We start from the raw sequence: 238,525 nt of genomic DNA, 5'->3' as shown, positions 1-238,525 counted from the left end.
AATCCCTGTGTGTGGGAGACAGAGGCAGGTCGATCTCTCTGAGTTTGGGTTTGAGGCCAGTGTGGTCTGCAAAGTGAGTCCCAGGAGAGCCAGAACTATATAAAAGAGAGACCCTGTCCCCCTCCCCCACCCCCATAAAAACCTGAACAAACTCCAAAACCCACATGGTGTGGAGAGGAAAATAGACACAGGTAGAAGTTAAGTCCATATAAAGGAAAACTGCGTGATGACTGGAGTTCACATGTACTAATAATATCTGTTGAACATCTGCTGTCAGCTGAACGTTTGTGGAGAGTCCATGGGGATGAAGATGTAAACAATTGCATTAATAATTACTTTATTTAAGGAAAATAATCTAAACAATAAATTTTTAGCATTATGTATCTGTCAATATGAGATTGTCTTGAAGCAAATTGGGATAATAGCAAGTTAAACTGAATTATGGCCTCGAATGCAATAAAATTTAGTTAAACACAGAATCTTTGGAATATGGCTTTTGGCCAGGTGTGGTGGTGTGTCCCTGTGTTCCTGGGATGCGGTGTGTCAGGTTCTTTATGTTGAGCTGACAAAGCCGGCAAACAGCAGCTGCTCAGAGAACGTTTGGGACTGTAACAGGAACGCTGTATAGCTGAAAGAATAGTTCAGTCCCTTAGGAGGTTAAAATCCAGAAGGAATGAGAAAAATACCATATTTGACATGTACGTAGACTTATGTAATAAGCAGGTCAGAAGTCAGAGGTCATGTTGGTGACATTTGGCTCATCAGTGTATTCAGTGTCTAATGTGAGTTAGATCTCTATCCTATGCAACAAATTACTCCAATCTTTAGCATCATTATAAGCTCACAGGGTTCGAAGCTCAGAATCCAGAAACATCTTAACTGTGAGTTCTAGGTTAGGGTTCTTCAGGAGGTGACAGTCAAGGTGTCAAGTTGAACCACAGCACTGGAAGGTGTGCCTGGGACTGGAGAATTCACTTGCTGGTTCTCATGTGATGGTTAGCAGAAGGCTTCATTTCCAGCCTTAACCTGGAGTGGTGACTGCAGGGCTGGCAGAGAGAAAGACAGAGAGACGAGGCAGAAACAGAGACAGACAGGCATACATAGCAAGACAGAAGCACAGTGTCTTTTCTGACCTACCTTTTCTCAGTGATAGGTGCACTGTCAGATCATTTGTGTTGGCGTATGACTCACCCTGGTTTGATGTCATGGAGCAGGTGAAGGCTGGGAACTCTGCATGGCAGGGATAACCAGAGCCTGGAGGCTGCTGCCATAGCTGGCATGGACTGGCTAAGTGTTGACTTAGGAGAAAGTGTAGAAGGTGGAGACAAGTACACTTTGCCCACACTGCTTCCCCGTGGGAGACGCTTGACTTCCAGTGCTGCTGATGACATGGGCATGGGGATGGCATTTCCAGCTGAAAATTGACCAACGACAGAAAGGGGAGGGAGTTCTTCAAAGTGACAAGGTCAAGTTTAATCCTCCAATACTACTGTACTGATGGAGAACCTTAGTTGAATGGTACAGATTAAACAAAAGATGTGGAAGGAAGATGTGCTAATGTCTTTCTGATATTTTCATTGCTAAAAACATTTTTGAGATTTTTCTCATTTAAAAAAAAGTGCTGTTTCCTTTCATTCTTTTTTTTAACTTATTTTTTTTAAAGATTGGAACATTTTTCCCTTCCCTTTTCTTTCCTCCAAACTCCCACATATACCCCTCCTTGTTCTCTTTCAAATACATGGCCCCATTTTTCATTAATGGTTGTTACATGCGTGTATATATATGCATATATATACACATGTGCATTTCTAAATATAACTGTATAATGTTACTAACGTGTGTTTTCAGGGCAAACCATTGGTATTAGCTAACCAGTTGCTGTTCTCTTCCCTGGGGAAGACTATTTCTTCGCTCTCAGTGTTCCTTAGTTGCCTATTGTGGTAATACTGTGTCCCCCAATATATTGTGCACCCTCATAAACTTATCTGGGGTCAGAGAACAGAACAACCACTAGAGAGACATAGAGGCCAGAAAATGGTGGCACATACATCTTTAATCCTAGCATTCTGGAGGCAGAGATCCATCCAGATCTCTGTGAGTTCAAAGCCACACTGGAAACTGCCAGGCATGGTGACACTTGCCTTTAATCCCAGGAAATGATGGCAGGAAGCAGAAAGGTATATAAGGCGTGAGGACCAGGAACTAAGTTTGTTAAGCTTTTAGCTTTTAGCAGCAGTTCAGCTGAGTTCCATTCAGATGAGGACACAGAGGCTTCCAGTTTGAGGAAACAAGATCAGCTGAGGAACTGGCGAGGTGAGGTTGGATGTGGTTTGTTCTTTTTCTTTGATCTTTCAGCGTTCACCCCATATCTGGCTCCGGAGTTTTTTTTATTAACAAGACCCTTTAAGATTCGTGCTACAGCCTATAGTTCTTTGTGTAGGGTTGAGGCTGCGTGGGCTTTCCCTCGTCCACCCTGCAGTGCCTGTTGTCATTGTCCCTGTGCGGCTCATGTTGGCACAGTCATGTGAGTGAGACTTTGTAGGTGCAGCTCTGACATTGCTAGATCTATCTGAGTTGGTTCCAGTATGAACCATGCAAGGAACTTGTGCTCTAAATCCAAGGTGGTGCTTTTCTATGAGTGTGGTCAGTTTCTTCTCTAGTTCTTTCCAGATAAAATTCTGTTAATATTGTAACACTTAAAACATGACTTCAAGGGTTACAGCTAGAGAGACAGAGCTTTGCTTTGTTAGAGATTAGGTTTGGTAGAGATTAGGTGACTTCAAACTTTAGCTTATGAACAGTTGAAGATGCTTTGGTGTTGTTGTATTAAAGAATCCAATGCTTTTCAAACTCTGGAGTTTTAGGAGCTGTTTATTTTAGTAGTTCTGAAATTCAAGGAACTCTCTGATCTCTCATCTTCTCCTGCAGGCTCCGAGGCTTCTGGACCTCAGCTTTTGCCAGTGAGAGCACTCAATGAAGTCTTCATTGGGGAGAGTCTGTCATCCAGGTACCTTGACGATTGTGATTGGGGATGCGGAATTCAGTGTTCCAGTACTTCTTTTGATAGTTTCATCTAATTTCTGCAACCTGGCTTATAGAAGTAGTAATATAATAGTATATAGTATATATTGTAGTACTATATAGTAGTATATAAGAGGAATTATTATTTAATAGAATTATTTTTAAAGCCGTCACATATGCTGATACTAAGGAAGTAGACTATTCTATGAGGAAAAAGTTTGTGAACCTCCACATTCAGCAGTTCCTCAGAGTCCTTCCTGCACTACCACTGATCCTAAAGCCTCAGGAGACTGAGGTACTCAGCATACGTTTGCAGGTGATAACATTTTTTAAGTAGTCTGTATTAAAATTTCTTTTCTAAAAGTGAGTGTAGTAGTGCATTCCTATACTCCAGCTGCTTGGGAGGCCTCTGACAGTTAAAAGCTCAGAAGCTTGAGTTCCTGGCTTAGGCAGCATCGTGAAAAACCTATCCCTCCTCTTGGCTCTCTCCCACCCTCCATCTACCCTTCCCTCTCCCTCCCGCCTCACAGCATAGTAAAAACCTCTCTCTCACACACAACACACATACACATATCCCCCCCCGACATATACATATGTCTCACACACATCTCTCACACATTTTCACACAATACACATTCTGACACACACGTCTCTCTCACACATACACATTCTCACACACTCTCACACATACATTTCTCTCCCCTTCTGCCTCATACTCATAAACATACACACATACACAAGTGGAGGAGAATGTCTCCAATTATTAGTGCCTTTAAAGCTGATTTGCTTATTTACTTCTTTGTGTGCAGGATCCAGTTATGAATCACACACTGCATTTTGCTGTTGTGGCTTTCCGCTTATAAAATTAATAATAATGCCTTTGTCTCACCTCAGTTTTGTCATTTGGGGTACTAATACTTTGGACCAGTCTGAGCCGGTTGGTTGCAGGACACCCCTTATTTTATGTCTGCCCCTTGTTTGCTGTGTAAGCTTCAGATAAGGTGGTTTTGATCTTGCTACATAGTTGTTGTTCAGTGTTTAATGTAACCCAAACGCAAATGTGTCGACAGTTCAAGGTTAATGTCTTTATTAAGGGCTGGAGATGCATCTCAGTGGCAGAGTGCTTTCCCAGCACGTGTGAGTCTCTAGGTTTATCTCCCAGTAGTGCATGCATGCACACACACACACATACACAGATATCACTATTGTTAGCAAAAATTAATTCAATGTAAACATATAGAATGTACTTTATTACTGATGAATGTGTTTTCTGATACCTAACTTCAACAGCTTTGAAGTGCCAACATTTTCTTCCAACCTTGAGAACACGTGATTACTCGCTGTGAAATGACCACCAGGGAATAGTCAGTTTCACTGTAGTCCATTGTGCCCGTTTCCCCAGTTTGTGATTGTATAAATTAGGTGCAGAAGCGGGAGATGAGTTCAGGTCCTGCCTTTCTGCGATCACAACCACGTGACCCTTTGAGAGCTGCGTCGTTGAATCCCTAGTTGTAGTGTATGGACCACTGCTGATTCTCCTTATTGCAAGTTATATCCTTTCGTAAGGATATATGATGACAGATTCGTCATAACTCTCTTGTCATAAAAGTGACATCCACCTTCCAGCTAATACTGAATAAATAGCTTTATTATATCATGAATACAGTTTACATTAAAATAGTGACTAATGAGGCAGAATTACTTGAACAATTCTTTTGAATTACTGTATTTTGTTGTGTATAATATTTAATAAAAATATATTGTGTGCCTATTACGTACCATGTGTAGGGATACAAAGATATGCATGAAAAAGGTGAGGTTGGTAAAAATGTAAGTTTTTAAAATTTTAGAATATTCTTTCAAGAAATAAAATACTTACAGGACATTTATAACTTAAGTGTAAAATGTATTTATTTTAACATAGTAAGACATATGAGATATGTGTCCAGAAAGTTTTATCTCATGCTGTGTGTCAAATTTCACACAATGTAGAGATGATAATAGGTTTTGATGTGTAGAAGAGGAGGAGAGGATGAGAAAGGCACCATAGAGCGTCCGTTAAGTCGAAAAGAGCTGTGAGTCTGTGTTTACTGTGGGAAGCCATTTGTGCTTTACCTCACTCTGTTATAGGGAAGGCATGGCTAGCCAAAGCGAGCTGCTCCCTTCACGGCTGCATACTCTGTGTTTACTGAAGAGATGATGTAGAAGGGGATTTGGGATATTGGGACCAGAGGGCAGAGGGGGAGTCAGTGAAGTCTCACAGGGTGATGTCTGCTGCTTTTTTGTTCTTGGATGTCTTTCCTTAGATGTTTAGTGAGATAAGTGAACAGTGGTTCAGTTTGAGGCTGTTGAACGTGGTTTAACTATTCTGGAGGCTTTAGGGCTAATTTTTAAAGGCTCTGTGACTGGACCCATAGTCAAAAAGAGCATGAACACATTAAATGTCTGCTCTCTGCTGTCCATCAAGCTGTGTATATTGTATTGTTACTTCATGCTCTCATAGCAGCCCCATGAGGAAGGAAGCTGTGGTTATCTGCAAGAGCAGTGAGGCCCAGAAGGTCAGATAGTTGCATAGGTCATGTAATTATTTAGAAGCAAAACTGTCCTTTGAGCCCATTATTCCTGGTCCCAGACTTGGATTGAGGCTTTACTGTGCTCTGGAACCTTACATGCTTTGCTTGGAAAATGTGAAGCGCAGCAATGTTTTCCCTGCCTCACTTTCAATGTTCTTAGATTGAAGAACATTTTAAAAGCCCGTGTTTTTTCTTTTCTGTCTGTTCTGACCTAGAATGCCTTATTGTTGGGCTGTAGCAGTGGACAATTTAAGAAGAAGTATACCCAATCTAAAGGGACTGTGAGTTTTATTGCTGCCTTAAAAATAATCTCCCCCAAACAAAAAATCCTGTGAATTAACTAATCCCAATAAACCTGCATGTAGATTGACACTAAATTTGCTCATCATTTGGGCTCAGCATCTCTCACCTGGCTGTAATCGTCTCCCACTCTCTCTGATCCTCTCCACTCTCACTCTCTTTTTTCCGCTTTGTTCTAGCACAGTAGCAGACATTGCTGGGGATTTTGCTGACTTGTCTGTACATAATAGGCTTCTAATGTGCTTTTTTGAGGAAGAAATAACTGACCCATGAAATAGACTAAAGGTGAATATTAGGACTGTTGTCTTTTATAAAGAACAGTAACGAAAGAAGTTATATCATGCAAAACTCATATTAGGAGCTTGGAGAAGTTGAAGGAATTAGAATGAGAAATAAATTACTATAGTGTTAGTGTTTGCAAGTATGCTTAATAACTTATTCTGAAAACCCGTATTTTATTAAGAGTTTAACTTCTTAATTTGCTGAAGAAACAGTGTAATGTTTGCGATTGACACCATTATTTTAAGGTAGAATTTACACAGTAGGCTTTTACATACTTCAGAAGTTCTTCCTGTCATCCTCTCAGTATTTAAAGACTAGTCTCATGTGTGCTAGTGTCAAAAAACTCCTTTTGTATTTGTGGAAAGTTCTAAAACATACTAACTGTTCAAGAAATTATACCTTGATGTTATTCTTAGTTTTGTCTGCTGATATAGAATTGAAGGTTTTCTTTACGCTTTTGTCTGTTGGCCTACTACCATTTAAAATGGTATACTAGCATATAGCTTAAGTAAGAGTTTAGCAGCAACTCCGGTTATTACAAAGAGTTAGGTGTAGATGGTGTTATGTCAGGAATTAGGTGCCAAGAATGACACCCATCTGGAGATGAAATTGTTTGAATTCCGAGAGGAAGCACTGTGTGTGCCAGGTTCCATAAGAACAGAATTAGCACTGTTAGAAAATGTGCGAGCCCTTGTCTGAAACACTACTGTATATAGGAAGGAGGTGACTAGATCAGATAGGCATGCAGATATGTGAATGTTTTTTCCTTCTAATTTTTTCACTTAATCAATATTGGAATTAGCATGGTGATGTGTCTGCTAAGTCAGATATGTCTTGGTCAAGCTGATTTACTTAGATTTTTAGGAATTTTGAAGATCAGTATTTTTTACTGGGACCCTAACACAGCTCAGCAAACACAGTTTTCTATTTTCAATTCATAGGGCTTCCTACTATGAAATTTCAGTTGATGATGGCCCCTGGGAAAAGCAGAAGAGTTCAGGACTCAATCTGTGTACTGGAACAGGATCAAAGGCCTGGTGAGTAAGGTGGGAAGCCGCCTGTCAGGGTGTGTGAACTGTTTTAAGTTACAAAATGGATTTTCTCTTTTAAATGATGCCTCTGACTCCTCTAACCTGCAGGGGCAGCACACTGTTGTTGAGCACATTCAAAGCTGACCTTACTGTCTTCAATTTTCTTTTCCTTCTATGTTTCATGTACTGTTTACCTCTGTCACTGTTTACCCAGACGCATTGCTAGAGGAAAAGTATTGCTTCCTACAATCTCACTTTTTCCTTCTTGCTCTCCTTTGCCCTCCCCTCCACATAGACTGGTCTCAAAATCCTTTGCTTTGCACTTCCCAACTCTTTGCCCACTTTGTCAACTTCTGCTGCTGCTGCTTTGGTCTGGGTCCCATCTTTTTAGGTAGATATTCTTTGCGCCTGACCTCCTTTGCTCCTGGTTGTCATCTGAACACTACCAACAGAGTGATCATTGTAAGTGCAGAGTGGTACTTGTAAATACCCATAGAGAACGTCCATTTATCTGCTTTAACGCTTTGTCGGCACTATGTACACAGTGCTTCATCCCACACCGTCACCCTGCAAATGTGGCCATGGCCGCCTTGCTCTCTTTATCCCCGTGGTGCCCTCCCCTCCCCGAGAGCCCTCTGGAGACACAGACTGCTTGTCATTCCCAGCACACACCTTGCTCTCCTTTAGCCTTTTGTTCCTGGTCAATGCTGCTGCTTCCTGCTTGGAATTTCTGAGTCGCCTCCACTTCCCATCCAGTGCTCAGATGCCGTTCTCTGAAGGCAGCGTCATTCACCTCAGCTTCTTTCAAAAGCACAATGAATGGGTCCCCTTTGTCCGTCCCCAGCGCCTCTCCTGGTGCTGTCATAGCACCCGTGTATGACGAGTCCAACGGGCCGATGGTACCCGGCTACTCTGGGCATTTTGAGGGGTTTGATGGGAGCTAGTGTTTTCGTTTTCCTCCTGTTCGATTTTTTGTGTGTAGCAGGGTATAGTGCCTAGTACATACTTATTCAGATCTTTCTTAAGTAAATGAATGCATGCTCTCAAAACTAGCACAGTGTTTGTGAAGCTGTGATTTGATCTGTATGTGGTGGCCTAAAATCCAGCACTTGAGAGGCTGAGGCAAGAGGATGGTGGTTTGAAGCGCTTGGAGGCTACATAGTGAGACTACGTCTTACAAAAACATTTAAAGTCTCCCTCATCAAATGTCACTTTTAAGTTGGGCTTGGGAATGTGGAGTTTGTTTGCTACTTTTTCAGCATGGCTTTTAAAACTTTCTATTACAGAACATTTTAATTTATGTAAACAGAGACAAAGAGAGTCTAGTGTTCAGTGGTGAATCCATGTCCCATACTGTTTTCTGTATACATTGATCTTAACTATCTCTTCCATACTATTCTGAAGTAGATTTCAGAAATCATTTCATTTCCTTCATGAGCAGGACTAGTACATCTTTAAAAAAAAAGTTAGTCCCAGCTAAATAACATCTCATTGTTTTGAGGAATAGCAAGAGGACCATTTCTAAAATAGATTTTCTGATCATTTTAAAAATTAATCATTTGGGGCTTGCAGCTTAGCTCAGTGGATAAAGGCACTTGCCACCAAGCACACCACACCCCGAGTTCGGTCCCCAGGACTTCCATGGTAGAAGAAGATAACTCCTCAAGGTTGTTCTGTGACTTCCATGTGGGTGGCAATATGTGTGTACTTCCTGTCCCCCATCCCACCTCCTTCCCCCAACCTAATCAATAATTGTAAGAAAATATATCCTCTGATAGGCTACAAAATTGGTTTTAACCATCTCGTAAGTTAAATTGGGGGCACAACAGTGAACAGCTTTTGGTGATCACAGAAACCTCTTTTCTGCTGAAAAGGGTGAGCATATCTGTTGAAAACAAAAGTGAGAATTAGGAATTGTTCCTCAGAGTCTTTCCTGTTTCTTCCACAACATGCTCTGTAAGAACGTGCATGGTGTCATCATTCGGGTACAGGCTGGGGAGTTAGAACTCGATAAACCAGTTAGTAGCTTTGCCATGTGAAGGGAAAGATTAGGATACTATTTCTTGATCTTGTCTTACTGCTTTTGATAGAGAAAAAAAGTTTATCTGACCTTAGTTTTTGTTTTGAGTATTAAATGTGTGACTCATTAGCAGCTATAACAGGAAAACCAACCCTAATCTTAGTGGCTTAATACATTAAAAAGCTTATTTCTTGTGCTCATAAAGTCCAGTGTGGGCATTCCCGATTGACAGGTGGCTCTCCTTTAGTGGCAGGGGGTGGGGATGGTAGGGCAGCTCCTGCCATTCTGTGGCTCTGCTATCTTCTGAGGTGGTGACTAAGGTCACTGTACTGAGCTGTAGAGAAGGAAGACCGTGGCCTGTTCCCGTGGGAGGCTGGTCAGCAGGCATGGGGGTGTCATTCACTTGCATTTCCTTAGCTAGCACTTAGTAACACGGTTACATAGTGAGGGGCTAAAAGGTGGAAATCTAACCATGTGTATGGCAGGAAGTGTTTGAAGAAAGCTCATTTTTGCATAACCGGTCATCTCCCCCCAGGAGTAGGACATTGGGATTGTAGTGTCAGCAAGTCAGTTGTCCTTCTCAAGTCCTGGTTAATGTGATACATGCTTGAACTGCATCTACTGACAGCAGTTAGCTTCTTAAGATAGCTTCCAGTCTGTAACACAAATCTTAAAAGGTCTTATTAATGAAAACAAACCTGGAGTCAGATATTGGGGTGAATGCTGAAAGACCAGAGAGACAGAACAGGCCACAGCTAACCTCACCTTGCCAACTTCTCAGCCGATCCTGTTTCCTCAGACTGAAAGCCTCTGAGTCCTCACCCGAATGGATCTCAGCTGAACTGCTGCTAAAAGCTTAACCAGGCTCTAGTTCCTGGTCCTCATGCCTTATATACCTTTCTGCTTCCTGCCATCACTTCCTGGGATTAAAGGTGTGAGTTACCATGCCTGGGCTGTTTCCAGTGTGGCTTTGAACTCTCTGCCTTTGGAATGCTAGGATTAAAGGCGTGTGTGCCACCGTTTTCTGGCCTCTATATCTAGTGGCTGTTCTGTTCTCTGACCCCAGATAAGTTTCTTAGGTTGCACAATATATTGGGGAACACAATATCACCACACCAGTCTGCATTATATGTGGAAATGTGTGGAGATAAATGACTTCTTATCAATAGGATTCTTTGTAGAATTGAGTAATAGGTTAATTTCAAATCTTTGAGTGTGTAATTGCTTTCCAGTTGGAAGTCTGTATGTCAACCCAGGTATAAAGATACTCTCCCCTCATACTCATGCCAGTAAATGTTTTTTAAACCACTAATTTGTAGTTGTCTTAATTTTAAGAAGTCTCTATATGTTAAATACATTGCACATTATTTTTAGTGTGCTTTTAGGACAGAAACAAGAATTATGTGCTTGCTTTTTTTCTAGGTCATTCAATATCAACAGGGTTGCAGCTCAGGCTGTTGAAGATGTTTTAAATATTGGTGAGTACTAAAACAGCTATTCTGTATTATAGAATTACTGGTATTATGTAATGTGCATGCTACGTGTTGGCTTTTGTGTGATGTACAATAGTAACTGAAGCTGTTTCCACCTTTCCTCTGTCAATAGCAAGACGACAAGGAAATCTGACTCTTCCATTGAACAAAGACTTGGTAGAAAAAGGTTAGTACCATATGGTCAGCTTTGAGAAAGAACAGTATTATGTGCATGCACCTAATTAGATGTTACACACTGTCTCATTAAATGTAGCTAAAACAAGGTAACTCAAAGCAGGGCTTCCAAGAAAAGTTTTTTAAATTACAATTTTATTTACTTTGTGTGAATGTGTGCATGGTGCTTGTGGAGGTCAGAGCACAACTTACAGGAGTTGGTTCTTTTCACCAAGTGAGTTCTAGGGATTTGAACTCAAGTCAGTAGGTTTGATGGCAGGCGCCTTTACCTGTGGACCGTCTTGCCTGCCCTAAAGCTGGAGTTTTATACTGTCACTTGTGTTCCCCATGAAATACAGCCATATATCAAGACACTACAATTGTAAATACAGCCTGGGTGATAGATTTGTGTGCTGTAAGTGAGGAAATGCATATCTAAATTCATGCTGTCCCAGTAGGCTTTTCCATAGTCATGGTCCTGCTTTTCATGGTGTAAGCACTATCAACGGATTCTTCCCGTTTTCAGTTTGAGACTTAAAAGATTTTAGTCATGGCTTGGCAGTTAGCATGCACTAAATTGGTATCAAGGGAAGGGAAATTGGCACCCGCAGTTTCTAGGTACAGGATTTAGTGTAGACTTCATGAGGTCTAAGTAAAGATACATGGTGTTGGATGTTGTTAGTGCCCTGGGTTGATTACTCCTCAGTGTATACATGAGTCAGAGAATCACCTTGTTTGTGCCTTATGTACAAATATGTACTAACGTTACGTCGAATGCAAACCTAAACACAGTAAACATTAATACAGCTGAAATTTGTGTAATTCCTATCGAAGTTGCACGCAGAATACAAGGACAAACGTTAGGAAATGTGTAAAGGCTTTACTGAGTGAACACTTCTTTGAAGATTGAGCTATCTACAGAAACTAGACGGTCAGTGGACGTCACTGTCACAGACATTCCTACAACCACTCTTCAAGTTTCTTTCATAGCTAGCACATTTTCTAGTTTACTTTTTGTGATAAGTTAGATTATTTTTTTTTTCTTACAGAACCAAATACAGTTTTTCAGCCTTAATAAGGATTTTAAAAAATGATACTTTTAGTAGTGCCCAGACTCATGGTATAACTCCTGGGGTCGTGACGTGGCAGCGGGCTGTAGCGCCCAGTCAGACACAAGGGTAGAAGGTTAACAGCACATAGCCCCTCTGGTGTTCTGTGCTGCGGTGATGTTCAGTAGGCTATGGTCACTAAATACGTTTTCAGCTTGAAATATTTTCAAATTATGATGGGTTTATTGAGATATAACATTGCAAGTTAAGGAACATACACACGCATATAAAATTCTAACCATAGTTGCACAAACAAGATGCATTATTTGACAGTCTGTTTTTTCGGTGTGATACTCAGCTGAACTTTCACTTCTAACTTCTTGTATAGTTGTCCTCTTCTTTTTTTTTTTCTTTGATGAGAAAGCAATCTGGGTGCACAGGCTGGACTCAAATTTCTCCCGGGCTTAAGCCATCCTCCTGCCTCCCAAGTAGCTGGAACCGCAGACATAGGCTGCCATGTCTGCTTGTACATTTGTCTTCAACTAACTTAGGTTTGGTGGCCAAGCCTCAGGTGCTTCTTTGTTAGAGAGAAAATGGGTCCTAAAAGTTTCTTCAAATATCTTAAGATGTGCAGCCTCACTGGAGAAAGATTCACCGCCTTCCATTGGTTGAGACTGCACTTTCCTCTTCTTACTGATTCTGATGGGATACTTGAGGGAACTTGACAACTCATGTTCCAGTCCTGAGTTTTTGCCACTGCTTAATTCCTAGCTTTGTGTTTGTTTCTTTTTTTTCTCCCCAGTTGGACCTCTTCTCCGTTGTGAGTGATGAGTGCTTTTGTGGGTTAATAATTGAACCTAATCGTTGTTGATTTCTAAGGCTTTTTATGGTAGAGTACGGAATACGAGTTCCCAAGCGATGCGCTCTGAAGTAGCCTTTGAACACACGCTTCCAATTGGGAGCAGTGTGTCTGCCATGTGCTCCTCAGACGTGGCCATCCTTTATTAAATGTGCTCTTTTCCCCTTACAGTAACGAATGAATATAACGAATCATTGCTCTACAGTCCCGAAGAACCGAAAATACTTTTCAGTATTCGAGAGCCAATAGCGAACAGAGTTTTCTCAAGCAGCCGTCAGCGATGTTTCTCCTCAAAGTAAGCATCCTCAGGCAGCTCGTTCATCCCAAAGAAACACGAAAGAAGGAAAAACAAAACAGAAAACCCCACAGAAACAAACAAAATAAATCCCCCTTTTCTTTTGGAGACACTGAGGCCAATGTACTTTTTCTCCCCCTAGGAATGCCGCTTAGAAGGAAACATCTTAGCCTCTGTTTTATTCAGTTGACATTTAATTTCTATTTACAAATCTAAACTCACTTGTGTGTATTTCTTATATTTGAATGTTAACTAATTAGAAGGCTTCATGACATAGGGGATTGGAAAAGCTATGTAAACATACCATGAAATGCACTTCTGCAGCAAAAGGTTGGTAAATTGTTCGACACCAGGATTAAGAACTTCAAAGAATATTCCATTAGGGAAACAAAACAGCAAGGTACAGAGAACGATATTTGCAAAGGATATCTGGTCTATCTCGAGGTATTTGAGAATGGTGTCTGAAATCACTGCTCCAGTAGCCAGAACTTTGTGAGCATAGGCACAGTGCCACAAATGGAATTCTGAGTTTTACTTCACGGGGTCATAACTGAAATGCTAATGCATTGGAAAGTGTATTAAGTTACTTGAGGGTGTGTGTACAGTAAAGGTATAGTGTGCACGAAATGTGAATTTTGCTTAGACTTGGGTTTCATCCCTAGTTACCTCATATATATACATATATATAAATATTAAAAATTTGAAAAACCTTATTTAAAAGATTTCTGTTTCTAAGCATTTTGGTTAAGGGATACTCAGTCTAAATATAAAATTTCTAGCAAATCAGTAAAAGGCAGCCAGTGCATTTAACAAATAAAAAGCCAAAGATGTTTGGTCTTTCCCAAAGGCATATTTAATAAACATCTAAAAAGAAATGCTTGACCTTATTCGTTTGGGGAATGAAAACACCCCAAACTAGCATGGCTGAAATGAAGTTCAAGAATGGACAGGTCACTGCAGTGATAAGACAGTAGACAGAGGATATACTTGAGACGGAGCGGGCGGACATAGTATCTGGGAGAAGGTTATTGATGCTGTGTTCACGAACTGTGCATTAGTGAGTTACCTCTTCTCTGATTACATAATCCCTAAGTAAAATTTTACATGAGAATGCACTCTTGCTCAGTACTTAAAATCCTTGTAATGGAAATAACTCGGGAGTTACATGAAAGTGACCTGGCAACTATACCCAGTCTATTTTTTTTGTTTTTCCTTGAATTTGAAACTTGAGATGTTGATAATGCACCCACACTGTTTATAGTCACTGCTTCTCACATCACAGAGCAACTAAGTTTTTAAAATCAAGGCCAAATAAGCTGTTGGTTGTGTCAACAAAAGTCAGAGTTTACTTAGTGTTAAGTCCACTTGTTATTTAATGCGACATCTCTTTCCGCTTAGAGTTTGTGTCCGTTCTCGATGTTGGGATGCCTGCATGGTTGTGGATGGAGGAACTTCTTTTGAGTTTAACGATGGAGCCATTGCTTCGATGATGATCAATAAAGAAGATGAACTTCGAACTGTGATTCTAGAACAGTAAAGGATTTCCTCAGAAGACAGATTTGATTACTATAAACATATTTTTTTTCTGCAAATACAGATGACCAGCCATAAACCTCCTTTATTTTGGTTCGTACCAAGACTGGAGTCAAAGGTGGAGACTAAAGTGGGATCCATGTGCTGTTCTGTTCCATTTTGATAGTCAAAAACTGTTCACCATGTGAGAAGTGATGGACTGAATGGATTAGAATCATGTTGGTGAAGCTTCTGTATTACTTACAGTTGGTAACCAAAAGTATTGATATTCTTTAGAGAGGCAGGTTAAATAAAGGTTAAGTATTTAGGATTTCAAATTTAACTGTACAAGCATTTTGGTTTGGTTTGGTTTTTTTCTTCCTAACTTTGTGGAATTGGCTGTGTGTCATTTGATTAGTGTATTATTTTTATAGCACCTAAAAGTAAAGATTTTTAAAAATTTTGATGATGGAGAATTTTGATAAATCATGATGTTGACCTAACTGCAGTTGGTAAATGTGTTTTTGTAAATGTTAAGAATTTTCTAATTCTAGGAAATAATGATGAAATCACTATCGATTGAAAAAATTGAATCATTTAAAAAATTATTTGTAGATGAATTCTGACTTGTTGCCAATGCTAGATGAAATACATCTGTTGGGACAAATCATAATGTCCTTGTAAATGTATTAATTTTTCCATAGCAATTGTTGGTCAGACTTTTTTTTTTTTGAAAAATAGAGTCCAGTAGTCCCTTTCCTATTTTTGAATCTCTAGTGTGAACTCAAGGATTAGAAGGAGTTTGGTGAAACGCTCAAACCTTCCTTTAGTTTTGGAGAATTGGACTCTTTAGTAAACACATGAGATGTAGTTCAGAATTGCCTGACTTTAGTGTTGTGGTTTTCATTCATGTATTCTGAATTTTAAATAGTAGCTTTGGAGGACAGAACCTCAGAGCTCTCCACTCCCCGTATGAAAACCACTGTAGTTTGGAAGGAAAGTGTTGTCATTTAATTCTTGATCTCCTTAACAGAAACTAGTTTCCACAAGAAGCTGCCATTGCTAAATGAAATGGTGTTCTCATGCCACTTACTCAGCGTTGTAGACTTGTCACTTGGTGAAATTGGCTTTTCATCGACAGTATTTATCGAAGACTCATTCTGTGCCATCTGTCACCACATGTCATATAGTGAAGTGTTGGAACGACACTGGAATAGACTGTTAATGGAACTGGGGCCTAGTGAGCTCAAGCTGAAAGCTAGGATGCAATATCAGATCAGATGCTTTTAGCTTGCCGAACTCAACATGTTGCTCTTAATTAAAAAAATTAATGTCAATGTGCAAGGCGATCTAGGTCTGTCTAGGTTTTGTTGTTTATCCAGAATGTGTTCCCTAAGAGTATCTGCAGGAGGAAATATGTTAGTGTTTTTGCTGAGCCAAGTCTAATTTCTAGTATAATTTTTAAAAAAGACAATATATTTAAGATACCACTTTATATGGAAGTTAAATTCCATACTATAGAAATTCCCCTAAAAGGTTTTAAAGTACCTTGTTAGGAAAAAAAATGCCACTCCTGTCCTTGCTATAGCCAGGAAATCTGGTTGTCCATGATTTACCACAGATCTATTAATATGTCCCATTAACTGGTACCTAGCTGTGTGGAACTGTTCATAAGCAACACTTGGAAAGATACTAAAATTACTGACTGCTCCATTTGCAATCTAATTTCCGCTCTGTGGCAGGAGGGGATTTATTTCTAATAGATGAATGGCAAAGGATGTTGGCGTGTCAAATGTCTTTTTAAATGGGTTAATCTTTAATGACCACTGTATGCAAATAAAATTAAACCATTGTCTGTTCTTTTTTACTTTGTTTCTTATTTCCTAAATTCTTAGGAGATCACTATATAAGAATCAAATTTCCCCTGAAAACTGCGTTTCAAGTCTATCCCCACACCCATATCCTCTGTGCACCGTGCACTTGGCTCATTGGCATTACTTGGCAGAATGATAATTGTTTATTCAGAGGGCAAAATGCTTAATTCAAAAATGTATTTTTCACATAATTTAGTTTAATATTTTTGATGTTCTATAATTTTTATATTCTTGAATGGATAGCTTTCACGTACAAAATCATTTTTATGTAAGTAAAATAACACAAATAAGTATAAAGTAGTCACTTGAGCTGAAAGTGTCAAGTAAAACGTTAAGAACACAGGGGCTGGGGAGATGGCTCAGCACCTAAGAACACTTGCTGCACAAGTAGGAAGACCTGAGTTCAGATCCCCAGCAGCCCACACTGAGGATGGCAGCTGGGGAGGTAGTTGTGGCAGAGAAAGAATTGCCGGAGCTTGCAGGCTGCTGCTAGTCTAGGTCCAGGTTTGGTGAGACTGTTTCACAAGAGTAAGGTAAAGAATGATAGAACGGCCACCTGAAGTCCTCCTGTGGCACCCACACACGTGCGCGGGCACAGATTTGCTCACACACAAACAGAATTATAAAAAGTACTTAAGGACACCACTGCTGAGCTATGAAACTAGTATAAATTTAGGATTTAAATCACTAGGAGCTCTTTCCACGGTGTACATGTTATCTCTATCCATATGCTTAAGGATACTAAATAGTATCCCAGGGATAACTAATATGTGAAATAATAATGGTGGGTGAGGGGTAAAAGTAAATACACTGCTGAACTGTAACCCCAATCCTCTGGAGGTTTGGGTAAGATTGAGTTAAAAGTTTTGCTTGGGCTATATAGTAAGACCTTGTCTCAAATAATGAACCCTCTGAAATAATATTTCAATTATGTTTTCAAATGCTTATACTTACGAGGTATTAGAGGGCATAAGTCAGTGACAAGGCTATTTTGTAATTAAGGAAGGCGTACTTGAAGGTATTCTAAAGAAAATCACCGATTAGATAAGGAGCTGAAGATAAAGCATGGGCTGTTCTTGAAGAGGACCCAAGTTTGGTTCCCAGCACCCATGTCAGGCAGTTCACAAGAGCCTGTAACTCCAGGTCCGTGGTGTTTTCTGGCCCCCAAAGGCACCTGTAAACATGTGCACATGTACACACACACACACACACACACACACACACACACACACACAAATACATAGAGTAAAATTTAAAATGGTTCTCACTGAACATGGAGCCTGATGCCCAACACCATTTCAAATCTTACCAGTGTCTCCTGTTGTGCAGACTTTTTGGGTGTTTGATCCAACTCCAGCTTATGAAGATGACCATGTGGCTGGGGCAGCTTAACTGAAGCAGTTTTTTAAAGGATGACATCACTAAAACCCAGACTGTGGAATTCAGAACACATGATCTGTCTTCAGTAGATAAATTTCCAGGGATGAAAGAAAACCTAATGCTTAACTTTTTAAAGAATCACTGAATGCAACATGTGGACCATGTTAGGAGACTGATCAAAACAAACTGGGAATGGGGGCACAAGCCTGTAATCACAGCATTTAGCAGGCAGACTCAGGAGGGTCATGAGTTCAAGGTCAGCTGGAGCTAAAAGCTGTCTTGAGGCTAGCATGAGATACATAATGAGCTTTTGTGTCCAAACCAAACAGTTGAAAACACAGGAAAACTGGTAGACAGCTCTTCAACCCTATCCCTTCATTCCATGCTTATAGTTAATGCCGAATCTCTATCTTTTATATATACTGAAGTGTTTATAAAATTGAGGGAATGGTTGAGATCACATTAATGAGGCCGGCCAGGAGTTAGACTGTTGAAACTGGATGTTGAAGCTCTATGTATATACTTTATACTGTCCATCATTTAAAAACAAAATTAGAACCATAATGGTACTATAATTAAAAAAAAAAATCAGCAAACCTGGGTGATTTAGAACCACCAGCCTGGCATTCAAATGGAAAGGTTCAACCCAGTATAAGTTATTCACACTGTCTTTAAACCATGGATATAGACAGTGTAAGCCGATCCAGTCTGGACTTAAGTGTTATGTGTCATCAGCCACATCAAATATTTTATAAATGTCATTCTTGAGCACATTAAAGTTAACAAGCCTGTATTTAACACTTTTCAGAATGCATTATGAACGCATTTTGACAACAAGCACATAAAGCAGACAGGCAGATGGGGGTTGAGGCTGAAATCTTATTTTATCTGACCCAAATGGCAACCCAAAACGGATGCGTTCTAAATTTAAAGACCGCAGGAAAAAGGATACAAATTAGCTCAAGTACTCATTTTTATAAAAATGTATTTTATTTTAAAAAGAGTCTATAAAAGTAGAAATCACATACAAAAATACAGATTACTGCGACATGTTGGCAAAATAGCTCCCAGCTGGACTTGAGTAAGGAAGAACAGGAACTGTATGTCTGGGGCAGCTGGAGGCCAGAGTCCAACCAGAGCCCACCGTCAGCCCATCACTAATCTGTAAACAATAGTTTCAAGTCGTAGTTAGCGCTTTAACTACTCGGGAACTGTAGCATGATCATTCCGGTGTTACACTTTTTAAACTGCTCTTTAGGTCTGAGCAGCTAGATAAAGGCACTTCATATTATTGTTGTAACAGTAAATTTTTTTGATGAAAAAGTTAATAGAAATGTATTGTGGCTCTGTCGTAGTCAAAAGAGGTAACTGCATTGATTTTTTTTTCATTTTCTAAAACACAATTTGATCTTTTTGCTTCTGTCTATCAGATGTTAAAAAATGCATCTGTTATCAAAAGTTTTAATGCCCAGTGAGTCTTAAAAACTTAGGTGATGTGCACGTGGTGCCGGCCGCTCGGAAACTGCCTACGCACCTGCTTCTCGTGCATTTCTGATGGAGAGAAACCAGCGGTTCTACCTAAGGAACTTTAGATCCAGTAACCTAATGGGCAGTTTCAAGCCATTGTTGTGAAAGACCACTTAAAAGAGTTTCAAGTCCTTGATTGCAGAGTAATATAAAAATAACTGCACCGCTAAAGGAAGAAACAGCAAACAAGATCAGCTCAGAATTCTATCCGACTTCTCAAGAATGCTGATTAGAATAATACCATACTTCTAAAAACAAAGCAAGTAATTTTAAAAGCTAAACAACCCACATAACATACATTGATTATAAAGTTAAAAAAGCACAATTAGATTTCCTCACCTAATTTAGGATTCTGGGAGCATAGAGTACCTAAAACCATTAAGGACTACTTCATATTCACCTGACTTTGGGAAACAGCCCTATGAGGCTTCAAATCCAATTCCATCCTTCGGGTTGTGTCTCTGTTTCTCATTTAGAGTTCAAGGTACACTATATGCAGGACTATGTTTCTATTAAACTAACTTCACACCTGCACCAAAGCTGAAATGTGTTAATTCCCAGAAGATTGCCTCAAACGCTACCAGCCCGTGAGTCTTTCCATTTAGCTCACCACAAATAGCTTATTCTTCAAAATCAAGTTTTATAAAATACTGAATAATTAAATAGATAAAAAGTTATGACAAACACCATGAAAACTGTTAGCCAGGGATAATTTTAAAAATGTGATTCTAAATAGACTTAATCTGAAGGGCACTTGGAAGAGTTGGCTCAAATTTTGCTTTAAAAAGCTATTTTGAAATAACAGGTTCACCTAAAATTTCCAAAGACATAATAACACTGGCCTCTGAGGGCACAGCACTGACGGAACTGTCTCTATATTCGTGAAAAAGTAACACTTCATAGTTCTCCCTTGCAAATGGCTCCCTAACATACACGCATAATGAAGGCTAAGGTAAAACCAATGGGAAAGATAACCAAGGTCTCCAGCAAGTGGATTTGCTGCCTGTGTTCCTCATTCCAGAGGAGGAGGAGACACCGCCCTGCAGCAAGCACTTCATACACAACTGGGCTTTTGCAGAGTCAGTCGGCACTTGATACCCCAAATCTCCGGGTTCTTTTTGTTGTCCATAGTTGGCCTCGCAATGGTGGTGAAATAGGCACAATTAATCTGCAGATGAGGAAGGGCTTCTCTCAACAGCTGAAGGGTGCCATCCGGCACGATTCCAAAGACCTGCAGTGTTTTTAGTGTGGGAATTTCTCCGAGTTCACTGGAAGAGGAAGAGAACATGTCAGGATGTATGGCAATTATTAGACTAGTTATTATAATCCATTGTTTATAATTTTTATCCGTCTACAAAAATGCAGCCTAAAAACATAATCTATAATAAATGATTTAAGGAAGTAACACAGGGAGATAAAAGCTGGGAAACACAGCAACCTAACCCATGTGGGTACAGGAAACAAGCCTGTGTGTCTTATTCCATGTGGCTCCTGTGGAACTATGAAGTTTATTACTATTTTTAATTGGACTGAATTTGCCTCCTTTCTCCATTCTTGATCTATACAGACCTCTGGAAGGGTCACTGTGATCTGAGCTAGTGAGCTAGTAAACGAGGAATGATAAAAGTAAATGTTTCACTGTGGTGTCAACTGGAACCACCCCAAGATCCATACAGTGTAGGAATCTGGCCATGACCTTTATTTGAACTAGGCTCTCTCAGCAGAAGATACCAGCAGCATTGATGGCTTCTTAGTAATAATGCAGCATTAACAAAACCTTACTGCAGCAGAACCCACCAGTGACTTCCTCAAGGTATTTTTCACATGGGACTATATAGGCCACAGATGAAAAAAAATGGGGTACCAATTCACACCAGACAAGGACCTCTTCTCTCTATATTAATCTTACTGATGGGGCAGACCTTTTTGTATGTCTTTCATGTTAGGTGACAGACAGTTGTGTTAACAGTGAGATCTGGGGTCACGCAAAATTGACCCTGTTTATCCAAAGAAAACATGGTGTGGTTTTGGTACTGATTCTTCTTAACATTGGTTTGTATGCCCAGCTTCATCTCTCCGACCTGTGTTTGCTTTAGTTGGGACACAGTGCAAAGTCTCAGGAAGGGGAACATTTATTTTGGAAATTCAGCAAAACCCCTTGGAGATCAGTGTGCACAGCAGTGACCTTATGTTGTCACAGTCAATACTTATTCAAACAAGTTTGTACTGTCACTTGGCTGCCAATGTCTCAGCCTTCCAGCATATTCCATGCAACATCCAAGACATCCTTCTGAAGGCTCAATCAGTTCATGCCACTTACCTGCTCCAGAACTACTGATGCCTCCTGAATGGTTCTGGAAACCAGATGGTTTACTAGATCTAAGGACCATCTGTGCTGAACAGGCTCCAGGCATCTTCCCATTACCCCTCTCAATGTATGAACGGTACAGGTAAGCACCACAATATTTAGTGTGTGTTGTGGAATACAAGACGAACGGCAAATAAAATCACTATCTAAAAATAAGTGTCTTTGTTTCTAAGGGGCAGTGCGATCAGGTCATAAGAGATCAACATGAACGTCAAGAGGGACACATTGCATCTTTAACTTCTGGAATGCAGAAACAAATACAAAGGCTGTGCACTTAGACCAGGCTATCCCCATCAACACCAAAGATGGCAACAATCCTTAGAACAACGCCTATGTGTAGCATGAATCTTAAAGGTCTTATTGGCTCTGTGTTTCTTTCTTTCTTTTTTTTTTTGGTTTTTCGAGACAGGGTTTCTCTGGGTAGCTTTGCGCCTTTCCTGGAACTCACCTGGTAGCCCAGGCTGGCCTCGAACTCACAGAGATCCGCCTGGCTCTGCCTCCCAAGTGCTGGGATTAAAGGCGTGCACCACCACCGCCCAGCTGGCTCTGTGTTTCTTATTTACTGAGACTGTTTAGAATTTCATCTACACCTATGTGAAATCAGCATTTGAGAACAGGGACATACTTGGGAGAACTCAGGTTCTGGGATACCCAGGCAGCCAAGCTGTGAGTCATCGGCAATGGATAATATCTAAAAGAAGAACTGGGTGGGCGTAAGAAAAAGAAGAGTGATGGCAGATGGCAGAGGAGGAAGCGTTTGGGCCGCAGCACGGGGAGAACGTTGGTGAGGAAGGCTATCACATGGTGCTCGGCATCACACGTGAGAAGGGAGCTGTAGAAGATGGGACAAAACGCAACAACAAAACCCTCCACCTCTTGTGTGTGTAGGCCACAAGGCAGAAGAGCAAGTCACAAGCAGCTCTGACTTTACAGTGGAAGAGAAAAGAGAACCGTTTACAAGCCATCCTTTACTTTGTGTAAGATAATAAAAAAATGGCTTATAAGGCTCTTCGTTCAAGTTTAATAAAAAGCATTCATCACGTAAGAGGCTGAGGCTGGATCATAAGCCAGCCTGGGGATAAATACTGAGACTCGATCTCAACAACAATAAAAAAGACACTTATAAACTTTGAGGTTTTCTTCTTACCTCATCTATACAATTCTGTTTCCCTTTAAATACAAAATGCCTTACCCAGTGACCTTTTAACTCTCTTCATTTCAAATCAGTTTCCCCCGTGTTGGGTTTATCATGGACTAAGAAATAGGAAATATTTATAAGAAAATTCAGTGGGAAATAAGACCAATAAAGGAAAAAGTAATTATAGCAGGGGTCTTCAGGGGTGAGGAATTCTAAGGCTTTTAAATTATTTTAGGGCACTATCAAAGACTCATGTTACTTTCCCACTTCTGAGATAAGGCATCAACTATTTGCTACATAGACGGCTGTTCTGTGGATAGTACCCTTGAGACACACTGAGATTTCTATTAAGAACTTCAAATGCATCAGTTGCCAGAATGATTAATCTTATGAAAAGGACAGCAGTGAATTCATCTTAGAGCATCTGCAACACACACCACTAGTATTTACATGATGCTCAAAGAAACATCCTGATGTTCAAAGACAACATCTCATTCCACGCTGCTGCTCTGATGGGAAACTAAAGCCCTGGATGGTCTTCTTTCTTTAAAGATCAGAGTTTGACAAGTAACTCTGCTGAGGTTCACACCTACACTGAGGGCTTCAGGCTCATGCTCTTCCCCGCCGATCCACGTGGGGACTACTGTGCAGGTAAACCAAGATTCTACTGGATAAATGTGAGGGAATACAGCCTTCCCCTTGCCTCTGGTAGAGGGAAAGCAAGCATTTAAGTACTGCTTAGCTTCTTTTCACAGTGAAGGAACAAACCCAAGACTCACAGATTTGCTTGAGAAAAGAAACCAGAAAAGAATATTCTCCCTTCTTAGGAGGAGCCCAGGCAGATGTGAAGCCCAGATGGCATGAATGAATGACACAGAAACCTTTTTGTGTGGACACTGGAAGTTCCTAGGTGTTCTGGATGCTACACAACACAAGCAGGGATTTGTATCAGGGTTCCATGCAATGAACTGAGAGACACCCAAGAAAAATCAGAATCCTTTTTAGGTAGTGTTTTTCCAAACAGCATACTACTAGCTAAGGCTCATGAGACTAGTTAAAATGATTAATTCAGTCACATAATTACCAGACTTCCCAATTTTACTGAACTCTCTACAGAACATTTATTATTGAAATTGTATGATCTAATCCATATTAAAGAATTAATTTTTTTAAAAAAATTCACCATTTTTAGGTAGGAAGAATTATTGTTGACATTCTGATAGCAACATAAATAACAGAACAGTCTTACTCAAGTCATATGACCCTGCTGCAGTAAAAAGAAGGGTACTTGACCATGTGTAAGATACTGACCTCTCGTGGTTTTCAATGAAATGGCTATGCATTTACATTTGGTATAAGGAAGACTATTACAGCCCTTTGAAATGAAATAAGCAATGCCCAGAGATAAGAGACTTAGTTTTCATGGACCTACATAATATATCCTCTGTTCAGATAGCGTCAGACTCTCATACACATGTGTCAATTCTTCACTTTCCTTGGTCGTCTGGGACTCTCATCACTAGACTATAGAACTTTTCCTGTAAGTCCAGACACAAGCTTTAAGAATGAACGGGAAACATCTGAAACGATCCCACTCACATTGGGTCTGCCTCCCAGGCTCACAGTGAGTTCCTTGGCGGTAAAAGCTTCCTTTTGTAGGTCCTTCACAGATACTAGGACAGCATTCTAACACAGTGATGCTGACAGTTAAATAATAAATGTTAATGAGCTCAGCCAGTCCAACTTTGCCAGACAAACATTTTGTGAACTATTTTGATATTCCTTCCTAGACATTTTGTAGCATATTAAATACTAAGGGTCACACTGTGAATATCCATTACCAATGATGGCTTTTACTAGCAAGTATTAGTTCCTGCTTTCCACTAGCATAAACAAACACAAAACACACTTACAGTAGAGTTTCAGGTATTATATCATAGCACCGGCTGAGTGAGAGGTGTTGGAGGTAGCTGAGTTGAAAAAATTCTGGAAAGCAGTCATTCTTTAGCATGATACTGTCACTGTAACAGGAAGGAAGGAAGATTCAAAACCAATTCGTAGACTGAGAGTACTACTGCTTAACCCCTTCATTAGCGCCTTTCCCACATCAAAAACAACCAACAGATTTCCAAATTTTGATCTAAAACAAACAGTACCTTAAGTCGAGGCGGACAAGGTTGGGGCACCGTTTAATTATGGTACAAAGATCTAGGAAAAAGAAAACAAATGTGATGGTCACCGTCACTGTTAAATAAGGAGGGAGGAAAGGGTATCTGTGTTCGCTGCTGTTCTTCAATAGCACACTGGAAGCGGGCAGCAAGGCAGCTAGCAAAGTTCTTCAAGTAGAAAGTTCCCTGCCGAGAGAAAAGCCACGTGAGCACCCGGGAGTCTACTGTAACTGTTACAGGAGCTGTGGGAACCCTAGATAACAACTGCTTATGTAGCAATAGTAACAGGCTAGAAAAAGAAAGGGAAATCCCAGTTCATGATAGCCAACAAAACCAAATGCCAGTACACACAGGCAAATAATAGTCTATGAAGATGGCTCTTCAACTTAGTCAGGGGAATCTTATTTATTCAAAGAACTGTTGTATCATAACTGTAAAAATGAGTTTCCAGCTCAAATTACAACCCAGTAAATTCCATATATGTTGAAGTTTTAAATGCATTTTTCAAGGAATTATTTGCAGAATCTTGGGTTAGGTGAGGAGTGTATAAACAAAGAAAAACCACATAATCTACAAGAAAAAAAAAATCTTAAAATTCTACCATTTACACCAGGCATGTTTGTGCACACTTGTAATCTCAGGACTAGCAGAGGCTGAAGAACTGTTGAAAACTATAGACCAGTCTGGTCTACACAGCTAGTTCTAGGCCAGCCAGGGCTAGACAGTGACACCCGGCCTCACAAATAAAAACCTAGCAAAAAATCTGCATGGGAGAGCATTTAGAAAAGTATCAGAAAATGTAAGAAGAGGATAAACAATAAATCAAGAGCATCAACATATTTGTAAAACAGATACGGAGCAGGAAAGACTGAAGTAAATAAGTATTTCTTCTTGGGCTGGCGGGAGGCTCAGGAGGTACAGCTCTCAAGCCTGACAGCTCGAGTTTGATCATCCCTGGAACCCACATGGTAGAAGAAGCAGGACCCCAGCAAGTTCTCTGATCCCCACACATATCCCCTAACACACTCCCCCACGAGCCTCCACTGTCCAAAATAAATCAGTGTAAAACAAATGCCAGGAAATGTTCTGCATGAAAAACAAAACACACGTAGATACACAGTACACTGTAATCTTAATCTGGTCAAAACACACACACACACACACACACACACACACACACACACACACACACTCATATAATTAGAGCAAAGGAAAACAGCTTGAAGGAAACACTGCGAATTAATTGTCGCTAGCCAGTGCGGACATTAGACACTCTGCAGAATTTGGAAGAGAATGACATGAACTGAGCTTCTTAAAGCAGAAAAAAGATGTTCCTTATTTAAAATTGATGAACTCCATTGAATGTTTGAATGTTTACTCGCATAGCTGTACCAGTGGCCACATACTTCCCCCTACACTTTACAGTTTCAAATGCCAGTGACTAGTGGAAAGTCAGACCTGTCACTGCTCCGCTCCCCACACTCCACTGGCTTCTTCCTTCTGTGCTGGCCACCTTACCTTTGCCACCTTCTTGAGAGTACATTAGCTCTCATTAAGGGCCTTTAGCCTTGTGGTCCTTTGTTCCAGAATGTTCTCTCACAAACCTCTGTGTATTTTCTTGTCTAAATAAGAGGTCCTCTCTTGGATCACTGCATCTAGTTCCAGAATGTTCTCCCACAAACTCCTATGTATTTATCTCTCATGCCACCAGAGGTCCTCTCTGACCCTTCTAGTCTACCTATCCACCCTGCTTCATCTTCCTCCTTATATAGTTTCCTTTCTCTCAGACATCGCAACTGCAGTTTCCCCTCCCTCCACTCCTCAGCCCTCCCCCACCTCCCCACTCCCTCAGATCCACTCCTCCTCCTCCTCCTCCTCATCTTTTCAATTCCAGTCATACCATTTAGGAAGTCTGCTCACCGTGGATCTGTCTGGCTTTGTGCATTTTTATGTTATCTTGATTTCTCTACTTAGAATTTAAAGTGTTTAAAGGGAAAATGTTGAAGCACTGTGTAGGGAGAGTGACAGGAAATCAAGACATGGCCGCCGCCGCTCTTTACTCTCTCTTTGCTGCAGACAGTCATTCAATGGTGGTTGTTCAAATGTGATTTCTTACACAGGGAATGGACTTAAACCTCCGGCCACTCACGAAGACCACTTACATTTCCTATGGTCTAACACATCTTACTTATTATTAAGCCCCAGAGAAGGAGTTTCCAAATACTACTTGAACGTTAAGAAGCGTTTCAAGATGTTTGGTTCACATCTCTTTAAGCATAATAAAAACTTCAGTAAGAAATTACCAGCTGGGTGGCGGCGGCGGCGGCGGCGGCGGCGGCGGCGGCGGCGGCGCACGCCTTTAATCCCAGCGCTCGGGAGGCAGGACCAGGAGGATCTCTGTGAGTTTGAGGCCAGCCTGGTCTACAGAGCAAGATCCAGGAAAGGTGCAAAGCTACACAGAGAAACCCTGTCTCAAAAAACCAAAAAACCAAAAAAAAAAAAAAAAAAAAAAAAAATTACCTACACCCAGGTGAGCCAACAACACCCTCGGGACACCAGACAGGGTTGATTTGAGCACCTAAATTAATTTGACTTTGTGCAGCCCGGACTGAATATTAGCTGGAGACTGAGCTATGGAGCTATTAAAAAAAATTTCTTTTGCAACCACTTGTGTGTGCAAATTAAGAGTCTCAGTGTCATACACACAAAGCTCAGCAATGTGTTAGGGCTTTAATCAGTACCACAGCTGCTACCTACCCAACTTCAAATGCCTGTGTTCATCAACTCTGTCTTTTAGACTGAATCGAATAGTAGAAGGTGTAAATATGAACCTATAGGCTGGGTTCTAGCAGGAATTTTCAATCTCAACTGCTGACATTTTGGGCCAGATGACTCCCGAGTTAATTTTTCTGTGCTGTTCAGCAGCATTTCTGGCTTCTAACCACTAGATGGCAGCAGAACCCCTGCGCTGAGACAATCAAAACACTGTCCAGTTTTCGCAAAGCTGTTCTTAGTTGAAAACAACTTCTCACAGTATTCCTTTTGTATATCTGGGGTTTGACTCCAGGATCCCATTTGGACACTCAGAGGCAAGGATACTGAAGTCACTCTGACATTCTCTTGTCTGCTTACTTATAGCACCTAATACTATAAATGTGTAGTTGTTACACTGAACTGATGAGCGTCTTTTCCAAGAAGTTATTACATGTTCAATACAGATGCATTTTTTTTCCCTTAATAGTTTTGATCCCTTAATGGTTTAATTTAGATGCAGAACCCATGGATACAGAGGGCTGACTCTAGAGCATTTACCTACTTTTTTACATCAGGGTTCTTCAGAGTAAGTTTGTTTATTAAAAGTAGTTGTGGGATTGGGGAGATGTAAAGTGCTTGTCTGTAATTACAAGGGCTTGAGTTTGATCTGTGGCACCCTTGTGAGAACACTGGGTGGGAGAGCATTCACCTGTAGACTCAGGACGGGGCAGGCAGACACAGGAGGACCCGGTGGGGCTTGTTTGCCAATCAGTGAGAGACCCTGTCTCAAAAAATAAGGTAGGAGGGTAGGAAAGATGGATCTGTGGTTAAGAGCACTTGTTGCTCTTGCAGAGGATCTGAGTTTGGGTCACAGCATCCACAGGCAACTAAGCTGTAACTCCACTTCCAGGAGGTCTGCTGCCCTTTCCGGCCTCTGCTGGCACTGAATACATGTGTGGTACAGGCATAAATACAGGCAAAACACCCACACACATAAAATAAAAAAATAAAAATATATAAATCTTTTTCTTTTTTTTTTTAAATGTGGGGAAGTACTGATGAAGTCACTCAGTGTTGACTTCTGGCCTCCAAGTACAAGTGCACGCACGTGTGCATGTACACACATACACACACTCAAGTTGCTTTAAAAGATTTTCTGTCTAGATCCTGGACTCATAGCTTGATGCCAGCTCAGGAGTTATTTACCTTTTACCTAACTCTTCTGACGAGCAATTCCTCTGTTGAAGACAGAAATAGCACGTGTACTGGACTAATAAATGAGTCAGGGAGCAGAAACTTCACAGGCATACCATAAAGCAAATCTATTACAGTTACAGGCTCAGTGGCCCCGGCCTCGAAGCTCTAACCTGTTTTCTGGAGGTTCTTTCGGTAGCCACTGAGGTTGAGCTGGCTGATGGTCGCTGATAAATGTGCCACAGCTGCTTGCACATGTTTTTCAGTGAACTCAAAGCACCAGGAGAGATTCAGTTCATCTAGTCTGCATGAGAAAGGGTGATAAGGAAAACGTGAACCCATCAGAAGGACTAGGGGGACTTAACGCGGCACACCCCAAAAATATAAAACCAGGTGCTTCACCACTTCATGCACAGACCACCTGTTCTGTGTCCTTCATTTGAAACTGCATTCTCTAAACACCTATGTGCCCACAACTTACCCAGCGATTACACCAAAGGCCGGGGCAAATACTGCCTCCTTTTGGGGATGCAGGTTGAACATTGTAGCCTGTATGTTTCTTTCTCAAACCACCTAAGTTGTTATCAAAAAAGCACCTGGCAGCTAACAACTCAAATGTTGTATAAAACCCACGGACTGACTACTAATGGAAGAGACAAAGATGCTACAAAAATCCCTTTCATCCGATTCTTCCTGCGAGGAGGGTCAATGAGTTTCAAAGTCAACATCTACCTCCCTCACTCTGTATCTCTGCTGACTGAATGCAGTCCTACATATTTTGTCTGCCTTGCAACATTCTGATCCAAAGGCAACTTGCCTTTGAGAGATCATTAACACAGATACAAATGGTATACCAGAAAGACAGAGACAGTTAATACAAAGAGCATGTATGCATGGTATATTGTGTTTGCCATACACCATGACTCCTCTCCCTTAGCAGTCCATGGGATCACCCATATTACATATGGCTTAGTTAGATATAACACAACCACAGTTGTGTTATAACACATTCCTCCACTTCCCTTTAGCAACGGCAGAGAAAAGGGATCCCTATCCAAGTATCCTTCCCTTACAAACAGACTTGGAGTTTAGCCTGAACGTTTTTTGTGGAAGATACCACATTGCCTGAGTCAAGAACGTGGCATCGCTCCCAAGTCCATCCAGATACCCAGATGCGAAGCTTAACTGTGCTGGATACAGCGCCGATCCTCCCTACCTACAACAGCTGCTTAGCAGCGTGGCCACGGCGGATTCAGAAAATCCAGAGCACCCGCAAAGGTTCAGTCGCAGCAAGTTTTCATTCTGTGCGAGAGTGCTAGAAAACAGAAAAATGTCAGAGGAATAAATTGCATCAGTGGTGAGTCCTTGTGTGTGTTTGTGTGTGTGTGTGTGTGTTTGTGTGTGTATGTGTGTGTGTGTGGTGGTGGTGGGGAGTAGGCAAATAAAATTTAATTAAGCACACAAGCGTTTGAGTCAGAGGAGGGCTTAAAATCTATATTTCACTCTCTCTTGACACACACAGCAGAGTGATTTGCTTCTGTTACTGAAGTGCACACTGGCAAGGACAGTATCTTTTTGGCAGGGCTAGAAACAAGGTTAAATGATATAATAATGTACTGAAGGATTTGCACAGTACTTGCAGGGTAAATGCACAAGAAACACCAATGAATGTATGTTTTAAGTTCAAAGGCTTGCTTTCCCCTGATTAGGGAACCTGGATGATGAAGATCCATTGTTTTTGAGTTAAGTCTTGGTTTGATACTGATTAACCATGTAAACTTGGACAAGCTAGTCAGCCTCTCTCTGCCTCAGCTTTCACAGAAAGGGGGAAGGGCAAGAGCTCTCTGCAGGCGCTTGCTATCAGAATTACCTTTAACTTAGTATCTGCCACATATTTGCTACCCCTCTTGTCCCATTCTTTCTATCAGGCTCCATTTGATCTCATCTGAATGAGGAGATGGCCTAACTCCTGTGTCTGAATAACCCCACGTGGTGCCTAGCAAATTAATCAAATATGTCTCAATCTGACATGGCGCTTCCATTTTCAGAACCACGGTGCGCCATGCCTCATGGCCTCTTTGCAAACTACCAGTCTCCACAGAAGGCCATTATAATGTAGCCATGATTCTCCTCGTCTCCCTGATTGCCATGCTCCAGCAACTACCAGCTACTTAGGAGTCCAGAAGGGCAGCAGCTTTACTGAGGCTGCTTCAAACGCCCTATCATTTCTGAGATCTCCTACCTGAATATCGTTAATGGCCAGTCTACGAGCCACTAACTACTCTGAGAAGGCTGTCCTACTTAACTTCAATTAGGCCTCCCTGTATGTTGCTACACAGCCACCAATGCATCTAATGAACACTCTACACTGTCATTGTTTGTCTCACCCATGAATGAGGCACAGACCACACCACACACTGTTCGTTCTATTATCTATCACGCCTAGAGTAGGGGCTGGCAGGTGGTCAGTATTCAAATTTCTGCTGTCTTGATTATCCTGGACAGCCCTGGATATTTGGTATGTCCTGGACATATATATAAGGACACCATAGTCACATAAGAAACACTGACATACATAGCAACTGTCTTTGTGATACAGTTCAGGTGCCACTCACTTGACAATGGGATCCGAAAGTTGCAGGCCTTCCAGGCTTAGATTCTGCAGCTTGGAGCACTCAGACAGAATCCCATGGAGGTTTGACACATTTATCACTGAGTTCGACAGGTCCATGTGCTGTACGCGGAAAGAGCTGAATATGGAGGAGAGAAAAGAGGCCCTGTAAGGTGGTTGACCTTTCAGATCCAATCTGACCCCTTCCTGTCCCCACATGAGCAGGCAATCACAAATGAGACTAAATACACATTTTAAATACTGAATACAGATCTGGTCATAAAACAAATTGCTTCTAGCTAATTCCCATCCTCATTCATGTTTAAAACTCAAGATTTTCCAAGTGTAGATGTTGCTGCCAACACGGTCCCAGTCAGAAAATTAATAGGTGGATAGCACAAGAATGAGCTGGATCCACATGCCCAGGGAGTGAGGCAAGCCTGTGATGAATCCTGGTTGCTGGCGGGGGCTGAGTGGATGAGCAACAGTGTTTCCTAAGGCAGGGAGGACAGTAGAGGAACCAGTTTTAATGGGAGGCCATGTTTACTTTTAGATATGCTAATACCGAAGGACTCAGAAGGAGTGCAGGTGTGGAAGCTTTTAGGTCATTAGAACTAAGAATTGTGACGAGGACCAGGCTAGTGTAAGGGTTTGAGGATCCTGAGCATAATGTGGGTGCACAGGACACAGCTTGTCTGAGAGCAGCATGTGGAGGAGAAGAAGGACAAGTCCTGTGTGAACACAAGGAGAGGCTAAGGAGGAACAGCTGTCGGGGTGAATAAAAGCAGCAGGGAGAGGGATGGATGGACAGTGGAAAGAAGGGGGAGGTACTAGAATGGAGACATGTTCTACTGTCTTTAGCTTGCTTTGCTCGTCCGTATCTAGCTATTCTTCTTAGGCATCAGATAGCACGAAACCTTAGTATTCCATAATTTGCAGCACCAGAGAAGTATTTTTTCAAAACAGTCTACAAAACAAGAAAAAAGAAGGCATTTTTTTCAGGTTGCGAATCTGTCCGTAATAGGACAGAAAGCCCATGATGCAAGTATGAAAATACTACACCCACTTTGTTATGGATGGGCAGTGGGGATAGAAGCAGCAGGCTTGCATTCTCTGACGTGGCCCTGATCCAGCTCTGGCCCTGGAGATTCACAGCCCTACCTGCTGAGCACTCATACCGGGTGGCTAAATGTGCAGTTTTCCTTTTGGAGAATGGGGTGAACCCAGGTTCTTGTATGTGCTAGACAAGTACTCTAACACTGATCCACACCCTCGATGTCCTACGCAAACATCTCTGACCCTAGGGAAAGCCCACCAGTAGCTCTTAAACCCATGCTATGCTTCAAGCCAGAGGCCACGTGGCACAATATGCAACTGACAGCCCACACTACAGATGGCCTGTCACAGGCTTAAGTCTCAAGCAAGAAAACAAGGTGTAGGAGCTGTTTCCACCTCAACATTCAGTCGTTTCTCTTTTACCTGAAACTTTCACCCAATGGTTGCTCCATAAACGATCGGGGGCAGCGGAAGGCGATCACCCCTCGAGAAAGCAAGCGGACAGTCACATCGGGATGCAGATTTTTACCGGCGAGGTCGAGGGACTGCCAGAGAGACTCATCGAGCCTAAAACAGAGAAGGTGCTTGATTTGGTCAACTGGCCACAGTGAATTCTGGGGACCCTGGGGACCTATAAAAGTCACTATAAACATGGAAGCTATGGTCACCATATCTCCTTAATGTAAATCTGAAGAGCTTCCTCTTCCAAGTTGACGATGAAATACTAAACATTTCTTGATTACAGTATCAATAAGCTTCCATCTTTCTCTTTCTAGTTTATCAATTTCAATCTAGATTATCAAATGCTAAAACTAGAACTGCAAATAACTTAGAATTGGAGAATAAAATCCTATCATTAAGTGTAATATAACATGTTTAAAAGTCACTTAAAAATGCTTATTACTACTTGAGTGATTTCCAAACTTCCTAAACAATCTTGCTCTCCAAACTGTTAAGTGTTGACTGGTTTCCACGGTTACCAAGTTCCATGAAAATATAGAGGAACGAAGAAAAGTTGGTATTGTTTTATGAGACACATCGATCACACAACTAGGAAAACGTCACAGACTGGCTCTGTTCCATATTCACGTGGACAAGTGTGTGTGTGTACATATTGATAGTAACGTTAAAGGAAAGAGGTAAATACTACACTCTATGTCGGTTCTAACCTAAAAGGGAGGTCCCAAAACTGGACTGAGCTTCAAGCCGTGTTCCTTCTTAAAGCTTTCTTTTATTTTTATTTACATGTTAATGTCTGTGTAAGGAAATGCCGTGTGTGTGTGTGTGTGTGTGTGTGTGTGTGTGTGTGTGTGTGTGGGTGTGTGTGTATGTGTGCACGTGGGTGCCCTCCGAGGACAGCCGGAGTTAGCGGCATCTGTGCGCTGCCTGAAGCGGGTGCTGGGAAATGAACTCAGGCCCACGAGGAAGGCAACAAGCCTCTGACTGCTGAACCACCTCGTTAGCCCCCACAATGAGAGTTTTAACACCCACAGTTGCATTCTATGAAGAAAGCAAGAGGAAACGTGACGTGCACATACCAGAGGGAACATTCTAAATGCCTTAGTGCACTAGAAACTTCTCTTAGACAGATTTGAAATAAATACTTCATTGGCCTGTTTTGAAGTAATTTTACTACAAAAAAATTTGCTAGTATATGATTTGACTATTGAAAGGTAGACTATTGACAGGATATCATTAAGAAAGTGGCATGCTTTGTATCTTTTTCTTGTCCACACTGAAATCTACTTCAAAAAAAAAAATGAGAGCAGATCATTCTTGATTATCTCAGATCTCAATGTTGCTCCTTTCAAAGAAGTAAACAATAGCTGGCTTGGTATTCTAGAACCACCCAGGACAAGTCTTGAAGCATTCCCTTTGCCCCAAATAACACAGTGTTAACGTGGAAAGTGGAAGATGAATTCAACAGCCACCCAAATCCTAAGCCAACTGTAACTAGTTACGGTTAAGGCTAGGGAGCTAACAAGACCTTAGTCTTATTTTAACTTAGTACTTATTTAACAAAGTACTGTTCTTGACCTGAAGTTTCTTCACCTCATAAACTAAAGTAATACAAAATTGTCACTTCAGCCCGCGTGGAAGATTAAATTTCCATGTCAGTTATTATTCTAGCACAAGGGAGATGATTACTGAACCCAAGGGAAGATGTAGGTCAAGTGCACTAGGTAGACACACAGATTAAACAAGTCTTGGGAGCTAATATACTATCTGAGGATGAGTTCTGGGTTTGGGAGTTTTTGCTAAGGAGTATACTTTAGGTGCTTTAGCCACACCCACGCCTACGGAAAAATAACTAAGATTATGGGTATGTAAATTTTCTTGAGTACAATAGCTATAGCTATTCAGTGATTTACACTTGTAACAAAACATCACATAGATTGTATACCCTAAATATGTAAGGGTTTTATAAAGGTTAATAGATTTTCTGCATGGTGTGAACAAATGTATATCCAGTGAGGAAAAAATAACTTCCTTAGGTGGGGATGGTGAAATGTAGCCACTACTGTGTAAACTTTTTCATCCCCTAAGAAAACTGCCTAGGCTTGGGCCTGGGGAGTGCATGTAGCTCAGATAAAAGCTGTTGCCTCACAAGTCTGAGGCACTGGGTATAACCCATAGCACACCAGAGAACAATAAAAACAACAAAAATCCCCCATTTCATCTCTGACACTGCCTTCCTGGTTCACTCCTCACAACCACACACAATTTAAGTGTAGCCAAGAGCCAGAGAAGACTACCACAAATGGCCCTTGTTCAGCATGCCTATGAGCCAAGCAATGTACTGGCACCTTTCATTTTATCCTTATGACTATCCCATAATGAAGGTGCAATTATGGCCACCTTACATCCAGTGTAGCCAGGCTCAGAAGTGACAAGTAACTTGTTCAGATCATGCAGAGCATTGTGGGAGCCCACAGAGGTTTCCTAGTGAGAACTTACTCAAGGTCTGAGAATCTGAGCTTGCTTTACCCAGCAGGGCTGCATAAGGGGATGATCTGACCACAGGTGTGGTTACGAGGTGTTTGGAAGGGTCTACGCTTGGCTGTGCTGTGTGCTTTGATCTTGCAAGGGGGGAGGTCTTTTGCTGCTCCCCTTGGCATGTTATAAAAAGCCTTCTGAATAAACCTTCAAGGCTGTTGGGTATTGATCCAGGCCCTCCCAAGGCTATCCTGTGTTTCTGTCTTTCTTTTCGTTAACTAGCTCTCTTTTTTTTTTTATCTGATATTTTCTTATCCTTCTTTCATAAGAACCCTTCAAAAGGTGAGAGCTGGCCTCCCACAGAGCATATGTAAAAGAGGCTGGGTTCACACTGGCCAAGGTTAGAGACTTGTAGTCCTTCCTCTCCCATGCTCCTAGCCTGGTCCCCAGTACCAGGCTGTATTGCCACCCTTCAGAACTCCCTTGATCTTAGCACAGCACCTACCCAAGCAGGTGTATACCTCGGAAACAAGTGCAGAGTTGAACACAGGGCAGAGAGGCAGTCAGAAATGGGGTAACAGACCTATGGGAGACTCCTCCCTTCAACTGGGAAATGAGGAAACAGACTTCTACCTACAGTAAACAGGTGTCTAGTTGGCTTGGGGTGGCTGTGTTCTTCTTGGTTTTTGGTTTCACCAGATTCAAATGAGCACATAACCTTCTTCCTTCCCTCCCCTACTTCTGTGTCCCAAATGTTGAAAGGTACTCACGAGAGGCGGTACCACCTCTTGCAGACTCCAGAAACTCTCAGCAGCTCAGGGAGGCACAGGCAGGAAAAGATTCCAAGGAGCAGCTCATCAGGAAGCGAGTCCCAGGAAACACCTATGAGGAGGCAAAACGGGGTTTCCATCACTGAATCCCTCCTTGTCAAAGTCACAGGGTCTCTCCGAGCATTTATCAGGCACATGCCACTTAGCTTAAAGGGAATTTCAACCAAACTAAATTCTTCATCCTCACATTTATTTTTCCATGCCCTACACTGACTTACACACTGTGGTGGTTTGAATGACATGTTCCCTCATGTTCTTGGACATTTGAGTACTAGGTTACCAGCTGGTGGTGCTGTTTGAGTAGGTTTAGGAGGTGTGACTTCATTGGAGCAAGAAGCACGCCACTGGAGTGGGCTTTGAGGTTTCAAAGTCCCATGCCACTCCCAGTGAGCTTTCTCTGCTTCCTGCTTATGATTCCAGATGTGAGTTCCCAGCCTGTCCTGTGGTCATGCCTGCTGCTTGCTGCCAGGACTCTCTGCCACCATGGATTCTAACTCAGTGGAACCGTAAGCCCAAATGAACTCTTTCTTCTGCAAGTTGTCTTGGTCGTGGTGTTCATCACAGAAACAGAAAAGTAACAAAGACACACACCCTGCTGTGAGCATCCCACTTTCTCAGCAGTGAGACTCAAGAAACAAGACTATTTTTCCTCTTGTTATTCCCCTGGGCACTAGCTAGCCAAACATGGCAGGGACACCTTGATTAACCCTGACACAGAGCAAGTCCCCAGCCAGCCAATATATTGGGATGCTTGAAGTTATGAAGTGGTCCTCTGGTGTGGACCTATATAGAAGGCAAATGACCCTTCCTCCCTCTTGGAGTACAGAAGGCAATTCCCAGTCTATCACCTAAAAAAGCAATTTAGGAAAGATATTCTCATCCCCTCCCCCCCTTTTGGTTTTTCAGGACAGGGTTTCTCTGTGTAGTCATGGCTGTCCTGAAACTTGATTTGCAGACCAACCAGACTGGCCTTGAACTCAAAGATCTGTCTGCTTCTGCCTCCCAAGTGCTGGGGATTAAAGGCGTGTGCCACCACCGCCCAGTTCTCGTTTCTTAATTCAACAGGTACTTCAAGATTCTCTACTACCTACGGTGCCGAGTATCATTTCAGGTGCTAGGGGAAGATCAGCAGACAAAATGAAGACTACTGAAATCCTTCCCCTTCAGAGAGCCAATGTGTTACGGTGGGCAAAGGACAACGATACACAAAACAAGTCCATTATGTGACATGTTGAAGAGGATGCCAGCTATGCAGAAAAAAAATCAGCCAGGTAGGGAAATTCAGGCACAGTTATCAGGTTTGAACAGTGCTGCGGGGAGGGTGTTCCTGGGGCAGTGATCACTGAGTCAGGATGGCCAGAAGCAAGGGGGGGAGCCCAGTGCCTGTGTTGTAGACCCTGGAACGCCTGTCTGTGTTGAAGAACAGAGTGAAGAAGGGTAGTGGTGGAAAGTGTAATGAGGAGCAGGGGACAGGGGGGCTATGGAGAAAGACCCTTGGCTTTGAGTTAACGAGGAACTCCTAGATGACTGTGAGCACAGGCTTGCCAGAACTTCAGTCATGTTCTGGAAAGATCATCGTGCATAGATCATCGTGGCTGTGCACAACGAACTGGAGTGGGAGGAAGGGTCAGTGCAGCTCTTCTCTGTCTTGGAAAAGGGGTCTTTAGGGGTTCCTCCACAATCCTACCTCCAGCTGATCTAATTCAGGGTCTCTACCTCCCTGTCCCCAAGACTGAAAAGAGACCCATATTTCCAGGATCTGCAGTTTATAGAGATAGGCATCAACCAGGCACTGTGAACAGGGGAAGAGGCCTCAATGGAGAAGGGCACTGAGGAGGGGGGCGCAGTGGCAGCTGCTGCCCCTGGCAGTCTTCCTGGACTGTCTTTCTGAGACAATCCTGCCTGTCTTTCAACTGCACCCTTTCAACAGACACTCAGCTTACATCCACATTGCTTAGTGAAAGGCTCAACCTTTTCCTGCCAGAGCTCAACTCATTCTTTAATCTGTTGCTTATTTGGAAATGAGTTCCAGCCACTGGAGCCTACTGGAATTCTTAGGATAAGTCATTCTGGGTTGCACCTGGATGCTAGTCATTGAAAATAAAATTGCTCCTAAAGGCCCCCTCCTATGGGAAGCCTCATGACCAACGGCGGTCACTTACGTACATGATTTCATTATTCACTCACGTACATGATTTCATTATTCACTCATCTCTTTAGGCCCCACTGGTCCACAAGATAATGCAAAGGAAAATCTGATATTTTTACATACTAGGAACTAAAATTTGATCCATGCATATATTCACTGAACACAAATCCCACCATTTGTTCTAGGGACAAAGAGAACCTAAGCATAGCCCTGGTCCTCACTCTATTTAGAATCTGAGAGACAGAAAAAGAAGACATTTCAAGGGTCATGCTTGGCTACAGGAGGGCCCCAAATTCTAGGCAGCATCTGGGGCAGATGCGTGGTCAGGGAAGTTTTCTGGGAAGCAGTGGCTCCTCATTGCTCAATCAAGGCCTGCTCTTGTCCTTTGATTTTTATCCATTTTCAACATTTGAGACAGGGTCTCAATGCTTTGTACTCCACTGACATTGAACTCACCATGTAGCTAAATGCTGACACCCAGCTTGTGCTCCCAATCTTCTTGCCTCTACTTCCCAAGTGCTGGAAGCTGATACTTTCCTATGATTTACAGAGACCATCCTGTTCCCATCCCCAGTGTATCTGAGAATTACTACACTAAGAAAGAACTCAGCTCTCAATGGAATCTAGCCACGATGGTCCCAGTCTGTGAAGCTGAGTAATTGAGTCTCTCTAGATCTGTAGGAATGAGAATAAACAGATTTACCCGGAAAAGCTATTCAGTGTGGAGATGAGGTGATGTAGGAGATTTTAAATAATGAAGTTAGAGAGGCAATCTTCCCTGTCCAGACATCCCTTCCTTCCTTCCTCACTAAATCAGCCCATTTTCCTTCTCTGATTTTTTTTTTTTCTTTTTGATACTGCTTTGAATATTCATGAACAGGAAAAGCACAGATCAATCAGAGGAGGGTCTGTACAAATGCTGCAAGAGATTTTTTACCCAACCCCATCTCTCCCTCTATCTGAGCTGACGATCTCCAGAAGCAGGTCCTGAGGGTCTGACTTGAAGGAGTTTATCTGGCACATAGTGACAGGAAGCACTGGAGAAGTGCAGAAGACAGACATGGAATGGAGGGAGGCCAGCTGTGGCACGTTAATAAGCAGCCTGTCTCTCTAACCGGTTTAGACCTTTAGGGGTTCCCGGAGACCATCTGGAACCCGCCTCTGAGCTGTCCCACCCGAGGGGATGGGTGCTGGAGTATGAGTTCACTAACTGCTGTTGATTATTAATTCTGGGCTCAATGTTAACTCCTCAGCATCCATGCCCAGAGAAAGGCCTCAAGCACAACTGCATCTGTGTTCAGGAGAGAGCTCTGGGCACTAAGGAAAAGGTGAGTTTGCAAGGGACTATGGGTTAGTCAACAGCAGTGTCCATTAAAGATGACTTGGGGAGGGAAATCAGAGAAGCATGCCCAGAAATGCAAGGCAGGAAAGAAAACTATATGATCACATTTGGTGTTTCTTGTTTTATTAGGAAGATCTAAGAGAGCAGAGAAAACAGAACAGTAGGAAATGGTCTCATGATAAGAGGAGTAGCATAATGTTGAATGCAAAGACAGCAGACCCAGGCAACAAAGCCTTGCAAGAAAACAGTCCACTCTAGCCGGGCGGTGGTGGCGCACGCCTTTAATCCCAGCACTCGGGAGGCAGAGCCAGGCGGATCTCTGTGAGTTCGAGGCCAGCCTGGGCTACCAAGTGAGTCCCAGGAAAGGCGCAAAGCTACACAGAGAAACCCTGTCTCGAAAAACCAAAAAAAAAAAAAAAAAAAAGAAAACAGTCCACTCTAATGCAGCCTTTGGAGTCCAGCTTGTCTCAGATTTCAGCTTAAAGGACACCTTCTCCGAGAAGCATTTCCAGGTCACCACCAAAGTCCTACACCCGGGTTTGCACATTCAGCAACGTGCAGTGGCTAGCATGTGATTGACATTTGATAAATATTGCTGAGTGCATCGAACCTTTTATTCCTCTGTTAATTCTTAGTGTGACCGGCTTTCTTTAACCAATTAATTACTACATGCCTAATGCTAAGAACAGAACCTGATACTGAATATTAGAAACTGCCTGATTGATAGTACATGTAGGAATGACTAATATCTTAGAAAAGAATGCTGGTTTTATTTTAAATATGGGTAAGACTCTTGGCCTTTTTGAACCAATTTCCTCATTTGAACAATAGGTTGGCTTGTAACAAACATCATGGGTGGTTTTAGATTAATAAACTAATTTTGAGAGCTGGGAATGAGGCACAGCTCATGTCTAATAGCCTCAGGGGCAAATGGGCTATTAAATAAATATATAACATAACAATTAAAACTGCCATCTACTAGAAGCCCTAAAAACTCTTGGCATTTGTAAAAGTACACTGATGCTGATCTTTGCAGCATCCTATACACTACGTATTATTCTTCTCATTTTTATGTATGAATGATGACAAATAATTTCACAAAGGTGACATTAATTATTAGATGGGTGACAGAAACAAGAGGCAACCTCGGGTTTCTAAATTCCCATGCCCCAAAGTGAAGGCACAAGGTCACAGGAGGTGGAAGTCTGATGAAGTTCCTGGTGGCAGAGGGCTCTGCGGGCATGACTGTAATTTCCAGATGATGGCACGGCATACCGCTGGCACATGGAAGGGATGGAAAAGAAAAGAACTCAACAAAGCATGCTGAGATGCTGAGAGGTACCAATGAGTTTACTACCAAATGGGAGGAGCAAGTCCAGGACATATAGAGCCTTGGCTAACAGCAAGGTAGCGAGGGCTCCATTCAGTTGACTACACAGGACAACCCCAGTTGTGGGGCCCCTGGGTGGAGGTGGATGAGCCTGGAATTGGCTGCTGTCCCAGCAGATGGGGCAGAAATTTGTCTCCAGTAGCTGAGCTGGTGGCTGAAATCCAGGCTGTGATACACTTAATCTAATTTTACTTGCCATATTTAATTCTCAAAACATCAGCCATCTGTTTCCTGGATTCTTGACAAAATGGCTGCCTAGTCTGTTTGCAAGCACAGGAAGAGAATATCCAGAGGTCTTTTCTCCACTCGCTTCTGCAAAAACCAAGGCTTCGCTTCAGAGGTATACAAAGGTAGCTAACCACCATGCTTCCAATTTCACCTCAGAAGCAAACTCAGCTTCCTCAGCTGCGACCAACTCCACATGCCCTTCAAACTCTTTGGGAAAGAGGGGTGTGTAGGATTCTAAGCACTTGATCTTTTTTTGTTTTGTTTTGTTTTTTGAGACAGGGTTTCTCTGTGTAGCTTTGTGCCTTTCCTGGAACTCACTCTGTAGATCAGGTTGGCCTTGAAATCAGAGATCCGCCTGCCTCTGCCTCCCGAGCGCTGGGATTAAAGGCGTGCGCCACCACCGCCCAGCTTTTAAGCACTTGATCTTTGTAGTATAGCTAACTTGTCTTATTTGATCTATTTATTTCTCAGAATATCTCCAACAATCGAGATTCAAACTGCCCATCCAAAATGATATTCCAAATTATGCTAAAAAAAACCCTAAATTTTAATTATATGCATGGATGTGTCTGTGAGCCAGTATGCATAAGTGTAGGTGCCCACAGAGGCCAGAGGGGTTAGATCTTCTGGAACTGGAGTTACAGGAAGCTGTGAGCTGCTAAGATCTTCTCAAAGAGTAGTAAGTGCACTTCACTGTTAAGCCATCTGTAGCTTCCCAAAATTTGACTTTTAAGATTGCTCTTCAGCAGGGCTTTGTAGTACATACCTATAATTCCAGTACTTAGGAGGCAGGAATAATCAGAGATTCAAGGACAAGCAGGACAACAGTCTCAAAAAACCAACCATCCAACACACACACACACACACACACACACACACACACACACACTTGTGAAAACACCTATATACACTGTTCCTCTATTTAGCCTTTTATAATCAAATTGTATTACAGAAGAAGGCACTGAGACCTTGATACTAATGTCTTTTTTTTTTTTTTCATGATTTTATTGAGAGGGCACACATCTTGATCACTTTGGTTGCAAGTGATACTCCATGCTTTCTTCCTAGGGAACTAACTGCACAGATTTCTGCCACTCTATTTGAATGTCCCTTCATTTTCCCACGAACAATAGAGATGACATGAGGTTGTACTAGTTGCTAATATATTTGTACTTTGGGTGCAGTGGGCCAAGTGTTTCTATGGAAGACTTGCTCACCTCTGTGGGATGTGAGAAATAACAAAGAAACAAGGGTGAGCAAGGTAAGCTAGTTGGCCTTTTGTTCACTGTTGCTACTATATGCCCAATCCCTAGAATAGCAGTTAGTAAATATTTGCTATGCCAGGGCTGGTGGCACATGCCCATAATCCCAGCATTTTGGAGGAACAGACAGGAAGACTGTGGGATGTTGAAGCCAACCAGATCTGAACGGTGAGTTCTAGCCACAGCTACCCAGGCATCCCTAGTCTCAAAGTGAATAAATAAATAAATAAATAAAAATAAAAAGGCCAAATGAATGCGAGGAAACTATAAAACAAAGACATTGGGAAAGTGCTCAAAATGACTCATATAGAACAGAGATTTGGGAACTGTTAGCTAAAGTCACTTGACGGGTCATGTAATCAGTTTGGTAGATCTATTATCATTATTATTATTATTATTGTTTTGGACAAAACATTTTATTTTGTGTAAGCAAGGGTAGGGGTGTGGAGGTTGTGGTAGCTGGCTATCTCCTTCTACCTTGTGGATTAAAGGGATGGAACCTAGGATCTCAGGACGGATGGCAAAAGCCTTTACTTATAGAGCCCTCTTCCCAGCCCTATTATTATTATTATTATCTAAAGAATGGAGTAGAATAGAACAGATAATATCTTAGGCAAAGGGAAGTGATAGCTCTAGGAAACTCTTGTTCCAAATTCCCCTACTGCAATATAAAATCTATTTCTTACTAGTTAAAAAAGCATTGAGAGAAAAATGTTTGCCCTGGGGTATTAAAACACTGATTCTCAGGCTCAAGAAATTCTTGGACCAGAATCTCAGGAATTCTGCACTTTGAACAAGACCCCTGTGGATTCTGATATACTCTGAACTTGGGAGTTTCCAGTCTGAGAGACAACCTTTGTAGGGTCTGGAATTGGAATCCGTTTAACAGCCATGGAAGAGCTGATCAGCACATTAGTTCAACCACATTTTCATGGTCCTCACCTATTTAAAAGACAGGGAACAGGCACTGAATGACCATGAATAAAATGTGCTTGTCCTCTTTCTGCTGCTGGCTTCACTTCTGGACCGCTGCCTCCAATTCCTGCTGTACAACGGCCCCAAGAGCCAGCCAGAACTGCTCTGCTATAGGATGGTCCCACAGCTTTAATCATCCCACATAAACAGATGAGGAGGAATTAGTTGCCAGATGTGTGGCTGGAATGCAGTCCATGGGGAAATCTTGCTTAGCAATGAACCAACAAAAGCCCTGGGCCAGTCACCAGATCTCCCAGTACAGCAGGTGGGGCCTGTCCTGCCCTAATCCTGGCAGAGTTAGTCGCCACCTGTCCTGACAACTGCAGGCAAAGCTCCCTGCAGTGAGAACCCAGCTACACTGGAGGCCTGTGCCTGCTTCTGGGGGCTTGGTGGGACTCCCACAGCAGCTGTCTCTCAGCTTACAGCAGGAGCCCACTCCTCACCCACAGCAATTAACCAATGGATGCATGTGTAAGTCCATGGATGCGTAAATGTATGCCATTGCCTTCCCTATCTCCTAGGTCACAAAAACCCTGAAAGTCATGATTTTTCCTCTCTCGTTTTAGACATACATTTTAAAAGTCAATCTTAACGTCTAGGCTCATTTCTGGGCTGAATGACTATAATCCGAGCGCCTGGGAAGCCGAAGACAGGATTGCCATGAGTTCAAGGTCACCCTGGACTATGAGAGTCTATTAAACAAACAAATGCCAGGTGTGGTATCTTGCAGCTGCCCTCCTAGCTCTTGTGAGGTAGGCTGAGGCAAGAGGCATGCTGAGATTTTAAGACTACATAGTGAGTACCAGATCAACCAGGGTTATACAGCAAGGTCTGACTTAAAAAATAATAATTAAAAAAAAAAAAAAAAAAAAAGAAACAAAGACAACAAAATGTAGACTCATTGACTGGACCAGTTCAGTTCTTCTCCATACTTTACTTTTGCTGAGTTAAGAAGGACTGCTCTCATTCAGTAGGATGGGAGGTGAGTTACTTTTGCACAAATGGCTCCTCCCTATGTCCGTCTGTCCCTCCCTCCCTCTCTCCCTCCCTCCAGCCCAAGGACACTCAAGGCCTGAGCTCCTCACACTGTTGTCTTCCTGGCAGACATATTGCTGTGTGGGAGCTGCTATGTATTTTGTCTTTCCTCCTCAACTCCATTTTTAAACTCCTAGGCGACAGCAACCCTCCCTTATCTTCTGTCTGGTCCCTACAGTGCCTTGCTTCAAAAATGACTCCGGATTTCCATCCTTGGGCGTGCGAAGCAGTCATAGTCCAGACCCAAAGCTATCCACATTGGGCAATTTAATCAAAATCTGCTCATCTTAGCAGGAAGTATCTCTCACCACATTTGGTTGGTCAAACACCAAATCGCTAGTGTTAAAATTGCAGGCACTAAAAATAGGCGTCACATTAAGTTTTAAAGAAAAAGAGTTCGTTATGGGCAGAGTCAGAGTAACATCATTATAGACAGTTTAACATTATGATATCACATTATATAAGTCAACTGACTTCGCAAACCAGTGTCAGAAGTTTTGTTGACCAGTATTAAGTATTATATGCCCGTTTCATAATAAGAGCTTTACCGTTTTATTCATCTTCACAGCAACCCAGTAAGTAGGAATTGTTATTGCTCCATTTCACAGACAGCTCAAGTGATTTTTCCAAGACAAATAAATGGCAGCATCAGGATTCAAATGCAGATCTGTCTGAACTTACCACCATCCCTCTCTAGTTAATCTCAGATATTATTATTTATTCGGTTACGTTTCCAATTTTGAGACAGTCTCATCGTAAACCTCATGCTTTCCTGGAGTATTTCCTATTCTCCCACCTCAGCCTCTTAAGCCCCGGGACTATAGATGTATGCCAGTATGCCTGGCATTAATGTGCATTCACATGCCACAACGTGAACAAGACTCCCTTTCCTATAGAAGTTTGAAAAGCCAGAGCTTTTTTTTTTTTGAAACAGAGCCTCACTATGTGGTTCTGGCTGTCCTGGAACTCAGTATTTAGACCAGGCTGGCATCTAACAGAAGATCTGGCTTTTGAGTCTGGGGATTAAAGGCGTGTGCCACCATACCACCAGACTACAAAACAGGTATTTTAAAGCAAGCAACGGATCAGCTTATAACCCCAGCTGCAGATAACGCCAGATGGGAGAACCTAAAAATATACTTATCTACATTGGCTCTGCGAGACTTCACTTTGATGTTTTCCTCAATCTGTTTATCCATTCATCGCTCACCCAGTTTCCATTTAGTAGACTTTGGTTACCTCTTCCACGGACAATCTCAATACCCTTCTAATTCTGTTGTCTCTACATTTGGACTCTATCCAAATCTGACCACTGCTTATCATTCGCCCACATCTTAACAAGTCCCTAAGCATCTATTGCCTATCCTCTACCTGCTATAGCTCAGCCTCAGTTAACCCATGTGCTCCTTTAAAGGGTTCAACGGGCGGGGTGGGGGTGGGTGGGGGGGTGGCCCACATCTTTAATCCCAGCACCGAGGCAAGTGGATCATTTAGAGGCCAGCCTGGTCTAGAGTTCCAAGATAGCCAGGGCTACACAGAGAAACCCAGTCTCAAAACAACAACAACAATAACAAAAGGATGGGGGGGGGGGAGGTTCAATGAGGTAAGATTGTTAACTACTCATTTCCACCAGTGTGCCATACTTCTCCCTACTCTACTTTTACACCATGGCGCATTGTTTAACCTAGAATTTTACAATGGCTGTTCCTTTTGCCTCAGGTTCTTTCCACCAAGAGACATTTTCATGACACACTCCTGCTCTCTCCCCTCCTTGCCTTTGCTTAAAGGTCACTGTCCAGCTAAGGGTTTTAGTCAATACCCAGGTTGCAGTCTATCATCTAGCTAAGGGTTTTAGTCAATGCCCAGTTTGCAGTCTATCTTCTGACTTCAGGACTTCCATTCTCTCTCAGCTTGATCTCTGTCTGTTTTGAGCTACCACGGCCTAACACATTACATAAAATAGCATGTCCACTGTGTTTATAGTATTTCCTCAATGGAAGGGAAGTTCTAAGCTTCAAACATGTGTGTGTTTTGCTCACTGCTGTATTCTTAGCACTATACTGTGGAAACCATAGTGTGTTCTCAGCAAATACTTGCCACATCACTCTTTTAAAAGACAAAAAAACAAAACAAAAAAACCCCAAACCGAAAAAACAACAAAAACAAAAAATCTGACAATGCGCCGGGCGGTGGTGGCGCACGCCTTTAATCCCAGCACTCGGGAGGCAGAGCCAGAAGGATCTCTGTGAGTTCGAGGCCAGCCTGGACTACCAAGTGAGTCCCAGGAAAGGCGCAAAGCTACACAGAGAAACCCTGTCTTGAAAAACCAGAAAAAAAAAAAAAAAAAAATCTGACAATGCCTCAGGTCAATACACTATTATTTACCCTATGACTGTGAGTGCCTGAGTCTTGATCTATCCTGGAGGCACTTATTTAAAAATGCTTGGGAAATCAGGGAATGGGAGTCACTGGTAAGGGAATAATTTAAAGTAAATTCTATTTTAATCAATTCATTTTATCTCCAGGAGACAGAACTGGGGAGAAAGCTGAAGTTATAAACCCATTACAATAATTCAGGAAGAGATGATGAAAGCTGGATCGTTTCCCATGCAGGAGGTTAAGACACAATAACTAGTTGGACATAGGGGGAAGAGTGGGGATCACACTAAGTTTTAGGGTTCTATGACTGCCACTATAGTGCCACATTAATGGAAACACAACACCCCTAAAGGGCCTGTTGCAAGTGGAGTAGGGAGGTAAGTCTCCTCCTCTTAGGTCAACATTTACCTTCCTAAAGTGCCTAAAATAACCTAATTTAAGATATTAAGTTCACTCTGGTACTAAACAGTGCTTTAGAGACTAAAGGAATCCTCTAAGATCCTTGCTTATATTCCCATTATCAGTGTGCTGAGTGGACTTTGAGCAGGGAGATTCCCTTGTAAGGAAAAGGGCAGGAATGCTGTCTCGTGGGTTAAAAGTTTCTAGTCAATTGGAGACCAGAAGATAAAGACCTACCAGGATTCCGGAGACTTCAAAAACTGATTTCCATTACACCGCAACACTTCAAAGTTAGGCAATTTTAGGTACCCATCCTAAAGATCCCACAAGGAAATAGTTCCATCAATTTAGTTCAAACAAAACAGTTCAATCCATTTCTTACACAATTTGAATTTTAGTGGTCATGCCTTACCTGGAAAGTTCTCTCGATTGAGCTTAGGCCTACGGATGATCACAAAGTCTTTGTCGCTGCCCTTGCTTTTTAGCCGTTTCCTTGGAGGGCTCTGGGGGTGGCCGAGGTTTGAGAGCAGTTCATGTGGAATGTTCTCACTGTCCACCTCCTCCTTCTCCAAGGCAGAGACACCCATGCCTGATAGCAGTTCAGAAGTCTTGTTGGAATCCCATCCCCACGTGAAGCTGGTGCTGACGTTGCTACTTTGGTCCGGAATCTCCTGAAGGTGCTTCCTGCAGAAGGGCACACATTCCCCATTCCTTTTGAAAGCACACCCCTCAGTAATTCCAAGGTAGGAATGAAAGAAGCGTCAAGTATGCAGTGTAGAAAAGTCACACCAAGCAACAGTATTGAATTTTTTAACGTCCCTGCAGCGAGTTTCCAAGAATGAAAGAGAAAATCGGAAACACATACACACTCCACTTCGAAAGGCTTTGGAATTTATGGTCACGCAGAAGGCCTCAATAATTTCTTCCCGTGGAGGGAAAAAGAGGGACGGCATTCATACCATGATTCAAAACAGTGGGAGGAAAACCTAATTAGGAAGCCAAAGCGAAAGCCACATATTCTCATTAAAGCATGCATCCATCCACTTTCTTCAAAAAAGGGGCTAAGTAACCATTCACAAAACAAGAATATTTGAGCAAGAAGCAACATTTGCGGCCTAAAAGAATTCCAAACGGTTCATTCATGCTTTGCCCGTTTTTGCAATCGGTTTACCTGTGCATTGCGTCCACGGATTCAGGGGTTTTGAATGTGTGCATTAATTTGAAGACCTGCCTGTCTCCCAGACTCCCGCTCCAGCGCGCGGCGCAGAGCGATCCCCGGGGGCCCCAGCTGCCGGACCCGCGAACTAGCAACGTTCCATCACCGCCGCGCGCGCGGAGTTCTGCATCCCGCTCTCCAGCAGCCGCCTTCTGGCGCCCCGTCGCCTGCTGGGAACTGTAGTTCTGGGCCTGGCTCGCAGTCCGCCTAGGTTCACTCCTACTTCCTCCATTCTTTTTTTTTTGGCCCAACCCTCCGGATACCCACAACCCCCCGCGGCGCAGGGCGGGATTGAGGGGTGGGGGTTGGGGGGGAGAGGACGGGCAAGCGGAAGTGGGCGGAGCCACGCTGGCTGGGGAAAATGTCAGCCGATTGACTGGGTCCGGCTTTTTTCTTTTTTCCCCCCCGGAACCCACAAGGCCTGCGGGTGACCACCGCCGCGGTCGCCTCGGACTGCGGGTCTCTGACCGCGGCAGGCCGCGGCGGACGCGAAGCTTCTCGGTCCCTTGCAGACGCTGTCTGGCGAGATCCCACGGTGAGCCTGAGGCGGGGCTCGTGAGGCGCGTCCGGGGTCTGGGGTCCCGGCCCAGCCTGGCGGAGATGGACTGGGCGGGGGCGGGGGGTGGGGAGTTCGAGACCTCGAGGGGGCCGGTGTCGCCGCCGCCGCCGCCAGGCCCATCTCCCTGGCCTCGGTGGCCCGCCAGGTGAGAGGGGCTGCGGGTGGCAGGCACGCCTGCCCTCCAGCCAGCCAGGCATCTGCTTCCTCCACCTGGCAGTGGGCGGCCCTGGGGGACTAGCTGTGGACCCGATCCTTACCTCCCCTATAAAACAGGCTTGAGGACGACGCACACCCCACGGGCTTGGACTGGGAGGGTCGAATCAGATAACGTGCGCGTGGAAAGCCTTTTTGCGCAGTTCCAAGAGAAGCCGTGGTTTGATTTTTAGGGCAGCAGGAGCCCGCCGTGGTTCCCTCCCTCGTGCATCCTCCTGTCTCCTTGATCAGGTGGCAACCAAGGGAATGCGATGGCAAGGCGAGGCTTGCAGCGAGAGACCACCCTGAAAAGCTGTTACGGTGCTTCTGACTCAACCCATAACCTCTCTTTGAATCTCTGCCTAAAAGCTAGGCTCATTTAGGCTCTCTGAAGAGGTCGGGGGGGCGATTAGATTAGAATGACCATGCGAAATTCAAGTGTGCAACCCGCTGAAAATGTGACTCCAGGGCAGCAGGGGAGAATGTAGGGGGATGCATTTCAAGTCCAATGAAAATGGAGAGGATTTATAAAGTTGAGAAAAAAAGCAGGCTAGCTGCATCAAAAACTTAAGAATATTGGTTCTGGTTCGTATGTTAGATGACATGCCCTTGTGTTTCTTTGGTGGGGGCGGGGGGGGGGGCAAGATTCGTTTGGTTTGGTTTTTCGAGACACGGTTTCTCTACTGTAGCTTTGGTGCCTTTCCTGGAACTCACGCTGTATCCCGGCTGGCCTCGAACTCACAGAGATCTGCCTACCTCTGCCTCCAGAGTCCTAGGATTAAAGGCTTGTGCCACCACCGCCCGGCTCAAGATGCATTTTATAAGGGAATTAAATCCCTCTTGCTCTGGTGTGTGTTTGTTTCTAGCATGGTCCTTGCATCAATTATTTCTTGACACAGGAAGGAATTCATAAACCCTTAGTTCTTAAAAGTAAGATTTTATGTGAAAAAAGAGATCTGACCTGGCCTGGTGGCACACACCTTTAGTCTTAGCACTCCAGAGGCAGAGGCAGGCAGATCTCTGTGAGTTCGAGACCAGCCTGGTCTGCAGCGTGAGTTCTAGGACAGTGAGGGCTACACAGAGAAACCTGTCTCAAAAACCAAAACAAAACCCACCCAACAAGAAAGAAAATAAGAAAATGACGCATATTCACAGTTCATTCATTCATTCAACTGTTACAGTAAGAAAGTGTGTTAAAATGAGACCTTCTGAGGTTTTATATAAAGTTACCTATTGTTACTTTGGAAAAACACATTTACCTTCTCTTGACCTGCATCCCTTCTGTTATTGTAACTCATTTAGGGGAAAAAAAAATGCAGTCTTCTTTTTAGGGAGAGTAAACAAGACAGAGCTTGTAAAGTCATGAAAGACAACACAACAATAATAGTTTTACACCATGCTAATAAACAATGTTGAGATACAAAGTAATTAGTAAAGGCCACCTCAAATAAAGACCTTGTAGGTGGGAAGGTATAATAGATGAGATATTTCTAAATTTAAACATAAAATATAACCTTGTTTAGCCCTGAATTTAGCTAAGTTACCAGAGAATGCATAGGATATTTAAATTAGTGGACACAAGGCCCTCTCTAGGACACCAAGGAAAGCCTATCAACTTTGAAATTAGGAGCCTCTGCTTTGCCTTGATAATGGAACTATTCTTCTTTGACATTTCTTCTACTCACAGCTGTTTCCTTAGTATGGTAAAAAAAATTTAAGGCTTATACTGGCACACATGATTCTTTTTGATAGAGGATTTCTGTCCACTGATGATTGAGATTATTAACTAGGTAGAAACTGCCCTCTAGTCTCTTAAAGGACTACATTGTGATTGCTGCTAATGTAAAATATTTTATTTTCTGATTAATCTTATTTACTCTTACTCAACACACATTGCATTTCATTTTAATAAGTCTTAAAACATTTTTAGCATTAGGGGAAAAATCATATTTTTTATAACTGAAAATATTATTAGGTTGAATAATATCTAGTGCTCTTTGGAAGATTGAAATAGAATACAAAGTGACATTATAAATTGAGAAACATGAAATGTTTGGAAAAGGCACTAACAGTGTTCTTTATGCAGCTAAAAACACAGCATAGTTACAAGGCAAGCAATGTTTTCAGGGCCCAGGAGAGGCTAGAAAAGACTGACAATCCTAACTGGCCATGATATCTGTGTGCATATATATGGCATGTATATGCATACATGGGTATAACTATGTCTATGTAGCCATCTATTCAATGCTAGTTGATCTTATTTTTGAAAATCAAATATAGCCAGAGAGATACAGTTAAGCATAATGGCAGTGTTGCATCATAGAGAGAAATTTAAAAATTCCTTTATGTTATTTAGCTTAGGGGAACAAAGAACTGGAGACAGTTATAGCAAGTTTTTTCAGTTGCCTATCAAATTCCATAACTATCCCTTTCTCTTTCTTGGTTTTAAAGTTATTTTGAGTTTTCTTTGATTTAATGATTTGTAATGGGCAGGTTAGATCAATAACAAGATTCTTATTTGTTCTGTTTTACTTTGTACTTCTCCCATGAAAATTAGAAACAAAACAAAACTACTGTAGTCTAAATGAAATAATTACCCACAAAGTAAAAAAATTATTATTATTATTATTTTAGCATTCTGTCTTGATATATCTTGGAAAAAGAATAGGGGAATATTTTTAATTTATTTTTTATGAAAACGGAACCATAGAGATTATTTAAAACAAATTGCGTTTTAAAAGGATGTCTGGATTGGAGATGAGACATGAACTTGAAATCCATTCTCCGTGGTCAGGATGCCTCAGTTCGGATCTGTTTTGCCACAGGCTGGCTGTGAGAACTTGCATAAGCTACTTATCCACTCTGCCATTTTCTCCTTTAGTAAGCAAGAATTCTAACAGTCTTTCCTCACTAGGTCGTGGGACTAATTCAACAAAACAAATAATGTGCAGTGTAATATCCTAAGCATACATCCAATCTTAGAGTTCCTTTGTAAAAACGTTACTTTGTTATAAAGGAGTCTCCGGATATCAAAGTAATTCTCTCAGCTGAAATCCTTAAGGGTTTGTTGAAAGGTTAGTGTTCTCCTTACCCACTGACCTGCTTGCAGATTCAGCCCTTCCAGCCTTGCCAAAGATGAGTCATCTGCTTGTGCCTCTTGCTTACACACCTTGGAATCCTTGTCTCCTGGTTTGTCAATTCCTCCCTTAGATGGACCAAAACAAGAGCAAAGCCATTCTGACTTTTGGGTTTTGAAGTGAAATTGTCACTTGTGCTCTTGTTCTAAATGGAGCTCTAGCCATGAAATCTTTAACCATGAGAATAATACTTACAGCTAAGGCATTTCTTCTTAGTAGTTGGAAATTGCTTTCTTTTATGTTTTATCCTTCACTACTTCTTCTGCTAATTTTAATTCTTCGTTGTTAGGATCTTGAGTTATCATCTAGCTTTCATTATATCAGATCTGAGTTAAAATACTAATTTAAATTAATACTGCAACTGGGAAGTGGCCCAGTGGTGGAGAGTTTGTGTAGCATCTCAAGGCCTGGAATAAAAGCATAAGTTAAAACCAACTCTGATGAATCCTTAGGTTTTGATGGGAAAATTTTTTTATTGGTTTCAGAATTTTGGGATTTGAGAAATTTTTTTTTTGTCAGTTTTTTGTTTCTATCCTCATCAGTTGCTTTGGTTTCTTCCTCTTTTTTTTTTTTTTTTTTTTTTTAAACTCAATTCTCTTTTGCTTGAGCTCCCTCTCTGTTTTTGAACATTTGGAATTCCTCAAATTCCAAAATTATCTTAACTTTTAAATTTTTCTTTCACAGTGAGTTTAGCCTGTATGACCATTACCAGCCACAATCTACATAGAAGACAGCACTCCTGAACCATTAATTTTAGCAAGATGGCCATAAAGGCATTGGAAAATAGTACTGAATACTATTTTGATCATTAGAAAATGAAGTTGGGTTTTAAATATTTAAGGCTTTGGACCTGGCGTTTTGAATTGTACAATCTGACTACATGTAAGGTGCTAAAATTTGATCAATTAAGTCAGTTGGCACTTTGATTTTGAGTAAAATCAACTTTGCTACTATGGTGTTAATATCAAGCCATGAAAACTAGGATGCTTCCAAATATTAACTATCATCTTCTCCCCAAACCTGTTATTTTAATGTTTGAAGAATATGATAAGTCAACCTTTGTTGTGATCAAAGGCAAATTTTTTCTTTGGCTCTTGAAATCTTTCATAGGGTTACACACAGTTACAATTTAGCTAATGATCTGTAATAATTAACCCACTCTGATTATGTGCCTAAATGAATGACATCTTCTTGTCTGGCATTGGTGTGCTAGGTGCACCTTCTTGACATGGTTCTGAATTGTGTTTAGTCTCTTGCCAGCATACAGATGAAGAATTGTTTAGCTACCTTGCAAACTGAAGGAAATAATGCTAATATTGCAAGGGAGCAATAATCTTTATGAGCCAGGTTCATTTCTTACAAAGGGATAAGGATACACTTTGGAAGTTATTGTAGCCACAGAGATTGAGAAGTAAAATACAGTTGCTTTCCTTTCTTATATATACTTTTTTGAGGAAAGCTGACTTTTGAGGGCAAAACTAATGCTTTGAGACCATTGGAGCAAGTAGGTATTTTCTAGAAGAGCGCAGAGGTAAGCAGTTAGCACATATTCAGAACCTGCTTGTGTCTGGAACTCTTCATTAGTGTTTTATGCATATTTGATCTTTATAGCCACAGGTGTGAGGTGCTCATCTTCATTTAAGAGCTTACATTGCATAAATTACACAGTTATGGTTTTAAGCCCAGGTTTTCCAAGATATTATAAAACATATATTTTAAAAGAGTTGTAACATCCAATACAAACTTTGTCTGTGTATTTAATCCTACATATAATATTGACCTTAAAAAAACTCTTAATTACAAAATACTGTTATTTATTACTAAAAATTAAAAGCACACATATACAAGAAGGCACAAAGAAGAGAGTAGAAACCATTTTTTTCATGCACCATCATCACCACATTTTGTTTTATTAAATCTTTGTCCTTATATACTCAGTTGGTAATGGTGAGACCAGAGGACTTTCTGGACTACTTATTGCAAACATTTAGTTCTTCTGTGTTTTTAATATATAATGCTATAGTGAAAATGAACATTGTAGATAAATCTTTAATTCCCATTTTGCTGTTTCTTTTGTGTATGTGGGTGTATATTTGCACACACATGCTTGTGTGTATACATGTATATTTATGTGCGTGTGTAAGCATGTGTGAGCAGTGAAGGCAGAGAGCCACCTGTGTTGTTGATTCTCAATGTTGTCTACCTTATTTTAAGAAGTGCCCTTTTTTTTTTGGAGCTTGCTCACAAGGTAAAGCTGGCAGGCCAATAAGCCCCAGGGAGCCACCTGTCTCCTCCTCCTTAGCCCTGGAAACATAAGTGTGTGCCCCCACACCCAGCTTTGTGTTTTGGTTTTCCTTGAGAATGAGTAATTAAAAAAGGAATTTTTTTTTCTTAAATGATTTTGATATGTATTCCTCAATTGCTGTTCCATTGTTAACAGGACCAGATTTTTTTTGTTTTGTTTTGTTTTGTTTTGTTTTTCGAGAAAGGGTTTCTCTGTGTAGCTTTGCGCCTCCTGGAACTCACTTTGTAGCCCAGGCTGGCCTCGAACTCACAGAGATCCACCTGCCTCTGCCTCCCGAGTGCTGGGGATTAAAGGTGTGCCCCGCCGCCACCGCTGCCGCCGCTGCCACCACCGCCACCCGGCTAGGACCAGATGTTTTTATATTGACAATTACTTTTATGAGCTATAATATGTAAATAGCTAAGTGAGGCAAAGAATAAGATTCCCTGCCTTTAAACAGTTATTCAGTTGCAGCAACCAAAACGAGCTATAGGAATTCGTAGGTAGTCGTAGAACGTACTATCATTCTATACTTAAAAAAGTAATTCCTCGCCGGGCGGTGGTGGCGCACGCCTTTAATCCCAGCACTCGGGAGGCAGAGCCAGGTGGATCTCTGTGAGTTCGAGGCCAGCCTGGGCTACCAAGTGAGTCCCAGGAAAGGCGCAAAGCTACACAGAGAAACCCTGTCTCGAAAAACCAAAAAAAAAAAAAAAAAAAAAAAAAAAAAGTAATTCCTCATTTGAATCTAGGAACAAGATCAAAGATACAGACTTTAAACCCATATTCTTTCAGGTTAGGGAAACCCAATCAATCTCCAATTTCAATGGCCTTCACCTATGTCATAATGACACAAAAAGAAATAAACAATGTGGTAAACAGAATACTGAGTATACACACACACACACACACACACACACACACACACACACACACACAGAGCTATCCCTTAATCTCTGGAAATGAGAGTATCCAGTGTTTGGACTCCATATGTCCCCTTAGCCTTGATGAGTGGAACTAAATTTTGCCCACTGTGAATTCTTAGATCTTCTTCAGAGAGGAATGTAAATGTAAATGTAATTGTAACCCTGCTGATGTCTTGAGATCCTAAGCAGAGAACTCAGTTGAGCTTTTCTGTGCTGGGAATTTTGATCCACAGAAACTATGACGATAAAGTTGTTCTTCATTACTGCAGTAAAAATACTAATATGGCAGGTTAGTACTATAATAGGCAGAAGTAGACAACAAAATCAGTTACTAACCTGCCATATTAATATTTTTACTATGCTTCTCAATTTCTTAGTCTCAGTCTTTTAAAATGTTATAGATTAAAACATACTTATGAGTGTTTCATTTTGGCACAGGAGATGTTTGGCTGTATACTTTCTTTATAGTCAGGGTGCTATTCTTCACTTGGTTGCCTTAAAAATGGTTGAAGTCCAGGTTTTTTCCTTAAATATGATATTTAAACTGTTTAGTAGAAGTTGATAAGGTACAAAGCAGTAGACATTAATTTATAAAGTTTATTTTAACAAGTTTCAAATTGCTTTTGAATTAATCAGTAATAGAAAAGTAGTGTAAGTCCTGACAAATAGTAGTCACTCATTAATTATTTCAACAGATATTTCAAATGTGCCGGATACGTTAGAGCTCTCTTTCAGGGAGTCTAGCTACAGAAGGTAGTACAGGGATATAATTAAGTAAGAAGAGGTGCTGGGAAGATGGTTCAGTGGAACAATTGCTGATTCACAAGCGTGAGGACCAAAGTTCAGATTCCCAGAACCCACACAAAAAGCTGGGTGAAGAGGCACATGCCCTCTTGGTGGGCAGCAGGGGCAGAGACAGGAGAATCTCTGAAGCTATTAGCCAGCTCATTAACCAATCTACCAACCTGGATTCAGGGTGGAAAAAAAAAGTACATATTGTCTCGTCTTTTCCTTTTTTTTTTTTTTAAGTGAGGAATTATTTGCTGATGTTTGTATTATACGCTCACAATTAAAAATATTTTCCAGCTGGTGTGCCGGCACATACCTGTAATCCACCAGCACTTGGGAAGTGAAGGGAAGAAATAGTCAAGCTTCATTCATGATAGAACCAGCCTGGGCTACATGAAACCCTGTTTCAAACAAACAAAAAAGAACAAAATTGTTGTCTCAATACTGAGTTACCAGTTCAAGGCTAGTCTGGTCTATATTATGAGTTAGAGGCTAGCTTGGGCTCCATAGCAAGACCATGTCTTAAAAACTTGGAGACAAAACAAAACAAAAAACAACTAATGACTTGGTAAGACCAGCTATGGTGCCACACACCTGTAATCCCAGCATTCAGGTAACTCACAGTAAGAGATTGATGAGTGTGAAGCTAATGTAGGCTGTATGATGAATTTCCGACTGACCAGTGTGGTCTAGATAGTTTTTCAATGGTGGTAGTAGTAGTAGCTTCTTTGTACATGAAATAGAAAAGTAGCTTTCTTTAGAGGAAGTAAGATTTATACAGAGTAATGGAAAATGTTAACCTATAAAGTAGAGTATAGCAAACTTTGATCATGAAAGTTGAGTTTGACAAAGCACACAAGGAGAATACTGTTTCAAAGAAGTTACTTTGGAATGTTTCTGTTGGTGACTTTCGGAAAATCTTAAGTTCTTGTCTATGGATGATCTTAGAAAACTTTATTTTATTAAATGTCTAACTTGCTAAGATAGACTTAATATCTGGTTTTCTATGATAGCTTATTTATATAAAATATTCTGCTACAAAGATCCACCCCTAACCATGAAGCTATTTGCAGTTTATCACTGATGGCAAAGGGAAAATCAGTTTTCTCTGATGGAGTGTCACAGGATTTATCAGCCACACTCAGGACAGGCCTCATGCCCAAGAGTAGTTGGCCAACAAAACAGACTCCATGGTTTTTGTTTGTTTTATGTGTGTATGTTTTGGTATTCTTTATCTTACTGGTGTAGCTAGAGTTTTCCTGCCTTGCCCACAGTCAGGACAAATCTCTGTCACCTGCCAGTCCCACAGCCACTCAGACCCAACCAAGTAAACACAGAGACTTATATTGCTTATAAACTGTATGGCCATGGCTTCTTGCTAACTGTTCTTATAGCTTAAATTAATCCATTTCCATAAATCTATACCTTGCCACGTGGCTCATGGCTTACCTGCATCTTCACATGCTGCTTGTCATGGTGGCGACTGGCAGTGACTCCTCCCATCTTCCTGTTCTTTCAGTTCTCCTTTCTGTTAGTCCTGCCTATACTTCCTGCCTGGCCACTGGCCAATCAGTGTTTTATTTATTGACCAGTCAGAGCATTTGACATACAGACCATCCCACAGCATACTGGTATTGTTTATTTGTTTTCTTTTTATGTTCTTTAGAGAGAGAGAACATGTAGTTGGGTAGATGGGGAGGTGGTGAGAATCTGCGAGGAGTTGGGAGATCAAAATATATTGTATACAAAAGTTTTTAAATTAAAAATAATTTAAATGTTTGGCTAGCATTTATGTAACATTAAGAAACATACTCAAATATATAAAAACTGTTCATCTTAGTATTCATTTAATTTTTTAATATTTTTAAGAATGAGTATGACTTTTATTAGAATATAAAAGATTGTAATGATATGATTACATTTAATCTACCTAAAGAAATGATATATGTATCTTTATATATACATTTTAAATATACATCAGTATACAATATGGCAGTGAGGGCTGGGCGGTGATGGCGCATGCCTGTAAGTATCTTTATATATACATTTTAAATATACATCAGTATACAATATGGCAGTGAGGGCCGGGCAGTGATGGCGCACGCCTGTAATCCCAGCACTCGGGAGGCAGAGGCAGGTGGATCTCTGTGAGTTCGAGGCCAGCCTGGTCCACAGAGCTAGTCCAGGACAGGCTCCAAAGCTACAGAGAAACCCTGTCTCGAAAAACCAAAAAATAAATAAATAAAGAAAGAAAGAAAGAATTAAAAAACAAAAAAACAATATGGCAGTGAGAAACTTAAAGAATATATATCTTAGAATAATGAATACATTATGTATACATGATATATATGTATATATATGTGTGCATATAGGTATATATGAGACAGGGTCTTGCTATATAGTACAGGCTGGCCTCTACCTCATGATCCTCCTTCCCTAGCAGGAGTACTAACCTATGTGGGTATGTGCTAGCACACCCAGCCTACTGATAATTTTAAAGATGTACTTTAAAAGTGAGTTATTAAAAAAAAACCTTGTCATCTTGTCTTATTCACAGGCCAATGTAAAGTTACACAACAGTTTTCCAAAGAGTTTCCTAATACATTAATAAAGTAATTAAAAAATTTCCAAATTGTTGTTTTCTATGTTAATGTTACACGTTTCTTTCTTTTCTCTTGTCTAGTGAACAGATATGGTCCAGAACTGTACATGAATTACATTAGTTGGAGATCGTGAGCTTTCAATAATGAGTGGTGCAGCTTTAGGACTTGAGATCGTTTTTGTCTTTTTTCTGGCATTGTTCCTCCTTCATCGATATGGAGACTTTAAGAAGCAGCATAGACTTGTAATCATTGGAACACTGCTTGCTTGGTATCTCTGCTTTCTTATTGTCTTCATACTGCCACTGGATGTTAGTACGGTAAGAGTGAAATTGAGATACAATTTAAAGATGGTTGTAATCATACAATTTGAAATATGCTTTGAATATTGCTTTGTTAAAATGACAAAACTATGTGAGGTTATCATTTTTTTAATTAAGAAATTTTCTACTCACCCTACATACCACCCACAGATCCCACCTCCTCCCTCCTCCCACCCCCCAGCCCTCCCTCCCAAGCCACCCCTGATCCCCACATCCTCCAAATCAGGGTCTCCCATGGGGAGTCAGTGGAGCCCGGCGCACCTAGCTGAGGCAGGTCCAATCCACTCTCCGTCACACCAAGGCTGCGCAAGGTGCCACACCATAGGCACCCGGCTTCCAAAAGCCTGCCCATGTACCAGGGATGGATCCTAATCTCCCCACCCAGGTGTCTCCCATATCCAGAGGGCCTAGTCCAGTCCCATGGGGGCTCCACAGCCATTAGTCCACAGTTCATGGGTCTCCACTAGTGTGGCCTGTCATCTCTGCATGTCTTCCCATCATGGTCTCCATGTCCCCTGCCCGTGAAATCCCTCCTCTCTCCAATCATTGGATTCCCTGAGCTCAGCCTGGCCCGGGGCCGTGGATCCCTGCATCCACCTCCATCAGTCACTGGACAAAGGCTCTATGATGACAGTTAGGGTATTCAGTAGACCGGTCACCAGAGTAGATCAGTCCAGGCACCCCCTCAATTACTGCCAGCAGTCCAAGGCGGGGTCATCCCTGTGGATTCCTGAGAGCTTCCCCAGCACCCTGCCTCTTCCCAATTCCATGATGTCTTCATCTATCATGGTATCTTCTTCCCTGCTCTTCCACTCCATCCCTTCTCTAGCTCAACCCTCCCATTTCCCTATCTTCTCACCCCCCATTCCTTGCCCTTTGCCACCCCCCAACCCCCAGCCCGCTCATGCAGATCCCATCCACTTCTATTTCACTGGGTTATCCATGTGTCCCTCCCAGGGTCCCTCCCTGTCAGCTAGCCTCTACGAAGCTGTGGACTGCAGTCTGGCTATCCCTTGACCTACATATCATTTTGAATTTCAATGTTGTTTTAAGAATTTAGTTATTAAACAGTATAGCCAGGAAAATAAGTAGGTAGATTTATGAAAAATCTTTTAAGTATTTGGTGAATTCTTGGTTCTCAATTTAAAACATGTGTTAATTGCTTTAGACAATATACAACCGATGCAGACATGCTGCTGCCAATTCCAGCCCTCCTGAAAATAATAATGTCACGGGAGTGTATGCACCTGTCACCCCAGCTCCGAGGTATTTTTTCCTTCTACTTCCCTGTTTAATATAATACTGCAGTATTTCAACTGATAGTCTTACCACCTGGTTTCCCTTATTCCCTATTGTTCCTCCTACTTTCATCCTTGCTAGTATATTTATTATATTGCATGGTGTTTACATATACATTTTAAATCTACATCAGTGTACAGTATGGTAGTGAGAAACTTAAGACATAAGTTTTAGTCTATTTCCACCCCTTGTCTAAAACCTCTTACTCATTTCACTCTATCTTAAATATAAAAGTCATGAACATTCCCAAGTTTCAGCACCATAAGTAAATTTATAAAGGAGAAGCATTTTCCATGTCATCTAATTTACAAGAGTTAACACAAGTAGAGTTTGACATGGTGGCACACACCTATAACCCCAGAACATCAAGAGTTCAAGGCCAGCCTCACCTACATAGTTCAAGACTAGCCTAGGCTACATGAGACCTTGTTTTTAAAATCCCCAAACAGAAACAAGTTAAAATAAGGTTATTGTGATAAAGGGTATTTCTCTCATATTAGACATTTTTAAGAAACATCATAGGGGCTAGATAGATGGTTCAGCACTTAAGAGTTAAGAGCACTTCCTGTTCTTGCAGAGGTCCCAAATTCAATTTCCAACACCCAGGTTGGGCAGTTCACAACAGACAAAACCTCTGGCTTCTGTAGCACCTGTACTCATGTGCGTGCACACACACATACATGGAAACTCATACACATAATTAAAAACAATGTTTAAAAGAAACATAATTTCACATGAATAAACATATTCAAAATTTCAAAAGGTTCTATTGAATCCCTATTAAATTTCCACATAAGAAGCTTACTCATGTTGACATGAAGCTTTTGTCAGTACTTTGGGGAGTGTTTAGGTCTTCTTTATGCAGCTTTTAAAAGAAAATATAGGACCTAGCAAGATAGCTCACTTAATACAGTGCTTGCCTCCCAGTCATAAGGACCTGAGTTTGGTCCCCAGAATCCACATAGAAATGTGTGCCTGGTGACGTGCACTTGTAATCCCAGTGTTGGGCTCACTGAACAACAACCAGTGTAGCCAAATTGATGCGCTCCAGACCAGTTAGGAGCCCTGTCTCAAAGGGGTGAAATAGTGCTCCTGAGGATGACACACCAAGGATGACATACGTGCTTTCGCGTACACGAACGTGCACATATACATGCAAGAACATCTAACTTGAGTAAAGGTAAAGTGGTAGTCTTCTTTGAATCACCATTAAAAACTAGATGTAGATCAGTAATAGCTTGAGGATTTAGAAGTCCTTGAATTAAAAAGATACCCTCCTTGTCTAGAAAACTTTTAAATGGAAGAATTTATGGTCAGAGGCTCTTCATTAGAAAATGTGAACAGAATTGTGTATAGATGTGGGTGCTTATCTCTGCAGAAGTGATAGAGTGTCTAATTAGCATTCATCTTTCAGGAATTAATCACCTAAATTTCTGTTATATTTAATTCCTATTAAATTCCTATTCCAACCTTCACTATTATGTAACAATAAAGGACAAAATATAGCTAGCCCTACAAATGGGATGAGTGTATTTTAACTGTAATCATTGAGTATTTGATTTCATAAATTTATTTGTTTTATAAATATTTCCACACTATAAGCCAGTTAATTAAATACTAGGGCTGCTTTTCACCAAATAACTAAAAATACACTGGAAATTGGAAACTTAAATGATATTCCTTTTTAGAGTAAACAGTTTTGTACTTTTCATGTACAGCTTTTTGTTTAACAGCTTTGTTTTTAAATTTTTCTGAGATATTATGATTTGATCAGTAATTATTAATTTGAAGCAAATGAACTTTGCTACTCACAAATTTATATAAACTTTCATTTAAGAAATAATTATTTGTGATCAATTGACTTTAAATTGTTGTAACAGGCAACACCCATGTTTCAAGCCATGGAGTTACATTCCGGACGGGATCATGCCAATTTTCTGGAGGGTAGTTTATTGGACATCACAGTTCTTAACGTGGTAAGTGGCAGTGAAGGATGCATTTTTGACTAAAAGTGATTAATTTTTAGTGAACCTTAATATTTTGAAATGTATATATCCCATTTTTACTGACTCATATTTCTCCTATCTTTGCAAAAAGGAAAGAAGAAAAAAGCAGACAAAAATAGAACACAGAAATGAAAATTTTTCTTGTGACTCTTTCCTTCCATGTTAGCCTTGTTTGTCCTTCAGTCCAGTCCTCTTTCAGCTCTGTTATTACATGAAAGTGCTTTAACTAAGGTCATCACTTTCCCTTGGTTTCCTCTCTTTAATTTTTCTTTAATATCTTTTTTATTGAAATAGAATTACATAGCTTCCTCTCTCCCTTTCCTCCCTCCAGGCTATCCCAAGCACCCTCTCTCACACCTATACCACACCTCCACCCCAACTCTCAAGTTGATAGCCTCTGTTTTACATACTACCTGTTAAATCAGTTTTTGTTTGTATATGTATGGTTGCAGGCTTGAACACTGTGCATTGGACAACCAGCAAGGGAACTTATCCCTGGGAGAGGCTAATTCTCCCTCTCCCAGCAGTCATTAGTTGCCTGTAGTTCTCATCTAGAGCAGTGGTTCTCAATCTGTAGGTCATGATCCTTTTGGGGGTTGATCAACCCTTCACAGGGGTCACCTAAGACTATCGGAAAACACAGATATTTACATTAGGATTCATAACAGCAAAATTACAGTTATGAAGTAGTAATGAAAATAATTTTATGGCTGGGGGACACCACAACATGAGGAATTTATTTATGCAGCTATTTCTATGAGAGACTGTTTCACCACAGACTTCCTGGTATTCTATCTCTTAAAAATCTTTCCTCTTTCACAATGACCTCTGAGACATAGATACAAGAGCTGTGATATAGACTGGGTTGGGGCGGGGCTCCCCACAGTCTCTTGATCTGCATTGTGTCCATTTGTGTTTTTCTGTAATGGTCTCTATTTGCTGGAAGAGAAGCTTCTTTGATGAGGCGTAGTAGCTACACCAATCTGTGGATATAAGGATAAGATTTAGAATATAGTAAGGAATTATGCTGGTCTAGCAAAGTGGCGGTAGTAGATTGTTCTGTAATGTACATGTCCTCACTAGCCGGTTTTCAGTACCAGGCATGATTTCCTTCCTGTTGAGTGGGTCTTAAGTCCAATTAGACAGATGTTGGTTACCACCAACAAATGTGAGTGCCATTTACTGCACTATTACAGATATCTTGCCATGCTAGTTATTATTCTGATTTATAGCTATTGCATTTGGGTAGGACTATTTAATTGCTTCCCTCTCTTGGCAGTTTGCATAGTATTTACTGAAGCAGGCTAGACTGAAGGAAAGGAGCTTTCAGCTTAGATCCAGCTCACATAACCAAGTCTTGGGTCCTAACTGTGCAATGTCTTTAGCAATAGGGGCCCACCCTCTAGGCCTGTCTGCTTACTCATACATTCTCATTTCCTTCATGGACATTTCCTTTATTTCTGTGATCCAGTTCCTAAATGTTGGTCTTCCCTTGAGCCTTATGCTTAGTCATCTTGTCTGCCTGTCCCCACAGAGCATCAATTACAGCTGTGATTTTAATAACCAGTAATGTACTCCAAGTCTATTTCTCTACCCATTGTAGTTTATCTTTCTTCTGTGCTCTTGACTCCCAGTTATCTTCTACCTTCTGATCCTTTCTTAAGATATTCTGCAGGCCACTAAGCTCTCAAACTGGATGTAGTGAACATTGCAAGAAGAAAATCACAAAACAAAATAAAGTAGTATCTCTTGAAGTTTATGTTTAATATTCTTGACCATCCCTTAAAATTGCCATATTTTCCTTTGTTTATTTATCTGTTTTCTCTTCATTTTCTAAACTTCAGGTCTTTTGTGATCCTTTTCTGTTCCTTCTAAAATGTCACCTTAACTCGGCATATGACTTTACGTTTGCCTCATAAGGAAAATAGAAGTGGTCACATGACAGTTCTTTCAGTATCTGTCTTATCAACACATCTACCTACTTACCAATCCTTTTCTCCTTGCCCTTCAGGGATGGAAGATTCATTTTTATTATGCTAGCCCTACTTCCTAAAATATGAACCTATCCTCTTAAGCTTTTGTTACTAACTTATAGCTTTCAGTTTTGACAACATAATTTCCTCATCATATAAAATAGTACTCCATGCACATAAATAAATTTGTCACCTACAAATAAATATATTTTTTAAAAAGTCTCTCTCAACTCAAATCTTTTTCCAGTCTCTACCTCACTAATATCATTACAGCAAATTTTGGAGACTTTTAAAAAATTGAAGTATAAAATCTTACTAAAAAAATGCACTCATTGTATTTAATTCATTTCTCAAAGTGAATGCATCTGTATACCAGCACTCAATGATACAGGCCAATACCCCTGAAGTACTCCTCATGTTCCTCTCTAGATATTTTTTAATCCTTAAGAGAAATTATACTTTTTACTTCCATCACTATAGATTGATTTGTTGTGCTTAGAAATTTATAAATGTAGACTTCTAAAGAATGATTTTGTTCTCTCTTTTTCTCTTTGTTCACATACTTGAGAGATTCATCTATGCAATTTTGTACATACCATTGTTTTGTTACTGTTATTCATTTCTGTGATACATTCTACATATATATATCTCTCCCGTAGTTTATAATAGGATATCCAGCTAGACTTCTTAAATAAACTTTCTCCAGTTGATGTCTCCATTTGGTTACCGTTACTTTATTCCTCAGTCCATGATATCCTTTTTTAAAAATTAATTAAATTTTTTCATTTAGTTTACATCCCTACTTCAGCTCTCCCCATTCCCCTCCCCCCCCAATCCACCCCTCCTCCATCTCTGTTCAGAAAGGGGCAGGCCTCCTCCCATGGGTGCCAATATAGCATGGCATATCAAGTTGAAGTAGGACTAAGCACCTCCCCTTTTATTAAGGCTGGGCAAGGCAACCCAGCATTAGGAACAGGTTCCCAAAAGCCAGCCAAAGTGTTAGAGACAGGCCCTGTTCCCACTGCCAGGAGTCCCACAAGTAGACCAAGTCACACACCATCACACATATTCAGAGGGCCTAGACCTGTCCCATGCAGGCTCCCTAGCTATCAGTCCATAATCTGTGAGCTCCCATGAGTAGGCCAGTTACTTCTGTGGGTTCCCTTGTGATGATCCTGACCTCCCCCCGCCCCCAGCTCATACAATCCTTCCTCCCTCTCCTCAACAGGGTTCCCCGGGCTTGGCCTAGTGTGATTGGCTGTGGACTCTGATTCTGTTCCCATCAGTTACTGACAAAGGCTCACCAATGACATTTGGGGTAGTCACCAATCTGATTACAGGAGAAGGCCAATTCAAGCTACCTATCCATTACTGCTAGGAGTCTTAGCTGGGGTCATCCTTGTAGATTTGTGGGAGTTTCCCTTGCACCAGGTTCCTGCCTAACTCTAAAATGCGCCCCCCCCCCCAACTTTCCAGTTGTCTCTTTTTGTCTCCTCCTCTACTGCCCCAACCTGATTCCTCATGTTCCCATCCCCACCTGCCTCCAGTCCACCCACAAAATCTCTTCTATTTCCCCTTCCCAGGGAGAACTGGGTATCCCATCTTGAGCCCTCCTTGTTATATAGCCTTGTTATATAGCATGATTATTCTTTATATCTAATATCCACTTATGAGTGAGTACATACCATGTTTGTCTTTCTGGGTCTGGGTTACCTCACTCAGGATGATTTTTTTCTAGTTACCATTTGCCTTCAGATTTCATGATATCATTGTTTTTTAACAGCTGAGTAATATTTCTCTGTGTAAATGTACCACATTTTCTTTATCCATTCCTTAGATGAAGAACATCTAGGTTGTTTCCAGGTTCTGGCTATTACAAATAATGCTACTATGAATGTAATTGAGCAAGTGTCCTTGTGGTATGATTGAGCTTCCTTTGAGTATATGCCCAAGAGTGATATATGTGGGTCTTAAAGTAGATTGATTCCCAAATTTCTGAGAAACTGCCATATCAATTTCCAAAGTGGCTGTACAAGTTTGCACTCCTACCAACAGTGGAGGAGTGTTCCCCTTACTCCACATCCTCTCCAACATAAGCTGTCATTAGTGTTTTTAATTTTAGCTGTTCTGAGAGGTGTAAGATGGAATCTCAGAGTCGTTTTGATTTGGATGTCCCTGATGGCTAAGGATGTTGAACATTTCTTTAAGTGTATCTTGACCATTTCAGATTCTTCTCTTGATAATTCTCTGTTTAGATCTGTATCCCGTTTTTAATTGGATTATTTGTTTTTTTGATGTTTAGTTTCTTGAGTTCTTTATATAGTTTGGAGATCAGCCCTCTCTCAGATGTGGAGTTGGTGAAGATCGTTTCCTATTCTGTAGGCTGCTGTTTTGTCCTCTTGATGATGTCCTTTGCCTTACAGTTTAATGTGGTCCCATTTATTAATTGTTGATCTCAGTGTCTGTGCTACTGCTGTTATATTTAGGAAGTGGTCTCCTGTGCCAATGCGTTCAAGGCTACTTCCCACTTTCTCTTCTATCAGGTTCAGTGTAACTGGTTTTATGTTGAGGTCTTTGATCCATTTGGACCTGAGTTTTGTGCATGGCGATAGATATGGATCTATTTGTAATCTTTTACATGTTGACATCCAGTTATGCCAGCACTATTTGTTTTTTTTTTTTTGTTGTTGTTGTTTTTTGTTTTTGTTTTTGTTTTTACCAGCACTATTTGTTGAAGATGCACTCTTTTTTTCTGTTGTATAATTTTGGCTTCTTTGTCAAAAATCAGGTGTTCATAGGTGTGTGGATTTGCATCAGGGTCTTCAATTCGATTCATTGATCCACCTGTCTGTTTTTATGCACTGTGTTGTGGAGATGAAGTCCTGGGTCCACAGGACTGAGCCCCCCACCCCTATCCCCGCCCCTTGCTCCAGCAGATCTTCGCCCCATCTGAAATCCTGTGCTTTTGAAAAAAAAAAAAAAATCAAAAGTTGCTTCATTCTATAGATGTAGTCCAAAGTCACTCTAAAGGAATTATGTTATTTATGTCTTGTTTTTGAAGCAGGATCTAACTATGTAGCCCAGGCTGTCCTCAAAGTCAGCAATCTTCTTGTCTTAGTTTTCCAAGTGCTAAGATTACAGTCATATACCACAACTCTGACCTCTTCCTGAGGGCACTAAGGCCTAATTTTAGACCTTTTAGAGAATCTGAAGTCACTCATGCTGTTCTCCTTTGCATACCATTGCAGCCTCATTTGCTGTCTCCTGCTTTAGTACCTTTGTTTTTCCTGAAATTAAATATTGTAAAAATAATTATCACCTTTTATCCCAGCACTTGGGAGGCGGAGGCGGGTGGATCTTTGTGAGTTCGAGGCCAGTCTGTTCTACAGAGTGAGTTCTAGGACAGGTAGGGAAACTCTGTCTCAAAAAACTTTTAAAAAAACTTTTTAAAAAAAAAAAAAGAAAGAAAAGGAAAAAATTTATTTATCATGGTTCATTCAGTATTAACATGTAATTACTCAATTAAATTTATTGGGGAGGAAAATTATACATTGAGATTCATGTACTTGGGATATTTTAAGATTATGCAGATACATAATTGAGTTTTTAATCATATTTTCCATCAAACTAGGATTCTGTTACCTTTTATGCAGTCATATGCAAGATCTGGAGGGTTTTCCATCACTGGAAAGATAAAAACAGCCCTGATTGAGAATGCAATCTATTATGGCACTTACTTGCTGATATTTGGAGCATTTCTAATTTATGTGGCTGTAAACCCACGTTTGCATTTAGAATGGTAAGAAAAGTAGTCTTTTTAACATTGTTCTGTGTATGTTTGTACTGTTTTCAATGAACTTTTATTGCATGCATACAAGTAAACAGACACACTTGCCAGATTATGTCTTATAGATACCCTTCAAAGAATATCTGAATAATGCATATTACTAAGAAAGAAAATCAAGAATGACATGTTTAATATAACTATTAGGATACAGAAAGACATGTTTAAATATAGCTATTAGGTGGTGGATTAATGTTTTGACAAATAACTGTATAGTAAAGAACAATATTTTTAATAGAAATCCAAATTTTATAAATGCTCAAAATGAATTTTCCCCCCAACAGGAACTTATTTTATTTTATTTTTCCTGTTTGCCTTGTTGTAGTTTGACAGAATAGTTTTCCTTAATGTTATTTTGGGCATTTAGGTATTCAAGTATTTCAATAAATTAAAATCCATTTTTTGTATATGATTTTTAATATATGTTATCCCAAAATTTATGTATAGAATAGTAGAGATTGGTTTCATTGTTGGTCTAAGTCAACCATAACACAAGTTAATTTAACTGTTTACAGAGGTCTCATAGTAGAAAGCACCTAGTGAAAAATGTTTTCTGTGGAGGAAGTGTGTGTGTGTGTGTGTGTGTGTGTGTGTGTGTGTGTGTGTGTGCGTGTGTGTGTGCTATGAATTATCCTATATTCTAATTTTGAGTATAATTGAACCAGTGTTTCCCATATTAAAGTATTTTTATAGTCACATTCTGACTTTACATTAAAATACATGGATTATCTGCTGTGACTGAAAAGAAAAGTTGAAAATTTCTTCATATGAAATCCTACCTATCCTTTTGGACAATTCTCTGAAAATTTATATTTATCACAGATATCTGCTTATGTTTTCTATTTCTTAGGAACCAACTTCAGACTATTGGGATAGCTGCTGCCAACACATGGGGTCTGTTTCTTCTTGTGTTATTATTGGGTTATGGCCTGGTAGAGATTCCTCGGTCATATTGGAATGGAGCCAAAAGAGGTTATCTACTTATGAAGACTTACTTTAAGGCAGCAAAACTGATGACAGAGAAAGCAGATGCAGAAGAGAATTTGGAGGATGTAATGGAGGTAAGCAAATTTAACCCTACAAAAGCGACTCTGACCTAATACTCTGTCTCTTTTGACTGTTTTTTTGACTGCAAATGGTGTCATGTGTGGTCTGTAAATGTTTTGTCAATGTACTGAGTACAGATCAATTTCAACTTTTGTGGTAGATGTAAATTTTATGATAGTAAATGGTAAAATTGGCTATATATATATATATACATGTTGTCAGTAGCACCTAATTTGAAAAGTTGTTCAACATTTCTAGGTTGTGCTGATCCTTTGTGAGTTTTATTAACTTGTCAGAGATTTGAAAAAGAAATATGTATGCAAGTGGACTTGCATGGTTCAAATTTGCTTTTCAAGGATCAACTTTATTTAATTCTTACAACTTTACAAAAGACATTTTCTTCTTAATCCCCATTTTATAAATGAAGAAAATGAAGTCCTGGGAGTTGAAGTAACTTCCTTCTGTACACCTAGCTAATAAGAGGAGCCAGGGATTTAACTTTAGTTCACACTTAAAATATGAAGAGCCAGATGGTGAATGTTTGAGGCTTTATTGCCATGTGGTCTCTACTGTGGTTGCTTGGTGAATGTGGTCTGAAAGCAACTGTAGACTGTAAGTGAGTGGGGCAAGCCTGTATCTCAGTCTGAGACAGGTGGGAGACTACTGGATTTGCTTTAGTGTGATGACCCCGAATCTTAACTATTATCCTTTTTTTCTGTCTCTGAACCTTCTGTTCCCAACTTACTTCGTTTTCATGTCTTGAGAAACAAGAATTCTTCAGGAAGCCTTCTGTATTAGCAACATGAGGCTGCTGTGACTTAAGTACCACAGACTGGGTAGCTCAGACAGCCTTGTTGTCTCTAAGAACAAGGTTTCAAAGGCAGTTTCTTCTGAGAGCCATGATGAACATTTTTACATTTAGTGTGGTAGATATACAATTTGACACTTCTGAAGAAAACCTGTAAGTATTTAAAGACTTAAATTTGGTTAAACATTTACATTTGATGAGAAAAGATAGTTTTTACTTGATAGTGTTCTGTCCAAGAGTTGGTATTAAATTAAGTTGTTGCAGATTTGAAGAATTTAGATTTTGCCAGTTCATTTACAGCAAATACAAGTCAAATAATGTATTGTTTCAGAGTCTTTTGTTCACTTACAGTACTAGGGATTGAACCAAGTGTGTCACATACACTCAGTGGTTGCATACCTCTGTACTATATCCCCAACTTCTTTTCTTTTTATTTTTGATTTTTTCTCAGATCGTGACAGGTCTTTCAAAGATGTCTACCTAGGCTATGAACTCACTTTGTACTTATGATCCAGCTGCCTCAGCCTCCTGAGCAGCTGGGATTTCAGGCCAGCTCAGATGAACCAGGAATGTCTAAATGAAATAGATGTTCTGTTATTAGATAGGATCCCTTAGGAATAGGACATGAAAATTAAAACCTGGCATTGTGCCTTGTGTTTTATTTCAGTGTACTATTCATCAGTAGAAAGTGGTAGGAGTTAAATGTTTTTTTATAAGAAAAAAATTTTTATAAGTAAAAAAGAAGGCTTCTTTTTTTCCTCCCCTTCCCTTCCCCTCACCTCCTCTCTTCTTCCACTACTCTTTCCCCACTACTTCCCTTTCTTTCTTTCTTCCCTACTCTCCTCGCTCTCCTTCTCTTTCTTTATTCTTCTTTTATTTGAGCTAGGATCTTACTATGCCATTATGCAGGTTAGGGTGAGATCATAGGCCTGTACTACCATGTCTAGCTGACAGCATTCTTTTTTAATGGATGTTTGGAAAAAACAACTCTTCTACATAGATAGCAGAACTATGCCCATGACTGTATTACCTGTCTAGAACAGAAGACTATACATTCATTCCCTTATTGTATCTGATAAAAGTGGATGGTATGCTGGAAGTGCTTTAATATGGAGAGGCTTCACAAAATCTGGAGAGAGATCAGAAAAAAAAATTTGACTAGGGATTTATTTAAAGAATTGCTAGAATGTGATAGCTAACAAGATTCTAATCAAATACCAGGAAGTTTAGTGGGTAAGGCCTCCTAAACAAGCTAGTATTTCAAATGCCTCCCAAACCTTAAAAATTAACTGTTGAGTAAACCTTAACTTTATACCAGATAGCAAATGTGAAAAGTTAACTGTTTCAGTCCCTGCTTTTGTTTAATGGGGCTAAATAATTTCAAGGGAAAACATACTATTTCACATATATGGTTAGATTATATAGTTAATGTTTAAAGTAAATAAATTTGAGCTAACTACAAATTTTAAGGCAACTTAGAAATGAAAGATATAATGTAATAGCATCCAGGGTGACCTTTGGAAAACATGTGTGATCTGGGCGTAGTAGCAAAGATGCTTATAATTCCTGATAAATCAGGAAAGTGACTCCAAGGCCAGCCTGAGCTATGTAACAAGTTCAAGTCCAGAATGAGCTTATATAGAGAAACTTTGTCTCAAAATAATTCAAAATAAGTCAAAAATCTAAAAATAAAGATTAAATCTAATCTTACCAGACATGTATTTAGAATAAACATGTTCCAAAATGAATTGCTAGTAGGATTTCTGGGAGGTCTTGGCTGTTGTTTCTCTAGCCTGATCACATGCTAACCAGGCCTTTATTGTCCTTTTCTCTGCAGTCATGCTGTTCTTTCTGTGATACATCTCGTTTACTTCTGTCTGGAGACCTTGGTACTCACTGTTCTTATCTGTCTTAGAATATTCTTGCTCCTCCTTTGAGTTGACCAACTCTTACTCATTTTGTTTTGTCTCACTTTAAGTGATCAGTTCATCCGAAAGACTCCTAAACTGAATTGTCTCATTCAGAACATCCTGCACTTTATAGCATTTCTATATCTTTTTTGTTTAATTGTCTGTTTTCCTCAGTAAGTTAGGTGCCTTACAGGAGCACTGTCTGTTGGTATCAATTATTCACAGTATGAGTACATTAGGTTTTCATGGTTTCTGGTAAATTACTCTCCAAATTGATCACTTTTTACTGTATATGATGTTGGTTTTGGTATGAGCTTATCTTATTACATGATATAAATGTTTTATAATTTTATAAGAAAACTCATTTGGAATTATTTTATGGAAGCTTGAAAATCCTTTTACATATTTATAGGCTAATTTTATTCTGTATTCTCATTTTTTATGTTTGCTAACAAGAAAGCTTCACATATTAAGGTGACTCTGACATAAAATTTTTTTCATAATTTTCTTAGTATATCAGATGGTTTCTCTGCTTCTCATTGCCTATCACATAAAGCCCTTCTCTCATACCTCAAATGTTCCTTTAAAATCCCCTTCGTTCTCTCTTTATTCCAGGACTGTTGCATGCGAAGTTTTTTTTTTTTTGTTTTCTTCTGCATATAGAATAGTGGTTCCAACACTATTTTCATAATTTTATTTCATAAATATTATAGGATATTTTGATAACTAGGACATACTAATTCCAAAGACTCTGTTCCTAACCTATACCTGCCTCTGTGTGTGTGTGGTTACTTGTTAGTGTGTGTTTGTTCATATGTGTGCACATTTGGAGGCCCAAGGTCAATATTGTACATCTTTTGTTGGTTGATGTCCACTTTTATTTTTTGAGATACAGTCTCCCCCTGAACCTGAAGCTCATTGATTCAGCTAGACTGGCAGGCCGTTGAATTTCAGGGATCCCCTCTGTCTCCACCTTCCCAGTGCTGGGGTTATAAGAGAGTATCACTATCCTTGACTTTTTACATATGTTCTAGGGATATGAACTGAGATCCTCATGCTTGCATAGCATTACTTTACCCACCGAGCCATTTCCTCTTTTCTTTTATGCCTTTTAATACTCATTAAAATACTTATCACCATATATTAATTTTAGTCAGTGAAATTGACTTACAATCCCTTGTTGCATTGGTTACTTTTCTCATTGCTGTGATAAAATAACAGACAGAACTAACTTACAGAAAGTCAAGACTATTTGGGCTAACAATCTGAAGGGATAGTCCCATCATGGCAAGGAAGGTATGTGATAAGAGCGTCAGGCCGCAGGGTGTCCAGTCAGGAGGCAGAGCAAGAAATGTTGCTGCATAGCTTACTTTCTCCTGTTTATTCAGTCTAACTTAAGCTGGGTCTTCCCACCTCATTTAACCTAGTGTAGAAAATCCTTCACAGACATGCTCATAGATCTGTCTCCAAGGTCATTCCAGATCTTGTCAAGTTGGTAATCAATGTAGGTCATCACAAGTCTACCCATTGTCAATGTGATATCCAAACAGATCACTTTTAAGCTAGAACCTTCCACTCTTTGTCCCCATGGGCTTGTGGTCATCTCATAATGCAAAATACATTAAGTCTAACTTCAAAAGTCTCCATAGTCTTTAACAGTTCCAACATTGTTCAAAAGTGTAAGCTCAGAGTCTTTTCTGAGGTGTGAGCAATCTCTTAAGTGTGAGTCCCTGTACAATCAAAAAGAAGTACATACAGTTGATGGCACAGACTACATTCCCACCCCAAAAGGAAAGAATGGGGCATAGTAAGTTTATACCAAAGCAAGACCAATGCTACAGGAAAATACTAAATCTTGTAATTCTGGGTCAGACAGCTGGGCTCATGATGGAATTATCTGGGCTCTAAAGAGCTCTCCTCCAGCTCTGCCACTTGGAACACACTTAGTCTCTCTCTTGGACTGGTCTGGTATATGACAGTGCTTTCCTTTGTAGACTTCCCATGGTCCTAGCATCTCCAACATCCTTGAGTTTCCATTTCAACTTAGGCTTCACCCTCCCAGTTTTGTACAAGTGGCCCCAGAGAGCCTTCTTACAGGGAATCTGACCCTGCCACATACTACCTGTCCTCGGTTGCCTTCTGGAACCTATGCACATGCCTCTGTGACCCTTCACTCTTTCATCCTTCATGCCAAGTTCTACTACCAAGTCAAGATGAAGCCCATCCCCTTTGGATCATTGCTGCTGTGGTTTCTGTCTGCTTAGAATATTTTTCTGCATAGGAAACCTCGTTAGTGGCATTTTTAGTTCAGGCTCTCTCTTTTCAAATGATTTTGTATTTTCACAGAATCTCCAGTGTAAGAGTTCTTGTCCTCAGAACTTCTTTCTAATCCCTCTAACTTTATAGTTCATATACTTTTCTTCACCAAACCCAATCTATATCTCTTTGATCTCTCACCATAGAACTGAATGAAAACAGTGAGCAATAGTCATGGCACAACTTGAATGCTATGCTCTCTTGATATTTCCTCCACCAAAGCAATTGGTCCACATGGACTCCCAGCTGCTGTGATTACACCCATAAGATAAAACTAGCCAGAATCCCAGCATAAATGGGGGAGGGGCTATGAAGTCGCACCCATAGCTGAGGAGATGTTTTGGTAATTCATCACTACAGGGATAAGGAGAGGGGTTTTCTTCAAGGACATGACCCCCGACGGGCTACCCATACTCCCATGGATGTTCCTGCTTCCATGTACATACAGGGAACACTAAGTGGACTCTGTGGATTTAGGAAAAAAAGCTCACGAAGTTGTGAGGAAGAAGTGGTGGAAAGCATAAGGGAGGAATTAAAGTGAATGAGGGATGGATTTGACCAAAACCCATTAGATATATGTGTGAAATTCTCAAGCAATAAAGAAGAAAGGAAGTTACATATGAAATCAAAGTCTTATCTAAGTTTACATATGTTGTGTTTACAATAAATAAATTAAAGTAGTCCATTACCTTTAAATTCAGCGTTGTTCACCATCTCAGGACTTGGGCAGAATACAGCCAGATTCTTTGCCAGCATGAAGCAAGCTTGGCTTCTGTCCCAGATCCTTATAGTGCCCTTGATCCCCCCTGAAATTTCGTGAGTTGGTCCTCCATATCTGTGTTTCTCTCCATATTCTTGTTTTCTGAACTCCCAGAATGGTCCATTAAGCTTTGCTTGTAGGAAGCAGATGTAGGACCTCTCTAGGCCACAGTTTCAAAGAGCCATGTAGTCAGGTTTATCACAATAATGATCCCACTTATACCAGATTTCTACATTAGTTATTTTTCTTGTTGTCGTGATAAAATACCTGTGGAAAGCAGTTTAAGGAAGAGAGGATTTATCCTGGCTCACAGTTTTGTCTGAGGGTGTAGTGACTCATGGCAGGAAGACATGGGACAGTTGTTGACAATGTGGCTACATCAGCGAGCAGAGTAGTAAGTGCTTCCGTTAGGTTAGCTTTCTCCTTTAAATGCACACTATAACCCCAGCCCATGGAATTTTTTTATACCTCAGTTAACACAATGCAGAAAATCCCTCCCAGATGTGCCATAGATTTATTTCTATGGTGATTCTTGATGCTGGGGAGTTGGCAATCAATATGGACTGTCACACATCTTCTCATCTTACCTGGTAGTCTTTTAGCCGCACACTGCCAACATGTAGTGTGGTCTCAGTAAACCAGGAACCAGCCAGTAAGTTGTGAATACTCTAGAATACTGTTATTGGGAAGCTGTGGGTGCTTTGTGAAGAAGCATTAAGTCTTTTCTGCTTTCTATAGTAACTGATGTTAATTGATAATGAGGTAATTGATTTTAATTAGCAATGTGGAATAATTTAATCCTGTTCTCTTAGAAACATAAAACTTGACAGATCCTTTGTGAATTCTTATTATTTTATTTTTTGAGATTATAATATAATTACATCAGTTATCCCTTTCCTTTGTTCCCTCTAAACATTCCCAGTTGCTCTCCTTTCTTTCAAATTCATGCCTTCTTTTTTTATTAATTGTTGTTACATACATTAATTGTCGTTACATACATTTGTTGTTATGTGTGTGTAATCATACATATTCTAATTACAAGCTGCTTAGTCTGTATAATGTTATTTGTATTTAGGTTTTCACGACTGACCACTTGGTATTGAATAACCAGTTGGTGTGCTCTTTCTTCCCTGGGAAGATTTATTCATCCCACTCATAGCATTCCTTAGTTGCCGCTTGCTCTTTGTGTAGGGTTGAAACTTCATGAGCTTTCCTCTGTCCACATTAGCATGCCTATTGTTGTTCTTGTTCAGCTCATGTTTATGCAGTCAGATTAGTGAGACTTTATGGGTATAGCTTCTGACAATCCTAGGAGACACAACCTCACAGCAACTCTTTGATCCTCTGCCTCTTATAATCTTTTTCTCATTCCCCTCCCCACTCCTTCCCCCTCCCTCATCAACAGTGATCCCTAAGCCTGTAGGTGAGGAGGTTATATTGTAGATGTATCCCTTGGGAATTGGCTCTAAACTATGCATTTGATTCATTGTGGTTTTCTGTTGCAAAAAGAAGTTTCTTTGATGAGAAGTGAGGACTACACTTGACTCTGAGTATAAGGAAAGTTGCTATCATGCCATGACGTTCATTGTCATGGTTCATAGGCATCGTAGCTGAGTAGGACTGGTGATCGCTTCTCTTCTTTGGAAGCTTTCATAGCATCTTCTGGAACCATGAAAACTAGTCCTCAAGGACAAAACTTTCAAATCAGTTCTAGTTCAGGGGCTTCTGAGCCCTGTGTCTTAAGTGCAAGGTGTCTCATAGCAATAGAGATTCAAAAGTAATAACACTAACTTAACCCTGACCAACAACTCAGAAAGGGACTTCTCATACCTGGTGTTGAGATTTTTGTTAGATCATCTTTGGCTCTTGGAGGGAGCATTGTCAGCCCAGATGGGAAAATTTCTTTTAAACTATGTATATATGTATATTTATATACACATGTATTGCAGACTTTTGAACTGTTAAATAACTCTTAGCATTTATTGTATGAAGTAAGCAAACAATAGAGAATAAATTTAGAAATTCACAAAATAGTAAGAATATAAATACAGCTACTTGAATACTTTGTAATTTTACACTTGCTCTTAATAACTTTTACTATAATGCAAAGTAATTTGTGTTGAAGTTAAAATCTGAGACATAATAGTATTTAGTGCTATTATCATTTAAAATGTCTGATTTATAGAACTCTAAATATTTTTATTTTTCTCACTGTTTTTATAGGAGGTTCGTAAAGTAAATGAAAGCATTAAGTATAACCACCCATTGAGAAAATGTGTTGATACAATACTTAAAAAGGTAATCATATTGTAATATTTCCTCTATTTCTTGTGCATATATCTTATATTCTAGTATAAATTAATATTTCACATAAGAAAAGTATGATAAAAAGCATATGATTGAGGTTTTCCAGATGCATTCTCAAATAAATCTTTACCATAAACACAGAGTAAATTATATGTAGAAGTTTTCTTATGCTGTTGTAAGTTTGGTGGTAATTATTGACAGCATTTTCTCTTGAAATGTGAAGATAACAATAATGTTGAGTAACTTGCAATTATTTCATGGTATGGTGCTGGAGGGAGGTACATCTTTGCTGTACCATCGTGTGTTATCATTAAAGGCTCTCTCCTGTAGGAAAGTAAATGGAGGTCTCAGTAATTCTTGCAATCCGCTTCTCACATGTAATTTTATGATATGTATTATGAAAGAAATTACATGGATATTTAATAAATAAGCCATATTGATATGATTTTGATGGAACTGTACTGAATTGCAAGTGTATTTCTATGCTTCTAAAATAATTATTTGGCCGGGCGGTGGTGGCGCACGCCTTTAATCCCAGCACTTGGGAGGCAGAGCCAGGCGGATCTCTGAGTTCGAGGCCAGCCTGGGCTATCAAGTGAGTTCCAGGAAAGGCGCAAAGCTACACAGAGAAACCCTGTCTTGAAAAACCAAAAAAAAAAAAAAAAAAAAAAATTATTATTTGAACAATTCCACAATTACCTTTATATACCCAAGTTACCACTGAATTTTTTCTTCTCCTGTATTCTAAATCTGTTCTACTGGTTATTATTAGCTACTGTTCCTTTAGTTAAAGTTATAGTCATAAATTTTCTAACCATTTCTGTCATATTTGCTATTTTTGAGACATATTTAGGAAGGTTAATGAACTTGCACAACTCCATATAGGTAATAACTAACTGGCAGTATGGCAAATAATCCTAATTATATATTTTTTTCTGCATGCTGTGGCTTTCAGAACTTTTGCATGTTAAATTTTTCATGATTCTTCTTTATTATTTAGGAAAATAATTTAAGTTTCATCAGGTACCTATTATTAGACTAATCCTCTCAAATAGTTGTTACTTCATGTAGGTAAGCTCCCTTGCCTTTCCCAGTCTCCAGCTAGTATATCTAAGCATAAAGAGAAATATTAGTAGAAGTAAGAAGAAACTTAACATACTTTTGAAATGTTTTTTTGAAAATGTTAGCTAGTGAAAAATCTAACAATTAGAGATGTCAATAAAAGAAGAAAATATTTTCGAGAAAATTAAATTTTTCCAGAATGAAAGATTTTTAATGAAAATAAAATTGTATTAAAGATTTATTAAATTTTTACTAAAGATTTATTAAATTTTATAAAATGTTTTTCTTTTAGTGCCCTACAGATTATCAGGAAAAGATGGGTAGAAATATGGATGATTATGAAGATTTTGATGAAAAGCGTAATACCTACCCAAGTGAAAAAAGCTTGGTAAAATTGCATAAACAGGTAACCTTAATTATTAATTGTAGCTATTTTACACACAATTAGAGGACGTGAATTAGATTTATAATTACTGCTCAGATAAAAAGACTGTGTGTGGTGACTCAGCGGTTAAACTGCTTGCAGCTGAAGTCTGAGGAGCTGAGCTTAATCTCCAGCACCCATGTAAAAAAAAGCCAGGCATAGTGGTGTGCACCTGTTTCCAGTGCTCAGGGGCTGAGCTAAGCAGACCACTGGCCACACAGGTTAGCTTAATCTGTGAGAGCCAGGTTCAGTGAGAGACCGTGTGTCAAAAACTAAGGTGGAAATGGTTGGGGAAGACACCTGATATTACTTTCTGCCTTCCACATGTCCACAATCATACATTCGAGCATCCGCATCCCCAAACATGTATGCATGCAAATGAAGTATATATCCAAAACTATTGATCTTGTTCTTATCATTGTTGAAATGTTTGTGTTTCTGGACAAGGATACTCTTGGCAATTGGTTATAAGAATTATACCTGTTCTATTATGAGGGAGAATTTTGTCATTTCAGAACATTAACATCCTTGGCCACATTTAGAAAATACCATTAGTAATACTTTATTAAGACAAAGACAAACAACCTTCCATTCTCTAGCAGAAAATTGACCCACTATTCAAATCATACTGACAGGCTTATCCCTCTTCTGTTTTTAAGGTTATTTATTCAGTTCAAAGACACCGTCGAACTCAAGTGCAATGGCAAATTCTTTTGGAACAGGCATTCTATCTAGAAGATGTAGCAAAAAATGAAACTAGTGCAACTCATCAATTTGTTCACACCTTTCAATCACCTGAGCCAGAAAATCGATTTATCCAATATTTTTATAATCCTACAGTTGGTATGTAGTTTGACATAAATTCCAAAGTTGATGATTTTTCTACAAGAAAAATGTATGTTTCATCAATATAATGCTGACTTTTATTTGTATATTGATTTGCTCCATAGGGTAATATTAGATATCTGATAAACTTACCCCAAAATAATTGTTTTACTTCTAATTCTCCTTTTCCCAGAAGTCATTGGTCGCTTGAAGTTCTTTGTCCAGGGGTGGGACCCCAGGACATTTTCCCTCTTCTAAGTTAACATGTCCTTTGATATTACCATTGTTCCAGTCTTGTCTCCATATTTTGTATGGAGTATGTATATTGTTCCATTATTGTCTCCATAATATTTGGTAGCATTTTTCTCAACACAATGATTATTTTAAAATTTTTTTTGAAGTTTCTTAATATGTTTATGCCTATGATTTTAAATATGTATACACACACAAAATATAATTATAAACCAATTTGTATATATGATCAAACATGCTTAGAGACCAAAAATGAATAAATGAATAAATACTAAAAAGAAACAGAAAAGGGTAATAGCTGTGGTCAGTGGCGAGGTGTGTGTATGTGGAGGGGGCCTTGAAGGTAGCTTATAACTGGAGAATAATATCATAGAGCTAGAAATTACTGAAGCCGTAGAGAACTCTGGAGCAATATTCACAGATAATGGAGATGAGATGGAAAATAGTGAACAATGAACAGAATGGCCTTGCATTAGGAGGTGAGACAGACAGACATATAGCTTTAGTGTAAGTGAGAAAATGTAGTAAAAATGTTGGTAAGTCATCTGACTGCTTATACTCTCTTAGGAATGTACTGACAATAAATACGGAGAAGGAGAGTTTTCAAGAAGGTACTAAATAGTCACAGGGAAATGGAGAATTACAGGAAGCTGTCCAGCTGTGCTAAGGGCCTGTTTGAAGTGGGCATTAATTTAAAGTGAGAATAGTCAGTAAAGATAGGTCTTTCATCTGCAGTGTACATGTATACAGACTCAGAGTAACCAAGGAGTTGGTCAAACAGGGTGGTTTAACCAAACATATACAGTGAAGCAAGAGAGGGTAATGGAATTGGGACTGGGGAGTAGTTATCCTCAAAGACTGTGGAATCTGAGCTGGGAAAGGAAGGAAGGACATTCAAATTGTTCAGTAACAGTAAAGAGGTAAAAGAATAAGTGTTGTGTTTGTCCTGATAGTCAGTATGATTGAATGCAGATGAAGGTACTGCTTGGGGATGAGGATGATGGGATTGGGCTACATAGAAAGACTGCTGTTGTTAGCAATAAGAGGTTTAGGAATGAGTTTAGGACCATTGGAATGAGTAACCAGGTTGAAGAGGGGTATTAGAAGATGAGCTCATTTATTAGAAGGGAGGAGATGAAGGCAATGAAGAAAGAGTTGTCTGGGCGGATGTTTAAATAATCAGGAATTACACTGAGGGTACAGTGGAAAAGACAATGAGCCTGGACCTTAGCTTTTCAATAAATAAAGTGAAAATATAGCCTTGTTGCAAGCTGTAACTCAGTGGTAGATATGTTTAGGGCACACTAACCCTAGGTTCAGTCTTCAATGGAATGGATAGAGATCTCTTTCAATTCATTGAGCTTTCTTTGAACCTTTATTTTTTACTGAAATTCAGACAATGAAACCAGAACTTCACAAACTATTTTCATATAATGAGGTTCTTCATATGTTAACATTTTATTAGATTAATTTGCTTTCTTTCTCTACATACATTTTTCCTTAGTCTTTCAGATCTGTATCCATACATGAGGCCTTTTGTCCCCTAGGAATTTCAGTGAATACTTTCTAAAAATACAGCTTCTCAAGTGTAACTCTAAAATAATTAGAAAATTAACACTAGTAGTTTACTATTACTTACATACCTTATGCATATTTTGCTTAATTATGACATTGATATTCTTTAAAAATCTAAAGCCCACACACTGTATTCGGTTGTCATATTTCTTAGTCTTTTAAATAAAATCTGGAACAGTTCTGTCCTATGTGTTTTAGCCTCTGTGTATTTTATAACATTGATGTTTATGGACAGCATAGGCTAATTCTTTACTGATTGTTCCCAAGTTGGAGTTTGCCATGTCCTCATGATTAGATATAGTTTATATATCGTTTGCAGGAGTACCACAAAGGTGATGTTGTGCTCTCCTCAGTTACATCAGAGCAGGAGGCATGTGGGATATCAGTTTGTACACTGCTGTTGGTTATTTTTTGCTACCTTTCTCCGTGTTGATTGATTAGCTGCAAGTTCCAAAGATTATAAATACGCTATTACTGATTTTGTTTTCCAAATTGTCTTTTTCTTGTATTTTCCAGAATGGTACTGGGAATGCCTGTTGCGGCCATGGTTTCACAGGATCCTTGCTGTGGTTTTGTCCATCTTCTCTGTGATCGTTGTCTGGTCAGAGTGCACCTTCTTTAGCACGACTCCTGTCTTATCTCTCTTTGCAGTCTTCATACAGCTGGCAGAAAAAACATACAATTATATTTACATTGAGGTCAGTTTTTTCATATTGGTCATAAATATGTATCAGTTCATGCAGAAACTTTAACTGTTATATCTTTCCCCATATATTTCTTCTAGTAAGAATGAAAGTAGTGGAGTTTCCCAAAGTGCTGTTATTCAGACTTCCAAAACTGATGTTCATCAATTTACCCAGACTATAAATACTAGGAGCTGTAGTTAAAGATCAATGAAAAAGTATAGGATAGTGAATAAGCATTTTATGAGGTTACTTTGATCCTCTTTTGTCAATGAAACTATGTAACTTACTGTCTTCCTGTAGAGTTGTCAAGAGAACAGGTAAATAGTTTCCTTCAGGGCTCAGAGTCAAAATTTGGATTTAAGAGGTTGAAGTGGTTGAAATGTAGATTTATTTCCAAAATTTCATCTCAGCTACTAAAAAAAGACACTATTGTTGTATTTATATTTATATTTTAGAACATCAGTAAATATAGCTGTGGCAAATGATAATTCTTGTGGCAGTAAATAAAGTAATAAAGTCTTAAATCAAGTTTTAACTATTTTTCCAGATTGCTTGCTTCCTTTCCATCTTCTTCTTAAGTATCTGTGTTTACTCTACTGTGTTCAGAATTCGAGTATTTAATTACTACTACTTGGCTTCACATCATCAGACTGATGCTTACAGTCTTCTTTTCAGTGGCATGTGAGTAGAATTGAGCTTAGAAAAAAAGAAATGTTTCCATTTTAAATGCTAATTATAGCTCTCTTATTTCTTGTTTATGGATGTTGCATGAACATACATTTCTGTGAGCTAATTGATTTTTTTTTTTTTAACTATCAGATGAGTATTTGTGATCACCAGCTAAATTTTGCTTGAAGTTGATGGCTAAATTACGAATGCTATGTTAGGGAAAAAGACACGGTGAGCCTGGATTTACCAATTTGAAACTGAGTATAAGAACAATTGAGAGGTTAGAGGCTATGTTAGGTGTAAAGAGTGTTCTAAAAGTCAGTGGTCTAAAACTGAATTGAAGTTCTAAGAACACTAAAAGGAACATTTCTTTCCTAGAGAAATTTAGAGGGCTGGCTTTAGCTATATGTAATCAGTCCAGGCTACTTATTATTAGTCAGGTATATTAGGTATTTATAAGGGCTAGACCTAGGGAAGTTCAAAGTAATGTCCGGTGTCGAAACTTTGTCTTATAAAAAAAAATCAAAACTACTGGGTCAGTTTCTTGTGTCTGTTACAAAATACCTGCCGCAGACTACTTGGGGGAAAAATATTTATTATGTCTAATGGTTTCAGAGACTTTAGTATACCGTTACTTGGTATTGATTGTTTTGGACCTGAAGTGAGGCTATACATGGCAAGGAGAGTGTATTGGAACAGAGCTATCCACCTTATGGTACCTCCGAAGCAAAGACAGATTAACAACCCCAAACATGGTATCTTTCCTTTCATAACACTGGGTGACCTGTTTCTTCTAGCTAGGCTCTACCTCCTAACTGTTACACCATCTCCTAAACAAGAGCTACCCAGTGAAGGTGAACCCTTCAACAAATGAGCCTGTGACATTTGTTTCATATTTAAACTATAGCATGAATTTTTGGAAAGTTACAGATACACGGTGTAACCTTGCTCTAGCTTTTCCTCATGGTGACATCATCTGTAGTTGCTGTACAATACCAAACTAGGAACTTTACACTGTGCATTACTGTTAGCAGCATTGTAGACTTTAATTAGTTCTTACATTTCATCCTTCATTTGTGTATAGATTCCTACAGCTGTCACCACCAACACCGAGCTTTCTCTCACTACAAAAGAACCCTTGTCAATATTACCTTCTTATATTTAAACTTTTTCAGTCTTCCAGCCCACAGTTCTCCAACCATAGCAATGTAAGATACTCATTTTATACTTGATCTTAGTCAGAATGCTGAAAACAGGCACCCTAAGGCTACAGTTAAGTATATAGGCACTCATGTTCTTAAAGGAAATGTGATTAATAGGATTTTAGAATGTGTCCCCAGTAAGGGCAGTTCACATAGATAATTAAACTATATATAATATGCAAATAGATAAAAATTATAGTTACAATGATCTGAAGTGTTTTTAATACATTTTACTATAATATAAAATATATTTTGTTATATTTAAAATATATATGTTAGTGCTTTTAAATGTTTATTGTAGGTTATTTTGCCGTTTGACTCCCCCTTTATGTCTTAACTTCTTGGGATTGACCCATATGGATTCATCCATCTCTCACCAGAATACCCAGCCAACTGCATATACATCTGTAAGTATGGCTCTTTAGGTTCATTATCTATGTCAGGTGGTGTTATGAGTCATCTTCTGTTGTCAGTAGACAAGTTCTGTAGCATTATTGAACTCCTTTTTTTATCACTAAAACCTTTGCTTAAAGGTTATACATGTAATTACTAATGATGGGGTTAAACTGATTTTCCTTTTAGAATTATAAAAATTGTTTTTTCTTCATATTGATTACTTAGATGTGCTACATTAAAAACCTACCTCATATTAGCATTAGTATTTATATGTATAATCTTAGTGCCTCTGGTTTTGTAGTAGTTATAAAATATTAGATTTCTTTAGAAGAAAGCCTTAACAGGAAGAAGTTTAAGAAATGTATACTAAGTACTTTGTTTCTAAATTTTGAAATGTGTAATTTATTGATATAACTTCCTGTGGGTAAACTTTCTAATGATGGGCAGGAATGAAAATATGTAACTATGCTGATTTAACTCTTCTCTTGCTCTTCAGATCATGGGTTCCATGAAAGTTTTATCCTTTATTGCAGATGGATTCTATATATATTATCCTATGTTGGTGGTAATTCTCTGCATTGCTACATACTTTAGGTAAGAAACTTTACTTTTTCTCATGCTCTTAGTTGGGTATAGATATCCTTTCCCCTTAAAACTCCATTGAGTATTTACTGGCTTGGTTTTAGTTATTTGTAATTTGGGAGGTTATGGGCACTTGGATAGTTTGAAAGGCCCTTTTTAGTGTTTGAGTCATTCTGTTACAGTTATGTAGGCTACAGAGTGATAAGATTAATTACAGGATGGTAACTCTAAAGTCCTAGGCTGTGACAATGACAACCAGCATGGTTTATAATACCCCTTTACATCTAGCTTCTTTACAGTAACACAACTTAATCTCTGGGCTTTTCCCATAATTGTTGCTGGTTTTCTAAATCCTGCAGATGATAGCCAACACAAATGGTCAGGTGAGGAGCACTTATAATCAGGAAGTACGTATAAAGTCGTAAGAAAAATACTTCTCTATGCCTAGAAGGTACACAGGCTACTCTTCTTGTGGGCTCAAAGAAGCTTATAGAATCTTGGCAAAGGTAAGATTCAAAAAGGTTAAAGCTATTACAGTAATGAACTCATACCAACCATAGTTACCCACATAAGACCTATACAAGATCAAGCCAGCAATACTTCCTACAGAAATGGGGATTGATCTCCAGGCGCCACCTTTTCCTGAGGATCAATTGACAGTTGATAGGAACTCTGGAAGGGCGATATTCTTCTTCAAGGCTGAGGTAGGTTTCCCATGTTCCAGTGGCTGGCCCTACATCTTGCATATATGGGAAGCACTCATTGAACTTAGTGGATTATTGTTTTAGAAAAAGATGTAAAGTTAGGTGGGGAGGTATTAGGAAGTATGGGGACAGTTGGAGGGAGAAAGTAGAGATTATATATAATCATATTCATTGCATACATAGATGAAAATCAATAAAAAATATTAATGGAAAGATATGCTTGCCTTAGCACCCTGTCTCTTTACTTTCTCATACACATTTCTCACCCTTGTATTCTTTCTGCCCCTTCTTACTGTTGCAGTGTCCCAAGATATGTCCAAATTTATAAAACATTTCATTAATATAAATTAATTTGCTTTTCTATTGAAAGTAGGTTTTATTAACTTTTATTTAAATGTTATATTTTTAGTGCATAAATATTTTAAATAACATATTAACATACTAATATTAGAATAGTAAGCAATCATGTTGTTTAAATTCTCTACCAAGTTAAAAATTTTTGCTTTTTGATAAATAAAATAACTAAAAGATTATACCCTAAAACAAGACTTAGCTGAGCATCTTGTGTAGTTGGAGTTTTCTCCAGCCCCGCTTGGGCCCACAGCCACTCAGACCCAAGTAAATACACAGAGACTTATATTACTGGCCAATCAGCATTTTATTTATCAACCAAATCAGAGCAACATATTCACAGCATACAGAGCAATCGATGTCCACAGCAATCATGGCACATGTCTACAATTCCAGGGTTTTGTAGGCTAAGGCAAGAGTATCTCAAGTTCAGAATCAGCTTGAGCTGTAGCAAGACTCTGTTTCAAGAGAAAAACATAAAGTAAAAGATAAAATATTAATACGATTAATATTAATAAAAATACTAATACAAGCTGACACTAAAACTATTGTTTTGAGTTTTGCCTTTAAGGTAGAAAAAAACAGTAGCAAACTTTATATGTTTAATGCTGTTTTGATTCTATGTTTTCTCATTTAAAAGTTTTATAAGTGTTAATGGAACATCATGAACTTAAGTACGTCTTTTCCTGTTAGTTGTCATATTGAGAATATTATAGCATTTTGAGATTAAATGGCTCTATGGCTCAAAATAATAGAAATTAGGATAATGCTTTGTCAAATATAAAATCCTAATATAAGAAATCAGAAAGAAGATTGTTGAAAAATAATCATTATGGGGCTGGATATGTAGCGCAATGATTTATTGCATAGAATGCCCAGCACCTTAGATTTGATTCCCAGCACACACACACACACACACATCACAAAAGAAGAAAACGCATTAAAGGTTTCTTTCCAAGCTGGGAATGGTGGTTTGGTGTGTGTTGTAAAGGGGCATCAGGAAGATCCTGCCTTTTGAGAGCAGCCTGAGCTACATAGTGATGTTAACGTGCTAATGTGAGTTTGTTTCAAGGAAAGGAGGAGCTTTCTCAAAGAATACATACATTCTTCTTACATAACATGTATTCTGAGCTAGCCAGATATTTACACATTTCTTAGTATGAATCAGAAATTTTCACTTTAACAGCTGTTTTCCTTTCTTCACGCACAAATCTTTCTCCAGCCCTTCAGATGTGTTTCTACACATATAAGGGATAAATATTTATTTCTTAGGGTTATGCAAGAGGTAAGAATTAAATATGAGTGAATTGTCTGATCCACAGTAGGATATTAGCAGTATGAATCCTGCCTAGCCATTGTAGTAGGTAGACCTACCTATCCCTTAATTTGTAAGTTACGCCATTAAATAAATCTCCTTTTAACTACGTGGAGTGGCCTTAATAATTTCACCCATAAGCCATCTCTTGCTTCCTCCTTGTGTGCCATGTTTTTAAATTACTCTTATCCTATATGACAATCAGATTAAAATGCCAACTAACATTTCAAGTAATTAGCCTCCAGATAGGATATAATGACCATTTACAGTATATAAGAGAAACTGTTTCATTCTTGAGGGAAAACAAAGCATAACATTCAAATTTGTATAATTGAGATTTTTCTAAGCCAAGCAGGGTGTCTCAAGCTTGTAATCATAGCACTTGAGAAACTGAGGGAGGAGGGTCACCATGAGTTTGAGGCCAGCCTAGTCCATATAATGAATTCTAGGACAGCCTGAACTTCAGAGTAGCACCATGTCTCAGAAACCAAAAGCTTCTCTAAACAAGAAATCTCTGTATGTGGAAATGCTGATTTTTATATGTACTTTTTGGTATTATAACTGCTCCTTGGATATTTTAAAAAGAACAAGTTGTTTTTATTATAGTCATTGCTTAGCATTCTGGTATAATTATTTTCTAAAGATGTGCTGATAGTTTGGCCAGTTTACTTCTATACAAATATAAGAAGTCTTACTCTATTGAGTGAAATATGCAACATAAAATTTGTTTTGTATTGTTTTGAGACAAAGTTTCACTGTAGCCTCAGCTCGCCTTAAACTCATAACAATCCTTCTGCCTCAGTCCACCAAATATTGCAATTATATACATGAAAATTCATCCAAGGCTGGACATAAGCATTTTTAAAAGAAAGAGAAAGAAAGAACATGTGAAGAATGACTAACTGCATTACTATGCAATTTGCCATAATAACTAATAATCACGGTTTCTGTGACAATGGTAAAGAACAATTTCTCAAAATAGTTACTAAGTGAAATAATACTTACGTTTTGAAATCTGCTTTCATTAGTTTGGGAACCCGTTGTTTGAATCTGCTTGGTTTCCAGCAGTTCATGGGAGATAATGATATGACATCAGATCTAGTTGATGAAGGAAAAGAATTAATCAGACGAGGTAAGATTTGTCATTTTAAAATAAATAACGGGTTGGTTTTAAGTACTAAGACTCAAATACAAAATTAATGTTTACAAAATTTGCATGTAATTTTTATCCACTTTAAGAAACACAGCGGACCTTTTCCTTCCTACTGGGTTGCCTTGTCCAGCCATAATATGAGTGGATGTGCCTAGTCTTGTTATTATAATGTAATATGCCATGTTTGGTTGATATATCTTGGAGGCCTGCCCTCTTCTGAAGAGAAAGGAGAAGTAGATCTGTGGGAGTGGGGAGCTTGGAAAGGAGGGAGGGGAAACTGCAGTTAGGATGTAATATATGAGAGAATAATTTAAAAAATACATAATTTTGGTGATATTTTATTTGTGCTCAAACAAATAAAGCTTGCTTGGGGAATCAAAGAACAAGCCAGCCACTATATTAAACATAGAGGTTAGGCAGTGGTAGCGCACACCTTTAATTCCAGCACTAGTTAACCATAGAGGTCTGGAGGTCTGTATAGACAGGAAGTGATAGAGGTGGGCGGAAAGAGGAAATGATGTAGCTGCGTGGAAAGAGGAAGTAAGATGGCAGGGCACAGAAAGGTATATAGGTGTGAGTATACAGGAAGTAGCTCTCTCTTGGGCTGAGGATTTCCTAGCAGTAAGAACTTGTGGCTGGCTTGTTCTATTCCTCTGATCTCTCAGCTTTTACCCCAGTATCTGGCTCCAGGGTTTTTATTAATAAGACCTTTTAAGATTTGTGTTATATCTCGAACAACACATAACAAACCATTTTTAATTAAAAAAAGAAATATAGTGGTTTAACCTAAATGTGTGTGTGTGTGTGTGTGTGTGTGTGCGTGCGTGCACGCGCATGTGCAGTTTTCTTCACTAAAAGAAGTATTTGAAAATGTAATATAAGATTTATTGTGAAGAAATTCTGCAGCATAAATTACTAGTATATCTGCAACTAGATAATAACCATTTATGATCTTGGAATTTGTGACAAAATCCCTGATATAGTTTGCAGGGAGGAAAGACAGCTTATTTTAATTCCCAGTTTTAGGGATTTCCATCTGTGGTCACTTGCCTTTCAACCAGTGTAATATATAAAGGAAGAGAGACAGCCAGTTTATCACATAGAAGCAGAGAGACAGCCAGTTTATCACATAGAAGCAATGAGAGACACAGGGAGAGGCTGTGGTCTCAGTAATCTCTCCAGTCTCCCCCAGTGACTTAACTTCCTTCCACTAGGTCCTCCCTGTGAAGGCCCCACCACCCGCCAACAGAAGCACAGCCTGGAGATCAAGATGTTAGGGAATGTCCAAGATCCAAACCATAGTAGAGTTGTTTTGTCTTTGTCCTGGAACAGATTTGCCAAGTTCTAAACAACTATAAAGCTCATTAATTTAGAGTTACTAATTTGCTACTTTGTGGGAAATTATTCAGTTTTTTTTCCTTTTGGAATATAATGATCATTGGTATGAGAATGTGAGTACCATTAAAATACATAGGGCTTTCTGAAAACCCTTTCACAAAGTAGAATGTATTATGCTTTCTTTTGTTCAAGTGATGGTAGGATGGGTGGAAAACCTTGATTTGGGGTCATTGTTTCATAGTCTCTAGAATCTAGCTTTCACATGCTCTCCTAAGAAAGTAGTGTCTATTGGATGTGATAATTCTGCATTTGACATTGCACCGCCTTCCTAATATTGGTAAGAATGGTAAGTTGGGAGATATTGAGAGAATGACTGATGAAATCATCACTCTGTAACTCTATCTTACGAGGATAGAACCCCAATCCCTGCACATATAACATAATGAAGAGCTTACACGAAAACAGAATTATATAGAAAGTATACGTTTAGCTTAGAAGAAAAGTCCAAACAAGAGTAGAAGCCACAGAAAAAGAAATTTCAGATCACCGTGAGGAAGGAGATCCTTTCACTAGAGGTAGACAGACTACAAAGCCACTCTAGCAAAACAGGGAAACGCTACCTATGTCATGAGGTGACCCGCAGGCCCTTTCTGACAGTAACCTATTGCTTCAATTTTGTAGTAAGCTGTAGATGTTGTAGTCTGCTCTCCTTGCTTCGGTTACTCTATATCTAATTCAACCATATTATACTAAATTTGGGGCCATTTTTCTTGTCTTTAGAGAAAAGAAAAAGACAAAGGCAAGAGGAAGGTGAAAATCGAAGAAGAGTAAGTACAATATTTTATTAAATTGCTGTTAACTGAAATATCTAGGAAACACTATAAGAATCTTACTTGAAGTAAATGGTTGAAGATGAGAAGCAATAGGTAAATGGCAAAGGATGTTTTTTTTCTCTTTAATGTGTATGTTTTGCCTGAGTGCATGTCCTTGTACCATGTGCATACCTGGTACCCAGAGTACACAAGAGGGCATTGGTCACCTAGAATTGGAATTACAGATGGTTAAGAATTGAACCCTGGTTACTTGGAAGAGCAACAAGTACTCTTAACTACTGAGCCATCTCTGCACCCCTGGAGAGAAAATTTTAATATTTTTACATATACACATTATCCTGTCAGATTTGTTCTTTTAAAAAGTCATTAGTAACTTAATTTGAGTCCAACATCTGTCAGTTTGTTGACTGAATTATGTACACAATCACTGTCTATTCAATAAATGAATTCATGCAGGCTTGTTAATAAAGTAGTTTGGGTTGCTTTAAAATTAATATACTTTTTTAATATGGCATTTATATTTTCCTCTTTAATTTCTCTTGAGTCTTCCATTTTGTTGAGGCAAATCTTCTTTGAGAGGGTGAAAAAAAAAAAAAAAGAAAATTCATTACAATTTCTACAACATTTTAACACTGATGTATTTATCCTGGAAAGTAAGAGATGTCATAGTTGTCTTTGTGTGTTCTAGCATATGCTATGTAAAAGGAGATTTGTATATTAGACATGGTGGTACACGCCTTTAATCCCAGCACAGAGGCAGAGACAGGCAGATCTCTGAGTGCTAGGTCAGCCTGGTCTACATAGCAAGTTCCAGACCCACTAGGGCATAGTGAGATAAATAAATAAATAAATATTTTAAAAAGATAGATTTGTTCATTATTTCAGAAGATAGATTTGTTCTTTATTTCATAATTAGAACCAAACAGTAGACATTACTAGAAATAGCATTTATCTTGTATTAGGACAGTGGTTCTCAATCTGTGGGTCATGACCCCTGGGGGGGTCAAATGGCCCTTTCATGGGTATTTCATATCAGATATTTACATTATAATTCATAACAGTAACAAACTTTTAATTATGAAGTAGCAATGAAAATAATTTTATGGTTGGGGGTCACTGCAACATGAGGAATTTTTTTAAAGAGTCGCAGCATTAGGAAGGTTGAGAACCACTGTATTAGAACTTCTAACTTCCACAGTTTACCAAAATTGTAATAGACTGACTACATAAACATGAAAAAATAATGTATTCAAAGTGCCAAAAGTTTCTGGCATGAATGTATCCCTGTTTGTACAAAACATTGGATAGGTATAATGCATAGAATCTCAGTTAATGAGATCATACTGCCTTTCATGATAACTTCTAAGTCTATGTGAGTCAGGTTTATTGTACTTATATACAACCTTAATTTGTTATCAAAAATGTATTATCAGATCTCTAGTATTTGTAGCTTGCTCAAGTAAAAGAAGTTTTTCAGCATAACTTTTACATAGTCAAAGTAAGCTTGCTATTCTAATATTTTTTGAAGTTTTAGATAGAATAATATGTTAATCTAATCATAACCAGCAAAATGTTTTTGTTAAAAATTAAAAGTTATAAAAATTGATTCTAAAGATGCTATTAAAATTCTACAGATTGCTAATGAATTTCTGATGAAAAATGGTTATAGTACCCTGCATATAGAATGTTGACAGTATAACTTTAGTGACATATTTGGTTGGGTTTCTGCTCTAGGAATGGAAAGAGCGATATGGACACAACAGAGAAGACTCCACTAGGAACAGAAATGTTCATCCTGACCCCAAAGAATCAAATTTCTCAGATACTACCACCAACTGGTGTAAGTAGCTTATTTCCTAGTTTGCTTAAGAATTATTAGTGTTCATGCTATATAGAGACCGAAACTGTACCCATCTCTGGACTCGCAAATATGTGTAGAGTGCCTTCCCTTTATCATAGTCCTTAGTGTGTACAAGGAAGGGGAAATGGGACATCAAATAAGTACTTGTAAGTTATGAATCTAAATAACTAAATTATTTCCAAGGGATGTTCTAGGAAGGGACCTATTTCTCCTATTTATCTTGATGTTTTTCTTTGCTTTTTTTCTTGTTGATGAAAGTTATTCATTTATTGTTATAAGTATTGGCTGACTCATATTCAAGTGCTTTCCCATGTATACAGTGAGAGAAAAGGAAATTTCTTGTTCCCAGGATGTTCCTAGTTTAGAGAAGGACTGAAGTCAGGAATCAGTCCTCTACCAGTGGTGCGAGTGAAGAAACCTCTGTGTGGTACTGACATGAACGAGGAAGAAACAAGCCCTTTGCCCTTAGAAAGGTGCCAGGAACCTGTTGTTGCACAGGACTTTACACTGTGTAGGAGGCAAGGTTTTGTCTTTGGGGAAGATGAGGTATTGCTGAAGGAGCTACACCGCTAAGGCTTCTGTGAATAGGTTTCTGTTTGAGATTCAGGCTGAAGCAGGAAATCTGAGCATCCTTTCTTACCCAGCTGCTCAGTTACACAGCAGTAATGTGCTGTTAGAGGAGACCTAGAAGCCAGGTATCCTTCTGAAATTCTGAGAGTGGAAAACAAGTACCAAGAATATCCATTTGTACTTGAGGACCATCTAAACTCAAAGAAAAACTGAAATGGGTAGAGACTTAAGAGAACTAAGGCAGAGTCTAAATTCACAGTAAGTACTCATTAGATTAATTCAGTCCCTAAACATCGATGACCCAGTAAAAAGAGATGTGCCCCATTATGAACATAACTGTAATTTAACTTCTATATTCTTTTAAATGAAATGTGTGGTCTTTAACAAAAAGTTTTGAGGTATATAAGAAAGTAAAATATGAGTCATCTTCAAAATATGAAAAAGTAAACACACTAGGCCTAAAAGTGACTCAAGTATTAGAATTATCAGACAGTTCACTGATGGAAATAGCTAATTAGTATTTTAAAAGATATAGTAGAGAGATTGGATAATGTGCATAAAGAGATGATGGGACTCTCACCAGGAAGCTGGTAATTATATAAAGGAGCTGAATTCAAATGTTAGAAATATTTTAATGGCAGACTCCAATGATGTTGTAAACATCTCATTAGAGTTGTTACCAAAGAGTATACACCTGGTGCTGAAGGAAATACCTTGGGGAATAAAAAGGGGCTCTGTCTTAGGAGTGGATTTTTATACTAAATATTTATGTAATACAAATATTGAGCTGAGTATTTAGAAATGAATGATAGTTACCCAGATGAAGGGGGTTTTTAATTGGAAAAAGAGTAAGACACAGTGATGTAAGGGAATGTTTGGGAAGATGTGTTTTTCTCATGACTAGAGTTTAAGCATGAGGAGGTTCATAAGAGAGGCTTCAGACAGTTTAGAAACATGCTGTCCTGCTCAAAAGTGTGGATTGTATATGGTATTTAAAATTTTTATTTATTATTTTAAATATTCATGCAATATATTTTGACCACATTCTTAACACTTTCCCATCTCCTCCCAGATTATTCTCCTCTACTTACCTAACTTCATGTTTTTTTTTTCCCCTTTCTCTTAAAACAAACAAAGAAGAAAATAAACACACTTAAAAAAGCATAAAACCAACCAAACAACCAAACTCCATAAAGTATGTTTTGTGCTGGCTAACTATTTCTGAGCTTGAGGCCTGCCCTGTAGTTGGGTAGATCAACCCATTGTCACTCCATTTGAGGAAAACTGATTTTCTCTCTCCCAGCTGCTATCAATTACAAAGAGCATCTTGGTTAGGGATGGGACTTTGTGCCTGCCTTCCCTTCTCCATGCTAGGATTTTGTTCACTTTGAACATGGGTACATTCTATTATGGCCTATGTGAGTTAATGTGTGAATCAGTCCTTGTTGTGTCTGGAAAACGTTGTTTCCTTGGAGACATTCAACAACTCTGGCTCTTTCACTCTTACTGTGCCCCTTCTGCATAGGTCCTTGAACTTTGAGGAGAAGGGAGTGATATAACAACATCCTATTTAGAGATGAGTATTTCAGAGTCTTTCACTCTCTGCACACCGTCCAGTTGTGGCTGTCTATATTAATTTCTTCAAGAAGTAGCTCCTCTGCTAAGGGTTAAGCAATGCACTTATCTATGGGTATAGAAATATATCATTAGGAGTCATTTTATTGCTACATTCACTTAGCAGAACAATAGTAGTAGATTTTCCCCTAGGGCCATGACCTTGTCAAATATGGGCTCTATTTTGTGTAGCAAGCTTTAAACGCAATTTTTAAAATAGTATTTGGTTACTCTCATAACATTTATGCTGCTACTGCACCAATGGGTATATTTTTCAGGCAGGTCGTTATTGGACACAGTGTTCACAGGGCTCATAGGGGGTGTGATTGATAGTTACTTTTCTCCTCCAATAGCATGAATAGTACCTTCTAACACTATGATGTTAGTCAGTAGGGATAAAGATCTAGTTGAGAACCAGCTCAGTTTCTCCATGTTCAATGATAGAAGCATGATCTATTGTTATTGTTTAGAAAGGTGAATTTAATGACAGTATAAAATATGCTTTTCAAATCAATGAAGCTCAGAAACCATTTGAAGTCTGTTTTTGTAGTGAAGTCATAGAGTGATGAGGGCCTAAAAAAAGGCATGGTACTTGAAATAACGGCAGGTGGTTATTTGAAGGACATTTAGGGTAGAATAAATAGTAAAGGGCAACAGTTTTTGTTAGAACTCAGAAACAGGGATGAATCTGTAAAGGGATTTAGATGCCTACCATTGAATGAAAGTCTTCAAAATTGAAAGATCTGACAGTATGAGAGAATGGTTAAGAAAAGAACAAACACAAAGCATTGAATAGTGAGTTGGAGAACCACTATTTACTGCAGGAATCAATGCATGAGAATAGACTTAGGCTGAATGGACTAAGCATATTCATGGCTAACTCTGAGTTACCAAGAATGCATTGATGTCACAGGAAGGAAAGAAGTAAAAGCACTTTCCCTTGGACTCATTTAACCAAGAAGGGTTCCAGATTTGAATTCTTTACTTCATGCTCCCTGTCTTCCATCCTCTGTCTGTCTATGGTATGAGTCTCAATCTATGCCTGCCTGAAGGCTGCCTTGTGAACTTGTCCCTGTATGACTGTGTTTCTGTCCAAGGGTATCTGTGTGTGTGTGTGTGTGTGTGTGTATGTGTGTGTGTGTGTAATAAAAGGTTTCATTTATTGAACAGCACAGAAAGAATCACATGGGGAAGAAAGAAAGAATAAAGAGTACTTTACGGAATTTTTTTTCTTTTCTTTCTTTTTTTCTTTTTTTTTTTTTTGGTTTTTTGAGCCAGGGTTTCTTTGTGTAGCCTTGGCTGTCCTGGATCTCGCTCTACAGACCAGGCTGGCTTTGAACTCACAAAGATCCACCTGCCTCTGCCTCCCTAGTGCTGGGATTAAAGGTGTGCACCACCACCACCCAGCTATTTTATAGAAATCTTTAACAGAGTTTGTCACTGGCTCCAACTAATCCCAACAAACCCAGATAATAAACAGTACCTCAAACATCATATTTATCAATATATATATCCATGGGTAGATATTCATTTTAGAAGATTGCTTTTTAACCTTTGTATTTACTGCTTTTAGCAAATGATACAGATACATCGTTTCTGGTCAGGAACATGGGACAAGTACATGACTTACGATTACAGCTATGTAATTAATAGCTTAGGTTGTAAAAAATGATAATATGAGAAATCCAAAGCAAGTAAGATTGATTGTTATATTGCTGTCTTAAACAAATGGGCCAAGTACGCATAGAATAGCAGTATTAAATGACCTCAAGGTTGTTATTAACTCTGGCTGTGAGGTCCAGCAAAAATTCCAGTCTCTTAGAATGTAATAGTTATTTTCATAATATTGCATCACTACATTAGGAAAGAGACCAAGAAGACAAAACTGTGATATAAACATCTTAAGTTTTCCAAAAGAACTCTTTCATAAAGTTGAGTCTTTTAATCTCTGTATATGTCTATGTGGGTTGTGTGTGTGTGTGCACATGAGTGCAGTATAGAGGCCAGAAGAGGGCATCAGCTGGAGTTACAGGCATTTGTGAGCCATGTGGTATGGGTGTTAGGAACTGAACTCTGGTCCTTTTCAAGAACAAAATGCCCATGACAACTGAGCCATCTTTCCAGTCCCATAATTTTTTTTAAAGATACTTGTGCTTTGTAAATCAAAACTTGGATATTATAAATTGTTCACAAGAAACTTATTCATGTAGAAAAGGGAGAGCTACTGACTTTCTAATGACATATATCACAGCCATTAACTACATGGGACCACTGAACATTTGCAATGTAGATGCTTCTATGTTGGCAATATTTTTAATCTATTAGGTGAGATTAGATAAATTACTTTAAGCTGTATCTTTTTACTTTTTAAATATGGTGGATATTCAAAGTAAATATAGACTTACTTATTTTGTTGGCCAGTGTTACCCTTATTCTTGCTTTATGGGAAAAATATTAAGTCTTTTCTTCAAGAGTTGAAGTGATGTTATCTCAAATTTCTAGCCAAAATAAATAATAAAAGATTCACTATGAAACCATATGAAGTTTGATTTAATGATAATTTTATTGTGGTTATACTATAATTAAATATAAATTCTAATTTTTACTTTCTAAATCTTCACACTACCTACTTTGAGCTCAGACTAGCTAGATGGCTCAAGAAATTGTCTTATTATTTTGTATTATACTGTCATAATTTGAATCTGATTTTCTAAGAACCAACAACTTAAGTTTCTTATCTTCACTACCAATATTAGATGAAGTCTTGATTTTTTTTCTGTGATCTATAAATTAAAAGACAATAGAGAAGCAGTCATTGTCTTTCTTCTTTTGAGCAGCATCCAAGTACACCAGGGCTAATAACAGAACTGAAAGAGACCGAATAGAACTTCTCCAGGATGCAGAACCTTTGGATTTTAATGCAGAAACATTCACTGATGATTCTCTGGAACCTGAATCAGGAAGGTAAGTTCTGGCTCTGTCACTTGACTCTGGTATGCCTCTGAAATGTTAATGATGTACTGAGCTTGAAAACAAAAGATAATTAAACATGAGAAAAATATTGGGCTTGGTGGGAGTATGCTTGTTTGGTATGCACAAGGCCCCAATTGGATGCTCAGCATAACAAGATAAGAAAAAATTTCCTTTTCAGTATTAATTCAAAAATTTGAAGTATCATTTAATACCTTTCTTTGTTTTGTTTTGTTTTTTGAGACCAAGTCTTATACAGACCAGCTTGCCTTCTAGCTTGCTGTGTAGCTGAAGATGATTTTGATCGGATCCCCTTGCTTTCCCCTCCTGTTACAGGCATGCACCACCACACTCAGTTTATCTAGTCCTGGGGAGTTAAGTCCAGAGACTTCTGTGTGCTAGGCTACATCTACCAACTAAGCTATGTCCTTAGCACTTGATACTCATTTATACCCGCTAATTATTTTATTTTTAATAATTATGACATTCTGCCAGGTGTGGTGACATCTGCCTGTAATCTCAGTCTTTGAGCAGCTAAGACAGGAGGAGCAAAGTGAGTTTGAGGCCACCCTAGGCCACATAGTAAATTTCATTCCAGAATCAGAAATACAGTGAGCTCTGCTAAAGAAAAACAAAAAGCAAACAAAAAAATCATTCTTTAGTTATAATTGAAATAGATATCTTTATATCTTAATTTATATTTTTAACAGTAGTGACATTAGAAATAAGAAAGAAGAATTGAGACAACACGAAATCATGACTATATTTATATATCTATTTAACAATCTGATTTATGAAATTCATTATCTTTAGCCATATCTGTATAGCTAATATGTTTCCATGACAGACGCAATATAAACATTTTAATAACATTGTCTATTGTGAAAATTCTTAGTCAATTAATGTCCTCAAAGACTCAATAATTTGCCTGGAGTCACACAGTTTATGAGTAAGAAATCAGGCATTTTAACTCCAGTACGTTGACTACAAAGCCTATGTCTTCATTTGTTTTGCCATGAGAAATAATAAAACAAAAAGCATAAAAATAGAACTTCTGTATGACCCAACTCTGCCACTGCTTATATGCCCAAGTATGCATACCACACAGATATTCCCACATCTGTGTCTATTGTTAATTATTAACAGTAGCTAAGACTAAATGTCCACCAACAGATAAAAGGTTAAGGAAAAGGTGGTCCATATATACAAAGAGATTTTATTCAACCATAAGGAAAAGTGTAAACATGACTTTGCAAGAAAATATTTGTAACTAAAAATCATGTTAAATGAAATAAGCCAGACTCAAAAGGTCATAAAAGTAAGAAGGGGACTATGAGAGGAAAGGAAAAGATCTTAAATGATGAAGAGAAGGAGAGTAACAGCATACATGTGAAAACAGAAGGGAAGACTGCTTGTGAGGACCAGGGAACCAGCAAGAAGGGAACAGGGCTGGGGATAGCAGAGGAAGGGAATGAATATGAATAAAACATGATGTGTGTGTGTGTGTGTGTGTGTGTGTGTGTGTGTGTGTGTGTGTGTGTGTAGCATAAAGAAGCCCATTACTTTGTGTGCTAACTTCAAAAATAAAAACAGAAAAATATCACACATGCTAAAAGTGCTTAATATATTATTGCCTATAAATAACAAAAGCCCTAGAATACTCTATATTTGACAATTAAATGTGGTTATTTATGCAGTATCCTGAATGTATCTTACTTCCCCCATCTTGTTTATGTCCTTCACTCTATGGTGTGTGTGTGTGTGTGTGTTTGTGTGTGTGTGTGTGTGTGTGTGTGTGTGTGTGTGTGTGTGTGTGTGTCTTCAAACAGGTGCTGATTGATTTATAATTAAGTCCTTTTGGATTATAATTTTGGGAGATAGGATTCTACTTTTGGCTACTGAATAAATTTTATGGTCTTTACAAATTTTGTAATTACTTCCTTTTAGTGTTTTCTCATCTTTTTTCATTTTTTAAAATATTTTAGATCATTTTTGTATGTTTACTTTTTAGGTATCAGCCTGGTGGACGATATCTCTCTATGTCTTCCAGCATAATATTTGAAGATATCTAAAGTCTGAAGAAATTCATGGCTCAAGTGACCAAGGTCATCACATCAGCCTTTATGAACATCATTGTGACCTACAATTCATCTGTACTCTCTGTGAATAATAAGGATAACAAAAATGGCATTGAAAATGGATCCCATCTTAACAATATTAAGTTATTGTTTGTTAACTAGAGTATCATCTTTTTTGATAGGATTTATTATATACCATCTGAAGTGTCTGCCTTAGAAGTGTAGTTAAATGGAAGGATTCAGTTCATGATAAAGAGAACACAGTTGGTTTCAAGTTAATTTTTTTCAGGAGAGTTATTTTAAAGTTCAAGGAAATCATAAGTCATACTAAATACTACTATTTTATAACTGTAATTTAAATTTATTCAACCTACATTTCCCAAAGAAGTGAAAGTGAACTGAGACCTCAGATAATTACTGTATTTATAAAACCCATGTCTTAAAATAAGGCTTCCTTATCAGACATAACTGAATGTAAACAACTCTTCTTCTGCTCTGTATACAAAATAGTGGGATTTTGCATGTGTAATTAAGATTATTCTTCAATTGATAGTGTTAGTGTCTTTGGCATGTGTATTCTAATTGAGTGAGGTGTTATTTTCATTCTTTGTGGTAACTGGATCTTTTTATGGTTTTCATATTATTGCTTTGTAAAAGATTTTCATTTCAGAGAAAAATATTCACCTTTAGCATTTAGCATACTGACTTGACACTGATCATTCCAGCCAAGAAAAAAATAATAAATATTAAGGATGGATAATATATATATATATATATATATCCAAAGAGTTCCCCAAATTCTCTAGTACTTAAAAGATGCCTCTTAATACTCCTTGAAAATAAAATATTTGGCTATTTTGGCTATTCAGAGGTAAAAAGAAAAATAATCCATTTATGATTATTGCTAGCATTAAAATTTTAGCTTAAAAATGTATTAGGATGAAAATGTGTAGTAATAATTTCTTTGTTAAACATGCTTATTATTTTAAATTGGTTGTTTCAACCTTTGCATTTAAGCCAAAGTTGAGTATTATGTTTTAAAGAGCCAGTGTTTTATTACAAAGTGAACATGATTTGAGCACAACATATTTGCAGGGATTGTTCTATGGTCCTGAAATATTTGTGTTTCTTACAGAATCCATTCTACATGAATGACCAGGTTTGAACTTGTCCAGACAGTCTCGCACCTATTTTCCTTGCAATTATTCCTAGTGCTTAAGTGTTACTTTACCATATGTTGAGGACATAGTTCTATATAGGTACTGAAAGGAAGGATGCATCATTCCTCATTATCTTTCTTTTTTAATGGTCGTATTTTTTATAGCCTTTCAAGTAGAGCCCCTTTTAAATAATTATCAATAGATAGATACTCTGAATTGAAGGTTGCATGCCAGCTTAATTCAAGGACACATAAGGCATATAACCTTTTACTGTGAAACGCGGTCAGAGAACAGTTGACCAGAGCAGTGATAATATAATGCTGTTTATAATTTCGTGATTGGTTCCTGAAATACCTTGGGCAGATCATGGAACCTTTCAGTGCCTCAATTTCTTCATTTTTCAGAATGAAGGATGTATTTGCTACTTACCCACTGATCTACCTCACGAAACTGTTGTGAGGGGGTTCGGTCAATGATAGTGTGAGGGGGTTTCTGCTGGGCTGTTTTGTTTGTTTGTTTGTACTTGTTTTTTTAAGTAGTACTTTGAAGGTGAAAAGGATGATTATCACAGTAAGGGGTCTTTGAGAAGCTTTAAAGTCCCCAAAGCAAAATGAACTAATTAGTCTAAAGTCCCTGAAAGTGTTTCATCATTTGTTCTGTGGATTTACTTTGAAATATTTTTCTTAAATATGATTTTTGTTAAATTTTTTTCTTCATACTCAGATGCTATTGTTGTAATGGATAAAAAGAGAAGAAATGCCCAATTTTACAGTTAATTTTGATAATACACTAAACAAATTGATAGGAATGTATAAAGGAATTCAGGTATTTTCCTTTGAAGTTACACTAATAGAAGCATACGTTTATATTCATATGTATAGATACATATGTACACACACATATATACTGGGTTTCATTGTGGCTTTTGAGTTACTTCCACAGTGAATTTTTGTTTCAGTGATCCAGTATGTTCAAATTTTTAAAGAGTTTCTCTTACAGGATTTTGTATGCAACAACGTAGAAAAGTTACTTTGCTGAGTAAATTTGTGTATAGAAGGCAATGATTTCATGCTAGAAGACTGAGTTTATTTCTGAGGAATTAAGTTAATATTTATTAAGCTTTGTGTAAAGCATTGATAGTATGTACAATATTTTTATTTTTGAGACACTTATTAATATGTAATGATACAGTCACAAAAATATTACTACAGAGTTCATATGCTTTACATGCAAAATGGTTTTCTTAAAGAATTATTTCTGATACTTTTTCATGTCTTTCTTACATGCTAATAAATATTTGATTAGAATGATCTAAAGTTTAGGTTTTTTGATACAGGGTCTCATGTAGCCCAGGCTGGCCTCAAACTGTCTGTATAACTGAGGATGACCTTGAACTTCTGATCATTCTCTTCCACCTCCCAAGTTCTAAGATTAAAGACATGTGCCACAGCACCCAAATCAATTTTTTTTTTTTTTTTTTTTTGGTTTTTCGAGACAGGGTTTCTCTGTGTAGCTTTGCGCCTTTCCTGGAACTCACTTGGTAGCCCAGGCTGGCCTCGAACTCACAGAGATACGCCTGGCTCTGCCTCCCAAGTGCTGGGCCAAATCAATATTTTTAAAATAATTGTTAAGAATATTTAACAAGCTAATAACTCAAAAGAAGTATTATATAAAAAATCTTTAAATTTCCAGAATCACATATATTGTTAATTTACTTTTTAAAATGGCATGATCATTTTATTATACATTTTTATAAAAGAATTTTAAATAAGAATTAAAACATAAAGGTAATTATAAATATTTGCTATCGTACCATATTCATACAAGAGTTTTAGAATAATTTCATCCCACAAAAGGGTCTCACTTCACACAAGTGGTAAGACTTAAAGTATGGAAAGTTCTTATCATAAAAACAAATCAGACTCAACCGCCTAAACACCCCAAAAAAGTGTTGCTTGTTGATTTTTCTGGCCTCTACCATTTAAATTGTCTGATCTAAAATTTAAGCATATGTGTCCAAAGTAAGTGTAGGTGAGAAAGTCATTGTGTATTTTTTAAAGTTTTTTTTCATCATGCTAATGGACAAATTTCATTAGTTTATTTACAGACTTCATTTTATATCTTTAATAGGTTTAGGGGATATTTTTGATCATATGCTGATTACCGTATTAAGAGGAAATAAAACCTGTAATTACCATTTAGGCTATCAAGTATGATTTATACTTAGAATTTGAATAGGCCATGTCTGAAAAAAATCAAGGATGAAAGAATATTTGTACTAAGAGACAAAACATGCCCTTGAGAAGTCCGAGCACACTTGAATTTTCAAAGTGCAGTGGACTGTATAAATTTAACTTTCAAAGCTAGGAAGTAAGTGTGTTTAGGGTTGCCTTTCCTTTGTGCCTCCCTCTCCCACCCTCCCTCCTTCCCATCTCTTTGTCATTTGACTTTCAGGATGCTGACAGATTTTCTCTTTTGTTTTATGTACACAGGTTTTTTTGTTGGTTTGTTGGTTTGTTTTGATGAGCAGTACACTGAAAAGGAACTACTTATGACTTCAAACCTCATTACTTGAAACAGCAGCATTGTACCTAAAGTAGTGAAACAGACTGCTGGATGAATGAACAGTGTCTGAATAGAAGTGTGGTTCACACTAGCTCAGTGCACTTTCTTTTATATGACTAAGGAGGGCGCTGCAGTAAAAATTTGTATAAAATGATTTTAAAATGCCCAACATTAAGAACTGAGTGCCAGCCGGTTGTGGCGCACACCTTTAATCCCAGCACTTGGGAGGCAGAGCCACGCGGATCTCTGTGAGTTTGAGGCCAGCCTGGGCTACCAAGTGAGTTCCAGGAAAGGCTCCAATGCTACCCAGAGAAACCCTGTCTCGAAAAAACAAAAACAAAAACAAACAAACAAAAAAAGAACTGAGTGCTGGATAGTGGTGGCGCGCGCCTTTAATCCCACCACTTGGGAGGCAGAGGTAGGTGGATCTCTGTGAGTTCGAGGCCAGCCTGGTCTACAGAGTGAGTTCCAGGACAGGCTCCAAAGCTACACAGAAAAACCCTGTCTCAAAAAAAAAGGATGGTGGGAGAAAAAGGAACTCATAAAAATGTTCATGTTTAAAAATGGAACAAAGGGTTGCAGGAGTCTTTGTGAAATCTGAATTTTTTTTTTTGATAGTACTTCCAGATTAGTGGTTTTTTTGTGACTGGAGACTTGGAAGACTAGACAGGTTTAGCCCCATTTCCAGTTCCTGGATCCCAGCCCCATGGGGCGGGCACTACCCTCCTTTCCACTGCCAAGGAAGCATGCTCTCACCTCTAATTTCTTCCATATTAGCCAGTATGACAACAACAACAACAACAACAACAAAATTCCATTTTCAAAGAATTTATCCATTGAGATCAGGCGAGGTATTGCTATAATTTAAATTTTTCTTACTAAAGTAATACTTGGTATTATTCTGTCATCTCTATCCTAAAAGATGTTTCAGTTTCTTCCCCAAAAACCTTTTCTTTTGTGATTATGTTGATTACAAATAATTTTGTAAAAAAATTTTCTGTGTTTGGTGCAGAAGAGTAGTAAACTGTGGCAGGGATATGTAAGGTGAATCGACAGCACATTGAAGTGCACAGCATTTGGAGGTGGCATTATGGCAGGACTCCACTGTCTTTATCAAAAGAAAACTGGCTAACATCTTCCCTATTTGGCATGCCAAGTTGTAGGGAAGAGACTGTGTTATTTATTTTTTAAACAATCCAATGGATTTGTTTTTGTCTGTATTTTGGGAACAACTTGAAGGATTTTTCTCATTTTAGAAGATAGAGAATATATCTATCTCTTAAATACTATAACCTAATATATATAAATTATAGCATTGAAAAGTACAAAAAGCTCTAATTATTGATGTTGTTATTCCCTGGTATTTAATTTTTATAAATGTTTTTGTAAGTAATTGTAGTATTGCTTTTAAATAGTTTTAAAGTCATCCTTAAATAAGTTCTGATCCAACATACTACTTTGATACAATATTCTAAAGTGCAGTACTCTGATGTGAATTTGGAACATGTCTGCATTTCCTTAGTTTCTTCATATGTATGCATACACACACAGTACCCAAGAAAAGCATACCATAAGCCTAATTTCCCATTGCATTGATAAAGAGCTTGGTATTTTGCCATTATATAATTCAGTTGACTAGATGAAATAGAACATAAATCTTTTAAAATTGTATCCAATCACAATTTTCAAAATGGTAACTCTTCATTTTGGGGGTGCATGATGCCAAGTTTATCTTTAATCAGCCTTTATTACTGGATGTATAACAATGGATGTTTTCCTACTTGTCCAGTAGGTTGTAGATTTAACTATTTTTCTGTAGATTCTCACTACATTTTCAAATCTATATTTGGAAAAAACTGCAAATTGCTATCAGTAAGTAAGTTAGCATCTTTGGCCTTATCTATGCATAATGTTCTTTAGTTTGATTTTGACAAACTCATTGACTCACAATTCCTTTGTAGTATTGTAACTGACTGTGATGTAATGAATTTCTGAAGTGTTTATATGATTCATTATTAAAATATAAGATATATAGCTTTGCATGAAATAAATTACATTTCTATGAGCTACAGTTTTGCTGGTTATTTATGTGTCTTCATTGAGATTAAACTGTTTTAAGAAGATCTAAGTATTCTTTATTCCTTATATATCCATTTATATATCCACTGTCAAATGTTATAGAACATTTAAAGATGTATAATTAAGTAGGTATACGCTTAGTATCTGCTCTGTCTTGTGTTTACAGTGAAAACAGAAGTAAACAGAAACTTGATGTGCATGTTACTGACAGTAAAAATGGAGAAGCAATAGAAAGTTAACAGAACCAAAGATGGCGTTTCAAAAACATAAATAAAAGTGATAAAACTCTAGCCAGCCTAACCAAGAAAACAGAACAGGTTTCTTTCCTGTGCGCCAAATATAAACAATAGGGATTTGAAATTTAAAACACAGTAACATATATATTAGTCCCCAAATGAAATACTTAGGTATAAATCTAACAAAATCTATACACATTATATTTGAGAAAAAATAGAAAAGTGATGAAATTAAACAACTAAGTGAAGAGATAGTCCATCTTTTTGGCTTAATAGTTTATAGATGTGGATTTTTCCTAACTTGACCTACATACTCAATGCAGTCAATTCAAAAGCCTAGTCAATTATTTTGTGAATATTATCAAATAGTTTATGGGAGAGGCAAAACTCTACAAGAGCCAATTAGATATTGTCAAGAGCAAAGCCTACAAACACTACCTGACTTTGAAGTTAATTATAGAACAATAAGAAGGCATGGTAGCATTGTTGGGAAAATTACCAGATCACTTAATCAGAATAAGGAACCTAAAAATGAATGCACATGAATAGATTCAGCTGATCTATGACAAAGGACAAAGGCAACCGTGTTGAGAAAAGAATGTTTTCCACAAATGTTGCTGGAATAGCTGATAAGCATACTACTATATACAGCTATAAAAAAGCATATTACTATGGATGCCAATCTTACACTTTCCACAATTTAAAACCATGGTCCTGAGGCACAAAACTATGAAAATATAAGGTTACATAGTGGATGCTATTGATTATCATAGGTGATCTTGGGTTTGACAATAATGTTTAGATCTAACACCAAAATGAATCCACTGAAGGAAAACTTGAAAAAATGGTTAGAAAGTATTCAAGCATTCATTTCTTTTTAAGGGTTGGAGAGATGGCTCAGTGGTTAAGAGCACTTACTACTATTGCAGAGGACCAGGATTTGGTTCCCAGCACCAACATGGCAGCTCACAACCACCTATAAACTCCAGTTCTGGGGAATCAAATGCCCCCTTCTGGTCCCCATGAGCACCAAGCCTTTATGTTGTACACATATATAATCAGGCACACATACATACACATAAAATAAATACAAATTTTAAAGTTTTTTTTAAATACTTATCACGTAAAATTGTGTTTTGTTATGATGTATATATATATATATGATATACATATATATATATATGATGTATATATATATATATAAATGATTTTGATTATATTTACTAGCTTCCATCATCCCAATGGTTTCTTTCCTAGTCTGTAATATTCCCCCTTCTACTTCTTTCATGTCTTTAAAAGGATTCCATGGATAAGTGAGAGCACATGACACTTATCTTTCTGCATCTGGCTTATCTGACTTAACAAGATCATCTCCAGTCCCATCATTTTCCTTCATGTGACATAAGTTTAACAAATATGGGTGACTATTAATCTGCAATTCTTCCTTATCCTATATAGCTTTTAAGAACTAAAACTTCAAGTTGTATAAACCAGCTGAATAGGTAATACCTAAGCAAAAATAGAAACAGATGTACAGTATAAGGACAATAACCTTAAAATTATAACAATATACAAAAATATCTTAAACGAAAGTAGAAACATGCATACAGTTTAACAAAAATAACTTTAAATTTGTATCAATATATAAAAATCTTAAACAGAAGTACAAACATATATATAATATAACAATAACCTAAATTTGTATCAATATACAAAGGTATCTTAAACAGAAACATACAATATAACAAAATAACCTAAATTTGTATCAATATACAAAAATCCATACCAATGTACATTATTTAAAACTGATAATTGCTTTTTTAGTTTGAAAATAGCCACAATAATCTACTTTTTTATCCTATCATATCTAACCCCCCTTTTTCTTTACCAAATGAGATTCCCTGAGTCTAATCTCTTTTGTTCAGCCCCTTACCCTATAACAACTTATAACCAACCCCCTTACCTGATGATAAATATCCATAACCCTGAGAAAGAGCAAAAACCATCTACCCCATTTATTGGGAAAGTGGGCATCATGTTCTTCAAATTACTTCTTGCTGTTTAGGGGTGGGAGGCGACAGCATCTCTTGGGAACCCTGTAAAAACTGAAACAATGGTTAAGTCTCTGGAGAACTAGCTGCATGATTTGTTGCCAGTCTCTGAGTAATGGGAAAGTGTAGAGCTTATCTGAAGTCCTGGCTGGAGTGGTACATGAGCGTGGACCATCTCAATTAGTCACCTTGAAATTGTGCTGAGCAGTTTGTAGTTCAAAGCCGTTCTTAGGGTGGTGGTTATCAGCTTAGTGGCATACAGCTGGTTATGGGGCCTCATCAGCTTTTTGGAGAATTCAGAGATCACTGTTAGGAATATTTATCATTCACTGTAGAAAACTTGAACATCATGAATATCAAAACAGAAAGTTTAAATTTTGAAATAGTACTATACCTAAATAAAAGTTTTAAAGAGTCAAAATTAATTCAAGGGGTCTGAGATTTGTGAAAATCATAGCCCCTAGATTTTGGTTTTCTTCTATCCCATACTAGGTGGCTCTTCTGATAGGAGGCAGAGACTCTGATTTTTGTGTTAACAATATGCTTGGGTTTAGAGGAGAGAGCCACACTCCAACTCCAAAGTTACCTTAGTTTTTAGTTGAGTTGGGACTATAAAGACCATCTGTTTAACATGACTGTAGAGACCAGTGAAAACAAACATTTTGAGAGGTATATGAGATTTTACCCTGTTGAAAGTATATTACACCATTAGTCCAGATTACTCCTTTTTCTTGTAATTTTTTCCAGACAGTTCTCTCTTCTTCTTTAGATGTCTATCTGTCCAAAGGTCTTTGACTTCTTCAAGATGGATGTTTTTATTTTCCTGCAAAGACAAGAACAGAACCTTGCCCTGACCCTAATTTGGTGAATTTTTCCTTTTGACAGGTAGAATGGCCACACTGGTTGATGAACTATCACCTCTCATCATTAAGAGGTCTCTCCTGTTCAAATCAAGTCTTTATTAATTTTGATGCTATCCATAGCTTTACTTCTGTAAAAACAAAAGCAAAACCCCTTCCCCAACATAACATATCCTGGTTTCCATTCTGAGGTCAACACATCTGTATAGTATACAGTCTGATTTAATTCAGTAGTTTTTTTCTACTGTCCAATGTCTGTCGGCAGCTGTCATTCCAGTCTTAATTTATACAGGTATTTCCATGACGGCCATGACTTCTAATAGATGTGTAAGTACAGAATTGGCCTTTTCAGAACTCAAAGCAGTTGCCCATTGAAATCCTGAATATGTATCTATGGTATGGTGTACATATTTTAATTTTCCAAATTCTGAAAAATGAAACACATCCATCTGCCAAATTTCATTTCATAACTCTGTGGTTATTGAGATTATAGCACACACAATAAGACAGTACCCAAACAAAGCAAAATGAAACAAAAAATCCACAAAGATACCAGGGAATTAAGTTTTCATTCTATGAATCTATTATTTTTATGTAACCAGAGCTAGAAAATAAAGAACTAGAGAAGAGGAAATTATAGAACAAAGCAAGTGAAGACATTTTGTATACTATATTTCTAGTATGAATATAAAGTAATTCAAATAGTCTTTAGTGTTAGTTGTCCCTTCTCATATTCCCTCCTGTACCCTTCTCACAATCCTCATCCCTATTTTATCCTTCTATTCTAGTTTCTGTCTTATCTTTCCATGACACTATATTCTACTTCCCATTCCTTGGGAGATCCTCTCCTCCCTCCTACTCCCTTGCATAAAGCCAGGGTGTGGTCATCATATACAGATTGCATTTGTACATTAGCATAATCTCCCTCTCCAAGAAACAGCTTGGGAGATTTCCATACCTATGATCCTTCTTTGTTGTTCAATGGTCTTAGCCTCATCTTTCCACCACGTCCTCCATTGTTATTGGAGACCAGCTTCTAAGACAGCTGTAACCAAATCTCTCCAGTCTTGAGGGATAATTCTATTACAAGTTGACCACGAGTTTAACATTGGCTTCACAAACAGGGAATGCATACCATATATAGACACTATAGCTTCTTTGACTCTCCTCAAATCGAACATTTGCACAGGAGTCCAGTCAGCTCTTATACAGCCTTGAGCATTTGGCATTTCCTGTAAGGTTACTAGATAGATTAAGGTTGGCTGTTTGAAAGCCTTAGGCTGTTTCTCTGAAACCATATAGTGCAATGCTGAGATTGGTTGACCTTTAAATTCCTCTGTCTGGGTCTGAATTTCTTTATGATCTGTTTTAAAAGTTTTTCTAAAATTTTTATCTCGGCACTCATATTAACCAACTTTTTAAATGATAAATAAAGATCAAACATTACATAAATCCCATCTATGTTAATTTTCCTCTCATTTTAAATCCCAATTGTCTCACCAAATCTGCCAACAATGATGATTCAGATGTAAGGCTGACTGCTTCTGCTTTCAACGGTAGAAGCCTGAGCAGCTTTCAAGGCAGCTACCTGGTATGGTAACAGCTCAAGATGGGAATCCAGGGAGAGCCTACAACCCACCGGGAGAGAAGCCAAAGAGCAAGCTATCTGCATGAGGGAATGTGAGGAAGTTGCTAACTCCTGTGGTTTTTGAAGCCCAAAAAATCCTGTGGAGTTTGCTGCAGAGAAGCTGCAACAAAAACTTATCCAGTGGGTTCTAACCTAATCCCTAGACTCCAGCCCACGTGGGATGGAGACTCTGGCCACATGTAGCTCGGGACTCAGCCAGGGCCTGCAAGGCTCCAGACAAGTGACTTTTTTGTGAATTCATGCCCCACAAGTTGGATGCCAGATGTTGTTCAAATTTCTAAATGGTCTTATAATAAAAAGAAACCCCAGAGCCAGATATCGGGGTGAAAGCTGAAAGATCAGAGAAGCAGAACAGCCAGCCACAGTTCTTACCTCTATGAAATCCTCAGTCTAAAGAGTGCATTCCTGTTTTCTTATGCCTTATATACCTTTCTCTGTCCTACCATATTATTTTCTAGGATTAAAGGTGTGTGTGCTTCCCAAGGCATGACATCGCAAGTGCTGGGATTAAAGGTGTGTGCCACAACTGCCTCACCGCTATGTCTAATCTAGTGGCTGGCTCTGTCGTCTGATACTCAGGCAAGCTTTATTAGGGTACACAATATATCACCACAATACATGGTCTGAGAGCTTCATGGCATGACCATCTAGACTATCACAAATAATCCTATTGACTCCTTTTTTCCTTATTTATTTATTTATTTATTTATTTATTTATTTATTGAACTTGGAGAACTTCATTGCTAAGTTTAGAGACTCTGGCTTTATTCTTGTTTCTCAAGGATCCATACTGAGCTTGTTTCAGACCAAGAAAAACATTAAGGAGATGAACAATGCTTGTACCCATCTTCTTCAGTGGGTGATATGGAGGTTTAAGGCTATCCTTAAAGATATCAAGTTGGCTAAAAATGTGAAAATTGTGGACTGGCTTCCTCAGAATGACCTCCTGGGTAAGGGCTTCACAGATGTTCTCCTCTCTTTATATTCATAAATATTTGACAGTCACCAGGTAATGCAATTAAATCACTACCAATGCATGGAAATAGCTTAATGATTATAGGAATTTATTGAGAGATTAACTCATGATACAGGGAACTTATAATACAAAAAATAGGAATTGAGGCATGGTCCAGTGCTGCTCTGATCCTCACCAGCATCCAAGACCATGACATAGCAAAGAGAAGGGAGTATGTACTCATCCCAGGTTTTAAGGGGTCCCCATCTTGGCCATGCCCCAGGCGATGGCCGAGTACTAAGAGTAGTGCTTCAGGGTAAGGCATAGACAACCATCCCTACATCTCCCCCCTTTATCTAAGGAAGAAAGTTCTAACCTAATACAAAACTATATACAGTAGGAATAATTATCAAAGAGAAATAAAGGGTAATGGCATAAACAAATGGAACTACCACCAACAAGAGCAACATCAAACAAGAGACACATACTAAAATCCAGAGAAGTCTAGAGCATAGGTAAATGACATGTTACAGAGATCATTCCAAAAGGTGCCCTGTCCTGAAGAACCTGAATCTAGTACTTAATATGTTCTAGCTAAGATATGAGAAGATTGTGACTGTGACTGTTAGTCTTCAATCCCAACAAAGACCTGAGAAGGAATATAATAATACCTGAGAAAACAGGATATGGACTCAAGCAACTTTCAGGAGTCTTGTGAGAGTAGACAGAGACAGCTGGCAGCCTGGACAGTCACCTAAAGTTTTTCACCATCCTTGGTGCATTCAAATTGGTTACAGGCCTAGAGTATCTGTCAGACCATTTTCAGAAGCAGCAATTTTGAAAGACCATATTACCCTGTCTCAACAGGGTTCAATAATCACTTTTCCTTGTGTCCAGCTCATCCAGAAAGGACAGCGTTCATACTGTCAGCAGTTGAGGCAAGGGCAGTTCTTTACCTAGTAAGCCATTTTGTGCCAAGAAGAAGACAAACTTCCAAACAGGAATGTTGTAGAAGCCCAACATTCTCTCAGGATCAAATCAGAGCTGCCAGGAGCAATCATGTCTCGCATCAACAGAATTCTAAGTTATTTAAATGCCATATTTTCTAGGTCTATGAAGTGTTTGAAGACTACCTGTCCATCTCACCTATGTATCTGTAAATCTGGACAACCTAACATAACTATAGAGATGACAAGCATGGGTGACTATAAATCTGTAAGTCTTATCTACCTAAATAACCTAAGGAGTAAGGCTTCTTGTAAACATATCTGTAAGCAAATGAACTCTAAAAGGACAATGACCTCAAAATTGTGACAATACACAAAATAGCTTAAGCAGAGGTAAGGATGTAAAGTGCTAAATGCAATATGACAATAATCCTAAATATGTGTCAATATACAAAATATCCTAAACAGTGGTAGAACATACAATATGAGAAATATAATTTTACATTTGTATCAATACACAAAATATTTCAAATAAGAGTAGAAATATATGTATATTACAACAAATATAGTTCTGTATGCTATTCTGTTAGTATTAATGGATTTTTTAAAAGTATGAAATAAACTGTATTTGGATATCAATTATTACAATATGTTGTTATAATTATGTCATTATATATTGTCAATCTTTTATTACACTACTTATAAATCATATTTTATCATAGTATGTATGTATAGGAGAGGAAAGTATATTTACAGTTCAGTACAATTGCTTGTTTCAAGAATCATTTCAGTGTCTTGAAAATTATCCCACAAAAACAGAAGAACTTCTACAAAAGCTTCTCAGTTTCAAGAGGTCCCATTGATTGATTGTTTCTCTCAGTGTCTGTGCTACTGGTGTTATATTTAGGAAGTGATCTCCTATGCCAATGCATTCAAGACTACTTCCTACTTTCTCTTCTAGCAGGTTCAGAGTAGCTGGATTTATGTTGAGGTCCTTGATCCACTTGGACTTAAGTTTTGTGCACGGTGATAGATATGGATCTATTTGCAGCCTTCTACATGTTGACATCCAGTTATGCCAGCACCATTTGTTGAAGACGCTTTCTTTTTTCCATTGTACACTTTTGGCTTCTTTGTCAAAAATTATATGTTCATAGGTGTGCGGATTAATGTCAGGGTCTTCAATTCGATTCCATTGGTCCACATGTCGGTTTTTATGCCAGTACCAAGCTGTTTTTATTACTGTAGCTCTATAGTAGAGCTTGAAGTCAGGGATCATGATGCCTCCAGAGGTTGTGTTATTGTACAAGATTCTTTTGGCTATCCTGGGTTTTTTGTTTTTCCATATGAAGTTGAGTATTATTCTTTCCAGGTCTGTGAAGAATTGTGTTGGTATTTTGATGGGGATTGCATTGAATCTGTAGATTGCTTTTGTTAAGATTGCCATTTTTACTATGTTAGTCCTGCCTATCCATGAGAATGGGAGATCTTTCCATTTTCTGACATCTTCTTCAATTTCTTTTTTTAGGGACTTAAAGTTCTTGTCATATAGGTCCTTCACTTGCTTGGTTAGTGTAACCCAAGGTATTTTATGTCATTTGTGGCTATTGTAAAGGGCGATGTATCTCTGATTTCCTTCTCAGCTTCTTTGTCCATTGTATATAGGAGGGCTACTGATTTTTTTTAGTTGATCTTGTATCCTGCTATGTTGCTGAAGGTGTTTATAAGCTGTATCAGTTCCTTGGTGGAATCTTTGGGGTCACTCAAGTATACTATCATGTCATCTGCAAATAGGGAAAGCTTGACTTCTTCCTTTCCAATTTGTATCCCCTTAATCTCATGTTGTCTTACTGCTCTGACTAGAACTTCAAGTACTATATTGAATAAGTATGGGGAGAGTGGACAGCCTTGCCTCGCTCCTGATTTTAGTGGAATTGCTTTGAGTTTCTCTTCATTTAATTTGATGTTGGCTGTTGGCTTGCTGTAAATTGCCTTTATTATGTTTAGGTATGTTCCCTGTATTCCTGATCGCTCCAAGACCTTTATCATGAAAGGGTGTTGGATTTTGTCAAATGCCTTTTCTGCATCTAGTGAGATGATCATGTGGTTTTTTTCTTTGAGTTTGTTTATATGGTGTATTACATTGACGGACTTTCACATGTTGAACCACCCTTGCATCCCTGAATGAAGCCTACTTGATCATGGTGGATAATTATTTTGATGTGTTCTTGGAGTCTGTTTGCCAGTATTTTATTGAGTATTTTTGCATCAATGTTCATAAGGGAGATCGGTCTGTAGTTCTCTTTCTTTGTTGTATCCTTGTTTGGTTTAGGAATCAGGGTAATTGTTGCCTCATAGAAGGAGTTTGATAATGTTCCTTCTGTTTCTATTGTGTGAAAAAATTTAGAGATTATTGGTATTAACTCTTCTTTGAAGATCTGGTAGAATTCTGCGCTGAAACCATCTGGTCCTGGGCTTTTTTTTTGGTTGGGAGACTTTTAATGACTGTTTCTATTTCCTTAGGGGTTATTGGACTATTTAAATAGTTTATCTGGTCTTGATTTAACTTAGGTATGTGGTACCTATCCAGAAAGTTATCCATTTCTTTTAAGTTTTCCAGTTTTGTGGAGTAGAGGTTTTTGAAGTATGATCTGATGATTCTCTGGATTTCCTCAATGTCTGTTGTTATGTCCTCCTTTTCATTTCTGATTTTGTTGATTTGGATGCTCTCTCTCTGTCTTTTGGTTAGTTTGGATAAGGGCTTGTCTATCTTGTTGATTTTCTCAAAGAACCAACTCTTTGTTTCATTAATTTTTTGTATTGTTCTCTTTGTTTCTATTTTATTGATTTCAGCTCTCACTTTGATAATTTCCTGGTGTCTATTCTTCCTGGGAGACTTTGCTTCTTCTTGTTCTAGAGCTTTCAGGTGTGCTGTTAAGTCACTAGTGTGAGATTTCTCCAACTTGTTTATGTGGGCATTTAGTGCTATGAATTTCCCTCTTAGCACTGCTTTCATAGTGTCCCATAGGTTTGGGTATGTGGTGTCTTCATTTTCGTTGATCTCTAGGAAGTCTTTAATTTCTTTCTTTATTTCTTCCTTAACCCATTGGTGATTCAGTTGAGTATTATTCAGTTTCCATGAGATTGTAGGTTTTCTGTAGTTTTTGTTGTTGAAATCTAACTTTAGACCATGGTGGTCTGATAGAACACAGGAGGTTATTACAATTGTTTTGTATCTGTTGAGATTTGTTTTGTGGCCAAGTATGTGGTAGATTTTAGAGAAGGTTCCATGGGGTGCTGAGAAGAAGGTATATTCTTTTTTGTTAGGATGGAATGTTCTGTAGATATCGATTAAGTCCATTTGAGTCATGACATCAGTCAAGTCCTTTATTTCTCAGTTAAGTTTCAATTTGGGAGATCTGTCCAGTGGTGAAAGTGGGGTGTTGAGGTCTCCCACTATTAATGTGTGGTTTAAGCTTTAGTAATGTTTCTTTTACATATGTGGGGTGCCCTTGTGTTTGGGTCATAAATGTTCAGAATTGAAACTTCATCTTTGTGGATCTTTCTTATTGTTTAAATCTGGCTTTGTCTTGGAGTGTCTTGTTCACTCCATCTATGATGATTGAAAGTTTTGCTGGGTATATTAGTCTAGGCTGGCATCCATGGTCTCTTAGTGTCTGCATTATATCTGTCCAGGTCCTTCTGGCTTTCAAAGTCTCCATTGAGAAATCGGGTGTTATTCTGATGGGTTTGCCTTTATAAGTCACTTGGCCTTTTTCCTTTGTTGCTCTTAATATTCTTTCTTTATTCTGTACATTTAGTTGTTTAATTATTATGTGGCGAGTGGACTTTTTTTGGGGGTCTAGTCTGTTTGGTGTTCTATAGATTCTTGTATCTTCATAGGCATTTCCTTCTTTAAGTTGGGAAAGTTTTCTTCTATGATCTTGTTGAATATATTTTCTGTGCCCTTGAGTTGGTATTCTTCTCCTTCTTCTACCCCTATTATTCGTAGGTTTGGTCTTTTCATGGTGTCCCAAATTTCTTGGGCATTTTGGTTCATGACTTTTTTGGCTTTAGTGTTTTCTTTGACTGTTGAATCTATTTCTTCCACTGTATCTTCAACACCAGAGATCCTCTCTTCCATCTCTTGCATTCTGTTGGTTATACTTGCATCTGACGTTCCCCATCATTTACTCAGATTTTCTATTTCCAGCATTCCCTCTGTTTGTGTCTTCTTCATTTTTTCTATTTCCCTTTTCAGGTCTTGGACTGTTTCCTTCATTTGTTTCATTGCTTTTTCTTGATTTTCTTTCAGTACTTTATTGTTTTCTTCCAGGACTTTATTGTTTTCTTCTAATTTGTTTGCCCTTTCCTCTAGTTGTTTACAGCATTCTTCCATTTTTTTTGTCTTTTCCTCTACACAAGCCTCTACCTTCTTCATGATGTCATTCTTAAGGCTATTTTCTTCTGCTTTTTCAAATTTTTGATGTTCAGGTCTAGATGTTGGAGGAGGGCTAGGTTCTGGTGATGCTGTATTGCTCTTCGTTTTGTTGTATGTATTTTTGCCTTGACATCTGCCCATCTCCCTGTGGTTCGTTCTTGGTCTTATCAGCGTACTTGGTTCAGACAGAGCTGACAGATTCAGGAATTCTCTCTCTCTTGTCCAGATGGGAGCTCTCTTGTCCAAATGGGAACTCCAGGGCAGGATGGGAGCTCTTGTCCAGATGGGAAGTCTGGGCCAGGATGGGAGCTCTTGTCTCTCTCTCTCTCTTGTCCAGAAGGGAAGTCTGGGGCAGGATAGGAGCTCTTGTCTCTCTCTCTCTCTCTCTCTCTCTCTCTCTCTCTCTCTCTCTCTGGTCCAGAAGGGAAATCCGGGGCAGGATGGGAGCTCTGGTCCAGAAGGGATGTCCAGGGCATGGTATTAATGGATTTTTCAGAATATTTCAACATAGTTACTGACTCTCAGTATGCTGAAAGAGTGGTATTACATATTGAGACTGCAGAATTTATCCCTGATGAGTCAGAATTAACTTCACTATTTATTCAGTTACAAGATATAATCAGGAATAGGAAGCATCCCTTATATATAACTCACATCTGATCCCATACAGTTCTGCCAGGCCCTCTAGCACAAGGTAATGATGAGACTGATAAGTTATTGATAGGAAATATGCTGGAGGCCTCAGAATTTCATAAAAAACATCATGTAAATAGTAAAGGTTTAAAAAAGGATTTTTCCATAACCTGGCAACCAGCCAAGGAAATTGTAAGGAAATGTCCTACTTGTTTCTTTTACAATCAGACTCCATTACCAGCAGCATGTAACCCAAAGGGTACTCAGAGGAATGAAATCTGGCAGATAGGTGTGTTTGACTTTGCAGAATTTGGAAAATTGAAACATGTACACCATACCAAGGATACTTATTCAGGATTTCAATGGCAACTGCTTTGAGTCCTGAAAAGGCTGATTCTGTAATCACTCATTTGCTAGAAGTTATGACCATCATGGGCATACCTGCACAAATTAAAACTGACAATGCTCCAGCATATGTCTCTGGTAAAATGAAACAGTTTTTTTCTTATTACAATATAAAGCATATTACAGGTATACCACATAACCCTACAGGTCAAGGTTGGGATAAACTATATGACCCAGGGAGTCATATATGACAAAGGTCTTGTGTTGGTACTTCTATGTCAACTTGACACAAATTAGAGTCATTTGGAGTCAAAAGAGAGACTCTCATTTGAAAAAAACCTTTCCTACACAAGTTGGTTTTGGTCAATGTTTAATCATAGAGACAAAAAACCAAACAAACAAACTAGGTTAGTTATGTATAATTTTCTACTTTGAACCTTAAGTTTCTAAGTCCTTTAAAAACTACCTGCCCTTTGTTATATATTAAACCTAGTTACTGATTAAGTGAAAGTACAGAAAATGTATTAGTTACTTTGCATGTTCTATGAAGCCAAGGTTCTTTCCCAAAGTATCACAAGGATGGCTCCTAGTCCAGTTTCCTGTAAACTCATTTTGCCCCTCTGATACCTCCTAAGCTAGGCTTGCACTATCTGCATTTCTCTCTGGCTCTCTGTTCTTCCATACTTCCAGTATAATGACAAGTTTAAACTCTGCTTACAGTATTGTAGGACTTCTCTAGATCAGTCCCAAACTCTTCCACATTCTTCTTGCAAACACATTCCAAAGCTTATGAACTACATGGTCAGGTTTCTTATGTTTTCTGGCACCAATTTTCTGTATTTGTTTTGTTGTTGTGATAAAATACTTACAAAACAACCCAAGGAAGGAAGGAAGGAAGGAAGGAAGGAAGGAAGGAAGGAAGGAAGGGAGATTTATTTGGGCCACAGTTTGAGATTGTGTCCATCATGGCAGTGAAGTCACGGCAGCTGGGACTTGAGGTGGATGGTCACGTTGCATTTACAGTCAAGAAGCAGAGAAAGATGAATGCTGGTGCTTAACTCAAACACAGTCCATGAATGATGATGCCCACATGCAGGGTGAGTCTTCACACCTCAATGAGTTCAAATAGGAAGTTCTTTCACAGGTATGCTCAGCAGCTTGTTTCCATGGTGATTTTAGACTCTATCAAGTTGTCACTCAGTAATAACTGTAACAGACATAGGTAAGAGGAACAATAAAGACTATAAGGAAATACTGTAAAAATGGTACACTACCAAGTTAGATTACATAAATGAAATGGATGAATTCTGAGGAGCACACATGAAAACATCACAGCAAAAACAAAAAACAAAACAAAACAAAAAACAAAATCTGAAAAACAGTAAAAAAATAAATACGATGAATCAGTAATCAAAAAACTGTCTCTAAAAAATAACCCAGATCACACAGCTGAACTTTTGAATTCTACTTGTCTAAATATTAATCATCACCAATTATTCTAAAATCTTCTAATGAAATGAAAGATGAGAATGCTTCTTAACTCAATGTGAAGCTGTCATTGCTCTTATGAGTAAAGAGTACTGCTATAAATATAAAATATTGCAAAAGCTGAATAAAACTGGGGTTCTGATAGAAATTTAAGTATATATTTGTTATTTCACACAGATATTCAAAACAGAAGGAGTTTGGACATGATCAAAATATATTGTATACATGCCTGAAATTCTCAGAGAATAAATAAAATACATTTTAAAATTTATTCATTATCAATATTGTGTGTGTATATGGGGTGCTGGATGGGTACACAAGCCATGTGGAGCTCAGAGGATAATTATTTGGAATTGTTTCTTTCTTCTCTACTTTCACATGGGTATCAGGGATAGAATTCAGGTCATCAGGCTTGTACAGCAAGCACCTTTGCTCACCCAGCCATCTTGCTGGCTCATCCCACAGCTGTTCTATCTTTAGGCATATACCATAAGTAATTGGAGTTACTAAATTACCATACTTGTAACACATAATCATGAGAATACCATTATGTAGCCAAAAGACCAAAACAGCCACATTTCCTTGTTAAACAATTTGTATCATATATGGCTATTTTTAGCCATTTAAATGGGTGGGGTTAGATAATGATTTATTTTATAGTTGGCTAAACTTGAAAACACTCTGCTGAGTTAAAAAAAAAAAAGGCCAACACAGAAGATCATATATTGTGTCATTCCAATTACATAAAATTTCAAGAATCATCAAATAGGCCAAAGAAACTGGTGTTTTCCAGGAAGATTGGTAGGGAAAGATGAGAGTGAGTGCTTCTTAGATAAGAAATGTAAAATGATATAGTGGTAATAATAATGGTTATACAGAATTATGACATATAAATGTAACCTCACTGTTCAAGTTAAAATAGATCTACTTATCTTGTATGAATGCATTTCAGTTATAAACCAGTCATCTGAGTGACATGTGAACACCAGGCCCATCTGAGGTTGAATCTAATGTTTAGTGACTTTGGTGTCCTAATTTTGCTACCACTTTTCAGAACAGTAATTTTTTTTAACTCTCTGTTTAGATTATTTTAGTTACATTTAACTGTGTGTGTGTGCCATGTATGTGGAGATTGTAGGACAACTTACAACAGTTGGTTCTTTCCTTCTACCATGTAAGTCCTAGGGGTTAAACTCAGCACCAGGCTCGGTGGTAGGGGCCTTTACATGATGAGCCACATCTCTGTCCTCCAAACTTTTCTAGTAGTCATGAGATGGCCAATTACTCCTTGCTATATCAGAAAACCACTTGCACTGTTTAGATATTAGCATCTCTTGTCCAGATCCAGATATCTTGCAGATCTTTATAATGTCTAGGACCTGAAATAGTTATTGAGGATAACCCTGATAGTAAAGTCAAGATCTTAAAATAGAAAGATCTTCCCATTCATTCATTCAGGATCTAAAATTGCAGCTGGCAGGTACATTATGCTGTGAGTCTGTTATGTAGAACATGGTTCCTGAGAACTGAAAGTCCCTTTTAAGTGCATTTGTGATTATTAAAATATTTATTTGTGGAAATGTATATAGAGCTACAGAAAAATGATTTCTAGGCTATCCAGGTACAGAAAATATGACCAGTGTGCACTGGACACTGCCTGACACAAGAGGTTATAAAAAGTGTTTCAGGATACTTTGCAAAGGGTGCTAAGAGCTGGAGGTGTCATACATTGTGAGATTTTTCTTGTGAGTAGCTTTATGTCTCCTTCCCCGACTCAGTGCTAGGATTTTGTCTTGCTTGAATCTGTGCAGGCCTTGTGTATTCTGCTACAGTCTCTGTGTGTTCATATGTATATCAGTTTTGTTGTATATAGAAGACACTGCTTCCTTGGAGTCATCCACTAGCTATGGTTTTTACACTCTTTTCGTCTCTTCTTATGCATAGATACCTGAGCCTTGATGGGAAGGGTTTGGTGAAGATAACCTATATAGGACTAGGTGCTGCAAAGTCTTTTACTCTCTGCACATTGTCCAGTTGTTGAGTCTCTGAGTTAATTTCCATCCACTACAAGAAGCTTTTCTGATGAATGTTGAGCAAGGCACTGACCTATGAGTACAGTATACATCATTAGGAGTCATTTTACTGTATGTTCCTTTAACAGAATAATAGTATTGGGCTTTCCCCTAGACCCATGGCCTACCTAGTCTCAGGTTCTTGGGTACTTTAGCAGTGTCAGGTATGTGTTCCATCTCATGGTGTGGTACTTAAACCCAAATTAAATTAAAGCATAGTTGGTTACTCTCTTAACATTTGTACCACTGTTATACAAGTTATCACTTGTAGGCAAGCTGCTGTTTCAGGTCTCAGGTTTTGTAGCTGGGTGATATTGATGAATAACTTTCTCCTCTGGTAATGTGGAATGTATTTTCAAGCACCATGAATGTTAGTCAAGGTTTTGTGTGTGAACATGTGTGTGTGTGTGTGTGTGTGTGAGAGAGAGAGAGAGAGAGAGAGAGAGAGAGAGAGAGAGAGAGAGAGAGGGAGGGAGGGAGAGGGAGAGAGGAGCCATAGGAGTCTACATCACAGAAGTCAGAATCACAATGTTAAATGCTTCAAGCCAATTGAAACTTCTGTAAATCAACAGAATGAGGGCATAGAGAATGACCATGTGTACCCTCTGGACAGCATTCCACTTGACTATTTCTTAATCACTGCCGAACTGAGGAGGATTGGAATGTTAGGACTGACCTGTTTCATCTCTAATGAAGGACTTTGTCCCTCTCACATAGCACTCTGTTCTCTCATGCATCACTATGTCCTTGCTGTTCTGTTCTGTAAATTCCAACCAGATGTCAAGTCCTTCCTAAAATCTGATTTGGTCCTCTCACTCAGGGAGAAAGCCTGGCCAAATTGGAATATTCCTCTATGATCCGAATTCTGAAAACTAAGTCCAATTAGTACTGAGTGTCCTGTACTTCCTAATGAAAATGAGGGAATAACCTTTTCCCCAGGTAGTGTTTCTAGTTTTGTTTTCAGTCATCTAAAACACAAAGCAGATCTGTCTATTACTTCCTTTTGGTCACATTTCATTTTGATAAGTATTTTATTGGGTTATTATTGAAAAACTCATCATAATTAAAACAAATAACTATACATCTATCTATATTTATATCTCTGAACACAATGAAAATTTATCATCACAGAAGATTTCTATTCCATAGCACTTCATAATTTTTGCTGTTGGCCATCTTATTTTACAATAGACACTAGTGGTCAATAAATAATGTTACTATGTTAGTTTTTATCTTCTGGGCTTTGTATAAGTGGTATTATAACTTTGATTTTATTATATTGTTTTAAACAAAAGTTATCATGTAAAGATTCATTCATAATGTTTGTGAATATTTCATTGTATTTTTTAGTCATATTCTACTGTGTGCATTGTCACAGTTAACTCATTTAGTTTTCTCTTGATAGAGTCTAGGCTATTTATAATTTTGTGTAGTTAAAAAATAACATGTTATAAATGTTTTGTAAATGCACGCACACACAAATGCACACAAATATTTCTGTATAAAAAAATATTTTCGTTAGGTTGGTAGCTGGGAATGCAGTGCCTGAAAGTTTTTATATACAACTTCCTAAACATGTATAATGCATCCTGGTCACTTACTCCTCTATGCTTTCTATCCTGTCATCTACTTCCCTTCCTTTTGCAAGTCTTCATCCCCTATTCATGTCTTTGTGTGTGTATGTGTGTATGTGTGTGTGTGTGTGTGTGTGTGTGTGTGTGTGAGAGAGAGAGAGAGAGAGAGAGAAAGAGAGAGAGAGAGAGAGAGAGAGAGAGAGAGAGAGAGATATCAAAAGAGAGAGAGAGGTCTTTGTGTGTGATATATGTGGGTTTGTGTGTCTATATTAGTGTGACACTTCATACATACATATGTGACCATGTATGTGGAAGGCAGAGGTTGACACTAGGTATTACTAGGTGTCTTCCTTTATACTGCTCACCTTACTTTTGAGACAGGGTCTTTTACTGGACCTGGAGCTTGTCAATTAATCTAGACTGTCAGGCCAGCAAGCCTATCTCTACCTTCCTGGATCTGGGATTATAGTTGCCGATCTCTTTATATGAGTACTGGGTATCTGTAATCAGGTCCACAGGTGCTTTATGTACGTAACCAATTTCCCAGTCCTGAGGTCTGATGTTGGAGGTGAGGTGAAGATGGGTGTGTTAGCTCCAGAAGAGGGAGGAAGAGAAAATCTACGTTTATGTTTTATTTTTTTACTTCTAGGCCTCAGCAGATGTGACAGTGCTCAGACCCTTTGGGTGAAGACAGAATTTCCTTACTTTTTTCACTGATTCAAAAGCTATTGCCATCTGGAAGCAATCTCACACATAGCCAGAAATAAATCTTTCCCAGCTATCTGAGTATCCTTTAATCTAATGAAGTTAACAATGAAATTAACCATCACATTAACACATTTGAGAAGTATGAGAACACTAGATTGGTTGGTGATCTGTTGTGAAGAACAGTGCAGTCCCCTTTCTCACATTATTTCTCCCTTTTTGTCTCTTCTGTTATAAGACTGTGAAAGGTGCATGATTATATATGAATGCAATGCTTAAACTCAGACACAGGTAATGACTTGTAGACACAAGACACCATGTTGCAAAGCAGAATTCAAAGCTGTGTTCTCCTACATGCTTTGAAGCTAATGAATCAGATTCTCTTCCTGCTTTGAGGATGCACTGGGGAAGCATTGCTAAAGCTGTTTAGTTTTCAACTAGAATGTGAGGATGACTGCATGGGGCAGTGTTTTCCTTCCTCTTGGGTTGATTTATAAGTGGCATAATTGGAAGCAGTCCTGAGCTTGCTCTAGGTAAGACGGTGTAATACTTCCATTCTGTTTTATGATGTTTATTCAGAACCACATGTTCAATCTTAATTTTTTTGTCTTTCAGGTAAAGTCCTGCACTTAGGCCACTAGCACATTATCATGAATTTGTGACTAGTGAGAGGCATTGGGCAATAATCTTAGGTGTTTTCCTGGATCATTAGCTTATGATTGCCTCTATTGGAGATTTTAAGACTGGCACCTGGCATAATGGGTTACAGATATGGTAATAGGATACAAATAGAGAAATGACAGAGGAGGCAGAGTCTTGTATGTTAGGGAATGGGCCTGTAACATGTTCATGGTACATGTCACTTCAAGATGCTGTCATTGACAGGATTTCTCAGGGTCCCTTCATTCACAATTTAGAGAGTAATTTAGGGGCAGTAAAGAGGATATTGTCGCTAAAGGACAAGGTAAATATTAACTCAGCCCCTGTTCTTCTATTGACTCTGGCTAAGGAGGATGAAAATGAATGTCCAATGGAAAGAGACCATCAGAGACAAGGCAAAGAGCAAGAGGACATTTGGAAGATCAGAATAACAACCCCCCTTTTACCTCATTTCAAGGCCACAGCTAGTGTTTTGTGACAGAGGCTCACAGGGTCCCTTAGTGGCACACAGTTCTCAAGCTGTGCATCCTGTGCCTGTGCTCCACTTGTTATAGAGATGGCTGAGCATCGGATTTGGATTCTAGTGAGCTTATTTCTCCTTGAGGTTCTTCTCTTGGATGCTGCAAAAATCCTGACTGTATCTACACTGAGTGAGTGTTTTCTGAGAGTCTTGTGAGATCAGGATACCTGGGTTAATATGTCTCATGCAAATAGCATGCAGTGGACTGACTATTCAGGAGATTCTCTAGCTAGGCTTAGATCAAACCCAGGGGAGGAAGGATGCATTGTGCAATGTGGTGATTAGATGGGATTCTACCAAAGAGTGGGGATAAATAGTAGGTGGAAAGAGCATCTGTTGTGGAAATAGGAGCAGGAGACTGAGTGGTATATTGTAAGGAAGACAAGAAAGGCTTTTCTACTGAGACTTTAGATTGTAAGTAGATGGGAGGCATATTAGTCAAAGTGATCAGTCTATTCCTCCACAACATTGAACAGTGAGCATTTCTTGATTTTTCTGGGGGAGGTGGTTAACATCCATAAACATTTTTGGTTTCAAAAGATGTTCTTCTTCTGTATAAGCACCCAGTCACTGAAGTTTGCATGCCACCAGGGCATCATCTTATTGTAGGAACTGCTATGTTACTCTGAACATCAGGAATGTTCTGACTCCATTGTTTGGTCTGAGGCTCATAATAATTGGGTAGGGCTTTATATACATGAATCAGTGATACAAGTCAGGGTTGGGTAAGGGAAATACATATTAGTACAAAAAAGCAATAGACCACATTAAACCCATATATAGACTTTGTGAAAACACTTTTTTCAGTTGTTAACATGGTTGCATTCATAGTTGAATAGGATGTGACACAAGGATTAGGGCTGGAAAGGACACAGATATGATAGGAAGGCAGAGTTGGTGAATGTGTTATCCTATTTTAATCCTCTATTGGAAAACTATGGGTGCCAGTAAGGCATCAAGAATTTAATAAAAGTAACCTTCAAGCTTCTGTAAAGGAACATAGACAATTTGTAATGTGTGATCACAATACACTCATAATAGATATTACCCCAAAACAGGTTGTCAGAAAATAACTCACATGTTGTGCTCCATGACTTCTAAAATCAATGATTTTTAAAAGTTAAGTTAAAGCAAGTCAAGCTGGATGACTCATTTAGAATTTTATTTTATTTTATTTTTGGTAATTGATTACCAAATAATAATGCTGGGATTAAAGGCATGCACCGCCATCACCTGGCAGATGATAATTTTATGGAAAGCAGTTTTCTGTTAACTGCTGTGGAAGTAATCATCACATAGGACTGGGGACGAACATTTAGATGTACCCTTAAGCCCTAGAATCCCAGAACCTCCTCAGTGTCAGGGGCAGAACATTCAGAGACTTATCCTAAATTTCTGAGGGGTGAATTTTTTTTCTGAAATCACACATTTCTTTTTTTATTTTTAATTTTAATTATTTTCATATTACATACCAACCACAGTTCCCCCTCCCTCCTCTCCTCCTGCTCTTCCCCCCATCTTCCCCCACCCCACCCCCTATCCATTCCTTAGGTAGGGTAAGGCCTCCCATGGGAGTCAACAAAGCCTGACATATCAAGTTGAGGCAGGACCAAGCCCTTCTCCCCTGCATTAAGGCTGAGTAAAGTATCCCACTATAGGGAATGGGCTCCAAAAAGCCAGTTCATGAGCCAGGGATAAATCCTAGTCCCACTGCCAGGGGCCCCACAAACAGACCAAGCCACACAACTGTCACCCACACCAGAGGGCTTAGTGCAGTCCTATGCAGGCTCTCCATCTGTCAGTCCATAGTCCATAAACTCCCACTTGCTCGGGTCAGCTGTCCCTATGGGTTTCCCCATCATAGTCTTGATCCCCATGCTCATAAAATTCCTCCTCTCTCTCTTCAGCTGGACTCCATTAGCTTGGCCCAGTGCTTGGCTGTGGATCTCTGCATCTGCTTCCATCAGTTACTGGATGAAGGTTCTATGATAACAATTAGGATAGTCATCAATCTGATTACAAGAGAAGGCCAGTTCAGGCACCCTCTCCACTATTGCTAGGAGCCTTAGTTGGGGTCATGTCTGTGGATTCCTGAGAATTTTCCTAGTACCAAGTTTCTCCCTAACTGCATAATGGCTCTCTCTATCAAGATATCTCTTTCATTGCTCTCCTGAGGGATGAATATTAGGAATATTTTCTTTCAAGGTAAAACTGAACAGATGACTTGGCATCCCCAGCAGGATTCTAGTGGGCCCTTCTGTGCTTTCCTACTTTTTCAACGTTTTTTGAAGATGGATAAGTCTTATAATTCTGTATCCTATGGCTCACATGTTATTTACTTTTAGTTTATCTAGGATAACAGAATGCAAAAGCTTAAAGGTGTGCCAGTATAAAGGGATGATTGTGTTCAACCTTTCTCAACTGACAGTGTGTCAGCCTTAGATCACTTTCAGGGATGGAGCATGAGGACCTTAGTGCTGGAGAGAAACAGTGTATAGACATGGGCTTGAACCTTCTGCTCTGTTCTCTCTAGAGGAAAACAAGGGTCAAGGGCTTGGGCTGCCTCTTGCAGGACCACTACTCACCTTTCTAATGTCACATAGAGAATTCACACACATTTTCTAATGGGTATCTTTATAGTGGGGATTTGCACACTATTGTTAAAAATTCTGACTCCATTTTCTACCTGTTTTTGAAAATATTTCTTTTATTTTTCTGAGATTATAATTACACAATTTCCCTCTTCCTTTTCCTTCCTCTAAACCCTTCCATATACACTTCCTTGCTCTCTTTCAAACTCATGGGCCCATTTTTCATTAATTGTTATAACATGCATATATGTGTGTGCATATACACATATACTACTAAATATAACCTGCTCAGTCAGTAGTGTTACTTGTATGTATGTTTTTATGGGTGGCCATTTTGTATTGGATAACCAATCATTGCAGTCTCCCCTAGGGAAGCCTGTTTCTCCCGCTCTCATAATTTCTTTGTTGCCTCTGTTTGTTTCTCTCTCCCCCCTCTCCCTCATCTCTCTTTGTGTGTGTGTGTGTGTGTGTGTGTGTGTGTGTGTGTGTGTGTGTATGTCCGTCCAGGGTTGAAGGCTCTTGGGATTTCCCACGACCACTTTAGCATGTCTATGTTGTTGTCCTTGTTCGGCTCATGTTAGGTAGTCCTGCTGATGAGACTTCATGAGTTTAGTTTCTGACATTCCTAGGAGGAGACACAATCTCACAGCAAACTCCATGTCCCTCTGGCTCTTAATCATTCTGTCTCCTCTTCTGAAATGATCCCTGAGCTTCAGAAATGATCCCAGAAGTTGCTTCATCCATCTGCTTTTGTGCTGGTATTTTTAAATTTAATTTAATTTTATTTTACAATACAATTCAGTTCTACATATCAGCCATGGATTCCCTTGTTCTGCCCCCTCCCGCCCCCCTCCTCTTCCCCCCCCACCCCACCCCCCATTCCCGCCTCCTCCAGGGCAAAGCCTCCCCGGAGGACTGAGATCAACCTGGTAGACTCAGTCCTGGCAGGTCCAGTCCCCTCCTCCCAGGCCGAGCCAAGCGACCCTGCATAGGCCCCAGGTTTCAAACAGCCAACTCATGTTGTGCTGGTATTTTTAATGCAATGAAGGTGAAGACCCAACTCTTGATACTTCATTTTTTTTTCTGGCCTCACTGGCTCAGTTTGTGCGGCTTGAAATTCTCCGTTTTTTTCTCCAGGATAAACTCTTTCTCATGAGCACTCATTAGAATGGCTGTTTCCCTGGGCACCCTTCTCAATCTAATGAGAACAAGAGCAGGAAACTCGAGGGGTGGTGGGCTTTTATCTGGGCTGTATTCTTTCAGACAACACAAATGTGAATGAAAAGAGTGTTTCACACAACATATAGATTCGACTTCCCTGACTTCTCCAGCTCTGCCCCAATTTAATCATGGTGCTTTGAGATCTCCCAATCACTCTGACTTTCCAGCTTTTGTTATATAATTCCAATTTCTTTTCTTAATTTATCTTTTCTGCTTCAGCTCTGGACTCAAAACTGAAGTTCTAAAGTAATCGTGCCCAAAGAGAAGCTATTGGTGTGGTGATATTTGTTGCGGGATATTTGTACACTGTGTGAAGATACATTGCTGTGATTGGTTTAATAAAGAGCCGAATGTCCAATAACTAGGCAGGACGTATAGGCAGGACTTGCAGGCAGAGAGAGGAAGAAGGAGGAGATAATCAAGGTACAGAGGAAATGCCAATGAGTCATTGGTGGTGGTGGGGATCAGACATATAGAATGAAAGAAAGGTAAAAAGCCATGAGGCAAAAATGTAGGTTATCATACATAGGTTAATTTAAGTTAGAAGAGCTAGTGGGCTAGCCTAATCTAAGGCTTATTTTCATAATTAATAATAAGCTTCTGTGTCAGTATTTCTGAGCTGGCTGCCCAAAGAAAAATCCAACTACAGATGTGTGTACCTTTCCTAAGGATTATCTTTCCAGGATTGCTGGAAAATATATGTTGCCCTAGCTTCTCATGCATCTGATGTTCTTCATGAGCACCCTAGACTAGTTGAGTCCTCATGATAACTCTCAATGCTTTTATTTAAAAGGATACAAATTCAGGTCCAATAAGAGAAATTTCTTAAGTGAGGGCTTCTGTATCCATGAAAATTTTTCACTCAAAATATATCAGCCATCATATTGTGATGTATTTTCTATTGCTGTGGCAATTTTTTTGAACCCAATGATTGCAGTGTTGGGAAAACACAGTAGAAAATATACATGTACCCTAGGACACAGAGTGTCTAATGTCCGAGCAGAGTAGCTCATTACATCAAGAATGGGAGAATGGGAATCTTCAGATGTTTAAAAGTGATTTATTTATTTTTATTTTATGTTTTTGAGTGTTTTGCCTGCATATATATATATACACTATGTAGTTGTCGTTTTCATTGGGCTGGCAATCAGCTCCAAAATAAAGATACAGAGACTTCTTATTAATTATGAATGCTTGCACTTAGCCTGGGCTTGTTCCACTGGCTATTTTAACTTAATTTAACCTGTTTCTGTTCATCTCTGTTTTGTCTCAGGTTTTTATTTTTATTTTTATTTTTTTACCTTTTTTTTTCATTCTGTGTGTCCTTCTTTCTTGCTTCCTCTATGTCTGGCTGGTTGGCCCATGGTATCTCCCTGTTTTCTCTTTTTCTTTCTTCTCCAAGCCTAAATTCCTCCTCCTACTTACTGTCCCTCCCCGGAAGTCCTGCCTATAACTCCTCCATTGTCCATTCAGCTTTTTATTAGACCAATTAGGTGACTTAAGAAAGCAAGATAAAAAGCAACACATCTTTGCATAGTGAAACAAGTGCCACACCTCTTTACATAGTTAAACAAATATTCCAGCCGGGCGGTGGTGGCGCACGCCTTTAATCCCAGCATTTGGGAGGAAGAGCCAGGTGGATCTCTGTGAGTTCGAGGCTGGCCTGGGCTACCAAGTGAGTTCCAGGAAAGGTGCAAAGCTACACAGAGAAACTCTGTCTCGAAAAACAAAAAACAAACAAACAAAAAAAACCAAAAAACAAATATTCCATAACATTTCCTCCTTTTTGTCTAAATACAAATTAAAGTTTTAGCTTTAACATACATAGTAAGACTATATACAAAGCAGCAATTATCAAGTAAGAACTGCATTTACAATGTCCAGTCCATTTGTATTTGGCAAATTCAGAGAAAATACTTCATTATCTAACCTATCTTGGTGAGGCCAAAGTTGTGTACCTGATTTACTTTCTATCCTAACTTGTATTACCAGCCCATAACTGTCTTTTTAGACCTCAAAACATTTTCTTAGATATACAATTTAAGCTTTTATGTTTCTCAACCTTAGGAACTTTTATGTCTCTTATCTAAGTTTCTTTTCTGAATTTGGTTACAAAGAAAACTGTATCTATAACTACCTCATTTTCTACTCCATCAGAGACCTGAGGAAGAAATAATATTATCTGAATAAACAGGAAGTTCAGAGCAAGCATCATCCAAAACTATAGAAATGACAGAAGCAGCTGGCTGCCTGGACAGTCACCCAAGGTTCCTCTGCAACATTGGGGCATCCATCTTTGGCCTATATGCCTAGAATATCTGACAGACTTTTCTGTGAAGCCAGAATTTTGAAGGACTGTCCTATTTAGTCTTGGCAAAGTTCAGTAGTCTTTTTTCTTTGTGTCCTGCTTGTCCAGTTTGTATAGTACACTGTTAGCAGTTAAAGCAAGGTGTTTAGTGTTCTTAAGTGTTTAGCTTTGCCACAAAAAAGTGAACTCCATATGGAGGTTTTTGATGCCTACCATCCTTTTACGAAGTAGATTGGTTCTGCTAGGAGCAGATGTGTCTAACTGTCATGAAAGCCTTAGGTTATTAAACATCTTAAGCCATATTCTGTATGTTTCTGAAGCATTTGAAGATGGCCTATGTATCTGAAATATATCTGTTTAATCTTGAAAATATACCTAACATGACTACAAGTTTGATTGTTATAGATAACTAACTGCAAACATACATTTTTAATTATCCTAAACAGTTTGTAATAATAGCTTTCAAGAACTAGAACTTCAGATTACATTTTTAAATGTGCTGCATAGGTACAATACTTTAAACAAGAGTAAAAACGTACATATGATATAACAAAAATAACCTTAAATTTGTATCGATATACAAAAATCCATACCAATGCAAAATATTTGAGATTAATAGTTGCCTTTTTATCCTTTATTTCTATATAGCCACTAACTGATGACAAATATCCATAGCTTACCAAATGACCAAAACTCACCCACCCCACCTCTTGGGAATGTAGCCATTGTCTTATTTAGACTGCTTTCTGTTGTCTGGGATGATGGCATCACTAGGGAATCCTAAGAAAATTGAGATAATGGTCAAGTTCTAAGAAAACTAGCTATAGCACTTGTTGTCTAGTCTCTGTGTAATGGGAAAGTACAAGGCTTATCTGAAGTCCTGATTAGAATAGTCTGTGAGTCTGAGCATCTCAGCTAACTGCCTTGAAGCTGTTCTGAATGTAGAACTCTGAGGGAACTGCAACAGAGGCACTCTGGAAGGCAGGATCACCTAGTCCACCCATTTTCATTGGTGTCTGGTCCCCTTGCTCTGAAAACACACAAACTTTCAAAGGTAACATACATATCTATAGTAACACAAGTATGGATTCTATATTTTACAAAAGCCTACCAAAGATGATGTTTTTGTTTTGTGCTTGAGCAGGTAAAAGACATCTGTTAACTTTATAAGTTTGCTTGGATTGTATAACCAAATCTCTATCCATGCCATCTGAAAGGATGGCATGTAATAATAAGTCATGATGATTCTATAACAAACAAGATCTTCATGTCTCATTCAGTCTCAGAGCTGTTTCCATGTCAAGGGATCAGTTTATGTGTCACCTGTCTTGAAATTTTCCTAGGTTTATTTCTTTACGTCTGTAGCCAAGATTTTCAGGGGGTCTCCTACAACCAAATCTTGTCTCTATTAATTTTGAAGGAATTCTAAGTCTTTAATTTCCCATGGAAACAAAAATATAACCTCTCCCCCAACACAATACATTTCCTGAATTCCATTTCAAAGTTAAGACATCCCTAAAGTATCTAGGCTGTTTAATTCAGCAACTCATTTCACAGTCTGTGCCTCTCAGCAGCTGTCATTTGCTCATCAGCATTAAAAAAAATTTAGTTAACAAAATACTATACAGGAACCAGACTCCCTGTGTATTTCTTATCTTTACATGGCTTAATTTTTTTATATTAACTCACTTTCTCTTTAAAGACTTTACTTAGGAGACATAAGCCCACCCTGCACCAATTGGAAACAGGTAAGGCCCCATCTCCAGACTGGGCAGACCAGGTCCCTAGCCTCTAGGCCCTGAGGGCACATTCTGTTCCCCTCCCCCAAGTCATTGGAGCCCCAGGGACTGGCCAGCTGCCCCTTTGCCCACCGCCTCACCAAGAAAACAGCCCCTCTGTGACACTAGTAAAAACCAGAGACATAAGCCCACCCTGCACCAATTGGGAACACAAAACAGGTACCACCCTGCACAACTGGGAGTAGCTGCTCCCTAAGACAGAGCCCAATGGTGACCACTGAACTAAGAGCTGCTCCCTGAGACACAGAATCCATTAGCACTGATTGGACCAAGAGCCCAGATTAGACCAAGAGCTCCCATTACACCAAGAGTATCAATCAGATCAAAAGAGGCTCCCTCAGGCACAGACACCACTTTCACAGAGTGGAGGAAGAGGTGTGTAGATGCCAGTGTAAAAATACAGTCAACAACATAAAGACCAATATAGCACCATCAGAACTTAGTGGTGCTACATAAGCAAGATCTAAACATCCCAAGACAGAAGAAGCAGAAGAAATAGACCTTAAAAATAACTTTAAGAAGATGATAGAGGCCTTTAATGAGGAAATTAAAACTACCCTTAAAGAATTTGAAGAAAAGACAAACAAAAAATTGGAATAAATCAACAAATCCCTTAAAGAAAGCCAAGAAAAAGCAATTAAACATGTGAGGGAAACAGTTCAAGATTTGAAAACTAAAATAAAGGCAATAAAGAAGACACAAATTGAGGGAAGGCTGGAAGTGGAAAATCTGAGTAAATGAACAATAACTACAGATGCAAGCATAACCAACAGAATGCAAGAGATGGAAGAGAGACTCTCTGGCATTGAAGATACAATAGAGGAAATAAATTTATCAGCCAAAGAAAACACTAAAGCCAAAAAAGTCATAACGCAAAACGTCCAGGAAATTTGGGACATCATGAAAAGACCAAACCTAAGAATAATAGGGATAGAAGGAGAAGAATACCAACTCAAAGGCACAGAAAATGTATTCAACAAAAACATAGAAGAAAACTTTCCCAACTTAAAGAATGAAATGCCTATGAAGGTACTAGAAGCTTATAGAACAGCAAATAGACTAGATCCAAAAAAAGACCCCTTGCCTCATAATAATCAAGCCACTAAACATATACAATAAAGAAAAAAATTAAGAGCTGCAAAGGAAAAAGGCCAAGTAACATATAAAAGCAGACCCATCAGAATAACACTTGACTTCTCAATGGAGACTCTGAAAGCCAGAAGGTCCTGGACAGACGTTATGCAGACACTAAGAGACCATGGATACACTAAGAGACCATGGATGCCAACCCAGACTGTTATATCCAGCAAAACTCTCAACTGACATAGATGGAGTAAACAAAATATTCCATGATAAAACCAGATTTAAACAATACCTATCCACAAATCCAGCCCCACAGAAAGCACTAGAAGTAAAATTCCAACCTAAGGAAGTTTAATACAACCATGAAAATACAGTTAATAGATAATCCCACACCAACAAATACCAAAGAAGAGAAAAACACAACACTACCGACAAAAAAACAAACAAACAGGAATTAACAATCACTGGTCATTAATATCCGTTAATATTAATGGTCTCAATTTGCCTATAAAAAAACACAGGCTGACACAGTGGATATGAAAACAGGATCCATCCTTCTGCTGAGTACAAGAAACACACCTCAACTTTAAAGACAGACACTACCCCAGAGTGAAAGGCTGGGAAAAGACTTTCCAATCAAATGGACTTAAGAAGCAAGCTGGTGGTATATCTATCCTAATGTCTAATAAAATAGACTTCAAACTAAAATCAGTCAAAAGAGATTGGGAAGGACATTACATACTTATCACAGGGAAAATCCACCAAGATGAAGTCTCAATTCTGAACATTTATGCCCCAAATACAAGGCACCCACATTTGTAAAAGAAACATTACTAAAGCTTAAATTGCACATCAAACCCCACACACTAGTAGTGGGAGATTTCAACACCCCATTCTCACCACTGGATAGATCTGTGAGACTTAAACTTAACAGAGAAATAAAAGACCTAACAGAAGTTATGACTCAAATGGACTTAATATCTACAAAACATTCCACTTGTAACACAAGAGAATATACCTTCTTCTCAGCACCCCACGGAACCTTCTCAAAAATTGACCACATGCTTGGTCACAAAGCAAAACTCAACAGATACAAAAAAATTGAAATAACCTCCTGTATTTTATCAGACCACCATGGCTTAAAGTTAGATTTCAACAACAACAATTTACAGAAAGTCTGCAATCTCATGGAAATTGAACAATGCCCAAATGAATCACCAATGGGTCAAAGAAGAAATAAAGATTTTTTTTCCCTAGAATTCAATGAAATTAAAGTACAACATACCCAAACTTATGGGACACTATGAAAGCAATGCTAAGAGGAAAATTCATAGCACTAAGTACCTACATAAAGAAAATAGAGATATCTCACACTAGTGACTTAACAGCACACTTGGAAGCTCTAGAACAAAAAGAAGCAAACTCACCCAGAAAGAATCGACACCAGGAAACAATCAAATTGAGGGCTGAAATCAATGAAATAGAAACAAAGAGAACAATATAAAGAATCAATGAAACAAAATGTTGGTTCTTTGAAAAAAATCAACAAGATAAACAAGCCCTTATCCAAATTAACCAAAAGGCAGAGAGAGAGAGAGAGAGAGAGAGAGAGAGAGAGAGAGAGAGAGAGAGAGAGAGAGAGAATCAAAATCAACAAAATCAGAAATGAAAAGGGAGATATAACAACAGACAATGAGGAAATCCAGAGAATTATCAGGTCATACTTCAAAAACCAGGCTCTGCTGACTCCCCATGGGAGACCTTGCCTTGGAGAAGGTGGGAATGGGGGGTGTGTTGGTGGGGAAGCCTGGTGGATGGGAGGAGGGAGGACAGAGGAATCTGTGGTTGGTATGTAAAATGAATAGAAAATCTCTTAATAAAAAAAAGATAAAAAGACTTTACTTAATTATTTTTAAACTATTATTTCTTATAATGGACTATATCCATTTTCTTTTCTTTCTTAAGCACCTATGCACACTGTAATCTATTTTAAGTTTTTTTTTTCAGTTTGTACCTGCTTCAGTGTGCACTTATAGCATTCTGTGACAGGGTGAGTCAAACTTTAAACTATGAAGTGGCACCTATGTCCTTTGCTGGGCAGCTCTGGTGGTTAACTCTGCCCCCTCCTCAGTTCAGAAAGAGCTGAGCCTTAAGTCCATGGGCCTGGCCAGAAGCTTCATTTAACTGGGTGTTGTGTTTAACCAAGAGCTGCATTTAACTGCTCCAGCTCTAGGAAGTTGGTGCCTGAACTGTGGCAGGTGTTTTTACTTAGCTTGCTATTTCTACTTAGTGTGTGAGCTGCTCAAGTGCTCTGCTGCACAGCAGCACCTCTTAGGGAGCCATATGCCTTTTTTGTTTTTGTTTTTTTCATCTTTCTCAGACCCTATGTGGAAATTTGGGCACCATTTGTAGTTGGCATTTTCTTTGGACCATCAACCAGCTTCCAAATAAAGACACAGAGGCTTATTATTAATTATGAATGCTCGACCTTAGTTTAGGCTTGTCCCACTATCTCTTTTAACTAAATTTAACCTGTTTCTATTCTTCTACATTTTGCCTTGGGGCTTTTTACCTTTTTTTTCCATTCTGTATGTTCTACTCTCCTACTTCCTTTGTGTTTGTTTAGCTGGCCCCTGGGGTCTCTCTGGCATCTGTTTTTCTTTCTTCTCCAAGATTAAATGATTCTTCCTACTTCCCTGCCTGGAAGTCCTGCCTATACCTCCTCTCTCACTATTGGGCATTCAGCTTTTTATTAGACAAATCAGGTGCCCTAGGCAGGCAAGGTAAAGCACCAAAACATCTTTACATAATTAAACAAATGCAACACATTTTTACATAATTAAGCAAATATTCTGCAACAGTATCATCTGCATGAAATGCCTATGGAGGCCAGAAGAGGGTGTTTGGTCTCCTGGAACTGTAGTTTCAGATGGCTTTAAGCCATCATGTAAGTGCTGAGGATTGAACCCAAGTCCTCTGTGAGAGCAGCAACTGCTCTTAACTGCTGAGTCATCTCTTCAGTGTAACCTTCCTATCTTTAGTGGAGGATTGCTATTGGCCAAAGCTCTGTGTTCATGTCTTGGATATTACCTAAAATGTAATTGAGGGCATGCAAGAGCTAGCTTCTTCTATGGATTGTGAATCTTTCTATGTATTTACACACATTTTTGAATCTCTTTATGCCAGCTATCTCAGATAATCAGAAATCTTTTCATTAGTCTCCACAAAGCTGAACTTACGTTTTATTTCTAGGTGGAAGCCATTATATACTGATGAACCGTTTGTCACAAATTCTTCAAGACCATGGCCATAATGTGACCATTTTGCTTAATGAAATGGTTTTTACCCCAGGTACTTTTAAAATCAATTATTACATTAAATCACTTTAAATAATAAATAATAGATTTTTTGTATAGAACTGCTTGATAAAAGTTCCGTATTTGGTCTTATTTAGAGATAAATCATGGTGTGTGTGTGTGTGTGTGTGTGTGTGTGTGTGTGTGTGTGTGTGTGTGTATAAGTTCCGTAGATCTTATTAGACTATGTGGTCTTGGCCTCATATGATATACTTCTGTATTTTACTTCCTGGTGTAGGTTGACTATGATTGCAATATGTACCCCAAACTTTTGTGTGCCAGAACCAATAATATTGAACATTATTGATGTATAAGGTCTAGTAAAAACTGATTGGCTATAAAGGTATATACTTGGGAAGGAATTACATTGTCCTTCTAGGGGTGGATTAATTCTCAGTTGGGTGTTTATAAAAGAATAAACCTTCCCTTCTCTGGCTTTTTTCTTCTCTTTTGAAATGTGGTTCTCATACCCACTATTACACACATCACCTTCTGTGTTATGATGCAGTGAAAAGGCATCCATCAAAGGCTATTCACACAGCTCCATTCAATCTTGGATAGCCAATTTTTAGAACTATGAGCTAAATAATTTTTTATATTTATTTTTATTTTTATATGTATATTTGTGTGTGATTATGTTTCTGCATGTGAATACAAGTGCCCAGGAAGGCCAAAAGAAGTGATTGGATCACCTGGACCTGGAGTTAACAGACAGATGTGAGCTGCCTGATGTGGATGCTGGAAACTGAACATGGGTGTTGTGCAATATTTGTACACTGTGTGAAAGTGCATTGCTATGACTGGTGTAATTCAAAAGATGAACAACCAATGGCATTTCCACGGAGAGAAAGGAAGAGGAGGAGGAATCTAGGCACTCAGGAGACCCCAGAAGACCCAGAGAGGAAATAGGAGGTGCAAAGATGGAAGAGAAGTAATGCCATGTGATAGAACATAGATTCATATAAATGAGTTTTTAAGTTGTAATGGCTCACGGGACAAGCCTAAGCTAAGGCCAAGCTTTCATAGTTAATAAGTCTCCATGGCATTATTTGTGATCTGGTGGCCTAAAGAAAAGTATGATCACATACAGTTCCTCTGCAAGAGTAGTACATACTTTTAGCTGCTGAGCCATCTAAGTAAAATATTAAAAATATAAATTAACTAGTATCAGATGTCTTGTTATGGCATCAAAAGTTGATTAATTATCCCATTATTTGAATGTCACTCATAGTCAACACTACACACCATTATTAATCATTTTGAGAAATTCTTATGTGAAGTGTGCCGAATGTAGTATTGAACAGACATATTCTGCCATATTTAGGACTTTAATTATCTAAGGACAATGGAATGTCTACAGTGTGCTTTTATTCAGAGAGATGGAATTTGCAGAGTCTAATCTTTTCCTCCTTATATCTTTAGTGTTTATTTTTTCTATAGAAAATAAGAACAAAGGCAATACATCTATCTGAAATTTAGTCTTTGATTATGTGAATCTTCTATCAGATATTTGGTTTTCCTTCATTATCCCTACTCTTTGTATGTATAATAGTAGTAGGGGAATGGTTCTCACACTGCAAACCACTGAGTTTTGCATTCCTTGTCAGCATTTGGTTTGGATGACATCTAGATTTAAAGTAGAGTCAGAAAAACAACAGCAACAGCACAAGCACCAATGGCAGGACACGGTCCAAGAATGGAGTCCTACAAGGAGAATTCTGAGTGCTTATGAGTAACCTCCAAGAAAACAAGACAAGAATCTTATGATACTAGTTTCTTTAAAACACAGACTTGTTCTTCAATGTATTTTCATGCTCCTCCCAGGTGTAGCAGATAGGAGTGAGTTTACTCGGGAGTATTCATTACAAGTGGCTATTGTTATTTGTTTATATGCCTCTATGAAAGAACATGTTTTGCCATGTGCAACTTGCTCATGTACACTTTACTCAGGTGACTCTTCTTAACCCTCAGAGTATAAATAGTCTGACGCTCTGAATAAAGCTGGCTATTGAATCAGACTAGTCCACCTCATTTATTGGCTCCATTATGCCAGGCATCACTGCCTCTCAGTGGTAAGCACACCATCAATGAGTATGTATTGACACACTTCTGAAAAGTACATGCATATTCATCCTGTAGAATAAACCACAAATGTGCTATATATGTACTATAACATGTACTACACCCTGCCCTTATTATTATGATGCCAGCATTGCAGTAATAATCTGTCAGGCATCTTTTATTTATAGATATAACAATAGTTCAAACTGGATTTTTAAATGGAGATAGGGTGGATAAACCATCTCTGATTTAAAAAGATATTTTCTAATAGATTCTTGTAACATGAATTGCTAAATGGTTTTATTAATAAAAAACTCAGAGCCAGTACTGGGGTGAATGCTGAAAGATCAGAGAAACAGAACAAGCCACAACCAACCTCACCTCACCAATTCCTCAGCTGATCTTGTTTCCTCAAACTGAAAGCTTCTGAGTCCTCACCCAAATGGATCTCAGCTGAACTGCTGCTAAACGCCTCAAAGCTTAAAAGGGCTCTAGTTCCTGGTCCTCACACCTTATATACCTTTCTGCTTCCTGCCATCACTTCCTAGGATTAGAGGCGTGTGTCATGATGCCTGGCTGTTTCCAGTGTAGCTTTGAACTCACAGAGATCTAGATGGACCTCTGCCTCTGGAATGCTAGGACTAAAGGTGTGTGCTACCACTGCCTAAACCTATGTTTAAGATAGTGGCTGTTCTGTCTCTGACCCCCAGATGAGTTTATTGGGGTACACAATATATCAACCACAGATTCTACTCATTGAAGGCTCAGTTTCATTCCGTGTTGGGGAGCATTGTTAAATATTCTATGTTAGAGAGGATCCGTAGAACTACAGTTTTGTCAAACTGACCAAGTGCTAAGAACTTTAGTTGAGTGCTTGTTAGATGTACAACCAAGCCCATCACAGGATGTTTCAGGAAATTAGTTTGTACTTAAGACTGTGAATACTTAGTCTCACTGAAGACGTATCATTCATTTTTTTCTCTAGTTTTACATTTGGTGATTTTGTAAGAACAGAGAAGACACTACTTAAATGTAGTGAAACCTTCTGCCATCTGTAACTTTTGCTCTAATATGCCTTAATTCCATTAATGTTTTACTGGTGCGGTTCCTCTGATTTTAATGCTAATTTTGAGATACGAAAGGTTATGAAAGCCCTTTGTAGTTTTCTCTAATAATCTTTGTGTATGTTCTTGTACAATACTTGACACACACTCAACTCCTTCTTTTGATTGTTCCTTGATATCCCTCAGTGATGGTGAGTGTCTTTCTAAGCTTCTCATATTTACAACTTCCCCCAGAGAGACCTAACCAGAATTGTCAGAAAGAATGACAATTTTGAGAAGTCTAAGGCTAAAATCAAGTTTGAAGTGAACCCTTGATTGTGTTGTAATGATGCTGTGGGTGATTTTCCATGCACTATCTTTAGTAGCGTGTTTTTAAATCTATAGACATGAAATCAGTAGGAATAGAAAGTGCGTTTTCTAAGTTGGTTACCTGTGTTGTGTGGGCATAAGCATTCAGTTGCATCTATTCAGTTGGATATTATGTCATACAGGGGAGCCATCCTAACTCTTCACTATGAGCACCACTGCCTTGCAGACACACAGGTGAGAATCCTTCCACTGAGGAGAGTCAGCCACAGTTTGTTCTGGCACAGTTGGTGCTGGAATCTACAATCATGACTCAGTCTGAGACTCCAAGACAGGGTTGGCTGAGTCACATGATCCAGGAACAATAAAACGGAAGTTTCATTCCTTTGGTTTCTCTTCAAATATTAATTATTGAAAATCTCCAGTGAGGCTCATGTGAGGATTCTGTTTTTGGCCTACTTCTCCTAACTTGAAATTCTCTCAATACCAAGAGAGGATGGGTTGAAATTTTTTTCCTATAAAATGACAGCTATATCTTGAAATTGTCAGGACTCAAACTTCAAAAGTGGAATCTGACTGTTCAATACACATGAATAATAAGAAGAGCCAGAGTGGCCAGTTAAGACCTGGTGGATTTCCTTCCTTCCTTCCTTCCTTCCTTCCTTCCTTCCTTCCTTTCTTTCTTTCTTTCTTTCTTTCTTTCTTTCTTTCTTTCTTTCTTTCTTTCTTTCTTTTTTTCTTTCTCTCTCTCTCCTTTCTTCCTTTCCTTCTTTCCTTCTTTCCTTCTTTCTTTCTTTCTTTCTTTCTTTCTTTCTTTCTTTCTTTCTTTCTTTCTTCTTTTCTTCCATTCTTTTTTGTGATTTTGCATATTGACTGAAGGTAGAACCTTTGAATTTGATCAAACAAACAAATGCAGAAAAAAAACCTCTATGTACTGGCACATGCTCATAATCCGTGTGCTTGGCAGTATCTAGAATAAGGTTTGTGCACTGGAAGCCAATTGGGACTATTAAACATATCCCTGCCACAAAACAAACAAACAAACAAACAAACAAACAAACCCCAAATATGAAATGAAAAGCATCAAAAAGGCAAACAAGCAGACAAATACTTTGCATATTTCATTTTAATTTTTCTATGAAATGCAAGGACTGCAATCAAACTGACTTGTATTTACCTATAAACCCTAACCCATTATAGTGTCAAAGTTAGCGAATCATTTTAGACTATTTCTCTTTGGGATTTCTCACTTGTAAGGTGAAAAATAATAGCTGTGTCTTCAACTGAAAGCTGTTGCTAGAATTTTTTTTTTTTTTTTTTTGGTTTTTCGAGACAGGGTTTCTCTGTGTAGCTTTGCGCCTTTCCTGGAACTCGCTTGGTAGCCCAGGCTGGCCTTGAACTCACAGAGATCCACCTGCCTCTGCCTCCCGAGTGCTGAGATTAAAGGTGTGCGCCACCACCGCCCGGCTAATTTTTCATTACTGTAGCCTGTATAAAAGTTCTTGAATTATTGTCTCAATTAAAGTCTCAATAAATATTACCAGATTTTAGAACTGAATGGATCAAAAGAACAAAGCCACTGAAGATAAAAAATATAATTTCCACAAACATATGAAACTAAATTAGTTATTTTATCACCATAATGTGTGGTATATTGTGCTATATTTAAATTTTACTTAATTGGTGTTTTCTTAGAATTTAAAGAGGAGAAAACATCATACCGGGTTATAAACTGGCGCCTACCTGAAGATCAGCAAAAGGAAATTGACAAAAGAATACAACTCACTGTAGAAGATTTAGCAGCTTATGACAGGTAATTTGTTTTAATTTATGATCTCTCTCTCAATTTCTATCTATTAAATTAGGAAAAAATATAGGGCTTAGGTATAGGAATATTGTGTAGGAAGAAACTTAGGGTAAGAGTAGAATTTCCCTAGTGCCGGACCTGAAAACCATGTCCAGGAGCAAGCAGCCACTGTGGACTTAGCAGTCTGAGAAAGAAAAGCCAACATGGGGCAGGGAAACAGTAAACAGATATTTGTATATTTGCTTGTAGAAAGTTTGAAAACTAGGGGCGTTAAGGTAGAACTTCAACAAATGCAGAGGTTCTTGGAGTTTGTAGAAGAACTGTGTCCTCAGTTCTTTGACTATGGGACTCTGGATAAAGACTCCTGAGGGAGAATTGGAGTCAAAATATAAAAATATTATGAGAAACATGGGCTGGAAAAGTTTTGTGGAAACTTTTGGCCTGTGGGCATTAATTTGGGACAGCTTAGATCTCAGCCCCAAGCAGCAGGGAGGAATTTTCTCTGAGGTGGACACGAACAGAACAAAATCTTCTGCTCCACTGGAACTGCCACTAGATGAGAAAACCTTTATAACATTATTCAATAAGGGTCAGTTGCTTCTTGGCCATGAAGCTGAGTTTAAGGAACAAAAGTGTTGAGATGAGATAAGGGAAGAACTAAAGGGCTTGAAAAACAGTAATTTCTTTTTCTTAAAAACAGGAATCTCTGCAGGTATCTCCTTCCTAGGTCTTTTTTTTTTCCATTTGTAGGGGTGGAATTAGACTCACCTTGGGGGGTCATCTATCAGAATGGAAAGATTGCCCATAATTGCCCTAGTGCAAAAACCTCCTGGAACATGGCCAACCCTTTCTGGTAGCGCTCCATCTCCTCTTCAAGCCAGTATATGGTAAGCAGCTAGCAGAGAGGATGAGATGCAAGGCTTTCAAATGTTCCCCTTAATTGAGAAGTCAGATGCCCAGGAAATATCATGTGAGTGCATGTTCCAGTTCCTTTAAACAGCTTAAGGAGTTAAAAATGGCTTGCTGCTAGTATCGCCCCAAATGCTGCTTTTTCCCAAGCTTTGTTAGAAAGCTTAGAAGCCTTATCTCCTGGGGACTGGAAACAGATAACCAAAGCTTGCCTCTCAGGAGACAATTAAAATACTAATGCTGCTTGTGAGGTTGATGTGAGACCTTTTAGAAATTGGGGCTCATGGCAAGTTAGAGCTGGCAAGGGAGAGCTGTCAGAACACCAGGAAGTTGCTTTGAGTGTGGAAAAAAAACTTAAGGGCAAATAAGGAACCTGGGGTGTGTCTGAGATGCAAGTGAGGGAAACATTGAGCTAATGAAAGTCTATCAAGGACAAGGCATCATTAAGAGAGCTCATGGCAAACTTAAGATGCAGCTTCAAAAAATTAAGAGAGGGGAATTGTACCCTCAGTTACCAAATGAAGCTTGATGACTGCCTGAGTGCTGGGTATGGTGTGTGGAACAGAGGAATGTCAGCTTTGATGACACCATAGCTGCTGATCTCCTCCGGAGGAGTTGAAGTGAGCACAGCTGAACCAATGTTCCTGACATTGATTTTCCATCCTGTAGTCTGGGGAAAGCAGGAGACTAAGGGGGGGGGGGGAATTGCTGAGAAGGAGTTGGGACAAAAATCTTGTCACTATTTAGTGTTCAAGGACAGAGACTGTAAAAGCTGGAATTTTTTCCATGTTCAATGGTCTGTGTATGTGTTGTCTTCAGCAATAGAGCCTTGCTGTCAGTTTGTGGACAGCAACCTATAGTTTTGGCAACTGTATGGGTTGTCTGGGGAATTTCTGTGGGACCCCTTTGTCCAACATCTCAATTAGATTGACTCACTTATAGTACTGGAAGCTCATTTGGTGGCGACAGATGGCCAGTTGGGACTCTGTCTCCCACATCATTGGGCAATTTTACTGAGATCGCCTTCGTATATGTATACATTTTAGCAAGTGTCTATTGTGATAGGTTTCCATACCACCCCTAAAATGGCCATTAATTTTATCTGTGTCTCCCTGTATTCCCTCCCTTATCACTCTTCTCCCACCCCACTTGATACCCCCATGCCAGAACCCATCTTCTACCAATCACTATCTAGTCTATTTTCCTTTCTTGTCCCTTACTCTACATCTAACCTCTGTGGTTCTATGAGTTGTAGCTTGGTTATCATTGACTTAACATCTAGTATAAAATTGACTTAACAGAGGTTAGTTTAAAAATTTTCAGTGTCCAGGTGATACAGATGAGCCTGAGGCTTTTGGTCCTTGACTGAGATGTGCTGAATCTCCTTTGTCTTCCACACGGATGAAAAGTACATATATGTCCCTTAGTTAATACCCTTGGTCTCACTCTTGTCTCTGTCCTTGAAAATTCTACTTAGCATTCAAAGTGACGCTCACAGCATGAAGATTCTTTTTGGAAAGATTTCTCACTCACAGATGCTTAAAGACCATGTATCTTTTGTCATAAATTTAAAAGAAGTCAAAATGCACCTTTGTCTAACTGGGATGTTATTTATATACATTTTTTACATATATATGTCTATATATATTTACACACACACACACACACACACACACACACACACACACACACAGTGTTTTCATTCCAAGCTTAAACTCTTTTTTTTTTTTTTTTTGGTTTTTCGAGACAGGGTTTCTCTGTGTAGTTTTGGTGCCTGTCCTGGATCACACTCTGTAGATCAGGCTGGCCTCGAACTCACAGAGATCTGCCTGCCTCTGCCTTCTGAGTTCTGGGATTAAAGTCTTGTGCCACCACCGCCTGGCCAAGCTTGAACTCTTGAGCAGTGGTTTAAATTACAGGTAAAACATAGTGAAGTTGCTGAGAACAGAAACTTCTCGAGAATTTTTACAATTGAATTACTTTAAAGGAATTAAATTACATTACCCTTCAATATTAAAGAAACCAGTCTTGCATTTACCACATTTATTTGACAAGTGTTACATAAAATATTTAAAAAAATGCAATGTAGGTGATAAATTTAGATAATTATGGCTTGTAATGACCTACATTCTAGTATTATAACAGACAACTAGATTTGGGTGAGTTTATAATGAAAAGAGGCTTATCAGGTCACAGTTGTGGAAGTTCAAGGTCATGACAACAATATCAGTCAGGTTGATTGAAGACATCATGATAGATGGCATCATAACTGTTAAAGCATGTGTGACTGGAATGGTTAAGAAAAGAAAGAGAATGGGTTAACGTCTCTCACAGGGGTGAACTCAGAATCTAACAAGGGCTATTTTAGCAATCTATAGGGTAAGGCCTTCTAACGGTCTTCTACTAAGGTGTCCTCTTATTGTCCATATTGAGTACCAACACTCTGACACACAAACCCTTGAAGACAAACCGAGCTGTTGTGACTTGAAGTTGAGTCTAAAAGTGAGTGAAGATAATCGTGCCTCTGGGCTCCCATCTTGTGGATCTTTTGATGTAAGATGACATGGTGCACTTGTGCCATCTTACCAGGTTGCTTATCTGCTAAGCATTGACGTTAAAAGGTCCCTGGAAAAGTGCTATGGGGGAAGAGTCATCAGTACAATGACTAAAGTTGAGGACAGTCTTCAGTGTCAGTTTGAGCAGTAGACTTGTAAATTCTAACAATAAGCTTCCAGTCACACTTCTTCTTCCCATTAGAAAGTTAAGTTTGTATATGAAGTAATAGGCTTTGCTATAGAATTTTTAGAAAATATAAATGTCAGTATCTTTTTTTCTAGGTTGCCCCCTTCCTCCATATCACTATTCCATGACACATGCATCTCTTTGGATGACTTTTATTTTTAGTGGTCTCATGGCTTCCTTTCTAATTTTATCACCTAAAAAGGAAAATACACACACACACACACACACACACACACACACACACACACACACACACACATTTAAGTTTAGGTTTCACATATAAATACATTGCTTTTTTAAGTTGCTTAGGTTCAAGGCAGCAAGTTGAAAAATGTTCAGCCTAGTTCCAATATTATCATTGGAAAGTTCTTTGTTAGGTGAAACATTCAAGCCAAGATACACAGGATTAAAAGAAATGACTTTATTATTGATGATTATAGAGCTGTAATCATGCCATTTACACAGATTGGCAGGGAATAAATATTGTCACCCTAAAACTCATTATATAATGTGTGAAAAAAAGTACACCTGCTCATGGAGACTGATGCTCTGAGATCTACTGTAATCAGTGAGGGCTTCCAAGACAGAAGAAATCAAACTTACATTGATGATGAATGGGAATAGATCCTTAGAGGAAATGTGATGGATTTAGAAACAGTTTGGGAAGCAGAGCTATATCTACATCAGAATGACTGAAGTTGAAGGTTTTGTTCAACAGCTATAATTCAAGTGGAATGGTGGTGCAGTATTGTCACCTGGAATATTCTCTCTGTCTCTCTGTCTCTGTCTCTGTCTCTGTCTCTCTCTCTCTCTCTCTCTCTCTCTCTCTCTCTCTCTCTCTCTCTCTCTCTGACATGTAAAGCTTATTAAGAAGTAAAGAAATATCTCCCTGTAGGAAGGAGGACTGGAAAATGAATTTCTATGGGACTGTTTTGTTTTTAAATTAAAATACATACTTTATTTGAATTTAAAATACATAGTTAAACATGGTTTAACTATTAAATAACACTATAATATAATGATTTGTATAGCACTAAACAGAACAAAAGAAAAAAATTCAGGCTACATAGCCTCTTCCCATAAAACATACAAAAACCATGTTTTTTTCTAAGTGAGTCAGGGTGTTATTTAGCCCTACCTTCTGGTTTCAAAGTCACAAGTGTGGAACTCCTGATCCTCCTGTCTCTATTTCCAGAGTGTTAGATTATAAGCTGTGTTTGTCTAGTTGTGCAACACTTTCACTGAGTGTAGCATTCTTCCAAATAGCATGAAAAAGCTCCTCAAAATATATCTTTTTTTTTTGACAGGTTCAAACATCACACCATTGTAAAGCTTTATGAAACCTTTGCAGACTTATGCAGTCACTTATTAAGCAGAAAGGACATCATGGACTCCTTAAGGAATGAGAATTTTGACTTAGTACTTCTTAATTCATTAGATTTCTGCTCTTTACTGCTTGCTGAGAAACTTGGGAAACAATTTGTGGTCTTCCATCCCATGCAATCTACCTCTATGGACTTTAGGCTACCAAGAGACTTGTCTTATGTTCCAATATACGGTTCCAGTTTAACTGACCAAATGGACTTCTGGGCAAGAGTCAAAAACTTCCTGATGTTCTTTGATTTCTCCATGAAGCAAAGAGAAATACTTTCTCAATATGACAGCACTATCCAGGAGCATTTTGCAGAAGGCTCTCGGCCAGTTTTGTCTGACCTTCTACTGAAAGCAGAGCTGTGGTTTGTTAACTCTGACTTTGCCTTTGAATTTGCTCGTTCCCTGCTTCCAAACACAGTCTATGTGGGAGGCTTAATGGACAAACCTATTAGACCAATACCACAAGTGAGTGAAACCTTAGCCCTCAGTTTATCTTTGACTCAGAGGCCTGTACTGTTTAGGTGGTGTCTTAGTTAGGGTTTCAATTGCTAAGAGGCGACACCATAACCACAGCAACTGTTATAATGGAAAACATTCAATTTGGTTGGCTTACAGTTTCAAAGACTTAGTCCATTATCATCATTGTGGGAACATAATGGCATGTAGGCAGGCATGATGCTAGAGAAGTAGCTAAGAGTTCTACATCTTTATCCACAGACAACAGGATGTGAACTGGGACACCAGGCATAATTTGAGCATAGGAGACCTCAAAGCACACCTCCACAGTGGCACACTTCCTCCAACAAGGCCACACCTACTCTTGCAATGCCATAACTCCTAATAGTGAAAAATTATCCACTATTACTTAAAACAGTAAATATTATAAGGTATTTATATAAACATGATGTATCATCAATTTAGGTGATCTACATGAGTGAACATATTGCTATGCATGTCTGCTAACAAAATTGATACAAGAAAAAATAGGAAATATTAAACTTTTGGATTACATTAGACAGAACAATAATAAAATATTTCTTTAAAGAAGTCTGATATACCATGGATTAATTGGTAAATAAAGTGAAACACTTAAGAATGAATGCCAGGTCCTTTATAAATATTTGTAGTGGTTCCACAGGAAAGGAGACTTCTCCACCCATTATATGAATCTACTATTACTCTGTAACCAAAGCTAGAAAACACCACCAGAGGAGAAGATATTATACAACACAGCAAGTGAAGAAATATTGTATACTATATTTCTAGCATGAATATAAAATAATACAAATGATGTCAAAAATAGTTAGGATGGACCTCAAGTTACTAAACCAAAAATTGTCCTTAACAATTAGTTTACTCTGGAGCTTATATTTTAGGCATTAGAAATCAGTTATTCCAATAAAATTTTATATATGTATTTGCTTGGAAGAGCAATTCATAAGAGCCCAATGGTGAAGAGTTGGCTGCTAATCAATGCAGTAACTACCACAGATACAACAGTACAGGGGTTATGAAAGGTGTTTTATCATATAGAACACAAGCAACCAAAGCCTGTGTTTACTCAATTCTAGGCCTATTTTGTGTCACAGCTGCCTTGGCTTTTACAAACTGTTTCTTTTGCCTTCTTTCTATGTTTCTTCTAGGACTTAGAGGATTTTATCATTAAGTTTAGAGACTCAGGTTTTGTCCTTGTGGCCCTGGGCTCCATAGCAACACTGTATCAGACAAAGGAACTTATTAAGGAGATGAACAGTGCCTTTGCTCACCTTCCTCAAGGAGTGCTGTGGGCATGTAAGGATGCTCATTGGCCCAAAGATGTCAGAATGGCTCCAAATGTCAAAATCATGGATTGGCTTCCCCAGACTGACCTTTTAGGTAAGCACCTCCTAGACCTCTTACTTTATTTCTGTTAATGTGCTTTGGAACTTAATAGATAACTGATGTCTGAGTGCTTGGACTCGCAGAAGAGAAGGCTGCTAATAGGTAAAGACATAACTTCAGCAGGCTGGCAAAAGGAGCTAGAGTTCTTGGGGGGAATCAGGCTGAGCTCTAGACTAGCCATAGCAGCAACTTCCTTATCCTGTCCAAATCAGACAGATCTCAATTCATTCAATAGAACATTGATCACTCCAACACAATCTTGAAAAATATGTGAGCTATTACTACTCCTTGAGGTAGTTGTCACTATTTGTTACCACTATTGTCATAATGATGTGTAAACTCTTTAGCATTTTTAAAGACACACATATGAATGTAAGAATGTAGACATATCTTGGTTGTCGGCAAGGGCTGAAAACTCAGACACTTACAACATAGATGTTGAGGGTTGAGGATGTAGGAAGCTCTTTGAGGGCCAACCCGAATAAATTCACAGCATGATATGGAGATACTTATTTCTTGAGTAACAGAGAATTCCCTAAAGCCACCTCCCCTCAAAGTATTGGTGTCTGTGTGACTTTTTGAAGACCCATCATTTCTACACTCAATGGCTGAATCACAGTTTTGTACCTAGGATTGTGATTAAAAAGAAGTTGGAAAAATTTCCCCATAGATATGTTCAGTAAAATCACGGGCTACACAATAGGAAAAAGACCTGCTTTCCAGAGAAAATGGGTAGATTTTGTTTGAGGTATAGTTTGGATGATTTTTTTTATGATCAGAAGAAATATTTGGTGGCTTTCAATATAGAGCAACAGGCAGAAGGCTGGATATCATATCTTAGAACACTGTAAATCTCAAAAGAAAAGTCAGTAAATCCATTCTCCCCAGCACAGTGGTATTTCTTGGGTCTGCTGCTTTACCTGGTATCTGAAACTTGCATAGTGAAATATTGGACCATGTTTCTCTTTTGTAACAGCTCATCCTAGTATTCGTCTTTTTGTCAACCACGGGGGAATTAATAGCATAATGGAGACCATCCAGCATGGAGTACCCATGGTGGGGATTCCCTTTTTTGGAGACCAGGTTGAAAACATGGTCTGAATAGAAGCAAAGAAAATTGGTGTTTCTGTTCAGCCAGAGACACTCAAGGCAGAGACATTTGCACATACGCTGAAAGAAGTCATGGATGACAAGAGGTATGCAGCTCTCTGGGGTTGGGGTCCCTTAGGATGAATGCAGGCCTAACACTAAGGGGTCTGTGTAGCCAGTTTATCAATGAAACAGAATCTTGTGGGATGTGTTATAATACACATGCAATACTTGAAAGTTCTGCTTTTCCTTTGCTATTAATCCTAATTTTGGGTGAGGAGCTGAGAATATGCTTGTACCTGATGTGGTGTGATGATTTCTTATACACACATTATCTTTATGACCTCTTATATTTTACATATCTATAATAGAATTCTACTTGAAGCAGGAGAGATCATTTGCATGTTCTTTAGGTGGCTAATCTCCCTGACTCACCAAATACCTAGAGAATTCCAATTGTATCAGAAGTTGATGGTCTTAGTTACTATTGTATTGCAGTGAAGAGGTACCATGACCAAGGCTACATGTAAGATAAAGCATTTTATTGGGCCTTGCTTACAGTTTCAGAGGGTTAGTCCATGATCATCATGGTGGCAACTGTGTCTGCAGCATGGCACTGGAGCAATAGCTCAGAGCTTACATCTTGATCTGTAGGCAGGAGGCAGAAAGATCAAGACTAGACCTCGTGTGGGCGTTTTGAACCCTGCCAGTGGCAAACCTCCTCCAATAAAGCCACAGTTTTTAATTCTTCCTTAATAGTCCACCAAACATTCAAATATATATGACTATGGGAGCCATTCTCACTCAAACTATGACAAAGACCATTACATGTCCTTAATGTGGCTGATGTTCCCTCCTCATGGTCTTTGTGCTGAACTCACAGAACCATCTCTCCAACGTTATCCTCTTAGGAGAACATGTTTTTGGCTATTTTTTTTTCTGTGCTTGAACTCACTCATCATATACTAATTTCTCTTTAACACTTTGAAATACTTGCAATATCTCTACCACGTGTGTCATTATTTATCAATGGCCTGTGGAGAGCCTGTTCTAAGACCACCTCCATGGTAATGCAAGAAAATACACAAAGGCAGCAAGGGCTAGGCTTTTTCTATCTGAGGGTATTTATAAATCAGTTTTTATCTCTCTGGTAAAATAAGAAAAACACATACTTTCTGATGTTAACTTTCTCTTTTACTTCATCTTAAAAATGATCTCTGACTCTTTCTGTCTCTGCATTGCTACATATCTCCACACTGCTACCTTCTGTATGGATAGCTACATGTCTATCTTTACATGTATATGGCCATACATCACTATACACAGTTACATCTGTTTTCACAAGTCTATATATCTTTCTTTTCCAAACATTTCTCTTGTATATCTCTTTTCTACATAGCTTCATTTTCTTTGTCTCCCCACAGTTACAAGTATATTTGGCACAGTTATATCTACACATTTCTTCTCTTTACTCTGTTACATTCTTTCATATATTATTACATCATCTATTGACTCTTTACTCACTTAAACTCTGGAAAATTATAAGTTACATTTTCAGGACCCTACCAATTCTCAGAACACAAGGTAAGTCACATAGTTCTCTTGGGCTAGTAATGTCACATTGATCAATGCATGTAGCTCTAAGTTGGTGAGGGATTCCAGACAACAAATAAACAGTTGGCTGAACCTTGAGCCTGTATATCTACTGAGGCTGGGACTGTGTGCAAAGGGCCAATAGCTGAGAAATTTATGTCTAAAGTTTCTCAAGCTCTGACCTTGAATAAGCAAAACAACACCTGTAAAAATGGCTTCATGTATTTGTCTCTAGGGGCAAGCAGTCAGCTTTCAATCTGTTCTGAAGTCTAAAATTACCTGTCTGTGTAAAAGGCTATCTTTGTGACTGAGAATCCTATGTCAGTTGGAGTAATGTAAAATATCCTAGTATAGTTTCTATACATCAGAATTTTACAGCTTAAGTAGAAATCAACTTCCTGACCATCCACAACTATATGTGTGCCCATAGATGGAATATATTCTCGAGATAAACACACAAGCAGTGGGAAAACACCCATAGCTGTTTTTAGGACAGAAATACAGTAGCACATGAGAAAAATTACAGACAGGAGCAACTGGTCAATAATAGTAACTCCAGGGCTTTGTCAAGTGGTTCTTCCTACTAGGGAGTTATGTGTCTGTTGGGTTGACTTGTCAAACACTAGTTGTCACCTGCTGTTTATGCCATAGCCCTCGGCAATTATTGTCTAATCCACACTAGCACATAGAAAGCATTCACCATGAGGAAGCAGTGGGTATCAATTTCCACTATTTCTAGGGCCCAGGAAAAGCCTGATATAAAGGAAGTTTTCAAAGATACAAGAACAGGTGACCCACATTTCCCTAGCCCATATAGAACAATGTTGTCACAACCAAACAGGACTAAATACCCAGGTTTCAATGTCCTAATCACTTAGTCAGACAGACATCCTGTCACATGTGTTCAAATATACTTAATGTGAGCACACCGTCAGCACCACAGGTACAATCCTTACAGACATAGTCTTTTTATAAAGTTTCCCTTCTGGGATTAATTTTGATCCTTCTGTATAAGGTTGTACCTTTTAGCTTTTTATTGAACTTTTAGTTGGGACTCAGGTACACAGTGTCAAGTATATGCCAACAATTTTGTTTGAAGCTGACCTATGGGTCTATAATAGACAAAGATTTGTGTGTGTGTGTGTGTGTGTGTGTGTGTGTGTGTGTGTGTGTGTTATAAAGTCCCATGTACTGGCACAGCACACTGGTAACACACTCTCTCTGTGTCTGCCCATAGGTACAAGTCTGCAGCAATGGCCGCCAGGACCATCAGGCGCTCCCACCCCCTGACACCTTCCCAGCGTCTGGTGGGCTGGATTGACCACATCCTACAAACAGGGGGAGGAGCACATCTCAAGCCCCATGGCTTTCAACAGCCATGGCATGTGCAGAACCTGCTGGATGTCCTATTGTTCCTGTTGGGGCTCACTCTGGGCACCTGGTGGCTGTTGAAGAAAATGCTGGGCTTGTTGCTCAGGTCCCTGGGTGTGGCCAGGAAGGAAAAGAAGTCATAATGTTAGGTTTACCTGGGGGAGGGTGTCTGGAACTCTGGCATTTTACAGGCCTCCCCCTTCCCTAACACAAGGAACTCCCAGGGTTCTCCTCTTTCCCTCTTCCTGCTGGTGAACCTCCAGTTGTCCTCACTGTTTCCTGCCTCTTTCCTAACACTCATACAGTACATTGACTGACTGGTGACTGCACTACTTGGATCCCCTTGCTCCTGTACAATCCTTCCTTTCCCAGCCATTTCTTCTCTTCACTCCTTTCTGCCATTGACAGTGTTACGACAGTTTCATCCTCTCTGTGACTTCCATTCTCTGACTCTAATTTCTCATATCATTTGACATAAAAACCCCAAATATTTGACAAATTCTACTTACTCCTCTATTTTTCTTATCTTTATTCTCTCTTTAGAGTTCAGAATGCCTGTCCTGCTCCATTCTACTCTTCCTGTCAGGCAGGAACAGCCACTCCTACAATGTAATATGAACCAATTTGTCTGACAGTGACAACATATGAAGTAAACTTATTTTTCTTGGTAGATACCAAAATTCAAGTTCATATGCCATTGAAGGTTTGGAGCAATCATTTTTGATATGATGGATATGATAGATTTATTATGTCTGAGAAATTATGGTAAGTAAGAAAAAGGAACTACATTTTATCCACTTATTGGAGTAACAGCTAAAGCAGAAATAACAGAGTAACAGTAAAACCGAATAAACTAGAGATTTATAAATTGATACAGAGTCAACTTCAGTGATATTAAGTAAGAAGATAGAAAAAGAAGTGATAAATGTAGAATGTCCTATTTGATAGAAGTTCAGGGACAACAAGCAATGTGTGGCTATTCATAAAATATTATTTTTGAAAACAAGTGTACATGGGAAAATCCTGTGACGGATCATTTGCAGTGTGTGGATGAGGATCACATTACACAGCTCATATTACACACAGTCTCTGGATTTGCAGGTGTGCTAGTATTGTATATATAAAACATGTTAAAATAGAAAAAATAGTTAAACCCTTAAAATAAAATATATACAGAAATGAATGCACTTCTTCTCACCAGCATTTTTATAACTATGCAAGCATGAAAAAAAAACTATTGCAATGACAGTTGAGAAAGTTTAATTTGGACATTAAATTCTCAGATTAAAGACAAAGATAATTGCAAATGACCTTGCAATTTATTATTTGTATTCCATAGTTATGTGGATTATTATTTGAGAATGCATTATCTTTGCATAGGTTGAGAAAATAAGCAAATAATTTGATGATATTGAAAGGTTCCATAGCTACTAAAAGGAGAATTTGAAATGGGGATTTGGAAAGAGTAGTAACATTACCATATGGACTTATATTTCAGCTTAAGAGCTGACCCAAAATTCATCATTTTATCTGCTAAAGATAGGAGGAGCTCAACACAGAGGTACAGATATGAGACTTTTATCATCTTAATTAACCTGTTATTCCCTAAATCTGACTAATACAAAGATAAAAAAGAAAAACAGCAGTCTTTCACTAGCAAAAAGTGGACTTAGGTAATATGTTTCAGTCTCTAAATACCATTTCCCATGAAAAGGAATCCAGATTCCTTGAAAATGTGTGGTTTGAAGAACCCATTTCTTGCACACCAGGCCTGCTCCCTGTGTTTGCCCGATGTCATTCCACGTAAGCCACACCGGACTTCCAGACCCCACCTTTCCCTTGTCCAATCTGCTCTACTCACATTTAACACTGAATTGACAAAAGAAGTCCACATGTTGGGATCCCATGACAAATTCCCATGATATGAAAGATCAAAGCAGCATCTCATCCCCAAACCTATCAGGCCTATAGAAACGTTTGCTGACGAGAATTCCCTGTATGAATCCCAGGATGCATAATTTAAAAGAAAATTATAAACTTCATCAAAATTCAAGGAGCTTAAGGAAAACACAAAGAAACAAATATAATAAAATTAACAAAGAAGAACTTAAGGAGAATAAACACCTGAGTGATGTCCATTAACAGCCTGGCATGAATGGAGGAGGGGCTAAAGCCCAGTGTTTATAAATTAATTAATATTTTTTATTCATTTTACATACCAACCACAGTTCCCCCTCCCTCATCTGCTTCTGCTACCCCCCACCTCTCCCAATATACCCTCATGGTCTCGTCAGAAAGGGTAAGGCCTCCCATGGGGAGTCAACAAGACCTGGAACATTCTGTTGAGGCAGGACAAGCCCCTCCCTCCACATCAAGGCTGAGCAAAACATCCTAGCATGTGGAATGGGCATCAAAAAGTCAGCTCATGCACCAGGGATAGATCTTGGTCCCACTGCCAGGGGTCCCACCAACAGATCAGGCTACAAAACTGTCATCCACATGCACAGGTCCTAGTTCAGTTCCATGCAGGCTCACTAGCTGTTGGTCTAGAGTACATGAGTGTAGCTGGAAGTTTTCCTGTGAAGCCTCTGTGTGTTCACTTGGGTCTGAGCAGCTGTGGGACTGTGGGGCTGCAGGAGCCAGGCAGGACCAGAAAAAACATTCAGCCATACATGAGCTCCCACAAGTTCAGGTCATCTGTCTCTGTGGGTTTCCCTGTCATTATCTTGACCCCCTCCTCAATTGCTCCTATAATCCCTCTTTCTCTTTTTGATTGGACTTTCAGAGCTTGGCCTAATACTTGGATGTGGGTCTCTGTATCTGCTTCCATCAGTTACTGTGTGAAGGTTCTATGGTGACAGTTAGGGTAGTTACCAACCTGATTACAGGAGAAGGCTAGTTTGGGCATCATCTCCTTTATTGCTAGGGGTCTTAGCTGGGGTAATCCTTGTGGATTCCCGGGAATTTCCCTAGCATCAGGTTTATCCATAGTTTGTAATGGCTCCCTTATCGAGAAATCTTTCATTGCTCTCCCAGTCCATCCCTCCACCAACATGACCATCCCATTCCCTCATGTTATCATCCCCCATGCCCTCCCCTTTACTGCCTACCCAACTCCCAGTTTACCCAGAAGATCTCATCTCTTTTTCCTTCCAAGTACATTCCATGCATTCCTCATAGGGTACTCCTAAGTTACCTAGCTTCTCTGGAGCTGTGTACTATGTGTGGTTATTCCTTGTTTTTCATCTAGTATCCACTTATGAGTGAGTATATACCATGTTTGTCTTTATAAATCTGAGTTACCTTGCTCAGGTTGATTTTTTTCTAGTTCCATCCATTTGCCTGCAAATTTCACGAAGTCATTGTTTTTTTTTTTTACAGCTGAGTAATACTCCATTGTGTAAATGTACCACATTTTCTTTATCCATTCTTCCACTGAGGGGCATCTATGTTGTTTCTAGGTTCTGGCTATTATGAATAATCCTGCTATGAACATAGTTTAGCAAGTTTCCTTGTGGTATGATCGAGCATCCTTTGGGTACGAGCCCAAAAGTGCTAGTGCTGGGTCTTGAGGAAGATTCTTCCCAAGGTAGACTGTTTTCTGAGGAACACCCATACTGATTTCCAAAGTGGCTGCACTGCAATTTATGTTCTGATCAAAAGATCAGAGACACAATCCAGTCCAGGAGGAGAGTCTGATGGAGGAGGTATAGCAATGAGAGTGCTCCTCTCATACCTCCTGAACACCACCTGCCAGTCCCTAAGGAGCTCACAGTGTGACAAAATCTCAAGGTCACCTCTGTGTTTGGCTAAGTCTGGATTTTCACTGCATGTGTAAGTCACAGGAGCCCTTGAGTGGCACACTGAGCAGATTTCTCTCTTTCTTTCAAGTCAGAAGTCCCAAAGAAGCTGATATCAACAAGTAAATTCTATTGAGAGAAGAAATTTACAATGTACACCCCCCATCCTCCAGCACCACCTAATTCTTACAGATAGAAGTTTATCTTCATAATCTGTATAGTTGCTTTACCCAGATCAAGGTCAATATCTAGAATCAATTCAAATAAGGTTACTGCAGGAATAAATATTTGCCAGTTATGTCAAAGAAGAATCTTTTAGGTTCAAATATCAGAAGATCTGACCATCAATGGGATAAGCAAACAATACAAATCACATGGCAGTCATGTTGAGTCAGGCAATTGCAGTTGTTGACATCGGTTAGAAGCTCTATTATGTTAGTCTTCTAAGATGCTGATTGGCTTGTGAGTAAGCCTTTGGTGCACTTTCTTGATTGATGATTGATATAGGAGAAACCATATTACTGAGGGTGGTAACTTGGGCTGGTGGTCATAGGTGCTATAACAAAGTAGGTTGAGCAAGCCATGAGTAAGTCAGTAAGCAGCATTCCTCCATGGCTTCTGTATCAGCTCCTGCCTCCTTGTTCCTGCCTTGTGTGAGTTCTAGCCATGACTTCCCTTAGTGATGGACTATGCTGTGGACAGTAAGATGAAAAAACCCTTTCCTCCCATTGTTTTGGCCATGGTATCTTCTCACAGCAATACAAACCCTAAGACAATGATAATTAGGAAATATACCCCATCACAAACATGGGGATCAGTACTTAATTTCATTGTAGTATTAATAGAAATAATAAAGAACAGACTTCTGAAGAACATAGAGCTCATAGCACCACATTGAAAGGGAAAAGTTCTGACCAGTCACTAACTGCAGCGCTTGGTGGTAGACTTCATCCCCTAGAACTCTAGGGAAAAAATCTTTTTTTATATAAATTATATTTTGTTAAAGGGAGGAGAAGGGGTAAGGAAATGGGGGAGAGAGACCAGTAGCATATAAGGGACCCTATAGATTAGGATTTAGATCAAGCACTGAGCCTAGTCAGCCATAAGAAGAGACGCCTCTTAGCTCTTGTCTCTGATGTCAGCTTGAGCTATTTGGGTGCAATGCTAAACTAAGATGCCATCAGAGTGACTGAACTCAGCTTCTGGAACCAGAAAGCTCAACAAACCTATGATGAACATGTTTGTGAGGGCAAAGTAGGTATGGCCATGCTCCTCAGGATGAAGTCTGAGGTAATAGAGGCAGGAGGGGCACTGGAGGGAAGGCAAGCATGCTCTTCTCCTCAGAATTGCTTCAAGCTCTCCCAGTTTAACCGGCAGGCCCATGCTCTGTAGATTGCTTTTCTTCTCTATTCTTTTCATACCGAACAATGTTTTAAAACTAGAGGAACTATTACAGCAACACTACATCTTTTATTTTTGAAAAAATCTAATGCAATGACATGGACATTTAACAATTACAGAAATGCCTTAAATGATACTTAAGGTTAATAAAGAAATTGCTCAGTATAGCAGAGGGGGAAATAGGCTTGACAACACTAAAACGCACTTGGCAAAATCAGTACAGCTCTTTGGGCACTTGCTGTTCTTAGGGACTGGGTGGGCTCGTGTGACTGCCACCCATTACGATGGTTTCTATGCAGCACACATTCTCTGTGACTCGGTACACCAAGCACTAGGCGGCAAAGGAAGACTGGCAGAAACAAAAGGAGAGTGAGCCAGTCACATCCCTGCTAGCCAGGAGAGCAGGCTTCTTTCACCTTGGCACATATTCCCTGCCCCACGCCTGCATATCCTTTGCTCTGCTTTCTATTATGTAATTCTGTCCTCTTTCCTCTGCATCTTCCAAGACTGACTCCTTTTTTTTTTTTTATTTGATCAGGACAAAGCGGCTCCTATTCCCTTGAATACTTGTCAGTGAAATCAAGGGCAGGATTTCATTTTTGAAGATGTGGTAAGACATTTCTTTGAACTAAATCATAACATGGTTGTTGAAGAATTTTGTGTTTTAGGATGTGTGGGTTAATATGCTAGAGAACACTTTGATGAATGTGTCTACTTTTGTGTTTACAAGTTGTTGTCTATGTATTGGAGGAGGGAGGGAGGGAGGGATGGAGGGAAAGAGGGAGGGAGGGGTAATTCAGTTTTCTGCCACCAGGTAGCACTAAACAAAACTTGGAAATGCTGAAATAGAAGTGTACAGGGCCTGAGTGAATCTCTCTTTCCTAGGGGCCAGCCTAAACAGAACCTTAAGAAATGTTCTTGGGGGCAGATCTCTGTGTGTTTTCATGTCCCATTTGACAAGAATGTTGGAAATCCAGGCTGAGAACTCTGACAGTGGCAGTCAGCTGTACAAAAGAGCAGTGGAATGAGACAGCCTGTACAGGACCAGTGCCATGAGTCTCCTTTGGGGGGGGGGCGGCTGCTCCACTCATCCGCTGCCCCAAATCTCCAAGTCCCCACCTTTTGCTGTTCTGTGAATGTCCATTCATCTGCCATTGTGGGTGTGGGTGGGTGAGGGTGAAGAAAGGCAAAGGCAACCAACAGCTCTGGATATAGCCCTGGTCCTCCTTTCCCCTCAAACCTCAAGTTCAGTCACTTGGATTTTTAAATGGATCCATCATTGTCTACAGGGTCCTGGAAGCATATTGGATACAACAGGCTCATACTGGCTATGTATCCCATCCATCTTCTGTGACTTCTCACAGATGTGACATACATGTGACATAAATGTACATAGACTCACACATACAAATGAAATAATAAAAATGATGTATTTCTCTACTTTGGCTATTTCCTTTTTTTTTTTGGTCAAAGCATGTGGTACACCAGTCATCTAAAATATGTAGTGGGAGACACAGACTCTGCCAGCTCCAATTGGATCAAGAGGTGAGTCTTTGTTCTCCTAGCCAATCACTCCAGCCTCTAGGCTTTAGGCCTAGAGGCTCAACACATGCCCCAATACTCCCACCTACTGTAGTCCCAGTTGCAGTCCAGCAGTCAGGACTCCTGCAGGCAAGCTGAACTACCATCATCCCCCACCAGACCCTGTAACCTACAAGACCCACCCCACCCCCAAAACCACCTATTCTCTGAGATCACAGCTCCTACCAGTCCCTCAGCTCTGAGTGGTCCAAGAGCTCTGATTTGACCAAGAGCTCCCATTGGACCAAGAGTGCCTATTGGACCAAAAGAGGCTCCCTCGGACACAGACACCATTTGCACCAAATGGAGGAAGAGATGGGTAGACGCCAGTGCAGAAATACATTCAACAACATAAAGAGCAATATGGCACAACCAGAACCTAGTGGTTCTACATCAGCAAGACCTGAACATCCCAACACAGAAGAAACAGAAGAAATCAACCTTACAAATGACTTTAAGAAGATGATAGAGGCCTTTAAAAGAGAAATGAAAAACTCCCTTAAAGAAATCGAGGAAAAGACATCCAGTGAGTGATGGAAACAGATGCAGAGATCCATGGCCAGGTCCCAGGCGGAGCTCCAGGAGTCCAATCGACGAGAGAGGAGAGATTATATGAACAAGAGATATTGAGACCATGATTGGAAAAAGTACAGAGTCAAATAGCCAAACTAGTGGAAACACATGAACTGTGAACCAATAGCTGAGGAGCACCCATGAAACTGGACTAGGCCCTCTGGGTAAGTGAGACAATTATTTAGCCTGAATTGTTTAGGGGTCCCCTAGGCAGTGAGACTGGGACTTGTCCTTAGTGCATAGGCTTTTTGGAACCTAGTGCCTATGCTGAGACACTTTGCTCAGCCTTGGTGCGGGAAGGAGGGGCTTGGACCTGCCTCAACTGAATAGGTTCTGCTGACTCCCCAGGGGACACCTTGCCTTAGAGGAGGTGGGAATGAGGGGTGAGTTGTGGGGAAGGTGGGGGGTGGAAGAAGGGAGGACAGGGAAATCTGTGGTTGATATGTAAAATGAATAGAAAATCTCTTAATAAAAAGAAAAAAATGGAAGAAATCAATAAATCCCTTAAAGAAAGCCAAGAAAACCAAGAAAAAGCAATCAAACAGGTGAAGGAAACAGTTCAAGACTTGAAAACTGAAAAAGAGGCAATAAAGAAGACATAAACTGAGGATGTGCTGGAAATGGAAAATCTGAGCCCATGAACAGGAACTATGAATGCAAGCATAACCAATAGAATGTAAGAGATGGAAGAGCGTATCTATGGCATTGAAGATACCATAGAGGAAATAGATTCATCAGTCAAAGAAAACATTAAAACCAATGAAGTCATAACACAAAACATCCAGGAAATCTAGCACACCATGAAAAGACCAAACCCGTGAATAACAGGGATAGAAGAAGGAGAAGAATACCAGCTCACTTATCCAGAGGGCCTGATCCAGTTGGGGGCTCCTCAGTTATTGGTTCATAGTTCATGTGTTTCCATTCGTTTGGCTATTTGTCCCTGTGCTTTTTCCAACCTTGGTCTCAACAATTCTTGCTCATACAAACCCTCCTCTTTCTCGCCAATTGGTCCTGGAGCTCCACCTGAGGCCTGGCCGTGGATCTCTGCATCAGGTTCCCTCAGTCATTGGATGAGGTTTCTAGGATGACAATTAGGGTGTTTGGCCATCCTATCACCAGAGTAGGTCAGTTCGGGCTGTCTCTCAAGCATTGCCAGTAGCCCTCTGGATAAGTGAGACAGTTGATTAGCTTGATCTGTTTGGGAGGCATCTAGGCAGTGGGACTGGGACCTGTCCTCAGTGCATGAGCTGGCTGTTTGGAACCTGGGGCTTATACAGGGATACTTGGCTTGGCCTTGGAGGAGGGGAATGGACCTGCCTGGACTGAATCTACCAAGTTGAACTCAATCCTCAGGGGAGTCTTTGCCCTGGAGGAGATGGGAATGGAGGGTGGGCTGGGGGGAAGGCGGTGGGGAGGGGCAGGAGGGGGGAGAACAAGGGAATTCATGGCTGATATGAAAAATTAAATTAAATTATAAAATAAAATTAAAAAAATAATACCAGCTCAAAGGCACAGAGAATATACTCAAAAAAATCATAGAAGAAAACTTTCCTAACATAATGAAAGAAAGCCTATGAAAATATAAGGTTCTTACAGAACACCAAATAGACTGGACACCCCAAAGGAATCCACTCACCATGTGATAATCAAGCCACTAAACGTACAGAATAAAGAAAAAATATTAAGAGCTGCAAAGGAAAAAGGCCAAGTAACATATAAAGGCAGACTCATCAGAATAATACCTGATTCTCAGTGGAGACTCTGAAAGCCAAAAGGTCCTGGACAGACATTATACAGACACTAAGAGACCATGGATGCCAACCTAGACTGTTATATTCAGCAAAACTCTCAATTGCCATAAACTAAGTAAACAAAATATTCCATGATAAAACCAGATTTAAATAATATCTATCCACAAATCCAGCCCTATAGAAAGCACTACAAGGAAAAATCCAACCTAAGGAAATTAGATATATCCATGAAATCACAGGCAATAGATAATCCCATACCAGCAAATACCAATGAAGAGAAACATACATTACCACCAAAAAAAACCCCAGGAATTATCAATCACTGGTTATTAATATCCCTTAATATCAATGGACTCAATTCACCTATAAAAAAAACACAGGCTAATAGAATGGATACGAAAACAGGATCTATCTTTCAGCTGTGTACAAGAAACACACCTCAACTTCAAAGACAGACACTGCTTCAGAGTAAAAGGCTGGGAAAAGATTTTCCAATTAAATGGACCCAAGAAACAAGCTGGGGTAGATACCCCAATATCTAACAAAAGAGACTTCAAACTAAAATCAATCAAAAGAAATAGAGAAGGACATTATATATTCATCACAGGAAAAATCCACTAAGATGAAGTCTCAATTCTGAGCATTTATGTCCCAAATACAAGGGCACCCACATTTATAAAAGAAACATTACTAAAGCTTAAATCACACATCAAAACACAAACACTAGTAGTGGGAGACTTCAACAATGCACACTCACCAATGGACACATCTGCCAGACAGAAACTTAACAGAGAAATAAGAGAACTAACATATATTATGACTCAAATGGACTTAATAGATATATAGAGAACATTCTACCCTAACACTAAAGAATTTACCTTCTTCTCAGCACCCCATGGAACATTCTCTAAAATCAACCACAAGCAAATCTCAACAGATACAAAAAAATTGGAATAACCTCCTGTATCTTATTGGACCACTATGGCTTAAAGTTAGATTTCAACAACAACAAAAATTGCAGAAAGCCTACAGTCTCATGGAAACTGAATAATGCTCAAATGAATCACCAACTTGGTCAAGGAAGAAATAAAGAAATTAAAGATTTCCTAGAATTCAATGAAAATGAATGTACAACATGCTCAAACATATGGGACACTATGAAAGCAGTACTAAGAGGAAAATTCATAGCACCAAATGCCCACACAAAAAAGATTGAGAAATCTCACACTAGTGACTTAACAGCACACCTGGAAGCTCTATAACAACAACAAGAAAAAGCAAACTGAGCCAGGAGGAATAGATACCAGGAAATAATCACATTGAGGTCTGATACCAATAAAATAGAAGCAAAGAGAACAATGAAACAAGGAGTTGGTTCTTGGAGAAAATCAACAGGATCGACAAGCCTTTATTCAAACTAACCAAAAGGTAGAGAGAGAGAGCATCCAAATTAACAAAATCAGAAATGAAAAGGGAGACAATACAACAGACAATGAGGAAATCCAGAGAATCATCACGTCATACTTCAAAACCTATACTCCACAAAATTGGAAAATCTAAAGGAAATGGAAAATTTTCTGGATAGATACTTCATACCAAAGTTAAATCAAGACCAGATAAACTATTTAAATAGACCAATAACCCGTAAGGAAATAGAAACAGCTAGCTTTCCTGGAGCTGTGGATTTTAGTCTGGTTATACTTTACTTTACTTCTAGTATCCATTTATGAGCAAGTACATGTCATGTTTGTCCTTCTGAGCCTGGGTTATCCCACTCAGGATGATTATTTTCTAGTTCCACCCATTTGCCTGCAAATATTATGATGTCATTGTTTTTCACTGTTGAGTAGTAAGTACTCCATTGTGTATATGTACCACATTTTCTTTATCCATTCTTCAGTTGAGGGGCAACCCACAGAGTAAAAAGTAAAGAAAGGTGTATAGAAAGTTAAAAGCCTGGAAGCGAAAAATAGACTGGATAATTTCAGTTAAGAAAATCTGTCTAGAAACAAGCCAAGCTAGAGCCAGGCATTTATAAGTAAGAATAAGTAAGATGGGGTGTAATTATTTGGTAGCTGAAGGGCGGGCCCCCAAACTTCAAAGATCAAAAGTGAAAAGTGTAAAAACAACCAATTAAATTTTGGCACCCATTGTGGGTCTCAAATATTCCTATAGCTCGAGAAAGCTAAAAAACAAACAAACAAACAAAAAACAAAAATAAATAGATACTGCTTCTTTAAAAAACTCTGCCTTATAGCCCAGCACTGAAATAGCCCTTTTCTTGCTAAACAGAAATCAAAAGCTAAGTAAAAAATGCAGGGCACCAACATTCCATAGTTTTGGGGTTGAAGGCAGTTTCTTGTCAAAGTTACTACTAGTACCTCTGACTGGGCAGTCTGACTGGATCTTGAACTTTAGTCTTGGCTTTCAAGACCCAAGAAGTGGGCTGAAGCCAGCCACCAAAGCTGTGGCAGAGGTCCTTCCACTTAGCAGTTTGAAGTTTGTTCACATGTCAAAAAAGACTAGAGATATGCAGTAAATAGGTTCAATCAAGAAAAAAAACCCTTTAAATAGATTCCACTGTGTTTTACAATGTGTGTGAAGGTTTAAGAAAAAAGAAAAAGGCTATTAACAGTCATAGAATGAAATAAACTGTTTAAAGAGAGAGTAAAAGTAATATAAAAGAAAAAGCCACATAACGATGCAAAATACACAGGGAATCTGGATCCTGTATAGTATTGTTCTGATTTTGAATTTTTTGAATGCTGAGGAGCAAATGACAGCTGCTGTCAGACACGAACTTGAGAACTGGATTGCTAAATTGAGCCCACATAAATACTTAACTTTAAAATAATATAAAAAACTGTTACATTGGAGAAGAGGTTTTGCTTTTGTTTCCACAGGAAATGAGAGTCTGTAGATTCATTCTGGGTTGATATGGGTCATGCTTGTTTGGGAAGACCTCCTGAATCTTGACAGGTGATATATATCAATAAAGGAAATAGCTGGTCTTCCCACGACTTGCCTGTTACCTCACGTTTTCTCAGGGACCCCTAAAGATGCCTTTGCCCACAGATAACAGAAAGCAAACTGGAGTACATGATGCCCACATTCCCAAAAGATGGGGTAGGTGGTCTTTTGTTATTTGGTGAGTTATATCTGTTTTCTATCACTTAGGGGAATATAGAAATATAGGATAAAAAGACAACTATCAATCTCATATATTATGTATTGGAATGGATTTTGACAAGCTGATACAAATTTACAATTATTTTTGTTACATTGTGTATAAGCTTCTATTCTTGTTTGGTGTATAGTGCTTATGCAGCTCATTTAAAATGCAACATATAATTAAGATATGAGTTTAGTAGTTAATCTATAATAATCAAACTTGTAGTCACATCTGGTATGTTTTCATGATTAAACAGATATATTTTAGACAGATAGATGATTTTCAAATACTTCAAAGATCTACAGAATATAGCATTTAAGAAGTTTAATAACCTAAGATTTTCATGACAATAAGATATATCTGATCCTGACAGTACTAATTTACTTCATAAAGGGATGATAGGCATCAGAGAAACTCCAGGTGGAGTTTATTTTCAATGTGGCAAGGCTAGCCTTTTGGGCAAGAAACTGCTTCTGCCTTGATTGTTGACAGTGTGCTGTGCAGACTGCACATGCAGAACCCATAGGAAAGTCACTGTTGAACTTTGTCAAAACAAGGCAGGACAGTCTTTCAAAATTCTTGCTTCACAGAAGAGTCTTTAGATATTTTGCAGGATTCAGAGGAAAGCGACTGATGAACTTTGCCAATACAAAGCAGGAGAGTCCTTCAAATTTCCTGTTTCACTGAAAGTATGCCAGATATTGTAGGCCTGGGCTGAAGGTGCATGCCCCAATGGTACAGAGGAACTTTAGGTGACTGTCCAGAAATCCAGATGTCTCTGCTGTTAGGTCATCCTTCATCCTGGAGTCTTTGGAGTTAAAGATTAAATAGTTATAGTTTTTCTTCAGTTATGTTAAAAAGTAAACTAGGTATAAAACTTTAGAATCACTAAGATATGATGGACAATGGAATATTTTCTTTAAATTGCTAAATACTAATGGACTGAATATTGTAAATGTAATTCTTACTTGATAACTGTTTTTGTTGTGTATAATTGTACTATGTTAAGTTAAAACTTTTCATTTTTATTTAGGCCAAAAGGGAAAATGTTATGGAATATTAGTTGAAGATGTGCTACATTTGTTTATGCTGTGGAACACTTGTTTAATGATGCAAGGGTATGTTGCATTTGTTTAACTCTGTGAAGCTGTGTTACTGTGTCTGACTGGTCTAATAAAGAGCTGAATGGATAAATAGCTAGGCAAGAGAAAGTATAGGCAGGACTGGCAGGCTGAGAGATTGAATAGGAAGAGACATCTGGGAAGAAAGAATAGGAAGTGAATGGAGAAGGAGTGAAGGACTCCTGGTTTTCCTGAATCATTAGCTTACATCGACACTATTGGAGATTTTGAGACTGGCACCTGGCATAATGGGTTACAGATATGGCAATAGGATACAAATAGAGAAATGACAGAGGAGGCAGACTCTTGTGAGTTAGGGAATGGGCCTGTAACATGTTCATGGTACATGTCACTTCAAGATGCTGGCATTGACAGGATTTCTCAGGGTTCCTTCATTGACAATTTAGAGAGTTATTTAGAGGCAGTAAAGAGGATGAAGGACAAGTTAAATATTAACTCAGCACCTGTTCCTCTATTGACTCTGGCTAAGGAGGGTAAAACAGAATGTCCAATGGAAAGAGACCAGCAGAGACAAGGCAAAGATCAAGAGGACATTTGGAAGACCAGAATAAGATTTCCTGATTTTACCCCATTTCAAGGCCACAGCCAGTGCTTTGTGACAGAGGCTCACAGGGTCACTTAGTGGCACACAGTGAAGCACAGCTGTGCATCCTGTGCCTGTGCTTCACTTGTTTTAGAGATGGCTGGGTATCAGATTGGGATTCTAGTGAGCTTATTTCTCCTTGAAGTTCTTCTCTTGGATGCTGCAAAAATCCTGACTTTATCTATAGCTGGTGAGTGCTTGCTGGGAATATATGGTCTTGTGAGACCAATATACTTGGGTTAACATGTCTCATGCAAACAGCATGCAGTAGACCAACCATGCAGGAGATTTTCTAGCTAGGCTTAGATCAAACCTACGGGAGGAAGGGTGCAGTGTGAAATATGGTGCTCAGAAGCGATTCTACCAAAGAGTGGGGGTAAATTGTAGGTGGAAATAGCACATGATGTGGTAACAGCATCAGGAGACTGAGTTGTATATTATAAGGAAGATGAGAAAGGCTTCTCTACTGGGACTTTAGATTATGAGTACATGGGAGGGATATTAGTCAAAGTGATCAGCCTATTTCTCCAAAAAAGGGAGCAATGAGCATTTCTTGATTTTCTCAGGGGTTTGGCTAACATCCGTAATCATTTCTGTTTTTAAAAGTAATTCTTGTTCTTCTATATAAGCACTCAGTCACTGCCATCATGCCATCATGGCATCCACTCATTGTAGGTACTTCTATGTTACTCTGAACACCACAAATGTTCTGTCTCCATTGTTTGGTCTGGGGCTCATGAAAATGGGGTAGGGCTTTATATACATCAATCAGTGATAAAAGTCAGGGTTTGGTAGGGGAAACACACATTAGTAGCAAAGTCAAGAGATCACATCAAATCCATACATAGGCTTTGTGAAAACACTTTTTTTTTTTTTACAATTGTTAACGTGTTTGCATTCATATTGAATATGTTGTGACCCAAGGATTAGGCCAGGAACAGACATAGATATTATAGGAAGGCAGAATTGATGAATGCATTATCTTATTTTAATCCTAATTTGGATACCTAGTGTTTCTGTTAAAGAGTCTAGATTTTAACATAGGTAACCTTCGAAATTCTGCAAAAAGAACTTAGAAACTTAATTTGTAATGGGTGATCACAGTACACTCATAATAGATATTACCCAAAGCCAAGGTGTCAGCAAGTAACCCACATGTTGTGCTCCATGACCTCTAAAATTAATGATTTTTAAAAGTTAACCAAAAGCAAGTGAAGCTGAATGGGTTACTTAGATTTTTTTTTTTTGGTAATTCATTACCAAAAGTAGAGTTATTCATTCTGAAGGGACTATGATTCTGCTCTTACTGACTTCTGACATCTGAGCTTACTCTGTATCATTACTAAGGAGATTTTGCAAATTAAGATATTTTGTCACTAACCCTCTTGTGACTATAGTTTGTGTATCTATCTGAAACTCTACCTCCTTTAGATGTCATAGTCATAAGGGAACTCTAGACTGTAAGCATTTCATCGTTGGCTCTTAATGCTGCTTTATAGCAAAGCTACTGACATTATGGATTTAACAATGAATAGTTGCAGTGATATATTGTGTACCCTAATAACATTTACCTGAAGATCAGAGAACAGAACAAGCCACTAGATTGAACATAGATGCCCAGCAGTGGTGGCACACATCTTTAATCCTAGCTCTTAGGAGGCAGAGACCTGTAGCTAGAGTTTTCCTGCCTGGCCCACAGTCAGGGCAAATCTCTCTCACCTGCCAGTCCCACAGCCACTCAGACCTGACCAAGCAAACACAGAGACTTATATTGGTTACAAACTGTATGGCCGTGGCAGGCTTCTTGCTAACTGTTCTTACAGCTTAAATTAATTCATTTCCATAAATCTATACCTTGCCACATGGCTCGTGACTTACCAGGATCTTCACATGCAGCTTGTCATGGTGGCGGCTGGCAGTGTCTCTCTGACTCAGCCTTCCACTTCCCAGCTTTATTCTCCTCCTTGTCCCGCCTACACTTCCTGCCTAGCCAATGGCCAATCAGTGTTTTAATTATTGACTAATTAGCAACACATTTGCCATACAGAACATCCCACAGCACTTCCCCCTTTTTTTTTTCAAAAAAAAAAAACCTTAACAAAGTAAAATTACATATAATTTGGGAATTTGGGCGTAGCTTCTCTTACTACTTCCTGCTGGAAGGGGGCGCTGTATCTTATGGGGATACAAAGAAAATTTTAGGATTATGGAGTAGTCCATGAGGGTGTATCGTCTGAGCCAGTTGCCTTCAAACGGTTCTGGATGTTGGATCATCTGGGCCATGGTGTCATCGGAGACCTTTCAGGGGGTCTTGGCTGGTCAAATCTGATGTATCTTAATCTTGAACAAATCCATAGCCTCTGGCTTTCTGTGGGAACAAAAGAGACTCTTTTCCAAAGCAACATATCCTTATATGCAAATTTTGAAGTCAAGGTATCTTTAAAATATACATTTTGGCATAACTCAACAGCTTTTACAATCAAATGTTTTTCTGCAGTTAAAAATCCCAAAGACAACACAATCCAGATTCTCTGTGTAATAGTCATCTTCACATGGCTTATTTTTTATATTAATTTTACTGTCTCTTTAAAGACTTTATTTTTTAAAACTATGTATTTTTTTCTATAACTGTATATATCACCTTTTTTGTCTTTTTCAAGCCTACGTATCTTTTACACACATTGTAAACTATTACATCTGAATCTGTCTGATTGTGAATCTATTGCTTTAACCTGCAGCAGCTGTGGCTGCTGGCTCCGCCCACAGCTTCTCAACATGGCTACGTTTACCACCAGCTCTGGGAGCTATCATGGGTCTATGCTTTTATCCAAGCAGCATGTAGTCCAGAAACTTCTTTTTTTGTTTTATACTAGCAATGTCTAAATCCACCATGCAGCTTAATGTGCCACTTGCAGAGGCCTCATTTCCGCCCTACTGCAGATCAAGCACACGCGCTAGGAACCCGCCAATAGCTCAAACCAGCAGCTGCCGCCCATTTGAGAGAGACAATTAGGAAGCTGTTTTTAGCTCCGTTTTAGAATCTTTTTTCAGGTTTTAGGTGGAAACTCTTGCCACCACGTTGGACGCCATTTGTAGCTTAAGTTTTCCTGCCTGGCCCACAGTCAGGGCAAATCTCTCTCACCTGCCAGTCCCACAGCCACTCAGACCTGACCAAGCAAACACAGAGACTTATATTGGTTACAAACTGTATGGCCGTGGCAGGCTTCTTGCTAACTGTTCTTACAGCTTAAATTAATTCATTTCCATAAATCTATACCTTGCTACATGGCTCGTGGCTTACCAGGATCTTCACATGCAGCTTGTTATGGTGGCGCTGGCAGTGTCTCTCTGACTCAGCCTTCCACTTCCCAGCTTTATTCTCCTCCTTGTCCCGCCTACACTTCCTGCCTAGCCAATGGCCAATCAGTGTTTTAATTATTGACTAATTAGCAACACATTTGCCGTACAGAACATCCCACAGCAGAGACCTGTTTTCTCTGAGTTGAAAGCCATCTGGATTAGAAGAGATTGGTTCAATCTAGGAGAGAAACAGAGTCAGGCAGTGGTGGAACACGCCTTTAATTCCAGTACTTCGGATGCACATGCCTTTAATTCCAGCACTAGGAAGGAAGTAATATGGCTGGGCGGAGAAAGGTACATAAGGCATGAGGAGACAGGAACTAAGCCCTCTTCGGCTGGAGACCTTTCAGCTGAGGACACAGACATACATTCCATCAGAGGATTGGTGGAGTTGGTGAGATGAACTGTGGCTTGTTCCTTCGTCTCTCTCCTCTCTCAGCTTTTACCCCAATATCAGGCCCTGGATTATTTTTTTATATGATCTTTAGAATTTGAGCAACAAATAGTAAGTTAGCTGTATCTGGTCCTCTTCATTACTCCTAACTATCTCAGCAAGTCGATGATAAAAATATATTCTTATTTATGCTTATTGTAGGAATATTATACCTGCATGTCTGTCTGTTTGCTACTCATGTGCCCAGGCACTGTGGGGCTCCTAAGAAGGCATCAGATCTTCTGGAACTGGAGTTATATGTGGCTATGAGCCTCTATGAGGGTGTCTGGAATTGAACCTGGGCCCTCTGGAAGAAGATCCAGTACTTTAAACACAGAGCAAACTCTCCAGCTCTCCCCCACTTTGTGGTCTTTTTGTTTTGTACTTTTTTTTTCTTTTTGCGAGAGAGCTTCTCTGTGTATTCCTGGCTGTCCTGTAATCCACTCTGTAGACCAGGCTGGCCCCAAACTCATAGAAATATCTGCCTGTGCCTCCTGAGTGCTGGGATTAAAGGTGTGAGCCACCTCTGCCTGGCTAATGATAATTATGTAAAGCAGTTTTCTTTCAGCTGCTGTAGAAGTAATCATTACACAGAACTGAGCACGAAAATTTAGATGTACTCCTAAGCCCTAGAATAACACAGTCTCCTCAGTGGCAGAGGCAGAACGTTCAGAGACTTGCCCTAAATTTTTAAAGTGTGAATATTAGGAATATTTACTTCCAAGGTAAAACTGAAAAGATGACTTGATATCCCGAGGAGGATTCTATTGTGTTCTGCTGTGTTTCATCTAACTTGAAGATAGATGGGTCTTATAAATCTGTATTCTGTGGCTCAAATGATATTTACTTTTTTTTTTGTCTAGGATAATAGAATGCCAAAGTTTGGAAGTGCGCCAGTATAAAGGTTGAATTATTGTATTCAACCTTTCACAAAGGACAGTGTGTTCCCCTTAGATCACTTTCAGAGATGGAACCTGAGTACCTCAGTGTTGGAGTGAAACACAGGTTATAGACATGGGCTTGAACCTAGAGAAAAGAAGGGTGAAGAGACTGGGCTGCCTCTTGCAGGACTACAACTCACATTTATCGTTTCCCATAATGAAATCATATATATTTTCTAATAAGTATCTTTATAGTGGGGGACTTGCACACTCTTGCTAAAAATTCTGACTCCATTTTTCACTTGCTTTTAAAATTTATTGTTTTTGGGTTATAATGATACCATTTCCCTTTTTCTTTCCTAATGTCCAAGCAGAGTAGCTGAATAATCAAGATGGGAACCATTAGATTTTTAAAAAAGATTTTTTTTATGTTTGTGTTTATGAGTGCTTTGCCTGCACATATAGTATGTAAGTGTAGCATGTGCATGAAATGCCCAGGGAGGCCAGACGAGGATGTTAAATCTCCTGGAACTAGTGTTTCAGGAGGTTGTGAGGCATCATGTGAGTGCTGGGAATTGAACCAGAGTCCTCTGTGTGAGCAGCAACTGCTTTTAACTTCTGAGCCAACTCTCAGGCATGACCTTCCTATCTTTGGTGGAGGATTGTTATCGATCAGAGCTCTGGGTTCAAGTCCTGGATATTACCTGAAATGTAATTGAGGGCATGAAGGGCTGGTTTCTGTTTATGCATCATGAGGCCATCTATATCTTTACACCTATTTTGGATTTTTTTTTAATGTCAGCTATTTATGGTAGTCAGAAATCTTTTCATTAGTCTCCACAAAAATGAACTTATGTTTTATTTCTAGGTGGAAGCCACTATATGTTGATGAACCGTGTGTCACAAATTCTTCAAGAACATGGCCATAATGTGACCTATCTGTTTAAAGAAAAGTTTCTCACCCCAGGTACTTTTAAAATCAATTATTACATTAAGTCACTTTAAATAAAAAATAATGGCTTTTGTATAGAACGGCTTGATATAAGTTCTGTATTTGATCTTATTTAGATATAAATCATGTTATGTGTGTTTTTTTGTGTGAATGTGTGTGTGTGTATGTATGTGTGTGTATATAAGTTTTGTAGATCTCATTAGACTTTGTGATCTTGGCCTCATGTGATATACTTCTGTATTTTACTTCATGGTGTAGGTTGAATGTGATGTCCAGGACCAATGATATTGAACATTATTAATCCTTAAGTATTAGGCCTAGTAAAAGCTGATTGGCCTATGAAGGTATACACTTGGAAAGAAATTACATTGTCCTTTCCCGGGTAGATTATTTTCTTTGTGGGTAGGTGTTTACGAAAGAATGAACCTTCCCTTTGCTGGCTTTTTTTTCTCTTTTGTCATGTGGCTCGAGTGCTCACTATACATTAAACACATCACCCTCTGTGTTATAATGCAGTGAAAAGGCATCCACCAAAGGCTCCACACAATTCTGGATTGTCAATATTTAAAAGTATAAGATAAATAATTCTTTAGGTTTATATTTATTTTCATTGTGTATATTTACATGTTATGGTTTGTATTTCTGCATATGAGTACAAGTGCCCAACAAGGCCAACACAAGTGGTTGAATCACCTGGAGTTAGTCTGCAGTTGGGAGCTCCCTGATGTGGATTTTGGGAACTGAACATGGGTCCTCTGCAACAGTAGTATACACTTTAAACTGCTGAGCCATCTCATAATATATTAACACTATAAATTAACTAACATTGGATATTTTGTTACGGCACTAGAACAGATTAAATATCCCATTACTTGAATGTCACTCACAGTCAACACTACACATCATTATTGATCATTTTGAGTAATTTGATGTCAAGTATGTCTAAAAGTAGTGTTGAATAGACATATTCTGCCATATTTAGGCCTTTAATTATCTAAGGATAGCTACACTCAGAGCCACATAAATCAGTTTCTATTTTTAAAAGACCCACAATTTAAGAAATATTTTCTAATAACCTTTATATTTATGCTCAAAGTTTAGGATGTGTGATTGAGAAAACCCCAGATTCTTGAGGAATAACTGGCTCCCCCAAAACTCTGCAGAATGATATCAGAAGTTCTTATTTAGCTTAGTGAGTACAGAGAATCAGATGCAAACCAAAAACCACCAGTCTCTGCTGATAGATCAGAGCACAGAAGTCCAGAAAACTTCAATTCTTTATTTATTGGATGTATTTGTGTACATTTAATTTGCCTTAACAGTCTGGGTTTATAATTGCAATTCATGTTTATCCTCTTTTGCCTAGTCTCATAACCTTTGACATATCGCTCAAAGCCATAGACTCTCTCATCCTTTAGCAACCTATGCACAAAAGATCTACAACGAAATCCTCCACGTCTGTGGACCAATTGTCTTTAATTCTTAGATGCAAGTGTTGTTGACCTAAATTTTCTTTTGTCTTTTATTTTCTTTCTCTTTTCTCCCTGCCACCATGCCCTGCTATTTGCTCACTTCTTGTGTTCTCTGCTTTCTTTTCTCTTTTCTTGTTTTTTTCTCAGACAGGCCCAGGCTTTCATGGAACATATTCATATACCTGTGGTTGTTGTCAAACTCAGGGAATGCTCTTATCCTAGCTTCTCAATGTCTGGGTTTATAGGCATGAGTCAACACCCCCAACTCAGAGGTCCTTTCTACTTCCATAGACATTGGACATTTCAGATGTGATAATGGGTTAGACTTTCTTTTTATTTCTCAGCAGAATTTAAGTGGATTTGTGAATATAGAACAACATTGCCAGAACATTTTTATCCAACCTTCAACTGAAACTCTCTATTGAAACATGTGAACATTGATTACTTGTCTGGATCACATTCATTCTGGGGTTATTCAACCTGAAAAACTGTATGACAGACAACTTGAAGAAATAAAAGTATCTAGGGTTCCAGTGTCTGAGCCCTAGGAATCAAACTCAGCCCATCAGGCTTGGCAGTGAGTGCCTTAACCTGCTGAAGTATCTGCTGGCCCTTTTAGGTTTTATTTTCTTCTTTCAAAATTAGCCTTTAGACTAGTAGATTTCCACATGGTTTCTGTATAATCTTTAGTTTTGGTAGTCCCTTCTCCACCTTGCCCCTAAATTTCTGTCCTCTTTACCACTTAAAGCTTACCATTTTTCACAATTTCCTCTACTTTCATTTTTCATGTGTCCTATGTCAGTACTATTCTTTAGGATTCCCCTCCCCAGCCATTGCCTCTTTATAGTCTCTACAAACTTTCAAAGATTAGGAATGGACCCATTGCTAACATATCCCTAAAACAGCCAGTGAATTCTTTCTCTTCTATTTCTAGTCATTTATTCATAGATATTTGAATCCTGACTATTTGGGAAACATTACCATCTACAGATATAGTTAAGAATAAATATATAGTAACATGAAGTACCTTGTCCTAGATTCTCCATCCTGTTCACCTTTCTGAATCTGTACACATGTGTTCAATAGCCATCTATGATTCTGTTCAACCACTTTCTTCAAGATGGGGGCAAGCATGGTAAGAGAGAGCATTAACACAAAGAAGATTTCACTACAAATAAGCACCTTCTCTGCTTTTACAAAGTTACCAAATGTAAAACTAGAGAAAAGAAAGAATGATCCCTCCTCAGTGAGACTAAGTATGCACAGTCTTAAGTATAAAGTAATTTCCTGAAATATCCAATGATGGGCTTGGTTTTGCATCTAAGAAATACTAAAGTTGTTAGCACTTAGTCAGTTTGACAAAAAAGTTATGTTATGGATCCTTTCTAACATAGAATATTTAATAATGCTACCCAAAATGAATGAAACTGAGCCTTCAATGACTAGAATCTATTAGAAAATATCAATTAAACCAAAGATGGTTTGTCCACCCTATTTCCATTTAAAAGTCCAGTTTGAAATATTTTTAAATCTATAAAGAAAAGATGCCTGAAAGAATATTACTGCAAATGCTGGCATCATAATAATAGGAGCATGGCAAAGTCCATGTCATAAGAACACATTTGTAGTTTTTCTTGTGGAATAAATATGCATGTACTTTGCAGAAGCATGTCAAAACAACTGCTGGTTTCTTTACCACTCTAGAGGCAGTAGGGCCTGGTATAATGAAGCTGATAAATGAGGTAGACTAGTCTCATGCAACAGCCAGCTTTATTCAGAGTGTCAGGCAATTTATACTCTGGGGGTTAAGAAGAGTCACCTGAACAAATCTTTCATGGATGTGTGTAACCTCAGTTCTTATATGTCTTAATGACATTAATAATGTTTCTGCTGATGCAATTCCTCTGATATTATTACTAATTTAGAGATTAAAAATTGTAAGGAAATTCCTTTGTAATTTTCTCTGACATTATTGTGTATGTTCTTTTTTTTATTTTGCAATACAATTCAGTTCTACATATCAGCCACGGATTCCCTTGTTCTCCCCCCTCCTGCCCCCCATTCCCACCTCCTCTAGGGCAAAGCCTCCCCCACGGACTGAGATCAACCTGGTAGACTCAGTACAGGCAGGTCCAGTCCCCTCCTCCCAGGCAGAGCCAAACGACCCTGCATAGGCCCCAGGTTTCAAACAGCCAACTCGTGCAATGAGCACAGGACCCGGTCCCACGGCCTGGATGCCTCCCAAACAGATCAAGCCAATCAACTGTCTCACCCATTCAGAGGGCCTGATCCAGTTGGAGACCCCTCAGCCATTGGTTCATAGTTCACGTGTTTCCATTCGTTTGGCTATTTGTCCCTGTGCTTTATCCAACCTTGGTCTCAACAATTCTCGCTCATATAAACCCTCCTCTTTCTCACTAATTGGACTCCCAGAGCTCCACCCGGGGCCTAGTCCATGGATCTCTGCATCCAGATCCCTCAGTCTTTGGAGGGGGTTTCTAGCATGACAATTAGGGTGTTTGGCCATCCCATCACCAGAGTAGGTCAGTTCGGGCCTTCTCTCGACCATTGCCAGCAGTCTGTTGTGGGGGTATCTTTGTGGATTTCTGTGGGCCTCTCTAGCACTTTGCTTCTTCCTATTCTCATGTGGTCTTCATTTACCATGGTCTTCTATTCCTTATTCTCCCTCTCTGTTGTTGATCCAGCTGGGATCTCCCGCTCCCCCAAACTCTTTCCCTCGACCCTCGCCCTTCATTACCCTCACTCATGTCCAGGCTGTTCATGTAGATCTCTTCCATTTCTCCATCACTGGGCGATCCCCGTGTCTTTCTTGGGGTCCTGTTTTCCAGGTAGCCTCCCTGGTGATGTGAGTAGCAGTGCAGTCATCCTTGTTCCACATCTAGTATCCTCCTATGAGTGAGTACATACCATGTTTGTCTTTTTGAGTCTGGGTTACCTCACTCAGGATGATTTTTTCTAGATCCATCCATTTGCCTGCAAACCTCATGATGTCATTGTTTTTCTCTGCTGAGTAGTATTCCATTGTGTATATGTACCACATTTTGTTTATCCATTCTTCAGTTGAAGGGCATCTAGGTTGTTTCCATGTTCTGGCTATTACAAACAATGCTGATATGAACATAGCTGAACAAGTGCTCTTATGGTATGATTGGCATTCCTTGGGTAAACGCCCAAGAGTGGTATAGCTGGGTCTTGGGGGAGATTGATTCCCAATTTTCTAAGAAAGAGCCATATTGATTTCCAAAGTGGTTGTACAAGCTTGCATTCCCACCAGCAGTGGAGGAGAGTTTCCCTAGGTCCATATCCTCTCCAGCATAAGGTGTCTTCAGTGTTTTTGAACTTAGCCATTCTGACAGGCGTAAGGTGGTATCTCAGAGTTGTTTTGATTTGCAATTCCCTGATGATTAGGGATGTTGAACAATTCCTTAAATGTTTTTCAGCCATTTGAGTTTCCTCTGTTGAGAATTCTCTGTTTAGTTCTATAGCCCATTTCTTAATTGGATTGTTGGGTATTTTGATGTCTAATTTCTTGAGCTCCTTATATATTCTGGATATCAGTCCTCTGTCAGATGTGGGGTTGGTGAAGACCTTTTCCCATTCTGTAGGTTGTTTCTTTGCCTTGTTGACCGTATCCTTTGCTCTACAAAAGCTTCTCAGTTTCAAGAGGTCCCATTGATTGATTGTTTCTCTCAGTGTCTGTGCTACTGGTGTTATATTTAGGAAGTGATCTCCTATGCCAATGTGTTCAAGACTACTTCCTACTTTCTCTTCTAGCAGGTTCAAAGTAGCTGGATTTATGTTGAGGTCCTTGATCCACTTGGACTTAAGTTTTGTGCATGGTGATAGATATGGATCTATTTGCAGTCTTCTACATGTTGATATCCAGTTATGCCAGCACCATTTGTTGAAGATGCTTTCTTTTTTCCATTGTGCACTTTTGGCTTCTTTGTCAAAAATTATATGTTCATAGGTGTGCAGATTAATGTCAGGGGCTTCAATTCGATTCCATTGGTCCACATGTCGGTTTTTATGCCAGTACCAAGCTGTTTTTATTACTGTAGCTCTATAGTAGAGCTTGAAGTCAGGGATCGTGATGCCTCCAGATGTTGTGTTATTGTACAAGATTCTTTTGGCTATCCTGGGTTTTTTGTTTTTCCATATGAAGTTGAGTATTATTCTTTCCAGGTCTGTGAAGAATTGTGTTGGTATTTTGATGGGGATTGCATTGAATCTGTAGATTGCTTTTGGTAAGATTGCCATTTTTACTATGTTAGTTCTGCCTATCCATGAGCATGGGAGATCTTTCCATTTTCTGACATCTTCTTCAATTTCTTTTTTCAGGGACTTAAAGTTCTTGTCATATAGGTCCTTCACTTGCTTGGTTAGTATTACCCCAAGGTATTTTATGTCATTTGTGGCTATTGTAAAGGGTAATGTATCCTTTGTATATAGGAGGGCTATTGATTTTTTTGAGTTGATCTTGTAACCTGCTATGTTGCTGAAGGTGTTTATAAGCTGTATCAGTTCCTTGGTGGAATCTTTGGGGTCACTCAAGTATACTATCATGTCATCTGCAAATAGGGAAAGCTTGACTTCTTCCTTTCCAATTTGTATCCCCTTAATCTCCTTATGTTGTCTTATTGCTCTGGGTAGAACTTCAAGTACTAAATTGAATAAGTATGGGGAGAGCGGACAGCCTTGCCTCGTTCCTGATTTTATTGGAATTGCTTTGAGTTTCTCTCCATTTAATTTGATGTTGGCTGTTGGTTTGCTGTAAATTGCCTTTATTATGTTTAGGTATGTTCCCTGTATTCCTGATCGCCCCAAGACCTTTATCATGAAGGGGTGTTGGATTTTGTCAAATGCCTTTTCTGCATCTAGTGAGATGATCATGTGGTTTTTTTCTTTGAGTTTGTTTATATGGTGTATTACATTGACTTTCATATGTTGAACCACCCTTGCATCTCTGGAATGAAGCCTACTTGATCATGGTGGATAGTTGTTTTGATGTGTTCTTGGAGTCTGTTTGCCAGTATTTTATTGAGTATTTTTGCATCAATGTTCATGAGGGAGATCGGTCTGTAGTTCTCTTTCTTTGTTGTATCCTTGTTTGCTTTAGGAATCAGGGTAATTGTAGCCTGATAGAAGGATTTTGATAACGTTCCTTCTGTTTCTATTGTGTGGAACAATTTAGAGAGTATTGGTGTTAACTCTTCTTTGAAGATCTGGTAGAATTCTGCACTGAAACCATCTGGTCCTGGGCTTTTTTTGGTTGGGAGACTTTTAATGACTGTTTCTATTTCCTTAGGGGTTATTGGACTATTTAAATAGTTTATCTGGTCTTGATTTAATTTTGGTATGCGATACCTATCCAGAAAGTTATCCATTTCTTTTAGGTTTTCCAGTTTTGTGGAGTAGAGGTTTTTGAAGTATAATCTGATGATTCTCTGGATTTCCTCAATGTCTGTTATTATGTCCTCCTTTTCATTTCTGATTTTGTTGATTTTTGATGCTCTCTCTCTGTCTTTTGGTTAGTTTGGATAAGGGCTTGTCTATCTTGTTGATTTTCTCAAAGAACCAACTCTTTGTTTCATTAATTTTTTGTATTGTTCTCTTTGTTTCTACTTTATTGATTTCAGCTCTCACTTTGATAGTTTCCTGGCATCTATTTTTCTTGGGAGACTTTGCTTCTTCTTGTTCTAGAGCTTTCAGGTGTGCTGTTAAGTCACTAGTGTGAGATTTCTCTAACTTGTTTATATGGGCATTTAGTGCTATCAATTTCCCTCTTAGTACTGCTTTCATAGTGTCCCATAGGTTTGGGTATGTGGTGTCTTCATTTTCGTTGATCTCTAGGAAGTCTTTAATTTCCTTCTTTATTTCTTCCTTAACCCATTGGTGATTCAGTTGGGTATTATTCAGTTTCCATGAGATTGTAGGTTTTCTGTAGTTTTTGTTGTTGTTGAAATCTAACTTTAGACCATGGTGGTCTGATAGAACACAGGAGGTTATTCCAATTGTTTTGTATCTGTTGAGATTTGTTTTGTGGCCAAGTATGTGGTAGATTTTAGAGAAGGTTCCACGGGGTGCTGAGAAGAAGGTATATTCTTTTTTGTTAGGATGGAATGTTCTGTAGATATCGATTAAGTCCATTTGAGTCATGACATCAATTAAGTCCTTTATTTCTCAGTTAAGTTTCGATTTGGGAGATCTGTCCAGTGGTGAAAGTGGGGTGTTGAGGTCTCCCACTATTAATGTGTGGGGTTTTATATGTGGTTTAAGCTTTAGTAATGTTTCTTTTACATATGTGGGTGCCCTTGTGTTTGGGTCATAAATGTTCAGAATTGAAACTTCATCTTGGTGGATCTTTCCTGTGATGAGTATGTAATGCCCTTCTTGATCTCTTTTGATTCATTTTAGTTTGAAGTCTATTTTGCTGGATATCAGAATGGCTACACCTGCTTGTTTCTTAAGACCGTTTGATTGGAAAGTCTTTTCTCAGCCTTTTATTTTTAGGTAGTGTCTATCTTTGAATTTGAGATGTGTTTCTTGTTTGCAGCAGAAAGATGGGTCCTGCTTTCGTATCCATTCTGTAAGCCTATGTCTTTTTATAGGTGAATTAAGTCCATTGATATTGAGGGATATTAATGTCCAGTGATTGTTCATTCCTGTTATTTTTTGGTGGTAATGTGTGTGTACTTCTCTTCATTGGGATTTACTGCTGTGGCTTTATCTATTGCCTGTGTTTTCGAGGGTGTATCTGACTTCCTTAGGTTGGAATTTTCCTTCTAGTGCTTTCTGTAGGGCTGGGTTTGTGGATAAGTATTGTTTAAATCTGGCTTTGTCTTGGAATGTCTTGTTCACTCCATCCATGATGATTGAAAGTTTTGCTGGGTATATTAGTCTAGGCTGACATCCATGGTCTCTTAGTGTCTGCATTACATCTGTCCAGGTCCTTCTGGCTTTCAAAGTCTCCATTGAGAAATCAGGTGTTATTCTGATGGGTTTGCCTCTATAAGTCACTTGGCCTTTTTCCTTTGCTGCTCTTAATATTCTTTCTTTATTCTGTACATTTAGTTGTTTAATTATTATGTGGCGAGGGGACTTTTTTTGGGGTCTAGTCTGTTTGGTGTTCTATAGGCTTCTTGTATCTTCTTAGGCATTTCCTTCTTTAAGTTGGGAAAGTTTTCTTCTGTGATCTTGTTGAATATATTTTCTGTGCCCTTGAGTTGGTATTCTTCTCCTTCTTCTACCCCTATTATTCATAGGTTTGGTCTTTTCATGGTGTCCCAAATTTCTTGGACATTTCGGTTCATGACTTTTTTGGCTTTAGTGTTTTCTTTGACTGTTGAATCTATTTCTTCTACTGTATCTTCAACACCAGAGATCCTCTCCTCCATCTCTTGCATTCTGTTAGTTATACTTGCATCTGAAGTTCCCGATCGTTTACTCAGATTTTCTATTTCCAGCATTCCCTCTGTTTGTGTCTTCTTCATTTTTTCTATTTCCCTTTTCAGGTCTTGGACTGTTTCCTTCATTTGTTTCATTGATTTTTCTTGATTTTCTTTCAGTACTTTATTGTTTTCTTCCAGGACTTTATTGTTTTCTTCTAATTTGTTTGCCCTTTCCTCTAGTTGTTTACAGCGTTCTTCCCATTTTTTTTGTCTTTTCCTCTACACAAGCCTCTACCTTCTTCATGATGTCATTCATAAGGCTGTTTTCTTCTGCTTCTTCCAATTTTTGATGTTCAGGTCTAGATGTTGGAGGAGGGCTAGGTTCTGGTGATGCTGTATTGCTCTTCATTTTGTTGTATGTATTTCTACCTTGACGTCTGCTCATCTCCTTGTGGTTTGTTCTTGGTCTTATCAGTGCACTTGGTTCAGACAGAGCTGATAGATTCAGGAAGTCTCTCTCTCTTGTCCAGATGGTAGCTCTCTTGTCCAAATGGGAACTCCAGGGCAGGATGGGAACTCTTGTCCAGATGGGAAGTCCGGGGCAGGATGGGAGCTCTTGTCCAGACAGGAAGTCCGGGGCAGGATGGCGCTCTTGTTCAGAAGGGAAGTCGGGGCAGGATAGGCGCTCTTGTCCAGAAGGGATGTCCAGGGCAGGATCGGAGCTCTTCTCTCTCTCTCTCTGGTCCAGAAGGGAAGTCTGGGGCAGGATGGGAGCTGGGGGCCGGTCTCTAAGTCTCAGGAAGTGGCTGGGGTTTCGGGCAGATGGGCATGGGGGCAGGGCGTGGAGATTGCAGGGTCTGCCAGGGGTCTTGGAGAAGGGGATCCTTCCCGGTGGGGCTAGAAGGGAACCTGCCCAGTGGCCAGAACCTGGGCACAAGTTGGGCAGGTCTTCCCCGGAGTGGCTGGTGCCCAGGGATGGGGTCCGGGCCGAGTCAGCTGTGTATGTTCTTTTATAGCCCTTGACGCACACCCAACTCCTTCTTTTGGTTGTTCCGTGACTTCCCTCAGTGATGGTGGGTGTCTTTCTAAGCTTCTCATATTTACCACTTCTTCCAGAGAGACCTAACCAGAATTGTCAAAAAGAATGAAAATTTTGAGAGGTCTAAGGCTAAAATCAAGTTTGAAGTGAACCCTTGATTGTGTTGTAATGATGCTGTGGGTGCTTTTCCATGCAACGTCATGAATAGCATTTTTTAGTTATAGACACGCAATATGCAGGGATATAAAGGGCATTTTCCAGGATTCTGTGTCATTGTTATCTGTGTTGTGTGGGTATAAACATTCGTTTGGATCTGTTCAGCTGGATATTATGGCATACAGGGAAGCCATCCTAACTCTTTGCAATGAGCACCACTGCCTTGCAGACACGAATTCAGAATCCTTCCATTGAGGGGAGTCATCCATAGTGTGTGCTGGAATCTACAATCATGACTGAGTCTGAGATTCTAATATAAGATTGAGTTGAGAAACATGATTCAGGAATAATAAAAAGGAAGTCACAATCTTATAGTCTGTCTACAAATATTGATTGAAGCTCTCCAGGGTGTCTCATGTGAGGATTCTGTTTTTGGCCTACTTGTCTTGATTTGAAATTATCATCAATATCAAGAATGGAAGAATTGGGTTTTTTTTTTTTCTGTAAAATGAGAGATATAGGTTGAAATTGTCAGAAGTTAAACTTCAAAAGTAGAATCAGACTGTTAATTAATACTTGAGTAATAAGGAGACATGCCAGAGTGGCCAGTTATGATTATGATTGCCTTTTTCCTCTTTTTCTTTCTTTCTTTCTTTCTTTCTTTCTTTCTTTCTTTCTTTCTTTCTTTCTTCCTTCCTTCCTTCCTTCCTTCCTTCCTTTCTTTCTTTCTTTCTTTCTTTCTTTCTTTCTTTCTTTCTTTCTTTCCTTCCTTCCTTCCTTCCTTCCTTCCTTCGTTTCTTCCTTTCTTTTTTTTTTGAATAAGCATTTTGACTAAAGTTAGAACCCTTGACTTTGATCAAACAACTCATAAACAAACATGTAAAAACCAGTTTGTTCTGGCATCTATTTATACTCCAAGTGCTTGGCTGCCTCAAGAAACAGGTTTGAGAGTTGAAAGCCAATTGGAGCTACTAAACATGACCCTGCCTCAAATCAAAGAAAGAAAGAAAGAAAGAAAGAAAGAAAGAAACAAACAAACAAACAAACAAACTCTAAACATGAAATGAACAGCAACAAAAGGAAAACAAGTAAATCAACACTTTGCATATTTCACTTTAATTTTTCTATGAAAAACAGGGACTCTGCAATCAAACTGATTTGTAGTTATCTGTAAACTCTAACTCACTATGGTGACAAAGTTAATGAATAATTTTAGACTGTTTTCCTTCATACTTTCTCACATATAAAGTGAGAAATAACAGCTATGTCTTTAAATGAAAGCTGTTGCTAGAATTTTACATTACTGTAGACTGTATAAAAGTTCTTGAATTATTGTAAAGTCTCAATAAATGTGGTGATTTTTTTTTGTGCTCTAATAATAAAGCTTGCCTGGAGATCAGAGTGTGGTGCTAGCCGCTAGTTAACCATAGAAGCCAGGCAGTGGTGGCACATACCTTTAATCCTAGCACTGGGATCTCATGCCTTTGATCCTAGTACTTGGGAATCACATGCCTTTAATCCCAGTACTAGGGAGGTGAAGACAGGAAGTGATATGGCTGGGTGGAGAGAGAAATATATGGAGGGAGAAGACAGGAGCTTGGCCCTTTCAGGCTGAGGACTTGGCAAGGTAAGTAGTGGCTATTGCTTGCTCCTTTGTCTCTCTGATCATTCAGCATTTACCCCAGTATCTGGCTCCAGGTTTTTTACTATGATCAATTAGGATTTATACTACAAATAAATATTACCAGATTACAGAATTGAATGGATCAAAAGAACAAAATCACTAAAGAAGAAAAATTAAATTTCTGCAACAATATAAAATTAAATTAATTATTTTAATCCCCCTGCTAATGTGTGGTATATTATGATAAATCTAAATTTTACTCAATCCATGTTTTCTTAGATTTTAAAGAGGAGAAAATATCATACCAGGTTATAAACTGGCATCTATCTGAAGATAAGGAAAAGGAAATTGATAATAGAAGACAACTCCTTATAGAAGAATTAGTTCATAGCAGGTAATTTGTTTCAATTCTTGGAACCAAAGTATTGCTAATCAAGTCTTACAAATGGGGAGATGATGTTCACAAGATGCTGTGAGTGAATTTAAGAGAACTGATGACTGGGAGAACTGGTGGATGTGGGGATGGATTGTGTTTGAGTGGTGCATGGGAGGTGACTGACAGCTCCGTAAATGATGGGATATTCTCTAGAAAGTTTAAGATGTGCTATGGGATGTTCTGTATGCTCTGAATGTGTTGCTCTGATTGGTTAATAAAGTGCTGATTGGCCAGTAGCCAGGCAGGAAGTATAGGTGGGTTGAAGAGAGAGGAGAAGCCTGGGAAGTAGAAGGCTGAGGCAAGAAGATGCTGCCAGCTGCTGTGATGAGAAGCATGATGTAAGATACTAGTTAGCCATGAGGCACATGACAATGTACAGATTTATAAAAATGGGTTAATTTAAGATATAAGAACAGATAGTAAGAAGCCTGCCGTGGCAATACAGTTTATAAATAATATAAGCATATGTGTGTTTATTTGAGTCTGAGTGGCTGCCGGCCTGGGCGGGACTGGAGATAACTCCAGCTACAAATATGCCTGAAATAGAAGAATCTAAAATGGAGCTAAAAACAGCTTCCTAGTTGTCTCTCTGAAGTTAGCCACAGCCTGTGGGCTTGAGCTAGTAAATATTGGGTCCCTGGCGTGTGCGCTTGACCTGCTGTATGGCGGGAATGAGGTATCTGCAAGAGGCACATTACACTGAGTGGTAGATTAAGTCTTTGCTAGTAAAAAAAAAAGGGATGGGGGTTCAGGGCTACACACTGCTTTGATAGAGACATAGACCCACTGTCTCTGGAGTTTGCATGGTTCCTCCAAAGCTGGATGTAAATATACCATCTCCATGTTGGGAAGCTGAGGTGGGTGGAGCCACCAGCCAAAGCTGCTACTTTAGCCCTAGTAATGCTGCAGTTTAAAGCAATAGTTACACAATAAGACAGAATCTGATGGAACAAGACTTTAAATGGTTTACAATACGTGTAGAAATGTATATAGGCTTGGAGGAGAAAAAACGTAATATACACAGTTATATAAAAAAAAAGATAGTTTTAAAAAATAAAGTCTTTAAAGAGACAGTAAAGGTAATATAAAAAATAAGCCACATAAACATTGATATTACCCAGAGAATCTGGATTGTATTGTCTTTGATATTCTAAACTGCAGAAAGACATTTGATTGTAAAGGCTGCTCAGTTAAACCAATATGTATATTTTAAAGGTACCTTGACTTCAAAATTTGGATCTAAGGATATGTTGCTCTGGAAAGGAGGCTCTGCTTTTGTTTCCACAGAAAGAGGCTATGGATTTGTTGCAGATTACGATACATCAGATTTGACCAGCCAAGACCCCCTGAAAGGTCTCCAGTGACACCATGGCCCAGATGATCCAACATCCAGAATAGTTTGAAGGCAACTGGCTCAGACAGTACAGCCTCACAGACTACCCCATAATTCTAATATTTTCTTTATGTCCTAGTAAGAATACAGTGCTCTCATCCAGCAGGAAGTAGTATGAGAAGCTACACCCAAATTCCCAAATATACCAAGCTGGCTTTGGAGATGGAATTGGCTCACTCCTTCTCTAAACCAAAGAATATTACCCACCCTAAAAAAAGGTTGAGAGATTTTTCTGTCCCATATTAGAAGAGCCCTCTGGTGTGGGACAGAGCAAAACCAATATTTTTATTTAAAGCAAGTTGATTATAAATGTGATCTCTTTCTAAAGAAGAAAGGGGGGATATGATATAGATAAGATAGGATGAAAGGGTAGGTTAATGAACCTACTTTTAAAGAGCAGCAACTTGTTTGAAATGTTTTACATTGGTATAGATTTTAGTTTATTGATACAAATTTAAAGTTAATTTTGTTATACTGTATGTATATTTCAACTCTTGTTTAAGGTATTATGCTTGTATATCTCATTTGAAATTGTAATTGATAATTAAGAACCACAGATTAATAGTTAGTCTTCTAAGATAGTCAAGCTTATAGTCATGTTAAGTTTTCTAGGTATACATAGATATATTTCAGACAGGTAGGTAATCTTCAAACACTTCAAAGACCTACAGAATATGACATTTAAAGTGTTTTAAAAACTTAAACTTTCTGGACAATGAGACACGTCTGCTCCTGGCAGCATTGATTTACTTCAGAGAGGAGGATGGATGGTGAAGACACTCCATATGGAGTTTATCTTCTTCTTGGCAAAAACAGCCATTTGGGCAAGAAACTGTTTTTGCCTGGACTGCTTGATCGACTGGACATGCAGAACCCATAGGAAGGTGACCACTGAACTTTGCTTGGCAAAATGGTCCTTCAGGTTCCTGCTTCACAGAGGAAACTGCCAGACATTCTACAGGACACAGAGAAGTGTCTGAGAGACTCTAGGCCTGTGGGCTGAGGACCGATGCCCCAACTTTACAAAGGAACTTTGGATAACTGTCCAGGCTGCCAGCTGTCTCTGCTTATTCTCACAAGTGTCCCAAAAGTTTCTTGTATCCTTCTCCTGTTTCTCAGGTAATATTATATCCTTCTGGGGTCTTTGATATAGTTGAAGACTAGATAGTTATAATTTTCCTTAGTTATGATAAGAGATAAGTTATATATGAAACCTTAGACTCACAAATAAAGGATAGATAGGATATCTTCTTTAATTTTGCCAAATACAAATAGACTAGATATTATAACTATAATTCTTACTTGATAATTGTTTTGTTATGTGTAATTTTACTATGTAAAAGTTAAAACCTTCCTTAGAGGAAGGACTGTGGGATGTTCTGTATGCTCTGAATGTGTTGCTCTGATTTCCTATATGAGGCCCTCCATGGACCACCCAAGAAAATCTTGGTAGAAGGTGCAAACGCAGCATTGTTAGATATTGATTTTGGAACATACCCTCTTGTGACCTCTTCAAACTGCACTGTTGGAGGTGTTTGTACAGGTTTGGGTATGCCCCCTCAAAATGTTGGAGAAGTATATGGAGTTGTAAAAGCTTATACCACTAGAGTTGGTATTGGTGCCTTCCCCACAGAGCAAGACAATGAAATTGGAGAATTATTACAAACAAGGGGTAGAGAATTTGGAGTAACTACTGGGAGGAAAAGAAGATGTGGCTGGTTGGACCTTGTGTTACTCAAATATGCTTATATGATCAATGGATTTACATTGGTCCTTACCAAGTTGGATATTTTGGATATGTTTACAGAAATCAAAGTTGGTGTTGCTTACAAATGAGATTGGTAAATCATACCTCATTTCCCAGCAAACCAAAAAGTCTTAAATAAAGTGGAAGTTCAGTATAAGTCTTTCCCGGGATGGAAGACAGACATATCTAATGCAAGGACATTTAAGGAGCTACCTGGCAATGGTTAATAAATAAAATGCTGATTGGCCAGTAGCCAGGCAGGAAGTATAGGCAGGACAAAGAGAGAGGAGAAGTCTGGGAAGTAGAAGGCTGAGGCAAGGAGATGCTGCCAGCCACTGTGATTAGAAGCATGATGTAAGATACTGGTAAGCCATGAGGCACGTGGCAATGTACAGATTTATAAAAATGGGTTAATTTAAGATATAAGAACAGATAGCAAGATGCCTGCCACGGTCATACAGTTTATAAATAAAATAAGCATCTGTGTGTTTATTTGAGTCTGAGTGGCTGCTGGCCCGGGCGGGACTGAGGATAACTCTAGTTACAAAGATGGGCCTTCTAAGCCTTGTTTTTACTTGTCTCTGTGCATGTAGTCTCAATGAAGCCAGTGCAGTCACTTCAACTTCTCTATTTGGGGAAAGAGGAGCCACCTTCTTCCATGTACCTTGTCACCTTCTTACACAAGTTCCTTAATGGAGCAAGTCACTTATACAAGGCTGTGCCATGCTTAGTTCCTTTTCTGTTAAACTCATTTAAAAGTTTTCCTTTCCCCCTTTTTATTCCAAATAATTTTTCTTATATAATATATCCTGATTGCAGTTTTCCCTCCCTCTATCCTACCAGTAGCTCCCTCCCCACCTGTGCCCCACTCTCTTTCTGTCACTCTGTCCCTCATCAGAAATCAAACAAACTCCTAAGGGATAATAATAAAATATAATAACATAAAATCAAAAATATCACATTAGAGTTGGACAATCAAAACAAACAAAGGAAAAGAATGGAAGAGAAGGCACAAGAATCAGAGACCCACTTTTTCACATACTCATAAATCCCATAACAATACTATACTGGAAGCATGTGTGTGTGTGTGTGTGTGTGTGTGTGTGTGTGTGTGTGTGTGTGTTGTGTGAGCTGCCTCGGTCTCTGTTAGTTCATATGAACTGTGCTCATGTATACAAGGCCTTGTTTTCTTGACGTTGTCCAAACCCTCTGGTTCTTTTACTGCTTGCTATTCCTCTGGTTTCCCTAATCGTCAAAGGGAGAGATTTAATGGGAACATCTTCTTTAAGGTTGTGTGTTCCAAGGTACTCACTCTTTGTGTAATGTCTGGCTGCAAGTCTCTATATTTGTTTCCATCTGCTACAGGAGGAAGCTTTTCTGATGATGACTAAACAAGGCACTGGTCTATGAATATAGCAAAATGCCTTTATTTTATTTAAGTCATTTTATTGCTACATATTTTGTTTTGTTTTTCAGACTGATACCATTTGTTTTTACTCTAGGTCCTAAGGGGCTGTCTAGTCTTAGGTTCTCGATTTCCCACACAGTGTTGGGTATGGGTTATATCTGGTGGAGTGGGCCTTAGGTCAGTTCAGTTATTGGTTGATTACTCTCTCAAGCTTTGTTCCTCCATTGCTGTAGCGTATCTTGCAGGTAGGACAACATTGTAGATAGCTGGGTTTCTGACTGGCTTGGTGTTTATGTTTCTTTCTTGGTAGTGTACAGAGTATGTTCCTACACCAAAAATGCTAGAACCTAGGCACTATACAGGCAGCAGCTGAGTTTCCTCATATTCATTGATCTGTATGGATGTTGTTTTCAGCAACAGAGCCTTGCTGTCAGTTTGTCGAGCACAACCTATAGTTTTGGCAATTGCCTGGGTTTTAGGAGGATTCCTGTGGGACCCCTTTGTCCAAAATCTAAATTAGATGGGACCCAATTATGGTACTAGAAGCTCATTTGGTGGCAAGGGATGGCCAGTTGGGACTCTGTCTTGCACATCATTTGGCAATTTTACTGAGATCACAGATATATATATATTTTAGCAAGTGTCTCTTGTGATAGGTTTCCATACTACCCCTCAAATGGCCCTTAAGTTTAGCTGTTTCTCCCTGTATTCCCCCTATCTCTCTCTCTCTTCCTCACTTGATCCTCCTATTCTAGACCCACAACTTCCACTCATAACTGTCTATTTTATTTTCCTTTCTTAATGAGCTCTCCCTGTGTTCACTGGTTCCTTACTCTACACCTAACCTCTGTGGTTCTATGAATTGTAGCATGGTTACCGTTGACTTAACAGCTAATAGCCATAGGTATGTTTAAAATCTTTCAATGGTCTGGAATTACAGATGATCCTGAGGCTTTTATTCCTTGATTGGGATGTGCAGAATCTCCTTTGTCTTCCACTGTGGTGATATTGTGTTCCTCAAAATATTGTGCACCCTAATAAACTTATCTGAGGTCAAAGAACAGAACAGCCACTAGATATAGAAGCCAGAAAATGGTGGTACACATGCCTTTAATCCTAGCATTCCAGAGGCAGAGATCCCTCTGGATCTTGTGAGTTCAAAGCCACACTGGAAACAGCTAGGCATGGTAACAAGAGCCTTTAATCCCAAGAAGTGATGGCAGAAAGCAGAAAGGTACATAAGGCATGAAAACCAGGAACTAGAGCTGGTTAAGCTTTTAGGCTTTTAATCAGCAGTTCAGCTGATATTCATTTTTGATGAAGACTCAGAGGCTTCCAGTCTGAGGAAAAAGGATCAGCTGAGGAATTGGCAAGATGAGGTAGCTGTGGCTTGTTCTGTTTCTCTAGTCCTTGAGCGTTCACCCCAATACCTGGCTCTGGGTTTGTTTTTATTAATAAGAACTTTCAAGATTTGTGCTACATTCCACATGATTGACAAGTACAGATGAATCTCTAAGGTAATTCCACTGGTCTCATTTTCATCTCTGTCTTGGAAAATTCTACTTAACAGTTAAGGTTGTGCTCACAGCACCAAGATTTTTTTGGAAAAATTTCTCACTCACAGAATCTTAAAGACCACATATCTTTTGTCATATATTTGATAGAAAAGGTCAAATTGCACCTTAGTCAAATGTAGTTATTATATATACACATTTTTGACATATGTATTATGTCTTCTTTCTAAGCTTGAACTCTTGAGGTGTGGTTCAAATTACAGATAAAAAACAATCAAGTTGATGAGAATAGGAACTTCTTGAGAATTTTTATAATTGATGTACATTAAAGGGATTACCATTCTACTGGATTTATTTAGAATTATTATATAAAATATTTAAAAAAATGGAAATTAGATGATAGATTTAGATAATTATGCCATGTATTCATCCTCATTCCATTATTTTTTTATTTTTTTTATTTTTTATTTTTTTTGGTTTTTCGAGACAGGGTTTCTCTATGTAGCTTTGCACCTTTCCTGGAACTCGCTTTGTAGACCAGGCTGGCCTTGAACTCACAGAGATCCGCCTGCCTCTGCCTCCCGAGTGCTGGGATTAAAGGCGTGCGCCACCACCGCCCAGCTCATTCCATTATTTTAATGTAACAACTGAATTTGGGTGAGTTTATAATGAGAAGAAGCTTATCAGTTCAGTTATGGAAGTTCCAGCTCATGGCAAAAACATCAGTCAGGTTGATTGAAAGCATCATGATAAACAGCATCATAAATGATTCAAGAATAATTCAAGAGAAGAGAAAGAACAGGTTTAGACCTATCAGAGGGTTAACTCAGAATCTAACAAGGGCTATTTTGGAAATCTATAGGGTAAGGCCTTCTAATAGTCTTCTACTAAGGTGTCCACTTAGAGGGCCCACTACCTCCACATGTCCTTACTGAGCACCAACATTCTGACATACAAATGCTTGAAGACAAATCACAGCCGTTGTGACTTGAAGTTGGGTCAAAAAGTGAGTGAAGATAAGTGTGCCTCTGGGCTCTCATCTTGTGGATCTTTTGATGTAGGATGACATGGTGCACTTGTGCATCTTACCAGGTTGCTTATCTGCTCGGCATTGATGTGGAAGAGTCCCTGGAAACGTGCTGTGGGGAAGATTCATCAGTAGGATGACTAAAGTTGAGGACAGTCTTGACAGTTTGAGCAGTAGGAGTTGTAAATTCTAACAATAAGCTTCCAATCACACTTCTTCTTCCCATTAGAAAGTTAAGTTTGTATATAAAGTAATAGGCTTTGCTATGTACTTTTTAGAAATCATTAATGTCAGTATCTTTTGTTCTAGGTTGCCTCCTTCCTCCACAGCACTATTCCATGGCACATACATCTCTTTTGATGGCTTTTTATTTTTATGTGTTCTCATGGCCTCTTTTCTAATTTCATCATCTAACAAAGAAAACACACACACACACACACACACACACACACACATTTAAGTTTAGATTTCACATATAAGAGAAAAATCAGTAGGATATATATATAATATTATATATATAGTTGGTTGGTTTTTTAAAAAATTTTTATTTATTTATTTATTTATTTATTATTTATTTATTTATTTTCTTGTTTTTTGAGACAGGGATTCTCTGTAGCTTTGGAGCCTGTCCTGGAATTCACTCTGTAGACCAGGCTGGCCTCAAACTCACAGAAATCTGCCGGCCTCTGCCTCCGAGTGCTGGGCTTAAAAGTGTGGGCCACCACTGCATAGTAGTTTATTTTGTTTGTCAAATTGCTTAGTTTCCAGGCAGAAAGTTGAAACGTATTCAGCTTTGTTCTAATATTATCATTGGAAAGGTCCTTTTTGTGGGGTACAACATTCAAGCCAAGATACACATGATTAAAAGAAATGACTTTATCATTGATGATTATAGAATGTGTAATCATGCCACTTACACAGATTGGCAGAGGAGCAATACTATTACACAAAAACTCATTATATAATGTGAAATTAACAGCATTATACACCTGCTCATTCAGATTGATGCTCTGAGATCTACTGTAATCAGTGATGGCTTCCAAGACAGAAGAAATCTAACTAACTTAATATACTTTACATATTAAGTAACACTATAATATAATGATTTGTATAGCTTTAAACAAAGGTAAGAAAAAAATTCAGGCTACAGAGCCTCTTTGCATAAAATATATTAAAAATCATTTTTTTCTAAGTGAGTAAGTGTTTTATTTAGTCCAGCCTACTGGCCTCAAAAATCATAAAGCTAAGACTAGCCTTGAACTCTTGATCCACCTGTCTCCATTGCCAGAGTGTTGAATTATAGGCTTTTGTTCATCTAGTTGTGCAATACTTTCACTGAGTACAACATTATTCCAAATATGTCTGAAAATGTGGCCAAGTATGAAAAAGCTCCTCAAAATATTTGTTATTTTTTCACAGGTTCAACTATCACACCCGTGTAAAGGTCTATGAACACTTAGGGAATTTATGCAGTCACTTACTAAGCAGAAAGGACATCCTGGATTCCTTAAGGAATAAGAATTTTGACCTACTTTTTTTGGATGCATTAGATCCCTGTGTTTTCCTGATTGCTGAGAAACTTGGGAAACAATTTGTGGCCTTTCTTCCCATGGTGTTTACCATTATAGACTACGGGCTACCAAGGCCCTTGTCTTATGTTCAAGGATTTGGTTCCAGTTTAACTGACCAAATGAACTTCTGGGCCAAAGTGAAGAACTTTCTGATATTCCTTGATTCATCCATGAAGCAAAGAGAAATATTTTCTCATTATGACGGCACTATCCAGGAGCATTTTGCAGAAGACTCTCGGCCAGTTTTGTCTGACCTTCCACGGAAAGCAGAGTTGTGGTTTGTCAATTCTGACTTTGCCTTGGATTTTGCTCATCCCGTGTTTCCCAACATGGTCTATGTGGGAGGCTTAATAGAAAAACCTGTTAGACCAATACCTCAAGTGAGTTAAACCTTGGTCCTCAGTTTATCTTTTATTCAGAGGCCTTCAGTGCTTAGATGGTGTCTTAATTAGGGTGTCTATTGCTGTGAAGAGACATCAGAACCACAGAAACTTTAATAAAGGAAAACATTTAATTTGGGTGGCTTCATGTTTCAGAAGCTTAGTCCATTATTATCATGGTGGGAAACATGGTGCCATATAGAAAGACATGATGCTGGAGAAGGAGCTCAGAGTTGTATATCTAGATCCATAGGCAACAGGAAGTGAACTGTGACACCAGGCATAGCTGAGCATAGCAGACCTCAAAGTCTACTTCACAATGACACATTTCCTCCAACAAGGCCGCACCTACTCCAAACAGGCCATACCTCCCAATGGTGCCATTCCCCTTGGGAGCTGTTTTATTTCAAACCACCACAGGAGGAAATTGTCACTTGCCAGAGATGTACTGAAAGGAAGTACTCTAAGACAAAAGAAGCACCTGGAGCCTATATCTTTAGGGTTAGTGAAAGTACAGTGCTAGAATACCCCATGCTAAGTTTGAAGACCTGGTTAGATAGTACAAAATGTGAGTTTCTTTTGTCTCTCTCTATTCCTGGCTGTGGTGGAATAACTCCTTTAGTTAGTATTAATATTTCCAATTGAATTTTGAGCTATCTGTATAATAAATACAGTGAATGTCAATATACTTAGTATGTGTTAAGGAGGCAGGTTCTTCATAATGAAACAGATAACACTTTCAGAAGGCATGTACCTAGACAGGACTTAGCATGAGTGAGAAGAAGAATGGCTTCTGTTATTCTGTGTGCCCAGCCTGTTGAGCCATTGATACTCCATCCAGCTACTGCAAACCATCCGAGCTGCCATGTAGTGTGCATGTTCAATGCAGGCTCAGAATCACTACCACTGAAAATTATAAAGTGCAGAGAGCTAAGGATGTTAGATTTCTGGTTCCCTGTCATTGTGGGGCTCCCTCACCCATGATGGGAGGAATTATCCCCTTTGGACATATATAGTGGTGGCCAAAATACTGAGTTAATGAAGGGGATGTTTCTCTTGCTTTCAGCTCAAAGCAGAGAGGGTATGGATTTGTTCTGGCTCTGTTGGGTACTACGGCACGTACCAATCCTTGCAGTTGGTGCAAATAAGTTTTTGGGGGAGTGATTAGTGAGTAACAAATATATATATATATATATATATATATATATATATATATATATATATATATATATATATATACACACACTGAATACTTATGTCAGTAGAGTAGGGATACAGTATACAGATATGCAGTTCCCTGACTGAATCTTTAAGTAGTAAGAGATATTTTACATTTATAAATCTAGATGTGGTTGACAGAGCCTTCACCTTCTAGACAGAATGGTCAGATATTGGCACACAGAGAGATGAAGGGATTATTAAAAAGTGGGAGGAAATGTTTCAAAATAATACATGACACAAGAGTCTGGAATCTAATATGGGGTATTCCAATACATGTTTTGTAAGAATTAAGTGAGAAGCAAATAGACTGTGGTGGTTGCCAACATAAGGAAAATCAGACTTTATATCAAAACTCTCAAAGAAGTTTAAAGACTATATATATATATATATTTGAAACTTTGTGTTTTTCAAACATTGCAACTATAAAATATTACTTAAAATATGTGAAATAGTTAACTTACAGAGAGATATGTCATCTATGCACAAACTATGAAATAAAGAATAAGAAGAACAATGTAAGAAATTTAATGAAGAAATAAATAATAACTTAAGACTCCAATTCTACAGTTTTAGAATTAGAAGACTATCCATACAAATTATCACCTTGAATTATACCATAGGCTAAATAGAATTATTAGAAATACATAGAGCATGCTTAAAATGTATTTGCTAGTGATTTTATATGCCTGACAGCTTGCCCTGCATGTATGTGTGTGTGCATCATGTTCATACCAGTGCCCAGAAGAGGCCAGAAGAGGGCGCTGGATCCCCTAGAGCTAGAATTATAGAGAGTTGTGATTGCTCTGTGGGAACTGAACTGTGGTCCTCTGGAAGGAAATATGCTGAACTATCTCTCCAGTTCCGAGTGTTCATTCCAACAACAGCAGAGCACATATTCTTCTCTAATGCACAAAACAAATTCCTTGGTTCATGTGTTAGCCCATGCCACCCCCCAACGCAACCCTGAGATTTGCAAATTCTCAGATTAATGTAAATATCTCTTACCACAGTGGGGTGAGTAGAAAACAACATAATGTAAATTCAAAGGGAAAAATCAAGAGGAACATTTGAAAATATTACATACCAAGGAGAAGGAGACAAAACACAATGGAATGATGGAGTGCAATAAAAACAAGACATAGGCTATAATTCATAGCTACTATTATATCTATTAGTACAGCCAAGGTATTTGCAATTGATAATCTAACCCTTCAATATAAGGCAGAGATAATGAAGACATGACTAAACAGGATACTACCAGAAAGAAGGGGCATAAAAGAATCAGAGTGTAGATGATTGAAATAACGAATAGACAAATTTAGAATCAATAAAATCAAAAGAGTAGTATGCTGAAAAAGTGACAGAAAAATTAAGAATATAAATAAGAAAGAACAAGAAAATAATTAAGTTCTAAAGTAAAAAATTATCCACTCTTACTTAAAACAATAAAGTTTATGAGATAATTATACAAACATGATATATCATCAAATTAGGTGATCTATATGAGTGGACATATTCCTATGCAAGTCTGTTAACATTAACAGACTCAAGAAAATATAGAAAATCTTAAAGTTATGGGATTAAATTAGACTGATCAATAACAAAGTCTTTCATTAAGGAAGTCTGACATAACATGGATTAACTGGTGAATTAAGTGAAACACTTAAGAATGAATGTCAGTTCCTGTATGATTATTTGTGGCACTTCCACAGGAAAGAATACTTCTCAACCCATTCTTTGAATCTATCATTATTCTGTTACCAAAGCTAGAAAACAACACCAGAGGTGAAGGCATTATACCACACATCAAGTGAAGAAATTTTATATACTGAATTTCTAGCATGAGTATAAAATAATACAAATGATGCCAAAAATAGTTAGGAAGGGCCAAAAGTTACGAAACCAAAAGAATGCCCTTAGCAATTAGATTATTCTGGAGCTTACATTTTTTTTTTTCGAGACAGGGTTCTCTGTGTAGTTTTGCACCTTTCCTGGAACTCACTTTGTAGACCAGGCTAGCCTCGAACTCACAGAGATTTGACTGCCTCTGCCTCCTGAGTGCTGGGATTAAAGGAGTGCCAGTAGAAAAATCTGGTGCATGTATTTTCTTGGAAGAGCAATCCATAAGAACCCAAAGGTGTAGTACAAATCTTTAAAAGCTATTATTAATAAAGACAAACCTGGAACCAGGTATTGTGGTGAATGCTGAATGATCAGAGAAACAGAACAAGTCATCCAAGCTCACCTTGCCAGTTTCCCAGATCATCTTATTTCCTCAGACTGAAAGCCTCTGAGTCCTCATCTGAATGGATCTCAGCTGAAGTGCTGCTAAAAGCTAAATGCTTAAAAAGGCTCTAGTTCCTGGTCCTCACACCTTATATAACTTTCTGATTCCTGGGATAAAATGCATGTGTCACTGGGATTAAATGCCTGGCTGTTTCCAGTGTGGCTTTGAACTCACAGAGATTCAGGTGGATCTCTGCCTCTGGAATGCTAGGATTAAAGGCATTTGCTACCACTGCCTAAACCTATAATTAATATAGTGGCTGTTCTGTTCTCTGACCCCCAGATAAGTTTATTGGGGTGCACAATATATCAACCACACAAAGTTGAAGAGATGGCTGCTATTCAATGCAGTAACTACCCCCAGACATGTATAGGAATTATGAAAGGAGTTTTATCATATAGAACACAAGCAACCAAAGCATGGGTTTATTTAACAACTGGTCTTGTTTCATGTTATAGTTGCCTTGGGTTTAACAATCCACTTTTTGCAAATTTCTTTATGTTTCTTCTAGGATTTGGAAGACTTTATCATTAAGTTTGGAGACTCAGGTTTTGTCCTTGTGGCACTGGGTTCCATAGCAACCCTACATCAGACCAAAGAACTAATTAAGGAAATGAACAGTGCCTTTGCTCACCTTCCTCAAGGAGTGCTGTGGACATGTAAGGATGCTCATTGGCCTAAAGATGTCATTATGGCTCCAAATGTCAAAATCATGGATTGGCTTCCCCAGACTGACCTCCTGGGTAAGCACCTCCTAGACCTGTTACTTTATTTCTTTAATGTGCTTTGGGACTTAATAGATAACTGATATCTGAGCACTTGCAGTTGCAGAAGAAAAGGCTGCTGATAGGTGAAGATATATGTCCAGCAGGCAGGTAGAAGCAGCTAAGGTTCTTGGTAGAATCAGTCTGTGCTCTACACTGGCCATAGCAACAACTTCCTCATCCTTTTCAACTCAGACAGATCTCAGTTCCCTAAATAGATATGTAGCCTTGACTTACGAGTATTTACCATTGATCACTCCAACACAATCTTGACCAATACGTGATCTATAACTACTCCTTGGGCAGTTGCCACCATTTGTTGCCGCTATTCTCACAGTGATGTGAGAAATCCTTGGTATTTTTAAACACACATACATATGAATGTAAGCATGCATACACATCTTGGTTGTCAGAAAAGGGCTGAACACTCAGACACTTACAACATGGAGGTTGTGTGGTTTAGGACATAGGGAGATATTTGAGTACCAACCCACATAAGCTCACAGTATGATATGGAGACACTGATTTCTTGAGCAACAGAGAATTCCCTAAAGCCACCTCCCCTCAAATTATTCATTTCTATGTGACTTTACGTATAACTAACTTTTCTACACTCAGTGGCAGAATCAGAGATTTGTACCTAAGACCGTGACTCAAAAGAAGCTGGGAAATTTTTCACATAGATCTCTGTTCAGGAAAATCACAGGCTACACAATAGGAAAAAGACTTACTTTCCAGGGAAAATGGGTAGATTTTGAGTGAGTTATAGTTTGGGATGATTTCTTTATGATCATAAGAAATGATTGGTTGCTTTCAATATGGAGCAACAGTCAAGACCTGTAAATGCAGAAGTTTCTGGCCTACCACCCCCTTTTGTAAGCTTCTCAAAACAGAGCAGATAACACCCATAATATAGATTTCATGTGAGATCAGACGTGAAAAGCAAGAGAAGGCCAAGGTTAGACAAGTGAAGAAGAAAGCATCAGTGGAGAAGATGAGGATGAGTAGAAGGACAAGGAAACTTGCCTCGCTTGTCACTTTTCTTGTAGCTGTCCCTGGGTTCTAGATCCTAGATAGATTTTGACTGAAGTAAGGCATCTCTCTGCAGAGAGAAGGCTGGGTATTACATGATGGAACATTGCAAATCTCTAAAGCAACATCAGTAAATCCATTCTCCCCAGCACATTGGCATTTCCTAGATCTGCTGCTTTACCTGGAATCTGCAACTTGCATAGCAAAATATTGGACGATCTTTCTCTTTTGCAACAGCTCATCCTAGAATTCGTCTTTTTGTCACCCATGCGGGAATGAATAGCATAATGGAGGCCATCCAGCATGGAGTACCCATGGTGGGGATTCCCATTTTTGGAGACCAGGCTGAAAACATGGTTGTAGTAGAAGCAAAGAAAATTGGTGTTTCTGTTCAGCTAGAGACACTCAAGGCAGAGACATTTGTACTTACACTGAAAGAAGTCATAGAAGACAAGAGGTATGCAGCTCTTTGGGGTTGGGGTACCTTAGCCTGAACACATGTTCTGTTTAGTCTGTTTATCAATGAAACAGAATTTTGTGGGATGTGTTATAATACATGTGTGATAAGTGAAAGTCCTGCTTTTCCTTTGCTATTAATCCTAATTTTGGGTGAGTAGCTGAGAATATGCTTCTACCTGATGTGTTGTGATGATTTCTTACACACACATTATCTTTATGATCTTTTACATTATGGGTACCTATAATAGAATTTTAGTTGAAGCAGGAGAGATCATTTTCATGTTCTTTACGTGGCTAATCTTCCTGAATCATCAAATACCTAAAGAATTCCAATTGTATCAGAAGTTGATGATCTTAGTTACTATTGTATTACTGTGAAAAGGTACCCTAAACAAGGCTACATGTAAGATAAAGCATTTATTTGGGTCTTGCTTACAGTTTCAGAGGGTTAGTCCATGATCATCTTGTTGGTGACTGTGTCTGCAGCACGGCACTGGAGCAATAGCTCAGAGCTTACAACTTGATCTGCAGGCAGGAGGCAGAAAGATCAAGACTGGGCCTGGCGAGGGCTTTTTGAACCCTGCCCGTGAGAAACCTCCTCCAATAAAGTCACAGCTCTTTTTTTTTTTTTTTTTTTTTTTTTTTTTGGTTTTTTGAGACAGGGTTTCTCTGTGTAGCTTTGTGCCTTTTCCTGCTTTTCCTGGAACTCACTTGGTAGCCCAGGCTGGCCTAGAACTCACAAAGATCCACCTGACTCTGCCTCTCGAGTGCTGGGATTAAAGGCGTGCACCACCACTGCCCGGCAAAGTCACAGTCCTTAATCCTTCCTTAACAGTCCACCAACTGATAAGCAAACATTCAATGGCTATGGGAGCCATGCTACTCAAACGATGACAAGGACCATTGCATGTCCTTAATGGGCTGACCTTCCCTCCTCCGGGTCTTTGTGTTTAACTCACAAAACTAACTTTCCAGTGTTGTCCTCTTAGGATAACATGTTTTTGGCTATTATTTTTTCTGTGCTTGAGCTCACTCATCATACACTACTTTCTCTTTGACATTGAACTATTTGCAATATCTCCACCATGTGTGTCATTATTGTCTGTTCCACACTAGCACATACAAAGCATGCACCATGAGGAAGCAGTGCGTATCAGTTTCTACCCTGTCCCTGGGGCTCAGGACAGGCCTGTTATAAAGGAACTTTTCACGAATCTAGCACAAATGCAATAGTAACCGAGACAAAAAGAGGTGACCCACATATTCCTTGCTCAACCAGCACAATGATTGCACAGTCAAACAGGACTACATACTCAGGTTTCAATGTCCCAATCACTTAATCAGATATACATCATGTCACATATGTTCACATATATTTAATGTGAGCGCACCTTCAGTACAATAAGTGAAATACTTACGGACATTAAAAATTTCTATTCAAGGGTTAATTTTGATCCTTCTTGTATTAGGTTTTGCTTTTTAGCTTTTCACTGAACTTTTTTTAAATTGAACTTTTAGTTGGGACTCAGGTAGACAGTGTCAACAAAAATGTATGCCAACAATTTTGTTAAAGCTGTCTTATGGGAATGTATTAGAAACAAGATGTGTGTGTGTGTGTGTGTGTGTGTATGTGTGGTGTATGTGTGTGTGTGTGTGTGTGTGTGGTGTATGTGTGTGTGTGTGTGTGTGTGTGTGGTGTATGTGAGTGGTGTGTGTGTGTGTGTGTGTCTGTGTGTCTGTGTCTGTGGTGTGTGTGTGTGTGTGTGTGTGTCTGTGTCTGTGTGGTGTGTGTGTGTGTGTGTGTGCTTGAGTCTGTGGTGTGTGTGTGTGTGTGTGTGTGTGTCTGTGTGGTGTATGTGTGTGGTGTGTGTGTGTGTGTGTGTGCTTGAGTCTGTGGTGTGTGTGTGTGTGTGTGTGTGTGTCTGTGTGGTGTATGTGTGTGGTGTGTGTGTATGTCTGTGTCTGTGTGTCTGTGTCTGTGTGGTGTGTGTGTGTGTGTGTGTGTGTGTGTGTGTGTGTGTGTGTATGTTATAAAGTCCCATGTACTGGCACAGCACACTGGTAACACACTCTCTCTGTGTCTGCCCATAGGTACAAGTTTGCAGCAATGGCTGCCAGGGCCATCAAGCGCTCCCACCCCCTGACACCCTCCCAGCGTCTGGTGGGCTGGATTGACCACATCCTACAAACAGGGGGAGGAGCACATCTCAAGCCCCATGGCTTTCAACAGCCATGGCATGTGCAGAACCTGCTGGATGTCCTATTGTTCCTGTTGGGGCTCACTCTGGGCACCTGGTGGCTGTTGAAGAAAATGCTGGGCTTGTTGCTCAGGTCCCTGGGTGTGGCCAGGAAGGAAAAGAAGTCATAATGTTAGGTTTACTTGGGGGAGGATGTTCGGAACTCTGGCATTTTACAGGCCTCCTCCTTCCCTAACACAAGGAACTCCCAGGGTTCTCCTCTTTCCCTCTTCCTGCTGCTGGACCTCCAGTTGTCCTCACTGTTTCCTGCCTCTTTCCTAACACTCATACAGTACATTGACTGACTGGTGACTGCACTACCTGGATCCCCTTGCTCCTGTACAATCCTTCCTTTCCCAGCCATTTCTTCTCTTCACTCCTTTCTGACCCTGAGAGTGTTATGACAGTTTCATCCTCTCTGTGACTTGTAGTCTCTGACTCTAATTTCTCATATTATATGAGATGAAAAACCCCAAATATTTGAAAAATTCTACTTACTCTTCTATTTTTCTTATCTTATATTCTCTCTTTAGAGTTCAGGATGCCTGTCCTACTCGATTCTACTCTTCCTGTTAGGCAGGAACAGCCACTGCCAGCATGTAATATCTACCAATTTATCTGATAATGACACCATATGAATGCCATGAATTCATTTTTCCTGGTAGAATACAAAATAAAGTTCACAGAAAATTGAAGAGTTTGGAGAAATCATTTTTGATATGACTTATATGATAGGTTTATTTCCTTATGTGTAATAAATTTAAATAAGTAAAGAAAAGAAACTACAGTCTATCCACTTATTGGAGTAACAACTATTTGTCAAATCGGATAAGCCAGAGATGTATAAATGATACAGAATGAACTTCAATGCCATTAAGTAAAAAGCTACAAAGAGAAGCGATATACATAGCATTGCTGTTGGGATGAACTGTAGCTCAGTAGTTGGACTAGAGGGAGATTCCGGGCTTCGAAGGCTGTCTGTGGCCCCTGTTCCCCCAAACCTAGCAAACTGGGCAGAGGTTTGTTGAATGAATGGACTGAACTATGCCTCTGAAAGGGAATTGTACATATGACGAACCAACACCTGGTGGTGCTGTCGTCACATGCATGGGGAAGGAGTGCATTCTAAACAGAGTTAAAACTGACAGTTTATAATGTTGTGACCAAAGAGTCAGACACACTTTAACAAGAGTTGTGATGTCAGTGAAATCATGACATCATATTTGGAGTCTGCAGCGGGATTTGTTATTCAAATCTCAGAGCTCTGAGTATGTCTTGCCCTTCTTTATTGGAAATACGACTCTCTCCCACCTTCCTCTCAAACCCCAAAGTCTTACAAAATTTATTTTTCCTCTTATGATTTAATGTGAGTCTTCAGAGTTCAAATTAAGATTGTATGCCATCCTAGAGCTTGATTCTCCGAGTTACCCCTCTACTCCTAGCTTCTGTCCTAACATGGTACATTGAAAAGAGGACATAGTTAATGTTGGCTGCTTGTTGACCAATTAATTGACTGAATGATGGTTAATGTGAGCATCTCAAGTCTCGTGCTTGACTGTAATCGCCCCCCTGACTTTATCAAGTCATATCCAGAAGTATCTGCCTATATCAGCTCTGGTAGCATTGGTGTCAGAGGGAAAAGTGACTGAAGTCTGGATTCCAGTGTCTGTTCTTCCCAAAGTCTACTATGATTTTGCATGAGGAAGTGGCAGAAAACTACACTTTGAATTTCTTACCTATTGTTACATATGGTAGGGGAGAAAGAATCCTGCTGGGACTCAAATGTCCAATGTCTGTTGTTTGTCAAGACTTATAGGAAAGCCATTTTACCAGTCCATACTTACTTTCCTGCTGTGGTTTTAACGTGTCCTCCCAAATTCATGTGTTAGAAACTCAATTCCAAAGTTTATATGTCAAGGACACTTTACAGTGGGAGGTTTGTGATATAATTAAAGTTAAAAGAAGTCCATGGGGGGGGGGGCTCCAGGATGGCTACACTGTGGCTTCACAAAAAGAGAAGGGGGCCTGGGGCTGACATGCTTGTTCTGCTTGGCGTGGGACGCCCTCCCTGATGGTTACAGTACAGTTTTACCAAAAGAGAAGAGGGCTTGGGGCTGACGTTCTTGTTCTGCAATGGCATGTGATGCTCTCATGACGCAATATGAAGCCCCTCACCAAGTGCTGAGCAGATCCTCGTGCCATGTGTTCTCTTCTCTCCTGCCTACTGTCTAGTCTACATCTCTATTATCATAGGTAGTAGATAATGGAGCCTTTGGGCTCAAACTCATATTCACCAAGGATGGGTTGGGAGAGGTAAGACCAAGACCCAGGTTTGTAGGCTTTTTGTCTTGTGGTCTTCCCACTGATCTAAGAGATCTGAGAACCCAAGTCTGGACTGCCCAGATCACCTTCTCTCATTTCTGAATATTTCTTACAGAAAAGATCAACTAGTGGAGGATAGGTGTGTACATGTTTGTTTGTTTTTGTGTTTGTGTGTGTGTTAGAGAGAGAGAGAGAGAGAGAGAGAGAGAGAGAGAGAGAGAGAGAGAGAGAGAGAGAAAGAAAGAAAGAAAGAAAAAAGAAAGAAAGAAGAGAGGGAATTGTTTTATCATTTCTTTCCTATAAACCTTGTTCAGTATTCAGGGACATTAACCTAAAGAGAGTGTATGACTTACTGGTATGCATCTTTAACATGCATATTGAGAATCTCAGTGAAGACAGAAGTAATAGAATCCAGCATTTAAACCACAAAGGAGAACATGAAATGTAGGATCAAAGAGATATAGGGTATTATATATAAATAACTATAGCTATAACTATATGTATAACGTTTATACACACACACACACACACACACACACATACACATATATCACAGAATTGGTTTCAGCAAGTTAGTACTTCTAAATTACTATTAATTCCTACTAATGGTCCAGGCCAAATGCCTTTTCTCACTTCTATATACACACACAACCTAATTTGTTCAAATATATCATCCTTAGCAGCTTCTGAATGTTTCTTTTGTCCCTATCCCAATCTGCTACAAGAAGCTTTGCTAGAGAGGGTTGGGCAAGACACTGACCTATGAGTACAGTATACATGATTAGGAGCCATTTTACTGTATGTTCCTTTAACAGAATAATAGTATTGGGCTTTCCCCTAGACCCATGGCCAACCTAGTCTCAGGTTCTTGGGCACTTTAGCAGTGTCAGGTATGTGTTCCATCTCATGATGTGGTACTTAGTCACAAATCAAAACATAGTTGGTTACTCTCTTAACAATTGTACAACTATTACACGAGTATAATTTGTAGGCAGGCTGCTGCTGCAGGTCTCAGGTTTTGTAACTGGGTGATATTGATGAACTCCTTTCTCCTCTGGAAATGTGACATGTACTTTCACACACTATGCATGTTAGTCAAGGTGTGTGTGCGTACGTGCGTGCGTGCGTGCGTGTGTGTGTGTGTGTGTGTGTTTGTGGTGTGTGTGAGAAAGACACAGAGAGAGACAGAGAGAGAGAGACAGAGAGAGAGAAAGAGGGAGATGGGGAGAGGTCTATGTGTGTGAAATATGGGTGTTTGTGTGTAGATATGAGTGTGACACTTCATACATTCATATGTAAACATGTATGTGGAAGGCAGAGGTTGACACTAGGTATTATTAGGTGTCTTCCTGTATGCTGTTCTCCCTACTTTTGAGACAGGGTCTTTTACTGGACCTGGAGCTTGTCAAGTAATCTAGACTGTCAGGCCAGCAAGCCCAGGATATACCTATCTCTACCGTTCTGGATCTGGGATTATAGTTGCCTATCTCTTTATATGAGTACGGGGTAGCTGTACTCAGGTCCACAGGTGCTTTATGTACCTAACCAATTCCACAGTCCCTGAGGTCTGATGTTGGAGGTGAGGTGAAGATGGGTGTCTCAGCTCCAAGGAGGGAGGAAGAGACAATCTACGTTTATATTTTATTTTTTTTTACTTCTAGGTCTCAGCAGATGTGACAGTGCTCAGACCCTTTGGGTGAAGATGGAATTTCCTTACTCTTTTCCCTGATTCAAAAGCTACTGCCATCTGGAAGCAATCTTACACATGGCCAGAAATAAATCTTTCCCAGCTATCTGAGTATCCTTTAATCTAATGAAATTAACCATCATATTAATACATTTGAGAAGTATGAGAGCAATAGATTGGCTGGTGGTTTGTTGTAAAGAACAATGCAGTCCCCTTTCTCACATTATTTCACCCTTTTTTGTCTCTTCAGTTGTATAACTATGAAAGGTGCATGATTATATACAAATGCAATGCTTAAACACAGACACAGGTAAAGACTTGTAGACACAAGACACCATGTTGCAAACAGAATTCAAAGCTGTGTTCTCCTACATGCTTTGAAGCTAATGAAGCAGATTCTCTTCCTGCTTTGAGGCTATACTGGGAAACGTCGCTCAAGCTATTTAGTGTTCGAATAGAGTGTGAGGATGACTGCATAGGCAGTGTGCTCCTTCCTCTTGGGTTGATTGATCAGTGGCAGAATTGGAAGCAGTCCCGAGCTTGCCCTGGGGAAGATTGCGTAATACTTCCATTCTGTTTTATAATGTTCACCCAGAACTGCAGGTTCAATTTTAATTGTTTTGACTAAATAGTTATGGTTTTCCTTAGTTACGATGAAAAGTAAATTTGGTATAAAACTTAAGAATCACTAAGATAAGATAGACAATGGACTGTTTTCTCTAAATTGTTAAATACAAATAAATGAAGTGAATAGTGTAAATGTAATTTTTACTTTAAATGTTTTTGTTGTATATGGTTTTACTATGTTAAAGTTAAAGCCTTTCATTTTGTTTATACAAAAATAGGGAAATGTAGAATATTAGTTGAAGAAGCGTTACATTATTTTATACTGTGAAACATTTGTTTAATAATGCAAAGATGCATTGCATTCTTTTATGTTGCATTTTTTTTTTCGAGACAGGGTTTCTCTGTGTAGTTTTGCGCCTTTCCTGGATCTCGCTCTGTAGACCAGGCTGGCCTCGAACTCACAGAGATCCGCCTGCCTCTGCCTCCCGAGTGCTGGGATTAAAGGCGTGCGCCACCACCGCCCGGCTTTATGTTGCATTTTTTAACTCTGTGAAGCTGTGTACTTTGCCTGTGTAAACACTGGATTGGGCTAATAAAGAGCTGAACAGCCAATAGCTAGGCAGGAGAAAGAATAGGCAGGGCTGGCAGGAAGAGATGACATAGGAGGAGAAATCAGGGAAGAAAGATGGGGAGCAATAGGAGAAGGGAAGAATGACACCAGGGTCCTGTGTCCCAGCTAAAAGCAAGCCATGGAGTAAGAAGTAAAGAAATATACATATTTTATTTGGGGAGTAAAGTCCTACACTTAGGCCACTAGCACATTTTCATGAATTTGTGACTAGGGAGAGGCCTTGGGCAATAATCTTAGGTGTTTTCCTGGATCATTAGCTTACAATTGACAGTGTTGAAGATTTTAAGACTGGCACCTGGCATAATGGGTTACAGATATGGCAATCGGACACAAATAGAGAAATGATAGAGGAGGCAGAGTCTTGTATGTTAGGGAACGGGCCTGTAACCTGTTCATGGTACATGTCACTTCAAGATGCTGGCATTGACAGGATTTCTCAAGGTTCCTTGATTCACAATTTAGAGAGTTGTTTAGGGGCAGTAAAGAGGATATTGTGGCTAAAGGACAAGTTAAATATTAACTCAGCCCCTGTTCCTCTATTGACTCTGGCTAAGGAGGGTGAAACAGAATGTCCAATGGAAAGAGACCATCAGAAACAAGGCAAAGAGCAAGAGGACATTTGGAAGACCAGAATAAGTTCTCCCTTTTTACCTCATTTCAAGGCCACAGCTAGTGCTTTGTGACAGAGGCTCACAGGGTCCCTTAGTGGCACACAGTTCTCAAGCTGTGCATCCTATGCCTGTGCTCCACTTGTTTTTACAGATGGCTGAGCATCAGATTGGGATTCTAGTGAGCTTATTTCTCCTTGAGGTTCTTCTTTTGGATGCTGCAAAAATCCTGACTATATCTACAATTGGTGAGTGCTTGCTGGGAATATAGTGTCTTGTGAGACCATGCCTCATGCAAATAGCATGCAGTGGACCGACCATGCAGGAGATTTTCTAGCTAGGCTTAGATCAGACCTGGGGGAGGAAGGATGCATTGTGAAATATGGTGCTCAGAAGGGATTCTACCGAAGAGTGGGGGCAAACAGTAGATTGAAATAGCATCTGATGTGGAAACATCAGCAGGAGACTGAGTTAGTATATTGTAAGGAAGATGAAAAAGGTTTCTCTACTGGGACTTTAGATTGTGAGTAGATGGGATGCATATTAGTCAAAGTGATCAGTCCATTCCTCAGCAAAAAGGGAGCAATGAGCATTTCATGATTTTTCAGGGGTTTGGCTAACATCCATAAACATTTTTGGTTTCAAAAGTTTTTTTCCTCTGTATAAGCACCCAGTCACTGAATTTTCATGTCATCAGAGCATCATCTTATTGTAGGAACTGCTATGTTACTGTGAACACCACAAATGTCCTTGCTCAGTTGTTTGGTCTGCAGCTCACGATAGTTGGGTAGGGCTTTATATACATGAATCAGTGATAAAAGTCAGGGTTGGGTAGGGGAAATACATATTAGTACCAAAGGCAACAGACCACATTAAACCTATATGTAAACTGTGTGAAAACATTTTTTTCAAATTGTTAATGTATTTGCATTCATAGTTGAATAGGACGTGACCCAAAGGTTAAGGCAGGAAAGGACACAGATATAATAGGAAGGCATAGTTGATGAATGTGTTATGTTATTTTAATCCTAAATTGGATACCTACTGTTGTTGGCAAAGAGTCAAGATTTTAACACAAGTAACCTTCAAGCTTCTGCTGAGAAGAAGGTATATTCTTTTTTGTTAGGGTGCAATCTTCTGTAGATATCGATTAAGTCCATTTGAGTCATAACATCAGTTAAGTCCCTTATTTCTCTGTTAAGTTTCGATCTGGCAGATCTTTCCAGTGGTGAGAGTAGGGTGTTGAAGTCTCCCACTATTAATATGTGGGGTTTGATGTGTGATTTAAGCTTTAATAATGTTTCTTTTACATATGTGGGTGCCTTTGTATTTGGGGCATAAATATTCAGAATTGAAACTTCATCTTGGTGGATCTTTCCTGTGATGAGTATGTAATGTCCTTCTTGATCTCTTTTGATTGATTTTAGTTTGAGGTCTGTTTTGTTTGATATTAGGATAGCTACACCAGCTTTCTTCTTAAGACCATTTGATTGGAAAGGCTTTTCCTAGCCTTTTACTCTGAGGTAGTGTCTTCCTTTGGAGTTGAAGTGTGTTTCTTGTATGCAGCAGAAAGATGGGTCCTGCTTTCGTATCCATTCTTTTAGCCTGTGTCTTTTTATAGGTGAAAACTCCATTGATATTAAGGGATATTAATGACCAGTGATTGTTAGTTCCTCTTATTCTTTGATGGTAGTGTGTGTGTATTTCTCTTCTTTGGGATTTACTGCTGTGGACTTATCTATTGCCTGTGTTTCATGGGTGTATCTGACTTCCTTAGGTTAGAATTTTCCTTCTAGTGCTTTCTGTAGGACTGGATATATGGATAGGTGTTGTTTTAATCTGGCTTTGTCTTGGAATGTCTTGTTCACTCCGTCTAAGGTGATTGAAAGATTTGCTGGGTATATAAGTCTAGGCTGGCATTCATGGTCTCTTAGTGTCTGCATTACGTCTGTCCAAGTCCTTTTGGCTTTCAAAGTCTCCATTGAGAAGTCAGGTGTTATTCCGATGAATCTGCCTTTATAAGTCACTTGGCCTTTTTCCTTTGCTGCTCTTAATATTCTTTCTTTATTCTGTATGTTTAATGGTTTAATTATTATGTAGCAAGGGAACTTTTTGGAGGAGTCTAGTCTGTTTGGTGTTCTATAGGCTTCTTGTATCTTCATAGGTATTTCCTTCTTTAAGTTAGGAAAGTTTTCTGTGCTGTTGTTGAATTTTCTGTCCCTTTGAGTTGGTATTCTTCTCCTTCTTCTATCCCTATTATTCTTAGGTTTGACCTTTTCACGGTGTTCCAGATTTTCTGGACATTTTGTGTTATAACTTTTTTAGCTTTGGTGTTTTCTTTGACTGACAAATCTATTTTCTCTATTGTATCCTTTACACCAGAGATCCTCTCTTCCATCTCTTGTATTCTGTTGGTTATGCTTGCATCTGTGTTTCCTGCTCATTTACTCAGATTTTCTATTTCCAGTGTTCCCTCTGTTTGTGTCTTCTTCATTGTTTCTATTTCACTTTTCAGGTCTTAAACTTTTCCCCTCACATGTTTAATTACTTTCACATGGTTTTCTTGGCTTTCTTTAAGGGATTTATTTATTTCTTCCATTTTTTGTTTATCTTTTCCTTGATTTCTTTATTGATTTCTTCCATTTTTTGTCTTTCCCTCAATTTCTTTATTGATTTCTTCCAATTTTTTGTTTATCTTTTCCTCGATTTCTTTATTGATTTCTTCCAATCTTTTGTTTGTCTTTTCCTCAATTTCTTCAAGGGAATTTTTCATTTTTCCTAGCCTCTAGCATTTTCATGAAGCTATTTTTAAAGTCGCTTTCTTCTGCTTCTTCTACATTGTGATGTTCAGGTCTTGCTGTTGGAGGAGGGCTAGGTTCTGGTGATGCCATATTGCTCTTTATGTTGTTGTATGTATTTTTGCATTGACATCTGTTTATTTCCTCCACTAATAGGTGCAAGAGCTACCTGTGTCTGAGCGAGTTGGTATTGGTCCACTCTGTGCTTATTGTGTCTGTGTCTCAGGGGGCCCCTCTAGGTCCAGTCTTAGCTCTTGGTCTAATTGTAGCTGGCAGATTCTGTGTCTCAGGGAGCTGCTCTTGGCCCAATCCAAGCTAGCTGATTCTGTGACTCATGGGGCTGCTCTTGGTCTGATCAGGGCTCTTGGTCCAGTCAGAGCAGACAGATTCTGTGTCTCAGGAAGCCTCTCTTGGTCCAATGAAAGCTGGCAGATTCTGTGTCTCAGAAAGCCACTCTTGGTCCAATGAGGGCTGGTGGATTCCCTGTCTCAGTAGGTTACTCTTGGTCCAGTGAAAGCTCTTGTTCCAACGAGAGCTGGCAGTTTGGTTTCCATGTCTCAGGAAGTTACTGGGGTCACAGGTGGATGGATATTGGGGCAAGGCATGGAACTTGTAGATTACAAGGTCCAATGGGGGATTTTGGTGGTGGTGGTGGCTTTGCACAGGAATTTTCCCTGCTGTCTGGCAACTGGGGCAGAGTTGGGGCAAGGGTTCTAGGAGACTGAAAATTAAATATTTTTAAAAGTTAAACAAAAGCAAATGAAGCTGGTTGGCTTACTTAGATTTTTTATTTGGTAATTATAATGAAGAGTATTCATTCTAAAGGGACTATGATTCTGCTCTTACTGACTTCTAACGTCTGAGTTTACTCTGTAGCATTACTAAGGAGTTTTTGCAAATTAAGATATTTTTGTCACTAACCCTCTTGTGCCTACAATTTGTGTATCTACCTGAAACTCTACCTCCTTTAGCTGTTGTAGTCATAAGGGAATGCTGGTCTATAAGCATTTCATCGTTGGCACCTAATGCTGCTTTATAGTAAAAGCTATTTACATTATGCATTTAACAATGAATAGTTGTAATGATATATTGTGTACCCTAATAACATTTACCTGAAGATCAGAATAGAACAAACCACTAGATTAAACATAGATGCCAGGCAGTGGTGGGACACACCTTTAATCCTAGCACTTAGGAGGCAGAGATCCATCTGGATCTCTGTGGGTTCAAAGCCACCTGGATTACATGAGATTGATTCAGTCTAGGAGAGAAACAGAGCCAGGCAGTGGTGGCACACACCTTTAATCCCAGTACTTGGGAATCGCATGCCTTTAATGCCAGCACTAGGAAGGAAGTAATATGGCTGGGTGGAGAAAGGTATAAAAGGCATGAGGAGACAGGAACTAAGCCCTTTTCAGCTGGAGACCTTTTGTCTGAGGACTCAGACATTCATTCAGTCAGAGGATTCATGGAGTTGGTGAGGTGAACTGTAGCTTGTTCCATTGGCTCTCTGGTCTCTCAGCATTTACCCCAAAATCTGGCCCTGTTTTTTTTTTTATTATCTTTAGAATTTGAGCAACAAATAGTAAGTTAGCTGTACCTGGTCCTCTTCATTATCTATCATTATCTTATTTCAGCAAGATGATGATAAAAATATATTCTTACTTATGCTTATTGTGGGAATATTATACCTGAATGTCTGTCTGTTTGCTACTTATGTGCCCAGGCACTGTGGGGCTCCTAAGAAGGCATCAGGTTTTCTGGAACTGGAGTTACATGTGACTATGAGCCTCTATGAGAGCGCCTGGAATTGAACCTGGGTCCTCTGGAAGAAGACCCAGTACTTTAAACACAGAGCAAACTCTCCTGCTCTCTCCCTTTGTGGTCTTTTTGTTTTGTGCTTTTTCTTTTCTTTTGAGAGAGAGCTTCTTTATGTTGTCCTGTAACTCCCTCTGTAGACCAGGCTGGCCTCAAACTCATAGAGATCCACCTGCCTCTGCTTCCTGAGTGCTGGGATTAAAGGTGTGAGCCACCTCTGCCTGGCAGATGATAATTCTGTAAAGCAGAAGTTTTCTTTCAGCTGCTGTAGAAGTAATCATTACACAGAACTGGGCACAAAAGTTTAGATGTACTCCTCAGCTCTAGAATCCCACAATCTCCTCAGTGCCAGGGACCGAACATTCAGAGACTTTCCCTAAATTTCTAAGGTATGAATATTAGGAATATTTTCTTCCAAGGTAAAACTGAAAAGATGACTTGGAATCCAAGGATGATTCTGTTGTGCCCTGCTCTGTTTCATTTACCTTCTCAACATTTTTGAAGATAGATGCGTCTTAAAATTCTGTATTCTATGGCTCAAATGGTATTTACTTTTTGTTTGTCTAAGATAATAAAATGTAAAAGTTTGGAGGTGTGCCAGTATAAAGGGATGATTGTATTCAACCTTTCATAGAGGCCAGAAGAGGGTGTTAGATCTCCTGGAACTAAAGTTTCAGATGGTTGTGAGTCCTCATGTGAGTGCTGGGAATTGAACCAGAGTCCTCTATGAGAGCAGCAACTGCTTTTAACTGCTGAGCCATCTTTTCAGGCATGACCTTCTTTTCTTTGGTTGAGGATTGCTATTGATCAGAGCCCTGGGTTCATGTCCTGGATATTACCTAAAATGTAATTGAGGGCATGGAAGAGCTTATTTCTGTTTATGCATTATGAGGTTGGCTATCTATGTCTTTACACTTACTTTTGGATTTCTTTATGTCAGCTATTTATAGTAACCAGAAATCTTTTCATTAGTCTTCACAAAAATGAACTTATGTTTTATTTCTAGGTGGAAGCCACTATATGTTGATGAACCGTGTGTCACAAATTCTTCAAGAACATGGCCATAATGTGACCAGTCTGCTTAATGAAAAGCTTCTCTATCCAGGTACTTTTAAAATCAATTATTACATTAAGTCACTTTGAATAAAAAATAATGGCTTTATATAAGTTCTGTATTTGATCTCTTTTAGATATAAATCATGGTATGTGTGTTTGTGTGTGTATGTTTTTGTATGTGTGTGAATGTGTGTATGTGTGTGTATATAAGTTTTATAGATCTCATTAGACTTTGTGATCTTGGCCTCATGTAATATCCTTCTGTATTTTACTTCATGGTGTAGGTTGAATGTGATGTCCAGGAGCAATGATATTGAACATTATTAATCCTTAAGTATTAGGCCTAGTAAAAGCTGATTGGCTTATGAAGGTATACACTTGGAAAGGAATTACATTGTCCATCCACAGGTAGACTTTTTTTCTCAGTGGGGTAGGTGTTTATAAAAGAATGAACCTTCCCTTCTCTGGCCTTTTTCTTCTCTTTTGTCATGTGGCTCAAGTGCTCACTATGTATTAAACACATCACCTTCTATGTTATGATGCAGTGAAAAGGCATCCATCAAAGGCTCCACACAATAGCTCCACACACTCCAGGATTGTCAATATTTAAAACTATGAAATAAACAATTTTTTAGGTTTGTATTTATTTTCATTGTGTATATTTACATGTTATGGTGTGTATTTTTGCATATGAGTACAAGTGCCCAAGAGGGCCAACACAAGTGGTTGAATCACCTTGACCTGGAGTTAGCAGGCAGTTGGGAGCTGCCTGATGTGGATTTTGGGAACTGAACATGGGTCCTCTGCAACAGTAGTATACACTTTAAACTGCTGAGCCATCTCATAATATATTAACACTATAAATTAAGTAACATCAGATATTTTGTTATGGCACTAAAAAGAGATTAAATATCCTAATACTTGTGTGTCACTCACCGCCAACACTACACATCATTATTGATCATTTTGAGTAATTTCATGTCAAGCATGTCTAAATGTATTGTTGAACTGACATATTCTGCCATATTTAGGATTTTAATTATCTAAGGATAGCTACACTCAGTGCTGCATGAATCAGTTTCTATTTTTAAAAGACCTACAATTTAAGAAATATTTTCTAGCAATCTTTTTATTTATGCTCAGAGTTTAGGATGTGTGATTGAGAAAACCCCAGATTCTTGAAGAATAACTGGCTCTCATAAAGCTTTGCAGAATGATATCAGAAGTTCTTATTTAACTTAGTGAATACAGAGAATCTTAAGTAAACCAAAACCCACCAGTCTCTGCTTATAGATCAGTGCACAGAAGCCCAGAAAACTTCAATTCTTTTTTTATTGGATCTATTTTTATACATTTAATTTGCCTTAATATTCTGGTTTCATAACTACAATTAATGCTTATCCTGTTTTGTCTAGTCTCATAACCTTTGATACATTGCTCAAGGCTATAGACTCTCTGATCTTTTAACAAGCTATGCAGTAAAGGTCTGCAAAGAAATCCTCCATGTCTGTGGGCCTATTGTCTTTAATTCTTAGATGCATGTGTTGTTGACCTAAATTTTCTTTTGTCTTTTATTTTCTTTCTCTTCTCTCTCCCTGCCACAATGTCGTGCTATTTGCCCCCTTCCTGTGTTCTCTTCTTTCTTTTTCTTTTTCTTAGTTTTTCTCAGACAGGCCCAGGCTTTCATGGAACTCACTCCTACAACCATGTTTGTTCTCAAACTCAGGGCAATGCTCTTATCCTAGCTTCTCAACTTCTGAATTTATAGGTATGAGTCACCACTCCCAACTCAGAGGTCCATTCTACTTCCATAGACATTGGACATTTCAGATGTGATAATGGGTTAGACTTTCTTTTTATTTCCCAGTAGAATTTAAGTGGATTTGTGAATATAGAAACAGCATTACTAGAACATTTTTACCCAATCTTCAACTGAAACTCTTCTATTGAAACATATGAACATTAATTATTTGTCTGAATTACATTTATTCTGTGGTTATTCAACCTGAAAAACTGACAGACAACTTGAAGAAATAAAGATATCTAGGGTTCATATAATTTGCAGGTATTTAATAGTGCCAGGAAGGAGGGTTTAATGGTTTGACCTTATAGTTCTTTCCTTTCTATAACAAGCTTCCTTACACTTACTGTCAACCTTCGTTGACCTATGCAGATATATCTTCAAGAACTGAAATTTTAAGAACTTAAGGAATGAATTACACTACTATCTATAATGTTACAGAAAATATTACTTCAGTTTCATGTACTTTATACACAACTGTAACAATCAAAACATTACACTACTATCTATAATGTTACAGAAAATATTACTTCAGTTTCAATGTACTTTATACACAACTGTAACAATCAAAACAATGATTCAAGGAATGTTGTTGGGGTTCAAAAATACATGATCAGGAAAAACAAGGAAATAAACACCAGTAATCACATATTAAATATTAGCAGAGCAACCCTTTCCCAGAATTTACTCAGGACAGGTCAGTTTTAACATGTACTATAGATTTTATCAGGGAAAGCACAAAAGCATGCCAGAAGCCCATATCCAGATACAGCAGACCCTGAGGAGAGCCCTGGGAATATCCTTTTACCAGATTGGGTTCTATAGCTATGTTCTGACATGCAACAAAAATAACATGTCTTATAAATTGAATTTAAGTGTTTGTTGCAGGAAGTTTGAAATCATGTCCAAGAACAATCCAAGGAAAAAAATACACTTGAGGTAAAAGGCCCTCTCCTCTTTTTCCTGCAGCTTCTCTCACAGTTCCCCAAGGCCTTGTTCATAATGTGTCAATCTTTTGACCACATTTTAGCAGGCACTGTAAAGAAATCTATGTAACCAGATGGTTCTCTCCTGCCTGCAAGTTCCTGAATATTCATTCAGAGACTTATATTAATTATAAATACTTGGTCAAAGGCTCAGACTTATTACTAGCTAGTGCTTACATTTAAATTAATCCATATTTCTTATCTATGCTTTGCTATGTGGTTCGTGGCTTGTTACCTCATTTTCTACACATCCTGCTTCCTTGGCATCTGCCTGGCATCTGCCGTGACTCTGCCCTTCTTCATCCCCATCTTAAGTTTAATTGTATCACTTAACCTTATTCTGCCTGGCCATTGGCCAAAACAGCTTTATTTATCAACCAATGAGAGCAACACATATTCGCAGCATACAGACAGACATTCCACAGCATATGTATGTGCGTATGTATCTATGTATGTATGTGTCTGTCTAACTGTCTACCTACATACCTATCTGGCTATTTACCATCTAGAGGAAGGTTTTCATGTATACCAGGATGGCTTCAATATTGCTTTGTAGTAAATGATAACCTTGATTTTCTGGTCAAACTTCCTCTACTTTCTGAGTTCTGGGAAAATAAATGTCTGCCATAAATTTTTTGTATGGTTCTTGAGAACAAATGTAGGACTTTGTATACACTAGGCAGGCACTGTAACAACTGAGCCACATATAAATACCTGTCTACCTCACTTTCACTAGGTATATATCTCAAGCTAAATGTTGTTTTTGCTTTGGGGGGACCAGTACAATAACAGCAGAGATCTTCAGTGATTTGCTACAAATATTCAGGCCAGGATCTGTTTGTATACATGTTCTGCCTGACCAGCCAACCTTCATCCCTTCTAGTAGGCTGGTTCTTCTTTGTCATGGTAGTTACTTAAAAAAGCAGATAGAGCAGATATGATGATATCCCTAACTTGGAATTTAGTTTCCAATTAAAACACAGGCCTTTCTTTCTGTATCAGCTTATTGACTTTAGTCCACAGGAATGAAATGTATGAAACTTTCATTCACTATGTAAGGTGAAGTTTATTCATACTGTTGGTTCTACATCTTAAAACACACATTTATCCTTAAATATCAGAATTGTCAAGCTGACCAACAGTCAGTCAGACAGACAGACAGACAGACAGACACACACCCACACCCACACACACACCCAGAGTCTCTCTCTCATATACACAGGCAGAGAGAGAGAGAGAGAGAGAGAGAGAGAGAGAGAGAGAGACAGAGAGAGACAGAGACAGAGACAGAGACAGAGAGAGACAGAGACAGAGAGAGACAGAGAGAGAGACAGACAGACAGAGACAGAGAGACGAGACAGAGACAGAGAGACAGAGACAAAGAGACAGAGAGAGAAACAGTGAGAGAAGAGAGAGAGAGAGAGAGAGAGAGAGAGAGAGAGAGAGAGAGAGAGAGAGAAAGCATTCTCACAGGAGTCAGAATCACACTGTTATTTGTTTTGAGCCAATTGAAACCCGTCTATAAATCAACAGTTAAATCAAGGACAATCACATAGAGAGGGACCATGTGTGCCCTTTGTACTGCACTCCACTTGACTATTTCTTTATCACTGCCGAACTGAGGAGGATTGGATTGTTTGGATTGACCTGTTTCTAGGAAATCTCCAATGAAAGACTTTCTCCCTCTCACATAGCACTTTGTTCTCTCATGCCCACCCATCTTCTGAGTCCTTACATTCCTGTAGCTGTTCAGACCCAAATGAACACACAAAGGCTTAATATAATTTATAACTGCATGGTCATGGCTCAGGCTTCTCACTATCTAGATCTTATATCTTAAATTAACTCATTTCTATAAATCTATATTTGCTACATGGCTCATGGCTTACTGGTATCTTTACATCTTGCTTCTCATATTGGTGACTGGCAGCGTCTCCTCTGTTCTGCCTTTCTCCTTCCTCCTCTCCAGTTAGAATGTCCTGCCTAACCCAATTCTGCCTCAACATTGGCCAAACAGCTTTATTTATCAACCATTCAGTGTAACATGTTTTCACAACATACAAAAAGACAGTTCCCCATCACTTCCCCTTTTCTTTCTAAACAAAAGGAAGGTTTTAACTTTAACCTAGTATAATTACACATATCAATCAAAAATTACAGTTACCCTGTCTAGTCTATTTGTATTTTGTAAGATTAAAGAAAATATTTTATCTATCCTATATTTGTGAGTCTAAAATATCATATCTAATTTATCTTTTCTTTTTTTTTTGTTTTTTTTTTTTGAGACAGGGTTTCTCTGTGTAGCTTTGCATCGTTCCTGGAACTCACTCTGTAGCTCAGGTTGGCCTCGAAATCACAGAGATCCACCTGGCTCTGCCTCCCAAGTGCTGGGATTAAAGGCGTGCGCCACCACCGCCTGGCCTAATTTATCTTTTATCATAACCAAGGAAAATCATAACTATAACTATCTACTTTTCAACTACATCAATGACCTCAGAAGGATATAATATTACCTAAGTAAACAGGAAGAGCATTGTAAGCAACTTTCAAAAATCTAGAATGACAGAGACAGCTGGCTGCCTGTACAGTCATCCAAAGTTCCTCTGTACTGCTGGGGCATCCATCTTGAGCCTATAGGCTTAGTCTTTCAGTCACTTTTTCATGAGTCCTGTAGAATGTCTAGCAGTTTCTTCTGTGAAGCAGGAACCTGAAGTACCAGCTTGCCTTGCAAAGTTCAGTGGTCACCTTTCTATGGGTCCTGCATGTTCAGCTGATACAGCATTTTGTCAAGCGGTCCAGGCAAGAACAGTTTCTTTCCCAAATGGCTATTTTTGCCAAGAAGAAGATAAACTCCATATAGAGTATCTTCAATGACCATCTTCCTCTCTGAAGTAAATTGGTGCTGCCAGGAGCAGACATGTCTCATTGTCCAGAAATTCTAAGTTTTTAAAACATTTTAAATGCCATATTCTGTAGGTCTTGGAAGTGTTTGAAGATTACCTACCTAACAGAATTATTTCTAGGTATACCTAGAAAACTTAACATGACTATAAGTTTGACTATCATAGAAGACTAATTATTAATCTGTATTTCTTAATTATCCATTACAATTTAAATTAGTTATGTAAACATAATACCTTAAATGAGAGTAGAAATATACTTACAGTATAACAAAATTAACTTTAAATTTGTATCAATAAACTAAAATCCATAGCAATGTAAAACATTTTTAAACAAGTTGTTCTTTAAATGTAGATTCAATAATCTGTCCTTTCATCATACCATGTCTATATCATATCCCCTTTTTTACCTTAGAAAGATATTGACTATGACCAATAACAATTTGTAACTAATAACCTAAACAAAGACAAATATTCATAATCCATTTTCTAGGAATCTGGGCATAGTTTTCTAGGCTACTTCTTGCTGATAAGGGGTGCTGTATTCTTACGGGAATCTTGAGAAAATTAAGAATTATGGTCAAGTCCTGACTGGAGTAGTCTGTGATGCTGTATTCTCTGAGCCAGTTGCCTGGATGTTTGATCACGTGGGCCATGGTGTCATTGGAGAACATTCAGGGGGTCTTGGCTGGTCAAACCTGATGTATCTTAATCTAGAACAAATCCATAGCCTCTTGCTTCCCATGGAAACAAAAGCAGACCCTCCTTTCCAAAGCAACATATCCTTAGATCCAAATTTTGATTTTGGTTTTCAGGCTTAATTTAGCAGCCTTTACAATCAAATGTCTTTCTGAAGTTAAAAATATCAGACAACATAACCCAGATTACTTGTGTAATATCCGTCTTTACATGGCTTACTTTTATACGATCGTTACTGTCTCTTTAAAGAGTTTATTTTTTAAAATTATTTTGTTATATAACTGTCTATATTCATATTCTTCCTTCTTCCAAGCCTACATGTACATTTTTACACACACTGTAAACCATTTAAAATTATGTTAGATCTGAATTATTGTAAATCTATTGCTTTAAACTGCAGCATTACTAGGACTGAAATGGCAGCTTTGGCTGCTGGCTCTGCCTACCTCAGTTTTCCAACATGGTGGTGGTATGGTGGTACATTTATCACCAGCTCTGGGTCTGAAGGCTATGAGTACCACCAACTATCAGAAACAGTGGGTCTATGCCTCCATTAAAGCAGTATGTAGCCCAGAAACCTTTTATTTTACTTTTTTTGGTCTGAACTAGCAAAGGCTAAATCCACCACACAGCACATTGTGTGGCTTGGAGACACCTCTGTGTACTATGGCAGGAATGCATAGTCATGCTGCAGATCAAGCCCACATGCCATGAACCCGCCATAGAGAAGCTGAAGCCCACAGGATGGCAGGCAGAGTCTGTGTGTGTTCAGATTAAGGGCATGTGCTACCACCACCTGACTTCTGTTTATGGCTGGCTATGACCTCTGATCTACAGGCAAATTTTATTATCATACAAATAAAATACAATCACACCCTATCTCTATTTAAAAATGCAGTTTGCAATGTTTTTTGATCTATAAAGAAAAGATGCCTGAAAGAATATTACTACAAATGCTGGCATCATAATATAAGGGCACAGCATAGTCCATTTCATAAGAACACATTTGTGGGTTTTTTTTGGGGGGGAATAAATATGCATGCACTTTGCAGAAGCATGTCAATACACACTCACTGCTGGTTTGTTTACCACTCTAGAGGCAGTAGGGCCTGATACAATGAAGTCAATAAGTTAGGTAGACTAGTCTCATGCAATAGCTAGTTTTATTCAGAGCATCAGGCAATTTATACTCTGGGGGTTAAGAAGAGTCAACTGAGCAAAGTATCCAAGGGTCTTTGTAAACTTTGTTCTGATATGCCTTAATACCATTAATAATGTTTCTACTGATGCAATTCCTCTGATATTATTACTAATTTAGAGATACAAAATGTAAGGAAAGTCCTTTGTAACTTTTTCTAAAATTATTATGTATGTTCTTTTATAACCCTTGACTCACACCCAATTCCTTCTTTTAATTGTTCCTTGACTTAACTCAGTGATGATGGATGTCTTCCTGAGCTTCTCATATTTACAACTTCCTCAAGAGAGACCTAACCAGAATTGTCAAAGAGAATGACAATTTTGAGAGGTCTAAGACTAAAATCAAGTTTGAAGTGAACCCTTGATTGTGTTGTAAAGATTCTGTGGGTGCTTTTCCATGTAACATCATTAATAGCATTTTTTAGCGCTAGATATGAAATCAACAGGGATATAAAGGGCATTTCCCAGGATCCTGTGTCATTGTTATCTGTGTTGTGTGTGCAAAACATTCAGTTGGATCTATTCAGCTGGATATTATGTCATACAGGGTAGCCATCCTAACTATTTACTATGAACACTACTGCCTTGCAGACACAAAGGTGAGAGTCCTTCCACTGAGGAGACACATTCATAGTGTGTGCTGCAATCTACGATCATGACTGAGTCTCAGATTCTAAAATAAGTTTGGGCTGAGACACATGATGCAGGAACAATGAAAAGGAAGTCCGAATCCTATAGTCTGTCTTCAAATAATAATTGAAACTCTCCAGGGAGTCTCATGTGAGGATTCTGTTTTTGACCTAATTGTTTTGATTTAAAATTCTCATAAATAGCAAGAAACAATGGATTGAGTTTTTTTTTTTCTTTCTGTAAATGACAGATATAGGTTGAAAATGTCAGGAGTTAAACTTCAAAATTGCAATCAGACTGTTAATTAACACATGAGTAATAAGGAAAAGTGTCAGAGAGGCCAGTGAAGGCATGGCAGCCTTTTTCTCTTTCCTCTTTTTCTCTTTGCTTCTTTTTTCCTTCCTTCCTTCCTTCCTTTCTTTCTTTTCTTCTTTCTTTTTTCTTCCTTCCGTCCTTCCTTTTCTTTTCTTTTTTTTGAATAAGCATTTAAACTAAAGTTAGAACCCTTGAATTTGATCAAATAAACCACAAACAAACATGGAAACACCACTTTGTTCTGGCACCTGTTTATACTCCAAGTGCTTTGCTGCCTCAAGAAACAGGTTTGTGAGTTGAAAGCGAATGGGGGCTACTAAACATGACCCTGCCACAAATCAAATAAACGAACAAACAAAGTCCAAACATAAAATGAACAGCAACAAAAAGGCAAACAAGCCTATCAACACTTGGCATATTTCATTTTAATTTTTCTATGAAATGCAGGGACTCTGCAGTCAAACTGACTTGTAGTTCACTATAAACTCTAACTCAGTATAGTGACAAAGTTAATGAATAATTTTAGACTGTTTTCCTTAATACATTCTCACATGTAAAGTGAAAAATAATAGCTGTGTCTTTAAATGAAAGCTGTTGCTAGATATTTGCATAACTGTAAACTGTATAAATGTTCTTGTATTATTGCAAAGTCTCAATAAATGTGGTGATTCTTTTTTTGTGCTCTAACAAATAAAGTTTGCCTGGATATCAGAGTGTTGGGCTAGCCACTAGTTAACCATAGGCAGGCAGATGTGGCACACACCTTTAACTGTAGCCCTTGGCATCTCATGTCTTTGATCCTAGTACTTGGGAGGCACATGCCTTAAATCCCAGTGCTAGTGAGGTGGAGACAGGAAGTGATATGGCTGGGTGGAGAGAGGAATATAAAGGAGGAGAAGGCAGGAGCTTGGCCCTTTCAGGCTGAGGACTCGGCAAGGTAAGAGGGGGCTGTGGCTTGCTCCTTTGTCTTTCTGATCTTTTAGCGTTTACCCTAGTATCTGGCTCCAGGTTTTTAATTATGATAAATTAGGATTTATACTACAAATAAATATTACCAGATTACAGAATTGAATGGATCAAAAGAATGAAACCACTGAAGAAGAAAAATCATATTTTTGCAAAGAAATAAAATAAAGTTATTTTTATCCCCATAATAATGTGTGGTATGTTATGATAAATTTATATTTTACTCAATTGATATTTTCTTAGGTTTTAAAGAGGATAAAATATCACATCAGGTTATAAACTGGCATGTGTCTGAAGATAAGCAAAAGGAAATTGAAAATAGACGACAAGTCCTTGCAGAGGAATTAGTTTATTACAGGTAATTTGTTTCAATTCTTGGAACCAACTTATTGCTAATCAAGTCTTACAAATGGGGAGATGATGGTCACATGATGCTTTGAGTGAATTTAAGAGAAATGATGACTGGGAGGATTCGTGGATGTGAAGATGGATTGTGTTTGATGGTAGATGACTGACAGCTCCGTAAATGATGGGATAGTCTCTAGAAAGTGGAAGATGTGCCTTCTAGGCCTTGTTTTTACTTGTCTCTGTGCATGTTGTCTTAATGAAGCCAGTGCAGTCACTTCAACTTCTCTATTCGGGGAAAGAGGAGCCACCTTCTTCCATGTACCTTGTCACCTTCTTATACAAGTTCCTTAATGGAGCAAGTCACTTGCACATGGCTGTGCCATGCTTTGGTCTTTTCCTGTTAAACTCATTTAAAAGCTTTCCTTTCCCCTTTTTATTCCAAACAATTTTTCTCACATGATATATCCTGATTGCAGTTTCCCCTCCTTCTATCCTCCCAGTAGCTCCCCACCTGTGCTCCCACCCAGATCCACTCTATTTCTGTCACTCTGTCACTATTAGAAGCCAAACAATCTTCTAAGAGATAATAAAATATAATAACATAAAAGCAAAATATCATATCAGAGTTGCACAAGAAAAACAAAGAAAAGGAAAAGAGTGCAAGAGAAGGCACAAGAATCAGAGACTTGCTCTGTATATACTCATAAATCCCATAAAATCACTAGAATGGATGTGTGTGTGTTGTGTGTGTGTGTGTGAGCTGTCTCAGTCTCTCTGAGTTCATATGTGCTTTCTTTATGTTGATTTAGAGGTCCTTGTTTTCTTGATGTGGCCAAAACCCTCTGGCTCCTTCATGACCTGCTATTTCTCTGCGTTCCCTAAACCCCAAAGGCAGAGAATTGATGGAGACATCCTAATTGGTGTTGAGTGTTCCAAGATCTCTCACACTCTGCGTAATATCTCGCTATGGGTCTCTATATTTGTTCCCATCTACTACAGGAGGAAGCTCCTGGGATTATGACTGCACAAGGCCCTTATCTAGGAATATTGCAAAATGCCTTTAGAAATCACTTCATTGCTACATTTTTTGTTTTGTTTTTTTTAGACCGATATTATTTGGTTTTACCCTAGGTCCCTGGGCTATTTAGTCTCAAGTTCTTGATTACCCATGCAGTGTTTGGTATGTTTCATCTCATGGAGTAGGCTTAAAGTCAAATCAGTTAGTGGTTGGTTACTTCTACAAGCTTTGTGCCACCTAGCATATCTTGCAGGCAGGACAACATTGTAGATCACTGGTTTTGTGACTGGCTTGGTGTTTATGTTTCTGTTTTGGTAATGTGCAGAGTATGTTTCTGTACCAAAGTTGCTAGAACCTCAGCTCTATATAGGCAACAGCTCATTTTTTTCCATGTTCAATGGTCTGTGTACGTGTTGTCTTGAGCAATAGAGCCTTGCTGTCAGTTTGTGGACAACAACCTATAGTTTTGGCAACTGCATGGGTTATTTGGGGGAATTTCTGTGGGACCCCTTTGTCCAACATCCCAATTAGGTTGACTCAATTATGGTACTGGAAACTCATTTGGTGGCGACAGATGGCCAGTTGGGACTCTGTCTCCCACATCATTTGGCAATTTTACTAAGATCACCTTCATATATGTATACATTTTAGCAAGCGTCTATTATGATAGGTTTCCATTCTACCCCTAAAATGTCCATTTATTTTATCTGTGTCTCCCTGTATTCTCTTCCTTATCAATCTCCTCCCACCCCACTAGATACCCCCATGCCAGAACCCGTCTTCTACCAATTACTATCTATCTAGTCTGTTTTCCTTTCTTAATGAGCTCTCCCTGTTCTCACAGGTCCGTTATGCTACACCTAGCCCCTGTGGTTCCATGAATTTTAGTTTGGTTGTCATTAACTTAACAGCTAATGACCAGAGGTTTATTTAAAATTTTTCAATGGCTAGGTAATACAGATGAGCCTGAGGCTTTTAGTCTTTGACTACAGAATCTCCTTTGTGTTCCACATGGATGACATGTACAGATTTGTTTCTTAGTTAATTTCATTGGTCTCACTCATCTCTGTCCTGGAAAATTCCACTTAATACTCAAGATGGTATCACAGAACCATGATTCTTTTTGGAAATATTTCTCACTCAAGACTTAAAGATCACATATCTTTTGTCATATGTTTGAAAGAAGTCAAATTGCACCTTAGTCTAACATGGTTGTTATTATTTACATTTTTGACATATACATTGTATTTTTTTTCAAGCTTGAACTCTTGAGGTGTGGTTCAAATTACAAGTAAAATACAGTCAAGTTGATGAGAATAGAAACTTCTTGAGAACATTTACAATTGATTTACTTTAAAGGGATTACCATTCTCCTAGTAGTATTCAGGGATTATTATATAAAATATGTAAAAAGTAGAATTTAGGCGATAAATATTAATTATGCTATGTATTGATCTACATTCCACTGTTATAACAGGACAACTCAATTTGGGTGAGTTTATAATGAAAAGAAACTTACTCAGGTTACAGTTGTAGAAGTTCAAGCTCATGGTGTCAACATCAGTCAAGTTGATTGAAAGCATCATGACAATGGCAACATAATGGCTAAAGAATGTGTGACTTGAAAAGTCAAGAGAAGAGAAAGAACAGGTTTATGTCTCCCACAGAAGTTAACTCAAAGTCTAATGAAGACCATTTTAACTATCTATAGGGTAAGGGTTTTTAATAACCTCCTACAAAGATATCCTCCTAAAGATCCCACTACTTCTACATAACCATATTGTGCACCAACTCTCTGACAGACAATCCCTGAAGACAGATGATCAGAGAGCCAAAAGAGTGTATATATGTCAATTTATTCATGAGTGCTAAGGGATATGAGGGTAATGTAGGTCCATTTGCAGAATCCTTCTGTTTTGCCCATGGGTGAATTGAACCATCCCTCTAGTCTCTGGTCACACCAAGGGAGAGAAAGTACACACCCCTCCTCAGTTTTAAACAGTCACATACCCAGAAATTCGATACCTCTATTGGGCCAGATACCCCAAGGTCATTAGCAGTGCGAATTCCCACAACAGACAAACTACAGCTCTTGTGACTTAAAGTTGATTTTAAAAGTGAGCAAAAAAAAAAAAAAAAAAGTGAGCAAAGATTAAGCGAGCCTCTGTGCTCTCATCTTGTGGATCTTTTGATGTCAGATGACATGGTGCACTTGTGCATCTTACCAGGTTGCTTATTTGCTAAGCATTGATTTGAAAGAGTCCCTGCAAAATGCTGTAGGCAAGAGTCATCAATAGAATGACTAATTTGAAGACTTTGATTTTGCTCATCCTGTGCTTCCCAACATCATCTATGTTGGAGGCATAACGGACAAACCTGTTAGACCAATACCTCAAGTGAGTGAAACCTTAGCCCTCAGGTTATCTTTCATTCAGAGGTCTGCAGTGCTTAGATGGTGTCTTCGTTAGGGTTTCTATTGCTATAAAGAGACGCTATGACCACAGAAACAGTGATAAAGGAAAACATTTAATTTAGGTGGCTTCCAGGTTCAGAAGCTTAGTCCATTATTATCATGGTGGGAAACATGGTGCCATATAGGAAGACATGATGCTGGAGAAGGAGCTCAGAGTTCTACATCTTGATCCACAGGCAACAGGAAGTCACCTGTGACATCAGGCATAGCTGAGCATATGAGACCTCAAAGCCCACCCCTACAGTGACACACTTCCTTCAACAAGGCCAGACTCACTACTACAAGGCCATACCTCCTAGTGGTGCCACTCCCTTTTGGTGTTCTTTTATTTCAAACCACCACAGGAAGAAACTGTCACTTGGTAAAGACACCCTGAAAGGAAGTACTCTTAGACAACAGAAGAACTCTGAGCCTCCATATTTTGGGTTTTCAAAGTATAGTGTTAGCGTACCCCATGCTAAGTTTGAAGACCTGGTTAGATATTAAAAATGTGAGTTTGTTTTGTCTCTATTCCTGGCTGTGGTGGAATAACTCCTTTAGTTAGTGTTGATATTTGTAATTGAATTTTGAAATACATATACAATAAATACAGTGAATGTCAAAACACTTAGTATGTTTTAAGGAGGCCAGTTCTTCATAATGAAACAGATAATACTTTCAGAAGGCATGTTCCTAGACAGAACTTAGCACTAGTGAGAAGAAGAATGGCTTCTGTTATTCTGTGTCCCCAGCCTGTTGAGCCATTGATACTCCATCCAGCTACTGTAAACCATCAAAGTTACCATGTAGTTCACATTTCTATGCAGGCTCAGGATCACTATCCCTGAAAATTTACAAGTGCAGAGAGCTAAGGATGTTAGATTGTTTGTTCCCTGTCACTGTGGTGTTCCCTCACCCATGATGGGAGTATAAACCTTTGGTTTAATACATGGTGGACAAGATGCTGAAATGATGAAGATGATGTTTCTTCTGTGTTCAGTTCAAAGCAGAAAGGGTATAGGTTTGTTCTGGCTCTGTTGGGTACCACCGTGCCTATCCTTCCTTACAGTTGGTGCAAAGAAGAGTTTGGGGAGTGATTAGTTATATATATCACTGCTTTACATTGATCTTTATAAAGATCTTTATATTGGTGTGATGGTCGGACCTGTAAAAAAAATAACAACAAATATTTTGAGGAGCTTTTTCATACTATTTGGAAGACTGTTATACACACACACACACACACACACACACACACACACACACACACACACATATATATATATAAAATTGCTCGAAGGAGGTTTCAGATATGGGCTTTAGATAGAGTCTCCTGAATACCCAAGTTGGTGGAATAGGACTACAGTATACAGGTTTGGGGTTCTCTGACTGAATCATTAAGTGGTAGAAGATATTTTTATATGAATAAATCCAGATGTGATTGCCAGAGACCTCCCCTTCTGGACAGATGGGTCAGATGTTAGCACACAGAGAGATGAAGGGATTATGAAAGACTAGCAGGAAATGTTCTGAAATTATACATGACAAAATAGTCTGGAATCAAATTCGTGGGGTGTTTGAATATATGTTCCCTAAAGAATTATGAGAGAAGCAAAAATAGACTATGGTGATTGTCCATATAAGGAAAATCAGAGTTTATATCAAAACTTTCAAAAAAGGTTAAAGGCTGTATATAACAATGCAATTTTGTGTTTATCAAACTTTAAAATTACAAAAATATTACTTAAAATATGTGAAATAGTTAACTCACACATAAATATGTCATTTATGCACAAAATATGAAATAAAAAATATGAAGAAAAATGTAAGGAATTTAAAGAAGAAATGCATAATAATTTAAGACTTCAGTTCTACAGTTTTATAATGAGAAGACTATCCACACAAAAACTATCCAAGACTATCTATTATCACCTTGAATAATACCAAAGGCTAAATTAAATTATTAGAAATATGTTAGAGCATGCTTAAAATGTATCTTTTTGTTCCAGACAGGATGCCTCCATGTAGTTTTAGTGCCTCTCCTGGATCTCGCTCTGTAGACCAGGCTGACCTCGAACTTCCAAATCCAACTGGCTAAGTGATTTTTACGTGCCCGAGTGTTTCCCCTGCATGTATGTCTGTGTATCACGTTTGGGCCAGTGCCCAGAAGAGGCCAGTTGAGGACACTGGATCCACAGGAGCTAGAGTTACAGAGAGTTGTGATTGGTATGTGTGAACTGAACTGTGGTCCTCTGGAGAACAGCCAGTTTTCTTAGCTGCTGAACCAATTCTCCAGTTCCGAGTGTTCTTTCCAACAAGAGCAAAGTACAAATTCTTCTCTAATATACAAAACAAATTCCTATCTTTATGCATTAGCTCCCCCTTCCCCAATACACACACACAAAACAACCCCAGTAACTTTCAAAATCTTGGATTAATGTAAATATCTCTTATCACAGTAGGGTAAGATAGAAATCAATAATGTGTAAGTAAAAGTGAAAAATCAAGAGGACCATATAAAAATATTATATATCGAGGAAAAGGAGACAAAACACAATGGAATAATGGAGTGTGATAAAAACAAGAAGTAGGATATAATTTGTAGCTGAAACTCCATTAGTATAGACAAGGTACTTGAAATTGATAACCTAACCTTTCAATATAAGGCACAGATAACGAAGAGAGTACTTAATGAGTCTGCTACTAGAGAAAAAGGGGCTTAAAAGAATTGGAGTATAGATGATTGAAACAGTGAATAAAAAACTTAGAATCAATAAAATCAGAAGAGCAGTATGCTGAAAACCATTAGACTCACTGAGAAAATAAATAAGAAAGAACAATAAAATAATCAAGTCCTAAAGTGAAAAATTACTTACTATTACTTAAAACAATAAAGATTATAAGGGAGTTATGCAAAAATGATGTATCATTAAATTAGGTGATCTATATGATTAAACATATTTCTATGCATGTCTATTAACATAACTGACCCAAGAAAAATATAAAAATCTTAAACTTATGAGATTAAATTGGACTGAACAATAGTAAAGTCTTCCATTAAGGAAGTCTGATATATCATAGATTAATTGGTGAATAAAGTGAAACACTTAAGAATTAATGCCAGTTTCTTTATAAATGTTTGTGGTGGTTCCACAGGAAAGGAGAGTTCTCAACTCATTCTATGAATATATCATTACTCTGTAACCAAAGCTAGAAGTCACCACCAGAGGAGAAGACATTCTATAACACAGCAAGTGAAGAAATATTGTATACTTACAATATTTCTAGCATGAATATAAAATAATACAAATGATGCCAAAAATAGTTAGGATGGACCTCAAGTTACTAAACCAAAAATTATCCTTAGCAACTAGTTTACTCCAGAGCTTATATTTTAAACAATAGAAATCAGTTATTCCAATAAAATCTTGTATATGTATTTGCTTGGAAGAGTAATTCGTAAGAGCCCAATGGTGAAGACTTGGCTGCTAACAATGCAGTAACTACCACAGATATAGCTGTACAAGGGCTATGAAAGGAGATTTATCATGTAGAGCACAAGCAACCAAAGCCTGAGTTTATTCAATACCTGGTCTTGTTTCATATCATAGCTGCCTTGGCTTTTACAAATTACTTTTTTTGCCTTCTTCCCTTTGTGTTTCTTCTAGGACTTAGAGGATTTTATCATTAAGTTTGGAGACTCAGGTTTTGTCCTTGTGGCACTGGGCTCCTTAGCAACCCAGCATCAGACCAAGGAACTTATTAAGGAGATGAACAGTGCCTTTGCTTGCCTCCCTCAAGGGGTGGTGTGGGCATGTAAGGATGCTCATTGGCCCAAAGATGTCAGTATGGCTCTAAATGTCAAACTCATGGATTGGCTTCCCCAGACTGACCTTCTGGGTAAGCACCTCCTAGACATGTTACTTTATTTCTGTTAATGTGCTTTGGGACTTAATAGATAACTGATGTCTGAGTGCTTGGACTTGCAGAAGAAAAGGCTGCTGATAGGTAAAGATATAACTCCAACAGGCAGGCAAAAGAAGCTAGAGTTGCTGGAGGAATCAAGTTGTACACTAGACGACCATAGTAGCAACTTCCTTGTCCATTTCAACTCAAACTGATCTCAACATCCAAAATAGATATGTAGCCTTGACTCAACAGTTTTTAACACTGATCACTCCAACACAATCTTGACCAACATGTGATCTATAACTACTCCTTGGGCAGTTGCTACCATTTGTTGCTGCTATTCTCACAGTGATGTGAGAAATCCTTGGTATTTTTAAACACACACATACATATGAATGTAAGCATGCAGACACATCTTGGTTGTCAGAAAAGTACTGAAAACTCAGTTATTTCCAACATGAATATTGGAGGGTTGTCGTAGGGAGGTATTTGAGTGCCAACCCAAGTAAGCTCACATTCTATGGAGCTATCATATGGAGACACTGATTTCTTGAGCAACAGAGAATTCCCTAAAGCCATATCCTCTCAAATTACTTGTTTCTGTGTGACTTTTTGGAGACGCATCATTTCTACACTCAATGGCTGAATCTGAATTATGTACCTAAGATTGTGACTCAAAAGAAACTGGGAAAATTTTCACATAGATCTCTATTCAATAAAATCACAGGTTACACAATAGGAAAAAGACTTGATTTCCAGGAAATATAGGTAGATTTTAAGTGAGGTATAGTTTTGGATGATTTCTTAATAATCATAAGAAATTTTTGGTAGTTTTCAATATGGACCAACAGTCAAGATCTGTAAATACAGAAGTTCCTGGTCTACCACCGTTCTGTAAGCTTCTCTTCAAACAGAGCAGATAACACACAGAAATAAGATTTATGAGAGATCAGACATGAGAAAAAAGGGAAGGCAGAGGTGAGATAAGTGAAGAAGAAAGCATCAGTGGAGAAGATGAAGATGAGTAGAAGAACAAGGAACCTTTCCTGGCTTGTCACTCTCCTTGTAGTGTCCCTAGGCTCTAGGTCCCATGTTGTTTGAATAAAGTAAGGCATCTCTCTGCAAACAAAAGACTATATATCACATCCTGGAACATTGCAAATCTCTAAAGCAACATCAGTAAATCTATTCTCCCTAGCACATTGGTATTTTTGGCTCTGCTGCTTTACTTGGTATCTGAAAATTGGATAGTGAAATATTGGATGATCTTTCTCTTTTGCAACAGCTCATCCTAGAATTCGTCTTTTTATCACCCATGGGGGAACAAATAGTCTAATGGAGGCCATCCAGCATGGAGTACCCATGGTGGGGATTCCCTTCTTTGTAGACCAACCTCAAAACATGGTCCTGGTAGAAGCAAAGAAAATTGGTGTTTCTGTTCAGCTAGAGACACTCAAGGCAGAGACATTTCCACTTACACTGAAAGAAGTCATAGAAGTCAAGAGGTATGCAACTCTCTGGGGTTGGGGTACCTTAGCCTGAACACATGTTCTGTATAGTCTGCTTATCAGTGAAACAGAATTTTGTGGGATGTGTTATAATACATGTGTGATACTTGAAAGTCCTGATTTTCCTTTGCTATTAATCCTAATTTTAAGTGAGATGCTGAGAATATGTTTCTACCTGATTTGGTGTGATGATTCCTTATACACACATTATCTTTATGATCTCTTATATTTTGGGTACCTATAATAGAATTTTAGTTGAAGCAGGAGAGATCATTTGCATGTTCTTAAGGTGGCTAATCTCCCTGCCTCATAATATATCTATAGAATTCCAAATGAATCAGAAGAGGACTGTCTTAGTTACTATTGTATTGCTGTGAAAAGGTACCATGACCAAGGCTACAAGTAAGATAAAACATTTAATTGGGCCTTGCTTACAGTTTCAGAGGGTTAGTCCATGATCATCATGGTGGTGACTGTGTCTGCAGCATGGGACTGGAGCAATAGAAGAGAGCTTACATCTTGATATGCAGGCAGGTGGCAGAAAGTTCAAGACTGGCCCTGGTGTGGGCTTTTTTGAAACCCCTCAGTGACAAATCTCCTCCAATAAAGTCACAGTTATGAATCCTTCCTAAACAGTTTACTGAATGAGAAACAAACTACCAAATATATGTGACTATGAGAGCCATTGTCACTGAATGCTGGACAAAGACCTCTGCATGTCCCTCATGTGGCTGACCCCGCCTCGTTAGTGTCTTTGTGTTGATTTCACTTCTCTCCAAAGTTATCCTCTTAGGAGAACATGTACTTCACTATTTTTTTTCTGTGCTTGAGCTCACTCATCATATACTACTTTCTCTTTGACCTGAAATATTTGCAATATCTCCATCATGTGTGTCATTTTTGTCTGTCCCATATGAGCACACACCAAGAGGAATCGGTGTGTATCTGTTTCCACTCTGTTCCTAGGGCTTAGGACAGGCCTGTTGTAAAGAAACTTTTCACAAATCTAGCACAAAGGAGATCATAACAGAGACAGAAACAGGTGACCCACATATCCCTTGCCCAACCAGCACAAAGATTTCACAACCAAACAGTACCAAATACTCAGGATTCAATGTCCTCTTCATTTTATCAGATATACATTATGTCACACATGTTCAAATATATCTAATGTGAGCACACCTTCAGCACCATAGGCGCAATCCTTACAGACATAGTCATTTTTAAAACTTCCCTTCCAGGATTAATTTTGATCCTTTTGTGTAAGGTTTTACGTTTTAACTTTTTATTGAACTTTTAGTTGGGACTCAGGTGCACAGTGTCAAGTATATGCCAACAGTTTTGTTTAAAGCTGACCTATGGATCTCTATTAGAAAAAGTGTGTGTGTGTGTGTGTGTGTGTGTGTGTGTGTGTGTGTGTGTGTGTATGTTATAAGTTCTTAAGTACTGGCACAGCACACTGGTAACACACTCTCTCTGTGTCTGCCCATAGGTACAAGTCTGCAGCAATGGCCACCAGGGCCATCAGGTGCTCCCACCCCCTGACACCTTCCCAGCGTCTGGTGGGCTGGATTGACCACATCCTACAGACAGGGGGAGGAGCACATCTCAAGCCCCATGGCTTTCAACAGCCATGGCATGTGCAGAACCTGCTGGATATCCTATTGTTCCTGTTGGGGCTCACTCTGGGCACCTGGTGGCTGTTGAAGAAAATGCTGGGCTTGTTGCTCAGGTCCCAGGGTGTGGCCAGGAAGGAAAAGAAGGCATAATGTTAGGTTTACGTGGGGGAGGATGTTGGGAACTCTGGCTCTTTACAGGCCTGCCCCAAGGTTCTCCTCTTTCCCTCTTCTTGCTGGTAGACCTCCAGTTGTCCCCATTGTTTTCTGCCTCTTTCCTAACACTCATACAGTACATTGACTGACTGGTGACTGCACTACCTGGATCCCCTTGCTCCTGGACAATCCTTCCTTTCCCAGCCATTTCTTCTCTTCACTCTTTTCTGCCATTGACAGTGTTATGACAGTTTCATCCTCTCTGTGACTTCTATTCTCAGACTCTAATTTCTCCTATCTTTTGAAAACAAACCCCCAAATATTTGACAAATTCTATTTAATGCTCTATTTTCTTATCTTATAATCTCTCTTTAGAGTTCAGAATGCCTGGACTGCTCCATTCTACTCTTCCTGTTAGGTAGGAACAGTCACTGTTGGCATGTAATATCTACCAATTTATCTGATAATGACAACATATGAATGCCATCAATTCATTTTTCCTGGTAGAATACAAAATAAAGTTCACAGAAAGTTGAAGAGTTTGGAGAAATCATTTTTGATATGACTTATATGATAGGTTTATTTCCTTAAATGTGAAAAAATTAAATAAGTAAATAAAAGAAACTACAGTCTATCCACTTATTGGAGTAACAACTATATATAAAATTGGATAAGCCAGAGATGTATAAATGATACAGAATGAATTTCAATGCTGTTAAGTAAGAAGATACAAAGAGAAGCGATATACGTAGCATTCCTGTTGGGATGAACTGTAGCTCAGAAGCGTGACTAGAGGGAGATTTTAGGCTTTGAAGGCTGTCTGTGTGCCCCCTCTTCTCCCAAACTAGCAAACTGGGAAGAGATTTGTTGAAGGAATGGACTGACCTGTGCCTCTGAAAGGGAATTTTTCATATGATAAGCCAACACATGTTGGTGCTGTGGTCACATGCATGGGGAAGGAGTGCCTTCTAAACAGAGTTAAAACTGACCGTTTATACTGTTGTGACCAAAGAGTCAGACTCACTTTCACAAGAGTTGTGACGTCAGTGAAATCATGACGTCATATTTGGAGTCTGCAGTGGGATTTGTTATTCAAATCTCAGAGCTCTGAGTATGTCTTTCCCTTCTTTATTGGAAATACGACTCTCTCCTACATTCCTCTCAAACCCCAAAGTCTTACAAAATTTATTTTTCCTCTTATGATTTAATGTGAGTCTTCAGAGTTCAAATTAAGATTGTATGCCATCTTAGAGCTTGATTCTCCGAGTTACCCCTCTACTCCTAGCTTCTGTCCTAACATGGTACATTGAAAAGAAGACACAGTTAATGTTGGCTGTTTGTTGATGAATTAAGTGACTAAATGATGGTTAATGTGAGCATCTCAAGTTTCGTGCTTGACTGTAATTTCCCCCCTGACTTAATCAAGTCATATCCAGAAGTATCTGCCTACATCAGCTCTGGTAGCATTGGTGTCAGAGGGAAAAGTGACTGAAGTCTGGATTCCAATGTCTGGTCTTCCCAAAGTCTACTATGATTTTGTATGAGGAAGTGGCAGAACTACACTTTGAATTTCTTACCTATTGTTACATATGGTAGGGAGAAAGAATTCTGCTGGGACTCAAATGTCCAATGTCTGTTGTTTGTCAAGACTTATAGGAAAGCCATTTTACCAGTCCATACTTACTTTCCTGCTGTGGTTTTAACGTGTCCTCCCAAATTCATGTGTTAGAAACTCAATTCCAAAGTTTATATGTCAAGGACAGTTTACAGTGGGAGGTTTGCGATATAATTAAAGTTAAAAGAAGTCCACAGGGTGGGGCCTCCAGAATGGCTACAGTGTGGCTTTACCAAAAGAGAAGGGGGCCTGGGGCTGACATGCTTGTTCTGCTTGGCATGGGATGCCCTCCCTGATGGTTATAGTACAGTTTTACCAAAAGAGATGAGGGCTTGGGGCTGATGAGCTTGTTCTGCTATGGCATGTGATGCTCTCATGACGCAGTATGAAGCCCCTCACCAAGTGCTGAGCAGATCCTCATGCCATGTGTTCTCTTCTCTCCTGTCTACTGTCTAGTCTACATCTCTATTAATCAGAGGTAGTAGATAATAGAGCCTTTGAGCTCAAATTCATATTCACCAGGGATGGGTTTGGAGAGGTAAGACCAAGACCCAGGTTTGTAGGCTTTTTGTCTTGTGGTCTTCCCACTGATCTAAGAGATCTGAGAACCCAAGTCTGGACTGCGTAGGTCACCTTCTCACATTTCTGAATATTTCTTACAGAAAGGATCAACTAGTGGAGGATAGGTGTGTACATGTTTGTGTGTGTGTGTGTGTGTGTGTGTGTGTGTGTGTGTGAGAGAGAAGGGGAAGAGAGAGAGAGAAACAAGGAAATAAAGAAAGAGAAAGGGAGAGGGATTTATTTTATCATTTCTTTCCTATAAACCTTGTTCAGTATTCAGGGACATTAACCTACTAAAGAGAGTGTATGACTTACTGGTATGCATCTTTGACAATCATATTGAGAATCTCATTGAAGACAGAAGTAACAGAAACCAGCATTTAAACCACAGATGAGAACATGAAATGTAGGATCAAAGTGATATAGGGAATTATATATAAATAACTATAGCTATAACTATATGTATAACTGTTTATATATATACACAGATATATATCTATATATATATATATATATACATATACACGTATATCACAGAATTTGTTTCATCAAGTGAGTACTTCTAAATTACTATTAATTCCTACTAATGGTCCAGGCCAAATGCCTTTTCTTACTTCTATATACACACACAACCTAATTTGTTCAAATATATCATCCTTAGAAACTTCTGAATGTTTCTTTTGTCCCTATCCCAATCTGCTACAAGAAGCTTTGCTAGAGACTGACCTATGAGTACAGTGTACATGATTAGGAGCCATTTTACTGTATGTTCCTTTAACAGAATAATAGTATTGGGCTTTCCCCTAGACCCATGGCCAACCTAGTATCAGGTTCTTGGGCACTTTAGCAGTGTCAGGTATGTGTTCCATCTCATGATGTGGTACTTAGTCACAAATCAAAACATAGTTGGTTACTCTCTTAACAATTGTACAACTATTGCACGAGTATAATTTGTAGGCAGGCTGCTGCTGCAGGTCTCAGGTTTTGTAACTGAGTGATACTGATGAACTCCTTTCTCCTCTGGAAATGTGACATGTACTTTCAAACACTATGCATGTTAGTCAAGGTGTGCGTGCGTGCGTGCGTGCGTGTGTGCATGCGTGTGTGTGTGTGTGTGTGTGTGTGTGTGTGTGTGTGTGTGTGTGAGAGAGAGAGAGAGAGAGAGAGAGAGAGAGAGAGAGAGAGAGAGAGAGAGATTGAGAGGAGAGGTCTATATGTGTGAAATGTGTGTTTGTGTATAGATATGAGTGTGACACTTCATACATTCATATGTGAACATGTATGTGGAAGCCAGAGGTTGACAGGAGGTGTCATTAGTTGTCTTCCTTTATACTGCTCATTCTTCTTTTGAGACAGGGTCTTTTACTGGACTTGGAGCTTGCCAATTAATCTAGACTGTCAGGTCAGCAAGGCCAGGATGTACCTATCTTTACCTTCCTGGATCTGGGATGATAGTTGCCTATCTCTTTATATGAGTACTGGGTATCTGTACTCAGGTCCACAGGCACTTAATGTACCTAACCAGCTCCCCAGTCCTGAGGTCTGATGTTGGAGGTGAGGTGAAGATGTGTGTGTTAGCTCCAGAAGAGGGAGGAAGAGAGAATCTATGTTTATGTTTTATTTTTTTATTTCTAGGCCTCAGCAGATGTGACAGTGCTCAGACCCTTTGGGTGAAGATGGAATTTCCTTACTCTTTTCCCTGATTCAAAAGCTACT

The 238,525-nt window shown here is 38.9% G+C and overlaps 7 protein-coding genes and 1 long non-coding RNA gene across 11 annotated transcripts in view; 7 read left to right on the top strand and 1 right to left on the bottom strand.

Moving 5' to 3' along the window:
* Nucleotides 1-15,214, top strand: part of Nadk2 (NAD kinase 2, mitochondrial) — a 43,840-nt gene extending 28,626 nt beyond the window's left edge. For 2 of the 4 annotated variants that reach the window (XM_059276362.1, XM_059276360.1), the window contains 7 exons: nucleotides 2,929-3,007; nucleotides 5,810-5,875; nucleotides 7,118-7,213; nucleotides 10,650-10,705; nucleotides 10,833-10,886; nucleotides 12,953-13,076; nucleotides 14,475-15,214. In XM_059276362.1, the coding sequence (XP_059132345.1) occupies nucleotides 2,929-3,007; nucleotides 5,810-5,875; nucleotides 7,118-7,213; nucleotides 10,650-10,705; nucleotides 10,833-10,886; nucleotides 12,953-13,076; nucleotides 14,475-14,613 (614 nt within the window). In that variant the 3' untranslated portion in view covers nucleotides 14,614-15,214. The remainder of the gene's footprint in view (nucleotides 1-2,928; nucleotides 3,008-5,809; nucleotides 5,876-7,117; nucleotides 7,214-10,649; nucleotides 10,706-10,832; nucleotides 10,887-12,952; nucleotides 13,077-14,474) is intronic. The other 2 variants (XM_059276363.1, XM_059276361.1) reach the window with 1 other exon arrangement.
* Nucleotides 15,215-19,732: 4,518 nt separating this feature from the next.
* On the bottom strand, nucleotides 19,733-48,926 carry Skp2 (S-phase kinase associated protein 2). The gene is made up of 10 exons (XM_059276607.1): nucleotides 48,756-48,926; nucleotides 47,997-48,268; nucleotides 36,366-36,477; nucleotides 33,082-33,225; nucleotides 31,607-31,741; nucleotides 30,208-30,306; nucleotides 29,165-29,295; nucleotides 25,032-25,083; nucleotides 24,789-24,896; nucleotides 19,733-20,637 (listed from the first exon to the last, which is right to left on the bottom strand). The coding sequence occupies exons 1-10, from the start codon at nucleotides 48,797-48,799 to the stop codon at nucleotides 20,424-20,426; spliced, it is 1,311 nt and encodes a 436-aa protein (XP_059132590.1). The 5' UTR covers nucleotides 48,800-48,926; the 3' UTR covers nucleotides 19,733-20,423.
* Nucleotides 33,667-40,167, top strand: LOC131921842 (uncharacterized). Its single transcript, XR_009382115.1, has 5 exons — nucleotides 33,667-33,797; nucleotides 36,846-36,931; nucleotides 37,491-37,696; nucleotides 39,828-39,902; nucleotides 40,046-40,167. It is a non-coding gene; the product is annotated as an uncharacterized LOC131921842 (long non-coding RNA).
* Nucleotides 48,927-49,206: 280 nt separating the features above from the next.
* Nucleotides 49,207-101,102, top strand: Lmbrd2 (LMBR1 domain containing 2). Its single transcript, XM_059276516.1, has 18 exons — nucleotides 49,207-49,335; nucleotides 59,368-59,604; nucleotides 60,776-60,873; nucleotides 62,787-62,882; nucleotides 68,517-68,684; nucleotides 69,580-69,790; nucleotides 77,794-77,868; nucleotides 79,232-79,345; nucleotides 80,023-80,206; nucleotides 82,532-82,713; nucleotides 83,249-83,382; nucleotides 84,874-84,979; nucleotides 85,465-85,562; nucleotides 88,949-89,052; nucleotides 91,192-91,238; nucleotides 92,979-93,084; nucleotides 98,127-98,253; nucleotides 100,271-101,102. The coding sequence occupies exons 2-18, from the start codon at nucleotides 59,431-59,433 to the stop codon at nucleotides 100,329-100,331; spliced, it is 2,085 nt and encodes a 694-aa protein (XP_059132499.1). The 5' UTR covers nucleotides 49,207-49,335; nucleotides 59,368-59,430; the 3' UTR covers nucleotides 100,332-101,102.
* Nucleotides 101,103-125,312: 24,210 nt separating this feature from the next.
* LOC131921781 (UDP-glucuronosyltransferase 3A2-like) lies at nucleotides 125,313-154,919 on the top strand. The gene is given in 7 exon segments (XM_059276536.1): nucleotides 125,313-125,406; nucleotides 137,531-137,629; nucleotides 142,761-142,878; nucleotides 147,831-148,362; nucleotides 149,541-149,772; nucleotides 150,755-150,974; nucleotides 153,698-154,919. Coding segments are annotated over 7 exon segments (1,572 nt in total). The 3' UTR covers nucleotides 153,975-154,919.
* A 13,014-nt stretch (nucleotides 154,920-167,933) lies between these two features.
* On the top strand, nucleotides 167,934-203,223 carry LOC131922015 (UDP-glucuronosyltransferase 3A1-like). The gene is made up of 7 exons (XM_059276747.1): nucleotides 167,934-168,027; nucleotides 173,380-173,478; nucleotides 185,446-185,560; nucleotides 194,111-194,642; nucleotides 198,662-198,893; nucleotides 200,184-200,403; nucleotides 202,497-203,223. Exons 1-7 carry the CDS (start codon nucleotides 167,934-167,936, stop codon nucleotides 202,771-202,773), a joined length of 1,569 nt encoding a protein of 522 aa, XP_059132730.1. The 3' UTR covers nucleotides 202,774-203,223.
* LOC131921968 (adenylosuccinate synthetase isozyme 2-like) lies at nucleotides 188,388-188,969 on the top strand. The gene is given in 1 exon segment (XM_059276717.1): nucleotides 188,388-188,969. A coding segment is annotated over 1 exon segment (582 nt).
* Nucleotides 203,224-223,816: 20,593 nt separating the features above from the next.
* LOC131922014 (UDP-glucuronosyltransferase 3A1-like) lies at nucleotides 223,817-234,656 on the top strand. Its single transcript, XM_059276746.1, has 7 exons — nucleotides 223,817-223,823; nucleotides 223,870-223,984; nucleotides 224,866-224,927; nucleotides 227,306-227,388; nucleotides 231,113-231,344; nucleotides 232,639-232,858; nucleotides 234,354-234,656. The coding sequence occupies exons 1-7, from the start codon at nucleotides 223,817-223,819 to the stop codon at nucleotides 234,628-234,630; spliced, it is 996 nt and encodes a 331-aa protein (XP_059132729.1). The 3' UTR covers nucleotides 234,631-234,656.
* Nucleotides 234,657-238,525: the final 3,869 nt, after the last annotated feature.

This window comes from Peromyscus eremicus, chromosome 11 (genome assembly GCF_949786415.1).
Source record: "Peromyscus eremicus chromosome 11, PerEre_H2_v1, whole genome shotgun sequence".
Taxonomy (NCBI): domain Eukaryota; kingdom Metazoa; phylum Chordata; class Mammalia; order Rodentia; family Cricetidae; genus Peromyscus; species Peromyscus eremicus.
This window is presented reverse-complemented; position numbering and strand designations above follow the sequence as displayed.

Coding starts and splice junctions, on each gene's coding strand:
- Skp2 (XM_059276607.1), bottom strand. CDS start 48,799: ATGCACACATTCAAAACCCCTGAATCCGTGGACGCAATGCACAG. Junction 29,296..30,207: donor CTGCTAAGCAGCTGTTGTAG/GTAGGGAGGATC, acceptor TTTCTCATGCAG/ACTAGATGAACTGAATCTCT. Junction 20,638..24,788: donor ATAATACCTGAAACTCTACT/GTAAGTGTGTTT, acceptor TTCCTCTTCCAG/TGAACTCGGAGAAATTCCCA.
- Lmbrd2 (XM_059276516.1), top strand. CDS start 59,431: ATGAGTGGTGCAGCTTTAGGACTTGAGATCGTTTTTGTCTTTTTTCTG. Junction 62,883..68,516: donor ACATCACAGTTCTTAACGTG/GTAAGTGGCAGT, acceptor CCATCAAACTAG/GATTCTGTTACCTTTTATGC. Junction 77,869..79,231: donor TTGATACAATACTTAAAAAG/GTAATCATATTG, acceptor TTTTTCTTTTAG/TGCCCTACAGATTATCAGGA.
- LOC131922015 (XM_059276747.1), top strand. CDS start 167,934: ATGGCTGGGTATCAGATTGGGATTCTAGTGAGCTTATTTCTCCTTGAA. Junction 168,028..173,379: donor CCTGACTTTATCTATAGCTG/GTGAGTGCTTGC, acceptor TTTTATTTCTAG/GTGGAAGCCACTATATGTTG. Junction 198,894..200,183: donor TCCCCAGACTGACCTCCTGG/GTAAGCACCTCC, acceptor CTTTTGCAACAG/CTCATCCTAGAATTCGTCTT.
- LOC131922014 (XM_059276746.1), top strand. Junction 223,985..224,865: donor GAGGAATTAGTTTATTACAG/GTAATTTGTTTC, acceptor TAAACCCCAAAG/GCAGAGAATTGATGGAGACA. Junction 232,859..234,353: donor GAAGTCATAGAAGTCAAGAG/GTATGCAACTCT, acceptor GTCTGCCCATAG/GTACAAGTCTGCAGCAATGG.